The sequence below is a fragment of the Pongo abelii genome, chromosome 5 (genome assembly GCF_028885655.2).
Source record: "Pongo abelii isolate AG06213 chromosome 5, NHGRI_mPonAbe1-v2.0_pri, whole genome shotgun sequence".
NCBI classification, from domain to species: domain Eukaryota; kingdom Metazoa; phylum Chordata; class Mammalia; order Primates; family Hominidae; genus Pongo; species Pongo abelii.
This window is the reverse complement of record NC_071990.2, coordinates 114,135,871-114,424,228: the sequence shown is the minus strand read 5'-3', so window position 1 is coordinate 114,424,228 and position 288,358 is coordinate 114,135,871. Positions and strand designations below refer to the sequence as shown.

The 288,358-nt window shown below is 35.2% G+C and overlaps 1 long non-coding RNA gene across 2 annotated transcripts; it reads right to left on the bottom strand.

Annotated features, from left to right (window-relative positions):
- Nucleotides 1–5,531: 5,531 nt before the first annotated feature.
- Nucleotides 5,532–21,246, bottom strand: LOC129059791 (uncharacterized). 2 transcript variants are annotated; one of them, XR_008525878.2, is made up of 4 exons: nucleotides 21,204–21,246; nucleotides 18,744–18,842; nucleotides 9,239–9,359; nucleotides 5,532–8,230 (listed from the first exon to the last, which is right to left on the bottom strand). It is a non-coding gene; the product is annotated as an uncharacterized LOC129059791 (long non-coding RNA). The 2 variants fall into 2 exon arrangements; XR_008525877.2 differs by having other exon boundaries at nucleotides 20,733–21,236.
- Between the last annotated feature and the right edge of the window lie 267,112 nt (nucleotides 21,247–288,358).

The window sequence follows — 288,358 nt, the reverse complement described above, 5'->3', positions numbered from 1 at the left end:
GTTACAGGTGAGAGACTTGTAAGGCTCTAACAGGTAGTCAGGATGCAAGGGTAAAACAAGTGACTCCTGCTCCAGCAGGCCTCACAAACAAGCCCCCCCGCACCCTTCACCACACACACACACACACACACACACACACACACACACACAACCAGGTATCAAGATGCATGTCAGTTTTGAGGTGTTTAAGAACATAGACTGTATACCTAATAAGAAAGTGTATGAAGAATATTGACTGCAGGTAGGCTGGCTACATAATTTGCAGGGATGCTTGTCTAAAAATTATTAAGAATTTTGAAACAGTGATAGCAGAGCTTTAAACCAAGTACAGTCTTTCTGAGCATGAGGCCCTGTGCAACTTCACACCCATGAGCTGACCCTGGATGCAGGTGATTTTGATAGACGGCAACTGCTCTCAAGAACTGAGAATGGCTCCGCCAGTTCTTTCATCATCTAGGTGGGAATATACTCAACAATCTGTATTTCTACCTTTATCAACCATTGTCTTAATCCTCTTCCCTACTACACAGAGGCAATGCCATGAGATCTGGCCTGAGGCCTCCATCCTTGCTGCTTCATCCAGGCTTTCTGGCTGACTTACCCCTCCCCTCCCTCTCCCCTCCCCCATCACCCTCCCCTCTCCCCTCCCCCTCCCCTACCTCTCCTCCCTTCCCCTCCCTTCCCCTCCCTTCCCTTCCCTTCCCTTCCCTTCCCTTCCCTTCCCTTCCCTTCCCCTTCCTTCCTTCCTTTCTTTCTCTTTCTTTCTTTTTCTTTCTCTTCTTCTTCTTCTCTCTCCTTCCTTCCTTCTTTCCTTCCTTCTTTATTTCCTTTCTTTCTTTCTGAGATGGAGTTTTGCTCTTATTGCCCAGGCTGGAGTGCAGTGATACAATCTCAGCTCACTGCAATCTCTGCCTCCTGGGTTCAAGCAATTCTCCTGCCTCAGCCTCCCAAGTAGCTGGGATTACAGGCACCCACCACCACACCCAGCTAATTTTTTGTATTATTAGTAGAGACAGGGTCTCACCATGTCGACCAGGCTGGTCTTGAACTCCTGACCTCAGGTGATCCTCACCCCTCGGCCTCCCAAAGTGCTGGGATTACAGGTGTGAGCCGCCGTGCTCAGCTGACTTATCCCATTTTTCCCTATTCTTAGTAGCTTATCTCAAAATCCATTTTCTCTATAAAATTTTCTGGTAAAACTGGCAATTTGATAACTTCCCATCCTATCTCACACTGTTTAATCTGTATCGTTAGTCCCTGATGGTGATTAATTTAGCAGTTTGTTTAACTTGTTTTATGTCTAATTATTTGAGGTGTGAGACTTCTGTAACCCCCAAATGGATGTGTATTTCTTGGAGGCTGGGATTTTACAAAATACTCAGTACTCTGGGAATGAGGCGAAGGGAGTAAAGGCACTGCGAGGCTGGACTTCCTCCCTCACATCTTCAACAGGCTTCCGGGACATGGGGAAATGCCCGGGTGTGCAAGTTTCTATGGCAGTGTCCTGATCTGAATGTTGCTAAAATAATTGCTCAGTGGTCTCTTAGAGGAGTGGAGCTGATTTCCCCAGAGCTGCCCCTCTCAGTATGGTCCACTGTGAAAACACAGTGAGGGCTAATTGTTTTCTGACAGATTTATAATTCCACTAAATCAATGCCACCATTTAGACCAGATGGAAAGCTGTGGACCAGACTGGCAAAAAGAAATATGGGCTTCCACTTTTCCTTTTCCCTTATTTTAGAGGACAAGTAGCCATGGAGGGAGTCACAGGTAGGTGGGAACTTGAGTACACCACTATTGCCACATGTGGGATGAGGGGGCGTAGTGATCATATCTTGTAGTCTGTGTGAATATATGTTTAATGTATTAGGCAACAATACTGTGGTGCACATTTATTTATATTCTTTTCCAGATACCACACACTGCAGGCATTACAATAGCTATTCAGCTGTACAGCTACTTATAATTATACACAGTTGAAATCTCTCTGAGCCACTCTCTCCCTGCTGCAGCCTATAGGAAGCAAACATATAATACATTTGATTCTCCCCATGCATTTTGACAACTTTTTAAAAGGCATCAGGATAATGTTTGCATGCATTATGTAGCTAGAAGAATGAAAACCCCATTACAAGATCTAAAATTACTAGATTCTCTTAAAGTGACATAAATCAAGCCCGTTTGACATCACCATTTCAAGCACTCATGTTGCAGGCACCAGGCAGAGTATGCAAATGTAAATGGTGCTTTTTAGTGACAGAGAGGGTGAAGCCTCAAACAGAAAGATTTAGAATGAGCTACATTTGATGCCCAAAGATATAAAATACTCTTCCTCTCTTGGTGGACACAAGCAAGTGTCTTGGGCTATTTTAACTGCCAGTGATCATAATAGCTTCATGGTGTCCTATTGATCTGAGTGATTAATATCCTTATCTAATGGAGTGCAGACCGTATGAGATGTTTATAACCTCCACACCTCCTCCCAACACTAATGTGGGCTTGGCTATGTGTAATAGGGCTATAATTCCCTCATGAGCTCCCAGTGCATCCTAACCTGCAAGTGATGCCATGGTGATTTAGTAACGCCATCAGTGATCTGGAGCCGAATTATCTTTACATGGGCAGTTGTACATTTGGTTGTTTATAATCTACTTTGTTAAAATTTTAATGATAATGGAAGATCATTCTCCTGCTTTGATGGTACTTTTTATTTGTTTTTAAAAGGTGAAAGTGTCTGTTTAATTCTTTAAGACAACTTTTACTGGTAGCTTTACTGCCCTAAAAGTTCAGATTGTAAAATAAACTATTCTAGAAGTTTATGGTTTCTTAATAGAACACAAAATCTGAAAGCCAAATAACTTGTATAAAAATATTGAGGTATATGGCCTCTGGTGTAATCTATTTGAGATGATCTTGGTCTGAATTTTCTTTCTCTCTTTTTTTTTTTTTTTTTTTTTTCCCCAGAGACTGGGTCTCACGCAGTTGCCCAGGCTGGAGTATAGTGATGTGATAATAGTTCACTGCAGCAGCCTCCACCACCCCCCAGGCTCAAGTGATCCTCCCACCTCAGCTTCTTGAATAGCTGGGGCACCACTGCCCTAGCTATATTTTTGTATTTTTGTATTTTTTGTATAGATAGGGTTTCACCATGTTGTCCAAGCTGATCTTGAACTCCTGGGCTCATGCGAGCTGCCTGCTTCGGCCTACCAAAGTGCTGAGATTACAGGTATGAGCCACTACATTTGGCCTGAATTTTCTCAATATTTCTGTTATTTTACCAAAAAATGTATGAGTGAACATTAATTAAGGGGGTGTGTGTGTGTACATGTGTGTGTATCAAAGAGAGAGAGATTTCCCAATACCAGGTACTGAGATCTTCTTTATTTCAAAACACATTTTTGTAATACAAAGTGGAAAAGTTAAGTAACAAAATACTCCTTCGGCTATTGTTTCTTATTAAAATTATGTATATAAATTACTTTCATTTTTTTAAGACCAAAGATGCTACATTTATTTCCACAGTAATTTAGCTAATACTTTCCTTAATATTTCATTTGTCTTGCCATAAGCAAACAAAAACTGAAGTAAGCTCTGAGTGTACACATTTGCATATGTGCACACACGCATGTGTATGAGCATGAATTTTATGTATCTGTGTGTCCCTGCATGTTTTTACATGCATACTTGTGTATGTTTGTGTGCATGGGTGTTCACGTGGGCCTTTGTGTGTGTGCATGTTTGTGAATATGTATATGTATATAAAAGGGGGCAGTTTGTGCAGACCTCATATTAGGTTAATTTTCAGCTCAGCATAAATTCACTGAGCATGTATGTATGTCCCTAGCATTTAGTGAGACACACGTGATCCAAAAATGAGTATGATCCTGTTTTAGACCTTAAAAATATCAGAGCAGAACAGGAGTGATAACTTTGGATACAAAGAGCAATGCAGTAAGGTAATAAAATGCATGTTTTACTAATTTAATGTATGAAGAACTTAGCAGATAAGATGGGCTTACACATTCAGAGAAAGGACAGATAATCAATACAGGAAGATCATGATGATATGTGAGAGAGTATTGAAGCTTAAACAGAATTTTGCCCTTTAGAGAAAGGCAGGAGAAGGTAAATTAGAATAAAGAGAGCAGAGTGAACAGACAAATGGAGTTGTGACAGTGCATGCTGTGTTGGAGCAATGGTTATTTAAATGTTAGGAGCATAGGGAATATGAAAAGAGAAAGGAAATTTAGATTGCCTGAGTTCCTACTGCAATATAGGGAAACATGGTGGTGGAAAAGGAGGGCTTTGTCACTGAATTGTCCACATGTGACTCTCATCTCTTCCATTTACTAGCTGTGTGATTTTGTGCAAATAACCTCTTTAGCCTTGGTTTCTTTTTGTGATAGTAACTACAGTGAGGATTCATTGAAATGATAAACTTAATACAATGACTGGTATATAGTAAGCATTTAATAAGGAGTATTTAACTACTATCTTGTGCTTGTCCTGGAGATAATATTGATAGCTAGAAGTTATTAAGCTTCCTACATCACAGATATATACATCATGCCATTTAATTTTTACAATAGCTATTTGACATGATTACTATTATTATTCCCACTTAGAGATGAGGACGTCTTAGGGAGGTCACAGAGAAGAGTAGGGCTGCACCTGGTATTGCCTGACTCCGGAGGCTGGCCATTATGTCTCCTCTCAGGGAGATCATTGGTAGGAAATAAGTCTAGAATGGAAACTGGTGTTCAAATGGTGAAGCTCTGGAATAATAAGGCAAAAAATCTGGATTTTTTTTCTCCTCAACAGTAAAAAAGCATAAAATATTTTTCTCAGGGAAATTATACTACCATTCATTCATTACTTCATTCATTTAGCAGTTAGATATTGTACTCAGTAAAACATGCTTGTGATTATTTTATCTTTGAATGTAAAGCTCTGCTGCCTACTATCATCTGACACTCTTGGGCCTGACTTGTATTTTCTTAATCTATGAAGTCCAAGCTACTGTATGCCACACATTGAGCTAACCACTGGGGGAAAATTGTGAGCAAAAGCAGGCGTGGTTCCTGCCCTCAGGAAATGGACAGTTTAATGTGTATGTAGGGAGAGTGGAGGATAATGTATCTAATAAGTACACAATGGTAAAATTGCCACTGTGACAAATGCTACAAAAGTGAGATCCAACATGGTGTGAGCTCAGATTAGAGGGAAATTCAACCAAGACAAATAGGTCAAAAATGTTTTCCTTGAGCAAATGAGGCTTGAACAGAGAACTGAAAGATAAGTATGGCCTAACTGATCAAAGAGTAGAAAGGGAGAGGAATGGCACAGGCAAAAATCCTGGGAGGAGAGAAAGCACGGTGGGTCCAAGGGGCAAAGGGAACTAGAGTATCTGGAGAAAGCAGATCTAAAGCAATGCTGCTCAATAAAAACACTATGAGAACCACACATCGATTTTTTTTTTCTAGAAGCCACATTTTAAAAAGTAAATAGAAACAGGTGAATTAATTTTTATTAAGTATTTTATTTAACCCCATATATCCAAAATATTGTCATTGCAACATATACTCAATATAAATATTATTAATTTCATATTTTGCCTTCTTTTTCTTACACTGTTTGAAATCCAGTGTGCATGTTAAGCTTTCAACACATGTCCATTCAGATATTACATTTTCATTGGGAATACTTGATGTGTATTTAAATTTCATAACATTCATGATTAAAAAAGTAAATTCATATAGCCAAGTTGTTCCAAACACACTTAAAAGTTTTTCAATAAACTGAATTGAGTATTCATTTTTAAAATTTAAGTTATAATTAATTAAAATTGAATAAAATAAAAAGTTCAGTTCCTCAGTCACACCAGTCACATTTCAAGTGATCATCAGTCACACGTAAGACTGGCAGTTACCCCGTTGAGCAGTGCAGAATGGGGGAATGAGACTACTGCCAGATCATTCAGGTCATATAAACCTCATAAAGGATTTTGTCTTTATTCCAAGATCAGTGGGCACCGCAGAAGAGTATTAAGCATGGGGTAACATGAAGAGATTTAAAATGTGAAAAGATTACTCACCAGCAGTGTGGAGAATGTTGATAAATAGGAATGCCAATGCTACAATTTAGGCCACAAATCATGATAATTTGGATAAAGGTGTTGATGGAGATAGAAGTTCATGGATTCAATAAATACTTAAGGGATGAAATGTGCTGGAGGAGTTGATTGAGTTGAAACAGAGGGAGATATTGAAAGAAAACCAGATTGCAATTGGTTGTTGCATTATCAATTTATCAATGGGTCAAGAATTTAGACAGGACTTCATGGGGATGGCTTGTCACTGTTTCATGGTATCTGGAATATCACCTGAAGAAAATCAAATGGCTGGAAATGGCTTGGATGGCTGGATAGATGCGAGTATCTGAAGGCTTCTTCATTCTCATGTTTAAAGCCTGGCATGGAATGACTAAAAAGCTTAGGCCTAGCTGGGGTTGTCTACTGGGATGACTATACACAGCCTCTACATGTAGGTTGGGCTTCCTCATGGCAGCCTTAGTGTTGTTGAAGTTCTCTCATGGCAGCTTTCCTTAAGCATTCCAACAAATAAGGCTGACATTATTCTATATCTAGTCTCAGAAATCACATACCTTCACTTCCACTGTACTATTGGTTGAAACAATCACAAGCTCACACAGATTCAAAGAGAGGGTACAGAAACCCCACCTCTCAATGGAAAGAATTTCAAAGAATTTACAACCATGTTGTAAAGCATCTCAGTACAATCTGGGACATTCTCACTTGAAGGTACCTCTGAGTCATCTAAGAGGGGTGGTTGGATACCCTGGTCTGAAGATCAGAGATAAAGTTAGGATGGAGACATATACTTGTAAATTGTCTGTATTGGTGTGGTAATTAAAGTGTAAGTGAGAACTCCTAAGAAGAGAGTCTAGGCTGAGTAGAGTGCCTTGAGGAATTTCAAGCAATGATTTCTCTGTAAAGAAAGAACTCTGCAAGAGGAACAAAGAAAATGAAGCCAGAATCTCAGGAGAAAGACAGTAGAGAATCAGGCTTGGAGAGGCAGAAGAAACCTGCGGTCCAGGAAGGAAAGAGTCATTTTAAATCTTCTGTGATGTCAAGAAAGGAAAGACAGGTAAATATGTCTTGTGTTTATTGACAAGGAAGTCTTTGTTTAGCTTTTGAAATTATTTTGTTGTTTTAGGAAGAAAAAATCTGAGCACAATGCAAAAGATGAGTGGCTGCAGGAAAGACCTGAACTCGAGAAGAAACTGGGGATTGATCTATTCAAGCCAAAGAGTCAAAATGACGCTTTTAATTGGACTGCAGAGAGCACAAATTGATGAACAAAATGCGTAATTTCTCTTTTTTACAGAGGTGAACATTTTTGTCTAGTCGTGTGTATCATATTAAATACAATATTACCCAAAATAAAGAAAATAAAATTCTACACTGGGTTTATTTCACAGAATATTATAGACTTGAGAGATCTAAATATTTGTCTAGATGTAACTAAAATTTTTGTCGGATTTGGAAAAATATCTAGATGCTGTGGGTTCATTCTAGATGTAACCACATAAGACTGCTAAAATAGATCAGAATTTTTAGATATGAGAGAAATAGGCTTTCCATATCTAGATTCCATTCTGTCTGAAATTCTTTTATGTAATAAAATACTCCCACAGTTTTAAAAGGAAACTCAAAGTTTAGTTACTTAAAATACACACAAACATACAAACACATATACAAATCTAATATTGTGGGACAAAAATATTTTATCTCGACAAAAAATAAATATACTTACTTTGAATGTACACAGTAGTTTGAAATTTTATATGGATATGGTTATTTATTCAACTGATTTACAATAATTTCATATTCAAATAATAATTCAAAGAAGGTTCTAGAAATATGACTGCTTCCAAAATTATAACTACATCTAGACTCTTTTAAAAATTCTTTTTATACAAATATGAAATGATTTTTAATGAATTAGAGTTAGGTGTTTTCGGTTTGAATAACCCAGATACATCCTTCAAATTCCTGCTCCATTTGTGATGATCTGGTCCAATCATATTATTTGTTTTTAGGATCAGTACTGAAAGCTGCTGCTGGATCAATACTAGTTCCAAAGAAGGTCACAATGACTGGATATGTATCTCACAGTATGCTTGCTTATATTCACATTTCTGCCAAAACCTGGAAGAGAAGCCATAGAAATAGAAAATGAGAGGTTTTTTTCTGAATAAACTGGCTTCTGTCACAACATATGCCCTAACATCAGACCTCCCAGGATTTTCTTAATGCCAAATCTGCATCTAAGACTTAAAAAGCATAGTTTGGTTTAGTGGAAAAAATATTAATTGTATATTAAACAAAGTAGTCACATACGTTGTTTTGTATAATAAAAATAGATCAACCATTGTATTAACTTTTAACCTATCTCCCTGATATGCAGACTCAGTTTCCTTTACTTTTCAATCCCTGTGAAAAGAGAGCATTTTTCTCTGATTTTATAAGAAGAGATATCCCAAGATAAAGAGCTGGTAAAGTATGCATTGATGAAGCTATATTGAGCACTACTTCTATTTCCGTTTCATTTTAGTTAAAAAAAATCTTTCTTTTTGCTGTTTTCTTTGATAATTTGGCCTCAATGCTCTCATTCTTTCTTTCTTTTAAACTGTTCATTTTATCTCTTCACTGTGCCACCATATTCTTTAAATTTGGCAGTCTACTAGATGTCACTATTGATAACAGATTTATTTATACCTGGTGACTTTTCTACCTGAATAATACATGTTTTAGAAGATCATTGCATATTAGCATTAATTGTGGAAACAAAAGGCCAACAGGTAGAATCTAATATCGTCTTGCTTCAAAATAACAACTGATATTCTTCAATGGTGGCTTGCTATTGGGAGAATTTTGAGCCCTGTATGCAGTATTTCTGAAACTTGAGTAATGCGTTGGCTTATCTCAAAGAAACAATCTTCTAGACCTATAGTGTTGTTTTATTAGAATGTGACATATATATAACATACAAAATTTGGGGCCAGGCACGGTGGCTCATGACTGTAATCCCAGCACTTTGGGAAGCCTAGGCAGGAGGATCACTTGAGGTCAGGAGTTCGAGACCAACTTGGCCAACATGGTGAAACCCCATCTCTACTAAAAATACAAAAATTAGCTGGGTGTGGAGGCACACACCTGTAATCCCAGCTACTGGGGAAGCCAAGTCATGAGAATCGCTTGAATCGGGAGGCAGACGTTACAGTCAGCCGATATCTCACCACAGCACTCCAGCCAGGGCAATAGAGTGAGACTCTATCTAAAAAAAAAAAAAAAAATGATAATAATAATAAATAAATAAATAATAACAAATAAAATTTGGTATAAATTTGCTATGATTATAGTTTCTATACAACAATTCAATCAAAAACTAATCTATAAATTAAATACAAAATAATAAGTAAACATAAACAACTTCTAATTATAATGAGATAATGCTTCGGATCCATTTTTGTCTTTATTACTATCCATTAACTTTAATCAAGCAAATTCAGAATATGACTGTTGGCATTACAATAGTATCCAAATAGCAATAAATTCAAATTCAGCATAATCTGTCATTCCTCCACAAACAAAATCCTAATGTTGTTTAAATATCTTCATTTCAAGATAAAATTAGCATATGTGACTTTGAAATTTATATTAAATTGGTATGTAATCCAATTATTTCTTGAATCAGAAACTGGAAAATTGTATCTGAAGTTGGCTTCAACTCTTGCGAAGTAGAAAAAAATTATATTTTCAACAAAGTACATCACTGGGCTGTTGAAGGAAATTACCATTTATTAGAAATGAATCCTCTTATTTTGCATTTAAAATTTCAAATCCTCATGAAGCTATTATTTACCATTAAGGCTTTACTTGACTTGAATATTTTATTTTTGGATTAAGCTACTCTTCTATTCTCTGTAGTTTAAAAGGATGAAGACAATGTATTGCGTTTGCACACATTGTCATTTCACCATGTAGAATTGAAGTGTTACTTTATTTAAAACATTAAGAAATTAAATTTTTATGTCATGGAATTGTCACATGTGAATTATTCATGTAGTAGATACATTTCATATTTATTTCTAGTAAAATAATTCAATATAAAAACAATAATTTAGCTCAAACCTGCTACTGGTTCCCAGATATGTTGACCCCAAATTAAATATACCTATAATCACTTGGCATCAACATGACTGTAAGAAATACAGAAGTGTGTATACCAAGTCTTGTGGTAAAACTTTGTTCTAAGATGGTGATCTAGGTAAATTTGAATAAACATTTTTAAAAAACCTTTTACTTTCAGAAAAGTTTTAGATTTACAGAAAAATTGTGAAGACAGTACAGAGGGTTCTCATACAACCCACACCGAGATTCCCCTTATTAACATTTACATAAGTGTGGTACATTTGTCACAATTAATGAACCAATACTGATACCATTATTAACTAAAGTCCAAACTTATTTAGATTGTCTTAGTTTTATCTAAAGTTGTTTTTCTGTTCTAGGATCCCATCCAGGATACCACATTGCATTTCATTGTCTTGTCTCCCTAGGTTTCTTTTGGCTGTGTCAGATTTCAAACACTTTCTTTGTCTTTGATGACCTGGACAGTTTTGAGGAGTACTGGTCAGGTGTCATGTCGCATGCCCCTCTATTGGAATTTATCTGATGTTTTTCTCATGATTAAACTGGGTTATAAATTTTGCAGAGGAAGATAAAGGTAAAGTGCCATTCTCATCACATCATAGCAAGGGTGCATGCTATCAAAATGACTTATCACTGTTAATGTTAATATTGGCTATATTGTTGCGGAAATGTTTGGTGTATTTCTCTGTTGTGAAGTTACTTTTCCTCCCATTTTTATATGTTACTTTTTGGAAGGAAGTCACTGTGTACAGTCCACACTTAAAAAGTGAGGAGTTATACGCCACCTCCTTCAACATAAATTATTTGGAATTCCTCTGTACAGGAAATTTGCTTCTTCTCCCTGCTTATTTATTTATTAAATCACTTATTTATTTCAGTATGGACTCATGGATATTTATTTTATACTTTGGGTTATAATCCAATAATATTTTATTTACCTTGTTGCTCAAATAATTTTAGCTTTAGCCACTGGGAGCCCTTTCAGTTGTCCCTGGTGATGCTTGGCATTTTCCCAAAATTATGGTCTTTTATTTTTCTTTCATTTTCTTACTTTCTGGCACTACCAGATGCTTCAGTATAATCTTATATATTTCTTTCCCCAAGCCTAGAATCAGTCACTTCTCCAAGGAGCCCATGGAAACAATCATGATCTGAGCTCTAGATGTGCTTACTGCTACTTGGATGTCGTGGCGTCTAGGCTCCCTCAGTTAACAGAGCAAGGACACATATATGTGTATATGAATTCACACATGTACATATTTAGAAGCATCTGAATATCTAGAGGCTAGAAAAGGCACGAAATGAATTTTTCCCTAGATTATCCAGAAAGAAGGCAGTTCTGCTGACTCCTTGATTTTTGCCCATAAGTAATTTCAAACTTCTGATCTACAGAATTGTAAAATAATAAATTTGTGTTGAGTTAGGCCACTAAGTTTGTGATAATTGATTACAACAGCAATAGGAAATGAATACAGATAAAGACAAATGAGACTGAACATGTTTTTGTACACTTATTCATCACTGTTACAACTTCCTTGGTGAGAGGTCTGCTTAGATCTTTGAGACATTATTAAATTGAGTTGCTTGGTTTCTTGTTGCTGAGTTTTAAGAGTTATTTGTATTTGTTTTAATACAACACCTGTATTAACTATGTATTTTTAAATAGTTTCTCATAGTCTGTAACATCTATTTATTCTCTTAACATTATCTTTTGGAGAGTAATTTTAATAAAGTCTAACTTATCAATTTATCTTTCATAAATTATGTTTTTGACATTGTATCTAAAACTCATAAACAAATTCAAAATCATGTAGATTTTATCCTATGTTTTCTTCTAGAAAGTTTAGAGTTTAGCATTTTACATTTAGGTCTGTGACTCATATTGAGTTAACTTCTGTGAAAGGTTTGTGTCTAGGTTCATCTTTTTGCATATTGATGGACTCCCTCCCTGACCAAACTTTAGTCAGGGTCCTCTGACCTTCTCAACTAGTCCTTGAATATCCTCAGATCATGGTTTTTAATACTATTCTTCAATAAAGACAGTTTTATTTCTTTCCAGTTTGCGTGGTTTTTATTTCATTTCCTGTTAATATTGCATTAACTAGGACTTCCAGTATGATTTTGAATAGGAGTAGTTCCTTGTTGCTGATCAGGGGTAAAGTGTCCAGTTCCTCACCACTAAGTATGTTGTTAATTGTGTGATTTTTTTTGCAAATTTTTTAAATCAATTGAGCAAGATTCCTTCTGTTTTTAGTTTGCTGGCATTTTTTTTGCTCATGAATTGGTATTAGCTTTTGTCAACTGCATTTTATACATCAATTGATATGAGCATATGATTTTTCTTTTTTAGCTGGTTGATATGTAAATTACATTGATTTTTGAATGTTGAACCAACCTTGCATACTTAGAATAAATTCCACTTGGTCATGGTGTATAATTCTTTTTATATTTTATTGGATTTAATTTGTAGTATCTTGTGGGAAATATTTACATCTTTGTTCATAAGATATATTGGTCTATAGCTTTTCTTTATTGTAATGTCTTCATCTGGATTTGCTATTGGAGTAATGCTGGTCTGATAGAATGAATTGTAAGTTAGGATGCTCTAACTTACAGAGAGTTTCTTACTCAGACCAGAATTACTTTCTCTAATGAGTTGTAAGTTAGGATACTCTAGCAGTCTCTCTCTAATGTTTGGAGGAGATTGTGGAGAAATGGCATTTCTTCTTTTTTAAATGTTTGGTAGAATTCAATAAGAGCATTGTGTTGTAAATGGGAGATTAAGTTACTCTTATAGGGTCTTTAAGAATCATTCCAACATGGTCATGAATATTACACTCAGATGTATATGAAAGTGAAATATTTATTATACTCATAGGTCTTAGAGACCAGAGGCATGGCATACCATACAGGGAGCCATACGGGAGGAGCTTCCAAACTGGACTTAACCAAACAGGTAGGGAGAAATGGGGGTAGAGTGGGGTGGGAGGAAGAATGAATGAGGATCAACCTGTGGGTAAGTGTCCTTACTTACAGGGGGATTTCACAAGCAAAGGACATGAGGGAATTTTATTGGTGTGTTGAATGTCATTAGGTCATAGTCAGAGGAGGGAAGGAAGTTTTAACCTGTGGTAGTGACCAACTTTGTGGCACTGATATACCTAGTCACCTGAGTGGAATCTTTATAGCCTGTTTGTGGGGATGTTGAGGCTTTAGAAAAGCATGAAGTTTGAAAGATTTATGGTGCAGAGGTGCAGAGACCATCTAGACTTGGTGCTTTTTTGGGGAAATATTAGTAATTATTGATTTAATTTTTTCATATATATAGGCTGTATCATTCATTTCTCCTTGTGTGAGTTTTTGGTACTTTGTATCTTTCAAGGAATTGGTCCATTTCCTTCAAGTTAGTGAATTTATGGGCATAGACTTGTTCACAGTATTTGTCTCTTATGCTTGTAATGAGATCTGTATTGTCTCTTATGCTTGTCCATGAGATCTGTAGTGATGAAACCTCTTTTAATTCTAATATTGATAATTTGTGTCTTCTCTCTTTTTGACTTGATTAGCCCAGCTAATTTCTATTTTGACAGTTGTTAAATTAAAAATTCAATTTTCTTAATAGTTATATGGCTATTTAAGCTATATATTTCCCTTTGTATAAATTATGGTAGGCTTAACTTTTTAAGGAATTGTTTCCTTGCATCTGAGTTGTCAAATTTACATTTGTGGAGCTGTTTGCAGTATTTGCTTATTATTATTATCATCATTATTATTTATGTCTTCAGAGTCTGAGTGAATATTCTCCTGTTTTATTCCTGATATCAGTAATATGTGTCATCTAATTTTTTTCTTTGTTAGTCTTGCTAGAGTACATCACTTTTCTTGAATATTTCAAAGAATCTGCTTCTGTTTTTGTTGTTTTATCTAGTTTTCCTGTTTTCAATTTCATTAATTTCTTCTCTAATTTTTATTGTTTACTTTCTTCTGCTTGTTTAGTTATTTTATTTTTTCTTTAGTTGCCTATAATAGAATGTAGGTTATTGATTTCATATCTTTCCCTTTTTATTGTATAGATTTAGTGTTGTAAATTCCTCACTAAACACTGCTTTACTGTACACACAAATTTCTGATAAGCTGTATTTTCATTTTTCATTTAATTTAAAATATTTTAAGGTTAGAATAGACACTTTTCAAAATATTAAAATTGCAATGCAGAAACAAACATTTTGTATAGAGATACTTTTGGATTTCTGAGAGTACCCAAGGGTTTACAGTCTCCATTTTGGGCTATCCTAGAGTAACCAGTAATGATATTTTATCATGCTACCTACTACAATCTGTTTTGCTGACAAGTTGAAAGTTGGACAAATATGTTCAGAAGGACATACCAGTGTGATTTCAGTAAGACCAGAGAATTTAAACTGTGTTCCCATGCTTAATGGCAGAAAAATTTATCCTTCTAAAGGAAACCTTTGGTTAAAATGGTCAAAGAGGTGAAATCAACCACTTTGTGCCAAACAGCTTCAAAAGGAAATACACTCCATGAGAAATCATGATAGAATCAGATTTTCTAAGTCCCCTAATCATCCAAGAAGTTTTACTTATTCATCTTTTATGCTTCCTCCATGCCCTAGTAAGAATTTATAAACTAAGTATTGCATCACAAAAGGACATATATTTATCTAGCACTTACCATATACCTAATTCTGTGCAAGGAGCTCTGAGAGATGCATACATGAAATAATGACACCCTCATTAGAAACTACAGTCTTATTGGGTGAACAAGACTATCACCAACAAAATAACTAGTGAGCAATATAAGTCAATATGTAATTAAGCCCTGAGTAGGTAAGTGACGACTGTAAATACCATCAAAATTTCATGTGAGACTGTTCACAATGTCTCTTTTACTTAAGGGGAGTTTAGAAATACAGTCTGTTTAATAGACTAGTCAAGAGCATCTCATTAGTTGCTTTTATTGGAAGGGACAGAAAATGAGTGGAAACTAAAATACCCATGTAATTAATAAACACAGAAATAGCTCAGGTCACTGACCCTGCAAATTATTTTTAATGCAAAGACATATCAATTCCTTTGATTTTTGTCTCCTTGGATGAGTTCTGGAATGTGATCTCCACTGGAGTGGAAAATAATGATTTTTGACTGAATTCCAGAAAGGAATGCCTCTCTGCCTTGTTCTGTGCCTGTGCCTGTGTGTGTTTGTGTATGTGTGCGCGTGCGTGCGCAGGCGCACGCATATGTGCACATACACACCTGCATGCACAAGGGGGCAGTAAGATCCATTGCTTCATGTTCAAATCAAATGCTTGACTACCTATTGCATTAAAATGGAGAAGCGTGTCTTTCACCAAACACCACTCAATTCTATTTCTTCACATCAGAAGCCTAATCAGCTAACACCTGGTGTTTCCCTGAGGCAGGAAGAAGGTTGAGGAAGATGGGCGAAACTCAGAATGGGCACCCTTTGTTAAAACCCAGAATGGCACTGATTGAATATCTGGGGCAAGCATGTAATGACCTGCATGGTAACTCCTACTGATGGTTTTCCATTCGGGGACACTATTGCAACTGTCCCTTATTATCTCTCTTATGTTTTTCAAACTGAAGTCATTTGTATACCACTTTTATGACATTTGCCACATCTATGTACCACTCGTATAATTACTTAATGTACCCTTTTATTTATGTCATAAAACATTGAATACATTTATTATTAGTAGCAGCAGTAGTGAGGGGCATTTTATGTTACTCCTACAAATGTAAAAACCTATATTGTATGGCCTTCATAGAAGAAACTCATTTTAAAAGGTTTTTCCCCCGAATTTTTGAATAAAAATAACCAAAGTATTGAAAAACACCCAGAATCAGCTTATGTTCCATTAAAAACACACATGACACACTTTGGGAACTATGGACATACAGGTAAAGTCTTCATTATCGAAGTACACAAAGCCTTCATGATCTGGCCCCGGTTTCTCTTCAGCTTCATCTCTTTCTGAGCCATGTTTTACACTCCATTGTTTAGCTGCTTGCATAATAATAATTCATATTTCCCTCAAATCCACTCTATTTTAGACACCTGGCTCACAGCAATTCCTAGGTGCCAGAAAACATTTCACTCCTTGGTTTACCTAAAAATAATCTGCATCTCTTTTAGACATTAGCTGGAGCATCATCTTTTCCCTGAAGCTTTTACTGACAACCTAAAGTAAAATTCTTTTTTGTGTGTGTACCCTATAACATTTAAATAAGCTTCTTTGTTTTGAGGTCTCTTTTCATCTACTAGATTACAAATTCTTTCTGATATCTTGAATAAACCAAAGTAGAATGGTTGGTTGACTCCATGGAGTAATCTCTTTGGTAGCTCCACAATTAGTGTTTCTGCAAACTTGCTCAAGCCTGAAATTCTGCAAAAGCAGATGCAGTTCTTTGCTTTAAGAAACTGTATTTGCTCTTAAAGTTCAATTGCACCTGAGATTGAAATTACTCAAGTATGCTAAGGTGTTTGCAGATCCGTGTAAAGGTTTTTTGCAACCTTTCCTGAAAGTAAGTTTTGAGAGACGAAGATTGAGAGAGACGTGGAAATGTGAGCACTAAGGGGAGGATAGCACGAAAGAGACATAACAAATTGTAGAAAGAGATTGTCCATTCTGAGAGTTGCTGTGTAGGCCACTATACTGGTGGTTTCAACCAGAGTACACTACAGCAATACAGAGAAGCCTAGGTCCTGGGTAAATTGTTATTCTCTCTGTATGAGAGAAAAGATTTATTTTCTCATCCAACTCTAGGATAATGGCTGAGATCCCTATAACAAAAGACAGAATAGCAAGAGGAAAGCATACAAATATATCTAATATAAGTTTTATGTGACATAGAAGCCTTCATAAGAAAATGAAGTCCAGAAGAAACAGAGGAAGCTGTGTATTTTTATGCTAAATTTGGTGAAGAAGTGGATGGTGGTGGAGGAGTGTGATTGGAAATAAGGAGTATTATCTAATGGTAATAAACTGGGGAGAACTTAGCAAGGCTTGTTTGTTTAAATTCTTATCTGTGCCCCTGTGTCTTCTGAGATAAAGGTAGAGGGAGTGCACTCTCAAATGAGAATCTTATGACCTGCTTCAGTGGAAAGTCAGAAAATTCTATTATGGCCTGCTTCAGGGGAAAAGGGTAGAAGAAGATCACAGAGACCTTCCTGCTTCTGCTGTTTTCTCAAATCCAAGGAGCGACATTTTGAGGTAGTGTGTGTTGATAGTTCACATCACCTCCACGCCCACCTTGGGCTTAATCCCAGCTCTAGAGTACAAATGGCTGTGGGGATGGAGAAAATTCCACGAAAAAAACACACTGGGCTAGTAGGAAATGAACAGTAGCATAAGAAGTGATACATATCCTAAGAAAACTCAGTTCTTGATCTTTTGATAAATAGAAGAAATGGTATTCTATGAAATTGACCTAATAGGCAAAGATGTGATGCCATGGGATGTCAAAGATGGTCATTATTTTTAGACATGCATAGTCACAAGCTCCTATGTAGGAGGAACAGAATAGAAAAAAAGGAAAATATATTATATTGGAAAAATCTAAAAATAATTTTACAGTGCCATAGCTGAAGATTGCTACAAGTCCATGGAATTGAAATAATGTTACAGCAAATAGCCTGTGCACCCTTCAGCATGATTTTCTCAGATCTCTGGCGGAAGGAAGTAATTCTGGTACTCAGTTGAGAGTTGGAAGGTGGAATGCTTCCAATTTAGAACAAACTCGCAGGTCTGTTTGCCACATGTTTTTTTAATAGTCATTTAATTTTGGTGAAACAGCTTTGTGGAACTATGGAGGTGTCTCCTGTCTCTTAGCTTGCCTCTTCAAGACCATTAATTTTCACAGATAAAATAAGATCCTGGTATGTCATAGAACATATTTAAAATATCTGAATTGTTTTTACAATGAAAAGAAATAAAGCCAAACTTCCCGAGGCAAAACTTCTCCCCTAATTTAAGGTGATTGCAACTCTTTTATTTCTTTAGATAAATTTATTCTCTTAACATAAGGCATTGCTTCCTTCTGTAGTCTTAAGAAGGTGGTGAGATACCTGATAGACATAGGAGAAAGGATTTTCTCTTAATTTGAAGACTGTGTAAGCCTGTGACACTTATTCCCAGTTGTTACAGAGATTATATTTCTCTTCAATTTCAAGAATTCTGAACAAAGTGATAAGAATTGTAGAATTTATAACTTTCTGTGGACACATCTATTTCAGTGATCTGAAACTAGAAGTGCACTAAATTTTAGAAACAAATATTTAAATTAGTGAAAAATCCATCACTGCAGGGGAGCTGGCTGTCATAATTATATCTTATTTGGGTCTTTCACTTGGGGGATCCTATTCATTATCTTTGGAATGTCACATAAATGATTCTCTGAGGATACTATCTAATAAAAATACCACCTAGCTGTGTTCCATTATTTCCGCCCCCTCCTTCCTTACCAATTCAGGTTTCTAGTTACAAACAGCAACTAAATTCAAGTGTGTTTCTTCCCTTTCAGCAGCTTGTAGCATCTAATTTTGCCTGTTTGCAATCACAACCTAAACAATGGAAAGATAACATATTTTTAATAACAATTGTATTATGTTTTTATATTGTAGACTGAATATACCAAGTTCCCATTTCTGCTACTGTAGTTTATACCATGATGTTTAACATGGAAATCATGAAGTTATTCAGAAAATTCAATGCCTGCCTCAACTATAAGTTTCAGATAAGCATATTTTGAAATCGTTCAGGCATTATCTTAGACCTACACTTTGCTTGGATAATATTTTACAGTATTCAACTTCTTTTTATTGACAAATCCCTTGTAATTTATTATTATTACACAGCAAGAGCCCACATACTGCTATAAAACACAGTAAGTAGCGCTTATTTAAAAATAATTTGTGTTATGAAAATTGTATCTTTAAATTCCATCCTTTCGAGATAATGTGAACTCTGAACTCCTATGTTTCTGAAGAGCTCAACACTGTGACAGATTGTGTGGGGGTGTGTGTGTGTGTGTGTGTGTGTGTGTGTGTGTGTTTGGTGTGGGGAGACAATGGACAGTTTGGAATGAATTCTCATGCACACATGGCCTGATGGAAGCATTAAATTCCTAGACATCCCAAAGTACCTTCCTTCTTTGCATTCAGACTCTGCAAGATTTCCATATTTTTTTTAGAAAAGAAATGATTTTTTTTTCAATTTCCAAAATCCCAGTGGTACTTTAGCATGTGAATCAGGGGAATGACATACAGGCAGCAGCCCTTCATCACGTCTTGTGCTTTATTGTGTGCTATGTGGCATGAATATAATTTTTTTTTTTTTTACTAAATTATAAGCATGTTTCCTATACAGGGAAATATGCAGGCAAGAAGACATTTGAAATAGCTGAAGTAAAGAAATACAGGCTGGGCTCAGTGGCTCATTCCTGTAATCCCAGCACTTTGGGAGACTGAGGCGGGTGGATCACCTGATGTTGGGAGTTCGAGACCAGCCTGAGCAACATGGAGAAATCCCATCTCTACTAAAAATACAAAATTAGCCCGGTGTAGTAGAACAGGCCTGTAATCCCAGCTACTCGGGAGGCTGAGGCAGGAGAATCACTTGAACTCAGGAGGTGAAGGTTGCAGTGAGCTGAGATTGCACCATTCACCATTGCACTCTAGCCTGGGCAACAAGAGCGAAACTCCATCTCAAAAAAAAAAAAAATATATATATATATATAAATGATACAATGAATGTAGCATAGATGTGGAGCTGTGGCTCACAGGAAGAGCCTCAAATGTGCAAGGAGTCCCCAGGAGCCACACAGCAAGGTAAAAAGCTTCCAGGAGGTTTTCATTTCAGCAGCACTGCCAGTAAACACCTACCATCCCAGGCTTTTTTTGTGAAATTATAACTTCAAATTCCAAGCACCTGGGAAATTCCCAGGGGTTGAGCTGGAACAGCTGTGACCCAGAACTCCTCTTGCAGTTCTCCAGGAAGAATACTCTGTCCTGAGAATCTGAACTCTGTAATAATCCAGCTCTTCACCATCCCCACATCTGTCCCCACATAATCAAGCATGACAGCAAAATAAAATCCACAAAAAGGGGACATCGGTGCCACTTTGAATCTGTGGTCACTCATCCTTAAGGGGCTTTTAACACTGCATACAAATTCTAATGAGATTTTTTGTTAGCTTGCTTCTCCACTCCCTGAAATGGCAATTTAAAATATTTTCTACTCAATTCACATCTGCAATTTTCTCTCTTCTCATTCTCAGCAGATGTCCTACCTCAAAGAAAGTTAAAACAGAAACCATGAAAACAAACCACCTCAACTTCCTGACATCATAGCTACAAATCTATTTGCTTGCTGTTTCCCTTTTCTTCTTCTCTCCTGATACAAAGTGATGAGTGCCCTTTCTCCCAAGTTACTTCTTCTCTGGATATACTCACCTGTCTCTAGGAAGCAAAGCTGGGGCCCTGCCCCACTGTGGTCTCTTCCCTGGATTACAGCAGAGGCCTTGTCAGTGGCACCTTGGATCTTGGCCCACCTTCTATCTTGGCCCTCTGCTACATTTTCCAACTTACAGGGAGAGTGCACGTGTCAAACCTAAATGGGGTTATATAATTGCCCTCTGCTAAACCTTCTGGTATGGGCTGAATTGTGCATCCCCTAAAAATTTATATATTGAATCCATAGCCCCCAGTACCTCAGAATATGACTGTATTTAGAGATAGCCTCTTTAAAGAGCTAACTTAGTTAAAGTAAGGTCACTAGGATGGGTGGCTCCTAATCCAATATGACTAGTATTGTTATAAGAAGAGATCATGACACAGATGCACACAGAGGGAAGACCGTGTGAAGACACAGGGAAAAAGATAGCCATCTACAAGCTGAGGAGAGAGCCCTCAGAAGAAACCAACCTTGCTGACATCGCGATCTTGGGCTTCTAACTTCCAGAACTGTGATAAAATAAATTCCAGAATTGTGAGAAAACAACCTTGCTGACATCGCGATCTTGGGCTTCTAACTTCCAGAACTGTGATAAAATAAATTCCAGAATTGTGAGAAAACAACCTTGCTGACCTCATGATCTTGGGCTTCTAAATTCCAGAATTGCGAGAAAATGAATTGGTTCAGCCACTCAGCCTGTGGTACTTCGTCAAGGCAGCCCTAGCAAAACTCTTCCACCTTCTAATGACTTTTAGTCATCTCTGGAATAAAGCCCACAGGCTCTAAGAAGTTTCTAAGGCCTAGGATGATCTGACTGACTCTTGCCTCTGCTGCCTCAGCCTTAGACACTTCCTGCCTCACTCTACTCCAACCATGCTAACCTCTGTGCAGTTCCATATACATCATCCTCCTTCGTCTGGAGCCTCTGGATGTCCTGTTTCTTTGGCTTGGAATCCTCCTACCTGCTCATGCCTCTTACTCACCTCGTCAGTAGCACCATCCTTCAAGTCTCAGCTTAAACATCGCTTCTTAGAGAAGGCATCCTTGTTCCCTTAGACTAGGGATCAAGGGAATCTGTGGTAATTCTGTGGTAATCTTCCACAGAATTTTGTACTGGTAATTTATAGCCCTTATGACCCTCCAGTCACTTGGTCAACATATCTCTTCTATGCAAGATTGTATCCTCCAGGTCTCAGGAACCATTTCTGTTGTATATATCTGTGGTATATTTGGTGTGGTATATATGTATTTGAATGAAGCCTCAGAATGAACAGGCTAACAGTTGCCAGGATCATGACCATTCTGGCAGAAAAATGGACAGAACTGCTTTGGACACGGTGTTAGTAAGATTTCCCCTGATTATCAAAATCCAATTAGGTAGATTTTGTAGCTGAAGTAATGAAGTGATTACCTCTAGAATAATTTGTTTTTAATTCAATTCAGTTTATGAGGCAAAGGTTATATTTTTATTTTTTCAGTCAACTTTAGCAAATGTTCAGAATTTTTGGAACAGATGTATAGTAGGTCTAATTCATTTTGGGATACAGATGAAACAATTATATGAAGGATTGATTTTATATTGTCACCTGGAATTTCTGATCTTTACAGAAACTGCCAAAGTGTGTTGGAGTTTGAGCCTCATCACAAGACATTTAGCAATGCATATGTTGTTGTGACTGGAAATTGGGTTTGCTGTTGCCCTTCATCTCTGCTTCATACCAGTGGGTGCAAGCCCTTTAAAAGAAGCACTCTGAAGTTTAAAGCTCTTTTCTGGTGCTGTCCGATAGGAGATGCCAATCTTATGAGGCACTAGCATGCAAGTGTGGAGGGTCCACTTTTTGTAGGGTAGCCCATGGCTGCTAGGAGAGGTACTTTGTAGCATGTGTGGATCTGGTTTTTGTGGCATGAAGAGAATGGGTATAACACTGACACCTTACCAAGAGAAGCTTATTTTATGGTGCTTTTGTGATAAGTACAATGGTGCCATCTATTTGTAACTGATATTTTTTAATGGAGTTGACTGTTTCTGAGTGGTCCGAGGACAAAAAGAATAATGTAGCTGGGCATCATTTGCACATTTATTTACATGTCAGGGCTTTTGTTCAAATTGTGACTGAAGTCTATTTGTAGAGTCAGGCATAACGAAGTAAACCTCATTGAGATTCACTTCAGGACATATCCAAACAAACAACATCTTCATTCTGAGCCCATCCAAATGTCTGTAATTTGGTAAATTACTCATTCTATTTGAATGCATTAGTCATCATTTATGAATGCCAGTGAAATTGAATGGACTTCCCTCAAAGCTCTATAGAACTTTTCCATCATGCTGCAAATGCCTGTTTTTAATTTTTTTCAAGACATATTTTTTGTTACACTTTAAATTTCTGGTTCATATGCCAAATAAGCATCCAAAAAAATAAAGAATCATGTGGAAATAGCTAAATGGGTCTTTGTAAAATGACTTTTTTTCTTTAGATTTAAGTAGATTAAGGTCACATCACAGTATGTTAAAATGCATAAACCTTTGTAATCTTCAGGTTTAATCTTTACTATGAAGTACTTTGGAAATGCTAGTAATCTTCAACATAAACAGCTGTCAGAGGGAATCAAATAGGAAGTGTTTTAAGGAAGACAATGCCTCAAGTGCTAACCCCCTTGAATTTTTTTTTTTTTTTTGGAGTGATGAAAGCTTCTTATTGAGTATATTGGTTAATAGCCAAGAAAGATGGGGAACCTTGAACAGAAAGACCATATAGAAATTTTCTGATGCTTTGACATTTTATGTTTTCTTTAAAATCAAATGGTTCTAATAATACAGCAAAGAGGTGAATATGACATTTTGACATTCATCAGGTATCTGTGGTACTTTTAAGTTATATCAATTAAACTTTCCTATCACAACAAATTTTTTATCTGCTTATGGAAGCTATCAGTCTTCATAATGTATTGCAAATGCGTGATGAAGACTGAAGATAAAGAAAAGCTGACCCTTGAACTTCTGAGTGTATTTATGTAATTTCCTAAATTTTGAGTAATCTTGGCAAAAGAGATGTCCTGAGTTCTTTTTTACATTTATTTAAGGCAATGGTATCTATAAATTATTATTGTTCAAATGTCTAGAATTCTTTTAAATTTAAAAAGAGTGGTTCTTCTTAGGAAAGGACGATTTTAACTATCTTTGAAAATTTCATAAATCAAGAGCAGGTTTGTAAAATAAAGTGTTAACAAGTGGTTACAGGTTTAGTTTTCCAAAGACAAACTTTTGTCCTTCTTATTCTGTGTCCCAGAACCTTCTCTATTCTCTCCATTGTCAATGCTGTTTTTTCTAAGGGGAAAAAGCCGACTATTCTTTTAGAATCTCTATGCAAGATTTCTTGTTAGATTGATCCATTATATTTCAGCTGTGTATATGCTGCCCACCTTCTCCATGCATTCCTTGTATTTTAAATCCTACAGGGCTTTCTTTCAATACAGGAGGTATGTCTCCCTTTTAGTAATTTAGACTTGAGGATGATTTGATTCATGAGGATATATACACTTTGTGTTTTTAAGTGTGTGTGTATGTGTGTGTGTGCAGCAAATATTTATCAGTGTGCCATATTTCATCTTGAAATTGAAAGACTAGATCATTCTTGGAAGGGATATTAAGCTTCCTCATGCAAGCATTTTTGCACGCTAATGCTTCAAGGCCCAGAAAGAAAAGGGAATGAATAAAGTGGTTGTGGGCAAGTGGCTAGAGAGCACTTGCCTTGGCTTGGGGCACCAGTGTCTATTCAGCTTCAGTCAACTGCAGCCATGCAAGAACAGTCCCAGTGTTGTTCAATCATCCAGGTTTACAAGAGTAGTCAGAAACTTCGATTTTCATTTGACATTTCAAAATATTTAAATGCTAGTAATTAATTTTAGTTAAACACTGTGTGAGCTAAACAAAATAAGTTTATGGGTACCCGGTGTGCCAGTTCTGTAAAACAGAGGACATAGCTAAAAAAGAAAATGCTATACCATAGTTTACTTACAAACTTAATAGCTGTGTAAAATGTTTAGAAAAGAAACATAAATGTAATATGCGTACTTAGATAACATGTTTGTTAGAAATATCTTGGGTAAGGGAATAAATTTTCTTTCCCTCTACCCATGCCATTGATGCGTCTCTGGTTCAGAAAACTGATTCCATTCAATACCACCCACTTCCCTATCCCAGCTCCCATTAATATAAGTATAGGGACTTAACACTTCCTCAATGCCCACCTCCTTGCTTGCTGTTCAGGGAAATACACATTTTTGGTTTATGGATGTCCTGGGATGCTATAAGAGTCAAGGAAGTTATTGAAGGCCATTTTTAGATAATAGACGGCATCAGTCATGCTGGGCACATACTGAGGAAAGTGATGACAAAGAAGGGACCTCTCTGCCCGACAAGAGCAGGACCTTGGAAAGAATGGTTCTCTGTCTCTTTGGCCTTAACGTACAAGGAAAAAATGAGAGCTGGACAGTTTACACATGTCCCTCAGATTTTAGGCAGTGCCAGAGCATCAATGAGCATGACACTGAGTGATCTTCACCAGGAACAGTCTATTGCTGCAGACTCAGCTCCCATAATGAAAGGTTGAGAGTAAGGCACTTTGCAGAAATGTTCCTCATATCTATGTTATCTCCCTTCAGACATCTTCACACCACTTCTCAACATCTCTGCTCTCACTATATTCCTTTCTGGTGGAAAGAGACTTCATTCTCTCACTTTGGATGTTTCTTCTCTGAATTTGTCCATGCCCTAAGTCATCCTCTCCATGTTCCTAAGTCCTAAGGATTTTGGAAATCACCTACGTAAGAGTCCCCACTTCTCAATTTTACACTCTGTCACACTCATCTCTAAGGCAACAAACACATTGAATGAGCTTGAATGGAGAAGAGAAAAAAAAATCTAAACATCAAAATAAAAAAATTGTTAACATCTCAAAAACTGTTATCCTACTGCACAAAGAAGTTTCATGCAATTTTAATTTTTATTTGTATTAATTTACAAATTTGGAATCACAGTCTTTTTTTGGCCTACAAACAAAATCAGACATTCAAAATCAAAATTACACACTCAATATAAAATTTCTACTTGAGTGGATACATTTTTCCATACTTCTTCCTTTTAGCCCCTTTAGAAGGAATGTGAAGGTAGCAGCCAGTCTTTGGTTGTGTGCCACTGCTTATGCACCTAAGGAGAAATACACCTGAGAATACATGGGATGCAGATTATTTTCTAAATTTAAGCATCATCTACTATTAAGAGTATCATAAAGTATCAAGGGCTCTTCAACCAATGATTAATAAAGTCATGGTGATTTGAATACTGTACCAGGACTGACCGTCATACATAAAAGACGCTACATTTTTTTTTTTTTCCATAAGAGTACACATTTAGACCTATTACTTGTCTGGCAAATGACTAGAAATATATCTCCTTAAATGACAAAGAATATAGAGAAATGTGGGTCTATTTACCTCTACTGTTTGTAAATTCTTGTCAGTGTAAAAAAACCAAAAAAGAAATTCAATAAAATTCTCACCTCAGTCACCGTATCATCAAAGTCATTGCAAACATTTTTCCGCCTGCCAGAAAAATCCTGTCAGGTGTTGTTGCCTGAAGTACAAAGAGCTTTAAAAAATGAATAAAGGAGACTTAAAGAAAGCGTCTGCTGATGGCTTCAGGAACATTTTGGCAGGACTACGGGGAAACAAAGAACTTTGTTTTCAATGCTCATATCTTTGGTTATTCTTACCTCTTTTAGACCCCTTGTTAACATCTGAAACCATCATGATCCCTTTACCTTCCATATTTCTCATCTTAAAATATCACTTACTTCAAATGACATTATTTGTATATTTCACAGATATCAAGAATTTTCACATGTTATGTTGCATGGAATTATCATAATTACCTACTCATTTACTCAAATTAGTGAGCATCTGTCTACTATGGCAGATATTATATGCTAGGTTTTTTGATATAAGAGAGCTGACAGTAGAAGTAGGGGAACAGAATGTGCAAATATGGTTATGATATGTTGTTATATGTATTGAAATAGATGTAAGTAGGTTGCTTTGACAGATCATAAGGGATTATATAAGGCTCCCAAAAAGAGATGATCTTTATACTCAGCCTTCAAGAGTAGATGGAGGCTGTAGGTAAAAACTGGATATAAAATTCAGAAGAGGAGATCCCTAGAAACCAAGAGGCAAGATAATTTCAGGTAGGAGAGAAGGAGTGTAGTCGCTGGTGTCAAATTTAGTGCAGGGATTGAAAAATAGAAGAATTAAAAAGAATGATTGAGATTTAGCATCCTGGTTGATATTGGTGATCTTGTGGCAGTTCTTTCAATATGTAGTAGGGTTAGTAGACAGACTTTAGGATTTTGAGAATTAATTGGATTGTAAGGGGCCCAATGGCTTAATCTGGTTATGCAGGGGGTTTCTTGAATGAGAACCCTCAGCCAAATAGATGAGTGTGGGCTAAACACAGCTACTTGCTCCATTCAGTGAGTCATGCCTTGACACAGAGTCACTTACATCCAGAGAAATGGGCAATTTTTCTTAGGTTTTACAAAGCTGTTGATGAGTTAACAGAAACCTGATGGCAGGTACTGTTTTCCATAATATGAACTGTGAAGAGAAGGAGGGTAATATCAGGGAGGTATAAGGTTTAATTTTTTAAAGATCAGCTAAACTTGAATATATTTAAAGTCTAGAGGCTAAGACATAGTATATGGAGAGTTTAAAGAGACAAGTGAAAATAAAATAATCAACGGAGAGCCATGAGGACACAGAGGAGAATGGGATCTTGAAAGTTACAAAAATTAGACATAGAAATAAGCAGAAATTTCTCTTTTACTGACTTGGAGAGGAGAAGATAAGCATAGGAAAAGATGCAAATAAGCTTATGGGTGAAGGGAGATAAAAATGAACTAAAAATAGGCAGAAATAAAATAAGAAAAGGATATACAAATGGCCAACAAACATATGAAAAAATGCCCAACATCACTAATCATCAGGGAAATGCAAATTAAAATTACAAGATACCACCTTAACCCAGTCAGGAGAATGGACATTATTAAAAAGTCAAAAAATGATAGGTGGCATGGATGTGGTGATAAGGGGATGCTTGTACACTATTGATGGGAATGTAAATTGGTACAACATCTAAGACAAACAATAAGGAAATTTCTCAAAGAACTAAAAGTAAATCCACCATTCGATCTAGCAATCTCACTACTGGGTATCTACCCAAAGGAAAAGCAGTCAATATATCAAAAAGACACCTGCACTTGTATATTTATTGCAGCACAATTCAGAATTGCAAAGATATGAAACCAACCTAAATGTCTGTTGATCGATGCGTGGATAAGGGAAATGTAGTGTACACACACATACAGATGCATACACACATCATGGAATACCACTCAGCCATAAAAGAATAATGAAGTAATGTCTTTTGCAACAACTTGGATGGAGCTGGAGGCCATTATCCTAAGTGAAGTAACTCAGGAAAAGAAAACTAAATACCTCATGTTCTAACTTATAAGTGGGAGCTAAGCTATGGATATACAAACGTCTACAAAATGGTATAATGGACATTGGAGACTCAGAAGAGGAAAGAATGAGAAAGTGATGAGGGATGAGAAATTACCTCTTGGGCACAAAGTACACTATTTGGGTGACAGGTACACTAAAAGTCCAAATTTTATCCCTGCACAATTCATCCATGTAATCAAAAACCATTTGTACCCCTAAAGCTATTGAAATTGAATAAATAAATAAATAAAACAAATTGTAGCAAAAATAAATTAATTATAAGTACTAAAAAGATAAATTTGCTAATTAAAAACAGTAGATAGGCTACTCCAAACTGGATACAAAGTGAGATAAGAAAGGTAAATCCAACAGTTTGTCCAGAAGGCAGTAAAACAGAGACAGGAAGAGACAAAGTTTTAAAAAAGAGAAGAGAGGCTGGGGGTGGTGGCTCATGCCTGTAATCCCAGCACTTTGGGAGGCTGAGGTGGGAGGATCACAAGGACAGGAGGTCGAGACCATCCTGGCTAACACGGTGAAACTCCGTCTCTACTAAAAATACAAAAAATTAGCTGGGCGTGGTGGCACGTTCCTGTAGTCCCAGCTACTCGGGAGGCTGAGGCAGGAGAATTTCTTGAACCCAGGAGGCGGAGGTTGCAGTAAGCCGAGATCGCGCCACTGCACTCCAGCCTGGGCAACAGAGTGAGACTTCATGTTAAACAAAAACAAAAAACAAACAAACAAACAAAAAAGAAAAAATGTAAGAAAAGAGAAACTACAATACACATATGGTAGAGTGATGAACAGGTCCACAGCTGTCTAAAAGAAATTCCAGAAGATAATAAAGGAAGTGGCTTATAAATAACAACAACACGTAAAGAAAACAGGAAAGTTTTCCAGAATTGAAGGAAGATATTCAAATGAAAAGGTTCACACCGGCTGTCAAACAGTTTGAATAAAAAATAGTGATTTGATAGATCAGGAATAAAAAGGAAACGTTCAAAAGTACAAAAGAGGAGATACAGTTTGCCTATGGTGGCATGTTGTATTATTTGCTTACAAATCGTCTTGCTTACCATTGCCAGGGTGAGTGGTATATATTTCCCTGGATCCTTGACTTGGGGGTTGGCTGTGTGATTAGTTTTGGTCAAGGGCAAAATGACAATGTGCAAGCTCCAAATCTGAAACCCTTTTGAGTTTGCACTCTTTCATGAAGAGTATGTCCCAGCTAGGCTGATTCCTTCAACATAGGTCCCAAGATAAAGACATGAAGAACACACCTGAACCCAGCAGAAAGCTTAGAACCCAGTTAGGCCCAAATAAGCCTGTCCAAAGTCAGCTGTGCTGCAGTCCATTTACAGAGCTGTGAATATGAAATAAGCAATTGCTGTTTTAAGTCACGGAGATTTGGGGTTGTTTGTTATGTAACATTACTGGAACAGAAACCAGGTAAATTTACAAAGAAACTATAATTAAATGAACAATTGATTTCTCATCAGGATTGACATATTAAGTTGAAGAAATAATATCTAACATAAATAACTGAAGCAGGTTGGGTGGGGATTAAAAAGGCAGTGTAGGAGCTACGGCCAATCGGAGGGCTTACCTAAACATGTTATTTGAGCTTGTGAAGACACACTCAGTTTTGTCAGATTGGCTATTTTCTTAAAGGGAGAATTTGAAAACCTGTATTTCTATGTATAGCCTGCTAATTTTAAAAAGTTGATGACATACCTGATTTTTGTCTCCTAACTTTTTGTGAGCCAACCTCACATGTTCATAGGCTGCTTGTGTTTTGAGGGCCAGATATAGTGTGGGTGACTAGTTTTTCAACACATCTTGAAAGCCTGCAGGATGGTTAGGGAGAAAGTAGATTTGCCCATCCTCTCTGACCTCACATTGTTCAGATGACCAGAGCCTCCTTCTGTGGCCAGAGTTCAGTTTCTGACTGGGGGCCAGGGATGCTGCTGTTGGTTCAGCATTTGTGCTTTGTCTGCTCACCACCTTGCCCTAAACCATTTGGTTATCTTGTGTGCTCCCATCCCTTTTCCTCACATTTAGCCATTTCTACTCAAATGTGTGTGTCAGCTTTTAAATACAAACTTAAAGATGATCACAAAGATCTATAGAGTCTTTTCTTCTGCCTTGATTTTTTTTTAAAGGCTGATGGGAGTGAGGTTGTTCTCCTTTGGAGTATGTGTGGTTCATCACTGATACATCAGAATTACTCTATTAGCTTAAAGGTAAAAAACTAATGTCCTTCAAGCTGCTTCCCTCAAATAAGGATGATCTTTTCAATAGAATACATAGTCCAAATATTCTTTGCAAATTGTCCTTCAACGGGAAAATCTGGTATTATTCATTCAACAAAACACATGAAACCAGTATTCTTTTTGGTTTTAAGTGACTATTGTATTGAATGTTGTATAATGTAGTTTTAGTTGAGATTTTGATAAATTATTATTCCTTTTGTTTTTGTTCTTCCTAGTAAGTTTGCAACATTAATACATGAGGTTTGTCTCCATATTTAGGGCTGTGCCGTTAACACAATACCAAGATCACAATCAGAAACAACTTATATGTATTGTTTACTAACACAGAGGCTCATCAGAACAGCTTCCGTAGGTTGCCAAGAAATATCAGCTTATTATACAATAGAAAGTCAATTTACTTTTAAGGCAATCCCTTATTGAAACCTTTCTTAATCAGATTATGTGTATATACAGAAAGCAAAGAGAAAAAACAAAAGCGCTGACCTTAATAGATCTAGCTTTACTATTTTTTGTTGTTGATATATTAAGATAATTTCAGCCAAAGTGATATTGAAAGACCTCAGTTATCCAGTTTGTTTTATCCTTTTTTTTTTTTTTTGACATTTTACTTTGTGCATCATGACATGCCTAGTAGCAGGAAATGGAATGGAAAGTACGGTTCTTATTCTAGGTATATGGTGGGAAAACTAGGGGATTCTTACAGTCGGTACATGAGCATCTTTTTTTTTTTTTTACAATACAAAGGAAAGATTGTTAGAAAATTAGTTTTACCCTTTCTAAACACTGTCCTTTTTGAAAGTTTGAATATATCCACAGTCTGTTGAAACCTTGAAACTAAAAATTTGGACTCTTATCGTCATCTTAAGTTCTTCATGCTACTCTTAACCTCCCAAAAAGCAGTCTCTAAGTCTCATACATGATGTCTTGGGCATTTTCTCTCTCAGCCATGGAGAGCTGTGAAAGGAAGAATCGCTGCTTTTCTCAAGCAAATCAGTTTCTTGATGTCTTTTGGTTCTCACTCCTTGCCTGCTCCTGGTGCTTTGACCCCTTTTTTATAGATTAGAGTGCTCTAGAATAATGGATGGTCTTGGATGGTGGATAAATAGGGACAGGGACAGTTAAGTTGGGAGCCTTTCTGACAACCTTGATGGGTTTTTCCCCTCCAAGTTTCCTTCTCCACTGAAATGCCACACCAATGCTAGTTGGATCCATGAGGTGGCCAGACCGATGTGTTGTTTTTCTTTATTATTATCTTTTAAAGCTTCCCTTGAGAGAATAAATGGTAATGGAGAGAACTACTTAACAAGGTCCTGGTTTCTCTTGCAAACACGGTAGCTAACCTTGCCTGCTTTTATGTGCATTTTTGTAGGGATCAGCATGGTAGACAGTATGAGCAGAGAAACGACACCTTGATCTTGGTTTGCAAGCCCTTCTCCCATCAGTCCTAGATTAGGCCCTGTTCAGCCATGCAGGGGTGTTGGTTTATGCAGTGGGCATAATGAATGTAATTTACCCAGTGGACAAAGGTGTGTACCAAGTGAATTTAAATAATTGGTGTGGATTGGCCAGTAGCTAAGAAGTGGGCTTTCAAAGAGTATTGAAGATTGAAAGGTTTTTGTTTTTGTTTTTGTTTTTTTTAAAGAAAAAAAACCATTGATTGTAGAAAACGAAAAGCTAGGGTTTGCCCTCTTCATGTCTGCTCTCCTTCCAAATAGTCATATCCAAAACTGTTTTTCCCTCTCCCCTACCTTGTCCCCCCTATTAAAATAGAAACAGGGATTGATTAATGTCCCGCTCCTGAATACATGTAAAATTTGTACAAAAATATCTTCTGTGAAAATGATTTGTAATCTGTAGACTTATTACCTGGGAGATGTCTTGATGTAAAATCCCATCCTTTGGGTTGTGGGATTTTTGTTTTCTCCAAATAAATCTGATCTTTAAAGTTCATTAAAAAAAAGAAAAGAAAATTATGATTATCTGGCCAAAACTTCTTTCAGGTTTAACATTGCCTACATTGTAAAGCCTGCCATTACTCTATCTGCAGAATAAGACCTATATGAACCATGAACATTAGTAGGTAGAAATTAACTTGAGCAAGTATGTTTTCTATTTTATTTAGCATTCACAACCAAACCAGGGGTTTTTGATGACTACAATCAACTGCCTTCATGCTTGAGTCTAAGCTTCCTAAATCAGAAAGCGCCAGAAATTACACTTTGAACCTCCAAATAGTGTGAGTTGAACAGAAGTGTATTTTTGGATACCAAATGTGCTCTCATATCCTTCCAGCTCTGAAAAATCAAACAAGCAGGAATTTCATTATCTGGGTGTCCAGTCTTTATCCCTCACAACTGACCCTGTCTTCCTGTGACCCTCTTCCACAGCACCAGACAGAGCCATAACTGTTTCCCAGTGTTCTTTTCCATTGCACCACCACCCCCTCTATCTCCTCCTCTCCCTCTCCCCTCCCAACACAGAAATGCTTCAACAGAAGGGAGAGAAAACTCAAAGAATCCCCCTTTACTAACTAGAACTAAGATGAATTGTGTCAGAGTTCAGAGCCCCGTTGTTGCTTTGGCATGAAATCACGGCCCTTGGTTTCTGCCAAGGCGGGTGTCAGCTGGTGAATTATAACACTGGCAGACAGGACTGAGATAAGCAAAAAATACAATGACAGCTGCTACACAGAACTATTCTTTCTGGCCTAGTGAATACAAAAATACATTGTGTAAATAAAGACAGACAGCTTCATTATGCAATTGTCTGCTACTCTGTCTCTGCTAAAGAACAAGTATTGATTTTGGAAAATATATCCAGACTCTTCAAGCTAATATGCTCTTGCTCTCTCAATGTATGGGGCATTAAGGAAATAAATAATCTATCTAACTTCCTCACATTAGAGCTGAACCAACATGTAAATTTAGTATAACAACTCCCTACATTAGACATTTGAAATTTAGCTTTTTTAAAAACAGCCATTTCACATGCAAGTCCTCAGTTCTATTATTTTAATGTAAAACTGTAGAGCTTGGACTGCATTTTCATGAGTTATAATGTAAGTGGGTGTATTAATCTGTTCAGGCTGCCATAACAAAATACTATAGACAGGGTGACTTAAAGAGCAGAAATCTATTTTCTCGCAGTTCTTTTGGCTGGAAGTTGCAGGTAAAAGTCTAGCAGGGTCAGTTCCTGTTAAGGGCTCGCTTCCTGGCTTGTAGACGGCTGCCTTCTTGCTGTGTGCTCAGATGGCAGAGACAGCAAGAGTGAGCACTCTGGAATCTCTTCTTATGAAGACATTAGTACTATTGGATCAAGCCCCTACCCTTGTGACCTCGTTTAACCTTAAACATCCTTAAAGGCCCCATCTAAAAATGCAGCTACACTGAGGTCAGGGAGGAGTTGGAATTTCCATATGTGAATTTTGGGGGACACACAACATTCAGCCTATAACAGTGACTTGGGCAAACTTGATTTTTATTATAAATAAACTACTTGATGAGCCTATTTACCTTCTGTTTGGTGATTTCTAATACACTAAATGGTGTTTTCAGTAATATATCATTTAGTGACTATTTTTTTCTCATTTAGCAACCAACACGAGGAATTGAACAGGAGAAGCAAGAAGTGTTTACAGTGAAACAGCCTTCAAAGCGAGGTGCCTGAACACTTGTAGTTCCCTGAGAGCTATTCTGCAAGACCAATTCTGTTTTTTAGAATAACCCTAGAGTTGTTATTTGCCTTTTTGACTATGCTGACATTTGCACTGATGGTACAAAAAAAAAATAGTGATAAAATTGTTGGCACCTCAACATGAATTGAGGCAGTGACACCAAATTACACTAGTAGTCATTGTATTACTTACTGTCATGTATTTGCAGTTTATATAAATGTATAGATATATGCATATAGACACATATATCTACACACACATACATATACACATCTGTTTGTATGCCAATTTCATCGAAAATTGCTCTTGATGAAAAAGTAAAATGTATTACTTTTACTAGATTTTTACTGTTGATCACCCATCTCTTTAATATTGTGTGTCCTAAAATGAGAAATACGCATAAAACACTTGCTGCATACTGAAGTAGGGTGGTCAGTGGTAATCTGGAGGAAAAGAATTTGTGTAATTGTTTAAGTTGCAAGCTTAACTGACCACTTTTTTTTGTTGGAAAACTATTTTTACTTTAAAGAACAACTAACAGACAAATTATAGTGTTCATACATGGACACAGGAAGGGGAACATCACACTTCGGGGACTGTTGTGGGGTGGGGGGAGGGGGGAGGGATAGCATTGGGAGATATACCTAATGCTAGATGATCAGTTAGTGGGTGCAGCACACCAGCATGGCACATGTATACATATGTAACTAACCTGCACATTGAGCACATGTACCATAAAACCTAAAGTATAATAATAATAAAAAAAGAAAAAAAAATTATAGTGTTCATACTTGAGTATTTGGCAGACATTTTCTTGAAAGTGAATAAAGTGAGCATGTCACTTCAAGAAAAACAACTGACAGAATTTTTTCCAATGATAAAATTTGAGCTTTCAAGTGAAAACTTGAATTTTGGAAAACTTGAATCTATCATTGTAGCTTGAAGATACTTAAAAGACTTCAGTGATCTTAATAGATGTGAATTTTAAAATCTTATGTAATGTAATGTATCCACATTTAGAAGTGGCATAACTCAGTTTATTTGTCTATTCTTGCATTGCTATAAAGAAATACCTGAGGCTGGGTAATTTATAAAGGAATGAAGTTTAATTGGTTCACAGTTCTGTGGCTGCACAAGAAGCATGGCATGGGCATCTGCTCAGCTTTTGGTGAGGCCTCAGGAAGCTTACCATCATGGCAGAAGGCAAAGGGAGAGCAGGTGGTCACATGGTAAGAGCAGGAGCAAGAGAGAGAAGGGGGAAGTCCCAAGTTCTTTTAAACAATCAGATCTCACCTGAACTAATTGAGGGAGAACTCACTCACCATCAAGGGTCTGATGCTAAGTAATTCATGGGGGAACTTCCCCCATGATCCAATATCTCCCACCAGGCCCCACCTACATTCAAGATGAGATTTGGTGGGAGGAATATCCAAACTGTATCGCTCAGTGAAACAATATTTTCCACATAAACAATATTTTTCACGTAAACAATAGTTGATGGTACAAAATCATTCATGAGTAAAGGAGTCCTTCAATGTGCAATATAGATCAATAGATTTGAAACCAACGCAGTACAAAAAAATTCACTGATACAGTTGTTTGCATTCCATTGGAGCTAACTACCCTTGGTTGAGCTTTTGTAGATATCAAATATTAATATCTACAGTTACCTGAAAATGCTATTGAATTTCTTCTCTCCTATCCATCTACATGTTTATCCGAGGCTGGATTTTCTTTATATACTTTACCTTAAATAATGTATTTCAACAGATTTAGCAGAAGCTTATCTGAGAATCCAGCTGTCTTCTGTTAAGCCAGACATTAAAGTTGGCAAATATGTAAACCAATGTCACTCTTTCTAGTAATTAGTTTTTCAGACAAATGTAATTGTAAAAAAAAGTATCTGTTAGCATATATGTTTATTATTTTAAATGAATTAATAAATAATATCATTTAAAATTTTTGTTTTATAATAAACCTTGAGAGAGAAGCCCACATAAACACAAGTTGTTTTGAATCCTCAATAGTTTTTAACAGTGTAAAGGATAGGAGAACCACTGCTATAGAGGGAAGATGAAAGCATTTGGCAACTGGAAACCTTTGGCTTTTTAATGTAACTTTTGCTAGTTATGCTGTGATTTGGGGCAAGTGACATAACTCTGAGTCATAGTTATACCACTTATAAAATAGAGATAGTAAAGTCTACTGCACATGGTTTTTGTAAAGATTTATTTAATGAGACCATGCATATGAAAGCCATTTATAAACTGTGAAGTGCTGCATGATGTCACACTTGAAGATGCTACACCGTCTTCAAGGCTTACTTCAGACTCTCATAAAGCAATTCCAGCCACTCCCTTCTGGTCCCAAATTTGGAAATGATTTTCTCTTTTCTGACTCTGCATATTAATTTTGCGTGTTTACATGTGTTTCTACTGGTACACTTGCCTTTATACTTATTCAAGCTCAGGCCACTCCTCTTGGACCATAAGCTTCCTCAGCAAAGGGATTTTGTATTCACCTTTGTATTCTTTGCAGACAGTATTACTCATAGGAGGTATTTAATATGTTTGCATTGAATAGAATATAACTAATGAATATCCCCAAATCTTTTTTATTTTATTTATTTATTTATTTATTTATTTATTTTTGAGACAGATTCTTGCTCTGTCATCCAGGCTGGAGTGCAGTGGCGTGATCTCGGCTCACTGCAACCTCTGCCTCCCGTTCAAGCAGTTCTCCTGCCTCAGCCTCCCGAGTAGCTGGGACTACAGGCACACACTGCCACGCCTGGCTAAGTTTTTGTATTTTAGTAGAGAAGAAGTTTCACTGTGTTGGCCAGACTAGTCTCAAACTCCTGATCTTAGGCAATCTGCCTGTCTCGGCCTACCAAAGTGCTGGGATTACAAGCATGAGCTACCGCCCCCAGCCCCCAGATCTTTTTTATGTGGTGAGATTACTTTTTTAAATATGGGACAAGGTGGCATATGAGGCTCAAATTCTTTAGAAGGCTAAAATTGATTCTTTTAACATGTATCATGGGGGAATGTCAAAAAATAACCATACATCTGTGATGTTCCCGTTGCAATAGGTCATTATTGCCCTTTTCTCTTATCTCCCTCATAACTCCCTGTCACTGGTGATACAAATGTCATACAGAGCTTTGTTCCAAACCTGTGTTTCCATGGGCAATGCCGTGAGCTGATTCAATATATTTAATTAAAAAATTATTTAAACTGCTTGCAGTCCATTTAAGAAGGCTTATTTTGCTTTTGCTTTCTGTTTTTCACTTTTCAGGAATTTGCTCCTGTCTGCAGAAATTATGAAATTATTTTTTTCAGAGGGATCCCTTGGACCTTTAACTTGTGCTTAAAGCTGTCAGCTAGAGGAGATAGCTAATATGGTTTGGCTGTGTCCGCAACCAAATCTCATCTTGAATTCCCACATATTGTGGGAGAGACCTAATGAAAGGTAATTGAATCATGGGGGCAGGTCTTTCCCATGCTGTTCTCATGATAGTTAAGTCTCATGAGATCTAACGGTTGTTATAAGGGCAAGTGTTTCTGCACAAGCTCTCTTTGCCTGCTGCCATCCACGTAAGACGTGACTTGCTCCTCGTTGCCTTCTGCTATGATTTTGAAGCCTCCCCAGCCACGTGGAACTGTGAGTCCAATAAACTTCTTTCATTTGTAAATTGCCCAGTCTTGGGTATGTCTCATCAGCAGCATGAAAACAGACTAATAGAATACCCATATTATTTCCCTGTCCCTTTTGATAAGCTGCAAATGTGGAACCAGGCTGACTAGCAGGATTCTTCAGCAGTCTTAGCAACATTCCATATCTGTGCTGTCCAGTACAATAGCCAGTAGGCAAAAGTGGTGTTTGAGCACATTTAATGTGGCTAGTGCAACTGAGGAACTTAATTTTTTAGCTTAATTAATTTAAGCTTAAATTTAAATAACCACACGTGGCTAGTGGCCACTGTATTTGACAGTGCAGGTATAGAGTGTGAGTCAAGAAGATTTTGCCTATTTGGGACAAGTGACCCATGAAATGGTGAATTGAGGGCCATAATCTAAAGGTAACTAAAATTTCTCTTTTTCCTTTAAGAAACATAAAAGATAAAATTTCTTTTATTTTTAAACTAAAAGAACAAGGACAAATTTATAGTGAAAGATAAACAATAGGGAAAATGGAAACACAAAAGTAGATATACACAATGACCACATAAAACTGAGAACTGAAGGAAAGGAAAAGGTAGACAGGAAACAAAACTCTTGGGGCTCTGAGGAGTTAATTGGATAAACGTTTATCTTATCCTGTGTTTCATTTAGATTGTGTCTTTGGATTATTAGCATTTCTAATATTGCTATTTTCTATTCTGGCTATTTACCTCTTGTAGTTATTTAGTTTTTATTTAATCAGATTTAAAGAGGACTGGCGCTTCTTAAACCACTACTAGAATTTCACTAAGATAAAATTATTCACTGTGTTGCTGCAATAATGTCCTAAAAAATATTATTCCTAGGGATGCGTGAAAGAAAGCCAACAACAAGTACAGATGTATCAGAAACATGAACAAAGAAAGTATCAGAACAATAGTATTCTCATTAGTTGAGAAAGAAAAAAATACTGTTTTAAGTTTTATGGAAAATTTTGATGTATGTTAGAGAATCTTCTGATCTTACTTGATCTCATCCTTTTGGTAAGCGATCTATGAAGCTGTAAAGTTTAAGATGTTGATAACTGGGAAATACAATGTGTTTAGTAAAGGTCATTAAGTTCCATAAAAAAGTAAATAGAATTTGCTCTTTAGTAATCTTCAGACTGTGAACACTATTGATTCAGCTACCTCTGCAAAAGCAGGTGGTAGGCCTAATGACCACTTTAACAGTAAATCAGAATCACAACATTACTGTAAAAACTGATAATGTTCCTGAAGATCACCTCTAAGGTCAAGAAGATGGTAAATTGGAAATCTTGCACACAACCTCAGCTACTTATAGCACATAGTTAAAAATGGAAAAAATTTATCTTATTTCTAAGAATACTTCTTCTCAAACTTTTTCAACATTCTCAAAACTCCTTGAGCTGTAATAAATTATAATATTGCCATAATTTCACTACAATAACAAAACTCAATATAAAGGAACTTACAAGTAAGTTTCATTATATGTTTAGTCTAAAAAGGCAGTATTTCTTAAACTAATGATCTAAGAACATTGTGAAATCCATTTAAGAGCCTCGAGAGCAGTGTTTATTTCATTTAAATTGGATAGGGTAGACTAGAGTGCTTTGCATGGAGTAAGGGTAAATATTATATTGTGAAATTCGGTTTCATTTAGATAAATATATATTTATTTGCTTATTGGTTATGTTGTACAATGCTTTTCTATTGTGGGTTACCTTGCCAAACAGTGTTCTAATTAAATATCCAATTGATTTAGTGCTAGTTCAAAACAGGGCTAGACTTTCTACACACTGAAGCATGCTTTTTATTCATGGAAGAGGACACAAAATTTTAACATTCATATAAATTTCCTTGTTGGTAGTTTCGGATCAAAAGATAGTGAAGTGATTAGGACTTATTTATTTGAATACACAAATAAATATAGGGGACATCTGAGTATTTGTCACTTGAGTTCTGTAGTTACTTGGGGCTGGGCACTCTGCTGGCCTGTTACTGTCTTGAAATATGTCATCCAATTCTGGGATTTTCTTTTTTTTTTTTAATTACCAAAGAAGTAGCTTGGTAATTTGTCCCCCTCTGTTTCTTTTGTTCTCTCTTTCTGGAACTTCTTTTATTTGGGTGTACCCTTAGTAGACTAATCATCTAATTTTTCATCTTGTTGCCTTTTGGTCTACATTCTGAAAGATTTTTTCATCATTATCACTAAACCTTCATTTGGGTATATATATATATCCAATATAAAATATATATATATATTTTAACCACACTTTTAATATCCAAGAGCACCTACCCTCCTTTCTACCCTCTTTTTCATACATATTCCTTTATTTATGGCATCATGTTTCATGGTAGAAATGCCTTCTCTTCTTTCTAATATATAATTTTTATTTTATTATTATTATTATTATTATTATTTTTTGAGATGAAGTCTCGCTCTGTTGCCCAGGCTGGAGTGCAGTGGTGCGATCTCAGCTCACAGCAACCTCTGCCTCCCAGGTTCAAATGATTCTCCTGTCTCAGCCTCCCGAGTAGGTGGGATTACAGGCACATGCCACCACATGTGGCTGATTTTTGTATTTTTAGTAGAGGCGGGGTTTCACCATGTTGGTCAGGCTGGTCTAGAACTCCTGACCTCAGGTGATCTACCTGCCTCAGCCTCCCAAAGTGCTGGAATTACAGGCGTGAGCCACCGCACCCAGCCTACTGTTTGCTTTTTAAATAATTATTGGATATCTCATTTTATCAATGGCTTTTCTGCATCTCAAAATATCATGTGACTTTTATACCTTATCCTTTTACGTAGCAAATTAAAAGGATTGATTTTCAAATTTCAAATCAACTTGAAAGTGCATTCTTGAAGTAAATCCATTAGGTCATGATAGATTATCATTCCTATATATTGCTATACTTTTCTAATATTTTCTTTATGATTTTCACATATATGTTCGTGATAGTGATTGCTCTGTCATTTTCCTTTCTTATATTGTCCTTGTCAGTTTTTGGTATCAAGTTTTTCTGGTTTTAAAAAATATGCCAGTAAGCATTTCTTTTTCTGATCTCTAGAAAAATTTGTGTGAGATTTATTTTATATTTTTCTTAAATGTTTGGTGGAAATGAATTGTAATACTGTCTGGATCCGTGAATTTTTGGGGAGAAGGTTATTAATTACAGATTTTAAGAACTGACATAGCATTATTCATGCTTTTTATTATTTCTTATACTAATGTTGGTTATTTGTGTTTTTCTAGAAATTTGTCCATTTCATCTTTTTTTTAATGTATTGGGCTGAAGTTGTTTATAATGTACTCTTATTTACTGTTAAACAATGCTATAATCTACAGTGATATCCCCTTTTGTATTCCTGGTATTGATGATTTGTGTTTTTCTCTCTTTCTCTTTTTTGTCTTTACTATTCCCATCCTAATCTAGTGTTTATCAATTTCTTTTAGTTATTTCAAATCTATTCTGTGTTTTATTTTGTTTTATTAATTTCTGCTGGCATTATTATTTCCTTCCATATGGTTTCTTTGAATTTAGTCTCACTATGTCACTGAGGCTGGAGTGCAGTGGCGTGACCTTGGCTCACTGCAACCTCTGCCTCCCAGACTGAGCATTCCAAGTAGCTGCGACTATAGGAGCACGCCACAACACCCTGCTAATTTTTGTATTTTTCATAGAGATAGGGTTTTGCCATGTTGCCCAGGCTGGTCTCGAACTCCTGAACTCAAGTGATCCACTACTTTGGCTTCCCAAAGTGCTGGAATTACAGGCATAAGCCACAGCTCCTGGCCTACTTATATAATTTCTTGAGGTAGAGACTTTGATCTTTAGTATTCATTCTCTTTTAATGTATGCTTATACTTAATATGTTTAAGTATAAGCATATATTAAGTATAAATATATATTTTAATATTTTAATATATGTTTATACTTAATTCTATAAGCTTTTCTTTAACAGGGCTTAAGCTGCCTTCTATAAATTTGATGTCATAATTTCATAAGCGTTTAGGTCAAAATAAATTCTAACTTCCATCGTAATTTCTTCAATCCCTCAGTTATTTAGGTGTATATATTTTCATTTCCAAGCATTTGTGGGCATTTTTATTCATCCTTTTTGTTTTTTATTTTTAGCCTAATTTTCCTGCTCTCCATTTTCAGCTAGCTAGTGAAATGCTCTGAAGTCAGAAGGTGTCCCCTTAGAAACAAACCTCAAGCTAGATGTACACTGAGACTAAGAACTGCAGCCCTAATTCCTCTGAGACTAAATTAATAAAAGAGTGATGCCAGGGATCAAGGAAAAATAATTTTAAGAAAATGTTTCATGAACTGACATTATTATTTAAATAAAACTTTTGCAGATTCAACATTTTATTATATTTTTATTACTACCTTAGAAACATATATTGCAATGACCATATTTTATTTTTCAGGCTGTGTTAGAGTGATGTCAAGCATCAGGTATAAGATTTATTGTAATAAACAAAAGTTACTCAAAGCATCTATATGCCATTTAGACCTATAATTCTTTTACTAATTTTTAAAATATATAGGTAAAATCATGTTAATTTAGAGGAACTAAGTCACAGTTCAAGAGATTTGCCAATAAAAATGAAAATATCTTAAAAAATACAAAGCAGGACATGGACTATTATTGTTCTCTATTTCTAGCTTTAGCACTAGGATGGAAATCTGTAGCATTCTTCCCTTGAAATAATCTTAGTTTTATTCTTTTATGTTTAAGGAACTCTTTATTTCTCCTCCTAGGAGCAAACAAGACTCAAGGTCTAAGGTTGCCTCCCTCTGCCCTTGGATGAATGAAAATCATTGACATTGGACAATTCTAAAAACATGTACCTTCCCTAAGTCAATCAACCGTGCATATGGCATGAATAATTTCATAACTTATTGAGAAGTCCTAATTTTAAAATTGTATTAAATTAATACTTTCTGGGAGAAAATTGCAAGCAGTTTTGTGAGAATTTTAAAATCTGATAAGATTATGTGGTTCGAAAGATCTATAAAGAATTAAAAGATGAAAATTAAATTAATAGATGTCATAGACAAAAGCTACTAAATTTAGCAAAATTTGTTAAATTTTTTCTTTCAATTGCATATATATGTATATATATTTTTCCCGTTCTATGAATTCATTTTTATTGGGTAAAATATGCATACAAAAATTACCATCTTTACCATTTTTAAGTGTACAGATCAGTAGTAATAAATAGTTATATTATTTTTTTCCCTTTCATCTCCCCATCCTCTCTACCTTTCCCAGCCTTCCCACCATTCTACTCTTTATCTTCAGAAGATCCACTTTTTACCTCTCATATATGAGTGAGAACATGTGATATTTGTCTTTCTGTGTTTGGCTTATTTCACTTAACATAATGGCCGTCAACTTACATTATCATTCAAATGACCATTATGTTAAGTGAAATAGGGATTTTTAAATTCATAATAAGATGATGTACAAAATGGAAATATATTAATTATAACCAAAATTAAATCAAAATGTGAAACGTAAATTTCAAATAAGTTAAAATTATTGATGTATTTCAAATTTCAAAATAAAGTGGAAAAGATCTCACGTATTATTAGTTTCACTTTCAGAAAATGCAAAAAAGAAGAGACTCTACAATAATCTTCCATATGTAATTTAAGGAATTTATATATTAAGAATCAACTTCATAAAAATACGAAATAACTTTTGTAAATGTAAATGACTTACTCTGAATTCAAAATATACCATTGTCAAATAGAGTATAGATTGGATTACAAAATTAAAATTTCAAAGGATTTAAAAATTATCATATATTTATAAAACAATTTTTCCCATACACTTCTGCTTTGATAATCTTTCTTTTAACCTCATTTTTTGAACATGTGCAATAGTCTATGCCTAATTTAAAATATCACTCTTCTAGAGCATAGGAAGTATGTTTAAAAAAAGCATTTTTATTAATATTTGTAGTAAGTGAATATTCTCTCTAAAGTAGTAGTAATGGTTGGGCAGTCATAGTTTGTGAGCAACAATGAGGATATAGCTTCGTATAGTATTGGTAAAGCATCCTTAAGAAAATAACTGGTCATCCAGACTTGTAATCTAGGACAGTGTTTATAATTTAGTAGTGATCAGGTATTTGATATGTGCTACATAGTGTACCAAGCTGCTTACATGCAGAGTTTCATTTAATGTTAACAAATAACTTATAAATAATTATTTGGACTCCTTTAGTGGATAAGAAAACTAAGAACTACAGAGGTTAAGCATTGACCCAAGGTCAATTGAGTAGTACTGAGATTTGAATCCAATAAATCTGATTAAAATGTTCACTTTTAATGTACTATTTTAAAAATACACAATAATTAATAAATATTATCAATCTCTATTACTTAGACAAATGACCTGATGAACTATGATATCTCTCATGTGAAAGATAATTATAGCTCTTTGATTGCCACTTAGAGGTTTCTGATGTTTGAGATGGTCTTGAATTTGGAATAGGCGATTCCAAAGTCTATTGATTCTAGGAGACAACACTGGGAACAAATGGCAACAAGCTTTTCTTGGTCTCCAAATTCCTTCCCATATAGAAATTGTGCTAACTTTAAACATTGTTCTGGTTAATTTTGTTGACACCCAAAGGAGCAATGATCCCATAGGAAGGAACAATAATGATTTCTACTCTTGGAACTATACCTTTACCTCAACATCCAGATTTAACTGCTGAGGCAAATTTTAAACATAGTTACAGGACAAATGTGCAGGTGATACAAATAATTAAAACTGGTTGTTTTTAAGTGCAAGGGTGCTCTTAATGCAAACATAGCTTTATTTTTAAATGCTACACAAACCTTAGAAACGTAACCTTCTTTTCTTGTGTTAATTTCATGTTCAAATTTCCTGGGATTTTTAGACAAAAGAGTTTCACTTATGTAGCCAAGGCTGCATCCCAACTCCTTTCTAAACAGATGTAAGCTGTTTTTTTTGTGTGTTCAGGGGAATAATTGGTCCCCAGTTAGGTAAGGCTGATGGGAAATAATCATATTCCAACCCAGAAAAATGTTTCCTTACTGCTTTCAGGAATCCATTTTACAATTAACAGTAAATTGCTAAAATTGTGGTGGCAAGTTTAACTACTAGCAGAATATGGTCAAAAAGGATTGTGAAATTAGTACAGGATTTTGTTTTTAAGTAGCATGATTGTATAATTTTAACTGAGTTTCTGATAAAGGAAAGGAATTCCCTTCTGAAGCATGAAACAAATTGTCTATTAACAAGCACCCCACAGGATTGTTTTTTGCAATCGCTGTGTTTTTGTGGCAGTGAGAGATAAAAATTAATGTTCTTGGCTTTTTTTATTGTTGCTTATAGCAAAAACTGATGACATTCATGCATGATCTTTTTACTATGTCAGTGTATTAGAATATTTGTGAATAAGTGAGTTTATTATAAAGCTTATATCTCTTCTAACTAAACTGGAGAGACAAGATATAATCATCTCATGCATTTTATTGCTATTGTAGTCTCACGTGATAACTCACTGTGGAATGTAGCTCACATGAGGACTTTATATAATTTCTTCCAAATTTATTCAGTTCATCTTTGCTCTGGAATTCACATTACCATGGGTGTTATTCTTAAATATCTTTACTTCATTATATTCCCAATCCATCTCCAATTTTATTTTCTTCTCAATCTCCTCATGAAATAAAGCCAAAACAAACCAAACAGCTTAAAAATGATATTACTTGTGAGTGTTTTTTGTTGTTGTTATAATAAACGAGTTGTTTCTCCATCAGTCTGAGGCTATCTCTAACAGAAGAGTTACAGTAATTTAAATGATTGTGATGCTGTAATTGTATCTGTTCTTTGCTTTATTTTATCAAGAGCCACAGTCAGAGTCAACAGGCTTTGTTTCTAATATTTACTAACATCTTAAAATTAGTCCTTAGAGTGCCATAGCATGTTCTCTAAACAAATTACATTTTGTCCAAGTAGAAACAGGTCACTCTGGGTCTCTGTATTTTATAATGTAAGAGATCCTAGAGCTCATCTAGCTCACAGTGTTTATTTCAAAATTAGGAAAGCAGAGGAGGCCAGAGACCTGTGTTTGGTGACTTGCTCAAGGACTCTTAAACATGTGGCAAGTCCGAAGAATCAATCTAGGCTTTCTGACTCCCAGTCCAGAACCCTGAACATTATGCTGTCTTCACTATGCGAAGGCACATTTATGTCCCGGATACATGTAAATATACTTTGTGATTCTCTGTGTCTCTAAAGGTACACCTGCTGGTGCAAGATCAAAGCAAGTGGTTAAATCGGGAAAAGCATAGAATTTGACCAGTATTTTTAAGGTACAAATGCAGGATCATACCTGACAAATGAAAGTTATTTTAAGCCATGAAGGTCATAATGAGTTCATGTTCTGTCAACAATAAATTTGAACAAGCTGCAAGGCAGGGAAAGTATATACCAAGGAAATTGTGCTGAAAATAAACAAAATACAATATTTACATAAAAGAGATGGCCCAATGTCACCTTTGATGAAAATATTTGAATTGTGTGTTTTATTCTGCAAACAAATAATTGAAATAATTCATAAGGTACTTTTGAACAAAGAATGGAAAATGTCGATTATTTATGTGAACTATAGGAATCACTGCTTTGAAAATATAAAAATGTTCATTATTTGTTATGTAAATTTATTGACAGCAAGATAAAGAATATTACAGATGTATGAATTATAGAAATCTTAAAGTATAATAATAATAAAATTTTAAAAATGTTCATTCTTGATTATTTTTTCCTCCCTCAGGAGACATCTACTTAAATAACTCAATCTACTTAGTACTCTTTTTTACTCTTACCTGAGAATATGTCATATTGTCTGAAATACCATAATTTTTTTTCCAATTTAAATAAATATATAGTAAATATATATTTAAGTGATATTGTGCATCTTTATTCTCATATCTATTATCATAGCAACAACTTCTTTGCAAAGCATTTTTTCTTTTGAGACTGTTAAATTGTAAAAATGCTAGAAGTGGTGCATAGATAATACTAACAAAAGTGTCATCGGCTTCAAATCAATCATTTTCTTTAAATGATATAGAAAGTATTTTAAACATGTCTATAAATTAGTAGACTAAGTACAATGTGATAATCAGTTAATTGTACATATTTCAGAATACCCACAATCACCAAGTATCCATCATGTATACTAAACTTTAAAATAACCAGACTTTTGCCTTCCAAAGGTTTTTTTTGTTGTTGTTGCTTGTTGGTTTGTTGGTTTTGCTATCATTATTTATTTATTTTTAGAAGATGCTCAAAGACATGATCCCTCTCCATAGAGAAGGATGGTTTTGCAGATTAGGAATTGTTTGTGGTTTTATTTGTTATTCAGAATGGTGGTGGGAAGTTCCTTGCTCAATTCCTGCTTCCTCAAGTTTCCTCAAGGTCCCAAGTAGTTATTGTTTCCTTTAGACACAAATATTCTGAAGGTCTGCCCTGCCTTGTGTGTGCTTCAGAGGAAGGGTAAGGATGCTGTTTTTTCCTTCCTGATTGTACACCTGATTCTGATGGTGGAATGGGGTGGAGGTAAGCCATGTGTCAGAGAGCCTGCTTATCTAAATGAGGAAGCTCCCTCTAACTGCTGGATTTTGCTCTCCCTTCACGTAGTTAAATGCATGTTCAATTGTCGCAAAATGTTACCAAATTGTTTAGAAACCTGCAATCAATTATTTTTTCAAAACCTGAGAATGTCCTTTAGGAACTATAGATTATTTTATAAGAAAATAAGCTGATCATGTATAATTCTTGGTAGGGACAACACATACATAGGTTAGAACATCTACTGTTCTTTTTAAAGAAACTGTATTATGTTCAACATATTTGTCACTTTTAAAGTATCTAAGAATAAGTCAAAAGGTATTGTTTTCTGATAAGATCTTCATTACATTAACTCCTTTCAAAGCACTTGCAACCTAGCATAGGCAAAACATTTCTCTTTACAATATTTATTCAAAAAATTCAAAGCAGTGTTTGATTCTCGCCTTCTTTCCATTTTATTTAACAAACTTTAAAACATTCCAAACATATTGAACTCTTACGATATGCTAGGCACAATGTGAGGTGCTAAGAATATGAATAATAAGAAAACTCTGGCCCCACAGACCTTTCTAATGCAAAAGATGGAAATTATAATATTTGTGTAATATAATAATAATATGTATACATAATAATCATATGCATAGGTATAAAATTGGAAATTATCAATCCATGGAATAAATGCAAGTACATATCACAAGAGATAGGTGAAGGGTGACAGAGTTGGGGCAGGCTTCCAGAGGAGGACCTTACTCAACAGGTTTTGACAGTAAATAATAACTCACCAAATAAGGAGGAGGTAATGGGGTGGGAGTGGGATCTGAAAAATCCAAGAAGAGGGTTGGTGTTACAGGTTCAATAGTTCCTTACCAAATTCTTGGGTTAAAACCTGACCCCCAGTACTTTATAACCTTATTTGGGGATGGGTCCTTTACCATGTTAAAATGAAATCATTAGGGTAGGCCATAATCCAATATGACTGGTGTCCTTATAAAAAAAGGCACATTTGGAGACAGAGTGGCATACAGGGAGAATGTCATGTTAACATCAACACAGAGATCAGAGTGATGCATCTACAAACCAAGGAATACCAAAGATAGCTGGCAAACCACCAGAACTAGGAGAGAGCCTGAAACAAATTCTTCCTCACAGCCTTCAGAAGGAACCAACCCTGTTGACACCTTGATTTCAGAATTCTTGCTTCCAGAGCTGTGAGACAATATATTCTTTTTTCCTAAGCCACCCATTTTGTGATATTTTATTACAGCAGCCCTACCAAACTAATACAGATGGGCCAAGTCTTGGTAGGAGGGAGAATAAAAATATGAGTTGCTTCAGGAACTACTAATAGTTGTGAATTCTAGGTTCATGGAAACATGCAATGGCGAAATACTTGGAAGTGAGAATATGGGAGTAGACAGCAGTGGTTTCCAGAGAACCATGCTCAGGAGTTGGAGTCCATCAAGTAGATAATGGGAAATAAATCAGGAATCTTAATTAACAGAGTGAAATGGACATATTTTTGTTTACAAAAAGATCATCCCAGCAGCAATGTGAATGCTGTTTTGAGGAAAAAAAGAGTAGGAAAAGGAGGTATTATAAACAGGAGTTCTCCTTAGCAATGCTTACCAGAGTTTAGTAATGCATGAACAATTTAAAAGTATTTGTAGGGGAGTTTGCAGATGGTACCTGTCTTAGTTTGTTTTGTGTTGCTACAACAGAATACCACAAGCTGAGAAATTTTTGAAGAACAGAAATTTATTTGTCTCACAGTTCTGGAGGCTGGGAAGTTCGCAATCAAGAGGCCACATCTGGTGAGAGCCTTCTCACCCATCCTATGGTAGAAAGGCAAAAACAGGGTGAGAGAGAGCAAAAGATCAAACTTGAAGCCTCAAATCCTTTTATAATCTGCATTAATACATTCATGAAGGTGAAGTCCTCATGATTGAAACACCTCCCATTAAGTGCCACCTTCCAATACTGTTGCATTGGGAATTAAATTTCCAATATATGCTTTTGAGGGGACACAGTCAAACCACAGCATTTCATCTCTGGCCCTCAAAACTCATGTCCTTCTTAGATGCAAAATAAATTCATTCAATCTGATAGCCCCCAAAGTATTAACTCATTCCAGCACCAACTAAAATTTCAATGTCCAGATTCTCATCTGATATGGTTTGGCTATGTCTCCATCCAAATTTCATCTTGAATTGTAGTTTCTGTAATCTCTATGTGTCCTGGGAGGGACCTGGTGGGAGATAATTGAATCATGGGGGTGGTTGCCCCCATCCTGTCGTCATGATAGTGAGTAAGTTCTCACAAGATCTGATGATTTTATGAGGAGCTTTCCCCACTTTGCTTGGCACTTCTCTGTCCTGCTGCCATGTGAAGATGGATGTGTTTGCTTCCTTTTCCATCATGATTATAAGTTTCCTGAGGCCTTCCCAGCCATTCAGAACTGTGAGTCACTTAAACCTCTTTCGTTTATAAATTATCCAGTCTCAGGCAGTTCTTTATAGCAGCATGAGAACAGACAAATACATCATCTAAATCAGATATGGGTGAGAGTCAAGGCAGGATTATTCCTGAGGCATATTATCCTCCAGCTGTGAGCCTGTGATATTAAACAAATTATCTACTTCCAAAATACAATGGTGGAACAGACATAGAATAGAAATTTCATTCCACAAGGAAGAAATTAGCAAGAAGAAAGGGGTAGCAGTTGCCACATAAGTCCAAAACTCAACAGGGAAAGCAACATTAGGTCTTAAAGCTGGAAGATAATGTTTTTTTGACTCCGTATTCCACATCCTGGATACCCTGGGGCAGGGTTGGGCTGCCAAGGCGTTGGGCTCCCAAGGACTTGGGCAGCCCTGCCCCTATGGCTTTACTGGGCTGTCTACCCAGCAACTCTTACAGATTAGAGTCTAGTGCTTATAGCCCTCCCAGGCTGGAGTTGCATGCTGGTAGCTCTACAGTTCTGAGTTCTTAGGATTTGCCTTGCTCTCCCGGCTCCACCAGGCATTGCCCTGTTGATGTCTCTCTGCAATGGCTCTTCTTTAGTGACAAATCTCCACTTGGTCCCCCAGTCTATCTGGGACATTCTTTGAAATTTAGATGGAGGCCACCATGGCCCTACAGCTCTCAAATTCTGTGCATCTGTGGAGTCAGCACCACATGGACATTGCCAAGGCTTACAGCTTGCTCCTTATGGAATGATGGCCCAACCACACCTGGGCCCACTTGAGACACAACTGAGGTGACCAAGGAACACTGCATAGGAATGTGGGGAACAGAGGCTTGACGGGGCCCTGAGTAGTGAGCTTCTAGAGTGTGCTCTGATTCCATCTACCAAAACCATTCTGCCCCTCTAGAGCTCTGGGCCTCTGATGGCAGGAACAGCTTCAAAGATTTCCAAAATGTCTTTGGAGTCATTCTCCCTTTGTTCTGATGAGTAGAGCCTGATTTTCTCCTATCCTTACTGATCTCTCTTGCAAACAAATGCTGGGCTACACCCTTAATATTCTCTCCCAAACATGCTTTTTTATTCATTATATGACCAGACAGAGTTTTCCAAATTTTTCTGTCTGATTCCCTTTTAAGTATAAATTTTGCCTTTAAACCAATTTTATTTTATCTCATTTTACTGCAAGTGGCTAAAATAAGTCATGCACCATCTTGAATTCTTTGCCACTTAGATATTTCTTCTGCCAGATATCCTAGTTCATCATCTTAAGTTTTGCCTTCTACGAAGTCCTAGTGCAAAGTTCTTTGCAACTGTATAAAAAGGACAGCCTTGGCTGGGTGCGGTGGCTCACGCCTGTAATCCCAGCACTTTCGGGGGCTGAGAAGGGTGGATCACGAAATCAGGAGTTCAAGACAAGCCTGGCCAAGATGGTGAAACCCCATCTCTACCAAAAATACAAAAAAATTAGCTGGGTGTGGTAGTGGGTGCCTGTGATCCCAGATACTCAGAAGACTGAGGCTCAGAATTACTTGAACCCAGGAGGTGGAGGTTGCAGTGAGCTGAGATCACACCACTGTACTGCAGCCTGGGTAACAGAGTGAGAGTCTGTCTCAAGAAAAAAAAAAAAAAGGATGGCCTTTACTCCAGTTTCTAATATCTGTTTCTCATTTCTATCTGAGACCTCATGAGAATGTCCATATTTCTAGCAATATTCTGATGACTACCACTTAAGAAACCTACAAGAAGATTCAGGTTCTCTCTACTGCTCTCTTCTTCCTCTGAGTCCTCATCAGAATTGTCCTTAATTCTTTATTCATAGCAAGATAGGCCTTTTCTAGCATGCTCCTCTAAATTATTTCAACCTTTGCCCATCGCCCAGTTCCAAAGCTGCTTCCACATTTTCAGGTGTTTATTTCAGCAACAGTCCTATTTTTTGGTACCAATTTTCTGTCTTGGTCCCTTTCATGTGGCTATAAAAAAATACTACAAACTGGTAATTTATAAAGCACTGTGGGAGGCCAAGGGGGGCACATCACCTGAGGTCAGGCATTCAAGACTAGCCTGGCCAACATGAAAAAATCCCTCCTCTACTAAAAATACAAAGACATTAGCTGGGTGTGGTGGCACATGCCTGTAATCCCAGCTACTCAGGAGGCTGAGGCAGGAGAATTGCTTGAACTCGAAAGGTGGAGGTTGCAGTGAGCTGAGATTGTGCCACTGCACTCCAGCCTGGATGACAAAGCAAGACTCTATCTCAAAAAAAAAAAAAAAAAAAAAAGGATAGGTGTTCATTTAGCTCACAATTCTGGAGGTGGGAAGTCCAAGATTGAGGGACTGCAACTGGTGAGGGCCTTCTTGCAGTTTCATCTCATGGCAGGAAGGCAAAGAGAGTATGAGACAGAGCAAGAGATTGAACTCACAGCCTCAAGGGCTTCCATAATTGGCATTAATCTGTTCATGAGAGTAGCGACTTCATGACATAAATATCTTCCCTTAGGCCTCATCTCCCAACAATATTGCATTGAAGATTAAGTTTTTAACACATGCACTTTAGGAGACATATTCAAATCATAGCAGTACCAAAGAGTATGCTCTGCAGAGACCCAAAGCATCAAACCAAACCATTGGGAAGTTCATTCAAATTTTTCTTCTCCACATTAATTAAAATCAAAGAATGAAGAAAATGTTGCCTGAGTCTGAGAAAGGCTCACTATTTCTTTTCTTTAAATTATAGCCATTATACTCCATGGAAAATACTAGATAGAGATTTTTCTTGATTTGTTAGGAATAGACTCCATATGATAAGGGGCATTTTGGTAATCACAAGCGCTCTTACTAATGGACAAACCCTCTAAGGGCTAACCACTGTCTTTTGTTGGCTGTTTATTAAGTAGCCTGCAGTATGGATAATTATTTTTACTGAATCTGACATGCAGGCTAGTTGAACCAGCCTGAAGAAAATCACATGTTGGAAGGCCAGAGTCTTAGAAGTGAAAATTACAAAGCAGAGAGTCTTTTGAGCCAATAAGTCTATTCAGTACCTACTTGATGTTTGACAATATTACAAAGGAGCATGACTGTAAATAAAAGCAACTCTAAAAATACATTTTTGTGTGCTTGGCAAATTATTACTTTAACATAGCTGCTTAAGTACTTCTTTGTGTTTCATTTTTTTTTGGCATAAACTTAGCACATATGATAGCATATTGGCATTTTCATCTGCAGTGTCCCAGAATATCTGCACAGAGCCTTATATAACCATACTGATAAATGTTCTTGTTATATAATTATTTATTATTTATATAAAATATATTTATCTTTATTATATAAGTATACCTTGTTTTATTCACATTGTCTTATTGCACTTCACAGATATATTATTTTTATTTTAAGATCAAGGTTACAAGTGCCGGTTTGTTACATAGGTAAACTTGTGTCATGGGGGTTTGTTGTACAGATTATTTCATCACCCAGGTATTACGCCTGGTACCCATTAGTTATTTTTCCTGATCTTCTTCTTCTTCTCACCCCGCCAACATCCAGTAGGCCCTAATGTCTGTTGTTTCCCATTATGTGTCCGGGAATTCTCATCATTTAGCTCCCACTTTTAAGTGAGAACAAGTGGTATTTGGTTTTATGTCCTGGTGTTATGCTAAAGATAACGGCTTCTAACTCCATCCATGTCCCTGCAAAAGACATGATCTCATTCTTTTTTGTGGCTGCATAGTATTCAATGGTGTATATGTACCACATTTTCTTGATTCAGTCTATCATTGATAGGCATTTAGGTTGATTCCATGTCTTTGCTATTGTGAATAGTGCTGCAATAAACATGCACATGCATGTGTCTTTATAATAGAAAGATTTATATTCCTTTGGGTGTACACCCAGTAATGGGTATACCCTAGATCCCTTAAGAATTATGCTATATTTAATCTGCTTCTAGATTTTTGAGGAATCACCACACTGTCTTCCACAATGGTTGAACTAATTTAAACTCCCACCCACAGTGCATAAGCATTCCTTTTTCTCCACAACCTCATCAGCCTCTGTTATTTTTTGTCTTTTTAATAGTAACAATTCTGACTGGTGTGAGATGGTATCTCATTGTGGCTTTGATTTGCATTTCTCTAATGATCAGTGATGTTGAGCTTTTATTCATAAGATTGATCACTGGCCACATGTATGTCTTCTTTTGAAAAGTGTCTGTTTATATTCTTTGCCCACTTTTTATAGGGTTGTTTGGTTTTTTCTTGTAAATTTGTTTAAGTTCCTTATAGATGCTGAATATTAGACCATTGTCAAAGACACAGCTTGCAAAAATTTTCTGTCATTCTGCAGGTTGTCTGTTTACTCTGTTGATAGTTTATTTTGCTCTTTAGTTTAATTATATCTCATTTGTTAAATTTTGCTTTTGTTGAAATTGCTTTTGGCATCTTCATCATGAAATCCTGGCCCATGCCTATGCCCTGAATGGTATTGCCTATGCTGTCTTCCAGGGTTTTTGTATTTTTAATGAATTGGAGGTATGCAACAACCCTGCATTGAGCAAGTCTATTAACACCATTTTTCTAATAGCATGTGCTCACCTTGGGTCTCTGTGTCACATTTTGGTAATCTTGCATTATTTCAAAATTTCTCCATTTTATTATATCTGTTATGGTGATCTGTGATCAATGATCTTTTATATTACTATTGTAATTGTTTTGGGGCACCACAAGTCATGCCCATATAAGACAGTGAACTTAGTAATTTTGCGTGTGTTCTGTCTCCTTCAATGACTGGGTGTTCCACCTTCTCTCTCCTTCTGCTCAGGCATTCCTGTTTCTTGAAACACAGTATTATTAAAATTAGGTCAATTAATAACACTACAATGGCCTCTAAGTATTCAAGTGAAAGGAAGAGTTATACATCTCTCACTTCAAATTAAAAGCTGTAAATAAATGATTAAGCTTAGTGAGGAAGCTATGTCAAAAGAAGAGATAGGCCAAAAGCTAGGTCTTGTGCTGCAAATAGTCAGCAAAGTTGTGAGTGCAAAGGAAAAGCTCTTAAAGAAAATTAAAACTTCAATTCCAGTGAACACATAAATGATTATGAAAGCAAAATAGTCTTATTGCTGATATGGAGAAAGTTTTAGTGGTCTGGATAGAAGATCAAACCAGCCACAACATTCCCATAAGCCAAAGCATAATTCAAAACAAGGACCTAACTTTTATCTCTAATTTTATGAGATAAGGAAGTTGAAGAAAAAATGTTGAAAACTGACAGCAGTCAAATCATAAGGTTTAAGGAAACACACCATCTCCATAACATAAAAATGCAAGAAGAACAAGTGCTGTTGTAGAAACTGCAGCAAGTTATCCAGAAGATATAGCTAAGAATATCAATGAAGATAGCTACATGAAACACCAAATTTTCAATGTAGACAAAACAGTCTTCTATTGGAAGAAGATGCCATCTAAGATTTTCATAGCTAGAGAGATGTCAATGTCTGCTTCAAAGCTTCAAAGGACAGGCTGAGTCTCTTGTTAGTGGGTCATGCAGTTGGTAACTTTGAGTTGAAGTCAATGCTCATTTACCATTTTGAAAATCCTAAGTCCCTTAAGAATTATGCTATATTTGCTCTGTCTGTACTCTATAAACAGAACAACAAAGCCTGAATGACAGCACATCTGTTTGAAATATGGTTTACTGAATATTTTAAGGCCACCATTGAGACCTACTACTCAGGAAAAAAGATTCCTTTTAAAATAGTATTGCTCATGGACAATGTACCTGGTCACCCAAGAGCTGTGATAAATATTCACAAGCAGATCAACATTGTTTTCATATTTGCTAACACAACATTCATTTCACAGTCCATGGATCAAAGACTAATTTTGACTTTTAAGTCTTATTTTTTAAGAAATACATTTTTTTTAAAGCTGTAGCTGCCATAGAGAGTGATTTCTCTGATGTGTCTGGGCAAAGTAAACTGAAAATTTTCTGGAAAGGATTCACCATTCTAAATCCATTAAGAATATTCATGATTCATGAAAAGAAGTAGAAATGTCTACAATAATAGGAGTTTAAAAGAATTTGATTCCAGCACTAATAAATAGCTTTGAGTGGTTCAAGCTTCAGTGGAAGAAATAACCGCAGATAGCTGTAAATAGTAAGAAAAGTGAGATTAAAAATGGAGCTTGAAGATGTAACTGAATTGCAGCAATCCCATGATCAAACTTGAACAGATGAGGAGTTGCTCAATTCTTATTGAGCAAAGAGAGTGGTTTCTTGAAATGGAATATACTCCTGGCAAGGATGGTACGAGCATTGTTAAAAGGAAAACAAAAGATTTAGGGTATTACATAACTTATTTGATAAAGCAGTGACAGAGTTTGAGAGGATTTATTTCAATTTTGAAAGAAGTTCTAGCGTCAGTGTATTAGTCAGTTTTATGTTGCTATAAAGGAATACCTGAGGCTGGGTAATTCATAAAGAAAAGAGATTTATTTGGCTCATGGTTCTGCAGGCTGTATAAGCATGGCTCATGGTTCATGCAGGCTGTATAAGCATCTACACTACTTCTGGTGAAGCCTCAGGAAGCTTTTACTCATGGTAGAAGGCAAACAGGGAGAACACATGCCACATGGTGAAAGGGGGAACAAGAGAGAGATGCCAGGTTATTTTAGATAATCAGCTCTCATATGAACTAACAGAGCAAGAACTCACGCATTACTGTGAGGATGGCATCAAGCCATTCATGAGGGATCTTCCCCCATGACCCAAACACCTCCCACCAGACCTCATCTCCAACACTGGGGATCACATTTCAACATGCAATTAAGAGCAGACAAACATCCAAACTATAGAAGTGGGTAAAATACTGACAAACAGCATCATATTCCACAGAGAACTCTTTTGTGCAAGGAAGAGTCAATTAATGCAGCAAACTTCACTGTAGTCTTACTTTTAAAAATTGCCACAATCACCTCCTTGTCAGTGAGCAACCATCAACACAGAGATAAGACCTTCCAGCAACGAAAATATAAGGACTTGCTGAAGGCTCAGATGGTCATTAACATTTTTTATCAATAAGATATTTTTAAATTAAGGGATGTACTTTTTAAAGACATAATGCTACTGCGCAGTATAGTTTAAACATAACTTTTATATGCATTAGGAAACCAAAAAGCATGTGTGACTAGCTTTATGGCAATATTCATTTTATTGCAGTGGTTCTGAGCCAAACTCACAATATCTCCGAGGTATGCATGTGTATTTATCAGAGGACAACTCACTACCAGTCCTCCCGTGGCTTTTTTAACTGGAAACATAATTAAGACCAGATTATCACATTAACTATAGAAATAGGAAAGATTCCTGAAGAATTTTCTATAAATGTATAATATGAAAATAAAATCCATGCAATAATTATCAGGCTAAGTTGTACCTTGTGTTCAGGATATTATTCCTCCATTGCTTTTCAGAAATGAACTAGAAGTGTTTCAGAAGGACAACCATTGTTTCAGGGTAAAAAACATATATTAACAATTTCCAGCATTACTGATTCCTTATCATATACCGAGGACTTTTCCAAGTTATTTGTTTGCTTTACTTTATTGAATTCTCATAATAGTGCTACATAGGATTATGATTGTTATTCTTATTTTACAAGGGAATTTAGTCTTAGAAAGATGAGTAAATTGCCTAATAAGTGTAGAAAATGATGAAGCTGTTTTCCTGAAAAAGAGACAACTATTAGGAAAAACAGGGTCAAATGCTCATATAAAACAGCGTATGTTTCTGTGTGTTTATATAACATGTGTGTATGCATTTGTGTATGTGATTGCATGTGCTGTGTGTGTGTACATTTGTGATATATGAATGTATGTGTTGTGTATGTGCACGCATTGTGCATCAGGGTCAGAGACTGAGGGAGGACAGAGGAAGATTCTTTCATCATTCTTTAGGAGACTGTGTTGGTGTGATCCATTCCTGTAATGAGGGTAATATGATTTATTTTGTATTTGAGGAGACATGTCAGTATTTAGCAGGCCCTCTCAAATGAATTGTCACTTGAAAAATGGGTTTATTTGTAATCATAGATTTGTATTGCACAGGACTTTTCCCTTTCCTTCATACTTGCCATTCCCATAGGGGCAAACACATGCTGCCTGCAACTCTATACAAGGCTACAACCCAAATGACTCAATTCTCAAAAGGTCTTATAAAATGAACAAGAATCACCACATTAAAATAAAGCAGACTCAGGAACCTTATATGGACATACAGAATGCACCTAATTATGTACCTGCGGGCCCAGCCTGTGCATTTAGATTGTGTAATGCCTAGATTTGGTTTGCAGCTTTTCTTGGCTGGGGTTTAGTGATTCAAAGAGAGGAGATGAAACTGTACAGCCTAAGGAAGAAGTTGTTTCTAACAGGCCTCAGGGTTTGAAAAATGGAGAGACTCCTGATTGCAAAATCCCTGCCCCCAAACAGGCAGGGGATTATCTTTTCTCCCAACTTCAAATATTCCAGTCATAGAACTTGCACTTCTATTTTTTCATTTCCTTTTATCCAGATGGAAACTTTTATTTGACAGGATTTAATCTATATAAACAAATGCAAAATATTAAACTTCAACAAAAATGACTGAAAATATATTTCACTCTTTATGATCTCCATGACTTTGGGGCTTGTCTCCCAGTTGGCCATTGTCGCTTCATAGAATGATGTTGCTGACCTCAGCCAGTGCCTCTCCAAGAACTCAAAGGGTAGCAGAGCTTCTTAAATGGAACAGGGACTCCTTAGTTTAAACATTTTGTTTTCAGTTCCCTCACACCTGCTACTGGATCTAGGGAGGAGGTTTGAAAAACAGAGAGATACAGTGGGAGAGATCTTAGGTCAGGGCTGCAAAAACAAGCACTGTTTGTTTGTTTTGCAAAAACAAAAAATGGCCACTTCCTCTCTGAAGAGCCTTGATAAGCACTCCTGAAGGTCTATGTTGCTCTCGATGAAATTTCTCTTTCTATCTTAAGTCACAAAAAAAGCCTGTAGTCCTCATTGTTAACACAGGAGTTCACACCCCATTTCCTCAATACCTCCCTTTCTTTTTCACATGCCTCTTTCCTTTTCCTTCTGGTTTCAACAAACCTAAGGAGTGTGAAGACACAAAAACAATACACACCCAAAGGCACATTGCATGCACACACACAGACAGCTCACACCTCACAATTGCTGTACTAAAATGTAAAATACCAGTATTTTCAAGATTAACATTTCATTTGCAAATGGATTGTCCAAAATAAGGCAACGAAGTAGAAAAGAAATATGTGCATTTGCTCCTTTCCCCCATGTTATCAGAATAAGAATACACTTGAGTCTGCAGATATGAGAAAAAGTAATTTCAATAATATAAAAACACTAAGTTCAAGTATTTATTTGCTTATTGCAACAAATATTTATTAAGTGTAGCAGTCTTGTTCACTTTGTATTAGGAGAGTAGCAATCCAGGTTTGTAACACGTAAACATAAATTACTACAAATGTGCTATTTCTCAGGAAGAAGATGGATCTTTTAAGATGTAGATAAGAATACAAAGTTTAACTGTCTCTGTGGCTATACATTTGGAATTTACTTACTATATTGTCTTTCCTTGAAGGCAATTTATAAGGTAAGCAAAGCCTTCTGAAATAGGATGAACTCCCGCTGGGAAGGAATAGACAGTAACTCATAACCGCCATCATATCATTGAAAGAAGACACAGTGGCATTCTAAGAAAACATTTGTGACTTAAACTATTTTGTGAGTTCATGTTTGACTTATAATTCACTAAAGAGCACAAATACTGGAAGGGGAAATTCTGTTATTGACTTTTACAGCATTTCAAACAAGGAAAAGCCCAGTTTTGAGCTACCGAAGTCATTCGTGTCACCATTTTCCCAAAAAAGTGAGTCATTTTTTCTTAAGACAGCTATTTATGGAGATAATATTGTCAGTATTGGATTTCATCTAGCATGTATGGAGAAAGCATAGTTTTCCTCTATGTCTGTGCTGCATACACAATTTTGAGTATTTGAAATGTTTCTTGTTCAAAGTGAGATATGCAGTAAATATTTCAAAGACAGTACAAAAATGTATAATATCTTGTATATAATTTTTATAATGATTACATGGTGAAGGATATTTTGGGTACACTGTGTTCAATAAAATTTATTACTAAAATTAATTTTACCTGTTTCATTCTACTTTTTAAAAAATGTGGCTGCTAAAATTTAAAATTCCAAAAGTGACTCATTTTCTATTTCTATTAGGAAAATCCTCCTCTAGATATTTCATTTTATTTTTTACATGATGTAACCAGCTGCGAGACAGGGTTAAATTTTTTTTAAATATAACTTTAAATTTGTGATTAGATGCTCAATGTCACTTTTCTCCCAATGAAATGCCAAGTAGTTATTAATAGTGAAAAAGTTAAATTTAATAATAACTGTCTTTTGATATGAGCTTAATATTTCTCCACTATATGTGTATATATTTCCAAGATGATTAATGGCTACTTTCTGTCCTCAGATTAAGGTTTTGCTGAAAAATATTTCATCTTATTGCTGCCAACACAGCTGCTTTCCCCCATGGCCACACTCTTCTATCCTTAGATTCTTGGATATTCTTTCAATCCTAAGAGCTTGTATTTTTACAGTTTTGAATATTAACTCTATAGAGAGCAGCCTACTCTGCCCTGAAAAACATACATGCAATTAGTGTGTCTGTCAGTCAATCAACAACATTCATTAAGTGTTTTCTTTATTGCTCTCAGCTAATGCTTTTTGAAGATGTAGAATGATAGTCTTGGTTCCTGTTTTCAAGGAGGTGATAATTTTACAGTTGAAGAAACAAAATGACTTGCACCAAACAAGAGTGAAATAATATATGATAGAAAGATCTCATATAAAAATAAACATTTTGGCTTCTCTTGAAAAATGGTAACCCCAGCTTGCTTTATTGCAAAGGCAGCCATTGTCTAAAGCTATATAGCTACTGTACACATTAAGTGGACATACAAGCTGAAATGTGCTACTTTACATTATCCATCTGGCTCTGATAGGTATTTGAGTTTTCAATTCCATGTCTAGGTAATTATTAATGCCCCTTTCAAATCCCAGCTTTGATTATGAGATCCTTGACCTAGTAATTTAGCAATCTTCCTTACAGGCTGTACTATCAAGGTAGAGTTGGATTCATTATCCTTCATAATTTCTATTAAAAAAGAATAAGCCAATAAATATTCCTTACTTCCAATAGTGGTGGGAAATATTACAGTGGTGATTTAAATAATACGCATTATGAAAAATCATCAATTATCCAGATGAGCTTTTTGTGATAGTAAAATTAACTCAGTATTTGCCAGATCTAGTTTCTATCACTAGTATGGGACTTTTTTGAGGTAAAGAAATACTGGTACGGGATTAGTAATAATGTTACCCATGTGTTTATGTTATCTACCAAGCAGAAGAGGGACAATCTGTATAGCAAATATTGTGATGTCATTGTTTAGTAGTTCATTCATACTTGAGAATGACAAGATGCCATTATGAAAAAATAAATAGCCAACTTTTCCATATATTCCTTGATATTTAAAAAATGTGTTTGTCACATAAAAGTCTCTATTGAGAACTACAAAGGAGCTGGATTGCAGTGCTTGTATGTGGTAGAAGTGGCACAAATACCAAGAAAATTTAGCCAGAAATTTCTTTTACTTGCCATTTCAACATTTTATGCTTCTTTTGAAGAGTATCACAAATGATGCATTAGAATTCTGAATAAAATTCTTCATCTATGAAAAGGAAAGAACACTGAACACTGTACTTTCTTATTTTCCTGGCAATTCCTTATAATATAGGTTAACAAGGCAACCTATTTGCAGTCCTGTTCTTTCATAGGTAAAGAAACTGAGGACTTAGCATGTGAAGCGTTATGATTAAGACTACTCAGTTGCTCAAGATGTCCATAAAGAAAATAAACTGATAACTACTTTGCTGCCTAGATTGTCTAATCAATAGATTAGGCTTGCTGGCAGACACCAGCAAGGGTATGACTTCAGAAATATTTTGGCAGAACATGGCAAAGCCTTTCATGTCGACATTAAAAATATGTTAAGAAAATCAAAACTTTGTTGGATCTCCTGATACTTATTTTATGTTTCGGTATTGCTTTTATTCTAAATTTATGCTATGGATGAGTGGGGAGGTGGGGACATGATCGTTTTAGAGTGTAGGACCTCTTCAGATCATCATCTGGCTTTCATGTTTGAAATTCATTTTGGCCTTTTTTATTGACGACCACCTTTATATTTTTACTAGAAGAGTCTCAAACTAACTTTGCATTATTTATAATTCATATAAAAGTCTGTGTGTTCATATCGGCCTTAGTTTCTCTGGGCCTTTCCCAAGTGTATGTGCTCCTTCCTTGATGATTACCAGCACCTGAGAACAAAATGTCATTCCCTTGTACAAGGCATGAGTAGAGACTGAACTGGGCATTAGGATGGAATGAGTCAAGCAACAGCCATAGCTGAGTGTTCTGAAGCCCGACTTCTGTAATTTTTCCTTCTTATAGCAGAACTTCTTGGGAGCCTAAGGCAAAAGATCACACACAGATAAGCAAGGCAGCCACCCCTCTCATGAAAAATACTACACATATACCATGTTAGAAAGTACTGCTATGAATCAGAATCCCCAAGATTAAAGAGACCATAGACTTCCTCTAATCTTTGCAAATGCCATATTATAAAATTGTGCATTTTAATGGGAGCACCTTTACATGAGTTACTAGACTAGTGAAAGAAGATGGAATTTAGTTATCCATTCATTTGAATGCTACATTACAATCAGTTAAAGGGATGATTTTTATCTTTATCTTCAATTCACCTGAAATGCAGGTGGTATAGTTGACTTAAACACAATAAGAAACATCATTGGGTATTTGAAATCTGTGCTTTTGGCGTCTCTTGGAAAGGATCTTGTAATATTAATAACACAGAATAAAAGTTTTAATGTTCAACCATTAGTACTTCTTTAACAAATTTTGGTGATGTGTACATTGGAATAAAGCAAATCCAATATGCAATGAAATTTATTTATTTATTTATTTATTTTGAGATGTAGTTTCACTCTCGTTGCCCAGGCTGGAGTGCAGTGGCGCGATCTCGGCTCACAGCAACCTCCGCCTCCCGGATTCAAGCCATTCTCCTGCTTCAGCCTCCGGAGTAGCTGGGATTACAGGCATGCGCCACCACGCCCGGCTAATTTTGTGTTTTTTTGTAAGTAGAGACGGGGTTTCCCTACGTTGGTCAGGCTGGTCTCGAACTCCCTTTTGTATTTTAATAGCTTGTGATGAGGTAGGTTTATTTTCTAGCTATTGAGTCTGTTCCATTTGATATTGAGTTAAGTAACTTTTTGATAATGATTCGGCTAATCACAATGCCAAGCCTCCAGTGCATGGAAAGTGGATGTGAACTGATGACAATGATAAATTTAATTTGTCAGTGCCATGAGGAAAATGATGAACCAGATATTTATAACAAGGAAAGACATGAAAGTATCTCTTTACCAGACTCAGCTAAGAGTTTCAGCTTAGATTTGACATTTTCTTTGGATCATCCTTGGAAAAGATAATAGATGTAATTTATCTGTGTCTTGACTTTTTATGTATTTATGACATACAAATACCTTCCACAAAAATCTGAGGGAAGTTTGGCCTACGGTAGAGGCAGGAATGGCAACGTTGTTGGTGTTAATTATTGTGTCCCCTGTTCTACCTGTAGTATCGCTTAATTGAATAATGGGATTATGGGGACAGAAGCAGAGCTCTCTATCGACCTGCTACAATTAGGTTTTTAATAATTTGCTTATGTTGCATGTTTTATCAGCAACACACTGAGCAAATGGGTTTTCTGTCTGAATTATGAACTTCATTTCTCTGTTGATAGTTTATGAATATTAGCCATTGAGTGACAGATTTTCTTGTGTGTGTTTGTATTCATTGCTCTCTAGAGTGGTTGTTATGTCTTGAATATGCCAGCTGTCTCTTGGAACTACTTTACAAAATAAGAGGATTTTTTTTCCTCAAAGGAGTATTTTTCTTCATAAAGGGAAAGTCAAGCTCCATTTTCCCCCTACATTATTTAATAAAGTTAAATATTGTAAAGGAATATTTCCTTTCCAAATTATTGCTTTCACATAAATGGCACGTACTTCAAAGATTTTTGCATTATTTTCCCAAATAGTGAGGAGCAGCACAAAGGAATCTGACTTGAGTTTAATGGTGTTAGGTGGTAAACACTGCATAGCACTTAGAATCCTCTCCAACAGTAATATATGATGACATTTATATTAATAAAAACTATAGAATATGATCTGTAATTTCTACAAATTCTTTATGCTTGATATTTATTTCTGCAAATAGAAAATGGGTATCTTGCTGAGAAGAAATGTAAAACATAAGGAATCTGGGCAATGATAATTGTGTCTAGACATGGATGTTTTAATCTCTTCCTCCTCACCCCCATGCAATGAGAAGTGGCTGTGAATCCTAAATCAAGAAGGCTGATATTGAAATCTACATACATTTCAGTATAAGCAAGAATTATGGTTTGATGAAAGGATCACACCTTCTGGTTAAAATACAGTGGATAAAAACATGAGACAGTGAAGTCTCATACGACACTGCTGAGAGTAATAAGCTTAGGAGACATCAGCAGGAAGAAGACCATGGGCTAGCTCAAGTATGACAGATCAGTGAGAATGGGATTACTTCTAAAACTGTCAGACTTGCATGGGAGGCTTCCATGCTCCTCTGCACAAATTCATGGCTCACTGATGGAAAGTTCTATAGTCAGAGGATAAAAGTATCATCTCTAGAGCCTGAGTACCTAGTACAACTGGGAACTAATTCAAAATATACAGCAAAAGCAATCCATGAGAACCCAGCCAAAGGAAGATGAAGAAAAGTGAGCTATGCAGGAACAGTATTCCATGAAAATGAAGGTCGCCTTCTCAGGAAAAATATCTCGACAGGATTTGCATATTAAGGAATTATCCTGACTTCCAAACTTTTTGTTCCAAAGACCAATTAAACTGCAGAAAGAGAATGCACGTGATTTAGGAAGCCATTTTGCTGAGTCCTCCAGAGGGAGAAAGAAAACAAAAAAAATCCTGCTTTGTGGTCGTATTGAGATACAGAAGAGTTGTATCTGCCAATGGATAGGAGCCCATACACGCACATTCACTGTTCCAACATCCAAGCAATCACTTGCACCTTATTCCAGTTAGCAAACCAGAGTGGGTTGTTTGAAAATCTTTTTTTCTGAATGCAAAGATAATGTCACCTATGATTGGACCACATTAGCTAGCTAGAAAGTGACTGCTTTTCCTTATGCCTGCTCGGGAACACACTTCCATCATTATAGGGTTTTATCCCTTACCAGGAGCTGGGATGAATCCCGTCTGTGTGGAGTCAAATACATATAGACAGGAGTAAATAAAATATCAAAGTAAATAAACACCAGAGGTAAACATGGGTTTTTTTTTTGTTTTTTAGGCTTCAAATTTTCAAGATCACTTTTGTTACAATATGACTTTTTATTTTGGAGATTACAAAATGGTGAGTGAAAAGAAACCTCACATTCAGTTAGGCTAAATGTGAAAGTACCTGTTGAGATATCAGCTATCAAACACAGCATCATTAGGATACATTAGTATATTTCTCAAGATTTCCTACCCAATCAGCGATATTTCCCAGAAAAATCTTTTCTTAGCCAGACTGGGGAACTCCATAGGAGCCCCCAGCATAGGAACGCAACCAAGAAAGCCTAAGATAATTTGCTCGATTATATTGTGAGGTCTAGAGGAATCTTCTCATGCCACTTGAGTGATTAAGAAAATCTTAGTCAATGCAAGAGCAATTAAAGGCAGAAAGATAGTGATCACCCTCATAGTTATAAAAGCTGGTGTTTACTGAGAATGTTTCAAATGCCAAGCATTGTGTTAGATGCTTGATAAGCAGTATCTTATTTTATTGTCTCAATGCCTTTATAACACAGGTATTAATATCCACCTATTTTTCAGATGAGAAAACTGAGGCTAAGAAAGGTTAAGTAACTTGACTAAAATCAAACAACTACTAAAAACCGGAGCCAGATTTCCAACTCAGACTGTTTCCCGAGTCTGAGTTTTCAACAACTTTCCTACTTTAAGAAGCTATAAAGATAGAGATTTGGTTTTATAACATTCAAACAGTGTTCAAATGTCTAAAACATTAGAAACAATTAAAATAATAACAACTATCATTAATTTTGTACTTGCTATTTCCTGGGCCTATTTAGTATTTATGTCCAAAACAGGTTTACCATCCCTATTTTATATTATGTTAAAGCTGAGTCTTAGTGAGCTCTAGTAGCTTGTCTAAAGTCACATAGCTTGTAAATGAGATAATTCAGATTTGAAACCCAAGTTTGCCTAACTCCAGAGTCATCCTCCTACTGAAAGACTCTTTTGTAAACAGCCATCTGAAAAAAATATTTGTTTCATTTGTAACAAATGGTTGTTTTCATATATCAAAACCAAATATCGCTAATAAAGTACAGAAGATAAGAAAATGTACAGAATTTATATAATAGGAAAGTAAGCAAAAAATAATTAAAATGGCTAATAAAGAAATTGATAAAATTAAAAGAAATACAAATAAAAACAAATAATGAGATAACACATTTGAACAAAATAATTGACCCCAATATTATTTTTTAATAGTATCCAGTGACTGTGAATATGAAAAATACAAGTAGTGTTCCCAGTGACAGTGGATATGTCAGAAAACAAGTGTTAATATATACTATCATAGGAGAGTAAACTGATACAAACTTTTAAAGAGCAGAATTTGGATATATTAATAAGAAGCTTTAAAAGTGGACAATGACTTTGGCTTAGCAATTCCACTAGTAAAAATTTATCACAGTTTTAACACAGATTTGATAAAATATTAATTGAGGCATCTTTTAGAATGGGAGAAAGTCAGAAGCACAGTAAATGCCTCAGAGTAGGGATTAGTTAAATCGGTTAGAGTGCGTTTATATAACGGAATGCCATGCAGATTTTATTACCATACTTCAAATGTATATGGGTTGATAGAAAACATAGTCACAATGTAATGAACAAGACAATAAAGATACTCAGTGTGTACGCCTATGCCTTTTTTTTAGTTTTTGTTAAAATGAGCTTGTTCATAGAAAATTCTGAATATATATTTACTAACGTATTGACAATGATTTTTTGAGTAGTGGTTTTCTTATGCTTCACTAAATTTCTAATATTTTGAGTTGAGAATCTTTGATTAAAAAATAAACTAAAAAAAGGAAAAGTCTAGTATACACACCTACATGAATACACATGCACTTATGCACACACAGAGAAACTCTCAAATTTAGTAAGAGATATGAAATTGCTACCAGATTGCCCCCAGATGAAAAAGAAAATCCTTCTGGATTTCCAAGCAATTTCATGTCTGAAAAATTAGCTCCTAGGCAAAATCTAGTTAAGAATTGATACAACTTATGTGAACGCTGGTGGGTACCAAGTTTTCTTTATTGATGAGCTTCTTCATCAATTTATAAGAAGACTATTGAGATGAAAAGAACAGGATTTTTTTCCTCACTAAAAAGTCATCTGTTTACTAAAAGGAGAAACCTACATCAAAATGAAAGACATCCCATAGACGTTAGTAGAGTGGGTCAGATTCTCTCATTTTGATGACCAATCCTGCTCATGTTCCCCAAAGTATAGACTGGTTGACCACTGTTCACCAACAACATTGCTCCCCAACAGTGGATTGACTCATTTCCCCAACTAGTAATTCTTATACAGCAAATTGAAAATAATTTGACATTTATTCTTAAAATGAAACTTTTTTATCTTTAGGAAAACAGTAGTATTATTGGTTATTTAAGTTAATGAAAGTCTCTTTGATGCACTTTTATTAATTTTGTCTTCATGTGGGTGATCTTGATTGTATATTGCAATTGTAAATTGGTTTGACTATTTTAGAATATTTTTTACAGTAATTCAAATGTTAACCAATATTCCTGTAGGATAACAGGAGTATTAAATTTTAGTGTTTAGGCTTCTAAAAAATTATATAGGCACAAAATTGCAACTAAACTGATGGTATAATTTTAGGTCTGATTCCTCAGCTGTGTAGACTTAGCATCTACTCATCTGTTATATCAGCCATCTACCTATTATCTACTTGTCTATTATCATCTTTTTATCATATATATCCATTTACTGAGACTCAGTTGTAGAAGAAAAATGAACACATATTCTACCTTACCAATTGGATATACAATTACATATAAAACATTATTTTTTCACATCTTGTTTTATGAACTAGAATAAAAGTTTCCTAGATTTAAAGATGCAATTATTTTTTCTCAAAAGAATCTGTGATTAGTAGTAATTTTTTAAAAATTTATTTGTTTTGTGTTGATTTACAATGACAAGCAAATAGATTGCTTTATCAATTTTGGAAATACACATTTTCTATCATTCTTCCTGCTTCTCTTTATTATTTATTTATTTGAGAATTATTTCACAAATATAAATTAGGATTATTTCATAAATATAAACAGACTTCTGAGGGAGGATGTTATGAGGATTTCATAACTTAAATGAAAATAATTCATTCTTAAAAAAAAACAAACAAAGGAAAATACAAAAATAGAAGAATAGCATCAGGAGGAAGACCTTGTCATTAGTAACGATAAAAATTCCTGTCATGGAACTCTTAGCACAAGACCAGAGAATCTAACCCTAGCCCCCTAACTCATTATTTCTTTCATTCTATATACTTAAGTAACTTTAGGTACAAAAACAATTGGTCTTAAATGGTCTGACATCTGTGAAGCTGTGTCTCATTCAATACAATAATAAAATTGAAGCTGTTTTTCCACTGCCAACTATCTGCTTGAGTTGGGGCCTCCTGAATCTCATAAATGATTTGTTCCTCTTGTGACATTTATTGTTAAAGACATACTCTGTTTTCACCTTTGCTGAAAAGTGCTGTGTTGGCAGGCAGTGTTTAGGGAGTGCAGACTGTACTTTCCTCTCCAGCTCACAACAGACAGAGGAAAGGAACGTGTCTTCCTGCAGCCCATGCAGCCCTCCTGGTAGGCGCTCTCCACAGCTGCAAGGCTGGCCACCTGGGCCGGCGGCCCGGTTCAATAGCTGGATATCCTGTTCTGCTTTTCTGCTGTTGAGCTGTCCAGGATGATCGCCTGGGAAGTGAATTGTGACTTTCCAGGGTTTTAAGCTTGCCAAGATTAGTTAGGAAAACACAGTTTGGGGTTATACAAATTCCACATCTTCTGGCACTCTTGTTGCCTGAAATTTGAGAGAAGGAAGAAGTATTTGTGGGAGTTGTGAACCTAAGTGTGTTCAAAAGCAAGAGGTTTTTGTTGAAAATATTTAAATTATCAGAATATATTTTTATATGCAAGCCAAGGTATACTACTGACATTTTAAGAAAATGGTCCCATTAAAATGTACGGTCTGCTGCCCCTGTGCCTCGTGGATGAACATGTGGAGATTGTTCTTGCAGTATGGCAAGACAAATGCTGAGGGTGAAAGTTAAAAGACATCTTTGAGGCTTGCTTGAATATTGAGTGCATTTAAATTTTAGAGGAATAGTCTTAATCTGGAATTTTCTTGATGCTCTAGGAGAAAAAAAAACAGGAGAAAGTTTGTTCATATGCCTCCACAGGGGCAATCCTGGTATTTCACACACAGGTTCTACTGAGGAAATTTTTTTTTTTTTTTTTTTTGAGACAGAGTCTCGCTCTGTCGCCCAGGCTGGAGGGCTGTGGCGCGATCTCGACTCACTGCAACCTCTGCCTCAGGGGTTCAAACGATTCTCCTGCCTTAGCCTCCTGAGTAGCTGGGATTACAGGCACCTGCCACCATGCCCAGCCTCCGAAAGTGCTGGGATTACAGGCGTGAGCCACCGCATCCAACCTGGTGACATGATGACTTTTGTTATTCATACCATATTAACATCGAGCAAATGTCACCTTTGCTAATGTTGCTGTTCTTAATCTATTTCCTTTCATTAAAGAAACTTTAATGAAGGAAAGACTTGGAAACTATTTAAATCCATGGTTAACCATATTGGTAGAAGAAATTGAACATACACGTACATAAAACACCCACACATGTACATGCTTATTATAAGTAAAGATTGAATGTTAACTAACATTAACCCTCACCATAAATGAATCTCCAATCTGCTCTTTGTTTTGCTTTCACTAAAAAGAGAAGACAGCTCTACTAACAACAGAGAAAGGAAGACCACAGTTGTGCATAAAATCAAAATATGAATAATGATATTTATTTTCAACTAGACTTTGAGCATCCACACTCTGAGTTTTGGATGCTTCTTGCTTTAACAGGAAAGATAAGTCCTTTTATGAACTACTGCAATCACAGAAACTTACAGATAATGGTAGCAGAATGGAGAACTTGTTATAGAAATAATATAAGACATGTTTTTCTGATATATGTGCACATGAATGTGTGTCTGTGTGTACACATACACATTTAGGAAACAGTTTCTCACAATTCAGATGGAGCTTTTAGTAAACCTCATGCATAATTTGAATGACAGGATATAAAAATTCATTTTTGGCAAGAGCATCTTAGAAGTTTACATTATACACAACTTTTCAAAAGATACACTAAAGGTTGATCTGAAAATTAAATTTTGTTTCCAATGTGTTACAATCTCAGTGCAGTTTCAAGTTGAACTGCCTATGTGAAAATATTGTAAAAATAAATTACTTTAAAAAACATTTAGTCTGTTCAGTCTTTCACATTAAAATGGTAACTTTAGTGTAAAAAAAATGGAGGCCAATATTCCAGTCCTAGAAATAATTTTTTGAAGTTTGATGTTAGTAAATAACCATCGTTCCTCTTCAAGCTTGTGAAATGTTAAACACTTTGTTCTCTACTTAATTTTAGCTTTCATATTCTAAAACTAGGATTGGCAAAGTGAACTGCAATGTTTCAATGAAGATTTGGTTATATAACTCACATGTAAAAATGCAGACTTCCAAATTAATACCAGCCTTTAGTGAACGCTTGGTTTCTTGATGAATTTGATTTTTATATACCTCTTAGAATATCAGTCATTCTGATTCTGACTTGGCACAGCAAAAGGTGAAATAGTGATCCAGAAGAGCAGGAAAGTCCTCCCATAAATATCCTCCTAGAGCATCTCCTTGAAATTGCTTGGTACGGAATCATAACATATGGCTGCAGGGCGTGGGTCACAGGTGGTAAAAAGGGATGATGTGTTTTCTGTATTCAGTGATAAATTCATTTTCTTTCTTTCTCTCACTCTCAAGATGGTTGCGCAAATAATTTTAGAATCATGAAGCTGTATACAATGCTATGCATTCTGATTATTGTAAGCTCTGACATCTGACATCAATGATTTAACTTTTTTATAAAATGATATACTCATTTTTCCAACAGATTCAAGTCAATTGCATAAGCATACATCTTCAATTTAGGGACACTAGTTTCATTCTTTTTTGGAGAGATAGGTTTTTGGCTATATAAAAGAACTGATACTAGTGTCTCAAGATACATTAATGACATTCCTTCACCCCCAAAAAAAGAAAGAAAAGAAAAAAGATTATTCTTTATCTTAAAGCAGAAAAAACATTTTAGACATTTTAATGAGCAAGCTCAGGACTTCATCTCATATGAAATTAGATGAGATTTTGAATGTTGCATAAGAGGCAGATACAAATAGATCTATCTATAGTCAATAAAAGTGGCAAGGATTTGGTTAGATCTGATGTCCTGTCATAACAGACTCATGAGTTCATCCATTTCAAGTGAGGTTGAGGCAGACTTTTTGACTTGAGGTCAATAGTTGGACACCAGCCTAGCCAAAATGGCAAAACCCCATCTCTACTAAAAATACAAAAATTAGCTGGGTGTGGTGGTGGTCACCTGTAATTATAGCTACTCAGGAGGCTGAGGTAGGAAGAATTGCTTAAACTCAGGAGGCGGAGGTTGCAGTGACCCCAGATCATGCCGCTGCACTCCAGCCTGGGTGAACAGAGAAAGACTCCCTCTCAAAAAAAAAAAAGAGTCATCATGTCTTGGAAGCCTAGTTACTAACATAGTATCAAATAAACTAGACTGAATTTATTTGGTTGCAATGCTTCATTCATTTCATTCATCCATTCAGCAAGTCTGTATTGTCTAACAAAAGACTAAATCAATTTATTCAGTAAATTGACCATGACAACAGAAAATTTTGTGAATATTTAATACTTATTAAGTTACTGCTTATCAGTTGATACTAGAGTATAACAAACACTATTTTAGGATTGATTATGAAAGATAGCTACATTTTGGGGGAACTCCTATTATCTCATTTTTCTAATTTCTGGCATGTGAATTATTTCACATGGGTCAGAATCTCTCGCCATATAGCAAACATTGTCCAAATTCTATAATGAGATATATAAAAATGTGATATAGTTCTAAATAAATGTGAAAATATAAGACAAACCATTTTAGTAAGGTAAATTTTTGGTATAATATTTTTAAAATTTTTTCATATTTTCAAATTCATATATTTCATATATGAATGTGGGTGGCATATTTCACTTATGTGCTTAGATTTCATAGCAAGTATTGTAAAAATTTTAAAAGATACACATTGACAATATGGATATAACAATTTTCGAAGGCTTGAAGTCATTGTTTTAACAGATACATTTTTTTCAATTTTATATTTTATATAATAATAAAGTTTTAAATCAGGGTTTACTATTTAAGACTCGTAAGGATTTTAAGACCATTTATCAAATAATGTAGGCAACAAATGTATAAGTCATTAAAGTAACTTTAAAATGTACCTGTGAATAATATGTTTCCTTTTCAGACATTTATGCAAGCTTGCTTTCTAAAATTATTCATGGTAAAGTTTCCCCTAAAGAGCTTAATATTTTGAAGTAATCCATAGAAACAATGAAGCAAAGAAAAAATAATAACAAAGTAGTAAATAGACAAATTTTGCTGAAAGTATACTATCTAGATCTAACAACCATTGTATTAGTTTGATTTATGCCATAAAAATATACCATAGACTGGGTGGTTCAAACAACATGAATTTACTTTCTCACCGTTCTAAAGGCTGGAAGTCCAAGACCAAGGTATCAGCAGAGTTGGTTTCTCCCTATGCCTTTCTCCTTGGCTTACTGATGGCCACCTTACTGCTGTGTCCTCTTATGTTCTTCCCTCTGTGAGTGTGCATCACTGATGGTTTTTTGTGTGTCCAAATTTCTGCTTCTCATAAGGACTTCAGTCTAATTAGATTAGGGTCCACCTTAAGCATCTCATTTTAATGAATCACCTCTTTAATGAACCTATCTCCAAATACAATGACACTCTGAGCTACTGAGGGCTAGGGCTGCAACATATGAATTGAGGGTACAGAGGTAAGGGACATAAATCAGCCCAAGACAACCTTCTATTAAAAAGAAAAAACATTTGTACTTTTAAAGTAATCGAAAAATTTTGCTCACATTTTTAATGATTAACATTATCTTATTTGACATTAATAATAACATAATTCAACTACTTACCTGTTATCAAACATATTGAGGGGGCAGCATTCTTCTAATAATTTAATAATACTCATAATAATAGTAGCAGCAGCAATAGTACTACTACTAATATTAGTATTTGCAGCAGTTTAATGGTAATAAAGGCATTTATTTGCCCTGTACTAGGGACTCCCTTTATGGTATTTTTTTTCTTTACAATCACACAAAACTATCATCCCCACTTTACACGCAATGAAACTATGAACCAGAGAGGTGAAATAACTTATTCAATGTCCTTAGCTATTGAGTTTTAGAATGGGGATTGCTTCAATTACGAAAAGCGTTAATAGTAAAAGTTGGGTGTTCACTTACTATGAATGACACATGCATTCTTTATACAATACTGCTTAAGATCCTTGGCTGAGAAAGTACTTTAATTTATTTAATGACTGAACAATTATTATTGAGCACCTATTATGTGCCAGGCCTTAAGGTACAAATACAAAAAAGACAGATTTAACATTATTTTTATAGCTTATTGTTGCTTAACTATGCCAGTTTTAGCCTTTGCTTTTGACTTCGGTGGGTTATTTTTTTTTTAATTTTATTGCTTTGTTTTATTGTCATGTTTTAAAAAATAGAACTTGATAATTTCAAATGAGTTAGCGTAGTAAAAGTGATTTTATGTTGATACAAGAAAATATTTTAGAAATGTATCTTTCCCTAAAAATAGTTTTAGGATTGAAAAGTTGAAAGAGTCAGGGAAAAACTAAGACAAGATGGTCTAGAATTCCAACTCCACATCTTTTAAAATAATAATCAACATTTTTTAATTGTGAAAAAACAGGGCAAAAAATTAGGTGTATATGATTGAAAAGAAATGAAAAAAGATAAAGTCATCACAAATGTTTTCATCTGGAATAAAAATGATCACCAAATATTTGTCTTTGTCTCATTTCTTATTTTATTAAATGCATGACCATATTGAACACTGTGTCCTATTTCCCTGACATTCTAGTGAATGAAAAATGAGAGAACACAGTTAATGATTTGATTATGGTACAAAATTATATCTTATATGTCAAGATAAATGTTAACATTGATACAGAATTTATGGATTTGTACAGTATTTAATTTCTGGAAAAATGTTTTATCAAAATTATTAATCATTTATTATTGTCAACAGAACTGTGTGGCAGGTTTCATTACACTGTGGTAAAAGATAGTGAATATAAAATCTCTTTCCAGACTGACTGTCATGCAATACCCAAAGCATTTTGAAGAGGACCAATTTTAATATGTCTTTTCACAAAGATTTATGCCATCATCAGTTGTATATAAAGAAAAACCCAGTGCCCAGAAAAAAAGATACCTGAAAACAAAATGTGCATTAATATAAATGTACTTCCAATGAGGTCACTTGGGCCAGGGCTTTTGTTTACTAATCCATTGTGTATTTGCAGCAAGACAAAAAAAAGATACTAATCTTCTAAACATTTAAAAAATTATTTACAAGTTGCTTTAATGTAAAATTAATTTATAAAATATTTTCCGTATCTATTGGTTTAAAATAATTTCTGCTTTCGTTTCAAGTAAGACAACTCACCAGTAAGGAGGTATCTACTCAACATTAAACATGCCAACAAATATTAACTTTTAAAGAATTTACAAATTTTGAGTACAGTTCCATCTTTCTTCAAAGTAAAATGTTAAATTGAAATGTAGCTTTTCACCTGATCATTGTGGTACTGTAAGTATTGTTGTTATATAATTGTCATGACAGTCTTCTTAGCAAATTAGCTCTTATTATGCAGAGAAAACAAATACGCAAAACAAAAACAAAAACAAAAACAAATTGTTCATTAGCAATCCAAATGGGAAAACCCCTGCTATTAGCTTAAGGAGATAACTAGCTATAACAAGCAGAAACAGACGATTTGATTGATCAGGATCCTTCATATTAAAGTGAAGTGATTACATAAACATAAGATTTAAATCATACATGCTAAAATCGTGTGAATTAAGTGTTCTGGTGAATCATTTGAAAAATAATGACTGATATATGGAAAACTGAACCCTAGTAATCTGAAGAAGTGAATGTGTTTTTAAAAAAGAAAAAAATAAAGAGCTCAATTTACTCCCACGGAATAATTTGTGCAATGTGAAAATTGGGCTGAAAAATGAAAATGTGTTAATAAAAGCCAGTCTTTAATGTGTATACGCATAAAAATCCATAGAATACACACAAGATAACAATTCGGGTTTTAGTTCATTTGTTTTGAAAACAGACCATCTTGATTAGATCTCAGAAAATGATTCAACAGGTAAATTATAGGTATACGTTTTTAAAAATAATTTATTTTAAATAATCTTCTGTGTGGCATGAGAAAAGTAAAACTGGAAGATTTAGGTTTTACATTGAATATGTATGTGGCTTAAATTTTCTTCCAATTGACTACTGTCTACTGTGGTGAGCCTTAAACCTCTCTCTTAAGAACAAATATTCCCTGTGCTTCTTGTAGAGTAAACTGCCATTTTGCGGTCAGTACCAGATAAATAGATAGTAATAGAAGAAGATGTGAACACTTTTCCTGTCACAACTAAGTAGCTTACATGGGGAGTATTAATATCAGTAACAATAGCTTGTTTTTATTAAAAATGAGGATCAGTACTTACACTAAAAACAGGATTTTAAAATGGATTTAGAAAAAAAAAACAGGAAAAGTACCATTTTACCTAAAATGACAATTCCACATATTTGTCCATCCCTAACATGGATGTTTAATCCAAACTGACACACCCACATACAATGCCTTTCTACAAAGATAAACTACAAACATGCAACTACTAATTCAAGTTCTTCTGAGTGTCCTCATCTATCTTGAGTTGTTTCTGAGCTGACTTCACTTCTAATCGGCTCCTTATCTCTTATTTATGGTTTCACTCCTGCCTATTAATTTTTCTTTTCTGAATGTGTTCCTCCTTCATCAACTCTTGGACCTCTCTCAGGGACCTGCCTAACCCTCCTGACTGACTCTCGCTGTTCTCAGCCCCACCTTCAATGGGGCACAGACTTATGGTGGTGTTCCTCTTAAGTATCTGTAGAATATGCCTCCTACTCTCCATCATCACCACCAGTTTCTTAGTGCAGAATTTTATCATCTCTCACTTCAAACATTACAATACCCTGCTTACCAGTTTTCTTGCCAAAGTCCTGGTCAACTTCCAATTGATTCACTACACTTTCCCAGAGTAATCTTTCTAAAACAAAACTTAGATCAGTTCTCTGCTTAAAACCATTCGATGCCTCCTAAAGCCTTTTTGGATCTAATGTGGACTTCCTTGCATGATATACCAGGTCCTTCATGATCTGGCTCTTCCCTTACCTGTTTACAGCAGTCTCCTATCAATCTTCAAAAGGAGCACGATACAACAGCCACACTGAGCTGTTCTGTCTTCTTGAAACACAGCATGTTGTTCCATAACTTTGTGCCTTTGTACTTGTTGTCCCTTCTGCTTAAAGTACTCTTTCTTGTCTGTGCCAAATGTAAATAAAATTCTGAATATGAAGACCAAGTGTTCACTTCAATAGATAGGGAAAGTGTCATAGTTGAGTTTGCATATGCCTGAGGGGTTTCTCGGGATACAGGATTTTCAGCTATAAATCTGAGATAGTCCTGAGTAAATTAGAATGGCTGTTCACCCTTGTTGAGAATCAAAAACTAGACAGAAGCAAGTCTTCCCCTTGTATGTTCTTCATCTTCTCTGAATCTCTACCCTAGCCCTTACTGCCTTCTATTGCAACTGTTTTAAATTTATGTCTTATTCTTACACCAGGCTATGAGCATCTTCAGAGACTAGGCCTCATTCATCTTTGTATTTTTATCAGCTACTCTACCATCAGTCACAGGTTATGTATTCAGGAAATGTTTGATAACTTCGAGTAAAGACATTGATGAATAAATGCAGGAATGATGAAATGATATAAAAAGATTATAAAGGGAGAACAGGATTTGCATCCCAAAGAGTATAGACAATTTAAAAAATAAACCCTGGAACTAAGGCCTGGCATACAGGTCTCAGAAGCAAGCAAGAAAACCACTTATCAGATTCTAGGGCACATGAGTAACCTAGATTAACACAAGTCTCTTGACTTCTAGAAATCTCAGGAAAGTTAGTTAAATTATAATTTCCACCTTTCTCTGGAAGTCCAAATCTCTCTTTAACACATTCATTCATTCTGGGAGGTGGAGAAGATTTATGTTCTTACAGTCACATCTGTTGCTGGGTTCCTGTTTCCTCAAGTACCACATTTTAGGACCAGTCAAAAACAGAAGTAAAATTCAGTCCTGCCCACGGGTTCCACAAACAACCCATTCACTCAAAGCATTTGCAAAGTTGTAGTATTTACTGATGATTTGAGTAAGGTAGAAGAAATACTTTTACTGCAGAAATGTAAAAAGTAGCATCAACCAACAAAACTTCAAACTGAACATTTGGCATTTGTGTTCCTGCTCTGTAATATCCTCTGGCCACCTACCACAAGAGAACTTCATCTAACTTTTCTCCTGAGAGCCCTCTCATCTCTCACTAACTTTAAGGTTTCTGCCTCTTTCCTCTTTCTTCTCCACTCTTCTTTTTCTTCACTCTTCCTCCCTCATAGAAATAAAGAAATTTGCCCTCATGTTTCTTACTGAGCAGTACAGCCCCGGTTTTTTTCAAACATCCAAGTTCCCTCAGAGTCACTCTCTACTCCCAAGGGGCTGACCAAGGTATATTCCCATAAAAAAGATCATTTCCACCCTGAAGAGAAGTTATGGCCAGGCTTTACGATGATTACATTTCCACCTCATTACCAAAGGTCAGAAATGGAATAATCACAATGATGCAATGATGAAGAATCACAATGATGACCAAAGAAAACTAATAATTTCATTTTACCTAATGACAGGCAGAACAGTCTGGGACTGGAACCGGATCCTAATCAGCTTAAGGCTAGAGACTATAACTGACTTGTCCATTAATGGATCATTGGCAGTTAGCCCAGCATCAGACACATAGTAAGTACTCACTAAATGATTTTTGAATTGTGAATACATGATTTGCAAGTTTGGTCATGCAAACATTTGTTCTAATTAAGCCATTAAAATAAGTGGTCAGCTGGGCAACAGAGCGAGACTCCATCTCAAAAAAAAAAAAAAAAAAAGTGGTCAGTTTAAGGAAAAACAACCTGTTAATCCATTTAACTAAAATGGATGATTTATTAAACACAACCAGTTATTAGCCATCTTGAGACTTGGCAATGCAAGTTAACAATTGGTTGAAAAGTCAAAAAATAAAATTTACTGAATGCTTCTTTATCGCACTTGTAAAAACATTTTTCTATGTTGACTAAATTAATTCTTACTTTAAAAAATTGTACAGGCAGAAACAAAACAACAAATAAGCATTTTTGTCTAAGTGTACTGCAACAGAAGGCATGCAATTATTTGGGCTCAAAATTAATATTAAAGGATTAAACACATAAGTGTACATATTACTTGGAATTTATAATTAAAGTAAAGCAAATAGGCTCATAAGAGAATGCTTTAATATTGTTAACACTACTTATTCAGAGTTATGTAGAATGCTAAAGGCCTAATTTGTTTCACCAAACAATTCATAAATCCAGAGAGATGTCAACATTACCAAAGATGTAGGAGTGATCTCTTCCTATGCCAGAGTTAAAATAATATCTTCACTGATAATAAATTTAATCATTAATGTATGTAGAATACATTTTAAAAAGCAAAAATCTTAACTGCATAATCATAGCTACATAAAAATTATACTTTCCCAGGAATGATTTCAGAGGCTTTGTTTTTAAAACCCTTCAATCATCTTCTAGTTTAAACATACATACATTAGAAATACTATATATGTTATTTACCTTTGGGAGCCTTGGAAACAATGTTTTAGTATTTTAATCCATTTCAGTTATTCTTTCCATTGGGTTATTTTCACATTTTTAAAATTCAGAGTCAAAGAAACTATTCTAATGACTTTTTAATTCTGTTGTTAACAGAGATAATTATAGATTATTACATAATGGGATTCTGCTTTCCAATGTTCATGAGAACATTTAATGACTATTAATAAAAGACTGAGAATAAAACACTTCACTAAACCTGCACGTTAAATAATCATGAAAACATTTAAAACCTATCAATGAGTTTCCTCATAAGATGCCCTTTCAAGTGTTTGTCATTTTCTTCTTCCGTTTACAGAGTTAAAACGGGAATGCACATACCTTACCTTTCTTGTGGCCTTCGTTTTTCATTAGCCCCAAGTGTGGCTCAGACATCACAGCTATTTTAGTTAAAACATGAGAATATTCTGCAATGTGGGTAAACTCTGATTTTTAAGCAGCTCTAATTACAAAAATTCTTGCTTTGCTATTTTTCTCAGGGATAGCAAGAGCTGCCAGCATTCCAATTTGGAAAACCTTTTAAGGGAAAAAAACCAAAACTAGTCCACAATGCTTTTTAAAATTCTTGTGTGGTGAAAGGGAAACAAATTTTATTAGCTTTGTTGAGTCAATTTTTTAAATAAATCTTTTAAATGATTAAAATGTTAATATATAAAAATACATTCATTTTAATGTGTCATTTTGAGGAGTTTAGAATTTTTTTAATGAAATACTTGAAAATATGGGGCAAAATGGGTGACAACATTTTTCTCCTGGAAGCCCCCCACTGCCGCCCACAACAACCTTGTTCTGCTTTGTTTCACATCAATTATAGATCCAAAGAGACTCTGTTGATTTTACTTGGATTATTTATGGTAATACATTCTGTCACTGACTTCTCTTGGGGGAAAGGTGCCTGGGTAACATTTTTATACAGATCTTAAAATTGCGAGATCATTCATCTCCTTTTTTCCTGTAATGAACTCTTTAGCTGTATTCATATTGTATCAGATGTGGGTAAAGTTCAATATTTTAAAGTAGTATAAAGTTATCACTGAACAAATAAATAAAACTTAACTAGAGGAAAGTTTATAAGTTTTATATATTAGTCTCATATATATATGCTTATTTTCATATATGCTTAGTTTCATATATATATGCTTATTTTTGTTTCTTTCTGTTCTCTTAGATAAAATAGGATTGCTCAGAGCCTATTTCATGTCCAAGTTATATTCTCACAGGCAGCTTGGGGAGTTCGATGACATGGAAAGACCATGGAAGTGGTTTCCAGTGAGTTGAAAGAGTTAAAGCAACTTTCAAAGGCGACTCCTAGCATGTAATTTATATGCATAGAGAATCCACCTCATTTTCCCTAAAGACCAAAATGTCCATTCCCATCTGCTAGCATATTTTTAATCGTTATTTATTATCATAGATGTTGGAAAAGGAAATACTTATTCATACCACCATGTTCCCAGAAACATATTTTTTCAAGAGATCCTGACGACTACCCTAGTCAAACTTTAAATAATTCCAAGGTTTTTTATCACTGACTTAAAAATTTCAAATTAGCACTCCTGAGTTTTTCCCCTGATATCTGTAATTAATCTGTCAACCTCAATAAAACCAATTTTTCTAAATCATTCTATGTGCTGATAGTCCTAAACATTTGCAAGATAGAACAACTAGAAATGCTTTGTTTTTGCTACCATAAAAATTTCTTTAGGTCATTTATTAGCCCTTAGTATTTGTCTTCTTTGAATTATTAGACACATTTTTCTATATTTTTAAGTTCAGAGTATCTGTGCTACACTTAATAGGAATTCTGGTATTTTTTTTCTCACAAAGTATCACTGAATTATGTATAGGACTATGTCATTTGTATGTGAGATCTTTGCACTAATCAATGTATCTTTCTAATAAAGTATTTCAATCTTAATATAATAGTTTAATTTTTTATTTGCTTTAAATTAAGAGTGAAATGTACTTTTTGACTGTATATATACACATATTAAATAAATATCATATCTCTGTATTTATTTAACCAATATTAATTGCCATTCAGCTATGCCATCATCCTAGGCATGAAGAGAGAGTTGTCTCAATACTTCCAGACAATTATTTTGTCTATAAAAGCATCTAATCATTCATAAAATTTCAGACAATTGTATCTGCTATTACTTTGCAAATGAATTATTAATCTTATGCTTAATAGATTCTTAAATAGCAAACATAGATTCCTAATAACTTAAATGGTTACTAATAAGTCCATTCACATGTTGCATGTTAGTGGCATTTACAGTGGTATTTACAGAAAATATGCAAATTGATATCAACAACTTTCCACAAAGTCATTTGGGGTGAGAAAATATGCAAGTTTTACTGAGTAAAGTTAGCTCTCAGGCAAATTGACCATTCTTGCACGGTGCAAAAACTTAAAAATCCAGATATGTGGTTGTTTTTGTTCCTTTGCACATTTCCCATTGGTAATAAAATATATTGCACTTGGGGTAAAAAAATTTTTGGCTTCTTGAAATTTTTAAATCGATCTTAAACTTTTGCAATTAAATTGTTCTCCTTGAGTTGTTGTTCACTAGAACTTAGAAAACTTCGGATGTAGTTATTTGTTTTCTTGCCTGAAAAAACAGTTTTTGAAAAGGATGAACAATTCAAAACAATTGCAGATTAAATAGTTTTCAGGCTTGGAACTCTGACTTCATAACAAGTGGTAACATAAGTTATTAGTTTCTGTAACATCACTTACTATATTCCTACAGCAGGTCCCTTATTGAAAAGAATAATTAAAAGGATAGCTCACTTCTGTGGCTACCTAATCTGTTCTGCAATGTCAAATCCATCTCACAGAAGCTCAATCTTAAGAGAAAAATGAAATGAGACAAATAGTGTTCCAAAAATTGAATAGCATGGTAGTTACTCAAGTATCTATACATGTGTGTATTTGTGTGCATTTTATTACATATAGACAGAGCTTCTCTTTTATAGTGGGCTGAAACCTCCCAGAAAATCTGTAACTCTTAACAGGAAGAAAAATAGGAAACAAAAGACACAAGTCTAAAACAGCAAACATTCAATTGAATATCAAAATTAAGACATTGGGACCTAACACATTCTTACAAAAGCACATACCTGCTATTGAATACTAATTTCAGACTAATTCAAAACATCTTGTTTCTTACAGGCTTTTTACAACTCTAAGAATACACAAACACACACACACACAGATAATTTTATGGGACAATTCCTAAATTTTTCTAAGAATTTAATTTATAATTTCCATGTCTTGTTAATCAATGTAAAAATCAGAGTGGAACTAAAATGATCTTACACTAATTCACAAGTTAAAGTTTTGCTATTAGGAAAACAATTTAGTTAATTCTACCTAGTAAACACATATCAAAGTGTAAGCTACTGAAAATTAATATTATATACTTGCATGGTAAATTTAAATGTTCACTGAGCTTATTTAAAGTTTTTATAACAGAATACACACACACACACGCTCCTGGATATTTAGAATAACTTCCCAAAAGGCAAATTCATTTCTCAATAAAGGTATCTCAACCCAAATATACTAAACTTAAGTATTAACAGCTTTCTTTGTTATAATACTAATCATCTATGAGTAGTATAGAAACAATATTACATGTATTGTTTTGTAAGATTCTGCATATTGTAAAAATATTGGGTGATATCTACATTCTGTCCTGCTTTTAAATTTGTGGGACCAATTTTATGCCACACAAGATTCAGTTTCATAGTCTTAAATGCCTCACAAGTGTTCTAGAGATTCATTGCCTGAACAAGACACATTGTCAATCCCCACCCAGGCAACAGGTCCATGCTTAGTTATTAAATAGTCCCAGACAAAACAGTAACCATGGTGTTTTCCAGATAGCTGTAAAATACTTGATTTTCTTGCAAGGAGTCCATTCTGATGTTAAGAATTCTTACAGTCAAGCCATAGCCTTGTATGGTTAGTTATAATCCTTCATGTTGGAACTAAATCTCACTTTTTTTTTGTACCCTCAGTATAAACAAACTTTCTGACACTTGTTAAGCTCTCAATATATTAATTGAAATGTATGAGCAAACAGATAGCTATTTATAGTGTTTTGTTTCTGCACCTCTTTTGGTCACTATTTAACTATAAAAATGAATAGCTCAAATTAAATTTTCCCATTTTATTTTCATTGCATTGAGCTCTGTTGAAATATAACATATATAGCAGCATACTAAGGTTGAGCATTTCATATATAAAATAGAGATGCTCAATTTCTTTCCTGCTTCTAAACCTGTAAACTTCCCTGTCTGTGCTATCCTGATCTCCCTCCATTCTTTCTCTCTCCACCTCATATCTAATCTCCCTGCCAATGCACGGTATTTCACCCTCCAGCTCCTAAGAGAACTTACTCCATCAGTGATCCTTCTTCTCCTGGGATTGCACTTTCTTTCTCATTTATCTAGAGATATTTTTTCAATATCAAGTGTCTCCTGGCTTAAAACAAAAAGATGAGGAGTGGTCCACATTTGCTGTCTTTCTTTACTTCATTGCTAGTCCGACCTCAACTCACTAAAATCTAGACCCTTCCCTCATCATTTCATTTAAGCTGCTCATACAATCTCATTACTGGCCTCTTTACAGTATCTTTTCCAGTTTTCATCTTATTTGACTTCTCAGTGGCATTGACAGCATAACAAATGACTACACTTTCCTTGCTGGAATTTTGCCCATTAGCTCTCAGAAAAACCATTCGGTCTGGGTTCTCCTCCTAATTTGCTAGGTATTGCTTCTCAGGTTTGGATAGTCACATTTTTCCAAGCATTCCTTAAATACTGTTCCTTCCCTAGTCCCAGAGTTCAATCCTGGGTCTTTATTTGCCTTCATCCTGTTAACTCCTTCTGTGAATTCATCCTTACAGTTGGCTTTCACTGACACTGAAAGGGATGATGACTAAAGCAATTGAAATTTCAAGCCCAGGATTCCTTCCTGAGCCATTGGGGCATGCTGGAGTCCCACAGTACCAGAAGTACCTCTTGGCTGACCCCTCCAGCTTCTAGGAGGTAATTATTAAAGTTCTGTCTCCAATTGGCCTGGTCTAACTCTTCATGGTTTGCTATTTTTTTTTTCCTTCTCTATTTTGTGTGACTTAAAAATAAAACTTTTATTTAACTTAATAAATCTATCAATATTATAATTTTAAATTCGATTTTATAAATATCAGAAAATATAAAGATTTAATTGAATTACCATGAGCAAAGATTATAACAATATAATGTAACACTTATTGTTTTCAAATAATATTTTCATATTTATTCATTAAATCCACACAACCAACACGTAACTTTATTATTATTGTTTACTGTAGGGAATTTAGGCTTCGAGAGGTTTGGAGTCTTGCCCATGATCACACACTAGTAAGTGACAGAGCAAGAACTTGAAATATTAGAAAAAATTACATATCCTCACATAAATATTTTATGGTCTTTAACTGTCACCAGTCACAAAGTCCTGCTCCAGGGTTGAGAGTTGTTTTTCTCAAAGATGCTACAAAGAAGGAAACATTTAGTGTCTTATTCCTTGCTGACTTTTATTTTTTTGATAGAAGAAATAATTTAGTCCTAAAGCATTAGAAAAAATGAAAAATTAAAGAGGGAAATGAAAGATCATGAATCACCTACAAACCGAGTTTTATATTCTACATAGTCAAGAGTTAATAGCGTATGTATGCTTTCTTTTGCATGAGAGTCAACAAATTACAAGCTGGACAAGATGTATCAAAATTTAAAAATAAATCTTAGTTTTTTATAAAGGATTTAAAAGCTACTTCTGCAAGATTCAGACAAATTGCTTGTCCTCAGTGCATTTTGTTCAGTTCTCTCATATGGTGATGGCCTTTTGACATTGGCCTTAAGGGCCTTTGCTGATCTTACCACTCATTCCATATGTTTAAACAAAGCATGTGGTTTTGCCAGCATCCTGCCACAGACAGGGAAACATAACCTCTGAATGAGGTAGGAGCCCAGACCCCAGAAGATCTTCAGTTATGCTGGGACGAGACTCCCGTCTAGCAATGAGGGGCAGTAACATTCCTCCCTGGCGCCTGCTGAAACAAATTTCAAGAATGGTAACAGGCTTGTTTTAAGGTTTTAAAACTATCAGTCTGGGATCAGCAGCCTTTTCTAAGAAGCTATGGATGCCAAATTCCAGCTGTCACAACTTGCTTCTGTGAGAACCTCATGCTCAGTTGGTCAGAGATTTGGAAGACGAACCTCGTTAAGACTGTGAGCCACAACTCTTTTCAGACAGACCAAACCCAAACCACAAATCGCCCTCTTGAAAACCCCAGCCTTTCCTTCTTGGTTTGGAATACAGGGTCAACACAAGGTTATCTGTAGGTTGGATGTGAGCACCCAGACAAAATATTTAGCCAACTATATGACTAGTTTGTGGTTTCACGTTTTTATTTCAAAATATTTGCAGCCCATTAATCACTATCATGAAAGAGTCTTCATCAAGGAGTTCACACTCAGTTCACTTATTAGGCTACAGAATCAGTATTTATATACTTGTATCATAAAGAGAAAAACAATAATTGACCAAATTGAATCAGAAACTGTCTAGGATTTGAGGCCTTCAAGCAACATTTTTTTCTCTTTACAAGATTTTCAATTATCCGATCGTGACTGTAGAGTGTGTGACATTGGTTCTCTTAGGGAGGGAGAGGTAAGGTTTCAGCTCCACATGCGCTTTCTCAAGACCAGAACCATGACTAATGAATTGCTCAACAGGAAAAATAGCTGATCTTCAAAGAGTTGAGAATGTGTAGCTGTAGTGAATATTACACATAAATAATGTTTATTGGACTTGAGTGATCTCTCATTACACTCCTTAAAAAGAATTTCCTGAATTATTTTCATGGGCAATTAAGTCATAGTTAACAATAATTAAATGCTTAATATGTGCAAGGCACTATTTTGAGTCTTTTACTTGCATTAATGCATTTAATTCTCACAATACTACTTTGTGGTTGCTATTTGCATTATGCCTATTATATTGATAAGTACTAGCCTAGAAAAGTTAAATAACTTACCCAAGATCTCACAGCTAGAAGGTAGAAGGACCAGAATTTATCTTTGATGTTATAATTTAAGCAATAGATGGAAGGTTATGTTTTCTATTGTGGAACTTACTGTGTCTTTTGGTTTCTCCTCCAAAATGTGTAGGGGCTACCTATACAATAGGTGTATGCCTATGAAATAATAGTACGATTGGATTTTTGGTGACGTGGCTTCTTCCATTAGTACAGTTTGTCACTTTTAGTAAGTCAAGTGCAGTATTGATACTCTGGGTCAGTGTTTTCTTTGGACAACTGGGGTAGGAATTAGAAGCCCTCAGTAATAGATTCACCTCTGCCATCAACAAACTCTATATCCTTAACTAGTCTTTTAACCATTTTGAGCCTCTGTGTCTCCTCTCTCTCTGAAGGTAATAAGTCTTGCCCTGTCCTGGCCAATGAACAGAATCCCAGACATATCAGCGACAAGAAGTTTGTTAAAGTAATATGTCCATAAAAATATTGTATGGATATATGTTGTTATTAATTTTTTATTAAATAAACACCAAGCAACCTTAAAGCCATGGGAGTGAGTTAAACAAAAAGTTTAAGTAACTACTTCTTATACAGCAGGAAATTTTGCCAAATGTCATTGTGTTTAATTTTGATAAAGTACTACTTATCTATTTTTGCTTTAATGCTTTTGGTGCTGTATCTAAAAACTCATTACCAAACAAAAAGTAACCTAGATTTTCTCCTATATTTTCTCCTAGAATTTTGTAGTTTTGAATTGTACATTTAGGTCTATGATCTGGTTAGAGTAAATTTTTTTGAAAGGTGTACAATCTATGTTTATTTACTTTTTTTTTTGTTTGTTTAACTTTTATTTTAAGTTCAAAGGTATAGATGCGGGTTGGTTATATAGGTAAATTGTGTGTCAAGGTGTTTGGTGTACAGAAGGTTTCATTCCCCAGGTAATAAGCCTAGTACCTGATAGGTAATTTTTCAATCCTCTCCATCCTCTCATCCTCCACCCTCAAGTAGGGCCCAGTGTCTGTTGTTCGTTTCTTTGTGTGCATGTATACTCAATGTTCAGCTCCCACCTACAAGTGAGAACATGCAGAATCTGGTTTTCCATTTCTGTGTTAGTTCACTTAAGATAATGGCCTCCAGTTTCATTCATGCTGCTGCAAAATACATGATTTCATTCTTTTTTATGGTTGTGTAGTATTTCATGGTGGATATGTACCACATTTTCTTTATCCAGTTCACTGTTGATGAGCATGTAGGTTAATTCCATGACTTTGCTATTGTGAATATGCTGTGATGAGCACATGCATACATGTGTTTTTGTGGTAGTACAATTTATATTCCTTTGAGTCTATACCCAATAAAAGTATTGCTAGGTCAAACAGTACTTGTTTTAAGTTCTTTGAGAAATCATCACACTGCTTTTACACTAGCTGAACAAATTTACGTTCACATAAGCAGTGTGTAAGCATTGTCTTTTCTCCATAACCTTGCCAGAATCTCTTATTTTTTGAATTTTTAATAATAGCCATTCTGACTGGCGTGAGATAGTATCTCACTGTGGTTTTGATTTGCATTTCTCTACTGATCAATGATGTTGAGCTTTTCTTTATTTGCTTGTTGGCCATGTGTGTGTCTTCTTTTCAAAAGTATCTGTCATGTTCTTTGCCCAGTTTTTATTGGGGTTCCTTATAAAATTGTTTAAGTCCCTTACAGACTCTGGATATTATTTTTTTGTTGGCAGGATAGTTTGAAAATATTTTCTCCCATTCTGCGGCCTGTCTGTTTACTCTGTTGATAAGTTTCTTTTGCTGTGCAGAAGCTCTTGAATTTAAGTAGGTCTCATTTGTCAGTTTTTGTTTTCGTTGCAATTACTTTTGGCATCATCGTCATGAAATCTTTGTCAGGGCCTACGTCGAGAATGATGTTTCCTAAATTATCTTCCTGTGTTTTTATAGTTTTAGGTTTTCCATTTAAGTCTTTCATCCATCTAGATATGACATTTGTAAATGGTATAAGGAAGGGGTCCACCTCTAATCTTCTATATGTGGCCAATACATATAGTACCCCGGGACTATTTATTGAATAGGGAGTCCTTCTCCCATTGCTTGTTTTTGTTTACTTTGTTAAACATCAGATGGTTGTAAGTGTATGGCTTAATTTATGGGCTCTCTATTCTTTTCTATTGATATATCTGTCTATTTTGTACCCGTACCATACTGTTTTGTTTGTTGCAGCCTTGTAGTATAGTTTGACATCATGTAACATGATGCCTCCAGCTTTGTTATTTTGCTTAGAATTGCCTTGCTTATTTGAGCTCTTTTTCAGTTCCATATGAATTTTAAAATAGGTTTTCCTAATTCTGTGAAGAATGTCGTTGGTAGTTTGGTAGGAATAGCATTGAATCTGTAAATTGCTTTGGGCAGTATGGCCATTAAAATGATATTGATTCTTCCTATCCATGAGCATGGAATGTGTTTCCATTGTATGTGTCATCTCTTGATTTCTTTTAAAAGTGTTTTGTAACTCTCTTTGTAGAGATCTTTCATCTCTCTGGTTAGCTGCATTCCTAAGTATTTTATTCTTTTTGTGGCCATTGTGAATGGAATTGTTTTCTTGATTTGGCTCTCAGTTTGGATGTTCTTGGTATATAGAAATGCTACTGATTTTTACGCATTGATTTTGTATCCTCAAACTGCTGAAGTTATTTATCTGCTTAAGGAGCTTTTGGGCAGAGGCTATGGGATTTTCTAGGTATAGAATTGTATCATCTGTGAAGAAATATAATTTGACTTCCTCTCTTCCCATCTGGATGCCTTTTCTTTCTTTCTCTTGCCTGATTGCTCTGTCTATAACTTCCAATATTATGTCGGAAGTGGTGTCATTGTGGTGTAGGAGTGGTGAGAGTGGGCATTCTCATCTTGTTGTGGTTCTCAAGGGGAATGTTTCCAACTTTTGCCCACTCATGTGATGTTAGCTGTGGGTTCGTCATAATAGCTTATATTATTTTGAGGTATGCTCCTTTAATGCCTAGTTTGTTGAGGGTTTTTAACATGAAGGAATGTTGAATTTTATTAAAAGTCTTTTCTGCATTTATTGAGATATAATGTGGTTTTTGTTTTTAGTTCTGTTTACATAGTGAATCACATTTATTGACTTGTGTATGTTGAACCAACTTTGCATCCCAGTAATAAAGCCTCCTTGATCATGGTGGATTAGGTTTTTGATGTGCTGCTGGGTATGATTTGCTCATATTTTGTTGAGGATTTTTGCATCTATGTTCATCAATAATATTGGCCTAAAGTTTTCTTTTTTGTTGTTGTTGTGCCTCTGTCAAGCTCTGGTATCAGGACAATACTGGCCTCACAGAATGAGTTAGGAAGAACTTTTTCCCCCTCATTTTTTTGTGGGGGAATAATTTCAGTAGGAATGGTACCAGCTCTTTACACATCTGGTAGAATTTGGCTGTGAATCCATCTGATCCTGGGCTTTTTCTGGTTGGTAGCCTTTTTATTAGTGATTCAATTTGAGGAATCATTATTGTTCTGTTCAGGGATTCAATTTCTTCCTGGTTCAACCTTGGGAAATTATATGTTTCCAGGAATCTATCCATTTCCTCTACATTATCTAGATTGTGTGCATGGGTGTGCATGGAGGTGTTCATAGTCTCAGAGTTTGTTTTTTTTTTTGTATTTTTGTGTGGTCAGTGGTAATGTCCCCTTTGTAATTCTGAGTGTGTTTATTTGGATCCTCTCTTCTTTTTTGTTTTTAGTCTAGGTAACAGTCTAACAATTTTATTTATTTTTTCAAATAACCAACTCTTTGATCCATTGATCTTTTGTATGTTTTTTTTCCATCTCAATTTCCTTTAGTTCAGTCATGATTTCGGTTATTTTTTGTCTCCTGCTAGCTTTGTGGTTTGTTTGCTCTTTTTTCTCTAGTGCCTCAAGGTATGATGTTAGTTTGTCAATTTGACATCGTTGTGACATTTTGATGTGGGCATTTGGTGCTATAGAAACTTCTCTCTTAACATTGTTTTAGCTATGTCCCAGAGATTCTGTTATAGTATATCTTTGTACTCATTAGTTTCAAATAATTTCTTGATTTCTGCCTTAATTTCATTGTTTACCCAAAAGTGATTCAGGAGCAGGTTGTTTAATTTCCATGTAATTGTATGATTATGAGCAATTTTCTTAGTAGTAATTTCTATTTTTATTGTGCTGTGTTTTAAGAGTGTGTTTGGTATGATTTCAGTTTTTTTTTTAATTTGCTAAGGAATGTTTTATGGCCAGTTGTGTGGTTTATTTTACAGTATGTGCCATGTGGTAAAGAGAAGAATGTATATTCTGTTGTTTTTGGGTGGTGAGTTCTGTAGATATCTGTTAGGCACATTTGGTCCAATTTTGAGTTAATTCCCCAGTATCTTTGTTAGTTTTCTGCCTCAGCAGTCTGTCTAACACTGTCAGTGAGGTGTTGAAATCTCCCACTATTCTTGTGAAGTTATCTAAGTCCTTTGTAGGTCTCTAAGCACTTGCTTTATGAATCTGAGCGCTCTTGTGTTGAGTGCATACATATTTAGGATAGTTAGATCTTCTTGTTAAATTGAACTCTTTACCATGATGTAACAATCTCCATTTTTTTCATCATTGGAGATTTAAAGTCTATTTTGTCTGAAATTAGAATAGCAACTTCTGCTTTTTTCTGTTTGCTTAGTAGATTTTTCTCAATCCCTTTACTTTGAGTCTGTGGGTGTCATTGCATGTGAGATGAGTCTCATAAAAAGCACACACTTGGGTCTTACTTCTTTATACAACTTGCCTCTCTGTGTGTTTTAACTGAGGGCATTTAGCCCATTTAAATTCAAGGTTAATATTGATATTTGTAGGTCTGATCCTGTCATCATGTTGTTAGCTGGTTATAATGCAGACTTGATTGAATAGTTGTTTTATAGCGTCAATGGTCTATGTACTTAAGTGTGTTTATACGGTGCCCAGGAGAGTCTTTCCTTGTTTCCATATTTAACACTCCCTTAAAGACCTCTTGTAAGGCAGGTCTGATAGTAATGAATTCCCTTAGCATTTGCTTGTCTGAAAAGGATCTGATTTCTCCTTTGCTTATGAGGCTTGATTTAGCTTGATATGAAACTCTTGGGTGGAATTTCTTTGAATATAGGCCTCCAATCTCTTCTGGCTTGTAGGGTTTCTGCTGAAAGGTCCAGTGTGAGTCTGATGGGGTTCCCTTTGTAGGTGACCTGCCCATTCTTTCTAGCTGCCTTTTATATTTTTTTCTTTCATTTTAACCTTGGAGAATCTGATGACTACGTGTCTTGGGGATGGTTGTTTTGTGTAGTATATTGCAAGGGTTCTCTGCATATCCTGGATTTGAATTTTGGCATCTGAGAGAGGTTGAGGAAAATTTATGGATGATATCCTCCAATATGTTTTCCAAGTTGCTTGCTTTCTCTCTCTTGCAGGGACACCAGTGAGCCATACATTTGATCTCTTTACCTAATCCTATATTTTTCTGAGTTTTTATTTATTCTTTATTTTTTTTCTTTATTTTTGCCTGACTGAGTTATTTCAGAGAGCTGGTCATCGAGCTCCGAGATTCTTCCCTTAGCCTGGTTGATTCTACTAGCAATACTTATAATTAAGAAATTCTTGAGGTGTGTTTTTAAACTGTATCAGTTTAGTTTAATTCTATTTAAGATGGCCATTTTATCTTTTATTTCCTATATGCTTTCATTATATTCGTTAGATTCCTTGAATTGAGTTCTGACTTTTCCTTGAATGTTCGTGATGTTCATTCCTATCCATATTCTGAATTCTGTTTCTGACATTTCAGCCACTTCAGCCTGGTTAAGAACCATTGCTGGGGAACTAGTGTATTTGTTTAGAAGTAAGAAGATGCTCTGGCTTTTTGAGTTGTCAGAGTTCTTATGCTGGCTTTTTTCTCATCTGTGTGGGCTGATATTCTTTCAATCTTCGGAGTTCCTGTCCTTTGGGTTTTTTTTTTTTTTTAATTATTGTTGTTGTTTGTTTGCTTGCTTGCTTGCTTTTATGTTCTTTTATGCCCTTGAGTGTTTGTGGTACAAAGTGGGTTCATTCAACTGGCTTCAATTTTAGTACACAATTTCCTCAGTTTTGAAGAAGCCCCCTCTGATTACCGTCTTTGTGTACATATTTTTTTGTTGAATGTCCTGGTTCACAGGGCTCCCTTGGATAGAGGCTGCAGTTTGAAAACTGCCTTCCTTCCTCTTCCACTTGAAAGGAAGTGGTTTTAATGTGAGCTGATTAGCAACCTTAATTCCATGTACTTTTTTTTTTTTTTTTTTGAGCCAGAGTCTTGATCTCGGCTCACTGCAAGCTCCGCCTCCCAGGTTCACGCCATTCTCCTGCCTCAGCCTCCTGAGTAGCTGGGACTAAAGGTGCCCGCCACCATGCCCAGCTAATTTTTTTTTGTATTTTTAGTAGAGACGGGGTTTCACTGTGTTATCCAGGATGGTCTCAATCTCCTGACCTCATGATCTGCCCACCTCGACGTCCCAATTTTCCATGTACATTCTTTATTTCCCCTTGCTATGTTACATAACATATACATAGGATTCTGAAATTAGAAAACAAACATATTTGGAGAGGGCTGTTGTTCTGCATACCCCACCTATTTTTGTGAATGGCCAACCCATAAGCCAAAGCCTAATGTTATCCTAGACTCCTGCTCTTCCTTAACTCTGAACACAATATGTTACCAATACTTATTAATGCTATACTCTGATTTTTCTTAAGGTATCTTATCTTTGCCTTCTCCAAAATCTCTTATGTCTTCTCAAACACAGAAGTTCATGTTTTCATCAAACTTCTAGCTCAGGTAACAGAGGTAGCCCCCTAATTGTTCTTCCTGTGGTGTTGCACCATCTTTTCTTCCGTAATCTCCATCCTCCTTGCACATTTCTACATCTGTCCTCTACTCTGCAGATATAGATAGCTAGCTAGCTAGCTAGATAGATAGATCCAGATCTGACCACTTCATTTTTATGTAACCATAGCAATGGCTCTTCACAACATCAGGCTGTGAAGGTCAAATAGCTAAGACTGCCACTCAAAGCCTTCAGGCCTGGCTCTTGCAAACCTATCCACCCTCCATTTCCAACACATTTTCATATGCCTTATGTCCTAGCCACAACACATTCTGCTGAGTTCTTCTTTAAATGATGCTGCTTCTTGCTTTGTTTTTGCAGTTGATATACGTATCATGTCAAATGCTTGCCTTCCGCCATCATCTTATTTCTAGCTATCTACACACATCCTTCAAGACTCTGCACAGACAATTCTTCCTTCAGAAGACTCTCCCAATTAGGGTGGAGAGCTAGCCTGTGTTCACAGAGTACTACATTTCTATAAGAATACTCACTCTGTTGTGTTATAATTCTGGTTTACTTGTCAGTCTCCTTCATGATTTCTTTGAAAACAAGAACTATGACTTTCATTTTGTGCCATCAGAGCTATGAAGTGATTGGTAGAAAGTAGATATGCAGAACTTACTTAAAGAATGAAAAAGTCTTGGGGATATAAATATATTCTGAGAGTTAAAGGAATATTTCATCTGGAGATTGCTGAGAACATTACTGGAGCTAATCTAGTCTGCTAAGCTTTCCCCAGGTAGAAGCAGAAATTTGAATCCCTGACATCCTAAGAACTGGACAAGAGTTCAGATGCTTTCTATAAGAGGAAGCCAGGAAAACATTTCCTCTGGCTCCAGTTTGACCCATAAACCAAGAAACAAGCTTATGAAAGGCAGCAAGGATGCATCTACCAGATAAATTTTACAGGAGTTAAAATGACATTTCTCTCATCTCAACTCTTAATTGACTGCTGATGGTCACTGGGGTGTTTATACAGCCTCAAGGCTGGCTCCATTCTGCTGCCATATGTCTCAGTTGTAAGCTCACTACAAGTTCCATATGGCTGCTTAATTCCAAAGAGTCTAAAGTGTCCTCATGTTCCATAGGGCCAGTTGAGACAAAGGACTTACCTTATATGGTTCGGGTTTGGACTAACTGAGAAATGAAATAAATAGCTGTACCCTAAATCTCTCAAAAATGCTTTTCCTTTAATAGAGAGGCTGCTATGGGCAACTGGCATCTCTGTCGCACTTTACATGTTTATCTACTCTCTAAATAGAGAAGACATTTTTACTCTTAAAATAATGGAAAGGAGGTCACATTTTATTTGTACTGAATGAAAACACTAACATAATTTCTACCAAGTTAATGCTCAATTCACTATTTCTCTCACAGTATAAATAATTATCCTTTTTATTTGATGATGATGATGATGGTGATGATGATGATGATGATGGAGCTATGCTACTGTACTTGGACACCTTATGGTAAGAAATTACTTATATATTTATTCAATCAAATTTTTTTTAATTCAATGTAAAGATTTGACAGTTAATCACCTGATTTATTCTTTCAAGTGGACCCTTTAAATCTTCATTTCCTTTGCTCTTCTTTCCATTTTATAACTGTCCTGCAGTGTCCTAGTCCTAGATCTTTGCAACAATCTGCCTTCTCCATTGTAAACAGTGCTGGAGAATTTGCAAAACCATGCAAGTTGGCCTCTTTACAAATTCACTGTCTCTCAGTTCTGATGAGTTCTCTATCTATTTCAGTCTCTTTGTTGTCTTCTAAGTGCTCCTATCTTGTTGCAGTCAACAAAAACTCCAAGGTCTTACCATTCTCTTCATGATTGAAACTCTTTTCCTTTTCCTCCACACTCACGCTCAACTTCCTGCTTTTTATATCCACAGACAAATCAGTGGGGCCACCGCATCCTTATTCTCTTCAATCTAGTCTGGGAGGATTAATTATTCCATTGAGGACTAATTCATTCAACTGTGCTGCTGAAAACCTCCTTATCGTCTCAAGGGACTTTGCTTTATCTGTTGACTGCTTTGCCTTGAATTATGATCTGCTCCTTCTCTACTTGATCTTTTTCTCACTGAATGAAAAATTCAGGTCAACATACCCTCCTATCCATACTCTCTTTATATTCTACCAATCTCTTTAACTCTTTTGTCATCAGAAAATCTTGAGCCCTTTCTCTGTACTTGCTGTCTTCACTTCTTTTTTCTTTCCCTGTCCCCACTTCCACCTCCATTTACTACCTTAAAGAATGCACTTTTATCTTTTATGAAAATTCATGTTTTCCTTATATCTCTTTCATCAATGTGGGCTTCCTTTTCTTGGGCTGTCTGTTACATTATCATTATTTCTCATGTTGCAAAATGACCAAAGCTAATTAGGCAATTCATAATCCTAGGTTTCATTTTTTGATAGGTAATGGTGGTCATTCTACAGTAGGAATTTGCTAATTCCTCAGCCCTGCTACTAGTTATAAAGAAAGCAGGGCAGGCATAGAACAAATTCTGCACAAATACAGCCTACAGACATTTATTCAACAAATGTTCACTAGCAAAACAGGCACTACACTGTTCTCTATAAGACTGATTTGATCTTTAATTTTTATACTGAAATCTATCTGCTTCTTTCTTTAGTTTCATTGGATACTGTGATTTGAGTGATTTTATATACATGTATGTATGGTGTGAGTAAATGGTATGTGAGCCCTTATGTGTTTATGTTGGCATGTCATGAAACAGGTGGAAAATTCAGTGACGAAAATATCAAACACATTTCCACATTCTTCTGTGTTAACTGCAAGAGGAAAGGGAGGGAGGGAGGGGAGACAGAAATATCTTATTTTATTGAATTCTATTCATTTGAAAGTGCACTAGCATTTAGAGCTATTTGTGAATAAGTTGCAAGAACATCTGCTGATGTTTGTTCGTGAAAATTATTGGGAATCTAGGAATTAATTATGATACCTTTTTATTCTTTTTATTAAACTTCCTCTTTTATATCATATTTATATTTTTTCATTTGAGCAGAATTAAGTCTTATTTAACCATATGTCACATTTATAGTGATTTGAAATTGTTAAATGGGATGTCATTAATTTCTGAAAAGAATTATATATGATATACATAACATTTCAATATAATTAACTGAAATGATTATGAAATCACTTATAATCTTTCAGCTTACAAAATGAAATGGTTTTCGTTGTTTATATTTCTCTTAGTACTTGTAAAACAGCATATCATTCTTTATAGTTGTAACCATAGCATATATAAAATATCTTTTGTAACATTAATATTTATTTATCTTTGTTACTATTCTGCTTTTATAACTACTATTTCTAGTTGTAACAAATTATGTCATATAGTAGACAAATATCTTCTTCTTTACTTACTTATACCCCTATTTCTTGTCATTTGCTAATGCTCATTATTGGCTATTATGAATGTGTTGTGCTAAACATCTCTATAGATAACATTTTCTTTCCTGTTGGATTATTACTCAAAATAAATTTCCAGAAATGATATTACTAGATCAAAATATGGACATTTTTATTATTCTTGCTGCATACTGTACATTATTTCCCAGAAAATTCAAAAATATTTCAATAGTTATTTATTGATTATATAGTAAATTTCAGGAAACATATTGCTACTAGACATACGGAAATGAAAAACAGAGTTCTTTTCCTGGGGGAACTCATTCTGTATTTTCTCTTTGGGTGCTTTGAATTCTGCTATGGGTGAGCAAACCATTTGTCAACCATTAGTGGGCTTAACAACTTTAAACTCTACTACAGGGCTACAGTAACCAAAACAGCATGGTACTGGTACAAGATCAGAAACATAAACAAATGGAACAGAATAAATAACCCAGAAATAAGACTGCACGCCTGCAACCATCTGACCTTTGACAAACCTGACAAAAACAATCAATTGGTAAAGGATTTCCTACTTAATAAATGGTGCTGGGAGAACTGGCTAGCCATATGCAGAAAATTGAAACTGGACCCCATCCTCACACCATATACAAAAATCTGCTTAAGATGGGTTAAAGACTTAAATGTACAACCCAAAACTATAAAACTCTAAAAGAGAATTTAGACAATACCATTGAAGACATGGGCATGGGCAAAGATTTCATGACAAAGACACCAAAAGCAATTGCAACAAAAGCAAAAATGGACAACTGGAATTTAATTAAACTAATGAGCTTCTGCACAGCAAAAGAAACTATCAACAGAATAAAGAGACCACCTGCAGAATGGGTGAAAATTCTTGCAATCTATTCATCTGACAAATGTCTAATATCTAGCATCTGTAAGGAACTTAAACAAATTTACAAGAAAAAAACAACCCCATTAAAAGGTGAGCAAAGAACATGAACAGACAGACACTTCTCAAAAGAAGACACACATGTGGCTAACATACACATGAAAAAAAGCTCAACATCACTGATCATTAGAGAAATGCAAATGAAAACCACAATGAGATATTATGTCACACCAGTCCGAATGGCTATTACTAAAAAGTCAAAAAACAACAGATGAGGCGAGGTTGTGGAGAAAAATAAATGCTTATACACTGTTGATGGGAGTGTAAATTAGTTCAACCATTGTGGAAGACAGTGTGGCAATTCCTCAAAGACCTAGAGGCAGAAATAACCATTCGACCCAGCAATCCCATTACTGGGTATATACCCAAAGAAATATAAATTGTTCTATCATAAAGACACATGCATCCATATGTTTATTGCAGCACTATTCAAAATAACAAAAATGTAATCAACCAAAATGCCCATCAATAATAGACTGGATAAAGAATACATGCTACATATACACCATGGAATGCTATGCAGCCATAAAAAGGAACAAGATCATGTTCTTTATAGGGACATGAATGGAGTTGGAGGCTATTATCCTTATCAAACTAATGCAGGAACATAAAACCAAATACTATATGTTCTCACTTATAACTGGGAGCTAAATATGAGAATACATGGACACATGTGGGGTAACAACACATGCTGGGGTCTGTTGGAGGGCAAAAGGCAAGAGGAGGGAGAGGATCAAAAAGAATAGCTAGTGGATGCTGGGCTTAACACCTGGGTGATGGGATGATCTGTGCAGCAAACCACCAAGGCAAATGTTTACTTATGTAACAAACCTGCACATCCTGCACATGTACCCCTGAACTTAAAAGTTGAAAAGAAAAATAAAATAAAATAAAATAAATACACCGCCACCACAAAAAAAAAATACCTTTAGTAGGCTTAAATATTATATGAGGTGTTTCAATTAAAATGAAGATTCTTAGGGCCACTCTTGCACATATTCAAATTAAGAAGACTTGATTATTTCAAATTAATGGCACCTAGGTTACCTTGACTTTTTGCAGTCATCTCCAGATGATTCTGATACTAGTGGTCCATAGACCATGATTTGAGAAACACTGAGTTATATGCCAATGACATCCAAACCTGTATCTCTTGACCTGCCCTGCCCTAAAAGCTTCAGCTCAACTGACTTTAGAGATAAACATATCCCAAAAAATACTCATCATTCTTCTTTTTAAACATTGCCCTTTTTCTGTATACAGGAAAATCAATAGCTTCTCCATATTGCTGCACTTGGATTTTATCTTATAATGCCTACTTGTGGGGGGTGTTACTTATAAATAAAATTTTATATGTGGATCATTTAATTAATTAAGTCCTTAAAGTAGTCCCTGAAAATGGAAGACAATCTTCAAAATATTTTGTTTTAGATTGATGACCCTTCAGTTACCTATTAAATTTTACTCTTGAAAATTTCCCATAAATAGTAATTCCATAGTAAATGTTCAAATGTATTTTGGGAAAGTATATTTGTCCACATATTATATATTGTAAATATATATGTGTATCTGTATACATATACAAATATGTATAGACATACATGTAATGAAGAGCATTCTTATTAGAATAAAAATGTATAATCTGAAGATTTCAGATAAGAAACCATACTACTTACATATTTATTTTAAAAATTAAAATTGGAAGAGGCTATTTGAAATTTGTTAGAAATGTCCTGTATCTATAGATTAAACTAAAACAAAATAAAGAATGTTATTTTTGTCTTTCACAATAATTTGTATTACTATTTTTAAAAAATATTTTAATTTATAGGATATATGTGCACAACGTGCAGGTTTGTTACGTATGTATACATGTGCCATGTTAGTTTGCTGCACCCATTAACTCGTCATTTATATTAGGTATTTCTCCTAATGCTATCCCTCCCCCATCCCCCGACCCCACGGCAGGCCCCGGTGTGTGACGTTCCGCATGCTGTGTCCAAGTGTTCTCATTGTTCAATTCCCACCTATTAATTCTCTCCTCTTTCATAATTCTAGTTTTCTACTGAGTATCTCTCTCTCTCTCCCACTCTCTCTCTCTCCCTCTCTCTCTCTCTCTCACACACACACACTCTCTCTCTCTCTCTCTCTCTCTCTCACAGCTATTTCTTCTCTGTTCTGGTTTCTTTAATTTGTACATTAAAAAATAACATATAGCAACACCATATACCTTTTAATTCTCTGTGCACCTCTGCATACCATTCTACCTTGCTACATTTATCTTCACTGGTTCAATGAAATGGCTTCCGTAACTATCACAAAAAGTACTTATTTCTTGATTTACTTGACCTCTATGTGTAGTGGAAAATTTAATCCACTTGACATAGATTTGCCAGAGTTTATTCATGTTATCAAAAAGTGCATCTAGTCATTGCCCATTTAATGAAATATTTTAAGAAAGTTTCCTTTCTATTTATTTCTAGAACATGGCTCTTTTCTGGTTTTTCAACTCCTTTTTCCATTTCTCCTTATCCTTTTGTCTACTTTTCCTCGGCTGTAAAGGCACTTCTTTATTCAGCTATATAAAGACCGTTGCTGTTTTTCAGAACTCTGTCTTCAATCTTCATTTCACTCTGATCCTCCTGGGTTAATCTTATATACTTCCATGGTAGTAAACATTATTTATATATGTTATCATCTACCTATTCTATTATCTGCTACTGAACACAGATTTATGTATGTCTGTGTTTATTAAGTGTACACAATTTTATTTCCCAAAGATACCTCCAGAAAAGCTAAACCAATTATCTAATCATTACCCTACCACCTAAATAGGTTTCTGTATTTGTCTTTCAAGGAATACTATTTCTAGACCAAAATAAAACTGAACAAGAGCAACAACAGGAGCTAGATCATTTCCCTAACTCCCCACATACAAAGTGAGCAATTGAGTAGCTCAAAGGATATACTCATGAAAAGGGTATTGGTTTGGTGTTTAGCAATAGCCTACATGAGTGAGAAGGCTATGAAGCAGAAAAGAAGGCTTGCTTCTTTTTACTGCAGGCCTGTTGCTTTTTATATCATTAGGTTAGAATAGGTGTTCTTTAGCATTCAAGGGCATACCTATTCCCTTGAATACACAAGTGCTTCTCTATGCCATTTCTGATGGCCTTATCAGAACTGTACCAGCTTGGCAGTAGACTTTCAAACATGCCTTGCCATTTGTGGCCTATCCAAGCCTACTTTTGCAAGTAATCAATGATATCTCATTCTTCTTCCATTGCCACCTACCTATCATGCAGTTTCCTGATCAAATCATGTTCCAGGTTTCATCCATACCATTCTATGCTACATTTTCTATCTAGATATATTTCCTCCATCTTTTCTTCATCTTTAACTGGCTCCATGTGTTTCTCAATCTTCACTTCTTCTAGGAAGCCTTCCTCTCCTTCCCCATTGTCTCTAGTCCTGGTTGGACACTATTTCTATGTAACTTTCGTTGCCATACCTTTTGTTATATCATTATCTAATTTCCCTTCTGGCCGAATACACTACCAACTTCTTGAGGGAAGTGATGGTGTCTTTTTTGTCTAAGTCTTCAACGCTAAATAGAGTAATTTTTGAGGTAGTTGTCCTAATATAGAATATTTTACTCCATACGTTAACGTTATTGTGAAATGTAAGCTCAAAAGTTTAATGACTCGTGGAATTTTCTGCCCCATTCATAAAGCATCTCTTTCAAGTTCTAATTTCCAAGCCAAGAACTGAGGTGAGTCCATGTCAATATTTTTCAACAAAATTTACTTTGGTTACCACCAATTCTAAGTGATCAGTGGCATTTTTAGAAGATGTTTGCATTTTGGTTACACAAACAGATAACAGAATTTACACTTAAAATATTGCACTTTGTGGAACATAATGGTCAGAGAGATGGCACTGAGGCTTCCATGGGCTCATTACAGCTGCCTGTGGACATCTAATGGCGGTTAGACTACAATTCTGCATTTGACATATACACAGCGTTTTCATGTCTGCTTAAATAATTATAAACAGAAATGTTAACAAGAAGCTAAAGTGGAACTCATGTCACTGAGGTCTTGGAATAATGTTATGCTGGTGAAACATTAGCAGCATGGCTTGGTTTAAGGTTTTGAATACTTGCTACTGCATTCCTCTGATTACACTAGTTTCACTCATGATATTTATCTTTAGAAGTAGCTACAGCTCTTGCTCTTATATTTCCTTTGGTCTTACAATATTCTAAATCAACAGTATAAGTATCATCTTTATTCTCGACCCATAACCAATTTAAACTTTATAGTCATAATAGCTTACTCTTTAGATTGGCACTTTTTAACTTTATGGCTTACTATGATAACAATGATTACATTTTTGCCTTCTTTCCAGGTAAAACAATAAGAATTCCAAACGGTATTTGATAAATTATTTATAATACCCTCCATGCACAAGAAATCAATAAGAATCATGGTTTCCATTTTTTACAAAAGCATGTAAGTCCTGATGATGTTTTATGACTTACTCGTGGTACATGCTCTACAGATCAGTAACAACCAGTAAAGCAAATTGGCAGCTGTGTAACTACTTGCAGATTCCTAAACATACCAAACCCAGTGGTAGGCATGGTAATAAATCATTGAGAGTTAAGAACATTTTTTTCTTAAAATATTCCCAAATGGAATTTTCCTTAAATGTAAACTTTTTTAAAAAAGAAAAAGAAACAGTTATAAAGAAGAAAGTCTTATCTCAAACAATAGTTTTATTTATTTCAGTATATTTTTCAAATAATCTATATATATGTACAGTCATTTAAATAATATATACCCACACACAATAAAACAAATCATAAGTTCAAGCTGTAGACAGTGAAAACATGTCTTAGTCATATCCCTTCCCTGTCTTTTTACTCCAAAGTGAACCAGTTACTGGTTTCTTGACTGATAGTTAACACCTGTGTTTGTGCATTTACACATTTTTCCATGTTTAAAAGATTTAAATTCTTTCTAGTTTCAACTCAAGATTTCCAGCTACTGAAAGAAAGTTGCTATTAGAATAATATCTATTTTCTTTTTAAAGAAAACCACAAATTCTGAGCCACTATCGGTCCTAACCAGTTATTTCCCCTTAAAAGAGAAACAAATTTTTTTAGTCAAAACTGGCGATACATGTGAGAAACACATAAATATTTAAAGAAACAGCAAATCTGCAAAGTGAAAATACTGATATTGGCTGAACTCTCAAGTATATCTTATGTACAACATTTGATGCCTTTTTAAAAGTTATTCTGGAAAGTTTCTTATAGAGGCCTATTTATGAAGTAAATTTTAATGCTTCATTTTGGAAATACCAAATGTGCTCCACTTCTATGAAAAAGGAAACTATTGTTAACAGTGTTGGAATATTATTTGAAGGATAAAATAAAGTAAAATACAAAGATAATTTTATCTTTCACTTCAGGAAGTGCTCTGATTACTTGTGAACTGTTTTAGTTTTCAAATCTAATGTAAATCCACAGGCAAAATAGAATATTCATAGAAAATAAGAAAGAGGGAGTCATATTTGTTTTTATTATCTGCTAATGATAAATATTTAGGATCAAGAATTTATTCAGTGAATAACTTGCTTAGGCATATAACTGCATTTTGGAAAATATAGGGCTTAGGAAACTCCTAGAAAAGTACAAATAATTAATTGAAAATCGCATCTACATCCAATCACAGGGATAAATGGATCTTAGGAAAATTGTAGTTCCCGTGGTCAGGATGTTTTTCATGATGGTGGCAGTTGGCCTCTTGGGAATCTGAGAGACTGTCCAAAAGCTGACTAACAGGAAGACAGAAGTGTAACTGCAGCACAAACAGACAGGAAACAGCTATGTTAAGAAAACATTTGGTAAGGGCTACCACATAGACTTTGTTCAGTGTGCTTCCAGGTTATTATTCACAGAAGTTTTCCAAATTTTTATTCTATTTCTCCTATTGTAATTACCATTTCCCCTTGTAAATAATGTTCTTCTTATTATTTTTAACAGCCATATCATTTCAATGGTGTGGGCTGTAACAAATTTCTTTCACCATTTTCTTAGTGTTGTTTTTTTCTTATTGAAAATTGCAGTGATATCTTGAATGCAGCTATGTCAAGAATAAAAAAATAAGTGAAATTACTGGATTAAAATGTATAAACTTTTAAATGGTTCTTAATGCATAATTAGATTTTCTTTCCATGCAGGTTTTTTTCTACTTACCTTACCATCGTACCAGGTTTACCATCAACTCCCTAATATTGACTGTAATCAAATACAATTAGTTTTGGCCAGGTGCAGTGGCTCGTGCCTGCAATCCCAGCACTTTGGGAGGTTAAAATGGGTGGATCACCTGAGGTTGGGAGTTCAAGACCAGCCTGGCCAACATGGCGAAACCCCATCTCTACTAAAAATATTTTTAGTGGCCCACACCTGTAATCCCAGCTACTCAGGAGGCTGAGGCTGGAGAATTACTTGAACCCAGGAGAAAGAGGTTGCAGTGAGCCCAGATTGCGCCACTGCACACATGTATGTCCAGTTACTTTTTGACATATATGCCAATAGAATTCAATGGGGTAGGAAAAGTCTTTTCAACAAATGATCCTGTAACCAGGATCCTGTAACATGTATCCTTATGTTTTAAAAAGAAAAACAAAAATCGAATACCACTGCCCTCCAGCCTGGGCCACAGAGCTAGACTCCTGAAACAAAACAAAACAAAAGAAAACAAAACAAAAAAAAACAAAAACAAACCAGAAACAAAAAAAAAATGCATTCGGCTTTTACCTTGAGGGGAAAGTGATGCATTTTTTTAATGTAAATTTTTTTCCCTATGGAAATTATCAACTTTCTAAATAATTTTTTAAAAATCTGTGTGTTAACAACTAAGATCTTAATTATTTTCTAATAAATTATTTATAAAATGTAACTATTGACATTTGTGTTCATTGTAGTTTATGAACACTTTTTTCTCATGCCTTTTTAAATTATATTTTTGCCTGATAGAAGTTTGACATTTTTATTTATTATAATTGAACAACCTTTTAGTTTGTAATTTTCTTTATCATTTTAGGCCCAGAAAGATTTTTATTGTTAGAGATTAACTAAATATTCAGTCAGATTATTTTGAGTAGGTTTTTAAAATTAATTTTATACACTTTGGGAGGCCGAGGCAGGCAGATCACCAGGTCAGGAGATCGAGACCATCCTGGCTAACACAGTGAAACCTCATCTCTACTAAAAATACAAAAAATAAGCCAGGCGTGGTGGTGGGCGCCTGTAGTCCCAACTACTCAGGAGGCTGAGGCAAGAGAAGGGCATGAACCTGAGGAGCGGAGCTTGCAGTGAGCTGAGACTCCGTCTCAAAAAATAATAATAATAATGATAATTTTATATAATAAATTGTTAAAAATTGCTAATATTAATTTTGTTTTGGTGTAATCTGTGAATCAATCTTCCTTAAAATTTACCCAATTATAATTAAATTAAAAGTTAGTAAATAACTTTTTGTTGCCCATTGTTTAGAATGCTTACTTTATCATAAATCAAATACTTAACACATGATAAATTATTTTCATAATTATTTCCTAAAATTTTTTGTGACTCATTGGTACCTATGTGTGATAATATTCTGAAGTTTTAATTATTTTGCTTTATAATCAGTTGTAACATGTGCAAAGTCTTTTTATCCTAAGAAGGTTTTCACAGAGCAAGGTTTTAATTTTGATGAAATCAAATTTATCAAAATTTTCTTTTATGGTTTGTGATGTTAGCATCAAGTCTGAGAACTCTGTCTAATCTTAGATCCTGAATATTTTCTCCTACATTTTTCCAAAAAATTTGGTTTTACATTTTGTGCTTAAGTCTGTGATCCATCTTGAGTTAATTTGTGTACTAGGTGTGAGACTTAAGTTTATTTTTTGCCAATCAATGTTCAATTACTGCAATCCTTTTTCAAAATGTAGTTAGAAATATTTGTGTGGATCTATTTTTGAGTCTCTGCTTTGTTCCATCAGTGTGTCTGTCCCTCACTCAACATGACAGTTTCAATTACTGTAGCTATGTTTCCAAATTGTTTTAGCAATTGTTGTTTCTTAGCTTTTCTATATAAATTTTATAGTAACTTTGTCTACATCTAAGAAAATTCTTTTTTGATTCGGATAGGAATTTTGTTAAATTTGTGGAAGACATAAATTCTGTACATATTTTCTTAAATTTAAGCCTAAGTATCACATTCTTTGAGGCTTTGTAAAAGGTATTGTATTTTTTATTTTGGTTTTCACATGAAAATTGCTAGAATATTAAATTATGATTGATTTTTGAATTTCAATCTTATAGCCTCTGACCCACTAAACTCAGTTATTAGTTCTAAAAGATTTTATTTAGATTCCTTGGTGTGTTCTATCTAGATAATATGTCATTTGCAAATATATGGATTTATTCCTTTCTTTCTGACCTGTATGTATTTTATTTCCTTTTCTTTCCTTATTACTGTAGCTAGAACCTGCAGCACTATATTGAATAAAAGTGGTAAGAATACAAATCCTTGCTTTGTCTTCAACCTTAGGGTAAAGCAGTCTTTCACCAAGAAGCATAATATTAGCTATAAGTATTATATACATGACTTTATCATATTAAGGAAGTTTCCCTCTATTCTTAACTTGCTGAGCATTTTTCTCATGAATATGTTTTGAATTTTTTTAGTTTTTTTACATAAATTGAAATGATCATGTGAGTTTTCTTCTTTAGTTTGTTAATATGGCAGAGTACAATGATTTTTTAATTTAAACCAGCTTTGCATTCCTGGGATACAAATCAATTGGTCAAGGTGTATAATATTTTTACATACTGCTGAATTTTATTTGGTAACATTTGTTGAGAATTTTTGTGTCTATATTCAAGAGGGATATTGGTCTGTAGTGTTCTTTATTTTTACTGTCTTTGTCTGATTTTGGTAGCAGGGAAATACTAGTTTCATAAAATGAACTGCAAAGTATTCACTCCTCTTTTATTTTCTAAAAGAGATTGGGTAGAATTGGCATTAACTCTTCTTTGAAAGTTTTGTAGCATTCTCCAGTAAAATTATCTGGGACTAGAGATTTCTTTTTGGTGATTTTTTTTATTACAAGTTAAATTTTGGGTGACTTGTGGTAGTGCATATATTTGAATGCTATTCCATTTCATCTAAATCGTCAAGTGTATGTGTGGAGAATTCAAATTATTCATGGTATTCCTTTATTATTAATCTGATGTCTAAAGAGTGTGTGGTGATAATCTCCCGTGTTACTTCTGTTAGTGGTAGTTGTATCTTCTCCTTTTTTATTTGTTAGTGTTATTAAAAGTTTGTCTATTTTATTGATCTTTCCAAAGAACCAGCTCTTTCCGTGTTCTTTCAATGGAGACTTCTTTTATTGAGTCTATTGTGTTTCTATTTTCAACTTTTTTGATTCTTGCTCTTATATTTCTTTGCTTCTGTTTGTTTGGGTTTATTTTGCTCATCTTTTTCTAAGTTCTAGAAGTAGGGCCTTAGATTATTGAGACATTTTCCCATTTCTAATGTAGTCACTTAGAAGTTTGACATTTTTATTTATTATAATTGAATAACCTCTTAGTTTGTAATTTTCTTTATCATTTTAGGCCCAGAAAGATTTTTTATTGTTAGAGATTAACTAAATATTCAATCAGATTATTTTGAGTAGGTTTTTAAAATTAATTTTATATAATAAATTGTTTTAAATTGCTAACATTAATTTTATTTTGGTGTAGTTTGTGAATCTATCTTCCTCAAAATTCAACTAACCAATTATAATTAAATTAAAATTTAGTAAATAATATTTTGTTTTACATTGTTTAGAATCGTTACTTTATCATAAATCAAATACTTAACACATGAAAAATTATTTTCATGAATTTTTTTGTGGCTCATTGGTACATATGTGTGATAATATTCTGAAGTTTTAATTTTAATTTTAATAAGTTTACCTTTCAGCATTCCTTTAGCTACCTCTTTAATCCATGGACTATTTAGAAGTGTGGTTGTTTCCAAGTGTTTGGAGATTTTTTTTTAATCTTCCTGTTATTGATTTTTCATTTGATTCCATTGTTCTCAAGAACACACTGTATATGAATTTTCATTATTTTAAATTTTTTGTCTTATGGCCCAGGATATGAGTTATCTTGGTATACATTTCATGGTCACTTAGAAAGAATATATACTCTGCTGCTATTTGTTGTGGTGTTCTGGAAATGTTGATTATACTCTGCTAGTTAATGATGCTGTATTTTTGTATAACCTTATTGATTTTTTGGCCTAGTTCTAACAACTGCTTAGAGAGAGATATTGAAGTCTCCAAATATAATTTTGTATTTGTCCATTCATCTCATTTCTGTAAGTGTGGGTTTCATATGTTTTTCAGTTCTGTTTTTTTTGTGTGCATACAGTTTAGAATTGCTATGTATTTGTTGGTGGAATGACCTATTTTTTAAATTATGTAATGTCCTCCTTACCTTTGGTAATTTTCTGCAGTTCCTATGGTTTGGCTGTGTCCTCACCCAAATCTGTTACAGCTTGAACTGTAATAATCCCCATGGGTCAAGGGCGGGGCCAGGTAGAGATAATTGAGTCATGGGGGCAGTTTTCCCCATACTGTTTTTGTGATAGTAAATAAGTCTCACAAGATCTGATGGTTTTACAAATGGAAGTTCCCCTGCAGAATCTCTCTCTTGCCTACTGCCATGTAAGATGTGACTTGCTCCTCCTTGCCTTCCACCATGGTTGTGAGGCCTCCCCAGCCATGTAGAACTGTGAGTCAATTAAGCCTCTTTCCTTTATAAATTACTCAGTCTTGGGTATGTCTTTATTAGCAGCATGAGAGAAGACTAATACAGTGGTTTAAAGTCTACTTTATCCAATATTAATACTCTACTTTCTTTTCATTAATGTTTACAGGATAGATCTCTTTGTTTCCTGCGTATATTGTTATATTTTAAGTGAGTTTCCTTTAGACAGCATATAGTTAGGTCATGTTTTTTAATCCACTGAGCTTCTACTCTGTTTTATAATTTGTGTATTTGGACCACTTACATTTAATGTGATTATTGATATGTTAGAGCTGGGGATCCAAGGAACAACACAGTAGTGAGTCCCCAGGGTTTTATTTTTGCCTCATATATACCAGACTTGGAACTAATGAAGCCAACAACTGAAAATACTACAGGAGATTTTAAAAAGAAAGGTGGAGAGTGAAGAAAAGTAAAGAAAATAGCAAGAGCAAAAAACTGCTGTCTCTCTGGTCAACAAGGAAAGGGCAAGCTCTTATTTTTGCCGGTTTTGTCTAACATCTGGCAGGTGAAGAAAGGAGGTTTCTTTCTTGTAACTATCAGGTGGTGTTAGAAGTTGGAGTTCCACTAGTAGGAGTAAAGTTTAGGTCCCCACTCAGCCTCTGCTGATAACAAGGGGAAAGAGCTTATTCTTGCTGTGAGGTAGGGGTAAGATTTCTGACTCCGTATAGGACCTCCACTGATCTCTCCCTGGCTAAGATGGGTAGAAATGCCTCATTATTATCCTCATGTGACTACCAGCCATATCACTACTGCTGGGGGGTGATGAGAATCCTGACTCCTTCGTATGTTTTCTCCTACAGCACCTCAATAAAGAGGGGTAAGGATGGCTCATTACTGCTGACTGGGACTGAAAGTCCAGGCTCCCCTTCCCATGGTCCCCACTGACACTACTGGGGGACAGCTACATTGGTTACTGTCAAATATGATTAAAATTCTGGTTTCCTACTTGGCTTTTCTCACACCAATTTGGTGGTGATGGTGGAGGGGGTGGTAAATTGGAATGCCCCATTATAGCTAGGCAAGGATGGATATCTATGTTTACTATGCAGCCGTTGCTATCATGAATGGGGATGGGGAAACATTTTTGTTTTTCTGTTTGTTTTCCTTTTTTTCTCTATGATGTTAAGCTGAAGTAGTGTTTATTTTCTAAAAGTTCTCTATCTTGTTAGGTCGTCTTTTCCTTGTCCTTTGATTAGAGAGTAGTTTTTGTTGTTTTTCTCTTTTCTCTTCTCTATCTCTCTCTTTCTCTTTCTTTTTAACTTCTCCTGTGGTGTTTTTAAGTTGTTGACTTCTTAAGCACCAACTCTGGTGTTTATGAGGCAAAAGGAAAACCTAGGGAACTCACTATTCTGTTGTTCCTTTGATCCTCAGTCTCAGATGGTCTGCCTTCTTCCCTTCACCTTGCATAGTTTTCTTATGTTGGTTTTACGTATAATGTACAGGGTTTTTAGTTGTACCTAGAAAAGAAACAGGAAAAATATATCTACTCCATCTTCTTAGAAATAGAAGTATGAAAGTACCTAAGACTTTTTAAAATCTATAAAGTAGAACATTTTAATATACAATTTTTAAACTTTTAGGAAAGAGCTAAATGCATATTTTATTAGTGTATTAATTCAATGTTACTTAAGATGACAAATCTGCCACAGAATTACCTAATCACTGATGAAATAACCATGGATCTTATTCAGTAATGTCTTCTTTACTTTGATTTGGAAATGATCCATTGAAAAATTAACATCAGGTCCACCATAGAAATTGTCCAAAGGCTGCAAAGTCGGCTGATTGGAGAATCTCTAGGGATATCATGTTTTTTCCATTTCTCCATTTTCTTAAAATTACACTAACATTCCTAACTTGGTCCAATATGATTTCATTTGGGAGGAGTATAACTGTAAAGATAAAAACTCCAGAGCTTTATATCTGGAATTTTCATGTTCTACTTGCTAACATGTTTTACATTATCTTTCTTTTTCCTTTTTTTCCCTACGTCCTAATTGAACTCATGTAAAAGTGAAAATTCACTCAGCATTGCTTACATTAAGCCTGGAACTCGATGAGAGAGCAGGTTGGTTAAAAAAAATAGAAGCTTATTTGAGAAATGAGAAATTAGCATTGTGCCTATCGAGGCCTTCCTCCTGTTTAGCACATGGACCATCTTAAATGGCCTTGTGCCTGGGTGAGTATGTGGACATTGGGCTAGGAGGAGCCCATGAAAAGCAAATTTTCCTCAAGTATGAAGGCTACCTGTGAATGTTTGTTCTTGGAAGGAGGCCTTTCTTTCTGCTCAGAGGCCAGTGCTCAACTTTCGGCCTGTGGGAAGGGCTACTTCCAAGGCCACACCCAGCCCTACTGTGGTAGTTCCACTTCATCAGCAGTGGAACAATGATATGTAATTATCTGCCCATTTGTATGCCTATTTCCACTCACTTATCATAAAAAAACTACATTTAGTAATAAACTAGCTCATTCTTAACCAGGAGAAAGAAGACATTTCAATAACTCCTTTACAAAAATAAAAGTAGTTCAAGATAAGTTTAATCTTAGTAAGTTTTAGATGCGTCAGAGGATAAAATAGTTTGGGTATATACATATATATATATGTATATAGTGATTATATATTTTATATATATAGTGATTTTATACGTATATATATAATAGTTTGAAGATATACATACACACACACACACACATATAAACATCCTTCAGTCTGCCATATCACATATACTCAGTATCATCCCATAAGCAACCTAACCATCTAAATATTTTTTTAAGGGCACTTTCCTGAAAATAGCTAACCACTGTCTGTGTTAATTTTCCTTCTTGCTCAATGCTTCAAATGTTTGTTTAAGTTGCAGCCACTTTAGTATGCACCGCAGATTTTTCAAAACTGAGCTCTTACAGTTTTTTTCTATGTGCTCAGTATGCTTGTGGGAATCATTCATATTTAAATATTCCCCATTGAGAAATCAGCTCCTATGGACGTACACTTAGGGACATCTTTTTTATTTCTTTACCTTCTGCGTTGCTCTGTGAAGAACTACAGTAGGAAACAGAACAAAACACAATATTGGTATGGTTTATACAAGTTATTATTTAAACTCCTTTGACTTCTAACTAGAATGCCTTAGTTTCCAGTCACATGACATTACCAGATATTACTTTTGTGTGAAGTTTATTTGCAAAAGTATCACAACAGAGGGAAGACAGGAAATTTGGATTTTGCTTTAGATATTTTAGTTCTGTACATATTTCAAAAAAGCTATACATGAAAGACATGCTATTAAAATGGGAATATATGAGTATGTAAGGATTGATAACTTTTGAAAAACTATAAAGGAAGAGAGGGGGAGGAAAAAGACTAATCAAAAACAACTCTTCCCTTTTCCCCAAACTACCTTTCTAAGAAGAAACCACTATGCCAGATTAATTGGTCATTGGGTGTGAGAATTCAATTACTCTTTCTCTCTCTTTTTTTTTTTTTTGTCTCCCAGGCTGGTGTGCAGTGGTGCGATCTTGGCTGACTGCAACCTCCACCTCCCTGGTTCAAGCGATTCTTCTGCCTCAGCCTCCTGAGTAGCTGGGACTACAGGTGCCTGCCCAAGAGTGATGAACTGTGCATCAGGAACACAGCATGAGTATAAACATCATCCTCTTTTTTACGCAGTTTTTACTCAGGTTTTATTTAATGCACTGTATTAATTCATAGCTATCACTTTAGTCAGGCACTTAGATTCTCTGTTATGTGAGTATTTATGTTGCTGAACTGTAACTCAAATAGAGAAATTGATATCTGTTCTTGTCAGTGGACATTTTGGAAAATAAGTGCATGACCAATGGTGGTGATTATTATTACAGTCTATAACTAATTGAATTGTTGTTGATCATTTTTCTTGATACGAATTATAAAATGTTAACATCCACTTAATAAAACATTTCTTCACTCCTGGGAAGGAAAATAGAAATGTGCTCTCCTTGCACATGAAGATAACAGAGTCCATTGCCCATTAGAAGTTCAAATTCACATCTAGTTCCAGTGTCTCACCAGGAAAAGGCAGGTGGAGATGAAAGACTTGAATGAAACAAACAAAAAAAAAGCCAGCCTGTTATGTGGCACATTGAAGCAAGTCTCTGGTTTTCTTGCCTTAATAATTTCTCACTTTGCAGAATTGAATATCACATTATAATTAACTGTCAGGCAATTTACAACTGCTTGTAGATAATGAAATAGCATATTAATGTAATCAAATTATACAGAACTTTTTTCTTTTTCAAAACTGCTTTCATATGCATAATCTCATTTGTTCCTTACAGTATCATACAATATAGGGAAATGTTATTTTTCTCATTTTTCAAAGGAATTTGATATTCTCAGAATTGATTGATCAGATAAGAAAACACAGTGTCAGTCTGGAAACCAGGCCTTCTGATTCCTATACCTTGTCTAGTCTTCTAATCAACAGATTAACTCTCATTAATTCCAAAATAAAATCGCTTAAGGCTGAGTTCCTGAAAATAGAGAATAAGACAGAAATTATTTTGCAAATGATTTACTGAGGGAGTGATCTCAGTAGAAACATCTAGGATTGTGAAGAATGCAAGACAGAGTAGAGGACGAAATCAGCCAAAGAAGAGGGCTCAAGAGAAGTTTGGCCTCAGCCTGATCACACAGGAGGCTCCGGAGTATGAGTTGCTCCAGAGATTTTCCCACTCAGAAGTCAGACAGCTGTTGTAAAGACTCTCTCCCCTTCAGTTAGTCATTAGTTCTGAACACCCCTGAGAGTGGAGTGGGGTGCACCTCCCAGGCAGACACAGATGAGGTGGCTCCCAGAGTCAGGTAAGGACAACACTCGAAGAGGGGTGCAGCTGAGAACAGCAGCTGGGACAGTTGCTTCATATCGCTAAAGGCACCTCAAAAGAATCTGCTACTGATAAATAATTTTAATTTTCTTTTGAGCTGTTTAATTTTTAGTCTTATTGTAAATGATTTCAAGTACATACCAAAGTAGAAAGAACAGCACAGAGAACTCTAGTGTACACACGCCTATTATCAGTAAGAATTAACACGTGGCCAACTTTGTTCTGTCGGTGAGTGTTGAGTTCTTAGATAACAGTGCTTGTCATTCTCTGTATGATAGGAACACCAACATACATAGCATAGTTTAAATAATTATTTTAATTGAAATATTCTAGTTAAGAAACAGTTTAGAATACTAGAGAGACTTGGATTTATGATATAATGCTATGATCCTTTGTAGCTTAAAACACATTGTAATTTTCTACCAAATGTAATATAGAATAAACAGCTTATATTATCAAATGTGTTCAGCAGTTTTGTACTAGTTCTCTAGTGATTGTTTACCCCAGACAGATCCCAAAGTGCAATTTTTATAAGAGCAGTCTTCAGACCATTACAAAACAAATGGAACCCTAGGGCAAAAGAACTTGGTGGATTCCTGTTACTCATAAGGTTTTTTTATTTTATTTGAGTCTTGCTTTGTCACCCAGGCTGAAATGCAATGGCATGATCTCAGCTTACTGCAACCTCAGCCTCCTGGGTTCAAGCGATTCTCCTTCCTCAGCCTCCCAAGTAGCTGGGATTACAGGCACCTGCCACGACACCTGGATAATTTTTGTAGTTTTAATACAGACGGGGTTTTACCATGTTGGCCAGGCTGGTCTCAAACTTCTGACCTCAGGTGATCAGCCCGCCCCAGCCTCCCAAAGTGCTAGGATTACGGGTGTGAGCCACCATGCCTGGCCACTGTTACTCATAAGATTAAGTCCACATATTCAGATATTGTGCAAGGGTCTACATAATCCTGCTCCAACATCCTGTGGTATTTCACTTTTCTCAAGTCTCCCATATACGTGCTGTGTTCTCGCCACACTGAACTGTTGTTCCTAAGTCAGTGTGCCTTTTGGTGTGGCTCTGTGCCTTTCAATTTTCTATTTCTTTGCCTAAATTTTGAGTCTCCATATTTCTGAATGGAAAAGTTAGTCCTAGTTCAAAATACAACTCAAACATCATGTACCTTCAAAAACATTTTCAGCCTTCATTTTTCCTCTTTCCAAAGAAGTCATTTTTTTTTCTTCATCCCCTTTGTTTTTCATCCCACACCCCCATCCCCATCTTTTCGTAGGCAGAGTAATTTCTTCGCCTCCAGTTAATGGCCTACATTCCCAGAAATACCCAGGACTGTGTCTTTGTGCTTCATTTACACTTGCACCAATTGGGGACCTAGAAAATGGTGCCCAATAAATGCTTGTTAAATGAACAAAGGAATAGTTCCTCCTTTGAGTCCCTTGACATTTGTTATATATATTTACTATGGCTCATACCACATTTTATTGTGATTATTTGTTTCCATGCCTGCTTTACCTATTGTCTTACTCTGAGTTTCTCAGAAGCAGACTATAAGATAAGGATTCTAGAACAAGTAGCTTGTTTGTGACTTGACATCATGAAACGTGATTAAGGTAGTGGAGAAACAAGATGAGGAAAGAAAAACCAGCACTGTGGGCAGCTGGAGCTTAAATCTGATGGGGAACTCTGGGAATTTTTAGAACATGGACTTTAGTGTTATCCCACCTTCGAGAGATTGATTTAGGGCTGCTTCTGGAAGGTATTAATTTCCAGGCTTTCAGCATACTCCACATAGGCAGAGTAGGATTTGGTGGCCAGAAAAAGCCCTCAGATAAAGAGATTTAGGTGCTGGCTGTTGGAAGTCAGTATAGTATGCACAAAAACAGAGGTGCCAGTGGGGATATGCGTGTGGGACTACGAGCACCTATTATACTTAAGGATTGTGTGAGTCACTGGCTTTTGATCTAGATCTAGTCTTCTTTTATTATATCCTTTTAAGCTAATGATAATATAGCCCACTAATTAAATGCCATACGATGAATGAATAAATTGATGAATGGTATAGTGAATGGCTCTATTAAGTTACAGACATGCTAAGTTTAATCAGGCTTCTGGCTCCACTGAGCATACCCCAAGACCATACAAAAAGCCTGTTCTGGAATGTGATATACTCTCCAAGACTGACAGATATTAAGACTCTGAAAGTGAGTCCCTTCCAACATGTATGTACCACTGCAGTGCCACCGCAGCTATATATGGTAACTCTACTCTTCAATTGTGGCTTGTCAGTTGAACCTATAAAACAGAATCATGAAAGGTAACCTAACACATTCCAAACTTTTTCCCAAGCCCATTTTCCATTATGTTTCCAATGTGCGGTTATTTCAAGTGAAATGCAATCCATATGGCTCATTTACATTTATATCTCTAAATATTGCTTTATAAAAACAAGTTTATGTCTTCAGGAACATTTTCAAACATATTGAGTATATTTATCTTTGCCTGAAGATAATCTGACCCAGAAAAATGAAGTGATTTCTGTGTTTTGGGCTTGAGTTGGGTATACAGTTAACATAGCCCAGATTCCACCATTAATACTGTAAAAAGGAATGAGGAATTTTGATCACAGTTACCATATCTAGAAAATGACTGTGATTGTGACAATTTGGTGTCAAAAACTTTTGCTTATGAAAAAAGATTCATTGCAACAAATCTTTTTTTATATTAAATGGAAGATGTGTGACCAGATTCTCTGAAATATTTGATATAAAATTATTTGTAAGCATATGCTAAGAATATTACGAAAAACAATGAAACTATCCATGGACCTTAAAAAAGCATGCAGCAAACATTAGCAAAAGTTTGGAATAAAACTTACACTTTTATTCATATCATGTTGAGTTTTATGTATGTTCGTGTGTGCGTGTGTGTATATACATTTATACAGTGTGCACGTGTGAGAGAGAGCATGTACACATACACACAAACACACACACAATGGTGAACTTGTATGTCATTTTACTTATAAATACAATATTGTTGCTATAGCCAAAGCTATGTTGATATCATGTACCATGAAGTTGTTGTGCTTAGTGGCATGGTAGGTCACCTTTTTAATTTTCTTGAAATCTACCAAAATTAAACATTTTATGTTAAAGTTTTTTCCAACACTTTCTTATGAAACTTATCACAAGAAGAGAAGAGTTAAAATAAATTTACAGTGAACACCTGTAAACCCATCACCTAGATGCTACCATGAACAATTTACTTTTTAAGAAATAGCACATGGCTATGCATCACTCCATCCTTTCCATCACTCTTCTCATTTTGTTTATTTCAACACAAATTACAAACCTCAGTACCTAAATACTTCAGCACAATAGATTTTACTATACATTACGTTTGAACAAGACCATATTTTAAGTTAAATAATAGTAATAATTTTCATACTATTACATTTTGTAGTCTTTTATAGTTTACAAAATATCTCAAAACAACCTTATGAAACACATCATAAAGATTTTATGTTCCCATTTTGAGAAAAAGGAAAAGAATGTAGTTTTGTCCTACTTTATTAAACTGATAAGTAATAGATTCTATATGTAGATCGGGGTCCCCAACCCCCCAGGGCCACAGACGGGTACCAGCCCACCGCCTGTTAGGAACTGGGCTGCCCAGCAGGTGGCGAGCTTCCGGATAGAAATCAGAGTTCCACCTGCATTTGCAGCCGCTCTCCATCACTCACATTACGGCCTGAGCTCTGCCTCCTGTCAGATCAACGGTGGCATCAGATTCTCATAGGAGTGGGAACCCTATTGTGAGCTGTGCATCCGAGGGATCTAGGTTGTGCACTCCTTATGAGAATCTAATGCCTGATGATCCGAGGTGGAACAGTTTCATCCATCTCCCAATCCTGGTCCATGGAAAAATTGTCCTCCAGGATACCAGTCCCTGGTGCCAAAATGGTTGGAGACCACTGCTACAGATCACCAACAGAGGTCTTATGTTTTCCAATTCAATTTACAATCAAGCATACTGAAAGGCTGAGGTATTTACACTAAAGATATATGGGTAGTTTTGTTAAATTATATAGTTATTTTTTAGACAATAATATACATTTGGCTTCAACCATCAAACACTTTAGAAAACTCAAAAGGAGAAATTCTGTAATATTTACCCATATTTTCACTCTTCCAGATAGGTTAAGATTCCTTCCTTTTATTGCTTCCTTTCTGTTTTAAGAACTTCTGTTAGCCATTCTTTTAGGGTAGGTGTACTGGTGACAAATTATCTTAGTTTTCCTTTCTTTGAGAATTTCTTGATTTCCCCTTCATTTCTGAAGGAAATTTTTGCAGGATATAGAATTCCTTTTTGACAGTTCTCTCGGCACTTGCAAATGTACACTTCCTTCTGGACTTTATGGTTTCTGATCAGAAATATGTTGCTATTCTAATTATATTTTTTTTCCTTCTAGGCAGTTTTTAAGATTTTTGTCCTTATCTTTAGTTTTTAGAAGTTTGATTATGATGTTTCTTGGCGTGGCTTCTTTGGGTTTATCCTGTTTAGAGTTTGCTAAGTTTCTTGGATTTTCAGGTGTATATCTTTTACAAATTTGGGAAATTTTCAGTCATTTTCTTTAAATAGTTTTTCATTCCCATCCCCTTTTTTCTTCCTATGTGGTGCTCCAATGACATGGATGTTAGGTCTTTTCTTGTAGTCCTACGGGAGTAGTCCTGTTTATGTTTTTCAGTTTACTTTCCTGTTTATTGTTCAAATTGGGTAATTTCTATTGTTCTGTAATCAGGTTCATTGAATGTTTCTTCTCTCTCCTCCATTCCACTGTTTAGTCCATTAATTTCTTGTTTTTAAACATTTGTTTTTTTTAGTTCTAAAATTTTCATTAGGACTTTGATGGGAGTTGAGGCTCCCCACTAGGTTTTCAGTGATACCAGCATGCTTGCAAGGGAGAGTGCCTAGTTACCACTCTCCACATGACCTCCATGAATACCTTGGTTAGAGGTAGACCTCGTTACTTTTGGAAGGTACTAAGAGTTCCGTGTCCCACTTGGCTTCATGTGATAGTAATCTAGTAGGGAGAGGAAGTGATGCCTTGTTACTTCTGGTTGAATGTAGAAGTGGAGACCTTGAGCTTTCCACTGACACCATCTGTACCGACCTGGGAACTGAAATACCAGCTCCTCACTGACTTTCTCTGATATCACACTCTGACATCACTTTCATCTGAGAAAGATATGCTTTGTTAAAGTCAGGGCAAGGGTGGAATTCTAGTCTCCCCATTTGGTCTTTGTTAACATGGATGTATAGTCATGTACGTGTGTGTGTGTATGTGTGTGTATCACACATCTTCCATTAGATTTATCCATAGAAACATGATTTTTATAGTATTGTAAATATCATTTTAAAAACAAAATTTTTTGATTAATTTTTTGCTGGCTTGTAGAAACAGAATCAAATTTTACTTGTTGACCTTGCACTCAACACCTTACTGACTTCACTTATTAATTTGTATATTGCTTTTAGAGTCTTTTGAACTTTCTAAGTGCTAAAAATGCCACTATAAGCAATAACTGTTTTATGTCTTCTTCAATATTTATGACTTTTATTTATGTTGTCATTGCATATTGCACTGGCAAAACCCTTCAGTATAATATCGATATAAGGCATCATTGTCTCTTTTTTTATTTCACAGGATGCATTCAATAAGTTACTATTAAGTATAATACAGGCTGTAGTATTTTTTCTTTATATATATATATATATATACTTTATGAGATGAAGGAGGGTCTTTTTATTCTTGGTTATTAGTTTTTATCATGAGTAATTATTGCTTCTTATTAAATACAACTTCTGCATTTCTGAAAAAAAATCACATTTATCATTTTTTTCCTCTTGGAAGAAATATATTTGCTTATTGAAAAGCACAGAGGATTTCTTTAGTGTCATTGCTGATTTTGACTATAGCAGTGTCTTTCTAGCTATAATAAAATAAAACAAAATCTTGACTGCTTGCTCATTTGATTTTAGATGTATTTTCTCTAGCTTACTTTTGTTTTCTTATACTTGTTTATTTATTTCTTTTTATTATACTTTAAGTTCTGGGATACATGTGCAGGTTGGTTACATAGGTATACATGTGCCATAGTAGTTTGCTGCACCTATCAACCTGTCATCTACATTAGGTATTTCTCCTAATGCTATTCCTACCCTAGCCTCCCCAACCCCCCACAGGCCCTGGTGTGTGATGTTCCCCTCCCTGTGTCCATGTGTTCTCATTATTCAACTCCCACTTATGAGTGAGAACGTGTAGTGTTTGGTTTCCTGTTCCTGTGTTAGTGTGCTGAGAATTATGGTTTCCAGCTTCATCCATGTCCCAGCAAAGGACATGGACTCATCCTTTTTTATGGCTGTATAGTATTCCATGGTGTATATATGCCACATTTTCTTCATCCAGTCTATCAATGATGGGCATCTGGGTTGGTTCCAAGTCTTTGATATTGTGAATAGTGCCACAATAAACATACGTGAGCATGTGTCTTTATAGTAGAGTGATTTATAATCCTTTGGATATATACCCAGTAGTGGGATGGCTGGGTCAAATGGTATTTCTGGTTCTAGGTCCTTGAGGAATCACCACACTGTCTTCCACAATGGTTGAACTAATTTACATGCCAACCAACAGTGTAAAAGCATTCCTATTTCTCCACATCCTCTACAGCATCTGTTGTTTCCTGACTTTTTAATGATCATCATTCTACCTGGCGTGAGATGCTATCTCATTGTGGTTTTGATTTGCATTTCTCTAATGACCAGTGATGATGAGCTTTTTTTCATATGTTTGTTGGCTGCATATCATGATCAGGGCAAATTTCATTGATTTCTAAGTCACCCTTGCATTCATGGACTAATATTCTTTACTGGTAATGCTTTTTTATATGTGGATATCAAGGTTATATTGACTTCTAAAACGAGTTGGGAAGCGTTTCTTCATTTTCCATAAGGAACATATGAAAACATTTATAAGTGAAGTCATTTAGAGCTACAGTTTTCTTTTTAGAACAGATCATATAATGGACTTGATTATTTTAGATGTATAGAACCATTCATATTTTCTATTTTTATTGTCTCAGCTATTTTAAGTTTTATTTTTCAAGGAATTTATTCATTTTACCTAAATTTTCATGTTGATTGTTGTAAAATTGTTTATAATATTCCATTGTCTTTTTTACTCAGTAGGCTCTCCAGTGATGTCTCCTTTCATGGTGGAAAATATTTTATCTATTAGTGCAGTCTAATGTTACATGTCATAGACAGGACTATCTCTATTTGTAACATAGAATTCCTAAGAATAGGTTTTGGGGGGGTGGGGTTGGCCATTTTTGTCATTAGCTGATTGAACTTAAACTTCCTAAAATATTCAGATATTAAACCAGCTTTTTCATAATGAAAGTCTCCTTTATACCCATTCATAATTGAATTTTAATAAAAATCTATTACTTGTTGCATAACGTATAAATAGGAATGACTATTTGAAGTAAAAATTATTTTCTTTTCCTGATTTGTTGTTTTGCTTCCAAAAATATCATAGAAAATACTATGTTCATACATTGCATAACTTCATAGTAAAATACAACTTCCTGTTTTTTTTTTTTTTTCTTTTTGATACGGAGTTTCGCTCTTTTTGCCCAGGCTGGAATGCAATGGCATGATCTTAGCTCACTGCAACCTCCGCCTCCTGTGTTCAAGCGATTCTCCTGCCTCAGCCTGCCAAGTAGCTGGAATTACAGGCATCCGCCACCATGCCTGGCTAATTTTGTATTTTTAGTAGAGATGGGGTTTCTCCGTGTTGGTCAGGCTGGTCTCGAACTCCCAACTTCATGTGATCCACCTGCCTCAGCCTCCCAAAGTGCAGGGATTATGGTCGTGAGCCACCACACCCAGCCTCAACTTCCCATTAAAAAAAAAAATAAAGTTTATTATTAAAATTTTAATAAAGACTCAAAATAGATTTGCTGTAAAAAAAATGTCAACCTTGCATCTGTTTTACTTACTCTCTACTGTTCTCTTTTAAAAGTACTTTCCTTCATCCTTCTAGCTACTGTTCTAAGCATAAATGTCTTTCTATGACTTTTCAGAGAAATATTACTGATTATAAATATATTCTATAATACACTACTTAAGAAAGGCAGAAGAAGACTTCTTCAGTCAAATTTCTAGTCAATCAAGCAATATTTTAAAAGTTTCTATATTGTTAACATATTGCTGGAGTATAAGTGAGGGACAAAAGTTATTGGCTATCATACTTGGCTTTAATGACATATTATTTTACTAATAGAAAATTAATATCTAAAACAGCTCAAAAATAAGACAGAGTATCGTAAAATATATTTTTTCATGGAAGTTATGTTATGACATAAGGTTAGCTAGTCTTGAAAAAAGACTTTAGAACCTTTCAATTAATCATTTAAGAAAGGCCATGACCACATTCATGCCTACATGTTGCTGGAAAAATCTATTGAAATAGGTGCAAATTGGCAGCATACTCATAAAAGTGTTGTTGAAATTCCATATGTCAATCAAATAAGGTAATATGTCTAAATGGATGTTGCTCACAGCTGGTTAAAAAAATAATACAACTCTAGACAACTATTAAGGAAATTATTTTGTCTGTATCAGTCTAGAAAATAATTGTTTTACTAAACTGAGTGATTTTTATGGACCTGAGTAAGCATATCAGTAGCTCTTGTCTGGATCATCGTACTTCATTTTTCACTCTGGAGAAAAGTCTGAAGGCATAGCAGAGTACTCAACAATGAAGGTAAATCCCAGATTATTAAAATAGATCATGAGTCCATGTACAGGGTCCAGTGGTGGCATGGAACCTGAAAAATAGACACAGATATTGCTCTCAAATTTAGAAACATGTAACCCTTTAAATAAAAATGCAGAGTTTTTGGAACAATTTCTAGAACTTTAAAAATCATTGCTCATTTTTATTTTCCTTGGTCTTTAGATAGAAGATATATAAGGGCTACCATAAGGCATTTAGTAGAGTTAACATAAGCATGATTCTTTATCATTTCACCTGAGAAGAAATGATTATGGCATATAATACGCTGGTGTAATCTCCAGGGCAATATTACATAGCAATTTTATAAAAACTCTTTATTCTAAATATATAATATTCTGCTTCTTTGAAATTGAGATGGTGATATAAAATTTAAGAAAAATAATAGTCTTACCTATTGTAGTTTCAAAGTAAATTTGGGATGATAAATATTTGAGGAAAATCAGCTGTGCTATCTTTTGAGGTTAAGAATCACCAAAAAAATGAATTGTTGGTGCAAATATAAAATATTATGACTACTTTGGAAATCTGTCTGGCAATTTCTATCCTATCACCCAATTATTTCACTCCTAAGTATATACATAAGTGAAATGAACACAGTACACACTCACACACACACACACAAAATATGTACAAAAATGTTCATAGAAGCTTTATTCAAAAATAGCCCCAAGCAGGATATAACTCAAATTTCCATCAACAGGAAAACGGATAAACAAATTGTGGCATATTCATTCAGTGGAATATCACACACTCATAAAGAAAGAACACAGTACTGATGCACAAAATAACACATACAATTTTTAAAAAATATTATGCTGCATGATGGAGCTTGCAACAAAAGAGTACATTACTGTATGATTCCATTTATACAAAGTTTAGGCACAGGCAAAAATTAGTCAATGGTGATAGAAATCCAAAGAGTGATAGTCAAGGGATTAACTTGAAAGAGGCATGAATTAATCACTCTGGCAATGAAAATGTCTATCTTGATCTGGTTGATGGTAATAACCAGCCATGTCCTGGTAAATGTTTTAACTACTGCTCTCTGGGGGACAAAAAAAAAAAATGTCCTGCTTTCCAGCATTTGCAAATTCCTGTGTTTTAAATTCCGTTAGTGTGGTTGATCTCAAATTACCAACTTGACATCACTGAAGCAAAGCCAGGAAGGAATGTGCACAGTCAGCACTTATGAGCCGTTATGAGTCAGCCTTAGTGCATTACTGGTTGCAAGGGTGTATACATCTGCCAACATTCAAGTTGCACATCTAAGATTCGTACACTTTACTGTACTGGAATTTTATTTCAAAATTTATTTGTATAAGTCAAAATTTATTTTATAAGTCAAAAAATTTATAAAAAGGAGAAAAACATGAGAAATTCCTCTGACCCTTTTAGCAACCTGAAATCTCACATTGGAAGATTTGTTCACTAACATCACCTTCCTTGCTTCACTAAGATATATTTATGAAGTGTCTAAGTTTACTACATCATATAAAGTGGGTTATCGAGATGAATATTCCTAATCCCTTAGTGAACTTAAGGTACAATTAGAGAAATACAAAAATACATTCAATAGTTGCAACATATTGTAGTAAATGTAAAAAGGAAGTATGTACATACCAAGTATCAAGTGTTATAAGGTACATCTAGTAAAAGAATAATAGAAAAGAGAACTCTTCAAAGAATTCTTCCCCAACTTCTTGCTTTAACTGAAACCTTATTCCAAATTTATCTGTGTACAAGTGTTTTGACATTTCCCTAGCCCTGTGATGCTGCTATGTGACCAATATTCTTATATCTCCATGAACCTGTGATTTTTCTTTATCATTCTATACTTTTTTTTTTCCACTCTGTCAACCAGGCTGGAGTACAGTGGTGCAATCACAGCTTACTGCAGCCTCCATCTCTAGGGCTCAAATGAGCCTCCGACCTCAGCCTCTGGAGTAGCTGGGACTATACACACATGCAATCACCCCAGGCTAATTTTTCTTTCTTTATTTTAGAGATGGGGTCTCACCCTGTTGCCTAGACTGGTCTGGAACTCCTGGACTCAAGCAATCCTCCCACCTCAGCCTCTCAAAGTGGTGGGATTACAGGCGTGAGCCACCACTCCTGGCCCATCATTCTATACTTCTAACAAGTACCCGCCTTCAGGTCACATACTACATTCACTGGGAACTTTCCCCCTGCTTACAATGGTCTTCTAGACCCCAAATCCTGCCACCCTAGGAAGTGATTTCAGCATCTATAAACATGGCAGTCCAAGTCAGGAGTCACTTAATCCTTATGCCCTTCACTTCTGTTCTACCTCAGCTGTTGTCTTTTAGGTGTATATTGCAGCATTGTTTGCTAGAATTTCTACAACTTCAAACTCGGTCAACTTCCTATCTCAAACTTCTATTTTTCCAAATTTCTCCACAACTTACTGTTCACACCAGTGAGAAGTTATCATAGGTATCAAAACATGTTTCCAGTCCCTTGTACTTGCCCTCACACCTTCTCTGGAGTTAGTCATTCTATTTCAGACTTTCCTCCCAAGGTTGATCATTTTCTAATCATCTGCTACTGGTTTTAATAAATATTAATTGAGTGAATAAATGAGGGTCTTCAATGTGGATGCCAGAAATAAGCATACAGTAACTCTGCTAACACAGTAGTTTCAGGTAAAAGCCGTGACCAGTTTAATTGTGAGTTGATATTAAACTGTATTTAGCACATCTTGATAAGGTGGGTAAATACATCTTTGCAGGAAAATTAAAACATGCCTATATGCTACTTATCTGGATGGTGACAATTAATTCAACCCTAAATAATAGTCTTTAAAACTGGTGGTCTTTCTGTATTCTAAAAATTTACAAGTTACAGTAAAAAATCTTTTTCAAAAATTTGCAAGCTAAACTTATTTTTAATTCTCGATATCGCATGTTATCTTCATTTAAGTTGTCCGTGCCTGATCAGGCTTCACAAATTCTCTGTTAACCATTCAAGAAAGGTGGTTATTTAAATATTACTGAATGACAGCAGTGCCACATGCTGGGTAGGTACTTTGCCAACAATTTTATACTTACTCTTTTTTTTTTTCTTGAGGACTCAGTGCTATAACATCAGATGTTATTAATTTTAATTTGTAACATATTAACCTGCTTATCCTGCCCCTAAAGTGACACAGCATTAAAAGTGCATTTCTGAGGCTATTCTTAAGAATTTGAATATAATTATTACAGCTATCTCACATTCTATAAGAGTTTCAATATCACCTATTTTCAAACTAAGTTACTATATTGTTTACAAGATATAGATTATCCTCCAGCCCCTGACTTACATGAGAAGACATCTATAGATATATAAAATGTGTTTGTTTATAAAGAAAAATTAACATTTTAACCTAAGAAATACTAAAAAAAAATCTACCTTATTTTGAATATTTAAAACTTTTTAGATCATCAAATTATAATTATTCTATAAAAATCTGAGAAAGGTTTTGCTAGTAAGAGTATATTGGAGTATAACAACAGGAAATAAAATGATTCTACCTCACCTGCTGATAACACTTTACTTGGTGTATATTATTAATAGGAATAGGTCTTTTTCACCGTAGAGTAATCTAGTTGGCATACCCTGAGAGATCTGATCAGAAATACTCAACCAAACCCACATTGTGCTTTCACAGAGGGTGTTCTGGAGGATCCATCACAAACATTTTAACAAATTCACAATATTTTTGTTTTATGTAATTGGTGACTTACATAAGTGATTATATTGTACCTTTTATTAATACATTGACCAATAAAATAATTAGAGGCTACTTTTAGCGCATGTTACCTGGCCGTGATGAAGAATACATTGTGAGTCATTCCAATTTCTCTTCTTCCTTCCTTCCTTCCTTCTTCTCTCTCTCTTCCCTCTCTTCCTTCCTTCCTTCCTTTCTTCCTTCTTTCTCTCTTTCTGAATAAACATAACATGTATATATATAAACAAAAAAGATACTAAATCAACTATCTAAGAACATTCATGTTAATGGGATTTTTAAGTATAAATTTAAACTGAGATTCATTTTTTATATCAAAATAAGAACACTCAGTAATATTTTAAGATTAGTTAAGAAATTTTTGTCTCTTCAAATTCTGGTTTAAGAAACAATCCAATATCTTTTCTGTATTGAGTCAGCATCCTACGAAGTTTTGAAGCAACACAGAGTTTATTTTGTGTTCAATATATTTTATATTTGAAAATGAACTCCAAACTATGTTTATATGCATATGGTAGGAAAGGATAATATTAAACAATTGGATTTATCCATAATTTCTTAACAACCGATCTAACAGTTTTGGTACCAGGAAAGGATTCTGCTGCTAGCAAAGTGTCTAGTGAGTTGTTAGCACAATGAAGTGTGTCCACACTTAATAATGCCAAGACATATCGATATGAATATCTTCAGCAAAATATTAAAATAGTGCATTTGGTTAATGAACAAGAAATTTATTCGTGTACACTCTCAAACTTAACCCGCATATTGTGCCCTTAAAGTGACACAAGCATTAAAAGTGCATTTCTGAGGTTATTCTTAATAATTTGAACATAATTATTACAGCTATCTCACATTCTAAAAGAGTTTTCAATATCAATTATTTTCAAACTAAGGTACTATATTGTTTAAAAGATATAGATTATCCTCCACCCCCTGACTTACATGAAAAGACATATGTAGATATATGAAATGTGTTTCATATATCTACAAACTTTTTTTTTATTTTGTTTGTGGCATGTGGTTAGATATTTATGGAAAGAATCAATTTTAATCACCAAAAGGATTTTCAAACATAATGACATTCAACTTAAAACAGAATAATGACAAAGTTTCTCATGTAAACTCAAGAAAAGTTTGTTCTGTCATCCCGAAATTATCATAATGGAATTTCATTTTACCTTTTAAAATCTCACTCTGTAACTCACAGGTTAAATGCCAAAAAGTTTTTGCTTTGTTTGGTTTTGAATTTTCATTTATGTGAATTGCTGAAGTTTGCGAAATTCAGAAGGAAATCTCTGCAGTACAGATTTTGTTAAAAGATTTCCAGTATTTCCTGCATCTGTTGGGTGGAAATGGTACCCAATGTCACTTTTACAACTACTTCAGTGAAAAACAGAGGTGGAGAGAATCTAAGTTTAAAACAATGGAGAAAAAAAATGTTGGTTATTTTTAAAGTTAAAAAATGTGTTTCAAGCCTAGTTCCTGCAAAAGTTGAAATATTGGTTATTTCTTATCCTATCTGAATTCTTTTAGTCCCTTATCCTTAAGTTGAAAGTAACTTCAAGGAGGTAATTTTAATTTCTCATTACATGTGCATTCACATGCCCTCTCTTAGTTCCTAGCAATTTCAGCTTCCAGGTACTATTAATTTTTCTATTAGTCTATAAACCATAGTTAATTAACAAAAAATCCTGTTTTATTGTATTACATTACAAAGCCATTGTCATTTCAAATAATTTTTAAATGTAAATACTTGGAACTAGAAATTAATATGGATAGGTTCATAAATATTTTCTAAATCTTTTAACATCATAGTAGCAATAGGAAGAACACTTGCAATAAGGAGTCTAGCTTCATTTTTTATGTTTCACCCTGGACAGCTTTCAAGCCCCGTTTTCTTCTTTTGTACCATCTGGGCAAGCTGATAAGAAAACTTAAATACACTCCCTCCCTCTTTTGACATTAGTAAGAAATTCAAATCTTGAAATCCCTCAGGTTCTGAATCTTTTCCCCAATTGCTAGGCACTATAAAGACACAATCCACACTCTCTGTCTCATTTAACCCAGCCCAAATCTGCTTATACCTGACCTGCTCTCTCCAGGAGTCCCTCCTTAAATTGTCCTTCTGAACAGGCACAGTACATTTTACCTGATTACCTACCGATGGGGTACTTCAAGAGCCCTGCCACGACACACAATATTTGTAGGCAAGATCTTAACCACACCTAACTTTCTCTAGGCACACAGGTATGATATTCCATTGATGACCTCAGCCCCACAGCTGGATCCATCCCCTTCCACTCCTTGTTGACCTCATCTCTGCAGGTGTGTTTAGGTCTCATGATGACATCAGTTCCACAGCTAGATTCATCTCTGATGATGACTTCAACCCAACAGTTGGACTTATTCCAGACGGAATAATCCACAACCTTAAGTCTCATTAAAAAACCTATAAAATGTATTTTCCAGCCCCAACCACTGTTAGCTTATTCTCTCCTCTCTTTGCTTCCTACTTCCAGATCACTACTTTTCTAGCCCTACCCCATGATATAACATTATCCACCATGAAGGTATTACAAAATACTGTTAATGTAGGTGTCGCTTATGGTCAACAGCTGGTATTTTAAAGCATACGAATTGTTGCGTATCTCGATTACCTGGCCGTAAGGCACTTTTTCTAGCTGATCTTAAATAAATTTTACAAGAGTGAAGCCTGCCTCCTGTCAGTCTGTTCAGCTGGCCACATCTTCAAATTTAAATCTCACTTGCTCACTCTCCTGGCGTCTTTTTTTTTTTTTTTTTTTTTTTTTTGAATACTAACTCCATCCATTCAGGATGGCCTCCTATGTATCCTAATCTAAATGCTTACTGGCAACATATTAATTCTTGGTTACTCATGCAAAATGCTAAGTCTAAGATCATTTAGACCCTTTTGTCCCTAAGGGTTATTGCTTCACTGCCCTAAATACTCCTCATTTAAATGCTTGTTCTTTCCTTCACCTCAGACTTTTCTTCTTTAGTTCATTTATACTCTCTGCATTTTGGCTCTAAATATAACCTTACAATGTTGCTGAACATATTCAGGCCCTGGCATTTTTGTGGTGTGAACACACTTAATTGTGCCATCAACTCACTAGAGAGGCCTGCTGGCAACAGAATCAACTGCTAGTGCTGAAGCAGTTAAGTCCCTGGTCAAAACACACTGGTTTGATCCAATTCTTTGATCTAATTCCATTCTACCGCATGCATGTAAACATATTTTGTTTTGTTGTACTTTGTCAGCTCCTTTGTTTCCAGATGCTTGAAACTGCTGATCATGACTTTTTCTGCTTCTTACACAATATCAGAGAACACTGGTTGTCCTATTCCCTCCCTCAGTTTGTTGTTTGGCTTCCTGCTCATCTCCGGTCCTGTTGGACCATCTGCTTCCCTTGGATTTTGGTTTCACCTGCCCCTTCATCCCTGTGCAGATACCTGATCCCCTGCCTGCATGGATTTTTTTCTATTATGTTGCGCTTTCCCCTCTACATCCATCATTTACACAGGGCCTTCTTGACTTACCACTTTCTACCCCAGTCCTTTTTTTCCTCCAAAAACCACATGCTCCCTCAATAATCACTCAGATTGTCACCAGTCTCTTTAATGTCTTTCAAATGATTGCTCTGTCAGGAGTTGGAAAGTGTGGATACCCCTGGTGACATCACGGTGTGCAGGGGGAGCCTGTTGCCCATGCAGCCCCACATCATGTGCTCTCCTTGTTAAAAGCTGCTACTTTCCTATTGCCTCTAATCCTTTGCCCATGTTGTTTGGGTGTTGTTGGCCACACCTCTGTGTCTGGGACAACAACATATAAGCCAGTGAAGCCCCTTGAAGCTAATAATACTGAAATAAAGAACTTTTGTTGGCATACTGGAAAATAAGTCATTTCTTTTCTGTTGGGCTTGCTGTAAGATTAGTTATAAGCTTGGAGATTCCTTGCAATTATCCGGTCCCTTGGGAGGGAGTGCTTCCATTGTCTTGTGTCATGATGAGAAAGGAGATCCGGAATGGATTCCTAGATTTATAAATCATTGTCAGGTGTGCTGCAGTGGAAGCCAACAGCATGTGAGCTCACTGAGGGACTGTATGCAGAGTGAGAAAAACTTTCAAAATAGAACTTTGGAGGAAAGTCCAATATTTTATGGTTAGGTTGAAGAAGAAAATCCACAGAAGAAAAGAGTAGAGTAGCCAAAATAAGCAAGAAGAAAATTGGGAGCCATAGCTGAAAAGAGGCAGAAAGAATGTGTTGAGAAACAGGATATAATCAACAGGGTTAAAATCTGCTGAGAGGCCAAGTAAATTAGAAATGAAAACTGGGTTGCCTTTGGTGATCTTGGAAAAAGCTACTGAAATAAACAGGTGGGAAAGAAATGAGAAAGTGGAGATAGCAAGTATACCTATTCTTTCATAAAGCTTGATTCTCAAGGGACAAAAGTTTACTCGTTTTATCTGGTCTCAGGTACACGTTAGGAACAAAGAATGGACCTCTACTAAAACTTTTTGACAGTAATTTCCATTGTTAAAAGAGGGTCTGGTTAAAAAAAAAAAAAGGAATTTTTAGTTGTTGAAGTAATAGGAGGAGAAAAAGTAAGTGAGATATGAGGGAAATACATTTTGAGTTGTACCTGCTTGTTTCATCATCCTTATAACTAGTCAGTATCTTCCCCAACCTTATCTTAAGCTCTGTGAGAGAATGTGCAGGAGCAGGAAGCAGAGTGAAGCAGTCACACATTCCACACTTGGGAGTTAGAGTGTTTGGGTTGAAATTTTGGCTCTACTGTTTTCTAGCTGTTTGATGTTGGGCAGTTTATCCTACTCTGGATCTGAATTTTAGCCAAGTAATACCTTTTTCTGGTGCTATGACCACTAAGCAAGTCTAGAGTAGGCAGATATTTAGAACTGTATCAATCACAAATATAAATCTTTATTATCATTATAGAGATGTAGCCTATTTTGCTTATAATCACATTCATGTTGTTTAGCACAGCACCCGTATATAGCAGGCACCAAAAATATTTATGTATCAAATGGATGAAAGACCATTTGAATGAATGGATGATCATTTTTCTATATATTTGTAAGTTCATCTGTATCAGCATTGTATGTATCTGTATGTGTGTATACATATATAGAGACAAAATTATCTTTTCTTTATACAATAACACATTGAGGCAAACACATTTAAAATGTAGAGGTGGTAAAAGACACATTTTTAAAGCTATACAATCATGAATTTTGCAAGATGTCAGAAATTTTAAGGAAATTCTTAATGAAAAGCCATGGAGATGTTTCTATGTAATGAGGGACAAAAGGAAAGATAAGTGGCATTTATTCCTCTGCCCTGTTACTTTGGCTTTATGTCAACAGCTTAAAAGGTAATACTGAAGCAAGTGGCTGATTTCACAGGAGCCTTAAAAATGAAAATGATTCTTGCACTTTAAAACAAAGATACTGAAGATTAAACATACTGAAAGAAAAGAATAAAGAACAAAAATAACCATATTTTATTATAGATGATAATACCTCTTCACTTTCCTGAAATCAACAACCAAGATGGCCATAGGGTATTAGGATATTGCTTTGTGTACTGACGATTCTCTGTATTCAATACATATTTCTAGTGTTAAGGAAATTTAGCAGTGGCAGCCAACTGGGAACTTCTGCCAAATAAAATCATAAAATGCAGAAGTTAAAAGAAAATTCAGGTCACCTGACTCCAAGTTCAGTGTTCTTTCTTTGCCTGTACTACAATTGCTCAGTTTGAACTAGTTTGTTCTGTGGAACTTGCTAGGCAAAGAAAAGAAAGCATTTACTAAATGTGGTGAGCTGCATTCAGTAATGTATACATTACCTTTAAATTCAAAATAATCTTTTACTTTTTTCATATTTAAGACAAGGTAATTGCAAAACTGAAACTCAGTGCCTGCCCAAATCAACATTACTCATTGAATAGCGATTACAGATTTATTTAATAAGTATTCAGTAAACACATTTTATGACTGAATAACTATCTGGGAAAAATGATGTTTATTTTTCACTTAAAAATGTATTGAAGTCTAATTTACATACAATAAAATGTTCCAATTTAAAGTGTAAGTTCAATGAGCTTCAGCAAACAAATACAACCATGTAGCCATCATACAGAACAAGTACAGGATATTTGCTTTACCCCCGAAAGTTGCCTCCTGTCCCTTTCCATTTGTCTCTTTCCTTCATCCCAAAGTCAACTGCTATTCTCACATCTAGTATCATGTGTCTTTTTGCTTGTTTTTTATGGAATAAGCAAAATGGAATTTATTCAATTCCATTTTATGGAATTCCAATCATGCAGTATGAACTCGTGTTTTTGGCCTTTTTCACTCAACATAACAGTTTTGAGATTTTTTTCCAAGTTGCTGCATGTATTAGTAATTCATTACTTTTAATTGCTGAGCAACATTATATTGTTAATGTATTGTACAGTTTGTTTTTTTGAAATTTTCCCATTGATGGACATTTGTTTTGTTTTTATTGTTTATTATGAATAAAGTTGCTATGAACATTCTTGAATTAGTTTTTTGTAGAAGTACATGTTTCATTTCTCTTAGAAGTGTAATTGATGAGTCAATGGGTAGGCATGTTTTTAACTTTATAAGAAATTGCCAAAACTTTTTTCAGACTGGTGGTATAATTATACACTCACACAAACAATGTATGCAAATTTTGGTTGCTCCACTTCCAACTTATGTTGATATTGCCAATCTTTTTAATTTTAACCATTGTAGTGGATGTGAAATAATATTTCATTATGCTTTTAATTAGCATTTCTCTGATGACTAATGATGTTGAGCATCTTTACAAATGCTTATGTTCAAGACTTTTGGCTTTTATGTATACGTCTATAACACAACTTCAATTAACTTTTATATATGATGTGAGTTAAAGGTAAAGGTTTTTGGTTTGTTGGATTGTTTTTATTTTTAAATGTAAGGATATCCAGTGGTTACAGGATCATTTGTTGAAAAGTCTGTTCTTACCCCATTGAATTCTATTGGTATATATGTCAAAAAGTAACTGGACATACATGTGTGGATCCATTTCTGGACACACAATTCTATTTCATTAATCTATTTGTCTATTTGTATGAAAATACTACATTGTCTTGATTACTGTGACTTTATAGTGAGTTTTGAAATCAGGTACTATAGTCCTCTAACTTTGTAATACTTTTTCAAGATGGTTTTGACTATTTTAAGTCTTTTGTATTTTGTATAAATTTGTATTAAACCACATCTTAATGTTGAGTCTTCCAATCCATGAACATGGCATATGTCTTCATTTATTTAGGTCTTCTTTAACTTCTCTCTATAATGTTGGAGATTTTCAGTTTAGATATCTTCTATACTTTTGTTAAATTGTACTTTTGTAGAATTTTTTAAATTTTTAATATAAACAATAATGTTATACAATAAAAAGATTTTTACTTCTTTTTTTCAAATACACATACTTTTTATTTTTTTCTTGACTTCATGTACTAGGTAGGACTTTCTGTACATTATTGAGTAAAAGTAGTAATAGTGGACATATTTACCTTTTCCTGATCTTTAACCATTAAATATGTTAACTAAAGTCTTTTTTATTGATGTTCTGTTTTGTTCACGTTTAGTTACTCTTGTGAAAAAAATTCTCATTTTTTTTGGTGGGAAATGTTATTACATATTGCTGTTGACTTATGGAAAATAATTTTTTTTTACATTTATTGAATGGTCTACTTTATTCTTTTAATAGCAAATCACATTGATTGATTTTCAAACTTGAATTTGTTTCATTCTTGATAACTATCTGGAAAACATGCTTGATCATTTATTACGTATTATTCTTTTTCATATTGCTGAATTTTAATTTGATAATATTTGGTTGAGAATTTTTGCATCTCTGTTCAGTAATGCTATTGTATCATAATTTTATTTTCACGTTATCTTTTTATTTGAAATCAGTGTCATTTTGCCTTATATAACATGTTGGGAAATTTTTCCTCCTCTGTTTTTCATTCGTGTCATATTGAAACTCTTTCCTTTTTTTTTTGAGACAGTCTCGCTCCGTCACCCAGCAGGCTGGAGTGCAATGGCGCGATCTCAGCTCACTGCTGCCTCCGCCTCCCAGATTCAAGTGATTGTCCTGCCTCAGTCTCCAGAGTAGCTGGAATTACAGGTGCCTATCACCACGCCCGGCTAATTTTTGTATTTTTAGTAGAGATGGGGTTTCACCATGTTGGCCAGGCTGGTTTTGAACTCTTGACCTCAGGTGATCCACCCGCCTCGGCCTCCTAAAGTGCTGGCATTACAGGCATGAGCCACCGTGCCTGGCCTGAAATTATTTCTTTTTAAAAACCTTTCATAGAATTCACCAGTAAAACCACTGATGCCTGGAATTTTTTTTTTCTAGAAATAAAGGTTTTACTCATAAAGTTTCACATCAACAGGCAAACTATTTGTATCAACAAGTAAAGTAGAAAAATCATATGATCATATAAATAGATACAGAAAAAGCACTTGACAAAATTTAATGTCCATTTATGATTTTTTTAAAAATCTCTCAATAAACTAGGAATAGAGGGAAACATCTTTAATTTGATAAAAACAGCTATAAAAACCTACAGCTGACTTCATCCTTAATAGTGAAAAACTAGATGTTTTCCTCTTAAAGTCAAAAACAAAGCAAAACGCCTTCCTTGTAGTCTCCAGTGTCTTCGGAGAGCAAGATTTTGTACTTTTAAGAAAAACTTATAGTTATGATTATCAACAGCAGACATGTTAGCTTGATCTTAAATATTCTGTCATTAATGGAAGATAGAACCCTCTTGATTTTTTCAAATGGTATATTCAAATAACTTCAGATTCACAGAAAATTGCAAAAATAGTACCAGGAAGTGTCATATACCCTTTATCCAGTTTTCCCCAACAGTTACATTTTACACAATTACGGTACAATATCAAAACAACAATGTTGTCATTGATGTGTGTGTGTGTGTGCGTGTGTGTGTGTATAGTTCTGTGTGATTTTTTTTTTTTTGAGATGGAGTCTAGCTCTGTCACCCAGGCTGGAGTGCCGTAGTATGATCTTGGCTCACTGCAACCTCCGCCTCCCGGGTTCAAGCAATTCTCCTACCTCAGCCTCCCGAGTAGCTGGGATTACAGGTACATGCCACCACACCCAGCTAATTTTTGTATTTTTAGTAGAGATGGGATTTCACTGTGTTGGCCAGGCTGATCTCAAATTCCTGACCTCATAATCCACCCACCTTGGCCTCCCAAAGTGCTAGGATTACAAGTGTGAGCCACCGCACCCAACCAGTTCTTTGTGATTTTATCACATGTGAAGATTCTTGTAACCACCTGCAATCAAATATGTCATCAATTATGTGTGTAGTCAACTATGCCATCACCATCAATTCCTACCTCTTGCTCCCACTTTATTTTCATAGCCATCCACTGTCCTTTAACCATCCACGACTCCTGGCAACCACCAATCTGGTTTCTATACTTATAATTTTGTAATTTGAAGAAGATAATATAAATGAAACAATATAGTGTATGACCTTTTGACCTTTTAAGTTTTTTTTTTTTCTTCTCAGCATAATGCCTTTGAAATCAAATTGTGGCATATATCAATAGTTCATTACTTTTTACTGTTGAATAGTATTTCATGGTGTGGATGTGACATTTTATTTAAGCACTTACCCAATGAGAGGCATTTTATTGTTCCCAGTTTTTGTTTTTCTTTTTAAAATGCAGTTGCTAGGAACATTCCCATACAGATTTTTGTTTGAATGTAAATTTTTGTTAATCTGGGAGACTTGCTCAACAGTACGATTACCGAGTCTCGTGATAGGTGTGTGTTTAGTTATTCAAAGAAACTGCTAAATTATTTTTCAAAGTGGCTCTCCCATTTTATAGTCCCATCAGCAGTGTATGACACGAGAAGTCCAGTTTTCCACTGCATCTTTTCCAGAATTTTATATAATCACTATTTTGCTATTTTAGTTGTTTAGTATATATTTTGTGATATCTCATCACTGTCTTAGTTTGCATTTTACTAGTGGCTAATGATATTGAGTGTATTTTCATGTCTTTTTCTCAGCCACAAATAAATGTCTCTTTGTGTTCTTTGTCTATTTTCTAATTGGATTGTTTGTTTATTTGGTTGAGTTTTGAGGGTTCTTTATAAATACTAAATATGAGTCCTTTGTCATATATATCTCTTACAAATATTTTTTCTCAACATTTTCATCTTCTTAACAGGGTCTTTTGCAGAACAAAATTTTGAATTTTAATTAACTTTAATTTTACAGGTTGATATGGTTTTGCTGTGTCTCCACCCAAATCTCATCTTGAATTGTAATTCCCGTAATCCCCACGTGCTGGGGGAGGTGCCGGGTGCATCATGGGGGCGGTCACCTCCATGCGGCTGTTCTTGTGATAGTGAGAGTTCTCACAAGATCTGATGGTTTTATAACGGGATTTTCCACCTTTTGCTTGGCATTTCTTGCTGCCACCATGTGAAGAAGACCGTGTTTGCTTCCCCTTCTGCCATGATTGTAAGTTTTCTGAGGCCTCCCCAGCCATGCTGAACAGTGAGTCAATTAAACCTCTTTCCTTTATAAATTACCCAGTCTCGGAAATGTTTTTCTTAGCTGCGTGAGAATGGACTGATACACATGTTTAGGTTTTTTTTTTTTCTTTTCACTTTATGGATTATGTCTTTGGTCATGTCTAAAAACTCTTTACCAAGCTTAATTCTTAAAGATTTACCCTCTGTTTTCATATAAGAGTTTTACAGTTTTACATTTGAATCTGTCACTCATTTTGACTTAAAATTGTCTAATGTGTGAAGTTTAAATTAAGGTTCTTTTTTTTTTTGACCTGTGATATACAAAGCAAAGACTATTCTTCATTGATAGGGATTTTTGATAGAGATTTTCTTAAACCTATATCAGTTGAAAAAGATTTGACATTTTCACGATGTTGAATATTTCAATTCAGGAACGTGACGTGTCGCTACATTTATTTAGATATTCTTTGATTTTTTAAATCAGTGTTTTATAGTTTTCAGTATATAAGTCCTTTAAATGTTTTGTTGATTTATACTTAAGTGTTTAGTACTCATTTAGCTTACTTATTATTTCTTTAGAAACAGATAAACATCTCATTGTTAATAATTGAAAATAGTATTATGTTTTACATTTTGTTTTTGCTTTTCATATATTCATGGTTGTTTACAGAAATAAAATTGATTTTTGTATGCTGATCTAGTATCCTGTGACCTTAGTGAAATTAGATATTCGTTCTAAGAGTAGCTTCATAGATTCTTTGGGATATTCTACATAGACAATCATTACTTCTGCAAATAGGGATAGTTGATTTCTTCTGTTATGACTCTAACGCCTTTTATTTCCTTTTTATGCTTTCTTACATGGGCTGGAACTTTCAGTTCTATTTTGAGTAAGGGCAGATGTGTTTGCCTTGTCCCAGATCTTAGGAGAAAAGCATTCAGTATTTTTCCATTACATATGATATTAGATGTAGGTTTTTTGTATTTGAAGTGTTTTTCTCTAAACTGTAATTTTCTGAATTATTCTCTCATGAATAGACGTTGAATTTTATCAAATGTTTTTTGTATCAATTGTTACAATTATGTGATTTTTCTTTTTCAGCCTGTTAATATGATAGATTATACTGGTTGTTTTTCAAATATTCAACCAGCCTTGAATTTCAAATATTCAACCAGCCCTGTTTTCAACCAATTATACAACACTTGGTCAGGGTGTATAATTCTTTTTATATATTGCCAAATTTTATTTGCTATTATTTGGTTAAAATTTTTTACAGCTATACTCAAGGAATATTAGTCTGTGATTTCCCAGTTTGCTTTTCTTTTTTTGTACTGTCTTTGTCTCATTTCGGTATTAGGGTAATACTAGCTTCATAAAATAAATTTTGAAGTGTCCTCTTTTCTATTTCTTATAAGAGATTGTAAAAATTGATGTTAATTCTTACTTAAACATTTGGTAGAATTCTTTAGTGAAACAGTTCTAGAGATAACTCTTTTGGGACTTTAAAATTCTGAATTAAATTTTGAAAATATTTTTAGAGTTACTCATTTCTGGGCCACCAGACACTGTGGTTTTTAAAGAATGTCATGATTTCTGGGAGCTATACTTTTCTTCCAGAAAGGACATGATAAGAAGAAATTTCTGACTTTGCTATTACTTTTCTTTCCTCACTTCATATTTATAATTTTGTTATTCTCCTACAGCAGCAGTTTCCAAATTTTATTTTTTAAAATAAGTTGGAGTCTTGGAAGACCAATGTAAAAAACAGATAAAAGAAGTGGTGAGGGTTACCAGAGCTCTGTCTGGTATTTGCTCCTGAGATCTCTCTTTGAAATGAACGAGCCTCCTCTTTAGGATACTCGTCAGTGTCCCTGGTCTAGAGAAACAGAGCACCTGAGTGTGAGTTAGCAGAGGTACTCTAGAATCTCTGCCAAAAACTTTCTGTGCGACTTCAATTCAGTCTCTTCATTTCTCTAAGTTTCATTATCCACTCTGTAGAAGAAAGCATTGAAATTGATCAGACATTCGCACACACAATACACCAAACACAAAAAAGTATATGCGATATTTCGTGCCTGTGAATATGTGTGTGTACTTTTCTGATACAATGTTCAGAATTTATATTAAGTTCCTAATAAGGTCTGTGACCTAAAAACGGTTAGGAAACAAAAAACTAGCAAATGCTCTCTATTCCACTCTAATTTTAAAAATTTGTGATTCTAAGTTATTATGTTATAAATGTGATAAAGCCATAGACTGTTATGGTTTGTATTTCCTAGAATTTTAATATTTTTTCTTCCTTTTATTCACATTTTTATTTGATTCTGATAATAGTCCAATAACATGGCAGGGCAATTATTTTTGTATCTATTCTATTGGAGAGAAAGAGTATACACGGCTTGCTCAAGGTAGATAGATATTGGTAGTGAAGCTTGCAAATGACCCCAAGCCTCTGGCTTTAGATCCACAATTCCTTTTTCTTACCTCATGCTGCTGCCCCCACATACACCAAATAAGAATAGTTTGAGAGTCACTCTGAGGGTAATTTTCTGCTAACATGACCTATGGTCATTTAATTCACTTAGTGTAAGGTAAGGTCAACTTAAATTCTAAGAAGGTAGAAGATAGTCCATTAAATTTACTTCCAAGTTACAGCTGAAGCCACTCTACCATCTATAGAGTGTAGGTAAACCAGAATACAGGCAGAAATAATCTGAAATCTGTTTAAAAAACATTTGGGTTATTATAAAGGGTATATCTTTTTTTAAGTTTTGCTTTTCTTTAAAATTTGCTATCATGTTTCAATTTAATATTATTAGGAAATACTGTACTTTTTTTTTTTTTACCATTTTTATGCTACAAGTGAAAATCTTCCACTTCCTAAATTTCTAACCACTTGGCTTTCAAACTCTCAAAGAACACTACCTTTTAGAATAATGACAGGGAATTATTGTAAAGTATAAGTATTAATAGCAATCTTGAAAGTAAACTGAAAGTCCAAAAGAGGTGGTCAGGAAACTATATTTCATCACTTTGGCCTCACTGTTTCTGACAAGAGTTAAATCTACTCTCAAAAGTTTGTAAGAAGAAAAGCTACATAGTCTGAAAATCTACTATTATATACCAGATTCCTAAAAGTTGTTTATGGAAAGGATTTTTTCTCTCCCCTCAAAATTTCAACTTAAAACTCTGTCCTGCTGAGTGGACTTTAAAAGGAACTGAGAAATACAAATTCAGATTTATAAAAGAAACTATTCAAAAGAGGTGCTCTGTGAAGTGATTGTGTCAAAGGAGTAAAGTTACCGAATATACTGAAAGGTTTTTAAGGGGCCCCTCTCCTTCTTCTTCCAAAAATGTCTACAATTCCTAATTAGAAGTTAACAGGGAAAATTAAATTACTGTTTTCACAATGTGAAAAAGTCCATTGAAAAAGTCAATTGTGTATTAAGGGAAACCTATCTTGGCACTGCACATAAAATTTCTAAAATAATATAAATTTTGATATTCTGGGTATATTTCAGATAAAGCTATTGGTATGGTTACTGCTTTAAAATAAATAAATTAGTCTGTTTATGTTTGTTTTTGTGTTTTTCAGGAATATTGTTAACTTCAGTAACTAACTTTCAAAAATAAGCTTCAGGATAATGAGATTTGAATATACACAATTGTCCCATAAAAAGAAACTGTCATAGTTCACAGAAAGCCATTTCCTTTGAGCTTCATTGCTGATAAAGAAAATGTAGAGGGAGTTGCCTTTCAGCTAAAAAAAAAAAAAAGAACCATGCTTCAGCTGACATCTGGTAAGTAGGGAAACTCGTCTGCCCTTTGAGCAGTGGAATCTGAACTTCAGTGCTTCAGTGAGTAGAGGTCACAGTGAGTCCAAATCTTTTAAAATTCTCTCAGCCTCATTCAGTATTCAGAAATCCATCACAGTGGAACTATTGTTGTTGGTCTTGCTCAAAAACTTCAGTAAATATGCATGCCAATATTTGTGGGAAAAGTTAGTAATCTTCTTAGCGCAGGAGCAACAGGAAGACAGTTTTCTTAGAACTGATAGAAGGAAAGCTACTCAAAGCTTTTATTTATTTATTTTTCTAGGTAAAAAACACATAACAAAATTTACAATCTTAACCATTTTTAAGGATGAGTTTGATAGTGTTAAGTATATTCACATTGTTGTGAAACAAATCTCCAGGATTTTTCATCTTGCAAAATGAAACTCTATACCTATTAAACAACAACCCTCCTTTTCCCCCTTTCTCCAGCCTCTAGTGACCACCACATTTATTTTGTATTTCTATGAATTTTCTTACCTTAAATATTTCATATAAGTGGAATCATATCGTATTTTTTTTTCTGTGACTGGCTTATTTCACTTAGCATAATGTCTTCAAGGTTCATTCATGTTGTAGTTTATGACAGTATTTCCTTCCCTTCTAAAGCTGAAAAAGATTTCATTGTATGAATATAACACATTTTGTTTATTCATCCATCCATCAATGGATATTTGGGCTGCTTTCACCTCTTAGCTATTGTGAATGGCACTGCTTCAAAATTCTTATTATAGTCTACTTTTTAAATTTAATTTAATTGTTTGGCTTACACAAGAACAATTGCGGGAGAATATATTTGGTTAATTAGCTAATAGTTTTGTTTTGCTGTAGAAGTAACCAAAATAGTAAATATGCATACATTAATTTTAATTAACTAGTCTCAATTTCTTTAAGAACAAAATCAAAGAGGGAAACATAGTCCAGAAGAGGAGGCTATCAAAATTGGGACTGGGGGTAGAAATTGGGTAGTTGGGGCAGCAAGTGATAGGTGGATGCCTTACCTGTCTCAAAAGCCTAGTGACACACACAGGCATAGGAGATGAGTCCTTCAGGTCCTGAAAGTTAGGAAGTTACGAAAGTAGCCATCACATAAAGCGAGGGCCTTTAAAGTGCTGTACCATCAATAAAAGAGTGGGAAAAAACAAGTCCACATACCTGTAGAGAAAGAAAATAAGAGATATTATCTGACCAGGACTCTGCTCTGGTTAGGCAAGGAAAAATATTATCTGGGATTTGTCAAGTTTTTCCCACTTCTCACACGAGTTTTGTGCTTGAATTTACACAAGTAGGCTAAGAAATTAACACAAAAATGTAGTTCTAACCACACTAAGTATTGGTGATAATATGAAAGGACTGGAATTCTCCTACACTGCTAGTGGGAATGTAGAATAGTACAACCACTTTAAAAACTAATTTGCAGTTTAGTGAAAACTTAAATGCCTGCCATATCATCTAGGCATTCCACTCCTATGTATATATCCAAGAGCAATAAAACATAAAGGCACATTCACATGAAGGCTTGTACATAAACATTCATAGCAATTTTATATGTAAGAGCCTCAAACTGGAAAAAAATGCAAATATCCATCAACAGGTTAATGCATACATAAATTGAAATACATCCATTCAATGGATCATTCATTCACTGTCACACAGAAAATAAAGGAATAAACTATTGATACAGACTACAACACGGATGATTATAAAAATCTATTTGCTAAATGAAAGAAACTATACAAAAGTAATGCATATGATATGATGTCATGTGTATAAAATTCTGAAAATTGTAAACTAAATCTAAATCTAAATAGAAAGCACACTGGTAATTGCCTGGGGCAGGGATAAAAGGAGGAATGGGATGGAAAGTAGTACAATGAAACTTTGGGAATAATAAAAATGATCATCTTAATTGTCTTAAAGCATTCACAGGTGTTTAGAGATGTCAAAACTAGATACAATTGTATACTCTAAACAAGTTAAATGTATTATATCATAATCAAATTAAGTAAATAAATAGACAAATAAATAAATGTTTGGGGAAATGTAAGCCTTAGGAACCTAATTTGCATCAATCATTTAAAGTAGGTTACATTCACAAAAGATTAAAAATAGGGCTACCATATGATGCATCAGTCCCACTGCTGGGTATACATACAAAAGAAAGGAAATCATTGTATCAAAGGGATAACTACACTCCCATGTTTGTTGCAGCTTTGTTCACAATAGCCAAGATTTGGAAGCAACCTAAGTATCCACCAACAGATGAATGGATAAATAATATGTGTTACAAATACATAATGGAGTACTATCGAGATATAAAAAAAGACTGAGATTCAGCCATTTGCAACAACACAGATGGAACTGGAGGTCATTATGTTAAGTAAAATAAGCCAGGCACAGAAAGACAAACATCACATGTTCTCACTTATTCATGGGATCTAAAAATGAAGACAGTTGAACTCATGGAGAAAGAAGGCAGAAGGATGGTTACCAGAGGGTGAGAAGGGTATTGGGTTGTGTTGGCAGGGAGATGGGGATGTTTAATGAGTACAAAAAATATTAGAATGAATGAATAAGTCCTAGTATTTAATAGCACAACAGAGTGACTGTCATCAATAATAATTTAATTGTACATTTTCAAATAATTAACAGAATATAATTGGATTGTTTGGAACACAAAGGATAAATGCTTGAGAGAATGGATACTGAATTTTCCATGTTGTGATTATTATGCATTGCATGCCTGTACCAAAATATCTCACATACCTCATAAATGTATACACCTAATATGTACCCCCAACAAACTAAAAAGAAAAATTATAAAAAACAAACAAAATATAAGTTAGATTCATAAAACATATTGCTAATACAAGAATTGCTACTAAAGCTGACTAAACAGTTGTCACATAAAACTTGAAAAGGTAATTTAAACTTCATGGCAAAAAGAAAATATAAAAAATAGACCAAGGAGAATAAAATGTGTATTGAGAGGTGTTTTTCCTGCAAAAATCAATATTTATTTTTAAATTCTCTTAATTAAAGCACTTACTAGATATTATAGAGCAAGACAAATAAAGCAATGTAACAATGTCCTAAAACACACCCATCCAGGTAGAACAGATATATATCAGATTTATGTATAGACTATATATAGCTGGTCTTTCTTATTCATGGGCTCTGCATCCATAAATTCAACCAAATGTGGATAGAAATATTTGAAAAATATTGTGTCTGTAATGAATATGTACAGTCTTTATTTTCTTGTTGGTATGTCTAAATAATATTGTAGAATAACTATTTACATAACATTTACATTGCATTAGGCATTGTAAGTAATCTAGAGATGATTTAAAGTATATAGAAGGATGTGCATAGGCTATATGCGAATATGCCATTTTATTTTATTATCAGGGACTTGAGAGTCTGCATATTTTGGCATCTGTAGGAGGTTTTGGAACCAATCCTCCATGGGTATCAAAGGACAACTGACCCAAATACATATATGCACATACATACACACACAACACACATGTGCACACACAAACACACAGCCAATGTCTCCTGCCCCAGTAAAGATATAACAAGGGATTATTACTCAGAAAATATAATTAACATCTACAAATGAATAAGCAAACGGCAAAGAAGTGAAAGAAAATAAAATAAAGATGTGAGCAATTTACAAAAGAAGAAATCTACATGGCCAATAAACGTGAAAAGTTGCTTAATTTTGTAAGCAATCATAGAAATTCAATTTGAAACAAAAATTAGGTGCATGAGACTGATGAAATTTTTTGAAATATCACAAAACTGCACACTGGCAAAGAATTGTCATGTTTATGGTAGCAGAGTAAATTGATACAACCTCTATGGGAAGCAACTTAACAATATCTAGTAAAATTAAGATTTGTATATCTTAAAATCCAGAAATTCTATTTCCAGGGATATATGCTATAGAAACTTTTAAACGTATGCCTGATAAAACACACATTTTTTTTCAGCATTATTTGTAATAGCAAATATCTGAAGCATCTTAAATATCCATCTCAGAACAAATGAAATTGTAGCACATCTATTGTCACACAAACCAACTAGAAAATTTGTCTAGTTTGTTTTAAGCATAGAGCTCAAAATATAGGTCCATTATAAAAGCAATTTATAATACTATATAAACATTATGATACCACTACTGTATATGTTTATGCATAGTAGGTTTGTGGTAAAAATATAAGATAAACATATTATTGAAAATGATAAACACTAAATTCACTATGGTAGTTACATCTTGATATGGACTGAATATTTGTGTCTCTCCAAAATCAATATACTAAAACTTTAATCTCCAATGTGATGGGATTTAGAGGTGGGGCCTCTGGAAGTTAATTAGGTCATGAGAATGGAGTCCTATGATGGAATTAGTATCCTTATAAGAAGAGACAAGAAAGAGTTTGTTTCATCTCTCTCTACACTTTGCCATGTGAAGATACAATGAGAAGATGTCTGTCTGCAAACCAAAAACAGGGCCTTCACCAAGAACCCCACTATACTGGAACTCTGATCTCACATTTCCAGACTCTAGAACTGTGAGAAGGAAATGTTTGTTGTTTAAGTCATCCATTCTATGGTATTTGTTATAGCACCCCGAACTTACTAAGTCACATTTACAGAAGGAAGACTGGAGAACTGCATTGAAAAGAGATATACATACATAAGTTTTAGCTGAATCTGTATTGTTTAATTTCTCAGGAACAAATTTAAAATGTCTCAATCCAGTATTACCATAGATTTAGACTGATTAGATACAGATTCTTGAAAGTGTTTGTAAAACAACATCAAAAGAATGAGTGTATATGACAATGTGACTTTAAAATACTGTTTTTCCATCACTCACTTCTGTTTCTGAATGTTTCATTGCTTGACACTGTAAAAAGAAAAATATGACGTATAGGAAGCTTGGGTAGATATGTTTGGGGATACCCAGGCACACTCAGCATTTAATCTGTGCTGGTTTTCTTTTGCACATGCTGATTCATTACTGGAAACGTTCATGCAGACTTAGTTAACATAGGCTGTGAATTTTACAGGTTATGGACTACATGAAAAGATTGTGACAGGTTTGAAGATTTTTGCTTGGTTTTCTAATTCATTGACAAATCATTCACGTGGTAAAGTTAAAGTGCATGTAAATTTACCTTAGCTATCCTCAGCTAATGTTTTGACCTTGTGAAAATTTCATAAAAGTTCTCTTTACTTCAGATTTTTCCCTCTAAATTAATAAGCTAGTAAATTACTAGCTTACTAATATTCATCTTTCTAGCTTTAAATGTTTCACATTTCCATTTTAAAATTAATTCCCACTGTTATCCCAAGAGGAACCATTATAATTCTACTTTGTTGACACAGTCTCATTATGATAAAACTTCAGTGTGCCTAGCTTGAGACCTCAGCTTTTATTTGCTGACATGCATTCTCTGAAGACTATATAAAGCATTATATTTGGTTTATCAAATAAAAGTGTGATGAGTAACTTTTATTCAAATAAAAGTTAAAATATATAAATATACTCTTTCAAGTTAAAGATTTATGTACTAAGGATTTAAGCATGAACCAGCTCATTTGCAAGCAGTTCAGGAAATTTAGATACTTCGAGGATATGTGTTAAATTTTGGTCACAGTATGCATCTTCCTTCTCCAAACTATGTTCCACTGACACACCATATTTAATTGGTTTTTAAATAAATGCTCTCTTTGTAAGTCCCCAGCTGGCAAGAAATTAAGCAAAATCAATTATTTAACTTTCTAACTCAAATAACTTTTTGAGAAATTTAAAAAATGCTTCTTTGGCAAGAGTTGTTATAGTTTCCTCAAAAAATACAAAAAGTTCAAGAATATTTTAGATATTCAGAATTGGCTATTTCTTTAGCTTGGTTAAAATAGAAAAGCTTGCATTTTATATTTCTTTAATGAGGTACGTATTACATTAACTTAAATGAGACAATTTCAAAGATAGACTTGCAAATACCTTAATAGTCTGCTACAGATTAAAGCTAATACCTTCCAAATGGTTGGAAACTCTTACACACTCCAAACATTACTACGACCCCAAAAAGTAATTCTGGGCTTTACACAAAGAATAGACTTTAAAAAAATTTTTAATGGCATTGCATGCTTAAACCTCATTAATTTTGATGTAAAAAATTGCATCAAAATGGACCTTTCCTACCATTGGCTTAAGATTTACTGTTTATTTTACCAGTATGGGTGAGGGAAATAATTTCTGGAAAAAATTTTTTCATAAGATAATTCTTTTGGGATATTAATTAGGGTTTTAAATGAAGCAATGCATAATATATGAATCTGAAATAACTATGCATTAAATTTTTCTCAGTGTATTCAATAATTCTTGTATTGAGCTTTTATTCATTATTTGATCAAGGAATTTGTTGTGTTACACTAGGCAGATAGACAGAATTTTTGCATATGGTACAAAAGGACAATATTTTTAATTTTCACTGGTTTATCAGAAAATTAAATTATATATACAATAATTTATTAAAAATAATTATTTCCAATATTTAGTTCTATCAATATTTTATTATATAATATATGCAGGTTGTAGACGATATCTATGAAGGTCTTTCACAAAATCTATGAGTCTTCCAGGTATGTTCATTGATATTTCTTTCGTCAGTCTTGACTTTACAACTGAATTTAAAGCCTCATAAATCTTTTGGTGTCCTGAGAAAATAGAAGAATCTAATTAAATATATGATGTTTGCAATTGTTTCAAAACAGACAAATCTATTATTTTAGAAAAACTTATTTCTCATAAAGTTATATAAATATGCCTAAGGGTCTTTTGATGACAGCCAAATAAACATCTTTATTCTTTTGCTTGTATCTAGAATATGAGAACATATAAATATCCAAATTTAATAAAATTGTATTAAGTTCATTGACAAAAGCACTGGGCCATTCCCCAGTTATTTAACTAGTTCAGGTTCAGGAGTTAAATAAAGGTTTAGGAATTTTAACTGGTTAAACATTCAGGAGAGCACGGAAAGGTTAGGCTAAGGCATAACCTTATTTCTGTTTCTTCACTGGATTAACAAGAAGCATTTAAATTGTGACCAAATCTGTTTATAGAAAATGTACTTATTATTTTAATTATAATTTAACTAGTGTCACACTAAGCCAATTAAATGTGAGTGACAAACTAAAAATGTTATTTCTGTGAAAACCAAGTTGAAAGCTTTAGACATATTAAAAATATTAAGATGAGTTGGTACAGATGCAAATGTTAAATTTAATTTAGCGAGACAATTATAAATATAGAAGAAAATAACATAAACGTCTTAAACAAGTCTGCATCCAGAGGGCTTCACAAGTGTCTTTAATTGCTAGCTCATCCTTTTTAGATGATGACAAGTCTTTTGATAAGGGTTTTAGTTTTAGTTTAAACGTAACAAGAAGCCACTAGAGAATTTTAAGCAAGAATATAATAAAATCTAATTTATACTTTAAAATGATCACTTTGTCTGCTGTATGGAAGAAGCAAGAGTAAAACTAGAATAGAGGATGCTGCAGAATCTCAAGGATTGACATGACAGCAATGAAGATGATCATCTGTGACTTGATTTGTTATCTTCATGTTTATATGGCTTGCATAAATAGAGTAGAAGAAAGAATAATTTAAAACAAACTTCTAAACTTTGGGCTTAGCATCCCTAAGTTTAGGAAGACTAAGGGAGAGTTAGGTTCGGAGTATTAGGCAGACAGGAATCAAGTGATTAGTTTTGAACAACAATGTCAAAGTCAGAAGCCAATAAGATATATAAGTGCAGCTGTCAAGTAGGCAGATGGACATAAAACTCAAGATCTCAGTAGAGTGGTCATAGCTGGAGATATTAATTAAAAAATCATTAGTATATAGATGTACTTAAAGCCATAGGTCTGGATAAGTCCATCTAGGGAAAGGACAAGGCCAGGAAAGAAAAGACAAATGAGAAGTGAGATAGAAGTCATGCTTTCATTAAGATATTGGGCCAGGAAGAAAGACTCAGAAAGAAAAATAAACAGCAGTAGCCAAGAGGCTAAAGGGAATTAAGCAACCACATGGTAATATAAAGTTAAAGAAAAGTTTTTTTGAGAGAGAGGGTGGACTTAATAATTTAAAAGGCAAGAAAAAAGTGAAGTTTTTTGTGACTTGATAATGTAGTAACAGATCTAGTAAGTTGTGGAGACAAAACCTCTTTGGAATTCCTTAAAAGTAAAGGCAGATAAATCAGCGGATCCCACAGATACATAGATAACTCATTAAGTGAATTTTGCTATGAACTGAAGGCAGAACTCTGACAACTGTAGAGGAATACAAAGTCACCACAAGTGTGGAAGAGATCCAATGTTAAGACATGTTGCTATATCAATAAAAGCAATACAGGTTGAGGGAAAATTGAGGATGCAGAAGAGAAGTGAGATAACAGAAGTAAAGTTTGTGAATGAGTTACAGAGATAGGATGCAAGCACAGTTGCAGTGACTGGCCTTAGATGAGTAAATATACACTCTTATTTTCCTGTGAAAGGAAGAAATGTCAAGTAAATGAGTTCAGAAGCATCCATGAGTGGATTTATAGTGATGAAATGAGTCCAATCCCATTTGACTACTTCCTGGTTCAGAGCACTGCTCCAGGGCAGACTGCCGAGGTTCAGTTCCTTAGCCTAGCCTCTGAGAGCTTTCTAATCTAGGGCAAGCTACTTGATCCTTCTGTGGCTTAATTTCCTCAGGTGTTAAGTGTAGGGCTACCTTCTAAGGTTGTTGTAAGGACTTACTGAATTAATAGATCTAATATACTTAGATTAATGTCTTATAATTATCTGTTTAAGATGAGCTAGCAACTGAGAATGAGGAGACAAACAGAAGAAGATTTTGGAAAGGTTGGTTTTTGTTAACATATCATTTATTCTGATTATCTCCTAGGCACAATTTTAAGGATTTTAAATACACAAATATATTAAATACCCCCAACATCTTAGTTAGACCATTCTATAAAGAAGAAAACTGAGGAAGAGAAAGTTTAAGTGACTTCCTTAAGATTACATAGCTGGTAAGCCACAGAGGTGGGATTCACACTAAAGGAGTCATCACAGCCTACAATGGTTTTCTTAAGGGCAATTTTTTTTTTTACATTTGTGTTGATAGAAATAATATATAATGTATAACCAAAAAAGATATACAAATAGAAAATAAGCACATAAAAAGATGTTCAATATCATTAGCCATTAGAGAAATATACACTAAAATCACAATGAGCTATCACTTCACACCTATCAGAATGGGCAAAATGGATGAAAAGAATGATAACACTAAATGCTGGTGAGGTTGCAGAGAACCTGGATTATTCAGGCATTGCTGATGGGAATGTAATATAGTACAGCCACTCTAGAAAATAATGTGGCAGCTCCTTTAAGAATTAAAAAATAAACATACCATACAACCCCAAAATAGTACTTTTAGCCATTTATTCCAGATAAATGAAAACTTATTTATGTGCAAGAATGTGCACATGAGTGTTCACAGCACCATTATTCCTAATAGCCATAAGCTGGAAACCACCTAAATGTTTTTTTAATGGGTAAATGGTTAAACAAACTGTGGTATATCCACATCATGGAATATTATTCATCAGTAAAAAGGAGCAGACTGTTGATATACACAACAATTTGGATGAACATCAAGGAATTATGCTGAGTGAAAAAAGCCAGTCTCAAAAGGATACAAACTGCTTGCTTCCATTATGTTACATTTGTGAAAGAACATCATCAGAGATATGGAGAGCAGATTAGTGTTTGCCAGGAGCTAGGGATGAGGAAGATGGATGCATGACTATGAAGAGAATCTTATGGTGATATAACAGTTGAGTATCTTGATTGCAGTGGTAGTTACACAAGGCTACATATGTGATAAAATTGCATAAAACTATGTACATGAAAGACTGTATGTGTAACCTAAAAATCTGAATAAGCTGTATGTATTGTATAAATCTCAGTATATTGGTTTTGCTATTTTAACATGTGTGTATAAGATGTTATATTTAAGGGGAAGCTGTGAGAGGAATGCATAGGATTTCCCAGTACATTTTTGCAATCTCCTGTGAATCTATACGTCTTTCAAAATTTAAAAAAAATTAAAATACATATAGAAAATACAAAAATGCACCAATCAATGTATAGTTCAATGAATTTCCACACATTCACAGTTCCACATTGCTACCATCTAGATAAAAAAACAGAATAATTCCAGCACCCCACAGGGTTTCAATGTGCTCCTTCCCAGTCAATAACCATTCACTCAGAAGTCTATCACCATACTGGCTTCCATTACCATTGGTAAGTTATTCCTGATTTTGGAACTGTACACAAATGAAATCATATGTTATGCTCCCTTTGCATCTGGCTTTGATCCATGTTGGTGCATGCATCGGCTGTTGGTTTTTTTTTTTTTTTTTTTTTTTTTTTATTGCTCTGTGGAATGCTATTGTGTAAATATACCACATATTTTTTGCTTTGCTATTGATGGACATTTGGATTACTTTCCAGTTTTTGACCATTATGAGCAAAACATCTATGATTGTTCCTGCACATGTATTTTGTTATACACACACACACACACACACACACACACACACACACACACGTATGTATGTATTTTTGGGAATGTGCCTAGAAGCTGAATTGCTTTAGTAGATACAGCCAAGCAATTCTGAGCTCATTATACTTCCACCTGCAAAATATAAGAGATCTAATTGCTCTATCTCTTAGCTAACTTATAGAACCTGCAATTTTAACCTCTATGCCATATGCAGGAGTTAACAAAAAAAGATGTGAAATAAGTATAGAGGAAAGTGGCAAAATGACTTTGCCTGAAAAGTATGTAGAACTATTGACAACAGTAAATATCCACTTGAAATTTCTTGATCCTAATTTTAAAAGAAAATGAGTGGTCCTGTTTGTGTAATTCTCCCCATCAAATTCATCTGCTTAAATGCTAGTACTGGTTGTTAGATTTAATCAGTGTGCTTTATGAAAAAGCAAGTAGAACATATTAGAGTCTTTTGAAGCACTAAACAACTTATGCCTAGAAGTTTTTAGATGGCACCAACAAGAAGAAATGATGCATGCTTCAACAAATTGTGATCATTATACTTGGGGTACTATATGTTTCTTTTTGTTTCTTTTTTAAGAACTTCAGTATCTCTTTTGCATATTTTTAAATTTTTATGTATCTTTTAGAGACTTTGCAAATTTATTATGTCTATCAAAACCTACTTTATCCCATCCTGGCAAATAAAATTGTAGTAATATATTATTGGTTATCCATTCATACATCTCGTTTTGCTTGCTCTTTTTATCACCAAAGGCCATTGTTTGATATTCCCTATAGAACTTTGTATAAAGTTTACATGTTCTATAGTACATCCATTATCTTCTGTTTCAGAGCTTTTAGACACATAAAAGGAGTAAGTGTTATTATCATCAATTTCTGATTCTAGTTCTCCACACGTTTGTTCAACTTATTCTACATTCTTGAGATTTGGAAGGTTTCCTTGAGACTTCCTTATGGAGATGCTATTGGCTTGTCATAGTCTAACTGCTAAGAAAACTTACCCAAGGAATGTCTTTTAGGAAAACAGGATAGATTTTTTTTTTTTTTGGTGAGCGGTGGAATGGAGTCTCGCTCTGTTGCCAGGCTGGAATGTAGTGGCACGATCTCGGCTCACTGCAACATCCACCTCCCAAGTTCAAGCGATTCTCCTGCCTCGGTCTCCCGAGTAGCTAGGATTACAGGTTACAGGCACATGACACCATGCCCAGCTAATTTTTGTATTTTTAGTAGAGTTGGGGATTCACCATGTTGGCCAGGATGGTCTCAATCTCTTGACCTCGTGATCCACCCGCCTCGGCCTCCCAAAGTGCTGGGATTACAGGTGTGAGCCACCACACCTGGCCGAAAACAGGATAGTCTTAATAATTTTTTAACAAAATAACTATTGATAAAGGTATTACATAGTAGTTCTGAGTTTCATAGGAAGTCAGCTCATTTTTTTCAATTATTATCATCATCTTGGATTTCAGTATCTTTTCATAAATGAACTTGTTAGGAGGTTATCTCTGCATGCATGCAGGTGTTTATAGCTGTTAACTGCAAAAAGTTTCATGATTTTGTTGACTGGATTGTTTAAAAATATTATTTTAATCTCATCATGTAAAATTCTTGACCAAGAACTTTGGCTAGGATAACTTTAATTTATTCTCTTAGGCTCTTCCTCAATCATATTCATTTCAGTAATTAAAAAAATTTCATTGTATGCTAAATTTTTACTAAAATATTATAAAAATAAAAATGTTATTTTAAAATAGTCTACCACATACCTTTTTATATACCATGATAACTTAAAACATAGAAATAATTCCTAATGTTAGAATAGGTCCATCCATTGTATTGGGTGATATTATAATTTTTAGAGGATTTAGTGATTACCTCTGATGAACACCCTGTGATTTAGCTTGGACGTGCCATATGATTTTGAAGGTAGTTGAAATGCTCTAATAGGCGAAAAATATCAGCTCAATAGTAAGTTAGCTTTTTAACATAATTTATAAAAAAAAAAGTTCATCCCTCAAGGCTGCTGCTGTCTCCTGCCATAAAAATTGTTCATACTACAATATCATTTAATATTTTTATTGAGAACATTTATGATAGTGACCTTTCTAAAACAAATAAATATTATAGTAGAGTTCAAGGTTCCAGATGTAAGAAGGAGCAAGTTTTTACTTCCTCCTAATTTCAAAATCACAGAACTTATCTTAGTACTTTTTATTACTGTGGAACAACTTGTTTTGAGACAGAGGAATTATTATTATCTAATGCCATAACTCCTATTGCATAAAACTGCCAATTTGATAATTATCAGAATTTATTTTGGGGAGAGAAGATCTTAAATGGCAGGACTCAGACTGAATCTATTCTCAACATTTGCATCTTTTACAATGCAATTGGTTACAAAAAAATGGAAACTTACTCTGATTTGCTTAATGTAGGGTCACAGAGTCAATGGGCAGCTGAGAACCAGACCTGGCATCGAGATAGATTCTTACAGCCAAAAAGCCAGAAGCACAATGTGTTTTTTTTTAGCAGAAACAGACCAGGTCTTCTGAGGCTTTAGGACATAGTCTCCTCTGCAGCCTTGAAAGAATTCTTGCTGTTTTTCATTCTTCGTAACATTCACTTCAGAGACAAAGATCTGGTTTGGGGCATCCAATGAGCTGATGCAAAGTCACATGCATATACACTGCCTACCGGGACAGAGCAAGAGAAGTTCTCACTCTTCTGGTGTTGGTAGTGGGAGGCAGTTCACTGCCTTTCAACAAGACAACATGCAGTAGGAAGCTCCTCCCAAACAGGAAAGAAGGTTGAAAACCTATCCACTAAAAGAAGATACTCAAACTTACAAATGACCATTTCTCCATTAAAAAAAAAAAAATGCATATATATATATATATATATGTACACACACACACACACATATTTATATATAAATTAAGTGTGTGTATATATATATATATGTACATGTTAAAGGAAATTAAAATGGAGACTAAGCCTGAAGAAGCCCTTAGTAGGCCAAGCCAATTAGGTCTCCTAAGTGGCCTAAACGTTGCTTGATTTGCAAACGTAAGCAAAACTTAACTTGATCTATTTCTAGTAAACACCTATATTAAGGAAAGACAGAACTTAAGTTCAATCGGTCAGAATCCACCAGCAAACTTATGTAAGTATATATAACTAGAGGCTTTTCAATGGGATAGACCAAATACGGCAACTGTATAACTATAACCAATCAAATATTTTCTTTGCTTTATTTCTATGTTTCCTCTGGAAAAACCTACCCTTTGCATTCACCAGTCGAGCTTCAGAACCACTCCTGGTTTGGAGCTACCCAGTTCACACATCATTGTTTGCTTAAAATAAACTCTTCAAAAATTTCATTGTGCTTCCGTTTACCTTTTTAACACATAGAAATATAGATGTATACTTTATATACACATTTCAGAAGACAAAATTTCTTGGAAAAAAATAAAAAGCCTATTTTTCTGATTTTTAATGTTATGATTCTGATGTACCATAATCAATATGCTATGATTCTTTTTCTCGACTGTTCCAAGCCATAATATTCTGGAGAAAAACTTTCTGACTGCTGGTTTCCTTGAGTCCTGTAGAATGAATCAGTGTGTTCACTATGTGCATTATATACATATATATACACATATATGATTTAAAAATAAAATAATCTGATACCCAGGAAAAAAGCACAATTGTTCCATTATTTCTCTTCCCAAACTGAAAGAGTGAGGAGAAACTAGAGTTGTTTATTTTAATATGGAAAGGGTAGACTGATGCTGTCACAGGTGCTATGGGATCTGTACCATATACGTGACCCTGATGTCCCGAGGAAGCTCCACCACATGCTTCCATCAACCCTCTATTGGTCAGGGGTCTGCTCACTCTGGGAAGACACTCTGCAGACAGAGCTAACCTTTCCCAGCTGTGCCTTGATCTCTGACTCCTTTCATTCAGCACCTCGCTAGGAAGGGGCTCCGGGGTTTACAGCAGCTCCGGCCACAGGGTGCCTGGCTAATTAGATTTCTACTCTCTGTTGATTTTCAAATGATACAGTTTAAAGTTGTGGTACAAAGTGACAGTTTCTTATACTAGTGCTGCATCTCAGAAGGAGAACCAGAATCTCTAGTCTACTATAAAAGTTATAAAATGTGAGTTAATTTGTAATAGAGATGAGACAAAGTAGGAGACACTATGTAATTTAAGATAGTAACCAGTTGATAGAAAGAAACATAGACTTATGTACGCTAAAACTTAAAGTATAATAATAATAAATATATATATATATATATAAAAGAGAAGCAAAGTTGGCTCAAATCCTTCACAGATGTAGTCAGGGTGACTTCAAAACAAAAGTAGAAAATGCATTCATCCAATGTGATATAGGCATATTTTAGCTGTAATCGAAGCCTGCCTTTCCTTTCCCTTTGGAAGCCCTGAGTCTCTGCAGGATTGGGTTAGGAGACAGGACACCTGCTTTTCATTTGAGAGTTGACAGGTCATCAAACATTAGTGGTTTTTGCTTAGTTCTTGACATTCTTTTCTCTATTCCAATTTTATTTCCCTTCTATGCTCTTCACTGTAAATTAATTCTTCAGCCAAACGTCCAAACTGGTTTTTACTTTAAGAACTATCTTGTTTCTTACCTTTCTGTCTTCATGTTTTTCTCTGTTGTTATTCTATTGTCCTTTCTGTATCCCTCAGTTTTGGTGAGTCACTCACTGCCCCCCCACTTTCCTGCTGAGCAGCCCCAACAAATGCAGTCCGTTTGCAGCATCTGCTCTTAACTACAAAGAAGAAAAATACAATTCAGAACAAACCTCATTATTTGTAAGCAGAGATGTAAGAGGAAAAGTATTCTGTTGTTTTTATATTCACAGGTACTCTGTATCTGACACAGAAGCAGATTTTACATCCCTTAAACAAAGGGAGACTAACAGGAAATAGTTCTAACCAGGTACAGAATGACCAACTTCTGCCCACTGTGGTAGTTACATAGAGAGTACTCACATCAGTGAAAAATTATTTTCCCAGAGTTTTTTGATAATGAAATACATTTCGTCCTTTCTATTGCAACCTCCATCATTAAATTCCAAAAACTTCATGAAAATGATTAGGCAGAGGGTAGGTAGATCCACTTTCTCTTGACATATCAAAAAAAGTTCAATTTCTTTTTCTGTTTAATTTTTTTCCTTCTTTTCCTCTGCCTTCACATCACTGGATCTCAGAGAGGTTAAATTACCTCAGGTAATTTAACAAATTTTTACAAAACAATAACCTTATCTCTTATACTCATATTTTGCATTCTCTTCTATGTTATTAAAAATAAATAATGGTCAAACGCAATCTTTTTCCACGACCCACCCACTAATGGGTTGTGTGATTTAGGTTGAAAAACACCCGGCTAAAAGGCAGACAGTGTATTGGATGCTGGGCTTATAAATATGAATTACAGATGATTCTAATCCTTAAGAAACTCAGAGTCAAACAGAGGGAAATGACTAATGCCACACAATTGGAAAACCGAATTCTATTTATTATTATAGAGAATAATCAAGTGCTATTGGAGAAAATTGTTTGGGTACTTACCTTGGGAGGGGCAGCAGGACAGTAGATGGAAAAAGGCTTTCTGAAGGAAGAGCCACCTGAACTGAGCGTTGAATGGTCAGTCAAGTGAATCGTGAGGAGGAGGGTCATGGAGTTTCATAATCAAACAGCATGTGCAAAAGCTCAAAGGGTGAGCAGCTTGATGTGCAAGGAGAGGTATGAGAGGAGGACACTTGGAGAAATGAAGCTGGTCCCAATGTCATCACAAGGGTCCTTAAAGGTAGAAGCTGGAAGCACAGGTGGCCAGAGAGATGCAGGGTGAGGACATGATCTATTATTTCTGACTCTGAAATGGAGGAAGGGGGCCATGAGCAAATGTGGGTGGCTTCCAGAAAACCAAAAACGTGAGGAAATAGCTTATGGAAGGATTGCAGCCCTGCTGACACCTTGATTTTAGCCCACTAAGACCTGTGGCAGATTTCTGCCCTACAAAACTAAGATATAAATTTGTGTTATTTTAAGGCACTAAGTTTGCAGTAATTTGCTGTGGAAACAATACAAAACTGTTAGAGTTGGCAAAGTTATTTTGTTGGGGTAGATTGCAGGAAAGGTGACAAGGCAAGTCTAATTCATCAGGGCCTGCTCTCAGAGCCCTCTCTCAGGATGTTCTAGCTGCAGTCCTTAATTAGCCTAACTCTTTCCTTATGTTCTACAGGCACTGACTCACTGAAATCGAATTTATTAAACAAATTTTACAGGTTTTATAACTTACTTCTGCATTAAAATTGCTTCTTTTCCCATACTAATTTGTGTACCTTTAAAAGTAGGCATTAAGATACCTCTCTCAATGTCAAGGTTTATCTATTAAAACTTATCATCATCATATTACAGTTGTGCATCAAAATATAGAAGAAATACTTTTTAAGATCACAAACTACATTTAAACATTCAGTTAAAAATAATGTCTAAATCAGCTCATAAAGTGAACTATTTAGTGGACAGATGCAAAAACTTGACAGTATATAAAATCAAACTGATTGTCAATAAAGTTTCTTTTGCACTTATTATTTTATACAGTGATAACATTACAATTCAGTCTAATCTTCCTTGAAAATAAAATGCAAATTTAAATTCACATGTTAAGTCCACCATATAGCTCCTTCTTATTCAAATTTAGTAGAAGCTAAATGTAGGAATTCAAATATATACATTAATTTAACTGTCATGTTAAAATTGTACAACTTGACAAACAGCAGTCACTTCTACATGCCTTATGGTAGTGTTACTTCATAAAAAATTCTGAGACATTTTTGTTTCCTCCAATAAAAGCATTATATGACAAGAAATATAAACAAGCAAATGCTTTAACAATGACTTGTATTTTATTTTAGTGATTGATGAATTTTGAGCAAGTAATAAGAACTTCAGTTTTTTCATATTGTTTCAATATGTATGTAGATGAGTCTTGCAATAATTTCCCTGAAAATTCCGGACCACCCTAACTGTCATGTCCCTTCCACATCAGCTACAGTCCCAAGGGAAAATCCATGAACTTAACCATCACCAGGAAACACTCTACCTTGAAAATCACAAATGTAACTTTACACTCTGAGTATAATCTTCTATTCTTCAGTCTTAGTCCAGCTTCCCTCACATACCTGCTTTTCAATCTAAAAGAGATACTTATTCCCTGTTACTTTCTTTTATCCAAGCCTATTAATGCTTAATTCTGTGTGTGTGTGTGTGTGTGTGTGTGTCTGTCCTACCCACCAGTAAATCTCAACACTTCTTCAGCTTACTTAGACAGAGAGCTAAAAACGACTCAACCACATAGACTAGCCCTGCAAATTCTTATCTATAATCCTGGTTACCACCTTTCTGTTATTCATGGTGGATTCACCTATGCCGCCATAACAAATAAATCCCCAAATCTCAGTAACCTAAAACAGTAAGGCTTATTTTCTGCTCATGTTATATTCTGGTAACACTTAATAACCCTCTTCCAACTTATAGCTATTCCACTCTGGAACACATGGCCTTTAAGAGTTTTATAGCCAGGAACAAGAGAGCATGGAGTAAGTGTAACCCTTGTAAACTGTCATATATTAAATATGACACATCACTTCAGTTTAGATAAACCTAGATATATGAATGCTCAGGCAATGTACAGGACAAGGTAGATGATGTTTGCTGAACACTAACAGTGTCTGCCGTACATGGTTGGCCCAACTCTATTTTCCTCAATGTGTATTTCCAATTTTCACCACTTTCCTTAAAGCCTTAAGTCAGCTTCTGTCCCTTGCCATTCTCTGTAAATTGATCCTTTCTTCTTCCATGAGAACCTTGAAGGTTTAGATTTAATCTCCCTCCACTTTACAATCCCATTCATCTCTTATCACTTCTATTCCACCCTCATGCCTTATCTACCTTCACTTTTTCTCATCAAGACAATGCTCCCTAATTTCTTTATTGATTTTCTATCTTTAGACTAGCTTTTCAGCTCATAGGCATGGATTTTATACCCTAAATATTTCTTTAATTTCCTATCTACTTCCTCTTCTCATCTGAACTTCTTGCAGTTCTGGATTCTTACACCCATGATACAAATGTAAACTAGCTTTTCCTCTTGTTAGTTTTTTGAAATTTCACTTGATGAAATTCAAATACAAGGGATATTTCCACTCTATCTTTCTTCACTTATCTACTGCATTTGACTCTAATTCATATCTAGTTTTGAAAACTTTCTTTAACTTACGTTAATAAATGATATACTATTTTGAGCCGGTTACTATCTTTGCTCCACACCCCCTTCTTCTTAATAGGTTTTTCTTCACCTGCCTTTTAAATGTTGATATTCCTGGAGGGTTCATCCTCAACAGCTGATCTTTTCATTTTGCACTCTCTCTGGGAGAAATTGGCCCAATTTCCTATTCTCTAAGACCAACTACAGGAAAATCACTCTAAAATCTATTTTCCTATTGAAGATCACTTAAATGACTTTAAGACCTTATATCCAATTCCTGTTTTACCATGCCAATCTGAAAGTGTACTTCCTCAACACTATCGGTCAATTCATGCTTTTTCTTAAAGCCTGTATTTCGGATGGTGACAACATATTTCAGCCTGACACCAAAGGAAAAATCCTTGTCAATACCTTCTTCTGTATCACCAATGGAAGCCTCCACCTCCTCTATTATCTGCCCAATGACCCACCAATGACGATGGCCTGTCAATATCACTTAGCGTATATTTCTTAGATCTATCTGAAACCATTCCTAGCCCTCCTCCATAGTTCAGATCCCTTCCAGTTCTCAATTTACTTCAGCCATAGTCTCCTAAATAATCTTCCTCTTTCTAATCCTGCCTTCCTAAGCCTATTTTGCATATCCACAACCTCAGGTAATGTTACTCTGTTGCTTAAAATTCTTCAATGACTTCTGGCTACCTACAGTATAAATTTCAAATGCCTGAGTAGAAAATAAACAAACCTATTTTATTTGGCCTTTGGCTGCCAGCCCAGCTTCTCCTCTTTCCTATGTTGTGTGTTGTATTCTTACAACATCGAGCTATTGGAAGAGCAGGAGCACACCATGCTGTTTCCTCTATGTTTTTGCTCATGCTGCCGCTTTCCCTGGATGTACCTTCTCGCTTTCTCACTTGCCTAGGTTCCCCCATCCTCCTTCCCAGTCTTCACATGAGTGGCACTAGTCTGCAAGGTTCTTTGCTCATGTGCCTCCTTAAAGACTTCTGATAAACCATGTATTTCTTCAAACATTTTCACTTTGGTATCTTAAAATTTTTAACCATATGATTAAGAATTTATAAAACATGTAACTTTTACTGTTGTGTAAATATTGATATTACAGAGCAGCAACTACCAAACTAGCTGACTTCCTGATTTGGTCAGCCAAATCAGGCCTACCACATTTTTGTAAATAAAGTTTTATTGAAAGACAGCAATATTCAATAATTTGCATATTGTCTCTGGCCACTTTTGTGCTATAGCAGCAGACTTTAGTAGTTACTACAGAGACTGTGTGGCCCACAAAATCTAAAATATTTGCTATCAAGTCCTTTACAGAAAACATTTGTGAAACCCTTTTTTAGAGTAAAACTTTTACTCCACTGTTTAAAATGTATCCATTCAATACAATCCATACACCACAATGAGTCAAAGATACCATTATTTATTTTAAAAATCAATAAACAAGCTCTTTCATGGCCAGAAATCATACGTAGCTATTTTTCTCCATGAGTTAAACTTCCATTTCATTTCATCACCTGTATTGGTCAAGGGTCTCCAGAGAAAGAAAACTAATAGAAAATATGCATATACAATGAGATTTATTATAAAGAATTGGCTCATATGATTATGGAGGATAGTAAATTCAAAATCCACAGACCGGATGTCATATACAAGCTTGAACCCAAAGGTCAGCCAGCTGCTGTAGAGCCAAGAAGACCTATGTTGCAGTTTGAAGGTCTTCAGGCCCTCAGGTGAGACATTTCTCTCTTACTGGGGGTGAAGACGAGGGTCAGCCTTTGGTTCTATGCGGCCTTCAACTGATTAGACGAGGCCAGCTCATGTTAAGGGGGAGCAATCTGCTTTATTTAGTCTATCAATGTAAATGTTAATCTCATCCAAAAACATCCTCATACAAACACTCAGGAAAATTTTTGACTAAATATATATAGGGGAAACACATGGCCTAGTCAAGGTGATACATATAATTAGCAATCACACTACCTAATATTAATTTAATGTATCTTATGTTTAAAATCTTTTTTTTTTTTTTTTGGAAATGAAGTCCTGCTCTGTCTCTCAGCTGGAGTGCAGTGGCATGATCTCGGCTCACTGCAACCTCCAACTCCTGGGTTCAAGCGATTCTCCTGCCTCAGCTTCCCAAGTAATTGGGATTACAGGCATGCGCCACCACACCCAACTAATTTTTGTATTTTTAGTAGAGATGGAGTTTCACCCTGTTGGTCTCAAACTTCTGACCTCAGGAAATCCTCACACCTCAGCCCCACAAAGTGCTGGGATTATAGGCATGAGCCACTGTTCCTGGCCTAAAATGTTTTACAGATCACCTTATCATACTTCTCTGTAGTTAAAAACCTATGTATATTAATATTTTAAATTAAATTTGTTTCCAATTATTATGGTCTAAGTGTTATAAATTTCTTCAGGATTGACATATTTTACAATAATTACTTCTACAAAATTGATCAAAATAAATTCAATTTTTGACAGATTATTAAATATAAAATCTAAAATTTTATTTGGAATGTATGTCCTAGTAACATGGACAGCTGCTTATCCTTCAAACAGTACAAATAAATATTTAGATTAACAGTACTTAATGCATGACTGAGAAAGGATTCTTTCTACATCAATTCTAGTACTACTTTTCTTTTTTAAAATTTTCCTTTAAGTTCTGGGATACATGTGCAGAACGTGCAGGTTTGTTACATAGGTACACATGTGCCATGGTGGTTTGCTGCACCTACCAACCCATCATCTAGTTTTTAAGCCCCGCATGCATTAGATATTTGTCCTAATGGTCTCCCTCTATTTACCCCCCACACCCCAACAGGCTTTGGTGTGTGATGTTCCCCTCCCTGTGTCCATGTGTTCTCATTGTTCAGCTCCCACTTATGAGTGAGAATATGCAGTATTTGGTTTTCTGTTCCTGTGTTAGTTTGCTGAAAATGATGGTTACCAGCTCCATCCATGTCCCTGCAAAGAACATAAATTCATTCTTTTTTATGGCTACATAGTATTCCATGGTGTATATGTGCCACATTTTCTTTATCCAGTCTATCATTGATGGGCATTTGAGTTGGTTCCAAGTCTTTGCTATTGTGAATAGTGCTGCAATAAACATACATGTGCATGTGTCTTTATAGTAGCATGATTTATAATCCTTTGGGTATATACCCAGTAATAGGATTGCTGAGTCAAACAGTATTTCTGGTTCTAGATCCTTGAGGAATTGCCACACTGTCTTCCACAATGGTTGAACTAATTTACACTCACACAAACAGTGTAAAAGCATTTCTCTTTCTCCACAGCCTCTCTAGCATCTGTTGTTTCCTGACTTTTTAATGATTGCCATTCTAACTGGCGTGAGATGGTATCTCATTGTGGTTTTGATTTGCACTTCTCTAATGACCAGTGATGATGAGCTTTTTTTCATATGTTTCTTTGCCGCAAAATCGTCTTCTTTGGGAAGTGTCTGTTCATACCCTTTGCCCACTTTTTTATTTTTTTTCTTGTGAATTTGTTTATATTCCTTGTAGATTCTGGATATTAGCCCTTTGTCAGATGGATAGATTGCAAAATTTTCTCCCATTCTGTAGGTTGCCTGTTCACTCTGCTGGTAGTTTCTTTCACGGTGCAAAAGCTCTTTGGTTTAATTAGATCCCATTTGTCAATTTTGGCTTTTGTTGCAATTGCTTTGGTGTTTTAGTCATGAAGTCTTTGCCCATGGCTATGTCCTGAATGGTATTGCCTAGGTTTTCTTCTAGGGTTTTTATAGTTTTAGGAGCCCAAAAACTCCTTAAACTGATAAGCAACTTCAGCAAAGTCTCAGGATACAAAATCAACTTGCAAAAATCACAAGCATTCCTATACACCAATAATACACAAGCAAAGAGCCAATTCATGAATGAACTCCCATTCACAATTGTTGCAAAGAGAATAAAATATCTAGGAATACAACTTACAAGGGATATGAAGAAGCTCTTCAAGGAGAACTACAAACCACTGCTTAAGGAAATGAGAGGACACAAACAAATGAAAAAACATTCCATGCTCATGGATAGGAAGAATCAATATTTTGAAAATGGCCATACTGCCCAAAGTAATTTATAGATTCAATGCTATTCCCATCAAGCTACCATTGACTTTCTTCACAGAATTAGAGAAAACTACTTTAAATTTTATATGGAACCAAAAAACAGCCTGTAAGGCCAAGGCAATCCTAAGCAAAAAGAACAAAGCTGGAAGCATCATGCTACCTGACTCCAAACTATATTACAAGGCTACAGTAAGCAAAACAGCATGGTACTAGTACCAAAATAGATATATAGACCAATGGAACAGGACAGAGGCCTCAGAAATAACACCACACATCTACAGCAATCTGATCTTTGACAAACCTGACAAAAACAAGCAATGGGGAAAGGATTCCCTATTTAATAATAATAAATGGTGCTGGGAAAACTGGCTAGCCACATGCAGAAAACAGAAACTGGACCCCTTCCTTACACCTTATACAAAAAATTAACTCAAGATAGATTAAAGACTTAAACGTAAAACCTACTTTTCATTTTTATAGTGTGAATGATAAGGAATCTTGTTTCAATATAGTAATTTCACTTGACTTTTTGTCATATACCTTCATATCATCTTTTGGTTGACAGCTTGATTAGGTATTCTAACCCTTCGAAATCAAAGAATGGAAAGCCGCCTGCATGTAATGGACTTACTTGGATTGTGCCTGATATTACCATGTAAAATAAGCTAGCATATGTGTCTGCCTTTCCTACTGGTTTGTGAGTTCCCTAGAGGACAGGAACAAGGTGGTATCAATTCTTGATTCCACAGTGGTGCATAACGTTTGTCACATAATAGGTGTAATTTAGTAAAAATAAAATAAATGAATATATTGTAGTTTGTTTTATAGTCACTTTTTTATTTCCAAAGGTAAATAAATAGTAAGTCCAGCACAAGGAATAAGTAAATTAGGTGACTGCCTACATTTAATTAAAAAATAGATTTCCCTCAAGTTTTATATTTATATAAATTTTTCTTTTTTAAACAAAGAATTGGTTACACAGCTGTGGAGTGGGCTAAGAAAATCTGAAGTCCACTGGGGAGACATCCAGGAAGGAAAGATAGTGAAAAGGCTAGAGTTCCATGGCATGAGCTGAAGCTTTTTGACCACAGGCAGCAGCCAGTCAGTAAAGGAGACTGCGAAAAAAAAGGGGGAGCAATTTTACACCAGTCACTATTAGAGACTCTCAGGTCAGGGAAAGTCTAAGCCTTCTTTTAAAAGTCCTTCCAACAGATTAAGCCCTGCCCATTTAAAATAACCTCTCTTTTGATTAAAGTTAGCCCATGGAATTTTAATTACATTCATAAAATCATTTCACATCAGCATTTAGATTAGCGTTAGAATAACCGGGAGAATACGTGCTCCTGATGCAAAATGGTGGCTGTCTCTCTGCCATCTCTCATAAGACACTATCCCTTGCAGCTCACCCTATCTGGAAACACATAAGAAAGAGAACTCTGGGGAAGGTAGTTTGGCCTAACTATACAGACATGACAAAAGGCCATCATATCCTCCTAGTACTTTGATAAAATTAAGCAGAAAATTCCTTATGTATTTGAAAGTAGTAATTAAATGAACTCTTTGCTTCCTCATTTTTGGATCAAATAATGTCATCAAATTCAAGAATGAGCTCGTTTTCTCTTCTCATCTGTCTTGGCCTGGAATAAAGCAAAGCCTGGAATAAAGTTTTACGAGTCTGCAATCACAGCCCTAGTAGCAGGAATAAGGGCAAAACAGGAATAAGGACAAAGAAGAGAGAAGCAAGGAGGACAAATGCAGTCAAAGTCTTCATTATGAAGCCAACCACTCAATGGAATCAAGTCCAATCAGTGGATTAATCTCTTGGGACCATCTCTGAGAAGCATATGATATGGTTTGATTCTGTGTTCCCACCCAAATCTCATCTCAAGTCGTAATCCCCACATGTCGGGGAGGGGCTTGGTGGGAGGTGATTGGATCATGCGGGTGTATTTCACCCTTGCTGTTCTCATGATAGTGAGTGAGTTATCATGAGATCTGGTTGTTTGAAAGTGGGTGGCACTTCCCTCTTCATGTGCTCTCTCTCTCCTGCCACCACGTGAAGAAGGTCTTTGCTTCCCCTTTGCCTTCTACCATGACTGTAAGTTTCCTGAGGCCTCTCATCATGCTTCCTGTTAAGCCTGTGGAACATTGAGTCAATTAAACCTCTTTACTTCATAAATTACCCAGTCTCAGGTGATTCTTTATAGCAGTGTGAAAATGGACTAATAGCATATAAACAACTGATTCTTAGGGCACTAAGGGGAAGATAAAGAATTTATCTGAAAGCCTCATTTCATATTAGTTCTTCTCAAGAGCATTATTCTCCATTTTCATGTGGCTAATTTGCAGAGGGCCTACATGATCCTGCTGTTTCTCACATATTAGCACTAGCAGGTAAGCCTGCAGGTAGGAGACAAAAGTTTGAGCAGTGGCACGAAGGTGATCACTGGCTCACCATGGGGCAGAGCACTATGGCAGCAGCTGAGATGGAAAATTGGTCCAAGGTACCAGAGACAGACAACAATGAGAGCATCTTAAGTACCAGGCAGCCCTTCCCAGACTTATTTGTTGTCTATGTGCCCCAAGACACCTGTCTTACAGCAGTAACTCTACAAACACAAGGCTTCAATAACCTGACTTGTATTCACGATGGAAATAATATGAAAGGCTTGAAAGTGACTGTTAGGAAAGCAACTCAGCCATGGGGAGGAGCTCACAAGATGTGCAGCTGGTCTTCTGAGATTATATTCTTGTCTGAGATTGATTATCTTTATGCCACTTCCCTGCTCTTGAAGAAGGATTATGTGCAGAACCTGGGCTTCACTTCTGTTTTCGAAGGGGCCCCAGCTACACATGAGAAGAACTTTTCCAGAGCACAGAATAATGTCTATTCAGAGCTAATATATAAATTAATTGCAGAGTTGAGTAAAATAACACCTAAGCCATCAACTTCCTTTTAACCTTGACTCCACTCATTATATTCCTTGAGACCCTTCCAAGAGCCTCTAACAATGACAAACAAGGTTTCCTCACTATTGAAGACAGTGTCCAAGTGGAAAGTATGATGGTTTCAAGTAGGCATTGTTCCATAAATAACTCTTGGAGGAAATAATTAGAATGGCCTGTTTTAGCCTGCAGCAAAAGCAGTGATAATATAGAAGTCAAATTCATTTTTCCCTAAGACTAGGTATTTCTTTTAATCCTATTGCTAGCTAAGTAAATACAATCTGAAAGGAAACTGGGACTAAGAAGAAAATCCCTTAATTCAGAAGCTGAATGAATTATTCCTATGTTAGTATGGTAGGTCTGCCATAAAAAAGTATACAGACTGGGTGGCTTAAACAACATAAATTTATTGCTCACAGTTCTGGAGGGTGGAAGTCTGCGATCAAGGTGTCAGCAGGGTTGATTGCTCCTGAGGCTTCCTTTCTTGGCTTGTAGATGGCTGACTTCTCCCTCATTCTTCCTCCATGTGTGTCTGTGTCCTAATCTCTTTAAGGACACCAGTCACACTGGATCAGGGCCCACCCTAATGATCTCATTTAACCTTATTTGTCTCCTTAAAGTCCCTATCTGCAATTAGTCACATTCTGAGATACTATGGGTTATAGCATATGAATTTGGGGGATAATGGGAAGAACAATTACATGCATAACAATCTCTGATTAATAAAATGACTGAATTTTACCTTAATCATATCTTTGGTTTTATGTTTTGATGAAGATCTTATTTTTCCCCTCATCCTCACTCAGACCATGGAATTATCTCATTCTAGGTCTAATTCTAAATTGTGTCAGGCTATCAAGAAAATATTTTATTAGCCTTCCTGTGCCCTTGCTTCATGCCAACATTGCTAATTGCCAAATGTAGCCAAACTGCTCTTTTTAAATGGGAAGATTATATATATATATATATATACACTCACATATATGTATATATATGCATATATATACATACATGTGTGTATATATATACACTCACATATGTATGTATATATATGCATATATATACATATATGTGTGTATATATACATAAATTTACACAGTAAAGGTTTACACGAAGTTCTCTGTATATGTATGTACCTGTATTTATTTTGATGACTGATATATACATACATATCACAGTTCTCTCTTGTAAGTAGGGGCGAGAATCTTTATTCTAATGTTTTAAATTGGAAATTGCCAGCAGAACATGACAATACCATATGTCCCTTAGATATTTTTATTATCTTTGCCTACTGCCAATCTTTAATTTTACTCATTCTCTCTTTACTTGCGCCATTCATTGCTTTACGTATGGGTATAATCAGTCATCAAAATACATATAGGTATGCACATATAGAGATAACTTTGTGTAAACCTTTACTGTGTAACTCATTGTACAGTATTTGTGGTTTTGTTATTGTACATGTTCATCTCCTGTATCAGTTCATGAGTTCCTGGAGGGCAGGGACATGTTTAATTAAACTTGGTCTTAGGACCAAATACAGTGTTGAGAATGTGTACACTGGTCTCCAAATAAATGTTGAATGAAGAATGAAGATCAGTTAAAAATCAAACATCAGTGTTTGCTGCATTTCAACTGATTGTAGATTTTCCTTTAGTTGGTATAAATGTCCTCCAGACTTTTTGGTGAGCATGAAGGAATTGAACAGTAATTTGATTTTATGTATGTCTTTAGTAAAGAATGTTCTCAACATCAGATGGGGAAAAAGAATGGGATAAAAGGAAGAAGTTTAAGCTTTTTGAGCTTTCTGTCCTTTAATGTTCAAAACAACTGATACTTTCAATCTATTTCCTTACATTCGATAAATGTCAAAGTTCTGGGGGAGGAAGCATCTTGTTCTATTTAGAGCTTCTTTTCCTGTGCAGGAATCTGCTTTTCCCCTCCACCCCTCAGAGATCGGGGTTGTGTACCAACAGACCTGTGTCTTGTCTTTTACTATTTACTAACTCTTCTAGCCAACTCTCTGCGTTTTATTTCAGTATCAGCAAGGAAATCACACTTGCTGGCTGTGATTTGGAAATGCTTGTCTGTTAACTTTCAAGTTTCTAATACAGATGGGTTAGTTCCCATAAAACATCTTCCTCATTTGACCAAACATACCCATTGGAGGTGATAATGCATTCCTCTTTGTGATACTCAGCATCAATGTCATCCTCTTTCAAGTGTGAGTTACATGTATTCATGCACAGAAATAAAATAGTTATTTACACTTTGATGTGAGAAATCACATCAATGCTAAAAGTATTTTAAAGCACAGTGTTAGCTAAATAGACCTTACCCTGTGAGGATATCTATAAATATTCCCTCGATGCTAAAGGACAGATAAGTAAAAATATTCATCTCAATTCACCAGAAATTGTTATAGAAAAACTGGCAATATGAGAACCAATGTTATTTAATAGTGCCTAGATGCACCAGATATTTCTAGAGACACTCCACAGAGAATGACTAAAAGTCAATTCAATGAAAACCAAAATGCTATATAAATGTACAACATACACCATACGTTAAAATAGCACTTAATTCCACTCAGACAATTTTCTAACTATAACCTAGAAGTAGTAATAGTTCAATCTTTACTTTCCATGTGGAAGATTAAACAGATTTATTGACACATTTAGATGATAATCACAAACATTTTGTACCCAATGAAGTACAAAGAAATAAATAAATGCAAGAAATGTACTTTCAAACACAGACAAAGTGAATTTATCTTTTTGCTGATAAGTGTGGCCCAGGAAATAAATGATTCCAAGCCTTTAAATGACATCCAAAATATAACTAGTCTATACAGGCTTAGGAAAAAAGAAATAAAACTGGTTAAATAAATGTTGATCAAAAAATGAGTAATTATACACAGCATTTATATGTCACTTATTTAAAAAGTATTGGCACTACTGCTTGTGATACTATATTATGTTTACAAACTTATTTCATAAATACTTCTTTTAATAATGATGAGAAACCTAGGAGGTAGATGTTATTATTCCTCATTTGCATATTAAAAATTTATGCCCAAAAAGGTAAATCAGTGACCTAAGATCACACAACTAAAAGTAGAAGAGCTAAACTCGAGCGCTCATCTTCTGAATTCACCGTAACACAGATCTCTCTCATAAGTAGGGGCTAGAATCTTTCTTTTTAATGTTTAAAGTTGGAAATTGCCAGCAGAACACGACAACACTGTGTGTCCCTTAGATATCTCCATTATCTTTGCCTACTGCCAATCTTTAACTTTGCTCATTCTTTCTTTACTTGAGAGAGAATTCATCACTTCAGCAAATCATAGAGCTGAAAGAGACTCAAATCTCTCCTTTAGTTTATGAGAAAACAGCCAGAGAAATAAACCTATTTTGTCGCAGATGATCTAAGTAATTATTAGAAAATTTTGAACTGAACTTAGTTTTGCCAATTCCTATAGCATTCCCAATCAGTCTCATAATCATTCAAAAGTATCTATTGAAAATCTGTTCACTGACGTGTTGCAAAACTTCTCTGACTTGTAAGTGTTCTACACTTCAGGTGGTGAAGTCAATTTTTCTGACTTGTAAGTGCTGTATACTTCAGGTAGTGAGATATAAAGATATAAAATAATTAATAAAATGTCCTTGACTATAAGTTCACTGACACACTTGGGAGCAAAGGGAAATCAATGCAGGCTGCGATTAATAAAGGAGGTAAAGGAGAGAGGCTGAGCCTTGTTTAACACTGATGGTGGGAAGAATTATGATGGGGATGGGGTACAAGACTATATTTTAGAGGAAGATAACAGTTTAACCTTCACTTGTATGCACAAACTTTTTATAGATGCTCAATTAAATTGTGACCAATTGATACACTTATTGTTGCTACAAAATATAGGCTTTGGTAATGACTGTTAGGTGGAATGTTGAACTGAGTAGGGCGTAATGTACAAGAAACTGAACAGTGCACGAAGGACAGTGGAGTTACGGCTCAATATTGAACTAATGCTATGGAAACGTTGTTTTTTTTTTTTTTCTCAGACTTGTGAGAACATTGCTTTCTGAAAATAGAAGAGAGAATGGTCAGGGAGGTAAATGTTTCCATTCAAATGGCGGCAGTGCACAAGACAACTGAGTTGAAGGAGAAATCGTTGGATCTTTCTGAAGATGCTGTGAGGCCAGACTGATTATGTAGCAATTATTGATAACTTGTTTGGTAGTTCCTACAAGAGCTTAGCCAACGATTTCTAATTTTTAAAAGTAGATTACAAAAATGACAAGTTGCTGCTCTAATGGGAATGCCCATGATGGTTCTCAGAAGTCAGTAGGGGGAGGAGTCTGGCTGGAGCAGATGGTTTATATTCACTTGGAGAAGGAGATAGGGTACCACTGAGGTGGTGGAGAGCCTGATGAGCAAATCCACCAGACTTTACTGGAATTTTTGGTATCGTTTATGGTAAAGGTGAAGTTAAAATGGAATTTAGTCCCATTCCATTTTCCTGTTTCCTTAAAAGACAAAAAGGTAGTGGGGGTGGGGGGATGGGAGGGCAAGCAAAAGAAATATAAATCACTGAACTTCACATACAGAAAGAGGTAAGATGGAGATTCGTATCCATCTAGTGTGCCCTGGAATCCAAACCTTGTTACCTTGTCCTTCACATATTTTAATGAACAATATATCTTTTGATAGAAATCAATGGACCTCAAATATACGTATAATAAGCAGAATATTTCTGGTTTTTGGCAGAGCCTGAAGACCAAGGGACCTATGAATCTTCAAAGAGCAAAATTTAAATAATGAAATGGAAATGATACTAGTAATACAAAGGGCCTAAAAAGACATTAGTTTTATTAGAATCACTCAGTTAAGCCAATGAGTGAAGAAAAGCCAGATACAAATATAGAGCAGAGAATAGGTGAAGATGCATTTGATGAAAGACCAAAACCCTTGCAAAGAAAATGTATGCATTTAAAATAATAGAATTTTATAAACTGTTACATAACCCATATTCCAAAATATATTAGGAAATAAAGAAAAAAGATACTAACAGAATGAAATTGGAAAATTAACATGACTATATGTAATTTCATACCTAGCTAAAGAAAAGAGCCATTAGAAATCCTCAAACAACCCTATAATTTCACAATACTGTGACTTTTTAGTCCATTTTTTAAAGCATGAGCAACAGATAACTATATCCTTAAATAACAAAATTTCTAACAACATTTAGAACATGCTGTAATTGATAAATTATTTCTCCCTCCAACTGAGTGGATTTTGCTGAAAATGCTCTTAGAAAAACAAATAGGCTCAAAGTAGAGCTCTTTTCAACAAACTAAAGAAAAAAATGGCTTGCATTATAAAATATAATAAAGACATCTTAGGGCAAAAATGTTAATGAAAAGAGTTTGTCATAATTTTGAGGTAAAAAACTGATGAAAATTATACAGTGTGCCTATAGTCTGGAAAAATATAACTTTATGAAGACAAAATAAAAATCTTAAAGTAATAGAAATTGTATGGCAAGTAGAAATGTAAAGGCAGAAGAACAAAACAAAAACAAAGAATGCTATACTTTTCTTCCTAAGCATTTTGGTAACTCATTAGAAAATAATATGTAGAACTCTTCAAAACTTTAAGGCAAAGGCAGTAAGTGGAAAATAAGAATAGATTAAAGGAACTTGTGTTTATGTGTGTGTGAGAGAGAAAGAGAGCAAGAGAGCACAGAATCAACAAATACGGCTTTGTGGCTAGATTTGAAACAACTGCAAGTTGATCTTTCAAGCTCAATAGTAAGATGACCATGGAGTTTTAAATGAAAACCTATACTCTATAGGGTCACATACTTTCTTTCAAGTATAACATTGCATAGTTGTGGATTAGTAGTGCTGTGAAAAGTTGGCATTGCACTGCTCATTATGGCAGATTAATCAACCCATGGATCAAATCTCACCTCTCTTTTAAAAGTCTAAGTTTTATATTTCATGTTATATAAAATGTAGGCACACTTTGGGGATACTTAAAGATCCAGAGTCACTTTACGAAGTACACCAAGCAAACACATTGCATAGTGTTTTTATGAATTTATACATTTATTTAAAATAGAGTGAAGAAGAAAAAGGAATTTGAAGAGAGAAAATTTTAAAAAGCCCTCTTTGTTGTCAATAACATGATTATGATGAAAGAGAATAATAGCAAAGGCAGAAATGAAATGGTTTATAAAAGTACATGAGAGACAGACTTCTAAGAGTGCTGAAAGGATAGATTTGGAGTGGAAAACAGTGGGATATTGGTAATTTAAATTCCATGAATAAGATTTAATTTCATTAAAATATCACAATGAAAATATGGTAAGTTTGTAGAATCAAGCAGCTCTCTCCAAACCTAAGAATAACTGATGTATCTGAGGAAGAAGAGATTTCTAAAAGCCTGGAAAACAGGTTCAGGGGAATAATTGAGGATTTCTCAGCAGAAACACTACAAGCTAGAAGGCATTGGGGACCTGTCTTCAGCCTCCTCAAACAAAACAATTATCAGCCAAGAATTTTGTATCCAGCGAAACCAAGCATCATGTATGAAGGAAAGATAGGTCATTTTCAGACAAACAAATACTGGAAGAATTCTCTATTACCAAACCACCACTACAAGAACTGCTAACAGAAGCTCTAAATCTTGAAACAAATCCTGGAAACACATCAAAACAGAACCTCTTTAAAAGATAAATCACACACAACCTATAAAACAAAAATACAAGTTAAAAAGCAAAAACAAACAAAAAAATCAAACTGCACAGGCAACAAAGAGCATGATGAAAGCAACAGTACCTCAAATTTAATATTAACATTGAATGTAAATGGCCTAAATGCTCCACTTAAAAGATACAGAACTGCTGAATGGATAAGAACTCACCAACCAATTATCTGCTGCCTTCAGGAGACTCACCTAACACATAAAGACTCACACAAACTTAAAGCAAAGGGGTGGAAAAAAGTATTTCATGCAAATGGACACCAAAAGCGAGCAGGAGTAACTATTCTTATATCAGACAAAACAAACTTTAAAGCAACGGCAGTTAAAAGAGACTAAGAGGGACAGTATATAATGGTAAAAGGCCTTGTCCAACAGGAAAATATCACAATCCTAAACATATGTGCACCTAACACTGGAGTTCCCAAACTTATAAAACAATTATTAATAGACCTAAGAAATTAGATAGACAGCAACACGATAATAGTGGGAGACTTCAAAACTTGGTATTATTGAACGTTAAAAAATCTGTTAGTTTTATGGAGAAAAGTAGAAACCTATGTGTATTTCTCTGACCTTATCTATGGTATTCTTCATTGAATAGAAATGACTAATTTTGATATAGTCAAATTAGTGATTTTTTTGGTCTTTTGGTGTGTACTTTTGCATTTTATTGAAGAAATTTCTACCCCAAGATCACAAAGATCTTCTACATTTTTTCTATTTATATTATAGTTTTACTTTCCCATTAAGATTTTTTTAATTGATTTGGAATTTACTCTTCTATGTTGTTTGAAATAGGATTCAACTTCTTTTTTTATATATGTTAATGAGCAATCAATATCTTGCTGCCCAATGCACATGGAAGCCAATACCATGGCACCAGTTTTTACTACAAATTGGCTAGCAAGGAGACAGGAGGCAATGCTCAAACCTATCTCCCTGAGCTTGGGGTTGGGTCAGGTTTTATATGATAGGGTAATGAGGTGTGATCTGACTGGCTCTTGCAATGAGGTAATGCTGGGAGGCATGACTTTACTGGATCCTGCCAAGGGGTAAGACTAGGGCTCCATCTAATTGAATCCTGGATCCTGCCATGCAGTGTCCATTTCTTAATTCAGTCCTCATTCCTCAGTCTGTACACTTAAGTTGCACCTTTGATTGCAGGTTTGGTTTATCTGGGCATGCTCAGGGTAGGTGATCCTCAACCTAAGGGACCATGGTAACTGAAAAACAACTCACAACTTTGTTACATAAAAGTTGAGCCAGATTTGTCTGGTGCTGTTACATTTAGAGAGCCAGTATACCAATTCAATCAATTAAAACATTAATCCATTCCTCCACTGATCTGTATTGTCACCACAATCACATAACTCTAACCTAATCAACTATAAATTTGTTTCTGGGTATTCTTATTTTTCCTTGGTTCTGTGTGTCAGTTCCTGTACCAATACCACCATACTTTTTGTTACTATAGCAAGTATGACTTAAAAAGTGGTAAGATGCTCTTCTCTCTCAGAAACTTCTAGGATAAAAAAAAGTTTATTGGCCACATTTTTTTAATATAAAATTTTCTATGCTTGAACCACACCAAAATGCAAGCATATAAAATAATTACATTAACTGACTTATTGAATGCCAATGCAGAATCAGACTCTGTTAGAACCACGAACACCCACTAACAAGTGGTCTTAGGATATGTTAGAGAAATAGGAACTGGTGCCAGTATTCTAACATTTCATTCAGAAATTAAGATATGTGTCTTGAAGTTCAGCCAGCGACGTACACCTCAATAGCCTCTATGTTATCCATCACTACTGAAAACATAATGTGAGATAGAGTTTATTAACTCACTGCCCAAAATCTTTTTTTTTTGAGTGCATTTATTTTATTATGTCTAAATGCCCGATAGTAACTCTTAGTATTTATTAAGAGGACATAATATCCATCCTCCTGGTGCAGATGCATTCAGTGCCTCTAGCATCTCACTTTTAAAAAAAGGCATAATAAATAACACTGAACATACTCACTTAGGAATCTGTGTAAGAGTTTCTCTGGAATTTACCCCACAATGTGGCATTGTTGGATTACAGAAGAGATGCAATGTATGAATCTTCTCAGTCTTAATGTTTTCACTAACCCTTGAAAATTAGACTTTATATTTTTCAGAACAGTTCTAGTTTCACATCAAAATTGAGTAGAAAATACTAAGATTTCCCATATAGGCTCTGCCCCACACATGCATAGCCATCCCTATTATCAGCATCCCCCACAGAGTGGTACATTTATTATAATTCATGAACCTACATTGATACCTCACTATCATACAAACTCTATAGCTTGCATTAGAGTTCACCTTTGAACGGTCTATAGATTGGACACATGTATCAATCATGATCACATCCTGCAGAATAATTTTACTGCCCTAAAAATCCTCTGTGCTCTGGCTATTCATATCTCTCTCTTTCTAATCCCTGGCAACTGCCTATCTTTTTTACTGTATCCACAGTTTTGCCTTTTCCAGAATGTCATGTAGCTGGACTCATACACTATATAGCCTTTTCAATTGGCTTCTTTCATTTAGTAATATGCATTTATGTTTCCTTCATGTCTTTTCCTGGCTTGATAGTTTATTTTTTTTTTTTAGTGCTCTATAATTATCCATTGTCTGGGTTTACCACCATTAACCTACTGAAGGGCATCTTGGTTGCTTTAAAGTTTTGGTAATTATAAATAAAGTTGCTATAAATATTTATGCACAGGTTTTTGTGTAGACATAAGTTTTCAGCTCCTCTGGGTAAATATCAAGGAGTGCAATTCCTGGCTTGTGAGTATGTTTAGTTTTGTGAGAAACTGACCAAAAGTCTTTCAAAGTGTGTATAGCATTTTACATTCCCATCAGCAATGAATGAGAGATCCTGTCACTCCACATTCTCACCAGCATTTTTGGTGTTGCTAGTGTTCTGGATTTTGACCATTCAAGTAAGTGTGTAGTGGAATCTCATTGTTTTAATTTTCATTTCCCTGATGACATATGATGTGAGGCATCATTTTCTATATTTATTTGCCATCTGTATATATTTTTGGGTCTGGTGCTTGTTAAGCTGCTTGGCCCATTTTTAAAATCAAGTTTTTTTGTTTTTTTTTCTTATTGAGTTTCAAGGGTTCTTTGTATATTTTGGATAACAGTTCTTAATCAGATATGTCTTTTACAAATATTTCCTCACAGTCTGTGGTTTGTCTTTTCACTCTCTTGATAGTGTCTTTCACAAAAAAGATATTTTTAATTTTAATAAAATCTAGCTTGTCAATTCTAGATTTTGGTATTATATCTAAAAAGTTATCATGAAACCCAAGGTCATCTAGATTTTCTCCTATTTTATCTTCTAGGAGTTTTATAGTTTTCTATTTTAAATTTACATCCGGATTCATTTTGAATTAATAGGTTGTAAAATCTGAGTATAGATTTGTTTTATTTTTACATGTGGATATCTTATCACCTTTGTTACAAAGGCTAGTTTTCTTTCTTTGCAACGCCTTTGCTCCTTTTTCAAAAATTACTTGACTATATGTGAATTCCTGGACTCTCTCCTCTGTTTCACTGACCTATTTATGCTTTCACCAATACTACAGTGTCTTCATTACTGCAGCTTCATAGTAAGTCTTGAAGTCAGGTAGTTTTATTCCTCCAAACTAATCGATATCGTTTATTCCTTACATATCCTCATGGGTATTCTGGCTATTCTTTGTACATCTCTTCATATAAACTTCAGAGTAAGTTTTTGAATATCCACAAAATAACTTTCTAGGATTTTGATGATAGGGATTTCTTGAATCTATAGATCAAGCTAGGAAAAAAATGACATATTGACAATATTGAGTTTTCCTACTCATGAACATGGAATGTCTCTCCATTTATTTACTTATTCTTTGATTTATTTCATCAGAGTTTTTTAGTTTTTCCCATGTAGATCTTATATATATATCTTGTTAGATTCATACCTAAGTATTTTTTGAGGCATGCTAGTATAAATGGCATTGAATTTTTAATGTCAAATTCCACTTCTCGTGGTGTATAGGAAAACAATCAACTTTTTAATATTAACCTTGCATTCTGCAACTTTACTATAGTCACTTATTAGTTCCAACTTAAGTTTTGTTGACAGTTCTTTTGGATTTTCTACATTGATGATCATGCCATCTGTGAAAAAATTTTAATTTTCTTCTTCCCAGTCAGAATATCTTTTATTTCCCATTCTTGTTTTCATGCACTATCTAGGACTTCCAGTAATATGTTGAAAAGGGTGGTGAGAGATGGAACATCCTTAACTTACTCTTGATCTTAGTGAAAATAATTCTAGTTTCTGACTATGAAGCATGATGTCAGCTGTATACTTTTTGTAAATATTCTTTATCAAGTTGAATAAATTTCCCTCTATTCTTATTTTACAGGGAGTTGGGTTTTTTTTAATGAGTGACTGTTGGATTTTATCAAATGTTTTTACTGTGTATTTTGATATGATCATTTAAATTGTTTAGCATATTGACATGATAGATTACAATAATTAATTTTAAATGATGAACGAGCTTTGCATACCTGAATAAATCCCACTTGGTCATGGTGTATAATTCTTATTATATATTATTGTGATTTGATTTGCTAATATCTTGTGGATAATTTTTGCCTCTATGTTCATAAGATGTAGTTTTCTTGAAACGTCTCGTCAATTTTTGGTATTAAGGTAATATTGGCCTTATAGAATGAGTTACAAGTATTGCCTCTGCTTCTGTCTTCTGAAAGAGATTTTATAAAATGGTACAATTTTTTTCCTTAAATATTTGGTAGAATTGACCAGTGAACCCTTTCTGGGCCTGGTATTTTCTATTTTGGAAGGTTATTAATTATTTTGACTAAGTTTATTTAATAGATATGTTTACATATACATTGTCTCTTTCTTCTCGTTTGAGTTTTTTAAAAATGTGTCTCTCAAGGAATTATTTCATTTCATGTAGGCTTTTACATTTGTGGGCATAGAGTTGTTCATAATTTTCATTTATTACCCTTTTAATATACATGGGATCCTTAACAACAGCCTCTCTTTCATATCTGATATATGTATTTTGTGTTCTGTTTCTCTGCCTAATTAGTGCCTTATCAATTTTGTTGATCTCTTCAAAGAACTAGGTTTTGGTTTCATTGATTTTTGTCTATTTCATATTTTTAATTTTATTGATTTCTGCTCTAATTTTTTTTCCTGCTAACTTTAGATTTAATTTGCTCTTCTTTTTCTAGTTTCCTAAAGTGGAAGCTTAGATGGTTGATTTTAGATCACTTTAACTTTTCTAATACATGCATTCAATGCTGTAAATTTTCCTCCAAGCAGTGCTTTCACTGCATCCCAACATTTTTAATGAGTTGTTATCATTTTTATTTGTTTCAAAATATTTTTAAATTTCTCTTGAGATTTTCTCTTTGACTCATGTATTATTTAAAAGTGTGTTGTTCTTGATCTCCTGACCTCGTGATCCGCCTGCCTCAGCCTCCCAAAGTGCTGGGATTACAGGTGTGAGCCACCGCGCCCGGGTAGGAAGAATCAATATCATGAAAATGGCCATACTGCCCAAGGTAATTTATAGATTCAATGCCATCCCCATCAAGCTACCAATGACTTTCTTCACAGAATTGGAAAAAACTACTTTAAAGTTCATATGGAACCAAAAAAAAGCCCACGTCGCCACATCAATCCTAAGCCAAAAGAACAAAGCTGGAGGCATCATGCTACCTGACTTCAAACTATACTACAAGGCTACAGTAACCAAAACAGCATGGTACTGGTATCAAAACAGAGATATAGATCAATGGAACAGAACAGAGCCCTCAGAAATAATGCCGCACATCTACAACTATCTGATCTTTGACAAACCCGAGAAAAACAAGCAATGGGGAAAGGATTCCCTATTTAATAAATGGTGCTGGGAAAACTGGCTAGCCATATGTAGAAAGCTGAAACTGGATCCCTTCCTTACACCTTATACAAAAATTAATTGAAGATGGATTAAAGACTTAAATGTTAGACCTAAAACCATAAAAACCCTAGAAGAAAACCTAGGCATTACCATTCAGGACATAGGCATGGGCAAGGACTTCATGTCTAAAACACCAAAAGCAATGGCAACAAAAGCCAAAATTGACAAATGGGATCTAATTAAACTAAAGAGCTTCTGCACTTCAAAAGAAACTACCATCAGAGTGAACAGGCAACCTACAAAATGGGAGAAAATTTTCACAACCTACTCATCTGACAAAGGGCTAATATCCAGAATCTACAATGAACTCCAACAAATTTACAAGAAAAAAACAAACAACCCCATCAAAAAGTGGGCAAAGGATGCGAACAGACAATTCTCAAAAGAAGACATTTATGCAGCCAAAAGACACATGAAAAAATGCTCATCATCACTGGCCATCAGAGAAATGCAAATCAAAACCACAATGAGATACCATCTCACACCAGTTAGAATGGCAATCATTAAAAAGTCAGGAAACAACAGGTGCTGGAGAGGATGTGGAGAAATAGGAACACTTCTACACTGTTGGTGGGACTGTAAACTAGTTCAACCATTGTGGAAGTCAGTGTGGCAATTCCTCAGGGATCTAGAACTTGAAATAGCATTTGACCCAGCCATCCCATTACTGGGTATATACCCAATGGACTGTAAATCATGCTGCTATAAAGACACATGCACACGTATGTTTATTGTGGCACTATTCACAATAGCAAAGACTTGGAACCCACCCAAATGTCCAACAATGATAGACTGGATTAAGAAAATGTGGCATATATACACCATGGAATACTATGCAGCCATAAAAAATGGTGCGTTCATGTCCTTTTTAGGGACGTGGATGAAATTGGAAATCATCATTCTCAGTAAACTATCACAAGGACAAAAAACCAAACACCGCATGTTCTCACTCATAGGTGGGAACTGAACAATGAGAACATATGGACACAGGAAGGGGAACTTCACACTCTGGGGACTGTTGTGCAGTGGGGGGAGGGGGGAGGGATAGCATTAGGAGATATACCTAATGCTAAATGACGAGTTAATGGGTGCAGCACACCAGCATGGCACATGTATACATATGTAACTAACCTGCACATTGTGCACATGTACCCTAAAACTTAAAGTATAATAAAAAAAAAAGTGTGTTGTTTAGTCTCCTAGTATTTTAAGATTTTCTAGCTATTTTTCTGTCACTGATTTCTAGTTTAATTATATTGTGGTCTGAGAGAATTGTACAATTTTTTTTAAACTTGTTAGGGTGTGTTTCATGGCCCAGTATGTGGTCTATTTTAGTGAATGTTCCACGTGAACTTGAGAAGAAGTGTATTCTGCTGTTCTTGGATAGTCTATAAATTCAATTACATTCAGCTGATTGTATGTTGAGTTTAATGTTCTTGATGCTATTCTGCCTGTTGGATCTGTCCATTCTGATAGATTGGCATTAAAGTCTCTGTAATAGTGGCTAGTTCAGTTTTTCCCTCAGACATTTTTGATGTTCTATTTTTAGTCACATACACATTAAAGATTATTACATCTTCTTGGATAATTGGCTTCTTTAGCATGATTTAATGCCCCTCTTTTTCTTTTATAACTTTCTTTACTCTGAAGTCTGCTCTATCTAAAATTAATGTAGCTACACTCCCTTTCTTTTGATTAGTGTTAGCATAATATACCTTTCTGCATCCATTTCTATGTGTGTTTTAATATTTAAAGTTGATGTCTTATAGACAACCCACTTTAACATTTGGCCTTATTATTCGATCCTGTCTGAAAATCTCTGTCTTTTAATTGGTATGTCCTGATCATTGTCATTGAAAATGATTACTGATACAACTGGATGAATATCTACCATACTTGTCACTGTTTTCTACTTGTTAAACTTGTTCTTTGTTTGTGTTTTCACCTTCTACCTTTTTTCTGCCTTTCATGGTTTTAAACAAGCATTTCATATAATTCAATTTTCTCTCAATTATTAGTATATAAATTATATGTTTAAAAAAATTTTAAGTTAAAAAAACCAAGGTTGCCCTATATTTTGCAATACAGATTTAGAACTAATCGAAGTCCACTTTTGAATAACACTATACTGCTTCATGGGTAGTGGGAGAAACTTATAAAAACAAAATAATGCTATTTCTTCCCTCTCATTCCTTATATTATTGTGGTCATTCATGTCACTTATACTAAGCATATACATATGCATAAGCATACATAATTGAGTTAATTGCTGCTATATTATTTTGAATAAACATACTTATTACATGAATTGTGAATAAGAAAAAAATTAAATTTTTATTTTAGCCATACCAATTCCATCTACAATGTCCTTTCTTTCTTTATGTAGATACGAGTTTCTGACTGGTATAATTTTTCTTCTCTTTAAAAAACTTTTTAAAACATTTCTTATAAGGAAGCTCTACTGGCAACACATTTTCTCAATTTTTGTTTGTCTGAGAAAGAAGTCTTAATTTTTTCCTTTGCTTTTTAAAGAGAATTTCATTAGTTACAGAATTCTGAGCTGATGTTTTCTTCTCTCAACACTTTAAATATTTCACTCTACTCTCTTTGTGCTGCATGATGTTTGGGAAGCCAAATGTAATTCTTTTCTTTGCTCCTCTATAGGTAAGATTTTTTTTTCCCCTCTCGTTTCTATCAGGACTTTTCGGTTTTGATTTTCTATAGTTTGAATACGACGTTCTCAGATGTTGGGGTTTTTATTTATTTTGCTTTGTTTTGAGAATTTTTGGCATTTATCCTACTATTAATGTTTTTTGAGCTTCTTGGAACTATAGTTTGGAACACTTATTTTGGGAAAATTTTCAATGATGAAATGTATTTTCTGTTCCTTTCTCTCTTCTTTCTCCTTCTGATATTCCCATTAACATATGCCGTAACTTTCATAGTTGTTCTGCAGTTCCTAGACATTCTGTTCTATTTTTTTCACTCTTTTTATTCTTCGCTTTTTAGTTTTGGAGTTTTCTATTGGGATATCTTAAAGCTTAGAGATTCCTCAGTTGTGTTAGTCTAATAAGCCCATCAAAGCATTCTTCATTTCTGTTACAGTGTTTTTGATTCTAGAATTTATTTTTATCTTCCTTAAAATGTCCATTTCTTTGCTTAAATTACCCATCTGTCCTTGCATGCCATCCACTTTATCTATTAAAGGCCTTAACATATTAATCATAATTGTTTTAAATTTCTAGTCTGATTATTTCAACATCCCTGCCATATCTGAGTCTGCTTTTGATGCTTGCTCTGCCTCTTCAAACTGTGGTTTTTTTGCCTTTTTGTATGCCTTGTAATTTTTTCTTGATAGGTGGACACAATAGTGGGAGAAAGGAACTGATATAAATCAGCCTTTAGTAATACAGTGGCAAGGGAAACAAGGGGAAACACCATCCCTGTTTCCCATACCTTGCCACTGAATTACTAAAGTCCTGCAACTAGGTCTCAGTCATAGTGAGCCTGAACTTCTGGACTGTGAACTTCACAAGTGCTTCTCAGTCCACCCTCCCACCTCAAGTAGGACAGAATGGCTAGAGTAGCTGGAATTGGGTATTTCCCTTCTCTCCTGCGGAAGGCTACAGGGGGCTGGAATTGAGTATTTCCCTTCCTCCAAGTGGAAGATTAAAACTGGCTAGAGTTGAGTACTTCCTTTCCTCCATGTTATTTAGGCTCTGATAAAACCAAAGCAGGTTAGGATCTGGTTAAATCACTTCTTTTGAGGGCAGACCTCATTAAGAAGAACAGAATGCTCTGACTAATTTCAAGATTATTCATTTTCCCCTCTCCCTGCCAGGAGCAGGAGGGAATTTGTCTTTGCTATTCACTGTGAGAAACTGGTTGAGCTCCAGGAAGTAAGACTCACAAAAGTGCATGCCCCACCTCCCATAACTGGTCTCTGAAGTTTTTATCTCTCAGACTTGTCCACACAGAGACTCTGGCAATTTGTTAATTGTGGTTCAGATTTTTCCACCCTGGCTCTGGTTCCTGTGGACATTTGTAATCAGATAAATTGTAGTTCTTTGTATTTGCCTGTCTGACTCCAATTTTGTGGTCAGTGGTTTGCCCTGTGACCTTACTTCTCTTAGGGATCTAAGATGAGTTGTTGAATTTTAGTTTGTTCAGCTTTTACTTCTTGTTAGGCCAGAATGGCAACCTCCAAGCTCCTTATATGCCAGGCCAGAAACAGAAAGTCCCTAAATTCTTTTGATGCCCTATTTCTTCTCTCTGTTGATGCTGCTACTAATTTTACCTTGGCTAGCAAAAAGTACAATTATGCATCATTTAATGATGGAGTTATATTCTGAGAAACATGTTGTTAGGTGATTTTATCATTGTGCAAATATCATGGAGTATACTCACACAAACCTAGATGATATAGCCTACTACACACTTAAGCTGTATAGGGTAGCCTATTGCTCCTAGGCTATAAACTGGTACGGTATACTATTGTACTAAATAATGTAGGCAACTGTAAAATAATGATAAATATTTGTATATCTAAAAACGCTAAATATGGAAAAGATATAGTAGAAATACAGTTTTATAATCCTATGTAACCACCATCCTTTATGTGGTCTGTTTTGACTGAAATGTTATGCGGTGCGTGACAGTATATGCAATAGTTTGATAGATATGAAGACTGTTATACATTATATATTTTCCAATATAAAAGTAGTGTTTTATAGATAATAATAATAGAGCCTTATATTGTATGATGCTTCATACATTTATGCAATAAGACATATTCCTTCCTTGATTTTCATGACAAAAAAACTCTGACTTGAAATGAATTATCTCAATTACAAATTAGAAATCTGAGTATTAGTGTGGTTCTCTTATTTTTTCTAGATCACATAGTTGAGTGAAAGGCAGAGTCAGAAATGAACCTTATGTCTCTACTCCTGCAATAAGCTGAACTATATGGCCCACATCATGTTTTAATATTATTTCATTACTTGTATTGGCAGAAAAGCCTTGTCTGCTCTGGCATATTACATTGCAAACATCCACAGGCCACAGATGAATGTATCTGAATCTACTATAGGTTGTTATAGCACCAGTAATTCTGGGTAAGAAAGGTAACCATGAATAATGTTTTAATGCTTGATTCATGAAAGAATATACTATGGCTGTCAGGCAAACTGGATTGTGGTAACAAAAGCATTAATAATCCTCTATTGACAATATTGTTCTAATATTACCAAGAATTCATTCTCCTTCTTAAATCCTTTTATTCCATGGTTCAGCATATATCATTATAAATTCTCTGGATTTGGAACAGTTATGCCAGACCTGCTAGGCATTTATAAAAGCTTTCCCTTGCAGACAAAAGTTTGAAGCACGTGTTATGAGACAAATGCAAGAAGTACTATGGTATTTGTGAGGTTCGGAATATTAGGAACATATGATCACTGATGACAAACAGACTAAGAAACACTAAAAATGTGCACAACATGCCTGATTTTTGAACGCTGTAATGAGGGAAAATTGAAAAGTCTTCATTTGTTGCCACTATTACAAAGAATCTTCTCACAAAGATGAAAATAATAAAGGAATTTAAGTACACATACAAATACTTAAAATACTTATGGACAAAACAACTATAAAACAATTAAAACCTGTCTATTTTTTTTTACTACTCTTGAACTATATATTTTTCAATAAATAAAATTATCTTTACCCTTTTGAGACAGGAAAAAGCTTATGTTGCTCAAAAAGTGTTATAGATACTAGCTGAAAAAAAGTTTAGAAGAGTAGGTAGAGTTTGTCACCAGTTCTTTTTATTAAATGATAGTCTATAAAGGGAACTAGTGATACAGATGAATAACAATGAGAGACAGCATGCAGAACTAAGTGAGATAACCTAGCAAAAGTTTTTATTTTGTTCAAATGAGCTGCATTAAACATCACTGGTATCTTGTGAAGATCAGCAGATCTTCAAGTTTCTGCAAATCACTAGAGCTTGAAACAAATGCTGTCTCCAAATGATTCTCTTCTCTCTATTCATCTCCAGGTGAAAGTCTTAGCTCCTGCACCTCTGTAATTTTCACTCTCTCCATTACTACTGTCATTGCCTCAATAACTCTTTCCCCAGAGTAATTCTATGCCATACTAAAATAGCAAATAATGTAGCCTCCTAACAAATCTTCCCACAACACCTGCAATCTATTTTATACATCACACACATACTAATTCTTATGTAGAACAATTCCAATTAAAATATTTTTGGTCTCTAATCAAAAATGGCAACCCAATAAAAGGCCTGAGGATGAATTTTGTATAGTCTTGGTATTTTTACCATGCCACTCTGCCCGCTTTTTATGCTGTGCCTCAGTTATGTATGCATGGATTTTAATTGCCTGAGTAGTCTCCAAGCAACACAAGGTGAGGATATATTTCTAATTGGCCTTTCTAGTCACTACGTTTGTTGAACACTGAGTGCTTTATTTTTGTCCTAATCCAGGTTAATTCACATGCATTCCAGCCATAGTTCATTTGCTTCAAATTTTTATTATATTTAAATATTTGACATCAGGGGCTAACTTGAGGTATAATGATGGAAAAATCAAGAATTTCCCTTCTTTTCACATTTGTGACATGGCACAAATTTCAGGTACTAGGATTTAGTTAAGTAACTTCAATTTACCAACAACAGTGTTCAAATTTCATTTACCACCGTGTATTACCTGTGTATAATTTTGTAAGGTACAAACCTCACTGCTTGCTCCCAGTCCACAAATCGCTATGTAAATAGCAGAAGCACATCATGATCAGGGACCAATCATGTCACTCCTTTCAACATCTGCCAGTGATTGGTCACTGCACATATATCACTCAGCTCACCCACAGATAGCCTCCCAGTGATAAACCCATGTGACATTTTACAAAAATGGATAATCAGAAGAAGGAATTGACTAACAAAGATCAAAGTGCAGCAAATAAATGAAAAGTGATGAGGCTGGAAGTGAAATCTATAAATAGAGTTACAAAAATATAGCTGAATGTGGAAATGTTTACACGGCTACTATTGGATAGACTCTAGATCTGCAGCCAGGAGAACTTGGTGAAGGTGAATTCACTGATATATATGAAGAGCTTGGTTGTGACAAACAGAATGACATCTGGCTGGGTGCAGTGGCTCATGCCTGTAATCCCAGCACTTTGGGAGGCTGAGGCGGGCAGATCACGAGGTCAGGAGATGGAGACCATCCTGGCTAACACGGTGAAACCCTGTCTCTACTAAAAATATAAAAAATTAGCTGGGCATGGTGGTGGGCACCTGTAGTCCCCGCTACTCGGGAGGCTAAGGCAGGAGAATCGCTTGAACCCAGGAGGCCGTGGTGGTTGTAGTGAGCCGAGATTGCACCACTGCACTCCAGCCTGAGCTATGGTGAGACTCGTCTAAAAAAAAGAAAAAAGAAAAAAGGAATGATGTACTAGAGGAAGTGAGGCCAACAGAACTCTTCACATTAAAGGAATTCTGAGATTTCACAATATTGAAAGCACTTACAAAAAATGTCAAGCATATATCCAAAGTTAGAAGTATAATTCTCTAGGAAAGATAGTAGCTTCCTATCCTGTTTTACAAAAATAAAGCAAGCAATTGTTCAGACAACCGTTGATAATTTTTTCAGAAAGAAATGAAACATTTTATCTTGATGTTTCTAATGGTTTAAATCACAACGTATCAGGTAAATACCAGTTTTACAGGGTTTTTCATGTTTTATATATTTAAAATTGACCCTAAGAGAGTTTTTAATGTTTTGACAAAAATTTCTTATAAATCACAAAATAATTGTATTTTTTCCCATTGATTACAAAGATCATTTTGCAACTTCAGTTTGTATGATTATTTTCGCAGTCCCACACTACTATGCGAAGTGAGAACTGCCTGTATGTATACATATACATATATCCACACACATATACATACACATATATATGTAAATGTGTATTTGTGTGGTGGTGATATATGTGTGCATTTGGTATTATTACTCTTGGGAAATAAAAATAAGAAATCTTTTAAACTGAAATTTAGATATATAGTTTTAGCAGGCATTCTTAAAATAGCTAAGCCCACAGGAATTTTACAGCCAAATTATGAATTACTAAAAAAAGAACTGTCATAAAACCATTATTTTTTAGCATAAAGATTATATCACACAAACTTAATTTTTAGTCAAAAGATAAAGAGATTGAAAGTTTGCTTTTCAAGAGGCTTTTAAAGTGATTATGCAGCCAAGTACTGAGCTCATACAGTCTAGTGCAGTTCAACCTCCCTGGCAAGTACACACAGCATGGCAGTACAGCAGAGAATACTCTCTGGTGTCTCCCACCAAAAAGAATACTAACTGGTTTCTACAGACAATGTAATTCAGCTACTCATTGGAAGCCTTAAACACAATCATTAGCTTCCTAGAAATAGGCTCCTTAGTACCTTTCACCTGCTGTAATCTTTTTGTCCTTTATGTCCTTGTTTTTTGTTTTGTTTTGTTTTGTTTTTGTTTTTTTGTTTTTTAAGATGGAGTCTTGCTCTGTTGCCCAGGCCGGAGTGCAGTGGCGCGATCTCGGCTCACTGCAAGCTCTGCCTCCCGAGTTCACGCCATTCTCCTGCCTCAGCCTCCCGAATAGCTGGGACTACAGGCACCAGCCACCACGCCAGGCTAATTTTTTTTTTTTTTTTTTTTTTTGTATTTTTAGTAGAGATGGGGTTTCACTGTGTTAGCCAGGATGGTTTCGATCTCCTGACCTCGTGATCCACCTGCCTGTTTCTTACAGATATAAACAAATCAAATTCAATAATAGAGTGTGTATTGCAATCCACTGTGCAAATAAACATTCATTTTTCCTTAATATTGAGTCTTCGCAGAACAATAAGTTGACAACATTTATTTCAAGGTTAAGGCTTCCAACAGTTATTCACCTATGCGTGTATATGCCATTTTAACAAACCAAAACAAAACAAACAAAAAACCTTTTATGTTACTAGACATTTTGCCCACATATACAGTGAATGTTCTTTAATAAATAGATTGGGGAATGGAATTTTCAAATTATTTCAATACTCTTAGTGACACAGTTACTATACATGTACCTTCAAAGATTAGCAAATTTCACAGAAATGGGAACCAATAACATTGCTTTCAGTATAATTCTTAATGAAGTCAAAGGTATTTTAAATGATTCTTCATGAAGAATGGTAATTGTACACCTAAGGAAATACAATACTAGTTAATGAGGATATCTGGCTGGAATGAAAAGATTGCCAGATTTCAGTACGTACTGTTTATAAAAAATGTTATTTAATTTTCAGCAACTGTTATTTGAGAAGATTTATGTGGTTTAGGAGATTTTGTCCAACAGCTATTAAAAAAGGCAAAAATTGCCCAACTGTGTTAGGCTTACACTGAGGCCGCTTGGGGTTCTAGTGTGCTCTGAGGAGTTTTAAATTGTCCTCCCTAATATAAACCTTTAAAAATTACATATGAATCACCCAAGCCATCACCTACCTACTCACGCATAATCTATTATGCCTATCAATTCTTGCCTAATGCCTGACTTCTAGAAGACCCATAAGTAGCTCCTAACTTTGTAAACTGCATTTCAATCATTTCTAAGTAATTTGTCTCTTAAGCATGTAGGGATAGGCCCTTGTTTTCATAATCCAAAACTTGCTAAAAGAACCATCTGCTCTTTCCAAACTCTTACAAGCACCAGTAAAATTCTATTTGATACTTAATTTAAAAATAGGTGATTTATTAAACTTAGGATTTGGCTTTTGGAACTTATCTCCATGTAGTTTAAATGAATAACTCTACCAGACCTAGGAAATGTGAATTTGTTGTGAACTAGTCAAGAAGTTGACATAAAAGAACTGGAGCCAGTAATCCTGTGTACATTGCTTAAAAGCTGGGTGATGTTTGTAAAGTTACATAAAGTCTATGCTTCTTGGTTTCTTTACCTGTAAAATGGGCATAATAATTTATACTTCATTGTGCTGTCAAGAGGATTAAATTAGATGAGACATCTTTATGCTTACAGACACATAATAAACACTAAAATATTGTCAAATGAACACTAAAATATTATAATAGGGCAACCATGTAATTATGATCAAATTCTGTCCGGAAGTTTGCTTAGGACAGATGCTAAACTATACAGGACATAGGGCTTAAAATAAAATTGTCCCAAGAAAACCATGATGTATGATGACCTGAGTTATTGTTATATTGTTGTTTTAATTATTTTTACCCAAGGCAACTGCAACTAATCTTTCTATCGACTCACCCCATCTTACATTTTTATCACAACCTATCTAAGATGATAGCATTAGCAAGTGAAGTGGGGTAGCTAAAACGTATCCAAAGACTCCATGGATCCCTGAGAATGCAAGTGATTGCTGGAGGGGGTCAGTTCAAGCAGTACTATAGACATGATGATGGCTGTAACTCAATTCATAGTGACCACCGCAAAAGTGGGTGACCCACTTTCTAGACCTGAGCTCTTTATTAGAAACCTTCTTATCTTTTTCAAAGGCTTCATTACCATTTGTTTTATTTACACAAATTTAGGGTTATAAAAGTTCAGTTATAACTCAAATCATTATGTGAATTCCAACTAATAATTACGTGCTTTCAGCCAAACTCTATGGTTCTTGTGAAAGCAATTCCTCGAGTGAAATAATTATTATCCGTGAAGCTCATTTTGTTCTTCAGATTAAATATTTTCTCATATTTTATAGCTACAAACTCTAGAAATATGATGGCATTTTTCTTCCTGGAGCTAGAAAAATGTAATAAGATATCAAGCACGTTTATGCAACAATGGGGCTGGCAGCTGGATTATGTCAAAATCCTTCATTTATTACTTCAGATTTACTAACAATTATGGACTTTTTTTAAAACTGCTTGCAGAATTTGAACGTATTTTACTTCTATAACCAGAGCACACTCCAAACAGATGGATTGAGACAATAAGACTATTCACTTATGAATGACAGTTGGGACAATTGGGGGGCAGTATGGGAAGTATTAGGGCTGCTGGAAATTTCCTCCTTATATATTAAGCTTTGGAGCTGAAGAACATTAAAATCTTTTTTTTATTTTTCTGACTAGTGATGGTAATCTTTTTCACTACTCTAGTAGGCTAGTGCCAGGTTAGGACAAAGAAGCCTACTCATCAGCTAGTATTCCCTTAACCTCTCTGGAGTTCAGTGTCCTCTCCAAAATAGAAGAAAGTTGTAGTAAATGCTCTTCGAGGTCTGCACTGTATCCGTGATTCTGTGCTTCTAGGGACTTCATGCCGATTTTGAAGAAACTAGTCATACTTCTGAAATAATAAATTTTGCAGTTGTATGCTGCTATGTGAGCTGCCATCAGAGAAAACTGAAGGAAGGGACATGAGGTTACTTAGAGTCAAAACCAAAAACCTCTGTAATCATACAGCATCCCCTTCATGTTGTACATGTTCTTAAAAATGTTTGTGATAGGAACTCTGGGCATCTTTATTTAAGATCAAGCTCAACAGTGTCCACACTGTTGGCATTTGTAACATTTGTAACATTTGTCCTGAGTTACTCTTAGCACTAATCAGTCTGCTGCATAGGTTCATGTGTACGTGGAAATTCTTCAAATCTCAGATCCTTAGCATTCCTTAGAGACCCTCCATACCTATGTCTGTTTCTCAGGTTTATCCATTACACAGTTATGTGAGGAAATGGACTTGTCATATAGACAGTCTCATTCACTGCATTAAGTCCAGTCTAGCTTTAATGGAAGAGTTGATGAAGTTGGTTTCCATCAATAGGGTGGTCTTAGCTGGGTGTTATATTGGAAGATTAGGCAGAAAAGAGGCTTCTCTTTCCTTTGCAGATTTTAATGTATCTTTTTCTTTAAGCCTCTGATCTCTGAGACTGAGCCTTCATTTTATTGTTACATGTCTTTCTTTTCTTTCTCATCATCCTGAATGATGCCATTCATCCTGATCTTTCTTTCAGGATCACTAGTAATATGGCATTTATCTGGAACATATTTTTTGAATTATATTTTAATGGCATAATAAAATTTCCTATCACTGTAGATAAGCTTTTGCCAAATGTTACCTTCAGATTACTGAAGAATTTATACATACAATCATATCAATTAGTAGAGTCATAACCTCATCCCCAGACACCTATCAAAGGTGAAGAGAAACAGGACCAAGTCATACTAACATCCAGGTCCAAGGGAATCTAGAAGTTACTTAGTGTCTGCTAAGACTGCAGAGCTTCATTACACGTCCAACTAGGAACACCTTAAACCGAAAGAAATTTTAATATGATTGTAGCTACAGAACAAACATTTTATAACTCCAAGAATAATAGGCTTTTTTGGTGAGCTGACATATCCTGGCCTGCTTTTCTGCATGAGAAAGCTCCAGTTTCAGTACATTAAATTTACGATGCCACTGGGCCTGCCTAAGGAATTTAGGAAAAAGACACATGATTTCCTAAGCTGAAATCTCATCTTAAAAACCAACCCCATTTTGTGTAAAACTCAGCTATGTCCTTTGGTTTAAAACAACAACAACAGCAATAACTACTCAGCATTGACCCCTTTTTCAGATCAGGGAGCTGAGATCCATTTCACAATTGGCTGAGAATATGTCATTTTATCCCTTGCAACTTGGGCTTCAAATTTTATAACCAATTAGAGGTTTCATTAAGCGTCATGTCCCATGAATTTGATTCCATGTCCATTTCTTACTTTTTTGCCAGCTACAGCAACCTTTAAATATTTCCCTACCATAAAATTATGCCTTTTATAATAACTCCCAAAGAAATCCAAATTTACATTTGGTCAGTTAGTTTTTTCACCCTTTTTTTTTTATAAATAATATTCTTACCTTACTAAAAGTAATGAATTTGAGTCACACTTACCAATATGAGACTCCAAGACAGAAAAATATTTCCTGATGTTTCCCCAGCAAATGCTGCCAGATTTCCTGGGCTCCCTTGTCATGCACTGTGGCATGCATCTCGTTTCTCACTGTGCAGCCTCAGAAGCCCTACGGTATACAATTTTTATATACTGGAAAAGTTTAAAACACAGAAAGTGTTGCTAAAGTAGAAGGAACTAGGCCTGGAAGAAAGAATGGTAATTTGGGGAAAAAAGGGAAATAAACAGTCTTCCTTTTGGGGAGTATCTGGAGGGATTAGGAAAGAAATACCGATACCATAGAAAAAGGTATATGCATCAATGCGTGACGTGGCAGATTAAAGAGAACTCTGAGTATTTCTTTCAGGTATTTTCTCAAAAGTCTGAATTGTGAATTGGAAGTCTTTTCTGTAAAACAAAAACAAAAATAAAAACCTTACTCTTAAGCTTTGAAACCAAATAATTTTACTGTTGTTTGTTGCTAGGTAAGGGCTTGGCACCATGCTTGACACAATAGTAAGTGCTCTTAAAAACACTTGTGGAATATATGAATGAATATAGTCAGTAGAAAAAATGTAGTTAGAAACAGTCAAAATAAGTATTGTCAAGATTTCTTTTATTCTTTTTTTTTTTAAGACGGTATCAGCTTTTTCCATTCATTGTAAAGTTCACATCAACATTTCACCTAATGATCTTCATAATAATGACCATTGCCTGAAATATTATTGAAGCATTTTTTTGGGGGGATTTGAAAATAATTTTTTAATTCCATAATTTCTTTTGTATTTATTAGCTAAAATTATTTTGTATGGTATTTTTTTCTATTGTTCTATTATTTTTTCCCATTCCTTCAACAGTATCACTATGACTTAGCAATATGTCTTCATGTCTGGTAGAGACACGTTCTCCTTTGCTCTCTTTATAGAAATGATTGTATTAATTTAAGAATGTTATTCTTCCACACACACTTAAGAATTAGTTTCACAAGTTCCTCCAAAGATTTGGCTAGATATTTGTTATTACATTTAATGCACAGATTAATTTGTAGGGAAATTTGCAGTGTTACATTATAATGCTAAGTTGTCTCATCCATTAACTTATCACTTGATTTTCTTCAGGTCTTCTTTAATTAACTTCTAACAGAATTTTAAATTTTGGCCCTGAAGGCTATGTGCATTCTCAGTGAGACTAATTTCTAGACAATTTATAGATTTTTGTTTTATGTAAATGGTATTGAATTTTCTACTATGTTTTATTTATTGATTAAAGATTGTGTAAAGTAGTGATTCTCAGTCTACTTGAAAATAAGTCATTCGGGCAGCTTTTAAAAGATAAGGATGCTTCGATCCTCTTCCTGATCAATTCAATCAGAATTGAGTCTACATTAGTAAGTGGTTATTATATGTCTTTGATATGTTATACCTTTTAATTATTTGTATTATTCTTATGGTCCCTTATGATGTTTTTTTACTTTAAAGTCTACTTTATTTAACATTAAGATTGTCACATTAACTTTTAAAATTGCTGTTTCTGATATATGTTTTTATTCTTTGAGTTTTATACTTTCTGTTTCCTGATGTTTTAAATATTTTTCTTGCAAATGGTGTACTGTGGCTTTTTAAACAAATCTGAAAACTTCTATCTTTTGATTCTTTTATTTATATTAAATTTATTCTTACCCATTTGTTAACTGTATTTTTATGTTGGCCATCTTATTTTGTATTTTCTTTTGTGCATGTGTGTGTGTGTGTGTTTGTGTGTGTCTGTGTAACTCTGAGCACCCTGAGTCCCATGGCCAGATAGCAAATCCCAGCTGAAGTTTATGAAGTTTGTGACATCTTTCTGAGGCCACCCTGATGGTAGCTCTTGAATTGGTCCTTTTTAGAGCAATTCTACACAATTCTGGAAAGCATTCTACACGAGCAGAATGCTCCTCAACTTAGTGCACTATTAATTTGGAAACAGTTTGCTATTTCCTTTCTATCTGGGGTCTTATTCCCTTTTTTATCTTTCTTAGATAGCTTTCCTGTTTTTCTATAAATGCCTTAGGGCCAATGATTCTCTAATCTCACTGTATGTTGTTATTATTGAGGGAATATTTTAAAAATGTCAATGCTGGTGTGCCATTTTAAGGCATTCTAATTTAATTGGTGTTCTAGGAATTGGTATTTTTTAAAAAGTCCTCCCACCCCTGGGAATTGTGATGAGTAGCCAGAGTTGAGAACCACTGTATTACAGATGTCAGCTTCCCTGGTTCACAATGCTTACCTAACATGAGGAACAAAAGCCTGGGCCTGGACTCTGCTCTTCCTGGGAAGTTTTGGGAGCTTCCTACAAATGGAGAGCTATTTGTGGGCTATGAAGAGCCTCAGTTCTGGATGTACCTGACAAGCTCCAGGCAACTTTTGCAAATGTAGTGGAGAGGGTGCTGCCCTGCTCAGACCACCCAGCTAGAAACTTTTGGGTTAACTTCCACCAAGGCAACACAGAGAAAGGGGCTTATAATAAGGCAGAAGGAAAACTTTGTATTGGGCTCATACCCTATAAGGTCTCACCCTGGCTCTCTCTCACTCTAGGCTTCTGTTTTTGCCCTACCCAAGCATTTAGTCTCCTTCTTCCATGGGTCTCTCAAGATTTCTTTTTAAGTGCTAGTGTGGCTTGAGGTTCTGTCAAACTCTCCTGTGTGCTCTCTTCAATGCTGAATGCTTGGTTTGGGACTGTCATTTTCCCTTACTTCTTTCTTCCATCCTACACTGCCTTTGTCCATCTGCTACTGTTTATAGGCTTATATGTCTTTCAGGCTAGTCTGTAATCTGCTTGAGGGCCAGAGTCTCCATCTCTGTAATTATCCTTTTCTCTCTGTCTAAAAAGAGGCTTTCCTCAGTGTTTAAAATTACCTTTTTTCCTTCCTGCTATTTTCAAATATTGAGGTTCTCTAACTTAAACAGCATTGATTTTACAAGTTTCAATTTAAAGAATTAAGTAAATATTGAACAATAGCATATATATTAATTTAAAATATGGATTTTTTTAGTCATTTAATAGGAAGTGTGGCTATAATTAGGAAGTGTGTCTATAATTTTGTACGGCTTCTCAGTACTTTCAATGAGCTTGTAAATATCAACTTTTTCTTAGCTTGTCATGTTTATTACTATTGACACAACTCAATATAATATGTTTATTCCAGAAAGTCATATTTTTATAAAGAATATAGACCTCCAAAATAGTTTCCTGGCTTATTACTCTATACTGCTGTTATAATACCTCAAGTGTTTTATAACACTCCACAATCTAGAAAGAGAAAAACAAACTCAAGCTTTGGAGGGAATAAACCAAGTGCAGGGCATAGCAGGAGCTTCATGAAACAGGATTTGATGACTTCAATTAGTCACAGAGGATGACGAAAGAAGGATATAGTGCATGGTTAAAACAAACAAACAAAAATCCTATCTTGCAATAGGCTTTAGAGTAGGCCTGGAGTCAATTACATGCCTAAAGACACCAAGGTTGTCCTTGCGGAAAAATCAGCCTAAGAGTTTATCTCTGCTAGGAGAAAAAAAGAAAGTTCTAGTTGAATCTATGAGCAATTTGGTGAACAAGGAAACCAAAGAATGGTGGGGAAGAGATTGAGAAAGAGAGATTGAGAGAGAGAGAGGCATTGAGAAAGACAGGGAGAGAAATCAGAAGCACTTTCTGTAACTAAATGATCTTGTTGGGAGAATTTTATGTTTTTCCGTTTGAAGAAATGTCACAATTTAAATAGAATTTGATCAATTTCTAAAGCTTCGCTTTCCTTTGATTATGCCCACCACACTTATCCAATGTGGTTGGTTCAATAATTTTTTCTTTATACTTGTCATTTTTATACTAAAAAATCAGAGAATAGCTATAAATAAAAATAATTTTGTTTTGTAACATCAGGATGAGATATTAATTTATCTTTGGAAAGAATACAAAGGCAAATTTCACATACCTATAATAGCATATGCATCATTATGTTTTATTAGTTTGAAGCATTAAGTATCTTTCTTTGTTTTCTTTTTTTGAGGTGGAGTCTCGCTCTGTCGCCGAGGCTGGAGTGCAGTGGTGTGATCTCGGCTCACTGCAACCTCTGCCTCTCAGGTTCATGCCATTCTTCTGCCTCAGCCTCCCAAGTAGCTGGGACTACAGGTGCCCGCCACCACACCTGGCTAATTTTTTGTATTTTTAGTAGAGATGGGGTTTCACCGTGTTAGCCAGGATGGTCTCCATCTCCTGACCTCGTGATCTGCCCGCCTTAGCCTCCCAAAGTGCTGGGATTACAGGCGTGAGCCACTGCACCAGCCAGCTTTAAATATCTTTTTAAATTCAAAGGAAACATGTTTAAAAAGAATAAATTAATTCTAAGTAAATTTTTTATTTGTTGAATTTCTGATAGCTAATGGGACATTTAGATTTAAAGTTTATTCTTGTTCTAAAACTGAAATAATTTAGGCTTTACACATGATTTTAAGACATTCAGAAATAGAAAAACAATATGTATTTAATTGACTGGTGAACTGAGCCAAAAGATTATACGCAAAGACCGTACAAGTCAATTTTAAAAGAAATGCAGAAATATTAATCACCACAGCCTATGTCCTGCTTCTAAATTAACAAATGAAAATTCCTGAAAAAAATCGACAGACTCATATTAATAGAGAATGCTCTGGAATAGTAATTGTTGTATAGCTTATTTTGAACAAGAAAATATTGTCTTTTCATTCATGTATAATTTGAACATTTTAAACAAAGTAGAATACTGTCCATTGCAGCTGTTTTCCTCAGACTAAGGTGTCTACTGTTTTATAAACTAGATCTATCAGGAGCTATGTACCTGGCTGAAAAGAACCAGATAGTCAATGAATGCCTCATCTCTAAACCAGCAAGTCAGTTTATGGATGATTCAGTAGTCTCTCAATTCCTTGGATTGAAAACCTGGGCATTTTTTTCTCAGTTGATATGTGTCTGCTTTCAGAATCAGAATTTGCCTAAAGCTCTTAAGCAGAAAGATAAGTACAGATACTTTATCAGTCAGACAAGCATGTTGGAAACTTTCAGACCATTGGTTCTATGATGATAAGCAACTTTCTTAAGTTTTCTGTTTTAGATTAGTCTTCTAAAAAATAACGAGAGAGAATTTGTATAAATTACATGAGAGCATTCATTTATCTTTAAAATCCTATTGTATGACTAAAGGATCTCATTCCAGAAAAAAACAGTCACTGGAATTATTCATGTTGATCAGAAATTGGCCAGAGATATATTGCTCTCAAATTGAGATGCTTCATGAATAGACTCAGCACTAAAATTGAGATTCAAGTAGAAGGTATGTGCTTGCCCTTTTTTGGTTAAAATCAGCAGTAAAATCAAAAGTTGTCTGAAAAGAAGTGAACCAAAATCCAAAGACATCTATGACTTGTAGTTGTTACACTTAGTGACTAAAAACAAATGACAGTCTTATTATAAACATTAAGCTAAATCCAAAACTTGATGAATACAACCATTGCTGTGTTTTGTTGACATTATTACCATATGTTAATTACTGAAGAATAACTCCATAGATTGCAGTAATTGATTGCTTTCTTCATTTATATGAATGCCATTGTTCCAAATGTTTTCAGGATTCATAGCAAGAGTATCCTGGACTTAAAAAGCTGCCAGCACAGGCATGATATGTGCTCTGTGAGCTCAAACTTCACAGTTGGGCTGTAGCATGCTTACTAACTTATACCCAATGATTTAGACTCATAAAATGCAACAAAAGCTTTATTTAGATTTGAATGAAAGTTTAGCTTACCTTTTGGTATAAAGATTTCAAAAATAAACTATTTTCATTCCTTTTTTGACTTACCATATTTTTCAGTTTTTAGTAGAATCAAACTAAAACAATCTGCATAAATAGCAGGTTAACCCAAAATAAAGCAGTTATCCAGGACCATAAATCTCATAAAAAGAATTTTGCAAGCAAAGTTTTGTCTTACTGATATATGAAGATCTTAGGCTATGTATTTGGGTAGGGCTGGCATTCATCAAACATTAGAAAAAAATAAAAGAATAAATAAACACTGCAAATTCGCATTGCAAAAATGATAGAAACTATGAGGTGTTTCTAATCTTTAAAATAATTTATCGGCTAGGCGCAGTGGCTCACGCCTGTAATCCCAGCACTTTGGGAGGCGGAGGCAGGTGGATCATGAGGTCGGGAGATCGAGACCATCCTGGCTAACATGGTGAAACCCTGTCTCTACTAAAAATACAAAAATTTAGCTGGGTGTGGTGGTGGGTGCCTGTAGTCCCAGCTACTCGGGAGGCTGAGGCAGGAGAATGACATGAACCTGGGAGGCTGAGCTTGCAGTGAGCCGAGATCGCACCACTGCACTCCAGCCTGGGCAACAGAGCGAGACTCCATCTCAAAAAAAAAAAAAAATTATCTCTTTTTTGGGGGTACATTATAAAAACAGTTAATTAATTAAACATCTCTTTTCTCATCACATTCGTCCAAGCACAGCTCCATTCTTTTCCCAGAAAATTTATTTCATTGTGTATCTTTATCTTTCAATGCTATTTTGACATAAATCCCATAATATTGCTCAAGTTATACCTTAAGACTTTTCTAGGGTCCTCTGATGCAAGAAAACAATATTTAATATGGAGAATTTTTTTACTGTATTAAAGATCAATAACCTATCTATAGAGAACATCAAAATACCTTCAAACTTTTAAGATGGAAAGTGGTGTATTCATATATACATTACAAAAATAAACAAAGCAAATGTATGTCTCATAAGAAATAAAATGGGGCAATCTCAGAAAAACTATAAATACATGTCATCAAAAAGAAGTGAATATAGTAATTGACTACTGTGAAATATAACTATATTTCTATATATAGTATAAAACTATAAACACCTAAGTATTGTATATGTATTTTATAAATTTTTATATTTTATTTTTATGAAGGAATCTATACAAATGAATTACAAGCAGTGAGTCCCTTATCCTTTTCCTACTCTAGACCTATTCCTCACAAATAAGCACTTTCATCTCTTTAGGTCTTTCCTTTGGAAAATATCTGTCTAGTTCTCCACCCACCATTTTAGTCACTGACTGTCTTTTACCACAACAGATGAGAAGTTACTTCCTTTTTGCTAGACCTCCAGCTCCCTTCCTTTTATATGTGGGCTATATCTTTTTCTTATGTTTTAGTTTATTTTTTTAAATGTTGTTTTGTATCTGTAGGTAATACATTAACTTCATATTTTATGTTTCTTCAAGTACAGATGGTCTTGTTCATGCTCTACATTATGAAATATGAGCACCACCTCCTCTTGACCATTCTTTTCATAATTGTGGACAAATATTTTTTATTAAAGAGCCAGGAGTGACTATGATTTCATCCCTTCTTCTGCCATTTTCTTGTCCCTCAAATTTCTCATTATTCCTTTAAATATACTATTTATAATAAATACATTCTCTTTTTTTTTTAAATCAACCTCTTTATTTAATCAAGTATTTTATTTTTTCCGAGACCTTCATCTAAGGCTCTATATCCTACTTTGACCCAAATCAGTAATTCTATACACTACACTTTCTTTCCTGTTTCGTGGATTCTATGTCGTTTCCATTCTTTTACCTTCCTTTCCTTTGTCCTTTTTTTGCTTTGTAAACTCTGTTTTGCTGCAAGGCATTGAGATGGTTTGAAGAGGGGCCAGAGATTCTGCATTTCCAGGTGATGCAGATCATATTTTGCAGAGAAACACTTTGAGTAGCAATTTCCTAGACCAGTGCTGTCTGGTAGAAATAGAATGCAAGCCAAATGTATCATTTTTTAAGTTTCTGGTAGCTATATTTTAAAAAGTAAAAAGAAACAGGTGAAATTAATTTTAATAATATATTTTATCTAACCCAGTATATCCAAACCAATAGCATTTCAACATGTAATCAGTACTTTTAAATGATTCAAAAAATATTTTAATTCTTTTTTTGGTACTAAATCTTCAAAATCTGGCACGCAGTTGCACTTTACAGTGTGTCTCAGTTTGGCCTCACCACATTTCAAATGCTCAATAGCCACATGTGGCAAGGCACCATTGTACTGTAGTGGACAGTACAAGCCTAAAGAATCTCTTACATGCGTGCACTAGGATCTATAGATGAGAATATTCACAGTAATGTTCTTCAAAATAGCAAAACAATGGAAAAACCTAAATACCTATTGATGAGAGACTAAATGAACAAATTATGATAGGTAAACTATGCAGAAATGAAACTGCAACTTCCCATAACAACAGGGATACACTTAGAAACATAGAATTAAAAACTGAGTTGCATATAACTATGTTTATTGTGATGCCATTTTTTAAAGTTCAAAGACATTCAGAAGCTAAACAATATATTATTTGCAATATATACATACATGATAAAACTTAAAAGCATTAAAGTAAAGGAGTGATAAAACTAAAGCTTCTGACTGTGGTTCCCTGGCTGGGTTGGGAGAGAGAGTGAGGACTGTGGAAGACAGAGGACTGGGATGGGAGGAGCACACAGATAGCCTGAAGTTCTTGGTAATATATTAGCTCCTGGTTGAGTGGTATAGCTGGGGTGTTGCCTTTCATATAAATACATTTCAAATCCTTAACTTACTGCTTTAGCTGAGGTTCCCCAGGAAAATAGAGCCTGAGATAAGGGCTGGCATGCATGTAGTTTGCCTTGAGAAATGATTTCAGAAAAAAGGATTGGGGTTTTGGAGAGAGAAAGACAGGGAAAGGGGAAGGCCAATAGTTATTGAAGACAGCTGGTGCTCAAATCGGCCAGGACCTCCTGTGGAATCAAATAGAATATGCTTCGGAATTTTGGCTGAAGGGGACGAGAGATGCATTCATCATTAGCTCTTGTCTCCCTTAGTCAAGGCTGCCCCATGGGTTATTCATTCTTCCCACTTCCAGGCTGGGCAGGAATGAGTGCCAGGTCGCTTCCCATATGCCTCCCAGGTAGTGACTTCAGAGAAGACCGAGTCCCAAGGTGAGAAGCTAAGTCAAGATGGTTGTGGAAGGAATAACTGGAGGAAAATGAATCTCAGTGACTATGAGACTGGAGACCAGAGCTGTTTAATATGCTTACCTGCATGTTACATATGTTCTTGTGTGTGCATCAAATCCATTTAAATAATTAGTTAACCTATTTTAATATTATTAAAAAATAAGAGGAAACAGTTGCATATACCTTCCTTTCTTCCCAGACAGAATATTAATACATAACAGATAGGGTAGTGTCTGTAACACGGCCTCAAGAACTTCCATTATCTGGCCCTTGTGACTTTTCAGACCTCATTTTCTAACATTCTTCATTCTTTGTAGCAACCTAGAAATTGTCTACTGATGTTCTCAGAATTCCCCCAATCCTGGAACTTACTTTAGGGCTGTCACTCTTCCTCTTCCCAGGGCACTCTTCCCAGTGGCTCACCCCGCTCCACTGTGGTCTGGGTTTATCTGTCAGTTTAGCCGAGCAGTCTTTCCTTACCACCCTACCCGCGCATGAACACTGCCACCCTGCCTGCTCATTCTCTAGACTCTTGTGCTGCTTCTCCTTCCGTGGTATTTATCAGTACCTGGCATTACATTATTTAAGGTTTTTTTGCTATCTCTGCCACTGGAGTAAAAGCTCCACGAGGGCAAGAATACCTTATATTTGGTTCCTTGACCCCAAGGGCCTAAAATAAAACCTAACATCTACTGTGTGCTCAATGAATATTTTTTAATGCCCTCTTCTTCCTCATTATTAAAAAAAAACCATACCCCAAGCTAGCTCTCTGTATTAATTTCAAATTCATACAGATTGAGGGATCAGTTGTTTAATTTTATAAAATTTTTAATTTTCTATCTAAATCACATTTGATAGGATCAATCAAAAGCTCGCAAAATATCACTTGCACTCTTTTTCAATAACTCAAATCCAGAACAAGTGTTTGCAATATATGGCCTCTTTGTAAATAGTTGTGACTTTTATAGAACCTAAGCTGACATTTAAGTTTTAAGGAAACCTGAAATTGGATAAATTCACATGGCTTCAAGCCTGAGTGCTTTGCATGGTAATTTCAAGTATTACATAAAGTGGTCACCAGCACTAGCAGGCAACACCTGACTTCCCTGGGAAGGACATTTAGGTGTGAAGAGTTACAGTTGAGTGGTTATGGGATTACTGAGGTGACATTGTCTATGTCTTTGTGAATCAAAGCTGTGTGAAGGAGAAATATGCTTTATCATTTAAAAAATTAAATATAAGACTAATATTTTTATATATTACTTCATTTAGCCCTAGGTTGTCGTGATATTTTAGTTTCCATTCAGCAGTTTGGGTACTGCTTAGAGCTGGTTTCCCCCTGACAAACAGTACATTTAAAACCAATGTAAATGTTTTCCATATAGATCAATGCTTTATATAAGCATATTTCTAGTATATAATCCGCATGGTCTTGCTCACAGGGCATACTGGAATTAGACCTGCTCAGTGGCGATGGCCAACATAAATAACAATGATGCTATTTACACTAGAAAATTGCAACTCTAGGGAGTGGAAGAGTAAAGGAACTTTAGTGTTGGTACCCAGGGCACCTACCCAGGTCTCCTTAGGGCTGAGTTAATGTCTATGGAGTTTTATTTTTGACCTGGGCTACAAATCGTGGGTCTCTAAGAAGAAAGGACACATACATGCAAGGTTGGCGAAGCTCTGCCTCAAAGACAGCAATTACATTCATTCATGAATAGGGCCCTACATATTAGAACCTAGTAAAAATCTGTTGATAGAACTAATTAAATACATAGTAGCAATGATCAGTTCAATACTAAAAGAAAACCAAGAGCACAAATTTAGGTTTTACAGCATAAACAAATTTGTTCGAGGCTGGGCGGGGTGGTTCACGCCTGTAATCCCAGCACTTTGGGAGGCCAAGGCAGGTGGATCACTTGAGGTTGGGAGTTCAAGATCAGCCTGGCCAACATGATGAAACACTGCCTCTACTAAAAATACAGAAATTAGCCAGGCATGGTAGCTTGTGCCTGTAATCCCAGCTACTCGGGAGGCTGAGGTAGGAGAATCAATTGAACCCAGGAGGCGGAGGTTTCAGTGAGCAGAGATCACACCATTGCACTCCAGCCTGGGTGACACAGAGAGATTGCGTTTCAAAAACAAAACAAACAAACAAACAAAAATTATTTTAAAATATATTTTCTTTAAAAAAGAATACTAAAGTTTGTACGGGGTTTTTTATTCATAGTCTTAGACAAATGTCATTACCAGTTAGTCTCAAACTAAAGGATGAGAACAAAAACAAAATAAAACGAAATATCAAAACATTTTTATTGGTACAAAACAAACTCCTTTCTCATTTGAGGTACTACATATGTGCGTGCGTGTGTGTGCACTTTGTGTGTATATACAATAATCTCTTAGTAAATTTAGAAAAATAATATAAAAACATAGCCTGAATCCTGAAAAGTAATTAAAAATAATTTGATGTTAAAAATCTCCTTACAATTGTTTTGCCACTATATTATTTTCCAATGAATTGTTTTGCTTTTGTAACTTTATTTCATATCTGAGAATTCAATGAATCCATACATGTAATTTACGCCAAAGGGTGCCTATTTAAAATACTAGTTTCTTTCTTAACAGGATTTGCCAATAATTGGCATGTCTGTATCTGTACAGATAAAAGAGAAAAAAATACTATAGTCTTTCTAAGTTAAGGCAATATTTAATCAAAGAGTATAAGATAGAACTGAAGAGTACTAGTAAAATTTTAGATTTTAAGTCTTTTTAGCTTGTGTGGCAGTATAGAGTTGAGTTCTGTAGATACACAACTCTCATTTCCTTTGCTATTTCATGCCAAGTATTTTGGCTGCACCATCCTCAAATATCAATTTAGAAAAACATGTCTGTCAGCAGCTCATTATCTCATCAATTTAAGCTACTATATCATAAATTTGTTATAAACTGCAGATGGCCTCAAAGATTGTGTTGACTGTATAGAAAATATGTTGCATGCTTTCTAAATGTATAGCAAAATAAGAAGCTTTTCCTAAGCCAAGACTATATTTCAATGAAAGCCAGGAAAATATTTGGATTATAATTCAAATGCTCTCACCGGTCTTTTAGGAAACAGTATGTTTTTCAATAAAAAAGCAGTTCAAGAAAAGATCTCCATAAAATCACAAAATGCTTTTAGGATACCATGAAACTCTGAAAGCTATCTCCCAACTACATGACCCAAAATAAAGTCAACGTACATAGACAATAGTAATTTGAAACCCTTATTTCCATGGTAATGGCATTGTTTTAAGAAATACTTTATTGGCTCCTTTACCTAGTGCAGAAAAGAAATTTCAGGCAACAAGAGGGAAATACTCACTTGAATAGGTATCAAAAAGGTTCCAATGTAATTATACAATAGGCCGTGGTAACAAGTAGTGCAGCATCTGTTAATGAATCACATTTTATCAGCTTTCAGAATATTTACTATGATGCATTACGTGTCTTTGCACAATTACATTTTTAAAATTATATTTTATTGCCTTTAGATACTTGTTTGATAGACTTGATATACTCTTCAGCATTGTGCATGATAATAAATGGTACAATAAATCATATGAATAGTATGGAGAATTACATTTAAATATTAAGACTTTTAGTGAAATTGTTAAGAAGGTTAATTTTGAAAATGTTAACAAAGACAATTCTACATTGAGTTCTAAATGTTTCATGTGATTGAAAAGATGAGAAAATGGCCTTGTACATAATAAAATACATTGAAGCTTACCACAAACGAGTCCCACAGAATCAAAAGTGAATTTATGGTTTAGACAAGAGGCCTCAGAACTAGAAGAAACCAATCCGTTGGCTTCTCTTCTCACTTGCCGCAATATTTTGAACAAGTCTTTAAACATCTCCAGTCTTCAGATTCCTGGTCTATGAACTGAGGATTTGTGACAAAATTGTATCTTAAAGACCTCTCAGCAATAACATTCTATGATTCTCCTCTGAAGAGAGGCAGAGCATTGCTTATTTTTCTCCTATTGAACCCAAACTCTTGTTTCCTACTCAAATTCAACATTCTTAAAAGAATTATTATGTGTATTGATTTATTATGTTCTTATAATTTCTTAGATAATTTTACATTTAAAAACCTAGCAAATATTAGTTCCTTTTGCTTGGGGTGTGTATGTATGTATATGTGTGTTTGCACCAGAAATGTAGCTTGCATAACTGCAACCATTGTGTACCTCGTAGATTCTGTGCTCTGCTTTTTACTTATAACATTATTTCATAAGCCTACTTCCAGGTATGAGGATGAAACTAGATTGCACACTTGAAAATAGCTTGAAACCCTAACATGTATTTCAGAGTTTAGGTCCTTTTCTCCATTTGGATGTGAGTGTTTCAGATTCTCAGCTGTGATTTATCATATCACTTCTATATCTAGCAGGGAGCTGCCTGCTGACACTGAGTAAAAATGAATAACTAATTAAACTAAACTTTGTTTACCTCTTTTATCAGATGTTGAACAAAGTGCTTTGTATATGTCATTTCATTTATTAATCAAAACTAACTTTTCAAAAAAATACTATCATCATCTAATTTTTCAAATGAGAAAAATAGGGCTCAGAGAACTTAAGCTGACTTTCCCAGTTTACCCAGCTTGTAAGAGGTGGCACTGGTTTTGTCATCCAAACAGTAAACTTAGCAACTTCACTACACTTCAGTCCATTTTAAGAAACAACTATATATTAAGTGACATTCTATCTTACTGAAATTTCATATTTTTTTTGCTATTGCCTCGTGGATGGACAGCATTAGGCGTAATCCTGAAACTAAATATACAATAACCCTTTGTGTGTGCATGTATTAATTATTTCTCACACTTGAATACCTCAAAATAATGAATAAATACAATGTGTTATAGATATAGATGGAATACTATTCAGCCTTAAAAACTAATAAGGACATTATGACACATACTACAACATTCAGGAAACTTGAGGGCATTGTCCTAGGTGAAATAAACCAGTCACAAAAGAACAAATACTGTATTATTCCACCTAAATGAGATACACAGAGTATTCAAATTTATAGAAACAAAAGGTAGAATGGTAGCTGTCAGGGACTGGAGGGAGGAAGGAATGAGAAGTTAGTGTTTAATAGGCACAGAGTTTCATTTGGAGAAGATAAAAGCCTCATTTGGAGAAGATGATACCCTGATAATATGAGCGATGCCACTAAACTGCACACTTAAAAATCATAAATTTTACGTTATGTGTTTTTACCATAATAAAAAAGAACCCTAAACTAAGAAAAAAATTCTAAATGTTATTGAGTGGTGCTTAATATTTCCAGATCTTTTCTTTTGTTGTTATTGTTTTTAAGGCACCTGGAACAGGTTTTCAAAACTTATCCAGCTGTTTCAAAATAACATGTATTGATGTGTTGCAGACCTGAGGAAGTACAACTTATCAATACCCGTTCTTATAACCTGGCCAGATTGACCTTGAAGCATGATGAACCTAGTGACATGAGCAATAGTGTTGTGGGGGTATGGTGGGTGGCATAAGGCAGGACAGAACTGAGTTTTGGGGCATCGATCTGTCTGTAGGGCTGGTCTCAGTCAGTAATCATAAACCATGCAGTATCCACAGAGACTCAGTGAATTAAGTTTTGCTTTACAGCAGGATCAATGTTCAAAGAGAGACAACCTAGTGGGTAGGGTTTGACCTTAGTTGGAAAATAACTAACTAAAGTCAGACAGAGCAGCACGTTATGTTCTATTCAAAGACATATCCAGCAAGCGGCAGCAAGAATAAGGAGCCAATTTCCAGGGGAGGAGTAGGAATTGATGAGCTCTAAAGTCCTCAAACTTGTCAGGAAATCAAAGTGTACTTATATCTCTCTTGGGTGCTGGATTGCAAGAAACAATTATTTGATGCGTATTGCAAGGCTATTTAGTACCCAGGGCAGATAATTAACAAAATGAACTCCAAACAGGAAGACTACTTCCAAATTTGTTGAACTAGTAATATGCACCTATCAACTTTTAAGTTGGGCCAGGGTTTTCTCAATGGCTTTGAAGATATTATTTTCTTAAGCTAAGAGTAGGGAGAAAATCTGTCTTCCAATTAAGCAAATTATTTTCTTTCTAGGCCTTTTTACTACAAGTTAACTAAGACAGTTAACTTGTAGTGAATATTCAGCAGAAAAGGCAACATTGAATAGTTGGAAGAGCTTGGCTATAAGGCAACAAACGCAGATTTTCTGACAGTAACTACGGCATACATGCTTTGGATGAATTAATCCTTAAAATACTCTTCAGTTCTACATTTCTATGATTATGACAAAAATTTGTGATTTGGAGTTGCAAATAGAAAAGAGTTAACTGACTTCTTATTACACTGTTAAGTGCAGTAATTTTTTTCAAAGTATATTCAATTGAAATGAAAATATTACATATAAACCAGAAGAGATAAAAATTAGGTACAATACATTTAAATCATGTTTAAGAAGAAACTAAATATTCATACTTTAAAAAATAATTTGAATATAATATATTAAAAGAGCTTGATTTTTAAATTTCTGCCTTTAGATATCAAGCACAGAAATGAATTATATTATTTTTCAGGCAAAATGAAAACCTTGGATAAAACGTTAATGTGGCTTCACATTGTTAATTCCCTTTAATCGAAAACATCAAGGGCATGATATGTGCTGGACACTGTGCTAAGTGTTAATAATCTGAAGATAACACAAGGTACCATATTTTCCCTCTAAGAGGTGATATGCTTAGGGAGAAAAGGGTACTTCCATGGAAACACCTAAGAAGACACTGACCCCAGCCTGTGGGAAGTGACCCATGAGAATGGAGCCCTTCGTCTGATAGAAAAGCTGGGGAAAGCCGGTCCAGACAGGGGGAGCAACATTCTAAAAACTACAGAGGCTTGAAAACATACTCCTCCTTTACAGAAATACAAATATTCATGAAACGTAAGATTTAAAGGAGGTAACAGTGGAAAATGGGCCAGAATAGGTAAGCAGGAGGTAAAGATTTGTTTACAGAGAACTTGGACTTTTATTTTATTGAAAATACTAAAAGCAATATAATAATAATAATATGAAATAGTTTTGCATCGCCTTTGGTGTGGCCATGAAAAGAACATAGATGTTGAGACAATTCCTGACCAGCTAGCTGGGGATTTACTGGAAAATTCCTTCACTTTCATGAACATCAGTTTTGTCTCCTTTTATTGATTTATTTTTTATCTGTTTGACTAGATGATCTTTAGGAATGCTTCCCATCCAAAAAGTTTATGAATTCAGTCCTGTCAGGGCTTTACATAAAGTCAAAATCTCATACATTTATGACTTTAAAATCTTGCTTGAGACAGACATGGAAAAGAATTTATCTTTCTGATGTCAATGGCTATGAAAGATAATTGCATCTGAAAAAAAGTGGAGTGGTAGGAAAAATACAAGTTCTATCTCTTTTTCATATTTTATAATTGGCACAATAATTATAAATATATATGTGATACAAGTGACGTTTCAGTACATATGATGTATAATAATCAGATCAAGGAAATTAGCAGATCCATCACGTCAAACATTTATCATTTCTTTAGACTGAGAAGATTCAATATCTTCCATCTAGTTATTTGAAACTGTGTAAGATATTATTTCTAATTATAGTCATCCTACTGTAATATCAAATATCTTGTGTTTCAGAATCAGTGTGACACCTTTTGTCATTTTATAGACCTAGTTACTGTTTACATTGTCATTTAACTTGAGACAAGATTTTAAAGCACTTCCAGAAAGTTAAGGTTTAATAACATAGTAACAATATGAAAACATATTGATCAAACAATACAGAACTCAACAGATGTTCAAAAGTTTTAGAAAAAGTACTACTTAAGACTTAATCAAATTCATAGTTGATAGTAGATATCAACAATTCAAACAAAGACTAACAAAAATTAGGTTAGGAGTTGTGCTTTGTGAGAGAGGGCTGCATGCCATTTAACCACTTAAATCGGTCGATAAAATTAGAACTAGCTTACAACTTTCCTTATTGTATTTTAAATTTGTAGTATTCAATATAAGCTTTCTAACCTTATTTTCTACTATAGTTGTCATCATTTAAAAAGTCACAATTTAAAATGTTTAACGGATAATTTTTTTTCTAAATTACTAGAAGTTTAACTTCTATGAAACTTAGGGAGAAAGGGGTCCTTCTATCGGGACTATGAAATTTGTCAGTTTTGGAGTTAAAATAAATTTTAAACATTCATGCATATATATTTCACAAATTTGAAATGGAAAATTACATGCAAATTTTACTTTCCATCTAAATATTAGATTAAATACTATTTGGCTGACATTTGGTCAGCATTTATAATATTGTTGATATTGGCTAATATCCCTTTTAGGTATTTTGTTGCTAATGTCAACAATTGTTAAATGAACATTGATTGTTGAATTGTTGTTTTCCCTTAGATCTCAGACATTACAAGATTGAAACAATGACTCAAAATTGTTTTTTGAAGCATAAAATGGGAGAGAAAATAGTAATAGATATTACAAATGATGATGTTGTTGTAATTATAAAGATGGTAAGAAAAGATTCCCTTACTCGGCTTTTATTTATTGACTTAGCCTTTAAGAATCAGCTTTTTCAATAACCTTTCCTGAATCTACATTCTAGGCTGAGAGCCTCTCATCTGTGCTATGTTAACACTGTACAAACATCAGTTATTGCACTTATTTTCTGTGTGTGTGTGTGTATAATATGTTTACTGAGTTTTTTTGTTTGTTTGTTTGTTTTTTGAGATGGAGTCCCGCTCTGTTGCCCAGGCTGGAGTGCAGTGGGGAGATCTTGGCTCACTGCAAGCTCCGCCTCTCGAGTTCATGCCGTTCCCCCTGCCTCAGCCTCTCGAGTAGCTGGGACTACAGGTGCCCACCACCAAGCCCGGCTAATTGTTTGCATTTTTGGTAGAGACAGGGTTTCACCATGTTAGCCAGAATGGTCTCGATCTCCTGACCTCGTGATCTGCCCATCTCAGCCTCCCAAAGTGCTGGGATTACAGGCGTGAGCCACCACACCCGGCTGTCTACTGAGTTTCTTTAAGCAGGGATTATGCCCACTTATATTAGCTGCCTAAGCACTGTCTAGAACAGTGGTCAGTTAAACTAAATTGTAGGAGGAATAAGATGTAAACTGGATCTTAGGATATCATAAAATGCATAATGCAATGCCTTCATAAAATTGTGGAAGTTGAAAACTGTGTCACAGAGAGGCAGTGTCAAACAGGAAATTAGTATTTGGGGCACTCACAATAGACCACTAACTGGTATCCAAATTTTCAAGTACTCAAATTCCATTTTATTAGTGAACACCACATTAGTGAGTTTTCAGAAAATGTGTTTCTACTAACTAAGCTCTCATAAGACTTATCAGAAATCCAAATGTATCACTTCACTCATCTTCAATGAAGGATATATATTTCTAATAACTAGCAATCAATCAGATGTGGTGTTTCTCTCCCTCAGACATCATGACATTCAATTTACATACCAGTGCAACTAGTCACCAAGAAATGCTATTACAAATTCCTCCTCATCCTTCAGGACCTTCAGGACCCTTTGGCTCTTAAATTCCTCTCCTTTAAGGTATCTTCCCTGATACCTAGTTAGAGTTACATCCTCTGGTTACATCCTTCTATAACACTCTCTATATTTCTCCTACTGAACTTATAACAAAAATGACAAGTAGGTAATATTTTTCCCTAATGGGTAAAGCCTATGACTGCCTTGCCCACTTCCATAGCCCAAATCCTATGTCAATCACATAAGTGAATAGAGAATTTATCAATCTGGAAACATTTGACTTTTTGCATTCTATTTTACTACTCTTTCAACTCAGTGTCATATCTAAACAGCCAATGGCCACCTGATAATAATATTTTGTTGTTATTTTAATCAACACATATTAAACACCTTCTACATGTGGCATAATTCTGGGACCAGGAAAGTTTCTCTCTTCATGAAACTTACATTTCTGGAAAATGGACAGAGAAAACAAACAGAAAATATCAGATAGTAGTATGCTGTGAAGAGATTTAAAATAGGGTAATGTACTAGACAATTCCTAGCTGCTCGGTGAAGGCCTCTCTCAGGAGGTGGTATAAATAGTGAGATGTGGCCGGGCGCAGTGGCTCATGCCTGTAATCCCAGCACTTTGGGAGGCCGAGGCGGGCAGATCATGAGACCAGGAGATCGAGACCATCCTGGCTAACACGATGAAACTCCGTCTCCACTAAAATACAAAAAATTAGCCGGGCGTGGGGGCGGGTGCCTGTAATCCCAGCTACTCGGGAGGCTAAGGCAGGAGAATGGCGTGAGCCCAGGCAGTGGAGGTTGCAGTTAGCAGAGATTGCGCCACTGCACTCCAGCCTGGGTGACAGAGTGAAACTCTGTCTCAAAAAAAAAAAAAAAAATGAGACGTGAGTGATATGGAATAACTGCCCCTGCAAGTATCCAAGGGAAAGTTTTCTAGGTCAAGGAATAGCCGGTTCAAAAGCCCTGAAATGGGATTCAACTTGTACAATATTTAAAGAACAATCACAATATAAAAAGTCAGTGACACTGGGAGAAAATCGACAGGAAGAAAGTAGTGCAAGATGATACTAGAGTATTAGGTAGAGACTAAATCCTAGAGGGTTGGGTTGTGCTGGCCAAAGCACAATTATGGGTTTAATTTTAATTGAGATAGAAATACCTGAAGGGTTTTAGATAGGGAGGAAACAAGATCTGATTTATGTCTTAAATCAAATTCCTCTTCTTTTTGGAGAATAGAATATAGAAGATTAAGAATGGAGAGAAAAATCAGGAGATTATTGCAGGATTCTAGATTGAAGATGTTAGGATTAAGCTAGTGAGAGGGAAAAAGGAGAAGTGGAAGACATATTCAAGGTGTGGTTTTTAAGTAGAATTAGATTAGGTGTAGTACTGAAGAGATCAAGAATAATCATGGGGAACACTTGAATATTTAATGTCCAAGAAATGCTATTACAGATTCCTACTCATCCTTCAGGACCTTCAAGATCCTTTGGCTCTTAAATTCCTCTTCTCTAAGATGTCTTCCCTGATATCTTGTTAGAGTTACATCTCCTCGTTACATGCTTCTATAACACCCTCTATATTTCTCCTATTGAACTTATAACAACAATGATGATTTACCGAAACAGAGAAGACTTGAGGAGGAGCAGGTTGGGGGTAGAAAGCAAGAGTTACCCTTATGGAGTTTGAAAAGTATACATATATATGTAGATATCAAGAAAGATTTTGTATACAAAAGTCAGAACTTTCTCAGAAAAAGCAGAGCTGGAGATGTAGATTTGGGAGTTATTAACATATGTAGGTTATTAAAGACACAAGCCTGAATTTAGGTCATTTAGGGGCTACAGATGGAGAAGAATGGGTTATACAGGACCTAGACCTTACCAGCATGTCAATTAGTCCAGCCACTGTAAAAACAATCTAGAGATTTCTCAAAGAACTTCAAATAGAGCTATTGCTTGACCCAGTAATCCCTTTACTGGGTATATACCCAAAATAAAATAAATCATTCTACCAAAAGACACATGCACTCACATGTTCATCATTGTATTATTCAAAATAGCAAACACATGGAATCAACCTAGATGCCCATTAACAGTGGGTTGGATAAAGAAAATGTGGTATATATATACCATGGAATACTACGCAGCCATAAAAAAGAAACATGTCCTTTGCAGCAACATGGATGGAGCTGGAGGCCATAATCCTAAGCAAACTAATGCAGGAACTGAAAAACAAATACCACATGTTCTCATTAATAACTCGGAGCTATACATTGAGGACATATGGACACAAAGAAGAGAAAAACTGACACCAGGGCCTACTTATGTAGGTACTATCAGGTACTATGCTATGACCTGGGCAATGAAATAATCTGTACATCAAACTCCAGTGACATAAAACTTAACTATATAACAAATCTGCACATGTACCCCGAATGTAAAATAAAAGTTTTAAAAAGTATATTATAAATTATATATATTCTATTTAAACATTAAGAAAATAGTAAATAAATAAAATATGTAAAATTTCAAAATTAAAGTCAAACTACAAAATAATATATTAACTGATTTTAATTATTTCAATGATCACATATTCTAAACTTTTCAAAGGATATCACAGTCTTTCTTTTTGTTATTGTTTGAAAACCAAATACTGCATGTTCTCATTTATAAGTGGTTGCTAAATGTTAAGCACACATGGACATAAGTGTAAGAATAGACACTGTGGACTACTAGAGGGTAGGGGGAAACTGGGTTAAAAAGCTACTTACCATGTACTAAGCTCACCAATTGGGTGATGGGATATATATTCCAAACTTCAGCATCATGCAATATTCTCATGTAACAAACGTGCACGTGTACCTGCTATATCTAAAATAAAAGTCAAAAAAAAAAAAAAAAAGACAGACCTGAGCCATTCTAAAAATTAGAGGCACACCAGGGAAAAAATGAGCCAGCAAAGGAGGCTGAATGATCTACTAGAGAGGTAAAGAAAAACAAACAAATCCCAGGAGAATGTATCACAGAAAGGAAGAAAGGGTTTCAAGGAGGAAATCTGACCTCTGAATTATTTGCTAATGCCATACGCCCTCTTTCCAAAATTCCTGTTCCTTGGCTTCCGTGATTCTGTTTTGCCTTGGCTCTCCTGTACACTCCCTGGTCATTTAATCATCTCCCTTATTAGTGAGTCTACTTTTTCCTGTGTTTTGAATGTTAATGCAATCTGAGATTTTGCCTTGAGACATTTTTCTTCTCACTTGTTATTGTTATTCTGAGAGATTTCATCCTCTTTCATGACTTAAAGTATTGCTTTATATGAATGATCTCTAGATCTCATTCTAGCCCAGAGTCAGAGGATATTAAATAATACATTAGTGAGGTCAGGAAATCTGAATTCTAGGCCTGTCTCTATTGGCTACTAGCTGTGTGTTTTAGGGAAAGTAACATAAGCCTTCTAGGCCTCAGTGATTTTTACACACTTCCATGAGGAGGTGATGAGATAAACAATTGCCTTCAGCTTTCCAGCTCCATTCTGAAAGGCAAAATAGGAGAAAAGAAATATATGTCAGTGTAATAATGTAATTGTTTTTTTCTCTTTCCATGTATTCTGCCTCTTGCAATCTATTTCAGTGTATGCCTATCTCTTTTCTACTTACTTGACATATTTCCTGATTAACATACTTTTTTGGAAAAAATCTGTATTTTCATGAGACATAATTTGACATACAACTAAGTTGTATTTGATGAGTTTAATTACATAAGAAGATTTGGTGATGAAACTCTGCTAAACCATTTTGTACTTGGACAGGAACTATTGACATAGTACAATTCACTGGAAATGTAAAAAATCCTTGTTGATGGACTGAAATTAAATTGTATGTAACAAAAATAATTTGTAATTTTTAAAAACTGCTCATCACCTAAAGAAAACAGGACTACGAGAAATGAGAGGCAAAAACACCATTTTGAATGAAGACAGAGATCATCATGTAAAGGAAAACACTCTAATAATAACTTTTCTGTCTTTAGTGATGTAAATTTTCTAGTCAGGAAAGTTATATTTGTTTCTTTTTACTAAGGGAAAGGCCTAATATGTTATCCCAGAAGAAAGTTTTCTTTTCAAAATGACACAGTATAAGTCCTATATGTTAAGGGTTCTGTTACAAATATTGAAAGGACTTTCAGATTTCAAAAACTACAGGCATGCATCTTATTACTATAAGTCAAAGCTAAAGTGCAAGACCAACAATCAAGAGTGGACATACCATGACAGTATCTAATTATTTCCACCTCCAATCTGTGTTTCTCAAATTAACTTACTCTTAATTTCCACTAGGGAATCTTAGGTCCATTATATGACCTTTGTACAAATCCCTTTCATTGTTCCTATAATAATCAAACTGGTACTGCAATAATGTCAAACAGTGGCTTCAGGGAGTCTTATTTTTTTCTATTAGTTATACATAGGAATTCTTTGCAACACCTGGGCCAGGCTATCCTTTGATTTTCTAAGGCCTAGGCTGAATCATGAAAGCAAGAAAGTAATTATTCCATGTATGCCAAACTAAAGATACTTATAAGCCCTTTGCCATAATATTTCCCAAGATTAATATAAATGCATTAATCCTTCTGCCAGGAGCTGAATTTATACTCTAGTTTGCATAAGTGCATCATGACCAGAAAGGCATTTGATGTTTCAAGACATCAACATTATGATGTTTTAAACAGGTCTCCTTCCCTCTTTGGAAGAAGAATTTAAAACATTTATATAGCACCAGCATGGCACAGGTATACATATGTAACTTACCTGCACATTGCGCACATGTACCATAAAACCTAAAGTATAATAATAATAATAATAATAATAATAATAAAACATTTATATAATGTAATCTAGTTTCCTAAAATTTGCAATAATTTGTTTGGCCAAGTTAATCATAAAGAATTACAACTGCTTTTGTAGATTTTAACTATTTTTCTAAAATATAAACCAGAAAGTCACTCCCTCAGACAAACTCTCATAGATTCCCATAACTAACAGCATTTATTATAGCAAAGTTAAATAATACTATTGTATTATTATTGTAAAGTTACCAATATAATTATAATGCCTGTTATTGATTCATTTATTTTATTGCATATACTTTTAATGAGTGCAATTATAAAGCTTGAGAGAGAAGCATATAGTTTGTGACTAAACATAGGGTTAAAAGTTTAATTAAGTTTGTCCCTATGACAAATTCAGAACATGTGCAATTCTCATATATCTATTTATATTGTGTTATGTTTTAAAAATGTCACGTGGCTAATGTTACTCTTTGTAGAGATTCTGATAATTTAAGACACATTAAGTAAACAAATCATCAGTAGCAGATTTAATTCATACATATAATTACTATCTCCCTGTCACATGTGTGTCAGCATTTTTGAACTAAGGCATAACTTAGATCTGATCATATGTTTGCTCATTTATTCTCTGGCACAAATAAGTCATCATATATAAAACTCTCTGATGTTATCCTTAGGGAAATGTACATTAGTGTTTATACATAAGAAACTGGGCGCCTGGGTTGATAGGAGAGAGATGGCTCACTGGGCTATGAATGGTACCTGCCTGCACCTCTTTTCAGCAGTCAAGACAAGGTGGGTGAGAGGAGGAAGAAAATCCCAGGGGTGCAGCTACAGCAGTCATGCACCTGGAATTGTTGTGTATGGAAAGGTCAGTTCACCTGGGGTGATGAGTGGGGTATGTCCCATGTGGCTGTGTTGGGTCCAAAATACTCTGTATATTCAAAGCAGAGAGGCAAGGGCAGGACCTGCAACTGGAGTCATTCTCGTACCTGGGCCTTTGGTATAGCCTGAATGGGCAATGTATCCAATCAACCTATCACTGAGTCCAGTAAAGCCAGTCCTCCTCAGCCATCTGGGATGTCAGTCAGACCTCTGACTGGAGTGTGTGCTACAGAAGAACCTAGCACTGCTGCTTTCCTATGCTTGGCTTCTCTGGGGACCTTACAAACCATAGCCTGGGTCCATGTTGATGTGGGCCCCAGTGAAATCTGTGCCACCCCTTATTCTGCCTACCCCCAACCTCTCGCTCCCACACAGCTCTGTAAGAGTTTTGCTCATAACAATGGGTCCTTTAACTGCTGCTGCCCTGGGCTTCATGCTCTGAAGGTCAGTGAGAGACAGCCTAGCTGGCTTATTACTTTACAGAGTCAGCTCCAAAGTTAGTCTGTGGACAAGTCCCTGTTATGCCATTAATTGGTTAGGGAATTTTGAAGTAAGCCACATAACATTTTTAAGACTCAGTTGCCTTATCTTCAAAATAGAAAAATTAATAGTAATGCTTCATAAGATTTTAAATAATTAAATGAAACAACAAACAATGTCTAACTCTGTGGCTGGCACTGAATAAACAATGGAGAAATGACAGTTGTCTTCTTTTTCCTTTATCTCTCAACATAGAACACTGTTTTCCCAACATTCAGCTGAGTGTAGTTTTTAAGTAGTTTCTAAGTGATTGCACATTCATACCTAGACTGAGAACATGAAAACCACTTTAAGATGAGCTTGGGAAAAAAATGAAAACCACTTCTTAGAAAAGCCATCTATCCTTCCCCATCTCTTTCTCAACCTTATCTTCATCATTTCCTGTACTCCTTCCACTCTGAGACCTCTGCCCTTCCTCAGTTGGCTCTTCCACATCACCCTTCTTGCTTTCACCTCTTCTCTACTGTGTAAATTCCTTCTTTTAGATGCAACACAAATTTCTTCTCTGTAAAATCATCACTGATGTTTCAGAAAGAGTTGAAGTCTCTCATTTGTGCTCCAAGAATACTTTGTACACATTTTTCAGTACCCCTCATATAAACATTATTTGATTCTTCTTTTGTGAATTTAAGGAAACATCAGATTAATGGCTGCTTTTGATGTTTTAATTCTCAGAAATATAAACATCTTCCTTTGAACAAGGAAAAGCCAACATTAATACCATCAGAAACTTAAAACATATTGTAAAAGTTGAATATATTTCCATCTCACTTTGGAGCAACACAAATTATTTTCTGGACTTGTGCCAATTTTCATGATTGCAAGATAAGTACTTAACATCCAGTCTTACAGTTCCTTTAGTTCAGCTAACTTCTCTGCTTGTCTGTCTGTTTGGGCAGTATGACCTACAAGCCTTAAGTTGATGATGACAAGGTTTATGATGACAATAAACAATATTAAATACAATCTTTTGACCTTTGAAATATGTAATTAGGCTAACGAAAACATTCTTCTTTAACTCCGGCTTGGTTCTTCTCAGGGCCTTCTGGTATCCAAGTAGCTGATTCATTCCTTAAATGCTACCTATAAATCCTTTGAGGATCTGGTATTGAACGTGGGTAAAAGTTGAATGCATCTATAAAGTAAATATTGAGCAATATAGTAGGCTCTTTCAGCATATTGTGAAATAGGTTGAACAAAATAATAATTACTTTTAAGGGCAATGCTCTTTCTTATGGTATCCTTACCTGTACTTAATCTGATAGCATTTCTAAGTGACTTGCTTTCATCAAACCTTCACAAGGCATTCAACCCTTTGCCAAAAAAAATCCTTCAAAGCCATATATCATAGGTTTTTATGATACATAATTAATGCATAATTATAAATTATAACATCAAGAAAAGAGGCAACACCAAGTTGGGGAACAAACACAACTAACTCTTATTAGGCACCATTGCTAAAACCTAGTGGATGTAGGGAAATGAAGGTTAGTTACAACATTTAGTGCCCTGTGGATATCACTCAGCTATGATTTGTACAGGCAACAGAGAGCTTTCTTTAGAACTGAAAATCTATCCATCATACGTGCCTAGGATAAAGACATGTTTTTGGGGTAAAATCATTTATTCATATAATTCTTATAAAACTCTATGAACAATTTATATACACTGAGTTTAGATGTGCCACAAGAATTAGTCAAAATCTTTCTGTTAGATGAGTAAGTCCAAATTAGAATGGAAAATGGCAGCTGTCATATTGGATCTGACACAAAAGGAAGAGAGATGGTAGAGTGGAGTGGATCTAGGAGGAGACTGGATTCTAGTCCTGGTGTTACCAGCACAGATAATGTGATGGCTCTGAGCCTCTTGTGCAAAGTGGGGATCACATTTGTCCTAACACATGATTCAATGAGGTGATGAATGTGGCAACCTTATAAAAGCTGAAAGGTGCAATTAAATATATATGATTCATTATATCTTACATATTATATTTAATCTATAGGAAAACTGGCTTTTAAAATGAAAAAGACCATTAGATAGTTTTCAAATGTGTTAGTTATCAAAGCGTTGTTGCAAATAAAATCTTATATGAAGTCCCAATATCCACAGTAGATAATAGCAAAGAGATAACACCAAATCGATCTGCCCAAGGAATGTCTAATGTTTTATTTCAAGAGGCTTCCTCTCATCTGTCAGGCAGCCCTTAAGGCATCTTCACCCACTTTGAAGGTGCCACAAGACACAGTTTAACACCAGAGATCCAGGCAAGCATTTGCAGTTTGCAGATAAGGAGACTAAGGACCAGAAAGGCCTAACAACTGATCAAGAGAGACTTGGGGATATAGAAAGTCTGCTTTCACTGTCAGCAGTTCCCCCTTTTTGGCACTTTGCTCACATAGTGCCTTCTAATAAACAGCTCTGCTTAACATGTTACTGCATTTGCTGGTTCACTGAAAGGTACAGCCAGCATAAGAATGGATGGAAAAAGCAGCATGCACGGTTGAAATACAGCAAACGCATCATCAGCACTGCATGGAAGGCCAGCCATGTTGAGGTATAGGTTATCGATTCTCCACACAACTCTTAACCATTTGCCGTGTGCCAAGACTAAAATATGCTGCTCAATTATGTTTGTTTTAAATAAGACAGTTTTGTTTACATAAAATGCCAAGATGATAAAATTTCTAGTATCTCTTGAAAATTTTTGGGTAGTAGAGACAAAGGACACAATTTCTATTTTCACAGATAGCAATATGTAATTCCATATACTAAAGCAATATCAATCATTGTCACACTATCACACACACACAGACATGAACACCCAAGGCAAAGAAAGAAAATTGCTCAAATACAAAAGGTAAAATCTTTCTCAAAATAGTATACCATATTTTGGTATATCAGTCCTAGCCAGTTAACAAGTGGGACTCTCAAACTAGAAAAGGTTATCATATGCCCAACAAAAGACATTTGTATGTTTTTATTTTTCATGTTAGTGGATTTCAATGTGAAAATTATCACTTATGATCAAATAAGTTAAATAAAGTGCCTAAATTCTTAAAATAATAAGAGCCAAATTAGAAACAAGTATTTTAAAATTATGTGTAAAACTGTTCAACTTTGTGAAAATAATATAGTAGGTTAATTTTTGAATGTGGCAAACATTTATTTGAGTAAAATAAGAGGAACCCTAAGGAATTAGAATGTAAATATGCCCAGAAATAATACTTTAGTAAAAAAGGGAATAGTTTTGATCCAGTGAGAGAAACTAGAATTAAATTTATGTTGTAAAAATATAAACAAAGGATAGAATCCAATGTGGTTAACTAGTATGTAACTGTAGAAAAATAAATTAGCAGAGGAACTTTAAAGCACAAACTATGTGGCAGAGGGAACAATTTTAAGATATAAAAACAAGCGAAAACTAAATGGAAAAGGATAATTAAGAAACAAATAAAAATAAACATTATTAAAGTCAATTAAAATTTTGCCACTGATGAAAAATGAGTTTGACAATATGTAGGGGTCAACAGTTATATCTTTGGCAAACTCTGTTACAGAATATATTTGTCCATTGTAATTGGAGTTTTTTACTGATGAAAAACTCCATGTTTAATATATCCTTTTATTCACAACTTAATGAATGATAGCTTCCTCCCTAAAACTTGATCTGTTCAGAAGCATTTTTCCAAGTTTTCAGGCAGCCCAACCAAATAGTGTCATTAAGTAATAATGTTTTTTACAATTTCATGTATGTTTGTCCTGGAATTTCTCAAATTGACTAATTCTTACCTCTCTTTATTTCTTCTCACTCTCTCCAGCATTTACTTTTTTTTATATTTGAGATGGTGAACCTCTGCTGGAATATGTGTCCACTCATGTTTTTCTTTCTTTTTTCTTCTGAATCAAAATAGAAAAGCAGACCTAACTTGGCACAGTTGAACATGTCACACAGTAGAGTGTAATTGAATGACTTCTTTCACACAGTAATATGTTCTAGATATCAGCTGTGATTTAGATATACGGTCATGCATCACTTAACAATGGGGATACAGTCTGAGAAATGCATCATTAGGCGATTTTGTCCTTGTGTGAATATTATAGAGTGTATTTACATAAACCTAGATAATGTAGCCTACTACACACCGAGGCTGTATGGTATAGCCTATTGTTCCTAAGCTATGAACCTGTACAGCACATTATTGTACTGAATACTGCAGGCAATAGAAGTACAATGCTAAGTATTTGTGTATGTAAACATAGAAAAGGTATAGTAAAAATATTGTATAATCTTGTAGGACCACTGTTACATATGTGGTCTGTAACTGACTGAAATATTTTGCAGTGCATGACTGTATTTAAGGCTCATCTGGAGCTAATAAGGTATTAATTTCTCATCCTAATGGACAAAGTTAATGGTGCACTAATTTGAGATCAATTAGAATGTATGATGTCATACTCTTCTGTGAAAATGTTTTCCTAAAATATGTTTTGTGAGTTTAGGATAAATTAGAAAATCCTTTATTAATTAATTCTTAATTATCCAGTAGTTATTGAAAACCCACTTCTCAATTATAGTGCTGTGGATGATACAAAGATGAGTCAGAGGCTTTATCAAGGGAGACAAATACATGTTCTCACAACTCTACTACAAAATGGACAAATTTAAATTTTATAAAACAGACACAGTTAAAGAGCTATGAAAAGATCTTTGCTCCCTATTCATGAATTTTTCTCCCACTCGTGCTATCCTCATTTGGCTGGGGCCTGTGTCTCTCAAGTCACTGATGGATTCTCTTCCAATGTCCCTCAGACAAAAAAAATGTACTGGATTGGCAATCTTCCAGCTTTTTTGTCCCGAGGGCATTAGTAGCACAGAGAAGAGAGTTAAAAACTTGATTCTGACTGATTTTCAGTAAATGACCTCTGTTCTCTGAGAACATGGAAATGCATAACCCTAAACGGCTAATTGGTCTCATTCCCTTATGTTATTAATGGGAGGAAATGTTCTGCTCTTTTGTCATAAAACAAAGGTCATAACTCAAATGCTTTCTAACCACTATATTTCCAGGATGTGAAGGTTCATACTGTTAATAGAATACAAAGTAGATATGACTTAGATTCTCATTCTTCACATACTGACTTTTGTTTTGTTTTGTTTTGTCTTACAATTAGAACACCACAAAGAGCAAAGGTTTTAGCAGTAGAAATACCCTGGGTATCATTCTTTATGGCCAAGACTAGGGTGAGATGAGTGAGGAACATGTCTTGGACACAAAATTTAAGGAGGCGCTGCAAAACTCCGTAATCAAGATAAAAATATACAGTGTAATATTTGTAAAAATAAAAATTAACTTAGAAAATCCATAATGAATTAAAACATCACAATTTAAAATAAAGGTACATCAGTGTCAATGAATTTTTCTTTTGCCTTAAGCTATGCCTCAGTGTGACCCTGGCATCCTCTCTGAAGCTTCAATGTCAATGGCCAATGTTGAATTGGTCATTCATTTAAGGTTCATTTGTTCAATGAATGACATACTAAGGGATAGGCCTGTAGTAGTACAGCTAATCAAGCAAATTTTGTCAATCTCATTCCAAACTTAGTGTGCCTTGAACTGATAGAGTTGATAAATCATTTTAATGATATGGAGAATTCACCATAATTACTTATGTCTTTCTCAACTTTGTAGTTCTCCTTTTGTTGTTTTTCTCTTCTTGTGGTTTTATGTTTCATACAAATTATATCTGACTTTTTTAGGTACTAATTTCATTATATTTTGTAATAGTTTGTTATTGCTTTCCTGATAAAATTTAGCAGCTTTATTTCTTCTGGAGAACTTTGTAAAATCACTAAGAAGACATGGAACATGATCAAAAATTTAAAGCTCTGATGATAAGCCTAAACTTAAATATCCTCTAGGATAATTTACTATCATTGCTAAAATTTAGCATTGTTTACAATAGACAATGATTAACCTTAATTTGTCTGTCAGTTTCTTTGCTTTCTAAAGTGAATGATTGTAGCCTTATGGTGAGACAGAAATACTCCCAATATAATATATTTGATGGCATTTATAATGCCAAACATTCCAGTTCCTTCACTCCTTCAAAATTCTGAATGAATTTATGTCATCTAGCTCCAAAACCAGTATCAAATATCATAGCACTTCAGGTGAAAAGTAAGAACCTTACTTACTCTCCTGGGGTAAAATCCCCATTCCTCTCTCCTGATTTTAATGCTATTGTTGTTATACATTTTACCTATATACATGCTACAAATACAAAATATATCACTACTAATTTTGCTACAGAAACATAATTTTGTTTTAGAGTAATCAAAAATATAAAAAATGCCTATTATAATTACCTTTATTTTAGCCGTTTCCAGAGATCTTCATTTCTTTGTGTATACTGTAAGTCCTCACTTCACATTATCAATAGATTCTTGGAAACTGTAACTTTAAGTAAAATGACTTAAAACAAAACCAGCTTTTTTCTCATCAACATAATAAAGAAATAGCATTGAACTAAATGACATTATTCTAGGATCTACTGTCCATCATTTCACATAAAGTCTTGGTTTCCAAGAACTTATCCAAGATGTTAAATGAGAACCTACTATACTTAATTTTTCTGTGTGGTATCATTGCTTCTGTCTAAAAACTTTGTTTAAAAATTTGTAGAGGGTTTTACAGTTAATAATTCTTGATTTTTGTTTGTCTAGAGAAGGCTTTATTTCTCCTTCATTTGGAAAAATATTTTCTCTGCTCATAGAATCCTGAGTTCACAGGTTGTTTTGTTTTGTTTGCTTTCAGCACTTTAAGAATGCCACTCCTTTGACTTCTTGGTTGGAGTAGTTTCTGACAAAGGATCTGCTGTAATTTCTTTAATGTAGCACCACAGCTAGAGACCACTGGTCTCCCAAGAAGATTCTTTTAGTATTAAGTCTTGGCACTCAGCATGCCTACATGGATTGAATCTATTCAAACATAAACAGAAAAAAAAGCAATAAATGTGGGGCTTTTAAAATTTTTCTAAAAAATAAGAAAATGCATAAAGCATACAAAATTAGATGAGGAGATAGGATATTTTGATAGCATACCCCAGAACAGAGAAGAACATTTTGGGTAACACCTTCTTTGAACTTTGTAGAAAATTAAGGGAAACACAGACAATGTAAGAGACAGAATTGAATGGCATCTCTGCTCTTAAATGCTGTAGGTCTTTAAAAGTCAAGAAAGGAAATGTGAGTATAGCAAATTTGATATCAGAAAAGGCTTTCAAATGCCTTCATCTTCATCTTCCACCACTTAAAATTAGGATACATTGGTGGTCCAGAAACAAATCCACCCATATACAGTCAATTGATTTTTTATAAAAGTGCAAAGAACACACAATGGGGAAAGGACAGTCTCTAGTCTCTTCAATAAGTGATGTTAAGAAAATTGGATATCTACATGCAGAAGAATGAAATTGGATACTTATTTCACACCATATATAAAAATCAATTCAAAATGAATTAAATACTTAAACATAAGATCTGAAACGGTAAGACTACTAGAAGAAAACATAGGGGAAAAGCCTCCATGATCTTGGTCTAGGCAATGATTTTCTGGACATGATCCCAAAGCACAGGCAACAAAAGCAAAAATAGACAAATAGGATTGCATCAAACTACAAAGCTTCTACATAGCAAAGGAAGTAATCAACAAAGCAGAGAGTCAACCTATAAAATAGGAGAAAATATTCACAAACCTTACATCTGATAAGGGGTTGTATTAGTTCATTTTAATGCTGCTGATAAAGACATACCTGTGATTGGGAAGAAAAAGACGTTTAATGGACTCGCAGTTCCACAATCATGGCAGAAGGCAAGGAGGAACAAGTCATGTATTACATGGATGGTGGCAGGCAAAGAGGGAGAGCTTGTGCAGAGAAGCTCCTGCTTTTAAAAACCATCAGATCTCATGAGACTTATTCACTATCACAAGAACAGCACAGGAAATACCTGCCCCCATGATTCAATCACCTCCCACTGGGTCCCTTCCACAACACATGAAAATTCAAGATGATATTTGGGTGGGGACACATATCATTCCACCCCTGACCCCTCTCAAATCTTATGGCCTCACATTTCAAAAGCACTCATGCCTCATTTCAGCATTAACTCAAAAGTCCACAGTCCAAAGGCTCATCCAAGACAAGGCAAGTACTTTCTGCCTGTAAGCCTGTAAAATCAAAAGCAAGTTAGTTGCTTCCTAGATACAATGTGGGCACAGGCATTGGGTAAATACAACCATTCCAAATGGGATAAATTGGCCAAAACAAAGGGGCTACAGGCCCCATGCAAGTCCAAAATCCAGTGGGGCAGTCAAATATTAAAGCTCCAAAATTGTCTCTCCTTTGACACCATGTCTCACATCCAGGTCACACTGATGCAAAAGGTGGGCTCCCACAGTCTTGGGCAGCTCTACCCCAGCTTTCATGGGCTGGCAATGAATGTCTGCAGCTTTTCCAGGCACATGATGCAAGCTGTCAGTGGATCTAACATTCTGGGGTCTGGAGGACAGTGGCCATTTTCTCACAGCTGCACTAGGCAGTGCCCCAGTAGGAACTCTGTGTGGGGGTTACACCACACATTTCCCTTCTACAGTGCCCTGGCAGAAGTTCTCCATGAAGGCCCCACCCCTGCGCAAACTTCTGCCTGGGCATCCAGGTGTTTCCATTCATTTTCTGAAATCTAGGTGAAGATTTCCAAACCTAAATTCTTGACTTCTGTGCACCTGCAGGCTCAATGCCATGCGGAAACTGCCAAGGCTTGGGGCCTTCACCCTCTGTGGCAAAAGCCAGAGCCGTACCTTGGCCCCTTTTAGTCACAGCTGGAGCAGCTGGGACAGACAGCACCAAGTCCCTAGACTGCACACAGTAGAGGGACCCTAGCCCTGGCCCATGAAACTATTTTTTCTTACTAAACTTCTGGGCCTGTGATGGGACCAGCTTCTGCAAAGGTCTCTGACATGCCCTGGAGACATTTTCCCCATTGTCTTTGGGATTAACATTCATCTCCTTGTTACTTATGCACATATCTGCAGCCAGCTTGAATTTCTCCTCAAAAAATGGGATTTTCTTTTCTATTGCATTGTCATGCTGCAAAGTTTCCAAACTTTTATGCTTTGCTTCCCTTTTAAAACTGAATGCCTTAACAGCACCCAAGTCACCTCTTGAATGCTTTGCTGCTTAGAAATTTCTTTGACCAGATACCCTAAATCAGCTCTCTCAAGTTCAAACTTTCACAAGTCTTTATGGCAGGGGCAAAATGCCTCCAGTCTCTTTGCTAAAACATAGCAAGAGTTACCTTTGCTCCAGCTCCCAAGTTTCTCATTTCCATCTGAGACCACCTCAGCCTGGACCTTATTGTTCATATCACTATCAGTATTTTTGTCAAAGCCATTCAACAAGTCTCTAGAAGTTCCAAATCTTCCCCACATTTTTCTATCTTTTTCTGAGCCCTCCAAACTGTTCAACCTATGCCTGTTACCCAGTTCCAAAGTGGCTTCCACATTTTCGGGTATCTTTTCAGCAATGCTCCACTCTACTGGTACCAATTTACTGTATTAATCCATTTTCATGCTGCTGACAAAGACATACCCAAGACCAGGAAGAAAAAGAGGTTTAATGGACTCACAGTTCCACCTGGCTGGGGAAGCCTCACGATCATTGCAGAAGGCAAGGAGGAGCAAGTCACGTCTTACATGGATGCCAGCAAGTAAAGAGAGTGTACTTGTGCAGGGAAACTCCCATTTTTAAAACCATCAGATCTCGTGATACTTATTCACTCTCATGAGAACAGCACAGGAAAGGCCCGCCCCCATGATTCAATCACCTCCCACCAGGTCCCTCCCACAACGGGTATTCAAGATGAGATTTGGGTGGGGACACAGCAAAACCATATCAGGGGTTAATATCCAAAATACATAAGGATCTCCATTCAATAGCAAAAACAACAACAAATAACCATATTGAACTGGGAAAATGACTTGAATGGAGATTTCACAAGAAAACCATACAAATGGACAACAGGTATATAAAAAAATTATTACTAATCATGAGGATAATGCAAGTTACACCACAATAGGTATCAGTTCACATCTGTTGGGATGGCTATTATCAAAAAGAGAAGAGATAACAAGTGTTGGTGAGAATGTGGAGAAGAGGGGGCTCTTGTACGTTTGTGGTAATACAAATTAGTATAGCCATTATAGAAAATAATATGGAGATTCATTAAACAATTAAAAATAGAAGTACCATATATGATCCAGCAATACTACTTCTGGATATATACCCAAAGGAAATGAAATCAGTATGTTGAAGAGATATCTGCACTCCCATGTTCATTGCAGCATTATTCACAATAGTTTAATAAAGAATCAACTTAAATATACATCAACAGATGAATGAAAAAATGAAATGTGGTATATATGAACATTGGATTAATATTCAGCATTAAAAAGAAGGAAGTCCTGTTCACTCATAACAACATGGATGAACCTGAATGACATTATGTTAAGTGAGGTAAGCCAGGCACAGAAAGACAAATACAGGATGATTTCACTTATTTGTGGAACCTAAAAAATTGAACTCATAGAAGCAGAGAGTAGAATGGTGTCTACTAGGCACTAGATGTTCCAGAAGGATTGAGGAGATGTTGGTCAAAGGGTACAACATTTTAGTTAGACAGAGGAATAATCTTAAAGACTTATTGTACAGCATAGTGACTACAGTTAAAAACAATGTATTATATGCTTCAAAATTACTAAAAGAGTAGATTTTAAGTGTTCCTACTAAAACAAAATGATAAGAATATGAGGTAATGCATTTATTAATTAGCTCCATTTAGCTATTTTGCAACGTATAGCTATTTCAAAACATCGTGTTGTATACCATAAATACACAGTATTTGTCAATTTAAAAAATAAAGGAAAAAAAGAAAAGAAAAAATAAAGAAAATAAAAAAGAAAAGAAATGATGGAGAAATTTATCAGTACTTCTTTCATATAACTTCACATAATACACCAGTGCTCTCTCAGGAAATGGAGTTGTACACTGATTTCAGTCACTTTTCATACGAAGTTCTCACTATCTGGCAGAAATTCCCTTATATATATAAACTATTTGGCAAGGTTTCTTAATTTTTAGACCAATGAATTTTTCGCCCTACTTTCTAATTTCTCCTCAACCATTTCAATCAGATTCTGGAAGAGATTTTTGTGGGTCCTTTTGCTACTACACTTCCTAGAAATATGTGTAACTGATAAAAAAAAATAAGAACTGAAAAACACAAAACAAAACAAAAAAAAAACTAATGCCAGGAAGCTATTTCCATGAAAAAGAAAATAACAGAAAGAAAGACTGTGATCTCTTTTGAAAAGCTTAGAATCTGTGGTCAATGAAATAATTAAAATTAATATCTCTTTTTGTAGTTTGACTTTAACTTTGAAATTTTACATATTTATTTATTATTTTGTTAATGTTGAAATAGAATATATTATATATAATTTATAATATACTTTTTGAAACTTTTATTTTACATTCAGGGGTACATGTGCAGGTTTGTTATATAGGTAAGTTTTATGTCACTGGAGTTTCATGTAAAGATTATTTCATTGCCCAGGTCATAGCATAGTACCTGATAGTATCTACATAAGTAGGCCCTGGTGTCAGTTGTTCTCTTCTTTGTGTCCATATGTCCTCAATGTGTAGCTCCCCCTTACAAGTGAGAACATGTAGTATTTGGTTTTCAGTTCCTGCATTAGTTTGCTTAGGGTTATGGCCTCCAGAACCATCCATGTTGCTGAAAAGGACATGATCTTGTTCTTTTTAACGGCTGCATAGTATTCCGTGGTGTATATGTACCACATTTTCTTTATTCAGTTTACCATTGATGGACATTTAGGATGATTCCATGACTTTCCTATTCTGAATAGTGCTGCAATGAATATATGAATGCATGTGTCTTTATTGTACAATGATGTAATTCCTTTGGGTACATTTCCAAAAATATGATTGCTGGGTTGAGTGGTACTTCTTTTTTAAGTTATTTGAGAAGTCACCACACTACTTTCTACAATGGCTGAACTAACGTGCATTTCTACCAGCAGTGTATAAGCGTTCCTTTTTCTCCACAAACTTGCCAGTATCTGTTGGTTTTTGACTTTTATATTATTTTATTATTATTTTTTTTTTGAGATGGAGTCTCGCTCTGTCGCCCAGGCTGGAGTGCAGTGGCACAATGTCGGCTCACTGCAAGCTCTGCCTCCAGGGTTTACGCCATTCTCCTGCCTCACCCTCCTGAGTAGCTGGGACTAGAAGCACCCGCCACCACACCCGGCTAATTTTTTGTATTTTTTAGTAGAGACAGAGTTTCACCGTGTTAGCCCAGATGGTCTCGATCTTCTGACCTCGTGATCTGCCTGCCTCAGCCTCCCAAAGTGCTGGGATTACAGGCAGGAGCGACCGCGCCCAGCCTAGACTTTTTAATAATAGCTATTCTGATTGGTGTGAGATGATTTCTCATTGCAGTTTTGATTTGCATTTCTTTAATGATTAGTGATGTTGAGGTTTTTCTCATATGCTTGTTGGCCACTTGTATATCTTCTTTTGAAAAGTGCCTGCTCATGTCCTTTGCCCAGTTTTTAATGGGCTTTTTTGTTTTTTATTTGTTTAAGTTTCTTATAGATTCTGGATATCAGACCTTTGTAGGGTGTATAGTTTGCAAATATTTCCTCCCATTCTCTAGGTCGTCTGTTTACACTGCTGATAGTTTCTGGCTTTGCAGAAGCTCTTTAGTTAAATTAGTGTAATTAGGTTCCACTTGTCAATTTTCCTGCCTCAATGATCTATCTAATACTGTCAGTGGAATGTAGAAATCTCCAAATATTATTGTGTGGTTATTTAAGTCTCTTTATAGGTCTCTAAAGAACTTGCTTTATGAATCTGGGTGCTCCTGTGTTGGATGCATATTTCTTTAGGAAAGTTACGTCTTGTTAAATTAAACCCTTTATGTTTATTTAATGTCCTTTTTGTAACCATTGTTGGTTTAAAGTCTGTTTTGTGTGAAATTAGAATAGCAGCTTATGCTTTTTTCTGTTTTCCATTCACTTGGCAGATTTTAATCCATCCCCTTACTTTGAGCCTATGGGTCTCGTCTCTTGAAGAGAGCATAATGTTGGGTCCTGCTTCTTTATTCCCTAGACATTCTGTGCCTTTTAATTGGGGCATTTAGCTCATTCAATTCCAGGTGAATATTGATAAGTGCAGGTTTCAGGAACACTTCACGAATTTGTGTGTCACACTTTCACATGGGCCATTCCAATTTTAGTACATGTGCTGCCAAAGTGAGCACTACATATTTACTAAGACGGCATTTTAATTATGGGAATTAGAAACTACAGATTAGTGAAAAGAAGAAAAAAGTGGCAGCAATCTCAATTCTCAGAGATAATAATTATTGTCCCATTAGTGTAGTGCCTTCAAACTTTTTAAACTGATTTTTAATGTCACACCTCCCTCCATAAAGTAACAACACATTATGAATATTTTTCCCAGATTCATTAGGGTTTTTTTAACTTTATTTTATTATTATTATTTTTTTGTTGTTTTGAGATGGAGTCTTGCTCTGTCATCCAGCCTGGAGTGCAGTGGTGCAGTCTCGGCTCACTGCAAGCTCCGCCTCCCAGGTTCACGCCATTCTCCTGCCTCAGCCTCTGAGTAGCTGGGACTACAGGCGCCCGCCACCATGCCCGGCTAATTTTTTGCATTTTTAGTAGAGACGGGGTTTCACCAGGTTAGCAAGGATGGTCTCGATCTCCTGACCTCGTGATCCGCCCGCCTTGGCCTCCCAAAGTGCTGGGATTACAGGTGTGAGCCACCGTGCCCAGCCCTTTTTGAACTTTTATTTTAAGTTCAGGGGTACATGTGCAGGATGTGCAAGTTTGTCACATAGGTAAACATGTGTCATGGGAGTTTGTTGTCAGTAAGTTTTTTTTCCTGATCCTCTCCCACCTTTCACCCCCCAGCTTCTAGCAGGCCCCAGTGTGCATTGTTCCCTTCTATGTGTTCATGTGTTCTCATAATTTAGGTCCCACTTATAAGTGAGAACATGCGGTATTGGGTTTACTGTTCCTGTGTTAGCTTGCTAAGGATAATAGCCTGCAGCTCCACCCATGTTCCCACAAAAGGCATAACCTCATTCTTTTTTTATGGCTGCATAGTATTCCATGGTGTATATATACCAAATTTTCTTTATCCAGTCTATTATTGATGTGCATTTAGGCTGATTCCATGTCTTTGCTATTGTGAATAGTGCTGCAAAGAACATATGCATGCACATGTCTATATAATAGAATGATTTATATTCCTTTGGGCATATCCCAGTAATGCGATTGCTGGGTCAAATAGTATTTCTGTCTGTAGGTCTTTGGGGAATTGCCACACTGCCTTCCACAATGGTTGAACTAATATACCCTCCCACCAACAGTGTAAAAGCATTTCTTTTTCTATATAACCTGTCAGCAACTGTTACTTTTTGACTTCTTACTGGTGTGAGACGGTACCTCATTGTGGTTTTGATTTGCATTTATCTAATGATTAGCCTGTTGAGCTTTTTTTCATATGATTGTTGGCCACATGTATGTCTTCTTTTGAAAACTGTCTGTTCCTGTACTTTCCCCACTTTTTAATGGAGTGGTTTCTTTTTTCTTGTAAGTTTTCTTAAATTTCTTATAGACATTTGATATTAGATCTTTGTCAGATGCATAGTGTAAAATCTTTCCCTTTCTGTAGGCCGGCTGTTTACTCTGTTGATAGTTTCTTTTGCTATGCAGAAGTCCTTTAGTTTAATTAGATCCCACTTGTTAAATTTTGCTTTTGTTGCAGTTGTTTTTTCGTCTTAGTCAAGAAATTTTTGCCCTTGCCTATATCCTGAATGGCATTGCCTAGGTTTTCCTTTAGAGTTTTTATAGTTTGGGGTTTTACATTAAGTCATTAATTTATCTTGAGCTGATTTTTTTGTGTGTGGTGTAAAGAAGGGGTCCAGTTTCAATTTTCTGCATATGGCTAGACAGTTCTCCCAGCAAGATTTATTGAAAAGGGAATCCTTTCCCCATTGCTTGTTTTTGTCAGGATTGTTGAACCTCAGATAGTTAAAAGTGTGTGGTCTTATTTCTAGGTTCTCTTTTCTGTTACAATGATATGTTTGTCTAGTCTTGCACAAGTAGCATGCTGTTTTGGTTACTGTAGCCCTATAGTGTAGTTTGAAGTCAGGTAGCATGATGTATCTAGCCTTGTTCTTTCTGCTTAGGATTGCCTTGATGATTTGGGCTTTTTTCTTTTTTTGGTTCTATATGAATTTTAAAAGTTTTTTTCCAGTTCTATGAAGAATGTCAAGGGTAGTTTAGTGCAACTATCATTGAATCTATAAATTGCTTTGGACAGTATGGCCATTTTCACGATATTGATTCTTCCTATCTATGAGCACAGAATGCTTTTCCATTTGTTTGTGTCATCTCTGATATTTTTCAGCAGTGGTTTGTATTTCTCCTTGTAGAGGTCCTTCACTTCCCTTGTGATATGGTTTGGCTCTGTGTCTTCACCCAAATCTTATCTCAAATTGTAATCCCCAGGAATTGAGGGAGGGACCTGGTGGGACATGATTGGATCATGGGGCTGGTTTCCCCCATGCTGTTCTCATGATAGTGAGGTAGTTCTCACAAAATCTGATGGTGTAAAAGTGGCAGTTTCCCCTGAACACTCTCTCTCCCCTGCCAACATGTAAGATGTGCCTTGCTTCCCCTTCACATTCTGCCACTATTGTAAATGTCCTGAGGTCTCCTCAGCCACACAGAATTGTGAGTCAATTAAACCTGTTTTGTTTATAAATTACTCACTCTCAGGCAGTATCTTTATAGCAGTGTAAAAATGGACTAATACAGAGAATTGGTATCAACAGAGTGAGGTAGTCTGTAAAGATAACCTGAAAATGTGGAAGCGACTTTGGAACTGGGTAACAGGCACAGGTTGGAACAGTTTGGAGTGCTCAGAAGACAGGAAGACGTGGGAAATTTTGGAATTTCTAGACTTGTTGAATGGTTTTTAACCAAAATGTTGATAGTGACATGGATAATGGAGTCCAGGCTGAGGTGGCCTCAGATGGAGATGAGGAACTTACTGGGAACTGGAGTAAAGGTCACTTATGCTATGCTTTAGCAAAGAGACTGGTGGCATTTAGCCCCTGCTCTAGAGATCTGCAGAACTTTGAACTTGAGAGAGATAATTTAGGGTATCTGGCAGAATAAATGTCCAAGTAGCAAAGCATTCAAAATGTGACCTGGCTTATTTTGAAAGCCTTCGGTTATATGTGTTCATAAAGAAATGGTTTGAAATTGGAACTTATGTTTAAAAGGGAAGCAGACCATAAGGTTTGGAAAATTTGCAGCCTGACCATAAGGTAGAAAAGACAAACCCATTTACTGGGGAGGAATTAAAGATGACTGCACAAATTGACATATGTAAGGAGGGGCCAAATGTTAATTGCCAAGACTATGGGGAAAATGTCTCCAGGGCATATCAGAGACCTCCATGGCAGCCCCTCCCACCATCACAGGCCTAGAGGTCTAGGAGGGAAAAATGACCTCATGGGCTGGGCCCAGCATTCTGTTGCTCTGTGCAGCTTCAGGACATGGCACCCTGTGTCCATGGCACTCCAGCTCCAGCCATGGCTAAAACGGGCCAAGATACAGCTCAGGCCATTGCTTCAGAGGGTGAAATACCCAAGCTTTGCCACCTTCCATGTGGTGTTGGGCCCGCAGGTGCACAGAAGACAAGAGTTAAGCTTTGGAAGCCTCCTCCTAGGTTTCAGAGGTTGTTCAGACATACATGGAAGTCCAGGCAGAACTCTGCTGCAGAAGCAGAGCCCTGATGGAGAACCTCTAGTAGAGAAATGCAGACAGGAACTGTGGGTTGGAGCCCCCATACAGAGTTGCCACTGGGGCACTCCCTAGTGAAGCTGTGAGAAGAGGGTCACCATCCTCCAGACCCCAGAATGGTAGATCCACCAACAGCTTGCAGCAGGTGCTTGAAAAAGCTGCAGGCACTCCATGTCAGCCCATGAAAGCAGCTGCAGGGACTGTATCCTGCAAAACCACAGGGCTGGAGCTGCCCAAGGCCTTGGGAGCTCACCCCTTGTATCAGTGTGTCCTAGTTATGAGACATGGGGTCAAAGGTGATTATTTTGGAGCTTTAAGATCTAATGAGTGCCCTGCCAGGTTTCAAATTTGCATGGGACCTGTGGCCCCTTTGTTTTGGCCAATTTCTCCCATTTGGAATGAAAATATTTGCCTAATGCTGTATCCCCATCGTATCTTGGAAGTAACTGTTTTTGATTTTACGTCTCATAGGCAGAAGAGACTTGTCTTCTCTCAGAAGATACTTTGGACTTGGACTTTTGAGTTAATGGTGGAATGAGTTAAGACTTTGGGGGACTGTTGGGAAGGCATCATTGGTTATTGGTTATGAAATGTGAAAAGGACATGAGATTTGGGAGGAGTCAGGAGTGGCATAAGTTTTGGCTCTGTGCCCCCACCCAAATCTCAACTCGAATTGTTAATCCCTAGATGTTGAGGGAGAGACCTGATGGGGGGTGATTGCATCATGGAGGCAGTTTCCCCTATGCTGTTCTCATGATAATGAGGGAATTCCTTAAAGATCTGATGGTGTAAAAGTGGCAGTTTCCCCTGCATGCTCTCTCTCTCCTGCTGACATGTAAGATGTACCTTGCTTCCCCTTTGCCTTCCACCATGATTGTAAGTTGCCAGAGGCCTCCCCAGCCATGCAGAACTGTGAGTCAATTAAACCTCTTCATTTATAGATTAACCAGTCTCAGGTAATATAACAGTGTGAAAATAAATTAATACACCTTTTTAGCTGTATTCCTAGGTATTTTATTCTTTTTGAGACAATTGAGAATGGGAGTTCATTCAAGATTTGGCTCTTGGCTTGACTGATGTTTGTGAATAGGAATGCTAGCAATTTTTCACATTGATTTTATATCCTCAGACTTTGCTAAAGTTGCTTATCAGCTGAAGAAGCTGTTTGACTGAGGTGATGGGGTTTTCTAGATGTAGGATCATGCCATGTGCAAACAGGGATAATTTGATTTCCTCTCTTCCTATTTGAATAACATTTACTTATTTTTCTTGCCTAACTGCCCTAGCCAGAACGTCCATACTATGTTGAGTGGGAATGCTGAGAGAGGGCATCCTTGTCTTGTGCCAGTGTAAAGGATACCATTACATTATTTCACATTTGCTATTGTGATATAAGATATTTTCTAATTATTTACATCAGCTATATCTTGTTTTCTTGATTCTATATTAAGCTCTCTGAAATAAGATTTATTATAATTTTTTTCATTCCCACATCAATGATACAGTGCTTTGCAGAAGCTATTTGTCAAATCTAATTGTTTGAACTGAAAGACAAACAGCACATTTTTAGCCTCTTATTTAAACCAAATAGGTCCTAATCACATGGATTAGTTTTATCTGGCTGGAAATTCAAAATGATATTTTAGGATGCTTGAGTATCCACTAATACAGTTAACTCTATTTTTTATGAGTATTAGATCTCCACGAGCTCATATTAAACAAATTAAACAGAAGTTTCATGTTTAATGAAACTTAAGTACATGACATATGTACTTGTCTTAAGAGCTATATTCCCAGATGACCCTTTGTAAAAGTAATACCTATCTATAAACTCAAAAACAATATATTAAATCGATTGTCTTTCATAGCCTTACCAATACTGGAAATAAAAATCTCCTATATCTGTTACATAAGAGTAACAATGGAATCTCATTAATTCTTTTAATTTGTGTTTTTCTGATCATATATGAAAATGAGTATTTTCTAATTATGAAGTACTCATGCAATTCTTGTGCTATTTTTTGAGGTATTTATTTCTTTATTGATTTATTTTTTATTATGAAGGGTAAATCTTTGTATTTAAACACATAAGTGTGTTTTCTGCTTTCTCACTTCTTGCTTTGGTGCCATGCTATGGAAGTCATTCCATATCCTACAATTTAAAAAATCATCACCTGAATTTTCTTAGCATATTTTGATCTTCAGTATATATTTAATATCTTTAATAAATAAATAATAAAGAATAATAATTTATTTTATGGAATGAATTTACAATGTTGGGATATAACTATCTTTATTGAAGACTAGCTACTCTCAAATGATAGCTTGTTTCACTGAACACTAATTTTTTCCTCAATTATTTGAAATATGATCTTCATTATATGCTAAATTCAGACTCAGTATTCTGTTCAACTGTTCTATATTTGCTCCTGCAATAACACGTGTCTTTAATAAATGTAATTGTGTTGTATACTTCCAAGTGAAATTTTTTTATATAATTGCAGATTCACATGCAGTTGTAAGAAATGATAAAGGTCTCATGAAGCCTTTACTCAGTTTTCCCTAACAATAATATCTTGCAAAACTATAGTCCATTATCACAACTAAGATGTTAAACTTAATACAATCCATAAATCTTATTCAGATTTCCTCAATTTTACTTGCACTCATTGTCAGTGTGTTTATTTAGTTCTATGCAATTTTATCATATGTATGAGTTTGTGTATTCCTTAGTACTGTAGAAACACACAATAGTCTCACCACAAGGATCCCTTATGTTGCCCTTTTATACATATACTCACCTTCCACTCCCCTCCCTTCACTAACCTTTGTCAATCCCTAATTTGGGCTGCATTTCTAAAATGCTGGTGAGGATGCAGATAAACTGGATCACTTATTCATTGCTAGTGGAAATGTAAAATGGCATAGCCATTCTGTAAGATATGCAGTTATCATATGACCTAGCAATTGTGTTCTTGAAGTGAAATCTCATTTTAACTCAGAGAAATGAAAACTTGTAGTCACACAAAAACCTATACACATATGTTCATAGCAGCTTTACTCATGGTAAACAAAAAATAAGCAGAAATTACTGATACATGCAACAACCTGGACAAATCTCCAGGAAAATATGCTGAGTGAAAAAAAAATTCCAAAAGATTACATACATATGACTCCGTTTGTGTAAGTAACGTTTTGAAATTATAAAATGTTAGAAATGTAACACAGATATTAATAATACTTGTTGGTGCATGACCCTCAAGTTTTTCTAGAACTTTTCTCCCTATAATCATAACTTTTCATTTCAGATTAAATTATAAAATCTCTTTATCATATTTCCCAAATATTGAATTGTGGTAGGATTGAATTACTACGTCAAATTCAGGAACTTGACCTTATAATATGCAATGGCACATGTGTACATATGTAACTAACCTGCACATTGTGCACATGTACCCTAAAACTTAAAGTATAATAATAATAAAAAAATTTAAAAAAATAAAAAAAAAGGAAAGACTGTTGTGTGAGACTTGAATAGTACCTTGAACTCTTCAAGTGTTCCTTTATGTTGCTCAGTAGAATTCATGCATTCATTGATGGTAGTTTTGTATAGTTCTTGCTAAGTAGATTCTCAGTCACTTTATATAGATTTCCTTTTACTAACTCCCTTGATATATTTTACATATATGGGGAACATTGATTTTTGAACATTTATTTCATAAAACTTTACACTATTCATTACACATCAAATATGCTAGGTTTTTTCTCTTATGTTCATGATTACTGAGCCCCAGGGTTTACACATGAGTTGCATGCACACTTTTGGAAAATTAGATTTTTCTGGCTATATTATTAAATAGTCCTTAAAACATTATTTACATGACAGATTTTTAAATATTTAATAAAATCCCATGATTACTTAAATGTTTAATTCACATATACAGATTCTAAATTGATGTACAAAACTTTGATTGCTATTAGAGTTGAACTTAATTTTTAGTTTCTTAGAGAAGACATGGAAAATCACATCAAAGCTCTTTGGGAGACTGGAACATGGATTGTAGATTCAGACACATCTGACTAAGTATCTCACTTCTGCCACTGACCAATTATGAGACTTTGGTCAAAAGATTTAACTTTCACTGAGTCTTAGCATTTTCATTCATGAAGATAAAAGCATCTATCTTTTAGTGTTGTCATATATATTAAATGCATACAAAATATTTGGCACAGTGCCTGATATAGAGTTAGAGATCAAGAAACAGGTTATACAGTCCTATTTGTTGATTCTCTCTCTCTCTCTCTCTCTCTTTATCTCTCCCTTTCCCTCTCTCCCTCTCTCTCTATATATATGTGTGTGTGTGTATAAATGTATGTTTATAAGTGTGTGCACATATATGTAACATATATATCATATCATATATGAAGATTTATCATAATGAACTAGATGCTGTTTTAACAGGTCTTTTCAAAGTCTATAGTACATAGTCAAAGGATATAACATATTAATGCTTTTTTTGTTTTAGGAAGGTTTTTAGTCTACACACAGGTCCACCAGTCAGCATCATGGAGGTTGTGTCCAGTCCAACTCCTGGCACACCATTCACATAAACTACAAGGGAACACTGCCTTTTGTATCTGTGCAGTGTGCAATCAGCAGGGTCAGGATTAGGCTGATAAGGGTGATGCAATTAAATATTAACTAATACTTATTTAATATTACATACATTAAAATATTAAATATTTCAGTGTAATTTTTAAAAATGTCAATTACAACCTGTTTTTGCCTCAAGCTCTGGTATGACTGCATAGCATTGTTATTGATCCTGTGTTTACATACATTTTTAATATTTTCTTGGTAACTTTTTTCCATTTTTTTACTTTAAAAAATCTTTTTAAAATATTAGGCTAAAATATTATTTATTTCAATTACTGAGATTTTTGGTGACCCCTTAAATTTTACTCCCAAGGCAAGTGCCAGACTCATCTCATCCTAGTCTCACCGCTGACAATCAGCACAACCTTGCTTGGTGAATCTAAATATGCAACTATAAAATAATGATAATATTGATAATCCAAAACTTGCTCTTCTCTCAGGCCTTTCTCTCTCAATAAATGGCACCATGATGCACTCAGGGCAGAAACCTCAAGAGGTATATTTAACTCATCTTTCTTCCTCTACATCGTGCATGTAATCCACATATAATGTGGATATGTATAATTCACATGTAAACTAATCTAGCGAATTCTGCAACATATATTCTACATTCATTTTTTATCACTTCCCTAATACCACTTTAATCCAAGCCTAAACTAACTTTAATCCAAGCCTAATCTTTCTTGTTTAACTCAAGAAGACTGAGATAAAATTTTATAAAATTCAGCTCAAACCATGTCATTTCTTTCATGCTTCGAAGTGACATGATTTGTGACTTGCTATACATTTAGGACTTATTTTTTACAAATAGGCTTTTACAGTCTAGATTCCAGATAAACACAAAAGCATCTATATTCTAATCATCCTAGTCCTAGAGTAGCTTCCTGTTCCAACAGAGTAAAATTCAAATTACTATTTATGTCCTAGATCATCACAAAACCTGACTCCAGCCCACCTTCCCTTATCATTCCTTACTAGTCTCAGCCACCCTCACTCCAATCTAGCCACAGCACCCTTTTATTTGTACCAAATCTTTGAAATTCAGTATATATTTCACACCTGAGGGATATCTTAATCCATACTATTTACATTTCGGGCTTAATAGCCACATACTGAGCAACAGAGGACCAAGGGGTGAAAAATTAAGCTTTTATGACAATTACTTGCAGATTTCCAGCAGAAACTCTAAGGTAAAATATTGTTTACCTGAAGAATTACTTATTTGCTTTAGAAGCAAAGTGTTAGAGACAAAAAATTAGAGAGAAATGCAACTTGAAGTATAAACTAGCATTTTGTGTTCTAATCTACATCTATAATAGCTATTAAGAGATTGTCCACCCATTAATTTGCTAAATTTATAAAGTATTTGTATTAGTCCCTTCTCACACTGCTATAAAGAGCTACCTGAGGCTGGGTAATTATGAAGAAAAGAGGTTTAATTGACTCACAGTTCCACAGGCTTAACACGAAGCATGACTGGGGGGCCTCAGGAAACTTCCAATCAAGGCAGAAGGTGAAGGGGAAGCAAGCACTTTCTTCACATTACAGCAAGAGAGGGAGAGAGTGAAGGGGGAAGTGTCACACATTTTTAAACCATCAGATCTCGTGAGAACTCACTCACTGTCATGAGAACAGCAAGGGGAAAATCTGCCCCCATGATCCAATCACCTTCCACCAGGTCCCTCCTCTGACCAGTGGGGACTACAATTCGACTTGAGATTTCAGTGGGGACACAGAGCCAAACTATATCATATCATTTATGATATTCCAGGCACTTTAGAGATTAAGCACACACTCAAAATAGCCCTATGAGGTAGATATTTAATGAATTTTCCCATTTTAGAAATGAGCTTTAACAGAAGCTTAGAGTTTAAGTAGCTCATAATGGTTATGCAGCTTGTGAGAATTGTTCTTTGGCAGTGAGGCTCTGCCCACTGTACACACTGCCTTCCTTCTGAAGCCATCCCTTCCCATTTTCTAATAGTTTTTACTGTTAGATACTTATTTCTTATGTTGAAGTTGATCTTCTAGTTTCTACGGTTGGTATTGGCTCTGCTTCTATCACATTCAGAGTATGGCTAATTCCTCTCTCACATTACTGACTTGCAAGGATGTGAACACAACTATCATGTCTTTCTTAATTAATTCTCCTCTATTCTAGATCATCCATTCACAAAACGACATAGTTTTAAATAATCTCACCACCCTGGCCACCTTGTTCTGTACATGTTTCAATTTGGAATATTTTTTATAAAGATCAGTACCCATAATTGACTATCATCCTCTATACGTGGTTTGGCCAACTAAGAATAATTTTCATGCTATTCCATCTGCCAAAAATACTTATTCCCTGAACTCATCTCTTTCTATTTGAATCTTTTACTGGCCCTTTAAAGACATGGTTTAACTGGCAATGAAATCAGTTCTGTCCCTATAGCCTGAAATCTCCTCTAACTTATCTAACGTCTGAGCACGGCACCTGTCTTTTGGTGTGATCATGCTCTGCTTTGTACTGTGCTTGCCATTTGTATGCTTTATCTCTCCTAGTAATGTTAGAGTATTTGAGGGAAAAAATCAAATCTTCATCTTTCTATTTTCCATAGCAAATAAAATACTGCACTCTTTTTTTTTAACTGCAACTTATTTATTTTTAAATACAATTTAACATATGTGTCAATTTGCTTCTTTTTAAAATAATTTACATGTGCAGAATGTGCAGGTTTGTTACATAGGTATACACATGCCATGGTGGTTTGCTGCACCCATCAACCTGTCATCTACACTAGGTATTTCTCCAAATGCTATCCCTCCCCTAGCGCCACACCCCCAAACAGGTCCTGGTGTGTGATGTTCCCCTCCCTGTGGCCATGTGTTCTCATTGTTCAACTCCCACTTTTGAGTGAGAACATGCAGTGTTTGGTTTTCTGTGTCTGTGTTAGTTTGCTGAGAATGATGTGGAAACCGTTTCATCCATGTCCCTGCAAAGGACATGAACTTATCCTTTTTAATGGCTGCATAGTATTCCATGCTGTGCTACATTTTCTTTATCCAGTCTATCATTGATGGGTATTTGGATTTGTTCCAAGTCTTTGCTATTGTGAATAGTGCTGCAATAAACATATGTGTGCATGTGTCTTCACAGTAGAATGATTTATAATTCTTTGGTTATATACCCAGTAATGGGATTGCTGTGTCAAATGGTATTTCTGGTTCTAGATTCTTGAGGAATCACCACACTGTCTTTCACAATGGTTGAACAAATTTACACTCCCACAAACAGTGTAAAAGCATTCCTATTTCTCTGCATCCTCACCAGCAACTGTTGTTTCCAAACTTTTAAATGACTGCCATTCTAACTGGTGGGAGATGGTAACTCATTGTGGTTTTGATTTGCTTTCTCTAATGACCAGTGATGATGAGCTTTTTTTCATCTTTGCTGGCCACATAAATGTCTTCTTTTCAGAAGTGCCTCTTCATATCCTTCACCCACTTTTTGATGGCGCTGTTTTTTTATTCTTGTAAATTTGTTTAAGTTCTTTGTAGATTCCGGATATTAGCCCTTTGTCAGATGGATATACTGCAAAAATTTTCTACCATTGTGTAGGTTGCCTGTTCACAATGATGCTAGTTTCTTTTGCTGAGGAGAAGCTCTTTAGTTTAATTGGATCCCATTTGTCAATTTTAGCTTTCATTGCCATTGCTTTTGGTGTTTTAGTCATGAAGTCTTTGCACATGCCTATGTCCTGAATGGTGTTGCCTAGGTTTTCTTCTAGGGTTTTTATGGTTTTAGGTCTTATGTTTAAGTCTTTAATCCATCTTGAGTTAATTTTTGTATTAGGTGTAAGAAGGGGTCCAGTTTCAGTTTTCTGCATATGGCTAGCCAGTTTTCCCAACACCATGTATTAAATAGGGAATCCTTTCCCCATTGCTTGTTTTTGTCAGGTTTGCCAAAGATCAGATGGTTGTAGATGTGTGGCATTATTTCTGAGGCCTCTGTTCTGTTCCATTGGTGTATATATCTGTTTTGGTACCAGTACCATGCTGTTTTGGTTACTGTCACCTTATAGTATAGTTTGAGTCAGGTAGCATGATGCCTCCAGCTTTGTTCTTTTTGCTTAGTATTGTCTTGGCTATACAGTCTTTTTTGGTTCCATATGAAATTTAAAGTAGTTTTTTCTAATTCTGTGAATAAAGTCACTGATAGCTTGATGGGGATCGCATTGAATCTATAAATTACTTTCATAATATTGACTCTTCCTATCCATGAGCATGGAATTTTTTTCCATTTGTTTGTGTCCTCTCTTATTTCTTTGAGCAGTGGTTTGCAGTTCTTGAAGAGGTCCTTCACATCCCTTGTAAGTTGGATTCCTAGGTATTTTATTCTCTTTGTAACAATTGTGAATGAGAGTTCACTCATGATTTATCTCTCTATTATTGGTGTATAGGAATGCTTGTGATTTTTGCACACTGATTTTCTATCCTGAGACTTCACTGAAGTTGCTTATCAGCTTAAGGAGATTTTGGGCTGAGATAATGGGGTTTTCTAAATACACAATCACGTCATCTGCAAACAGAAACAATTTTACTTTCTCACTTCCTATTTGAATACCCTTTCTTTCTTTCTTTCTCTTGCCTGATTGCCCTGGCCAGAACTTCCAAAACTATGTTGAATAGGAGTGGTGAGAGAGGGCATCCTTATCTTGTGCCAGTTTTCAAAGGGAATGCTTCCAGCTTTTGCCCATTCAGTATGATATTGGCTGTGGGTTTGTCATAAATAGCTCTTATTATTTTGAGATACATTTCATTGATACCTAGTTTATTGAGAGTTTTTAGTATGAAGCAGTGTTGAATTTTATCAAAGGCCTTTTCTGCATCTACTGAGATAATAATGTGGTTTTTGTCATTGGTTCTGTTTATGTGATGGATTATGTTCATTGATTTGCATATATTGCACCAGCCTTGCATCCCAGGGATGAAACAGACTTGATTGTGCTGGATAAGCTTTTCGGTGTGCTGCTGGATTTGGTTTGCCAGTATTTTATTGAGGATTTTCGCATCAATGTTCATCAGGGATATTGGCCTTATAAGAGTTCTTATAAGATAATCCATTCTCAGTACATATGGTAGCTCAGATCATTGATTCTTTAGCACTCTTCCAAGTATCTGACACATGATAGAACCTTATGAAATATTTATTCACTTACAGAATAAAGCTAATAATTTTATATTCAGCATATTTAAGTGATACAAATTTAATATTTGAAAAGTCCTGTTCCTCATAACAAACACTACATGTTTTATTAAAACATATTCTCAGCCATTTGGATTCTTCCCCATGATATCTAATAACTGTGGAAACATCTGAGTCACTTAAATATCCCCCTTACAATAAAATATTTTTAATTATATAAACACCACCTCAAGATTTCTGTAACTACATATAAAACAAAATCTAATACATTTATAAAGACACGTTGCACACATGTACCATAGAGCCTAAAGTATAATAATAATAATAAATAAAAATAAAAAAATTAAAAAATTAAAAAAAGACATTTGCAAAATCCCTGGAATTAAGGGATACTTTATGCCCAAAGAACTAAAGAAAATATACATATAGACACTCACTGTAACATGAGTAGCATTCAGTTATTATCACTTGCAATTACAGCCAGAAGATGAAAAAGAAGCACTTCATCATTTTGGATTTAGACCTCTGCTGTCAAAGCAAATGACAGAGTCAGAATCTGACTGTGCTGGTAAGTTTGTTGTAGTTTATCTTTAAACAAAATTGGACACTTTCTCAACATTGACAGTTTACTACTGGGAGAAAGAAAAACATGAAATTTAAAAGTTTCAATCACAATCTTTTTCTGTTATATTTTTACATTAAAAGATTGACAACAGAAAAGCCAAACCTGGCATCACTCTCTCACATCCATGTGTTTTTATGTGTTTTCTATTGTTATATTCAAATAGTGGTACATAGTTTGGAAGACATTATGATCATTCCTCAGCATAGTACTTTGCAGTAATATATAATTAACTACATATTTTTGAGATCCCTAATGTTCACTTGCTTTGCCAAAAGCCACGGTAAAGCTAGAATTAAACCCATTTAGGAGAGTCTTGAAAGGGAGGGGTGTACAGCAAAGAACTCCTAAGAAATCCAGCTCTAGAGTTTAGCTCTTGCTTTGAAGCACAGGTCACCTAAAGTCAGTGAAATTGAAGTCCTGTGGTAGTGACCTGAGAGTTCTGTGCTCTGGGCCTTGTGAGGAGCATTAGCACATTTTGAGACTGCACACTCTGAAGTGTGAACAGTCCCAGAAATGGGAGCCAGGAAATTTGCATATAGAGTGAAGATTCCATTGTCTGAGTGAAAGCCACTCTTGCTTTGCTTCAACCCCTGTAACAATCAGTCCAGCCAACTGTTTACATGCTCTCCATTATGTTAGTGTTGGCTAGGGAATGGCTGTTGCAAAGAGATTTTCTTTCAGCTAATGCTCTGGGGAACCGTGGGAGTTCACCAAGTTGACAGTTAAACAAGCCAGCCTTCTCTTTCCAAGAAACAAGAGAATGACTCATGGGCTGTTGAGGTATATATGACACTGAGCCAGGATATGAAGCCTGGACCCCAACTCATCAAGTACAGTTCCCAAGTGAGGGAGAAGGCAAAGCAGAACAGATAAGACTGGAAAAGAGAAAAAAAAAAGTCAAAATTATAGCGTGTGACTGTACAATGTTTTATATATTCCTTTGTAGATAAATAGGGCCTCACTGATTGTTTCAAATAGGTCTCCTTTCTAGACTCATCATTTTGTTATTAGGATCTACTTCTTAACCTATTGGTAGTGGGAGGAACTATACCTTTAAAAGCTAAAAGGCTACAGGTTTAGGAAATGGCATATGATTACCATTACCTACAAGACTGTCTTCAGTACATAGCACTGCTGTTATAAAATCAAAATTATGAGCCCAGGTTAATGCAACTGATTATAACATGAATTCAGGCACATCAGGATAAATCTCATTCTTCAAAATACAACAGTTAAATACAGGAAAGGTATTCAAGCAGCAACCATGCAAATCTCCTCTGGAATTTATGTGATTTCTTTTTCAGGTGAGCTTCTCTGGTTTTTTTTTTTAAATAAGTGTTTATTATATTTTAAGTTCTAGGGTACATGTGCACAACGTGCAGGTTTGTTACACATGTACACATGTGCCATGTTGGTGTGCTGCACCCATTAACTCATCATTTACATTAGGTATATCTCCTAATGCTATCCCTCCCCCTGCCCCCACCCCACAACAGGCCCCGGTGTGTGATGTTCCCCATCCTGTGTCCAAGTGTTCTCATTGTTCAATTCCCACCTATGAGTGAGAACATGCGGTGTTTGGTTTTTTTGTCCTTGAGATAGTTTGCTGAAAATGATGGTTTCCAGCTTCATCCATGTCCCTACAAAGGACATGAACTCATCCTTTTTAATGGCTGCATAGTATTCCATGGTATATATGTGCTACATTTTCTTAATCCAATCTATCATTGTTGGACTTTTGGGTTGGTTCCAAGTCTTTGCTATTGTGAATAGTGCCACAATAAACATACGTGTGCATGTGTCTTTATAGCAGCATGATTTATAATCCTTTGGGTATATACCCAGTAATGGGATGGCTGGGTCAAATGGTATTTCTAGTTCTAGATCCCTGAGGAATTGCCACACTGACTTCCACAATGGTTGAACTAGTTTACAGTCCCACCAACAGTGTAAAAGTGTTCCTATTTCTCCACATCCTCTCCAGCATCTGTTGTTTCCTGACTCCTTAATGATCGCCATTCTAACTGGTGTGAGATGGTATCTCATTGTGGTTTTGATTTGCATTTCTCTGATGGCCAGTGATGATGAGCATTTTTTCATGTGTCTTTTGGCTGCATAAATGTCTTCTTTTGAGAAGTGTCTGTTCATATCCTTTGCCCACTTTTGATGGGGTTGTTTGTTTTTTTCTTGTAAATTTGTTTGAGTTCTTTGTAGATTCTGGATATTAGCCCTTTGTCAGATGAGTAGATTGCAAAAATGTTCTCCCATTCTGTAGGTTCCCTGTTCACTCTGATGGTAAAGGTTTGAGTTTGACATGGTCTGCCAGGAATAAGGCCCAATTACATAGCATATATCAATCTCAGTAGTTTCAGGGGTAATTAATGGTAATAATGAGTTAGACAGTATCGTATCAGCCCTGAAGTTATCAAGGTGTTTTGTTTGTTCAGACTTGAAGATTTGTCTTCTATTCATATGATCCAACAAAATATAGTAGCTAATGCAGAGCTTAAGAGTTTAACAATTCAAAAAACTTGCATCTAAATATAAGAATGCACTTTGCACCATATACTGCAAATTTAACCTCCAAAATTGATATCGAGGCTTGAACTAGTAAATATATTGGACATCAAATGTAGAGAACAAATTCTTTGGACAGGCAGGCAAAAACATCAAGCATCTATGTGTTGAGAAAATTCAGACTGTCCACAGACTTGGCAAGAGTGACATTTATTGCAAGAGAACCTACAAGACCCTCAGAGGAAATTGCCTTAGTCCCTTTAAGATCCTAAAAGAGAGTGCCATACTCGTTGGTTTATAAACAATAAGAATTTATGTCCCAAAGTTCTAGAGGTTGCCAAGTCTAAGATCAACATGCGATCAGATTCATTTTTTGGTGAGGCCTCTCCTCTTGGTTCATAGACAGTACCTTCTTGCTGTATCTTCATATAGCAGAAGGAACAGGAGAGCTTTCTGGGGCCTTTTTTTAGAAGGGCACTAATCCCATTCATGAGGGCTTTACCCTTGTGACCTAACTACCTCCTGAAGACCCTACATCCTAATACCATCACATCAGGGATTAGGTTTCAACATATGAATTTTGAGGAGGCACCAACATTCTGTTAATGGTAGAAGTAGATGTGAGATTTATATCTAATCAAGTTGTCATGCTAGTATCAATACTGCATGCAGAGAATTTTGCATATGTAATATCCAAGGAAATATTATTCCCATGAATCCTATGGAAGAAACTTCAATAGAATGAACCTCAGCCAACCAAAGGGTAACTGGAAACACTATGGGAGAAGAATTAGTCTCAGATTTGGTATCAGACAAAAACAAACAAACAAACACCTAACATTTTTCTTTATACTGGATAGTCACTTAACAAAAAAAGAGATTTAGAAATGTTAAAAAAATTAAAAAGGGATGGGTAAAGGTATGCCAACAAATGCAAATATACAAACAAAAAAATATAGGAGTTGCAATCTTAATATCAGTCCAACGGGCACTTCATAATGATAAAGAGAACCATTCACATTGAAAATAGACAGTTGTATATATTTATGCACCAAATATGATAGTAGTATCATCTATAAAACAGAAATTATAGACGATGCAAGGAGAAATGGAAAGTAGTATAATAAAAACATTAGTTTACTACTCTCATTTTATTACAGTGTGAATAAACAATAAAGATGTTAAAGACATTTAACATTTAATGAAGTAATTTTCTATCTGTCCATCCGTCTATCACATATCATAGATCTATCTTCCCATTTGCCTATCTGCCTATCTATCTATATATTTCATAAATTCTACAGAGAAAATAGAAAACTGTCTCTTTGGTAAAAATGGAAAATACAGCCTGCTTTTAAAACATTCACAAAAATTGCCTACATATTAGGCCATAAAAATAATCAATCAATCAATTCAAACTTCAAAAAGTATACAAATACATATACATTCAATTAAAGTATAGCATATTTAAATATGTATATTTATATTTATATATTCATATATATGTATATATGTGTGTACATACACAATTTTTACAGGGCACCGAATGAACTGCAGCCTCCCTCTCACCTTGATAGCTCTCTCCCTTCTTCTTTGATCTCCCCAGTTCTCTCCTCTCTATTCCTGAGTACATAAGCCACGTTCCACCACAGGGCTTGAGTCGTATTATTTTCTTGGGATGCCCCACCCCAGATAAGCATGTGACTTGCTTCCACCTTTTGTTAAGCTTTTTATGTGTCAGTTCAGTGAGGTCTTTCTTGTTCATATCTACAATTTCAAAATTTCAAATTATGTCTTGACACTTTTTACCTCCATTTGTCACTTTTCAGCACTTCCTTTGATCTAATATATTTACATACTAACATACTAGTATTATAAATCTTGATTATTTTCTATCTCCCCCACCATGACATAAAGTCAAGGATTTCTGTCTGCTTTGTTCACTTTTGTATCTCTGGTTCCTTAGACAGTGACTGGAACTTACTAAATGCTCAATGAGTATTTGTCAAATGAGTTTCTGAAAGAACAACCACTTAGAAGAAATGATAAATATCAAATTAAAGATATTACCAAAAAACCCCAAATATCTAGGAATAAACCAAATAAGAAATGCCAAGATCAACATTTAAAAAAAAAGCACAAATAAAACTTTAAGTTATTACTGAGTAACACAATTGTAGCTTGGAATACGTGATTTTTGGTAAGCAGAATTATAAATTATAATTAAGGACCATTATAAATATGTAAATTCTTCCTAGGCAAAGTAATACACTGAATGCAATCCCGACAAAAATACTAATAGTTCTTTCGTTGGTGGTGCTTTCTGACAATATGATTCTGAAATTAATATAGGAAAAAAAATAACAAGAGTAAACCCAGAAATAACACAAAAGAGTAATGAGTACTGATAGCTTTGTCAGATATTAAAATATAAAAAAATTATTGAAAGAGTGACGTTCTATACAAATTATTTGCCATTTAATTATGCTTATATAAATTGTTAATATTTTTGCTTTTTTCTTTATCATTTTTGTATTTTGTTTGAGAATTTTTTCCCAAATTTACTATCTTTCTTCTAACATTTTCCTTTCTTGGACAATTCGTATTCACATGGAATTTATTTTAGCATTACATGCAAAAAGAATATTTATTATTTTTTTCTCCAGAAATCTTAGCAATTTCCATGCCAGCATTGATCAGTTCACATGTTGACTATGTGCTGCTTTTGCAAATATAAATTTCATTTATATATGTAATCACACACACATCTATATATTCATATCTATATCTATGTCTATATGCTCTCTCCCACTGCTTTTCTCTCCGCAGGAGTCAGCTAAGGAAGGTTTCAAAGTTTGTTTTCTTTTTTTTTCCTCCTCACCTCCTTTTTATGCTGTCTATTCAAAAGTTGGATTTGGTGATTATTTACACATATCTAACTAATGTTTGAAGACAAATGAGTATGGTGGGGGAAGGTATGACAAATTATCTGGTGCCAAGTAAACTGTAGTTTGTAGCCTAAACGTGCATTTATAGATATTGTTCTGGGAAATTTGCCAAAGGGAGCATTTTGCTTAGTAAGTTTCAAGAGTGATTTTTTTTTAATGTCAACAAGCAAAACAAAAAGAGGTTCCTAAAAAACAAAGGGCAGAAAAGTGGAATCTTTACTTGACTGTTTCAGGTAAAAAGAAAGGAGAAAATTATCTCTTTCGTAGAATATATTCATATTTTAAATAAATCTTCAGTTTTTCATACTTTGGGACTACTAAACAAAAAAGACATATTTTTGCTTTATTTATTTATTTATTTATTTATTTGCCCCCATTAAGCAGTTGCCTGTAAGAGGCAAACAGTTTCAGGATAAATTAACAAAATAATGTTCTTTCACCTATGAAATCACTTGACTTTTCTCTTGAAATAATTCATTAATATATCAATGAATGAGTTTTATATTACTTTATAATAAATGACCTCAAACTGTCATGGCTTAAAACAACAACTATTGCATTTGCTCATGATTTTCTGATGAGAAATTTGGGCTGAGCTCAACTGAGTGGTTCTTCTATTGGTCTCATCGAGGTTCATTTCTGTAGCCAACTGGGACTGGATGGTGCAAGATGCCCACCTCATATGTCTGGCAGGGGGTGGTACTTGTCAGCTGGGCTATGCTGACTTCAACAGATGAATCTAAACTTCTTCACATTGTGGCTTCAGTGTTTTCAGAGGCAAAGAGTGGAATTTGAAAGGTCTCTTCAGGCTTAGAAATCGCGAAGTAATTTCTGCCACATTCTATTGGTCAAAACAAGTCACAATGCCGATCTGGACTTAAAGCAAGGAGCAGACTCTACTTCTTAATAGGAAGAGCGGCTAAGTTACATGGCAAAGATTGTGAGTATAGAAATAGGAGGAACTGGCCGGGCGTGGTGGCTCACGCCTATAATCCCAGCACTTTGGGAGGCCGAGGCGGGCAGATCACGAGGTCAGGAGATCGAGACCATCCTGGCTAATATGGTGAAACCCCGTCTCTACTAAAAATACAAAAAAAATTAGCTGGGCGTGGTGGAGGACTCCTGTAGTACCAGCTACCGGGGAGGCTGAGGCAGGAGAATGGCATGAACCCGGGAGGTGGAGCTTGCAGTGAGCAGAGATCGCGCCACTGCACTCCAGCCTGGGCGACAGAGTGAAACTCCATCTCAAAAACAAAACAAAACAAAACAAAAGAAATAGGAGGAATTATCATGAATCCCTGCAAATAATTTACCATAGTTATTATTATGAGAGAAAGTTAAAATCTATGAAGTTTTAACAATAAATCATTCTGTGATTGAGGTAACAAGTATATTTATTATACAATTTAATCCATTAAATAAACTTCAAAATAAATAATTTGATGATTTTTCCCAGAATTTAGAATGTCAACTAAATCCCTTTGACTTTCCACGTGTGTATGTGTGTGAGCATGATATATGTGTGTGTGTGTGTTTGGTTGTGTGCGTTTGAGATATGGCTTAAAACCTGCCATGGAATAAAACACCATAAAGTTTTTTTGTCAGTTTAAAAACCAACTTAGAACTTACATGTGGGAGGTGGTAGGGAAGGTAATTTGCCTTCGTGAGGTTAACATCAAGTGTTTTTATTTATTTCCTGACAGTAATTAGAAGATGGGATGAATAGTTTTTATAAGGTATTTGTGTTTCTAGCTGATACCATTTCACTTCAACATAGAATTATGTAGAAATGAGGTGTGCTTCTCTTTTACAATTAGGTTATGCATTGATTCAATGCCACCTGAGTGAAGAACAACTTCTTAAAAGTAGTTAAAATGTTAGATAATGATACCGAAGTGCTTAGTCCATTCTGACCGATTAAAATTATTTAATATATATAAATAATGGCAGAATTGTATTTTACAGTAAAGAAGAACACAAAGTAAGCCTGGCTCTAGGAAAGGGAAATGGCTCACTACACAGGACCTGAGACTTTGCTTGAGCTTAATATACATTAACTGTCTTGTTAAAAAATAAATAAATATTAAGCTAGCATGACACCTTTTCTTTCCCCACACAGACTTTATACACAGTTGACCCTTGAACAGCATGGGTTTGGACTGCAGTTGCGCACTTCTATGTAGATTTTGTTCAACAAAGCACCGATGGAAAATACAGCATTTACAAGATGAGAAACACGAGTACACAGAGGATTAACCTTTGGTATAACACGAGTTCCACAAGGCTAACTATGGCATTTGAGTATGCAAGGATTTTGTTATACGCAAGGGACCTGACGCCAATCCTGTACATATACCAAGGGATGACTGTATGATCTATTGCTTATTACCTAATCCCTTCACTTTTGATACTCAGCGAGGTTAAGAATGTCTTGTCCAAAACCACTTAGTTGATAATAAAAGAGGCTAAAAACCCAAATCCCTTACCCAACTACTAGAGCAGTACTTTTTTCTCTTTCTCAACCATTCAGAGCTCACATTGAATGATTTCATATTAACCCGACTACTTGATAGTTCAGTTCCTCCTCTTCTAGGCATTTGACCGATTCCACCCAACCCTGTTCCATTTTTGTTTGATGTGGGTGGAACAGGTGTAGGGGTATCAATGGCAGTTTAAAGAACTCTCTTCCTTGAGAACATTTTAATGATATTATAAAAATTAATTTACTTTAAAGTATGAGCACAGTTAGCCCCATGACATTAAACTTTTTTATTAAAATAAAGTGTTTTATTCAAGTCAATTAATTTTTGTAGCATCATTCAAATTTTATCAAGAAGTTAATTCTTTAAATAGTCATCAGTACAACATATGGTGTAGTAAACATTGGTTTATTAAAATAAAATGTTTCATTCAATCCAAATGGCCAATTTCATTATGTTTATCATTATTTGTGTTTCAGCATTTGAGAAGTTGAAGAATTATGTATGGAAATAAGTTTTATGTAGAAAATAATTTTATGGAAAATAATTTTCACTTCAGGCACATTAAGTCAACAACTCATTTACAAGTTTGCCTATTGTATTTCACACAATCATATGTTTTATTTAACAGTCATTATAGAAAAGGTATTTTTCAGAGGGTATATTCATATTAGGGTGAAATGTATCTAGGTGTCATTTTATAGCAAGATTAGCAATTTCAACAATATTGAATCTAACATACACATTAGTTGTATATCATTCTCAATGATATACATGCATTTCTACTTGAACTTTCTTCAGTAAACATAGATTATTAATTCAACAAATATAAATTGCAATCAATGGAATGAAGCTTTGAAAATGGCAAACTGCCAGATGAGAGTTTTTGACAGAACCATGTAAGTTTTAAGAGATAAAAAATTCATTTATAAAAATAATACATGATATTCACCCTCCCTGGATAATATAGCTTTGCTTTTTTTAAGTAAATGTAAGAAAAAAATCATTAAAATATTTTAAGCAAAAGTAAGGATATAAGTAAAAGAAGACTGGGTCACAAACAAGAAGTTGTGGGTAGAAGAGAAAAATGAAAAAAATATATACTTTACCAAAAAGTTCAGAATTATCACTGAGCATATTTATGCCTAAGTGTTACATATAATCTATAATTAGAATCAGGAAACAATGTTACGTCAGACTTCCTGTATTCACAAAAATATACCAATTGGAAGACTGACCATGAAGACATTCGTTTCTAATGATAGCTAAAACTACTGCTGAAATTGACAAATAATCTTTAAAGACAGAACCTTTTTTATTAAATGTTTCATCTCAACAATGGTAATTTTATTTTCCACTGAAAGAATGTTCATTTGTTCAGTGCCGCTACAAAATATCATGAAAATTAAAGCTATGATGTAATATTTTGAGTTTTTTAGCACCCCTAAATTCAGTTTGGAGAGTACATGTGTATCCAAAAATGCTGTTCCCATTTTTAAATTTGTGTTTTTCTAACATTCCTATAGTTGTATTTGGTAGTGACATTGATTGGAATTATCTCCAAACTGTTTTTTGTTGTTATTTCTAGCAATAGTAAAGATATGATTTGTAGAAGCACCATTGTCCCTTGCCTCATCACTGTTACCAGATTATTCCCTCTTTTCTAAGGAACTGAAACTTTCTCTAGCCTTTTCAGTCATTATTCTAACAAGACTTCAATGTTCAGTAGTGTTCTTCATCCCAGTGGCTTACATGGGGATCTTCTTAGACAGGAACTCCCAGAGAAATATCAAAGATATGGACAGTGCTACTACGTAGAAAGATCTCCTCCAAACTCCAATACTGAGTTTCAGATGGGGCTCCTCACTATCACTGTGTACCATGATGAGCCAGAGATCAATGTTCTTAACCTCTTTGACCTGCTTCTACTCATGTTTCAGAACTTCCAGGAACTTCTTAAGCTTCTATTCAACAAATGTTAGCTACTTATTGTCTTTATGTTGTTGTTGTTATTATTATTATGAACCAGGCAATCTGTTAGTTACTGGGGATATAATAATAAGCAAAAGGACATAGTTTTTGCCTTCATAGAAAGAAAGAGTATAAGTTATCCAGAATGTGTCATAAATAAGATAAAATTTCCACAGTTTCAATCAGCTTTCAGCTGCACACATTCAAGCTGATGCATGTAATGTCATCATAAAAGAATACTTTTGCACAGATCTCTGTTGGTCCCTTGGAATTCAGACCATAACTACCTGACTCCTTCCCCTTCCTACTAGATAACATTCATTGAGTATTATGTGCTAAGCACTACTTCATATATTTTATGTTAGCTTTTAAAAATCATCACTGTAGTCCTGTGAAGCAAGTGGTATTATCTTTATTTACAGATGAGAAAACTGAGGCACAGGATATTTTAATGACTTACCCAAGACCACAAAGCAGGCTTCAGACCATAGGCCATATACACATAGGAGACAGGAAAGTAATCAGAAGGCTCCTTACCATGGAAGATATAGGTGGTATAATCAGTAGAATTGATGCAGAATACATCATGGAACAAGATTATAATTATTGTATTGTGTCTCAAAGCTAAAATTAGGAAATAATGGAAATCTTCAAAAATGGGGATAAAGTAGGATCTAAATGAACAATGAAACACTATATAGTACTGAAAATTACTGAGTATGTTTAATGGCACAGAAAGAAATCATATGACATGATGAGAGAAGACAAAAAGAGATTACAGGACAGCAAGTAGAGTTTTGTGTAAAATTGCATGTATGTGTGTGGCTGCAAAGAGAAATACCTCAAAATATACTCACCAAGAATAGTTACTTGGGAATGTTGAGATATCCTCCAAGCTTCACACTTCTGTTGGTACCTTTATATGACATGTGAGCTTATTTCTACTGTAATAGTATCAATTTTACAAAAAAAATAAAGCTATATATTAAATAACAAAAGTCATAATAAAAAGTGGATTCTGAGTGCAGATATCTAGGTCCTGGTCTCAGCTTTGCATCTAGCTATTGGTATGATCTTGGGCAAATCACTTGAATTCTCTCTATCTCAGTTTTATCAAGTTTTAAAAATAAGCTTTGCAATTTTTTTTCTTCTAGATACTATGACTCATTTGTTCAGAAGTCGCTTGGTTACCTATGTGTTCGGCGTGGGGCTGGACTACCAGCTTGGACTAACTTAGAAAACTGGGAAAAGAACCAACTTGCCTCAAAAACAATTTCTCCTCTTTCTCTTTATCCTTTTTCCTCTATTTAGACTGCTATATTAATAATGAACCTTAGCTACAGATAAACAGAATTCAATCACTGTGGCCAAAAGACAGGAACTTAGCTGTGGTCAGTCCCCCACATCTGATGTCCTCGTGGTAGAGTTCAGGGTTGGAGACTAAGCTAAAAGGAAGGATGGGACTAGGAAGAATTGCATAATCAGACCTGCCATATCCACACACAAATGGCCAAGTCCAGCCAGAAATCTTCACAGCTGTTTGAATAATAAAGTGGATAAATGAGAAGAGGCTTCAGTAAGTTAGATCAAGGAAGTTCTCAGTACCCAGAGCTATACTGGGAAGAGCCATTAGATAATGATAACCACATGTATTTTCTTTGACTGTTCTATAGCATTCAGGAGTGTTACTAAATTGTGCCTCCAAATCTTAAAAATAAAAGCCTCAATATCTATGTCATCATGTATTAATTTATTTAATCATCACTTACTGAACACCTATTGGTTGTCAAGGACTATACTGGGATACAAAAATGAATAAATTGTGGCCCTCAAAGTGAGTAATACATTAAGGAAACATATATATATATATATATATATATATATATATATATATATATATATGCAGATATTGTAATGTAATGTGGCAAGTGCAATGATGGTGGACAAGAAAGCTACAGGAACCCACAAGAGAGAAGGTCTCTAGATCTCAAATCCCTAGCAAGAAGAGAAAATAAATTCCTTTGTCCAACCAAAAATTAAGCCACCATCCTCCAAAGTATTAGGAAGATGTACAGATTCCAATAGGATAGATGTTTTCCCCATGCATTTCTGTTTACTAGAAAGGGTTTTATAAACTATAATTATTAATAGATGTTACCCAACTGAGAAATGTCTAACTAACCCCAGACAACTCCCAAAATCATGGGTAAAGACCCATAGTTGAAGGCTTAAAAAATTTCCAATTCCCCAAAAACATACATGCACAGTAGGTTCTGCAAGAAAAACTTCCTTTGGCCACTGTAGTTTAGTTTTATTTGTTTCCTAGGACCACAGGAATCTGTATATTTGTTTCCTAGGACTGCCATAACAAATTACCACAAACTGGGTAACATAAAACAACAGAAATTTATTCTTTTTACAGTTCTGGAAGCCAGATATACAAAATTAAGGTGTCAGCAGGCCATATTCCCTCCAGAGGGTATATGGGAGATTCTGATCCTTGTCCCTTCCAGCTTCTGGTGGTGTCAAGTGTTCCTTGACTTGGGGTTCCAATTTCTGCCCCTGTGGTCACATTGCCTCCTCCTCCTCTGTGTGTCTCTCTTCTGTGTGTCTCTTATAAGGACACTTGCCATTGGATTCAGGACCCATCAGACTATCCAGAGAAATTTCCTCAGTTTAAGATCCTTAATTTGCTTAATTTGGTTACATCTGCAAAGACCCATTTTCTTTCTTTTTTCTTTTTTTCTTTTTCTTCTTTTTTTTTTTTTTTTTCCAAGATGGAGTCTCACAATGTTGCACCTGGGCTGGAGTGCAACGGCATGATCTCGGCTCACTGCAACCTCTGCCTCCCAGGTTCCAGCAATTCTCCCGCTTCAGCCTCCTGAGTAGCTGAGATTGCAGGCACCCACCACTATGCCCAGCTAATTTTTGTATTTTTAGTAGAGATGGGGTTTCACCATGTTGGCCAGGCTGGTCTTGAACTCCCGACCTCAGGTGATCCACCTGCCTTGGCCTCCCAAAGTGCTGGGATTACAGGCGTGAGCCACCGCACCCAGCCCAAGGACCCATTTTCTAAGTAAGGTAACATTTACAAGTTCCAGGGATTAGGACTTCATATCTGTAGGTGACCGTTATTCAGTTTCCTACACCACCTGGCTCAACCTACATTCAAGCTTGACATTGTCCTTTGGTTAATTCTTTAGCATTAATAACAGATTTAGTATAGAATTTTATAATCTTTCAGTGAAAACAAAAGGTCCTCTTTGGAAAAGTCAGGAGGGACTAGTCCCCTTTTGTATCACCTGATTGAAATTCCAAAAATTGGAGAATCAAGAAAGAATTCTGAAGGAATGGAGACTTGATCATCCCAGTAACAATTTTAGAGACACATACATTTTGAGAAGGCTTCCAGGATTTCATGGGTGGCTTTTATGAGTGGAAAGCAATTTGTTCCAGGTAGAGCTGGGATATCAAATGAATTTTTCACTGTAGGCAGTGAATAATATATTTATCAGGCCATGTCTTTAATTTCTAAGTGAGTGGTTTGATAGACATCCTAACTCTCAGGTCATATCCTTCCATATACTATGTCCAGGGACAGTGGGGAGTTAAGTTGAAAAACATTTTTGTAGAAACTAAAGAGTTCACCTGATACCTTTAGTACGTCTTCTTAGCACTGATAAAAAACCTTACATGTTACTATCATTCACTGTTTACATTTAACATCTTTATTATCCACTGATAAACTTCACCCAAGTGTATGACAACCTATATCCAAACATATCATTTTGAAAATATAATGGCTAAGAAATGTTATACATTGTTTCTCATTGCATTCTCTGAAAACTTCATTATGATTGGCAACATCTCATAATACTAGGTCACTGCCTATGTTCAGTCACCTCTAGTGTTTATAAATTAGTTCAAGTATTTCCAGAAGCAAGAAGATTAAATCACATCCAGGAGTTATTTTTATATGGCATCAACAACTAAAGTCACAGCTGAATCCAGTTTAACTACTGTTTAAGTCACCCAGTGGGCAGCGCCAATAGATTGCAAAGTCCTCTATATTTTTAGCCACATTCTTTGCATGAATAGCTGTCTACATTTGCTAAGATAAAACTACTATACTTCATTTAACTTTTCTAAAATAGATAATGCTTTGATCTACTAGAAACCCAGTGGCATTTGATTTATTACATTTTTGTAATATATACTATCTCCAAAGTAATTTTGAAGTGACTTATAGTATTAAACATGTTTAATAAATATAATCATTATTTAACAAGAATAGTTAAAACAAATAGGAACATAGATACAGGGGGACCTAGGATAAGACTATTGGTGAAGGGAAGGCATCTATTTAGTTCTGAGTTTCTTGACAAAAGGATACGTCTCAGTTTGTAATTAAGAGAATGCAGTAGCTACTGCCTCTTGTCAGCTTTCCTTCTCTTAGAAGACCCTGTCCTTTGACCACGTATGACCTAGTTTTGACTCTTCACAGTTTTCTATCCTTCTAATAACAACAATTAGGTCAAGAAATGGAAATGTTAAGGGAATCAGCATTTATCCTTGCAATAGTTACATTGACTCTGGGCAATGCTAGCACTTCTTGCCCACTGAGTTGTTAAATTTGGGCTACAAAGAGCACAATCGACAGACACCTGGGGAAGTCAGTTTGCTTTAAGAGGATGAGGTGTGAACAGGAAAAGACAGGCCAAGATTGTTTGTTTGTTTGTTTGTTTGTTTTTTAATCTGAGAGAAAAAGAAACTAAGAGCAAGAGAGGGAGAGAGGCAGAGTACTGGATAAGAGGTTATCCTATTTCAGCCCTTTGAAGACCAGTCCTCGCATCTAAGCTATTGACTCTGTGAGCTGCCTCAGTGTCTTCAGCTTACTTAAACCAATAAGTCATTTTTTGGTGCTAAAGTTAGCTTGAATTTGACATCTGTTACACTTGCAAACAAACAAAAAGCCCCATCTGATATTATTATATTGTTCTCATTTCTAATAGGGAATTTGTTCAACTTGATCTGAGGAGGTGTTTTTCTTCCCCTAGGATAGAATTCTGGGAGACATTGAAATATTATTCAAAAGGATCCTTATTAGGAAAAAACAAAAGTTGGGGAAACACTGGATAAGTTGTCCCACTGAAGTTGCATATCTATAAAATGGTTTAAATAAAAGAACATTTGGTTAAAATATCTTTTTCTATTTATTGCAAAAGTACAGCTGGACTTCTCCAGTGTTTCCTCAGAGTTTTTTTTTTTAATTTTGTTTCATCAATAAGAATCATCAAAGTGAAGATGCATCAACTAAAAAGAAAACTGTGTTGCTCCACAAAGCAGTTTAAAACAGTAATGAATTCCAGAAAATTAAACTTAATTTTAAATTTAAATTAAGGCATTAATAAACAAGTGAGATTTTATTCCTTTTGGGGCCCTAGGTGTGTGAGAAGCATTGCTGATATTCTGTCATAAAGATTTAGCAGTCATGTCTCCATCCTTTCCTTTAAGCTCCTATCCCACCTTACTATAGAATTGATTGCAAGAGATGCCTTCACATAGAACTGCTTTTTTTCTCCTTGAAAATGATGTCTGAATCCACTCAAGCTTTTCCACAGATACTTAGTTTATGTTCTAAGGTTTTCTGATATAAACTATGAGAAGTTTTGTGCCTAAAATAACTAGTCTAATCCCCTGAGGAATGTCAGATTCTGATTAGGGCTAGACTCTGATAGACACACTAGGGAATCAGCTCAAAAATATCCTTCAAAGAATATTTAATACTTTACTCAATGCCATCATGATTTATATTAAGATCCCACAGCAGCCTGAAGACCCAGCTCAGCTATGTTAGCAAATATTATCATTTGAATAGGGTTTAGGAAATTTCTAAACTTTTCTCGTGTGCTCAGAAGATAAGTTTATCTTAGGTAATTATGTTGGTTGTGCATGTGTGTTTCCACTACAGAATAACAAGTTCTATTTTTAAAGTATGGCTTATGGACTGAATCTTATTAATTTGTAGAGATTAAAGTATGGCTTATGGACTGAATCTTATTAATTTGTAGAGATGTAATTAGTCAAGTGTATCAATGTTACTGGTGTTCTTATGAATTCTCCCAAACATTTTAGGTTTATAAATTTAGAGTGGAATGTTTTTAAGTAAAGATATTATTATTCTAGGAAGTTCCAAATTATCACAAGAATCACCTTTTTATCGCATGTATGCAAAAATAAATCTTAGCTTTTGCACTGTTTACTGAAACATATCTAGCATGCATATTGACACTGACACATTAGTATTGAAATTATACTAACTTTATTAGTAACAACATTTCTACTCCCTTGGGACTATGGACTCCTCATTGGAATGTTAAAAGAATATAAGATGTTTTTCTGGTCATTCCCTTAAATGCTTGTTTATAGGAAAAATTACAGCTTAACTACCAGAAATTTTTTCTAAGCAAAGACAAAATTATTTCCTGAATAATTACATGTGTTGGTAGATTTAGTTCTTTTTTTAAAAATAGTCCATGTCACGGCCACTGGTCACAAGTTTTTTATTAGTTAAATTATCTTACTTTTCAAAAACAGAAAATATCATGTACTTAGACTTGTTATAGATCTATGTATCATCTCATCTCATAGGACACTGAAAAGGCTTCTTTGTGGTTTATGTTTGACCAAACAAAGTTTTGTTTTTTTTCCATTAGTTAATAGTCACGTTACTAACATTTTCTAATTATAGACTCAAAATAAATGGACACCATGTCAACATTTAAATCATGGCATCTATTTAGGTTGGGTGCACAACAAACTTCTATATCATAAGCATATTCAGCTTTTTTACAGATAACATTGAACAATGCTATTAATATCTGTATGTAGATTTTTTCATTTAGGTAAAATATTTTAGTTATGTAAGTTTTATTTTTAATTGATGTGTATTTGATTATACGCCATTTTGTAGTTATGCTTACATGCCTTGATATGATATTGTTCAGGTTCATTTGTCATAAAGTTAATAAGAACTGATTTTTATTTAACAATGCTCCTATCCAAGGCACAAACGAGCTCTTAGTTTTAAGTTGCCTAATCAAAAACACCACAGTTTTTAAAAGCCTCTTTCTAAACAATGAAATCCATGTAGTATCACAGAAGGCCTAGGGAAAATGCATTCATGAAAAATTTCTTACTTCGGTGTACCATCATTATAATGTTGCACCCCATTGCTTTGGCTGATAACATGCTTCAAGATACATTTAAAACTTAGTAAAATGTTTTTTACCTTGTAATCTCCGAACCATTTCTGATAAAAATTTAAGTTCTTGACTAAAATGTGACATACACATTTCTGACCTCTCTCTGTTCTCTCTCTGTCTGTCTCTGTGTGTGTGTGTGTGTGTGTATGTAACTCTTAATATCTGTAGATTAGCATTATGAAGAAAGAAACTAGGAGTGAGATAAGCATAAGCATAAAGTTTAGTATTAAGGAATCGAAATAAAGGCAGGAAAACTAAGAATTTGAATAAATTACATGCAATTAGAATTTGTATAAATTATATGCAATAAGATAGTAGGAATAATGGGATGTGAGTACAGAGATAAGAGAGGAAATCCATTAGGCAATTCCAAAACAAGAAAATTAGGAAAGACAATAGTGTCAGCCTCTTGCAGATTAATTAAAGAATGGGAATTGAGCCAGTGTTCAAAAGGAAAGAACAGTACTATAATCTTCTTTTGAAAGCAATGGCAATGAACCATTTATCCTGTTGGTTTTACCTTGGCCCGGTGCCCAGACTGGACAATTAATAAAATATTCTTGCCATGGTACTGGCAACTTTATCTTGCTGCTGTTAACAGAATGTCATTAACAACTATATGCACAGATTTAATCTATATTCTAAGTTTAAATGAAGTGAAAACAATCAATAGAGCAACGGCAATTGTAAAGAAATCATCCTAGAACAGAGACCAATCTCTGCCCCTTCTTGGGACATACATTTTGAGGAGAAGCACAAATCAACATCCTTATTTTCATTACAAGGATCATGTTTACAAGGAAATATCCAGATGATATCTTGGTATCTGAATCAGCAGGACAGATTACTTGTAGGACTCCAAACGATTGAATGTTTTGGGGTCTACATTCACCACACTGGTCATCATGAATATACAGTCAAAATGGACCAGATAAACATTTTTCTTTTACCAGTAATAGCAAGATATTATAGTGCATTCCGTCCTCTTCCAATAAGCTATTCCTAAATTAGAATCAGATTTTAATATTCTCCCTATTTCTCTAAGTATTTTAAAGATTAAGTGACCAAAAATACATTAGAATTTTTAAAATTACAAAGGGATTTTCCAATATACCAAGTATGGCATCTCTATGGTTTCATTATAATTTACTTTTAACCCTTAATTTATTTTTGCTAATAGTAACATTATTGTCTTAAACATGTATTTTTAAATAAAATTCACATAATTGAATGATTCAACACATTACTTGATGCAACAAATTTGGGTTTCTTTGCTGTCCCTTTTTAGAAAAAAACTATTATAGTCACATTTCTGAAAATTCTTATACTGTAAAATGTTAGCTGTAACTGGGGCCATTTAATCTTTTTCAAAATCAGGGTCCTATCCAACAACAATTAATCACTCTCATTATTTCAGTCTTACTATATAAACACTAGAGAAATGTTGACAATTCAACCACTGTCTTTCGTAACCCTTTGAGTCACTACAAATAAATAAATGCATTGCATGCAGTCTAAACAATATGATTGTAAATTTATAAGGGTTCATTTTCTTTCTATCATCCTAAATTTTAGAGTTTTTACATAACATCAATGGTTCACCAAAACTGAAGGTTTGATAAGTGTGTTGAATTTCAGTGAAAATCAAATTTCTTTTCCATATTGCTTTGTATTAGATAATAAAGACTTTCAAAGGTCGACTTGGCAAATAATATTATTCATTACTTTTTATTCTAATGCAAAATGGAGATACACTCCCCTGTAATCTAAATGATTTTTGTAATGGTGGAAAAGATGTCTTGTTTGATTTTTAAACTAACCATTTATATGAATAACCATACCAAATATGAAAATGAGAATACAAAATTCTGAAGATTTTAGTTTTGCTACCATAATAGATTAGACTACTCTTCTGGAGATTTGATTATGTCAGTAGGGCTAGAAACACGTACATACATGCATTTACAGAAAACAGAAGACAGAGGCTGTAATTAGCTATTGAAGTGCGACCTCATTATTTAATGCTTTAACAAGGCATGTATCTACTCAGATAGCTGGAATAATGATGGTAGAGCCCTCCAAAGCAATGCACCTCATTTATATACCCATGTGGCAGCATCATTTCAAGAAATACATTTTGAAATAACAGTTACTTAAAAATCTGCAGTTTATATCAAGGGTTGAAGAGAAGCTACAACTTTTCCAAACCCAGCCTCTCTCCCTACGTATTGGGCCATTCTCGCATTGCTAGAAATACCTGAGACAGGGTAATTTTTTTTTTTTTTCTGAGACAGAGTTTTGCTCTGTCACCCAGGCTGGAGTGCAGTGGCACAATATCAGTGCACTGCAACCTCCACCTCCCGGGTTCAACCAATTCTCCTGCCTCAGCCTCCCAAGTAGCTGGGATTACAGGGGCCCACCACCGCGCCCTGATAATGTTTGTATTTTTAGTAGAGATAGGGTTTCACCATGTTGGCCAGGCTGGTCTCGAATGCCTGACCTCGTGATCCACCCACCTCAGCCTCCCAAAGTGCTGGGATTACAGGCGTGAGCCACGGCACCCAGCAGAGGCTGTGTAATTTATAACGAAAAGAGGGTAAATTAACTCACAGTGCTGCAGGCTGTACAGGAAGCATGGAGTTGGCATCTCCTTCTGGGGAAGCCTCTGGAAGCTTACAATCATGGTGGAAGGTGAAGCAGAAGCTTGCAAGTCACAAAGCAAAAACAAGAGGTAGAGAGAGGGGAAGGTGTCACATACTTTTAAACAACGAGATTGCATGATAACTCATTATTGTGAGGACAGCATCAAGAGGATGGTGTTGAACCATTCATAAGAAATCCACCCCTATGATCTAATCACCTCCCACCAGGCCCCACTTCCAACATTGGGGGACTGCAATTCAACATGAGATTTGAGCAGGGACATGTATCCAAAACAATATCACCCTGCTTTACTATAGTTATTGTAAAATCACTTTCACGAAGAGGCCTAATGATGCTTATCACAAAATTAATACCCTTAAAAGTACAATGATACTGAATCTTCATAATAGTTAAGATTTTTGGGGGCTCAACTACATTAGTTTTAACTATTAATTTATGCACTATTTATTTTAACCTGAAATTTTTATTTTGATAGTTGTTCGAAATAATGAAAACTGCTTCTGATGGTGTAAATGATAAATTCCTATACACTGTTTTACTAGAAGTAGTTCTTTTAGCAATTGTATGACGAAACAAAGGACATTTCTTCCATACACAAAAGCTATTTTTTAATCCACAGATTGTTGTTGGCTTCTGAGATATTAGGTACAAATATTTAGCTTAGCCTCATAAAATATCCCCACTGAAATTAGGTGGAGTTCCGATTGATTTAATGCTGAAGAATGTGGTTTATTATAGCACAGGCAACTGAAAAAGTATATGAAATAATTAAAATTGGAATCTGACACACCCATAATGCTCACTAGAAAACAATATAATTAAAACCACACAGATATATCATATGACCTTGACCTAAATGGAGTCAGTCTCAGACAATTCAGCAAGGCCTGTTTATCTTTGCCTTTTAATATTTTTGCTCATCCTTCTTCAGTACTGAGAAGAAAAGCAAATGGCTTATTTTTATTGGAAAGCACCCAAACATCTGTACATGGGTTTCTACTCTACTAACCATCCAACTAGAGCTTGGGTCACTTCCTAAAGTATGTGCAACTCTGTATGCCTGTATGCAGACTCAACAAGGTGGGGCAAAATCTCATTTAATTTAGACAGCATGGTTATGTAACTTAATAAAAAAAACTCTTTCAAATATTACATATTCAAGTTTAAACTCTTCTATTTTCCTGTAATTTCTAACATTCAATGATTGTTTACTTTTAATCTAAACTATTTGTTGTGTACTTGCTAATAAAAAAGATAATTCAATTGCTCTTAGTATTTTCCTACCTTCTCTTTCCATCTCATTCTGTCCTCTACCACAAGAGGCCCAGTGCACATCCACACAGACACCACAGCCTACATGTTCAAGGTCTTTTCAAATCCCTTTAAATGGCAGCCCTGTAGCCATCCCTCAGGCCTAGAGTTGCATACACTCTAGAGTGTAATCTGCCATTGGAAAATGGATCTAGGGAGGAGGACTGCAAAGACTCTGGAACTGAGCTTGGGGCACTTATGCCAGAGTTCCAGGTTCCTGAACTATGGTTTAGAAATGGCAGCAGGCAGTTACAGCCTCTGAGTAAGTTACCTTGATCTATAAGATGTCTTACCCCACAAGAAGGGGAAGACCAGAAGAGGATAAGAACAGACTCCCTTAAAGTATGGAGGCTGAAGGCAGGGCCACTATTACCTAGGAATATAGAGATCCAGGAAATGAGAGTCACAGTCAAAGAGACAGTGAGCTGTGCCACCCCTTTGGGGAGCTCTAGCGGAGGCAGCTCTGAGTGAGAGTAGGCTGAGCCAGACATTTTGCACTCAAGCAGGGAGCTAGAGAGAGCAGGATTAAACTCCTATATTTTATAAATTGGACTTCTTGCACTTCTTATATTCTTTGTATTTAAGCCCTTAGGTATTGGTTTTTCTTAGTGTTATGCAATATATTTTGTATTTTTCAGCCTATCTTAGCTGTGCTGTAGAGAGCTATCGATACTTGAATCAGAACATTTAAAGGGGTCAGCATCTCTGGGTGCAAGTGAAATGTGACAGAAATAATCAAAGGGAGAGGATATCAGGGGGAAAGTGAAATTGAAGAGAGCAAGGTCCAGATCATTCAAACTTTGCACAAAGATAACCCTGAAAGTCCTGAGTTTAATTTAATTAAAAGAGATACTTTCACTTCTCTCACTTAACTTGTAATTTAATTTTTATATCACTAAATTAATCTGCATAAATTTATGATACAGACTACAATTTCCTAGCTCAAAAGGTATATATGTCTCCCTATTGCCCACTATATCCTGTCTAATGCTTCTTTCACTCATTTAATATTTATTCATCATCTACTATATATCAAGGACTGCGCTAGGCAATGGAAATACAAAAACAAACAGAATAAACTTGGTCCTGACCGCATACAGGATGCAGTAGAGATGCTAATAGGTAAAGATGATAAGTACTGTGTAATCATAAAGAAAAAGAATAGAGTGTTAGGGAGAAAGTAGGAGACAGAGAAAGTAGGAAAGGGGAGAAAGCAGGAGAAATGAGTAATGGGGAGAAAGTAGGGGAAGGAGGAAGGTATTTGCCTACTTCAAATAAGGGAGACTACATTTAAGCAAACACATAAGAAAGAGAAGGAATCGCCATTCACAAAGGAGGAAGAAGAGTGTTCTAGGAAAAAGAACAGCATATGCAAAGGCCTTGAGGTGCAGTTATTTGCCTTTTGCAGAAGTGAAAGAAGGACAGTGAACCTGGAGTGTAGCAAAGAAGAGGGAGAATGATGTTGGTATTGGCCAGGGACCAAACTAGGCAGGATCTTTTGGCAATATTCAGGAGTTTGATTTTCTTTCTCACAACAAAGGATTGTCATTGAAGAATTTTCCACAAGGCACTGGCATAAACTATTTTATATTTTATGAAACTCGCATTTGCTGTGTTGTGAAGAGTGAATTAGAATGGATCATGAGTTGATCCTAAAGTACTATGACAGGCTGGAATAGGCCAGTGAGAAACCATATGGTTTGGTTTTATATCACAATAGAAATTAGGGGAATTAGGCAAGTTTGAGATATATTCTGGTGGTAGAATCTGACCAGTTATGTGAAATTTCTCCACTAAGCTACAGTTTCATAGATGCAAATTTGGAAGAAAATAAATCATTGGGATTTTTCTGGAGAGATCACAAAAGCAATAAAAATATTTACTGACAATGATTAGAATATGAACTACAGAATTCAAACTGGAAAAGGACAGATGGAAAGAGAGGAGAAGATTAATGGATGAAAGGAAAATTATGGGGTCAATAAGTTTGAAATGTGAAATTTGTGGAAAAAGAGTAATAGTGTTGATATGAATCTGTTAGGTTGTTTTCTTGTTTGTTTGTCTGTTGCATGCCAAGAAGCCAACTGCATATCCCTTAAATGTTAAAGGGAAAACTATAACCAAATCTTGGATAATACATAGCAAAACCTCATGGAAATTCTACAAGAGGCTCATGAGTTGACTCAGTGAAACCACCACTCATTTCTGTTTATCTTTGCTCATTTGTTTTTCATCAATGTCCAAGAGATAGGCTTTTTTTCTGACTTCAAAGTGTATTAATATATCTCTAATTATCATTCACTCACATTTAGAGGACAGGGTAGATAAAACATATTGGGAAATCTAGAGAAGTAACCATGTATCAATAAACCATACAGCTTGAGTAAGAGAGCTAGAGGAACAAGAGGTTGTAGTTGGAGAGTGGAATGTTAGAAAACTGTGAATTCAGAAACAGCCCAATTTCAGATGACAAGAAGGTGTGATATGGGGTGGGAACAGAATACTGCAAGAGAAGCTCTTGTCAGGGAATCAAAGCTATTCATTATCTATTGAGCAAAGACAGAAACAAAGGATTTTTCCTGCCTGGGGTGTGGGAAGAGCTAAAGAGCAAGAATCAGAATGAAGACTGCCAATCAGAAGACCACACTGGAGATCATGAAAAGAACAGACAGGGAATTTTGTGGGTTAAAGATGGTAAATTTTTGATCTTAAAGGAGCACTGTATTTTATGGAGCAATGGAGACAACTAAGGAGCAATGGGGACACACAGCACAGGTCTCAGCCCTGCACTGGCCCCAGTGGCCTATTGTTCCCTTTATCCCTCCAGGTTTCTGCATTATCCCTTGCAGTTCTCCTATACCTTCTGATACCTTTGTATTTAATCCTTTGGCAAATGAACTCTTGTTGGAATTTGGGTGTACCATTAATTTCCTTTTAGGACCTTAAATGATCCAACAGTTACTCTAAAACATCTTGTTCCCATTTTTCTCTTTCATATATATTGGTAAATAATAATTGTATTAGTCCATTTTCACACTGTTGATAAAGACATACCCCAAACTGGGCAATTTACAAAAGAAAGAGGTTTACTGGACTTACAGGTCTACATGGCTGGAGAGGCCTCATGATCATGGTGGAAGGTGAAAGGCACATCTCACATGGCAGCAGACAAGAGAGCTTGTGCAGGAAAACTCCTCTTTTTAAAACCATCAGATCTCATGAGACTTATTCACTACCATGAGAACAGCACGTGCCCCCATGATTCAATTATCTCCCACCAGGTCTCTCCCACCGCACATGGGAATTCAAGATGAGATTTGGGTGCAGACACAGCCAAACTACATCAATAATGATTAAATGTTGGGTAATTACAAATAACCCAAAACTGTGTATATATCATCTAATACTAGATATGCAGTAGATTGTGCTACCTCCATATTAAGGGCAAGGAAACTAAGGCTCAGGAATGTTAAGTTGTGTAGTCAGTAAGTTGCAGAACCAGTCTGAGTCCTGTACCTGTACTCTTAAATAACATTGCTATACCAATTCTGACAAGGGGAACACCAAGATGAGAGGGCCTCATCTCTGCCCATAAGGAGAGAAGCATATTTTTGCTTAAAAAATTAATTAATGTATGTGTGCATCAGGGATGTATGAATGTATGAATATGTATATAGACACATACACCATACACATATAAAACTTACAATTAATAAGTGATGATTTTCTTGGGTAGACGTAAATGGCACAAGTGTTTAAAAAAAGTGCATGTATTCATTATACACCAAGGAAGACAAAAGAAGAAAATGGTGTACATTCTAAACAATGAATGTTATTTGTTCTTTATCTACAAACAATGTGCCTTGTATTCTTTGGAAATGAAAACTACTAGTTTTTGAAACTTTTGTTTATAAAGGATGTGTGTGTGTGTGTGTCTGTGTGTCTCTGCAGTGTGTGTATGAGTGTACGTGTGTGTATTCTTTAAACAACAAAACAACAAACTCGTTGGTTGGTATAGAAAAAATCTACTTGAAAACTTGCCTGAATTTTATCAAAATAGGTCATGGCTTTGTGAAGTTTGCTTGATGCAAGCAGCATTTATTTTAGACGTAGGAAGGTTAAGCCACTCTTTGCATATAGATAGTCACACAGGAAAATAGCTCAGTAAATTCAAAGCATGAAGAGCAAAGTTGTTATGATTACATTCTATTTCCATTTCATCTGACCTTACGGTGTGTGCTCATTATTTTCTGCTGCTTATCCAACCCATTCCCTAGTCCCCCTGAGTCTGAGGTCAATGCAATGGCATTTCCCCTTGAGAGCATTATTACCTCACACTCTATAATTGGCTAGTGGAATTAAAGAGATTGTGATTATGGGAACAGAAAATTCCCTCTTTGACAAAAATGCAGAATTGTCATCATTTGATTTACTTTTAGCCATTCAAACATTATTCAGTATTACAAGTTAAAAAACATTATTTTATTTTATTATTTTTTCTAAACAAAATTTGAGATGCTTGCTATAAAAGTGGGCTGGCTAAAAACGATTAGAAAAGACATTAACAACTTGGAGAAAGTCCAGATACTATCAATCCAGACACTTTTGTTGTAGAACAATCCTTCGACATCATTTACAATTCATGGGAGAGTTGTTTTCACATAAGGGAAGTTGTTATCTTCCAAGGTCATACAGAAGAGAGCATACAATATCGGACACAACAGGAACTGATAGAAAGAATGTTCTTGGGGTCTTAAATTTGTCATTTTATCTGTAAAAACACAAATATGTTTTTTATAAAATAGCCCATTTATGATATGGCATTTCTGTTGTCAATACTTTACAGAAGGTGAGAACAGTAGTTGGTGTATTTCAGGGAAATTTTTGAATCTTTTCTGAAGATACCAGAACTAGAAAACTAAGTTGAAAATCCTACCATCCCCAAAGTGCATCTCTTAGGAGCAGAAGCTGAGGTGCATAAGTTTTTCCTTGGTAATCTTGTCAACAATAAATCTTAACCACTGGTGGCAAGGGGATGTGTCCATTCAGTACCATCAAAGACAGCTGAAATCAAAGAAACTGAAAATGGAGGTCAGTTGGGTAGAGGCTACCCACTAATGAAATCTAATACAGACATTGATAAAAATGGCTTTCATATTCATTGAAATTGGATAGTTCTTATAGGCTTTTTTCAATTATATTTTAGATTGTTAAATAATTAGGTAGTTACTTCTGATTACTTGGCAGAATGCAAACAGAAATCTTACATGCATGCCATGCCCTACAGAGAAACAGCAGGTAGAAAGGAGAGGGAGATGCAGAGGGACAGGGAGAGGGAGGCAGAGGGAGGAAGAGAGAGAGAGAGAGAGATTAGGAGATGGCAATGTGCAGTGCAGCTAACATTCTTGTAGAATATTGAATATTTAGCATCCTTCACACTTTCTGAACACCAAACAAGATTTCTGGGGTCAAGATTATTCCAAGTACAGACTTCCCTTTGTTTCATTCTAAGGCTTAAAAAAATGGCCTTTTTTTCCTAGGACAGCAGCATTCCTGAAGGCTACAAACACAAGAGAAGGGAAAATGTTCATGAATCAAATCAACCAAGTTGTGGTTGTGTGTATTCTATGCACTGTAGACAATGTGGAAGAAACAAGAGGTATATGAGGGACTATTTTGAAAACCGAAAGAACTGAGCTTTCAGATGCCAAGAACACCAAAACACACAAGGCAAGTAGGGATCAGCTGGAGCACAAAGTCTGGTGAAATCTAAAACCTCACTCTTTGGGGAGGCTGAAGACTTGATCCAAATTGTACCTCATTTTTCACTAACATGCTGGGCTCCTCTACCTTGGGTAACTTTAAACCATATGGACCTCAGCTGATTAATCTATTAATGAGGAATATGTTCTAGATTAGGGATTAGCATGCATGCTGGAGTCTTCCCTGTTCCTCCACCCACACCACCAATAGGCTTGGATGGTCACACCTTTTCTTGTTGAATCTAAAAATGCCGCATGTACTCTGTGTCATGTGTATGACAGAAATATAAACATGAAGATGGGAAAAGAAGGTCTTAAATTATAATATTTTATGGGAAACAAACTGCTTTGGATTAATCTTATCCTAAATCAACTGGTTTCTTAATTTCTACTATGCATGAAAATAACCCTGGAAGATTTTCTTTTAAATAGCAGTGTTCAATTCAAGCCTTATCTTCAAAACTCCAAATTCAGTTGTTTTGGGGACGGAACCTGAGTATCACCTTTTTGAAAAGCACCTCTCATGAATCTTATGTGCTGAAAGGGTTACTAACCATTAATTTGAAGGGGGAGTGGACCTAAAGGGAATAAAACAGTCACACTGGACAACACTTCCCAGGTAAGCATAACAAACAGAAGAGAGAGAGGGAAATACCAGGAGAGCTTGCTGCAGTATGTCTCTGTGTAGGAGGAAGGGATTTTGTTGTGCTTTAAAAAAGGTTTAAGCAGGATTTAAATAAATATTGAAAATGGGGGAGAGAAAATTTCAGATTAAGGAAGCAGAATAGATAAAAAGCACAAAAATGAAAAGCAACGTCACGAGCAGAAAGATGTTAAGGCTGCTCATGTTGTGAGCTATGAGAAATTAGATCTGCTAAGTGTAGGGAAGATATTGAAATTGACCAGCTTTTATCCTTTAAAGGTTCTTTGAATTGTTCCTATGCAACAGACGTAGGAGTGTTACAAAAGCATTCAACCTAAATGTTAAGTGACTGAATAAATAAGTTTTAAATACTTATAGAAAAAAAAATCAGTCTTTTGATCTGACCAACAGAGAAGCCCTTACTCTAGTAGGAAATGCTGGTAACTAGAAATTCTGCTCTTCTTGTTTAGATCCTAGAAGGAAATGTAAATTGCTTCTGAAAATGTTTTCCTATGAAACCAGTGTAAGAATTCCACAACCAGTGGAACATAATTTAACTTGGTGCTAATGTTAGAGAAAACCCATACCATAAGGGTTCTTTCTGTTTTTATAACAATGTTGAAATCACTGGGGCAGAAAATGAAATTATTTTATACATCATTATGTCACCGTAAAGGCTAACAGAGAGCTTTATAGAATGTGAGTATTCAGTACGTGTATGAAATTAACAAAACATAATCAGTTCAGGGTCCCTCTGTTTTCTTTTCCAATTACTGCTTTTTTGTTTTCTAGCATTTGAGTTCTTGTAGCTGCATCTTTTTCCTAATTAAAGACTTTTTGTTTGCTGTTTTCTCAGCCAACATAAATCATCCATCCAGCAAGCTTCTCAGTTGAGGAAACATTTCTCATTTAGGATACATTTCTAAAGTTATTTGTAAGATAATATGAGCTCTTAAATAACTTGAGAAAAAAATCATTTAACATGATGTAAAGCATGATAGATATACCTAGACCATGAAAAAAGAGCTTTACACATGATTTCTTTGCTATTTAACTTTGGGTTTTCTAGGCTGCTAAAAATAACCCAGGCACACCTGTGTTATTAATTGATACTTTATACTGTAGAGTTTGGGTTATACTGTGTTTCCACTTAAGTGTTGATGGCTAGGCAGCTGCTTAAATTTATCTGGTACATTTGAATGATTTCAAGTTAGCAGCATTTTCCATGATTAGCACAGTAATAATAATAGTAACTCATGAAATGTAAAGCTCTTCATTTAGTTCTGTCAGTGATAGGTCATTATTGTGAATCTTGGCCTTTCTGCTTCCAGTAACTGCCACACAAATAAGAGATTGCATTAGGTAATAATAATAATAATAATAATAATTCAACAGAGAATCAATGCTATGCGTAAGCACAGAGAAGTTGTTTCTCAAACATTTGCTACTCTCCCTTTTATAGGCAAGCTGGAAATCATATTTTTTTTTCTACAGGCTGTAAACATTCATGAAATATCTTAATGCCAGTGAGTATCCTCCAATTTACATTTTTTAAAAAACATATGTTTATGAACCCAAAACAGAGAGGAATTCAAAAGTTTGGGGTTTGGATCAGAATAGGCCCAGACAGCTGGTGTCAGCTTGGAGGGTCTCCTAAAGAAGGCACATTCAAAGGAAAGAAGTTTGGTTGTTTTCATTGTGAATGGATTCCACTCAGATCAATAATTTCTCAGTATTAAACCGAGCCAAAATTTTCCACGTCTCATCCAAATTGCTGTTGGATTTTTTTTAAACTCATCCACCATCTTCCTATCTCATATAATACATTTTCATTTTATTATGTATTCCCTTCTAGTCTTTTAACCAGTAAGTTTTTTAGTCATATGCTATGTATATATAAGTATTCTGTAAACACAAATATATTTCCTTGTATATTGAGGAAATAATATCAGCATTATTTCAATATGGCAAAGAAAGAATGTCCAGTCCAACTAGCCATCTGTTAGACTAGATGTTTTTATGCTGCATCCCTGTAGGGATTGTCTGAGTCAGGCATGAATACTCGCAGAGATGAATAATTCGCTACCACTGGAAATCTTTGGATAACTCAATTCATATTTGAAAATTCTCTCTACAATGTAGTAGGATACTTTCTGCATATCATTCTCTCTCTAGTCTTTAACAACATAAAGATAGAGTCTAATGTGTCTTCCACATGCTAGTGTACATGCTAGTCACATTTCTTGCAGTAATTCCTCATATGACATAGTTTCCAAATCTATCCCTTATCAAATACATTTCTTCAAGACATTATCTTTCTAATTATAGAAAGATGCATCTATTCAGAGATGCAAGTAGTAGAGTATGTAAGCAAAATATGTAAGTAAAGCAAGGCATTAGCTTGGATTTTTGTTTGGTTTTGTTTGTTTGTTTTTGGTCTTGTGTCCTTCTTGTTGACTGTATCAAAGTTTACCATTGAATAAAATGACAACTTACATAGTTTGCATGTTTATCCCAGCCCAAATTTCATATTGAAATGTAATCCTCAATGTTGGAGGTGGGGCCTGCTGGGAGATGTTTGGATCATCGGGGCGAATCCTTCATGAATGGCTCGGGCCATCACCTTAGTGATAAGTGAGCTCTCGCTCTCAGTTCACGGGATATCTGGTCCTTGAAAAATGTGTGGCACCTTCCCTCCTGCCCCGACTCTCTCTCTTTCTGTTTTGCTCATGCTTTTGCCATGTAACATGCCTGCTCCCCCTTTGCCTTCTGGCATGGTTGTAAACTTCTCGAGGCCTCCCACAAGCCAAGTAGATTTTGGCACCATGCTTCCTGTAAAGCCTGCAGAGCCATGAGCCAGGTAAACCTCTTTTCTTTATAAATTACTCCGTCTCAGTTATTTCTTTATAGCATTGCAAGAATGGCCTAATACAACAAGGTTGCTAGCCAGTTGAACAGATACTGTTAGCTGTTCACCATAACTTGTTGTGTTCACTACAACCATGGTTTATTCTTACCAGATTGAATTTCTAATGTATTCAAGTATCTAGCATGAGAGAAGATATCTCTATCCTGAGCTTAAGGTTAAATCAGAGTCCATGTTAATTATGATGATTTGTTTTCCTTGTCAGAATTGATTAAGGAGTAGTCATGTGACCCAGGTCTAGTCCATGAGATGTGTGAGAAGCCTGCTGTGAGGGAGTAGGGAGACAGGCTTCTGAAAAGTTTTTCTTACAAGTGAAAAGAGAACATATAAAGGAACAGCTTCTGTGGGACACTATCTTATCTGCCTGTGATGGCTGGAAATATGACAGCCTTCTTGTAAGCATGAGGTGGATTGAGCAGATGACAGGCAGACACACAGATGATGACAAATCAGTTCTTTTTCATTTGTTTTTAAGGTTATTGAGATACAATTTAAATGAGTAAAACTACAGATACATAAATCTATGAGTTTTGACAAATGTGTATAGTCATATAGCAATATCACAATCAAGATATAGAATAGTTTTATCACCCCAAAATTTCCCCATGCCTCTTCCTAGTCAATCATCTCTCCCCAACCCTGACCATTGGTAACCACTGATATTTTTTCTGTCATAGTTTTGACTTTTTCAGATGTCATATAAATAGAGTTATATAGTATACAGCCTTTGAGTTGGAATTTTAAAATTTAGTATAATAAGTTTGAGGCTCACCCATGTTATTACCTAAAACAGTAGGATGTTCCTTTTAATTGCTGACTAGTATTCCATTTTATGGACATGTAATGTGAACATTGGTTCTTAATGGTATTCAGCCACAGAATTAACCAGATTGAAAGCCATCCTACTCTAGGACACATTGATAGGTGAGATTTTTTTCTTTTAAACTATTTTGGTATTTTTTGTCCAACTCATTCTAGCTGATATATCAGATTGATCCATCCTACCACAAATAATGTCAAGGATTGAGTTCAAATGTAAGATAGCATGTTGATTCCTGCTGAGCATTTCACCTAAATGCTGAGTCATTCCAAGTAAGTTTGTCTAAAATTACTATCTACAGCCTGTTCACTTAAATTCTATTTTAATAGACTGGGCACACAGTGGCTGTCAAAATGTGTTTTGGCCCTGATTTTGTCATTTAATATGTATGCTATTCTATTGAGTTTATCCTGCTACAATTTGGGTGAGCCTACCATCTTTTATTTTATTTATTTATTTATTTGTTTGCTTTTTGTGAGAGGGAGTCTCACTCTGTTGCCCAGGCTGGAGTGCAGTGGCGTGATCTTGGCTCACTGAACACTCCAGGTTCAAGTGATTCTCCTGCCTCAGCCTCCCGAGTAGCTGGAATTATACTACAGCCAGCTAATTTTTGTATTTTAGTAGTGAGGTTTCACCAGTTGGCCAGGCTGGTCTTGAACTCCTGACTTCAAGTAAGCCACCCGCCTCAGCCTCCCAAAGTGCTGGGATTACAGGCATGAGTCATCGTGCCCGGCCGACCATCTATCAACGAATACAACATATCTCTATAACAAAAGTTACTTACATTGAAATACAAGCCTATTGTCTTTCATTATATTTTTTCTTTCTTTATAGGCAATGCATCTACCCTTCTCAATAGAGATGAGCATATTATTCCAATTGTTTTTAGATTTTCCCCAAACCTATTTTTCTATTTGGAATGCTTGTTCTTAATAATGTATAGAGCTAATCTAAATTAATTATTCTCCATACTAATGTTCAATTATTTGGGCAAAATTTAAGACGTTTACACTCTGCTAAATATTTTCCTTACATCCTCTGTTAGTCTTTACAATTATTATCTCAACTGTATAGATGAGGAAACTAAGGCTTAAATCTCACATCACCCAAGGTAACATGTCTTAAATAAAATTATCTACACTCAAATTTACAAAATGTCAAACAAATAGATTATTTACAACAATGTGTTTTCCTTTTGAAATATGCCTTTTGTAGCTATAAGGGGAAGGTTTAATTTTATTTCATTAATTTCTCAATATTTTAAAAAATAAATATACCAGTCTTCTACACTAAAACCCAATGGCTGCATTCAGTATAAACGTATTGATATGATTTTGTATCTATTTCATATTTTGCAAATTGTTCTAGCTAAAAGCAGAGTAGTATCAATATAAATGATTATCTATACATATGGTGGCCCCCTAGCATCTAACAACATTCTTCAATAAGCCTCTATATCTTGTCACTCATGTCCTGAAATACAGGTCTATGTCTCAATAGATATAATAGTTGTATGCAGCTGCTCTGCCATTTGTTTTTCCTCATAGATGGAATATTGAAGCCCCAAATCATACACTAAAAGGACACTGACAAAACAGAGAACCTTCTGCAGGCACTTTACAAAATTTCATTTATGACATGATAAAACACCATGAGGTTATTTTCTAAATCATCTGTTTAAGCAAGGACATCAGTGCCCTTTCATAGCAAGACATAAAGAAGGTAGCCCTGGAGAGTTCACTGGTATCTCTGCCCAATGGCCATTTTCCCACTAATTTGCTTTTACAGTCAGTCAGGGTATTCAGTCCTGTCTCCATTAATCATCTCCAGGGGAATGAGCCAACAAAGGTTATGATGCTCTGTTTTAGGATGTCAGTCTTATTTGTCTTGAATAAAAAAAAATCCTAGACAATTAGCCACGGCAATTCCAAAGCTGATAATTGGAGGCCTTTCTTCAATTTAGGAAAGAACCCTGGGAAGTGACAAGAAAGACCACAAAGTAAGGGAATATCCCTATCCTAGCTATGCTGAGACTAATGTGAAATGTGTACAGGAATATCTCATAGATATTGTGGGTTCAGTTCCAGACAACCACAATGAAGCAAATATTGCAATAAAAAAACTACACAAATTTTTCTGTTTCCAGTGCATATAAAAGTTACACTATAGTGGCCGGGCACAGTGGCTCACGCCTGTTATCCCAGCACTTTGGGAGGCCGAGGCAGGCAGATCACGAGGTCAGGAGATTGAGACCATCCTGGTTAACACAGTGAAACCCCGTCTCTACTAAAAATACAAAAAATTAGCCAGGCGTGGTGGCGGGTGCCTGTAGTCCCAGCTACTCGAGAGGCTGAGGCAGGAGAATGGTGTGGACCCAGGAGGCAGAGCTTGCAGTGAGTGGAGATCGTGCCACTGCACTCCAGCCTGGGCGAGAGAGCAAGACTCTGTCTCAAAAAAAAAAGAAAAAAAGTTACACTTTAGTATAGTGTGCAATAACATTATAGCCAAAAATGTACATACTCTAATTAAAAACATTTTATTAAAAAATGCTAATGATCAGCTGAGCCTTCAATGAGTCCTTATCTTTTTGTTTGTTTGTTTTTTGGCTGGTGGAGGGTTTTGCCTCAATGTTGGTAGCTGCTGACTGATCAGGGCGGTGGCTGCTGAAGGTTGAGGTTGCTGTGGCACTTTCTTAGAATAACAATAAAGTTTACTGAATGCAATAGCATGCAATGCATTTTGATAACATTTTATCCACAGTAGAATTTTTTTTCAAAACTAGAGTCAATCCTCTCAAACCCTGCCACTGCTTTATCAGCCATGCTTACGTAAAATTCTAAGCCTTTTATTGTCATTTCAACAATGTTCACAGCATCTTCATCAGGAGTAGATTTCATCTCAAGAAAACCACTTTATTTCCTTATTTATAAAAAAAACTCCTCATCCGTTTGAGTTTGATCATGACATTGCAGCAATTCAGTCACATCTTCGGGCTCCACATCTACTTCCAGTTCTCTTGCTATTTTTACTACATCCACATTTACTTCCTCCACTAAAGTCCTGAACCCTTCAACACCATTCATGAGGGCTAGAATTAACTTATTTCAAACTCCTGTTAATGTTGATATTGTGACCTCCTCTCATGAATCACAAATGTTTTTAATGGCATCTTTCCAGAAGGTTTTCAAGTTCAATTTACTTTGACCAGATCCATTAGAGGAATTAATATCTATGGCAGCTACAGCCTTATAAAATTACTTCTTAATCCATGGGCTGCAGAATGGAGGTGTTATTAGGCATGAAAACAACATTAATCTTCTCATACATCTTCATCAGAGCTCTTGGGGCACTAGCTGTCTTGGCAGTGAGCAGCAATATTTTGAAAGGAATCTTTTTTTCTGAGCAGTAGGTCTCAACAGTGGGCTTAAAATATTAACTAAAACATGCTGTAAGCAGATGTACTGTCACCCAGGCCTCTGCACACAGGCAGAGTACATTTAGCATAATTCTTTAGGGCCCTAGGATTTTCAGAATGGGAAGTGAGCACTGGCTTCAACTTAAAGTCATGAGCTGCCTTAGCACCTCATAAAAGAGTAAGTCTGTCCTTTGAAGCTTTGAAGCCAGGCAGTAACTTCTCCTTTGTAGCTCTGAAAGTTCTAGACGGCATCTTCTTCCAATAGAAAGCTTTTTCATCTACATTGAAAATCTGTTGTGTATTGTAGCCACCTTCATCAATCATCCTAGCTAGGTCTTTCTGGATAATTTGCTGTAATGTCTATGTCAGCACTTGCTGCTTCACCTTACACGTTGATGTTATGCAGACAGTTTTATTCCTTAAATCTTAGGACTTATGGACCAACCTCTGTTAGTTTCCAACTTTTCTTTTGCAGCTTCCTCACTTTTCTTAACTTTCATAGAATTGAAGACATTTAGATTCTTGCTCTGGACTAGGCTTTAGTTTAAGAGAATGTTGTAGCTGGTTTGATCTTCTGTCCCGACCACTAAAATTTTCTCCATATCAGCAATAATGCTGTTTTGCTTACTTATTCATGTGTTCACAGGAGTAGCACTTTAATTTCTCTCAAAAACTCTTCCTTTACATTCACAACTTAGCTAACCGGTTGGGGCAAGAGGCCTAGATTTCAGCCTATCTTGGCTTTGAACATGCCTTTCACAGTAAGCTTAATCATTTCTAGCTTTTGATTTAAAGTGAGAGATGTGTGATTCTTCCTCTCACTTGAACACTTAGAGGCCACGGTAGGGATTTAAATTGGTCTAATTTTTGTTGTTGTTTGTTTGTTTTTGAGACGGAGTCTCACTCTGTTGCCAAGCGGGAGTGAAGTGCAATCTCCGCTCACTGCAACCTCCGCCTCCTGGGTTCAAGCTATTCTCCTGCTTCAGCCTCCTGAGTAACTGAGACTACAGGTGCATGCCACCACACCCATCTAATTTTTTTGTATTTTTAGTAGAGACAGGGTTTCACCATGTTGGCCAGAATGGTCTCGGTCTCCTGACCTCATGATCCACATACCTCGGCCTCCCAAAGTGCTGAGATTACAGGCATGAGCCACGGGGCCCAGCCTCCTTAATTGGTCTAATTTTAGTATTGTTAAAATTAGAGAACAGGGAGGCCCAAGAAGAGGGAGAGAGACAGGGAAGCGGCCTGTCAGTGAAGCAGACAGAATACAAACAACATTTATTGATTAAATCTGCTGTCTTATATAGGCATAGTTCATGGCACCCTGAAACAATTACAATAGTATTATCAAAGGTCATTGATCACTGATCACCATAACAGATAAAATAATAATAATAAATTGAAAATCATGTAAATTATCAAAGTGTGACACAAAGACAGGAAGTAAACACATGCTGTTGGAAAAATAGCGTCAATAGACTTGCTCAGTCATAGTTACCATAAAACTTGTGTCTGCAAAAATTCAGTATCTGCTAAGTGCAATAAAACAAGTTGCCCATAAAGAAGTATGCAAAGAGGATTCTTACTTCATGAGACAGTTGCTTCACCTCCAAGCAAGAATGTCTTCACAGTAATAATGATGGATGCCTCTGCTGTAGCTTTCTGAAGCAGATCTATTATAAACAAAGTGATTTGAACCCATTAGCAGTAAAGGTGATCAGCCTATTTTTAAAATAGTAGATAGTTTGATTTTCCTCAATTAACTTAAACAGATATGGCACTAAGGATAAAATGTATGCATAGTGCATAGAAAACTATTTTGGGAAAACTGGGAAATGCATTCTTTGGGGAATGCACTCTGTTTCAAACCCAGTCTCTGACACTTACATCCAAGTAATCTCAGCCAATTCCAGAGTTTCTCTGTGCCAAAGTTCCCTTATCTTATCTTATAGAACACAACGTTACCTACCCACCATATAGCGTTACTGAGAAGATTAAATAACATATTTCATGTAAAGTGCAGAGAACAATATATAGCACATTATAGATGTTCAATTAACAGTAGCTATCATTATTATTGTTACAGTTGCTGTTGTATATGTGAATTACAGTTCTACTTTTAGATATCTTTTGGAGCTATCTGTACCTTGTAGGTATCAGAATCATCAAATCATGTGGATTCCACAAATACTACACCATCTAAATCAAAAGTAAAAAATCCTATGTTTTTGAAATATATTTTTTCAAGGAAAAGACTTAAAAATAATAAACTTTTTCAGATATTTAAATATAAGATACATAAATATTCTGTTATTCAGCATGAAAATGTGCTTTCTGCGTCATGGTTTCAGTTGTTTTCAAAATATATTTGTTCTCATCTAGAAGGCACTGATAGAGAAACAAACAAAAAAAAAAGGTAAAATAAGAATCACCCTTAATAAGTATATTTTACTGAATCACCAGAGAAATATTCTTCCTGTCACATGGCTTTTCCACACTTTTCCATTTGAACTATTTCTTACATCTCTTTGCCTTTGAACTAAAAAAAGCATAATCAAGTATTTATAAATAATAGCAATGACATGCTAGGTAATATGTGTGGAGTGCACATAAATGCCCAACACTATTGTTTCATGTGTATTATCTTGTGAGGTCTTCACAATGAATGTATGCGGTCTTATTATTATTGTCATTTTTTAGATGGAGAAACTAAGGCACAAAATTTTGAGAACTTGTTCCAATGTATCTAGTAAGAAAAAGGGCTGCCACCGAATCCCTATGTAGTATGCTGTTAACCAACTGCACTTCACTTCCTCTAAAGCCAGCTATCCAGAGCATGGCCATAGTGCCACACCCCCACTGATTATAACTGTCCACTTGGCTTGACTGGCCATCTAACAATAATCTTCCTGGTTATTTTTTACAGAATTCCATTTTTACCCGTTCCAGTTTTTTTCTAAATATATTTTATATCAAAAACAAGCTCTCATAAGCACAAAAAATGAAGGTTACTCGAGTCTGATTTCCTTCACACCCACAGGTGTGGTGAACGAACCTTCCATGTGCAGACAGTGAGTCAAAAGAAACATCTGTATATCGCTAATGTCTAGATTTACTAAATTGGACTATAAACTAATTGAATCAACTACTGAACACATCTCCACTACTGAAGACACCTACCTCATTCAGTTTTGTCACAGTTTGGTGGGGATAAGTGATTAACATTATGTTGCCTTCACTACACTTCTGGAATTTCCATTTATATCTGAAAAACATTTCTTTGTGTTTCTTTTTAATTCTCCTTGGTGATGAATAGTCACATGTCAAAGGAAAGGGATTAAGTTTTACATAAAGCCAAAATTCATTTAAACAAAAGGATAGAAAAAGGAATACTTTAGCACTATGGCCAAAGAAAGAGAGACAAAATAAGATAGAAAGGGAAAAGAAAGAGGGAAAGATAGCAAATGGAAAAAGAGAAAAAGAAAAAAATGTCTTCTCTGTATGGTTATAATAGATCCAGAATATGATTCTGAAAAAAGAGTCACCAAGAACATTTTGAGTGGTATTAAATTGCATTCATTGTAATATGTGCGTAACCTCCACAGATAATGTCTAGAAAGTAAAAATCAATTTGCTAAAGCTCTGAGAAAAAATACTCTCAATTTTATCTTATTTTACCTTTTTTTTTTTTTTTTTTTTTACAGGCACTAAGTAAAAACTCCTATGTCTTTGAATCTCCACAGAAGATCGTGAGATAGTGAAGAAAAGGAGTTTGTTGGAATGTGGACTTCTATTCAAACCTGTTTGTGTGCCCTCTCTTGATTTCTTAAGCAGCCAAATACCTCATTTCTGCATACTATTATTCTTCCTTGGGCCTGCTGCTCTGGAATTTTTGACTCTAATCCAACTGCAACTGTGGAAAGAGAGTAGTTTTAATAATAGTGGAAACTTACTGTTATTATTCAAACTTTACATCATCCTGAAACGAAAATATTTGTTTGTAAGATACAGCCTTTCGTAAGCCCACATTATCTAACACTCTATTCTTAGGTTCAATTAGCAAAAGCACTTACTTTCTTTTCAGGGTTTTTCTCATCTTTCTCAGCTAGATCACTTCCTAAACTATATTCTTCACCATCCTTCCCTCCTCCTAGCCAAATAATTTTAGTCTCAGGAAAGAACTCTTTGGGTTGTATTGTTTATGGCAGGACCAGTTTTGCTAATTCTTCCTGAGTGTTCTCAAAGTGTGGCTTGTTTCCAAAGCAGAAATGCAAAATAATGTGATTTCCGTGGTTTCCTGCATGATCCAATTTAAGGCATTTGGAGTGCTTATATTTTATAGCATTAAAAGGTATTTCTTGAATTTTTTATTGAAATAGTCCCTAAAAATTATTTGCATGGTCAGTAATAGATAAATTATGTGGTCAATTAATGAGTATCATTATCAACATGTGGTTATGTAACCTCTAAACCCAAAGATCTATCACAAATAAATAAAGTAGAATCCAAATCCTATGAGAACAAATTACATGCCTCTAGTTTCCCTTTGGAAACAGCTGTACTGAATCAGGTGGATGATGAAGGCCAACTACACTTGGCTTTGAGAGTTGGCCTTAATTAGCATCCATGACTCTCACTAAAATTTATGAGGATAAACTTTCTTTGGACATAATGGTCCCTGCTGTTTTGTTATCTCATGCAATGCTCGTTGGCTTCTGTATTCAAAGTGCTGTAATATGCCCAGGGCCTGTGTAGAGAGCATTGGTAGCATCTTCTTGCTAAGGCTTTTCAGGGTTGTAGGATATTTTCTCAGATATGTTTAATAGCAAATTTCCACGGAATTTATGAATCATTAAATTAGATGTTTTCTTGCTAGGCAGAAGTAATGTGGGGAATCATTCTGAGTAAAATCCAACATTAAAAAAATTATTATGTGTATTTTCACAAACATTTATACCAGATGGCAGTTACTAAAGGCTATGTAGTTTTATTTATCATAAGTACTACATAGGCTAAAGTTTTTCAGATGGTCACCACTATCTGAAATTTGAGATAAACTTAAGCTCTGTGAGGTTCACTTTTATCCCGAAAAGAGGAATGTCTTTGCAGATGGCTTCAAGACATGAACCTGGGATCCATGAACCACAATAGTCGTATACTTTCCATTAATTGGCTCTACCTAGAAATTACCCGATGGTGCTCAAAAGATTGGCTGGGATTACTTAATAATCTATAGATGGAGGTGAGACCAAGTTTGATAGGAACCAGTGAAACTTTCTCAGATTATTCAAGAATGTTATAGAATGTGAAATTCCATTCAAACCTGCTTTTCAATAGAATAACAGGCTCCATTGAGTAACACTGGCTTGTCAAATAATTTAATGTTTAGTTATTATTAAATTATTTTTTAAGAAAGTTAGAAATTTTCTGATTTGAAATGAAGTAACAATCAGAAGAACTTAAATCATACCAAATGGGTCACCATTTAATTAACTGATTCCATTTTCTTATTTAACATTCTCATTAATTATGCCACTTTTGGAGGCCACTTTTAATTTCTATTGAACATGAATAAATGGATAAATGGGTATTTAACAAAGGCTATACGTAATTAGTAGCCTTTACCAATAAATTGCAAACAAGTACCTAACTGGACTTCTTTTCCCATCTCAAAGGAAAAAACCTAAATCACTTTACTCTGAGAAATAAAACTTCATCTGTGAATGTTTGGTTGGGATGTCAATATTTTGCCATTTATAAATAAGATCAGATAAGCCATGAGTATATCTTATTTCGATTATTTTCAAGTACAGCTGTTAATTTTGATAAATTTATATTACAAATAACCATTGAAAATTTTGAAAATACGATTAAATGAAAAATATCCGTAATCACCAAGGCATAACTACACTTCATATTTTGGTATATAGCCACTCAGATGTTTTGCTGTGTGCATAACTGTATATAGAAGTATATATGCATTAATGTATAAATTATAGATCTATAAAATCAACAAAGCAATAAGGTAATTAAACGTATAATACAAAATATGGCATAATAAAACATTTTGAAATGAAAACAATTATAATTCTATACTACTACAATTGTTCCCACTTTTAATCTTACCTTCTGGTCTGTATTCATATTGCTACTTAATTATAATTATAAAATTCGTACTTCAACAACTACTTTGATAAGAAAATTGTAACTGCATTTCTGTTGTTTTAAGGGAATTATTTTTTACAAACATTCATTCCCAATTTATACAGGAAGTGAAAAACCATGACATTTACCTCAGAGGCATTTTAGCCTGTTTGGGTGACAACTCAGTAGACTTATGAAAAGCAATAACATAAAAAAATTCCAAATATTTGATTTCCATGTGGGAAGCAGCTGTTCTTTTTCATGTGATTGAAAGAAAATTTGTGTGCTCTCTACTCTACCTGGCTTTCTGTGGCTCTGACCATTGAAATCTCATTCCTACCCAGATGCATCTTTGAGGGTTGGTGATAATACAGATGCACTTATTAATATTTATTTTGTGACAAGCACTGTGCTATGCAGTTTACAGGTACAACCTCATTTAATTCTCAGAACAGCATTTTAAAGACTAAGAAACTAAGGCTTAGAGAGGTCACATATCTGGTCCACAATCACACAAATAATAAAGGGTGGAGCCAGGACATTTTTCTCCTTGATGCCAGAGCTTGATCACCAGCACTGTGTTATCCTGCATTCCTCTGGGTAGGTACATTACACTGTTGATTGGGAGATTAGTAATTGGATGTCTTCTGCTGGAACCTCCATATCCCATCAATTATCAATCATACCCTATAGCTTGGGGTAAATACTTGTGGCTTTCAGAAAGTGGCCTAGCCTTGGGAAATCTACTCCTGGGAAAGCTCTTGACACACCTTTTTCCCCTAGTGATTCATTATTTTTTATTTTTTTTATTATTATACTTTAAGTTCTAGGGTACATGTGCACAGCATGCAGGTTTGTTACATATGTATACATGTGCCATGTTGGTGTGCTGCACCCATTAACTCGTCATTTACATTAGGTATGTCTCCTAATGCTATCCCTCCCCCAGCCCCCCTACCCCACAACAGGCCCCAGTGTGTGATGTTCCCCATCCTGTGTCCAAGTGTTCTCATTGTTCAATCCCACCTGTGAGTGAGAACATGCAGTGTTTGGTTTTCTGTCCTTGCAATATTTTGCTGAGAATGATGGTTTCCAGCTTCATTCTTGTCCCTACAAAGGACATGAACTCAACCTTTTTTATGGCTGCATAGTATTCCATGGTGTATATGTGCCACATTTTCTTAATCCAGTCTATCACTGATGGACATTTGGGTTGGTTCCAAGTCTTTGCTATTGTGAATAGTGCCGCAATAAACATACGTGTGCATGTGTCTTTACAGCAGCATGATTTATAATCCTTTGGGTATATACCCAGTAATGGGATGGCTGGGTCAAATGGTATTTCTAGTTCTAGATCCTTGAGGAATTGCCACACTGTCTTCCACAATGGTTGAACTAGTTTACAGTCCCACCATCAGTGTAAAAGTGTTCCTATTTCTCCACATCCTCTCCAGTACCTGTTGTTTCCTGACTTTTTAATGATCGCCATTCTAACTGGTGTGAGATGGTATCTCATTGTGGTTTTGATTTGCATTTCTCTGATGGCCGATGATGATGAGCATTTTTTCAGGTGTCTGTTGGCCTCATAAATGTCTTTTGAGAAGTGTCTCTTCATATACTTTGCCCACTTTTTGATGGAGTTGATTTTTTCTTGTAAATTTGTTTAAGTTCTTTGTAGATTCTGGATATTAGCCCTTTGTCAGATGGGTAGATTGCGAAAATTTTCTCCCATTCTGTAGGTTTCCTGTTCACTCTGATGGTAGTTTCTTTTGCTGTGCAGAAGCTCTTTAGTTTAATTAGATCCCATTTGTCAATTTTGGCTTTTGTTGCCATTGCTTTTGGCGTTTTAGACATGAAGTCCTTGCCCATGCCTATATCCTGAATGGTATTGCTTAGGTTTTCTTCTAGGGTTTTTATGGTTTTAGGTCTAACATTTAAATCTTTAACCCATCTTGAATTAATTTTTGTGTCTTGGCTAAGTACCTCGAACTAATTCCCCATGCAGACTCAGTCATTATCTACTTCTACCTTATTTCTTCCCCCTAGATCTGTAAGTTTATGTCTTCCCTCAAATCAACCTGCATATACTTATCTCATCTTCAATTTCTTAGCCATTTGAGACATTTGAGGGGTCCTCAGAAATTTCCAAAGCAAGTCAGTTCCCCAAAAGCAGTCCATATAGTTTTCTAGTTGCTGAGGTCAACATTTTTGGAGTCAATTGCAACACAGTGAACACTTGAAAAAATGAATGGAATTCACCTCACACTTTTTGAAGTATAATCATTTTAGGATGCTACTCATTACTTTGGAAATAGAGTGCTCAATAATGCAAGCCATTTTTAAAATAATACTTAAAATTTAGCTGATATATTTTAATAATCCATGTTATATATTAACACTTGACCCCATAACTGAATTCATCCCAAAATTATGAAATAATTATGGAAGTTAAATAATCAAATAGGCATTAAAACAAAGAAAATA